Below are 283,495 nucleotides of genomic sequence, written 5' to 3'. Positions count from 1 at the left end.
ATGAGAGAAAAACATTGACCAGCTGCCTCCTGCACACCCCCCACTGGGGTTGTGCCGGCAACCAAGGTACATGCCCCTGCCTGGAATCGAACCAGGAGCCCTTCAGTCCGCAGGCCGACACTCTATCCACTGAGCCAAACCAGTCAGGGCTCCCAGTGTGGTTTTCCTTGGAGATTGGGTTGTTCCTCCAGGAGCCGCAGCCCCTGGAGCAGTGCAGGTCCTCGGAGCAGCCAATCACACCAGGCCCCTGACACCTTGGTCTGCTCCCCGGCCCGGCTGGCAGGGGCTGGACTAGTGCAGGGCTCCCAGGCCCATGTCTTGCCATTGCCTGGCCCTTCTGAGCTATCATGCCTCCCCGGGCATCTGGACTCCCGGACATGCAGGCTTGACTTCCCAGCCTTGTGTCTCCCTCATCTCAGCTGTGTCCTGGTTAGCTTGGCCTTGCTCTTCGCCAAACATATCCTTGGTCATATGGCTTAGGAAAGGCTGGCTGATTGGCTGGCCACACAGACCTGGCCTCAGGGCCCTCGCTGTGGGGCAGCGGTCAGCCACATCCTGTAGCCCCACCCAATGGACCTTGCTGGGGTCTCAGGGAGGATCGGCCTCGGGCCTGTCTCCTCTGAACCTCTCATAAGAGACTGATGTGTGAAACCAATGGGATAATTTATGAGGAGAAATCAAACTGTGAAATAGCGTTAACCGGCCCAACCAGCTTCTCCTCCCGCGATGGGCACACTGGGTGGGAAGCTAAGGGATAAGGCGGCTTATCCGCCAGGAACCGGAATGGAGGGCAGCTATTCAGCCGCTTCTGTGACTGGACTGCTTGTCTGCGTTGGGTTCTGTGTATCCGTCAGCTTTCTACAACGATGCTGCCGTGTAACAACCCGACACCTCATTGGCACTCACGTTCCATTCTCTAGTTTGCAGGGTGGGGTTCGGGTCGGCTTCACATGGGTCTCATTCTCAGACTGGAAGGGTTACTGGGGCAAACTCTTTGTGGCAAATGGCAGAAGAGGCAGGCACACCATGCCAACCTGCTCACACCTCAGCCACTGACCTTCCTCTGACTGAAGCAAACCCAGGCCAAAGACATCGGGGTGGGGGACGGACTCGCCCTGGGGGGAGCCGTGGCAAAGGCAGGGGGGGAGAATTCTGGTTCTCTGACCAGGATGCCAAATCTCCAGGCGATGCTGGGGCAGATGGGGGGCAGGGTCCTCTTCCATGACCTCCTTTCCGCTCCGCACAGTCTTCCTTCGTATAAGTTACGATTAAATCCAATTACATCCTGCTGACGGAGGCGATCTCCGAAGGTGACTTTGCCCACTTGGCTCTGAGACAGGAGGTCGAGTCCATAATTCAGCTCCCCACGGCGAGTCTCCTTTCCTCCCCCCTGTCCCTTTGGAATGCCTCGGACAGGCCCTGTCCCCACCCCCAGGCCCAGCCAAGAGAAGGCCACTCCTCCGGGCAGGCCTGTGTGTTTAGAATTTGCTCTGGTGTGAATGTTTGTATCCTCTGAACCCCCAAAAGTGATAGTCTTTGTTTTGTTTTGTTTTTAAGGCGTCAGGCAATATTTAAGAAAAGATAAGTATCTTTTTTTAAAATGTCTTTATTGATTAAGGTATTACATATGTATTCTTATTCCCCTATTACCCCCCAGCTCCCATTCATGCCCCCACCCCCCTGTTGTCTGTGTCCATTGATTAGGCTTATATGCATGCATACAGGTCCTTTGGTAGATCTCTCCCCTTTACCGCCACTGTCCCCTGCCTTCCCTGAGGTGTGGTGTTCTGAAAAGGTGATAGTCTTTGGAGGGAGGGCCTTTGGGAGGCACAGTGAGAAGGCACCTCTGTAAGCTTCCACGTCCTCCCTAAACCCTGAGTCTGCCGGCCCACGGCCCCAGACCCCCCCAGGCTGCAGAACCGTGAGAAACAAGGTTTGCTGTTGATAAGCCACCCAGTCTGTGGAGTCCGGTTACAACAGCCGCATGGACGGAGACAACGTTTCCCCCAGCTCTCTCAACGTGTCTCAGCCTTGAGGATTGGCGCCCGGGAGCTTCCGGAAAACTGACGTGGCCGAACCCGTGTTCATGGTCTGTGTCCCCACGGAGGTCCGTGACGGGGATGACGTCTCGGTCCCAGGGCATCTGCGGTGCCTAGGACGGAGCTTGTCACAGAGGGAACAGGGACAAATAACGGTGAGTGAGTGAATGAATGAGTGAATGAATGATTTCCTGCTCGGCTCCTCCCACTGCCCTCTGCCAGGGCCCTCCCCACCCTCTGCCTCTCCGCCTGGCAGCCTTGGACTTTCCCAGGACGCCCTCTGTGTCACGGTCCCTGCCGTGACTCTGCCACACGGGCCCGCTCCCGGGGACAGAACAGAGCGTTCCCTCGGCGCCTGTCCCCGTGCCTTCCCCGCGGCCTCCCCCGACGAGGCCCCGACGAGGCCGCGGCAGCTTCAAGGCCGTGAGTCACGCTGGCTGCGTGTGAACAGGGGCTGCTGCACGGACGTCACCCGGATCACACCCACCGACTCCGCTTGCGTGGAGACCAACCCAGAAACAGATCTGCTGACGCCCCACGCTCCTGGCTCCCGCCCTCGGCCTCCCTGGGGCTCCGATCAGCACCCCCAGGCCTGTTCCTCCCTGCAGAGCGAGTTCTGTGAGCAGGCACCGTGCCTGCGGCCTGAGGACCATTCAGAGCGAACACTTGAATCTCCGCTGTTCTGTTCAGCGCGTTCTCATTTTCTGCTCCTCATTCGATAAGTGAGAAAAAGCCGCCTCCCGCTCCCCGGCTCCCAGGCTCCCAGCAGCCGCGCGGGGGAGGGGAGGGCCCGCCTGCCGCAGCGTTCCCTCACCTCCCCCCCCCCCTTGTTCCTGGGGTTCATTGGGGTCCACCAGGCCGGCTGGGACCTTTGGAAACAGCACTTAGGATCCGGGGTCTTGACTGATCATAGGAAATCAGATCGAAATGAGAAACAGCTCCTGCAGCAAGCCGGCCCAGGGGCCACCGCATGCCAGGCCCAGGCTGAGCTGCCATCCAGCAGCTCCTGGTCCATGGCTGGGAGGGGGACGGGACACAGACCATTCACTGCCCCCAGGTGGGAGCACCGGATGGAGCCCACGAGGAAGCAGGGAATCCCTTTGCGTTTAGTCTCCCTAATTAGGATTCTCTCGTTCCAGTCGAGAATGGCTGGCAGAGCACCCTCGGGGCCCTGGTGATTGAGTTGGGGCGGGGGAAACAGGAGGAGAAGGGTGTGTTGGGGGGCAGGGCAGAAGGAATCTCTGCTCCTGTTGGGCCATCGCTGCTCCTTTCTCTTCCTTCTCCAGAGCTGACCTTGTGAAAACAAACAAAGCACACCAGAGCGGCCCAGGACACGGCAGAGTGGGCAGGAACAACACTGCGACGCGAGAGCGCTGGACAGCTTCCGGTCTCCCGTGTGTTACCCATTGATCCGCACTACCCATGATGTGGGAGCCAGCGCCGCGCCCATTTTACAGATGAGAAAACGGAGGCTCACGGAGGTGGAAAGACCTGCCCAAGGCCAACCGGCCAATGAGCAGTGAAGCCATGGCCCCACTTGGTCTTGGGCCAGCCCATCCCAAGCAGTCCTTTCCACTGTCCCTGGGGCAGAAGGAAGAGGGAGGGTGATGCTGTGACCGTGAGACAGTGGCCATCCATCCCGGCCACGCAGGGCGGTTCCTCCAGGCTGTGAGCCGAGGGCCCGCACCACCCGTGCTGCCACGATCTGGGCGGCATCGGCCTTGCCGGCCATGATGGGCGAGGGATGGTTGGGGACAAGGCCTAGCTCGGCAGGGCAGGGAGGGGTCCCGGCTCCATGAAGTCGCGTGAGGGCTGCTTGCCAAGGGCACAGCTGATTATTCCGCTCCGGCAGCTCATTAACCCCGTTCCCTCTGCCGCCTGGGCCCTTCGTCCCCCCCTCCGCCTCAGCTGCCGTCTCTCCCTGGTTCCACATTAATCCATATCCTGCCGTCGCCGCTGTAATTAGGGGCGAGCACTCGGAAACCTTACCCAGCGTGAAGATGGAACATTTTTTTAAAGCGCTTCTCCGGCCAACGGTGCCCGTAATGGAATCAGGAAAATGAGCCTTTCCCCGCGTCTTCTCCGGCGCCGCCCTGGCTCCCGGCCGCCTTTGTCGGGGGCTTGTTGTGTTTCTGTCGAGTGTGTCTTGTCTCACAGGGAGTGGGTTCCGGGGAAGGGAGTTGGACGGGAATAAAGAGACCCAGCTCCTTTTGTTCGGTGCAGACAGACAGGTTTCCAGGCCACAAAAGGAAGTCTGTCTGGTCACAAGACTCGTTAATTTCGTGAGGCCTACAAAGCAAGTTCCTTACCTGACTATTTTTTTCTTCCGATAATTGTTGCAGCATCTGGCCCTCCTAGGAGCCATAGCTTAGCATGGAATAGTTGTGGCCTCCACGTCCTAATGCCACAGGGAAGGAGCCTGCACGGAGAAAAAGGCAGATGGCAATTAGCACAGACTTTTTTTTTTTAAAAATGGGGTGACATTGGTCAATAAAATCACACAGGTTTCATGTGTACAATTCTCCAGTACATCATTGTATTGTATTGTGTGTTTATCACCCCAAGTCTAGTCTCCTTCCATCGCCCTTTATCCCCCTTTTACCTTCTCCTATCTCCCCCACTCCCTCCCCCTTCTCTCTCTCACAATCCAGTGAATCAAATAAACTAGCACAGACTTTTACAAACCAATCAGAAATATCTCAAAGCAAAGGATATTCGCTGTAGGTCAAAGTTTCCCAAACACGCACGTTTTTCTCTCGTTTTGCTTTTTCTGATATTAGTTCACCTAAACACACACACACCTCCCCCCCCCCGACCCCCCACAGTTAAATGGGAGCCCAGACCACACACCCCCACCCATTAGTGGTCTCTCTGGAACTGAGGATCTAAGAACAGTGACATTCTGGAAGCCAGGGAGGCCTCCAGACATCACTAGGCTAGCCGGTGGTATTTAAATGCGACTGGCACGGCCTCGGGTCTTCTCTGGACTGAACTTCCCCTCTCCCTGCCTTGAACAGAACAGGCCTGCCCAGTGGGTTCTTCAGGGAATTTTCTGGTCTTCATTCCCCAACACTCAGAACCATGATGGGAGGAATGCAGTTTGGACCCGCCTCTTCAGGGACCTCTATGGTCTTGGCCAGGACACAGACGTGATTGTAGGGAAATTTTCCTTCCTGGGGGGGAGGTGGGGGATGGTCTGCTCCTTATTTCCACCTGGCCCTGCTGGTTCTCCCAGGAACGAAGGTTAATTGGGCACCCTGGGTTTTCATTCTGATGTGGGGGGCGTGGCTCAGCAAGGGTCCCTGGAAATAGCTCTCCCCAGTTGCCCAACTTCTCAAATGAAGAACACCCTGGTCCGCCCTGCTCTGTCACACACGTCCTTCTCTGTGTGTCCTCTTGGGGTTCTCTCTAGTGTGGTCCCATCTCCAGGGGTGAGGAGCAGCCCAATCTTCCATGTAAGGCAGACTCTAATTCACCCAGGGAACGGGAAGCTTATCTGAGGCACGTTTTCCCCAGACACCGTGCTATGCTTTCTGCTAGAGAAGCTGAACTAAAACACGGGAAAGCACAGCTGCTCACAGGGAAATACATGTTCACAGGACACACATGTTCACACTGTAAGGAACTCTACCTGAGGATTTACAGTCAGGACCAGATGAGACGGGTACATGAAGAGGCTGTCAGTAACAACATGCCAAGGCACCATAGGGAGTCAGAGGAGGATGAGAACAGAACACATGTCTGGCTCTTCATCCACCCAACCATCCACCTATCCATCCATGCATCCATCCATCCACCTATCCATCCATCCATCCATCCATCATTCATCATCCATCTATCCCACCATCCATCCGTCCATCCATCTATCCATACATACATACATACATACATCCACCCATCCATTCATCATCCATCTATCCAACCTTCCACCTATTCATCCATCCATCCGCGCAGGGTGCCTGTTTCATTTAGCTCTCAAAGCAGTCAGCATAGTGCTGAGTCCACCGTGGGAGCTCAGTTACTCTGGTGAACAAAGAAAACTATCAAATGCACTCTGGCCATCCTGCTTGCCAGGGTCCCACAGATTCTCCAACGCATTCCTCTTGTGTTACTGGAATGCTTGAGATTATACAACTAGACCCTCTCCTTAGTGTCCCCTCTACCACAGAAACGGTGGGAAATATAAGTGAGCAAACCAGACGCAATTGAGTTTTTCATTGGAAAGATTCCACTTCCCGCCGCTGATCTGGATTGCCTTCCCGGAACAGCCTTCGGGGTCTGGCTGGGATTGGGGCTACACAGATGCTGATGCTGTGGACACAGGGAGGCCCTCAGGAGGCCCTGGAGCCCAAGTCCATGAGCCTCGTGTCTGTCTCTGCTCCTTATTCCCACCTGGACCAGCGGCCCCCCTGGGCCCCTGTGCACCTCATTGTCTAAAACCAGGACTCAGGCTGAGAAAGAGGAAACAGCGCTTGTCACCTTCCCACCCCCTCTGTGTCTCGGCACCCCAGCCCGCCAGGTGCACCTGGTCCCATAAACCCCTCTGCCTGCAGGCCCGGCTCTCCTGTCCCGCCCCAGGAAGAGGTCTCTGCCAAGGCCTTCCCTCTCCAGCCGCAGTGAACTCTGTGGCCTCATTTGCTACCACCACCCTCCCTCCTGCACTCACAACCAGTCCTCAAACATGCCCGGCCCCTTCAGAGCTCGCACGGCCCACACCCCTCCCAGGACAGCCAGTGCTTCAGACTCCTCCCCTGCACCAAGCAAACAGGTGTCCTGAGACTCCCCCTCCTACTGGTCTGCCCTCCCCACTGGACCCTGAGCTCCCTTCCCCAGTGCTCCCTCCCCCAGTGCGGCTCAGGGCCTGGCACACAGGCGCAGCTCAGAGTGCCTGCTGGCTCAGCAAACAGGGCGGTCAGGAAGAACCCCAGGGCACTCCTGCGTCAGGAGGAACCTGAGGGGTGAATTGAACCAGATCTGGGCAGTAACGGAGAACATGCAGATGCCTGGGGCTTGTTATTAACTAGCAGCCTTCTCTCCACGGGCACCTGATAGGAGTGGTGTCGATGAGCGCGCTGGAGGAGAGGAGGCCAGGCACCAAGGCCAGCCCCTTGGCAAACATGCTGGGGGCCTGAGTCTCCGCGCCCCCACCATGAGCTGAGCCCCGCCACGCCTGCCCAGGCCGGGGCTCTCCTCCCACCTGCCGAGGGCGCTGAATTAGCGAGAAACCACAGGCCCTGCCGCGGCTTCCTTCTGCTAGTGCTTGGTGCTCGGATCGGCGGGGCGCGTGGAAAACCCTCCCCAGGAGCCAGCACGCGCCCAGGCCCCTGAGAGCCTCTGTGTCTGACCTCCCCGCCGAGGGGCCAGGCGCACACCCAGGCGTCCCATCGGGCCCTCCGGCTTCCGTGAGGACCAAGCTGTGTGTTCAGTCCTGTGGACACAGAGACTAGGCTCGCATCCCTGGGGCCCGGCTGGCTGCCCCCCTACAAGGCTCCCCCTCCTCGCACGGCACCAGCTGCCCACCTGTGTGCCCAAGGAGCGCCGACATCCCCCGTGCCATAGTGACTGTCTCACGTGACCAGGGCTCGGCGAGGGCGCCTGAGCAGTGTAAACCTCCTGCTAGGAAGGCTCAGTCGGGGTCCCCTGGCCCTTGGGGTGCAGTGAGTCATGACTCCTCTGAACCTGCGGCAGCTGAGAATTGGGGGCCTCGGGGGACATTTGAAAATGGCCACAGTCACCACCCTGGTGGGAGAACCCAGGGAGATTCCAGCAGCAACCAAGGGGTTCGTCCTGCCCATCTCTGCCCCTCCCCGAGGCCTCCTGACCACACTGCCCTCTGACCCGTCGCGTCAGCATGAACAGCCGGGACTATCCTCACCATCCTTGTCACATAAGGAGAGGTCGTCATTGGCACAAACACAGGGGCAGGTTAACCCAGTGGTCAGCAAACTCATCAGTCCTCAGAGCCAAATATCAACAGGACAGCGATGGACATTTCTTTGGAGAGCCAAAGTTTTTAAACTTAAACTTCTTCTAATGCCACTTGTTCCACATAGACTCGCCCAGGCCGTGGTATTTTGTGGAAGAGCCACACTCAAGGGGCCAAAGAGCCGCATGTGGCTTGTGAGCCGCAGTTTGCTGACCACGGCCCTAGGAGGACAAAACCTCTCATTCTCCCAAGTTCATGAATAAGGAACAGGCTCCATGAGTCGGGCTCACAGGGATCCGGCCCCGGCTTTTGGATGTAATTCTAGCGGGCTTTTCATTAGCATGGCGTTTATTTGCCTGCCTTACCCCCATTTCCTCCCCCTAAAAAGGCAAACCCAAGGAGAGAAGGATGAGTGAGTTTCCAGTCACCTGTGAACTGTCAAATCTGCAAGGCAGGCCCTTTCCTGTCGCTGCTAATCGCCCCCCTCCTGGCACCCGGGCGGCCACTGCCGGGCACTGTGCGTCCTCTGGACGCCCGCCCAGCTCTGCTGAGCAACTGCCAGGTGCCTGGCCATTTGCAGCCGCTGCTGACATCCGTCTCATCAGCGACCACACTTCCAGGAAGCGCCCGAGAGCTCCCGCCGCCTGATGTCTCGCTTGGCTGCGGCCCCAAGACCATCGCAAGGGGCCAGCGTGCGTCTGGGCGCAGAAGCTATTTGTGGTGAGAGGATCCGGATGTGCCAATGGCTGCGTTCCTGGCACTGGATTGCTGTTTCCGCGAGATGACAGGCGGGGGGTGTTTTTGTCAAACCAGCTGCAGCTCCATTCAAGCCGTAACGAAAAGAACATCCGGCCGGGACCGGTGTGGCTCAGTGGATAGAGCGTCGGCCTGCGGACTGAAAGGTCCCAGGTTCGATTCCGGGCAAGGGCATGTACCTTGGTTGCGGGCACGTCCCCAGTAGGGGGTGTGCAAGCGGCAGCTGATCGATGATTCTCTCATTGATGTTTCTAATTCTCTATCCCTCTCTCTTCCTCTCTGTAGAAAATCAATAAAATATATTAAAAAAAGAAAAGAAAAGAACATCCGGGGCGTGTTGTACACTCGGTGAATCCTCACAGAGCAGGCCCCGCTGGCCGGGGCCAGGCCTGGAGGACACGGGGCGGCTGACGCTGCTGCTCAGGAGTGACGGAGCCACATTTTGTGCCTGGCACCTGGGGGCTGGGCTGGAAAGGAACCCCATGAAGAAGGAAGACTTGCAGGCAAGGAGAGGGTCCGGGCGTGCCAGGCGGAGGACACCACGAAGTTCGTGCCCAGGAGGGCAGCCGAGGGCCCGGCCGGGTCAGGGAGAGGGCACTGTCCTGTGTGAACAGGGCGGGTGCTCCTGCAGGCCAGACTGCGTGTGGCACCAGCAGGAAATGTCCTCTCTGGTCCCCTGTCACCCAAGCAGCGGCTCAGGCAGTGGGCTGAGGAGGCAGGTGGAACGGGTAAGGCCAGAGGCAGGAGGCAGTTCATGTTGCCTGGAGGGATCTGGGCCCGGAGGGGGTCTGCCTAGAGCCTGCGGGTGTGTGTGTGTGTGTGTGTGTGTGTGTTCCTGACTTCCTGCAGGAAAAATTTCACAACACGAGTCCAGGTGATTTTGAGAGTATAGTTTATTAAAGCTGGGGACCAATGGTTAGAGCATCGGCCCACAGACCACAGAGTCTCCAGTTCAATTCCCAGTTAAGGGCATGTACCTGGGTTGTAGGTTCTATCTTGGCCGTGATTGGGCTGTTGGGAGGTGTGGGGGAGGCAACCAATTGATGTGTCTCTCTCATATCAATATTTCTCTCTCTCTCTCTCTCTCTCTCTCTCTCTCTCTCTCTTTAAACACACACACACACACTGAGTGGCCAGATGATTATGATCTCTGAACACATAATAATCTGGCCACTCAGTGTATATCCAATATAATAAAAGGCTAATGTGCAAATTGTCCCACCAACCAGGAGTTCGACCAGCAGGCAGGCTGGCCAACTGCCCATGTCCCCTCCCCCTGACTATACATAAAATGAGTGGCCAGATTATTATGCCTTCAGAGATCATAATAATCTGGCCATGCAGAGTGTGTGTGTGTGTGTGTGTGTGTGTTTCTCTCGCTCCTCCCCTGCCTCCCTCCCTGAGAACCAATGGAAAAAATGCCCTCAGGTAAAGATTAAAAAAACAAAAAGCTGAGGACAGTGGAGCACAGGAAGGAGAAGCACAGGAGAGAGCCCGGCTTCCTAAGAAATAAAGTCCGAGGGAAAGAAGTGAGCTCACTGGGAAGTTAGGGGACAGGGGGCCCCGGAGACAGGTTCAGGGTATAAGCCCAGGACAGGCTGCACTGCTCACTGCTCCCCTGGCTGCCAGTCTGCGGGGACCCTTAGAGCTTAGGAGAAAGGGAACAGAGATACCAGGCAGGTGTGGGCTCCAGCTGGAGCCCCTCCGAGGGGCCTTTACTTTGAGGCTTTTGATCGCTCTGTGGCGGGAAGTCCCAGGGCGGGTCTTCACAGTCATCAGCTTTTAGGTGTGTCCCTCAATGTGTGGATTCATCAGAATGAGCCTAAAGAGGGGTCAGGGTTGTTTTCTGGTCAATTTCACTTCTTAAGAACGTCATCCAGGTCTGGAGGTCGACAGAGAAAAGACAGGCCTGATCTCTGCCTACCCAGGGCTCCCGTTCTCCAGTGATCGTGGGAGACAGGTGTGGCAAGGCGTCATAAAGAGAACAAACGAGGAGGCTGCCAGAAGCAGGAGCTGGCCACCTGGACGGCTGGCTTCACTCCAGCCGACCGTGAAAACGGTGAGATCAGGCCGTTCAAAGCGATTCAGACCCATTGCCTAACCCCGTGGTCGGCAAACTGCGGCTCCTGAGCCACATGCAGCTCTTTGGCCCCTTGAGTGTGGCTCTTTCACAAAATTCCACGGCCTGGGCGAGTCTATGTTGAAGAAGTGGCGTTAGAAGAAGTTTAAATTTAAAAAATGTGGCTCTCCAAAGAAATGTCAATCGTTGTGCTGTTGCTATTTGGCTCTGCTGACTGATGAGTGTGCCGACCCCTGACCTAAGCTGTGTGTTTCCCTTTCAGAGTGGGTGCAAACCCTCGGGGTACAGAACGCTCTGAAGGGGAGCGTATGGCCCTTCCCCCCACTGCCACGCTCACAGCGCAGCTGAAAGGAATCAGAATTTCCCTTTCTCTTCCCGCAAGCTGAGTAGCTGCCAGATGAGGCTGGAGCCTTCTCCCGAGCTCTCAGCAGCTGCCAAAGCAAGTCCCCCAGCCACCCCTCCCCCACCCCTTAAATACGGACCCTACCTTGTCCACCAACCAGATCTGAAATATCATGGCTGACATGTATACATAAGGAACTATCTGGCATTGAAATTGGGACTCAAAAGAACTGTTGGCCCAGAAAGGAACTCACTACAGACTGATTCATGTGCCTCTCAGCATAACCATTATGGCTTTTCTCAGTTTAGGTTCTTACAAGGGTATTTCTTGGATCACATGATCCCACACATCTAGAGGAAATAATGAACAACACAAACAGACCCAGAGAAAGAGAAGCAGCGATCAGACTCTCAAACCTCAGAGGGAAAGTAGGGGTGGATGGGGGTAAGGAGGAGAGATCAACCAAAGGACCTGTGTGCATGCATATGGGCCTAGCCAGTGGCCATGGACAACAAGGGGGTGAGGGCATATGTAGGGAGGGGTTTGGGATGGGAATGGGGGGGATGAGGACAATTATGTGATACCATAATCAATAAAATTAAATAAAAAAAATACGGACCCTACCAATCCCTCACTGCCAGGAACTCCACCCAGTGGTGGCACTGTGTTAGGACTTTGGCGCAATCAAAGGTGAGACCTTTACTTTCCTCGCCCGAGTCAGGACAGAGACCCCAGGAAACGTGTGGCCCCTGCCCTTGGCTCTGGACTCTGTTTCTCTGCAGGAACAACAAGCCCGAGTTCTGAACGCATTGCGGCACGGGTTCCCTGTGTGAAGCCAGAGCGCAGAAAGGCCGAGGGGACGCTTCAGAAGGCCGGCAGGCAGGCAGGGAGCAGGGCTGCCAAGGGCATGAGGCCGACATTCAATGGCATGGCCCCGAGAGGCATCCAAAAGGGGAAGAACACACCCTTCTGATGGCTCATGGGCATGACACAGCGTGAGGGTCCCCTCCCCAGCTGCCCCCCACCGTGTGCCTCCCTGGGAGGTCACATTCTCCCCCTTCGGGCTGCAGGCCAAGCATACGCTTGGGTGCTCCCAGCTGAGGCTCCATCTCCATGAGCTCCAGGGACTCCCTGGCGCCTTGACATTCCAAAGCACCCACCTCCTGCCAAAACCGGTTTGGCTCAGTGGATAGAGCGTTGGCCTGTGGACTGAAAGGTCCTGGGTTCGATTCCCGTCAAGGGCATGTGCCTTGGTTGCAGGCACATCCCCAGTAGGGGGTGTGCAAGAGGCAGCTGATCGATGATTCATTGATGTTTCTAATTCTCTATCCCTCTCTCTTCCTCTCTGTAGAAAATCAATAAAATATATATATATTTTTAAAAGTCAATAAAATATACATTTAAAAACAAAGTGCCCACTTCCCGCCCAGGCCAGGAGCCCGGCTGGAGAGTTTCCCCACATCAGACCTTGGAGGAGCGTCGGTCCCCGAGCTGGCGTTTCTCGCTGCGACCTTGAGCCACAGGCTATTAAAGCTTTATGGAATTCTTCCCCGCCTTCCCCCGGGACCTCCCGCCGGCGGGCACGGAATTTACACTCCTTCCCAAACGGAAGATTCCGTGTCTCTCCGGCGGGGCGAGCGGCTCGCCCGGGCCAAAGGAGGACAAATTACCTCGCAAATTAAGTCCGTACCCGACTGGTAGCACCGCGGGGGAGAGGCGCAGTCCACACGTGAAATAAATCTGCACCAAGGACCTTCAAGCTCACCCAGAAATGCTGTGCTCCCAGCTCACCCCGTGTGCGGACGCTCGGTCCGGTGCAGGCACCGCCTTCCTTCAACAGCAAACCATCTGGGGGTGAGGACTCACCCCACAAAGGCTGGGGAGCTGCCCGGACACCGAGGCCGGAGCGGAGAACCGTGCAGGCCGGAGGGAGTTGGAATGAGGGGTGTAAGGGCTCCTCTTTTGGGAATGAGGGGAGGGGGGGGTCTTCCATCCTACTCTCGGTTATTTTGAAAAATAAACGAACTGGTTCAAGCCTCTGGTTATTGATTCTAAACTTCCCTTCCCCCAAAAACAGGCCAAGAAAGAGGCACCTGGCCCGGGTTCAGCAGGTGCTTCTTCCAAAGGAGCCTTTGTGGAGCCCCATGGCTCTGTGGGGGCCTTGACAGTCCCAAAGCCCCCGTCCTCACTTTACCCCCGAGATGTCCGCCAGACAGGCAGCCTCATTGGACAGATGAGGAAAGCGTGACCTAGAACTTTTGAGTTTTATTTCTCCTTTATTTTTAAAATATTTTTATTAATTTCAGAGAGACAGGAGAGAGAGAGAAACATCAATGATGAGAGAGAATCGCTGATCGGCTGCCTCCTGCACACCCCACACTGGGGATGGAGACCACAACCCAGCCTGTGCCCTGACGTGGAATTGAACCATGACCTCTGGTTCATAAGTCAATGCTGAGCCACTGAACTCCACCAAAGGGGCTATTTCTCCTTCATGATAGCTTACGCCGTACACCGTGCGTGTGGCTTAAAGTCCCTCAGAAAATCCCTGGGGGCCACCCCTCAGCACTTCCTGTAAGTCCGTTTGTCCTGACCGGACGTTGTCCAATCCACTTCCTCAAATGAAACGGCGAGAAAACGGGAGGAACCGAATGGAACCCGGGGCGCGTTGAATCTGCTGCATGTACCGTGGAGCACACCTTAGCTGGGCCCATGACCATGACCTAGACCCATGGTCGGCAAACGGGCTCTGGAGCCACATGCGGCTCTTTGGCCCCTTGTGTGTGGCTCTCCCACACAATACCACAATCTGGGGCGAGTCTGTGTTGAAGAAGTGGCGTTAGAAGTTTAAGTTTAAAAAATCTGGCTCTCAAAAGAAATGTCAATTAGCCTGGCAGGCCCATGCACCTGGCATGAGATTTGGAAACGCTGGCAGCCCTCATCCCATAAAACACACACACACACACACACACACACACACACACACACGAAGACCAGAAAGAAAGAACATCCTCATGCAACCGTAGACCCGGTGACGGCTTCTTACCAAAGGGTTGATCTTCCCCGTGAGCTGTCCCCGGAGGGCAGAGGAGGGACTTCCGAGTCCCGTCAGAGAGCACGGGTGACAAACCTCCCACTGGGCGAAGCCAGGAGCCACCTGGGTGGGAGTATGTGCCCCGTGGGAGGCCCCGTGGCCCTCAGATTGGATGGATGAAGTGGCCCCCACACCCTTAGTCTCTCCGTGTGCCTGCCCCTCCTGAGGGGCCCGAGGTATTGGGAGGAACAATGCCCCAGGCTCATTTTTAGTTGCTTTGGGGTCAGAGGGCTGTGGGGGGACACAGGGGAGGGTGAGTCTGGCCTAGACCTCCAGCTGTGCCGAGGGTTCCTCCTCCCAGCCCGCCCTTGGACCTGGCTAGGCTATTGCCTTTTGTGCATGCTGCTGCTCCCTGCTGGCCACGGCCGGTAAACGCTCACCCAGAACAATGCAGGGGCAGGTGGAAACCCTGTTTTTTCAAGCAAGAATTTTCCTAGTGATTCAGGGAAGCGGGGAGGACGTGGTCAGGAACAGTAAGCAGCCTCATTTCAAAAGCCGGGCTTTCCGATCGGACCCGATGACTGTCATCAGCCCAGATGGCCAGTTCCAGCGGCTGGCCCTCCGCCCCTGGCCGCGAGGCCCCTGGGCCCAGAGGGGAGTTATCTGGCAATCACTCCAGGTGGCTGGAGGCCTGGAGTGGGGAGGTTGGGGGGAGGAATGGAGAGACACTCAGAAGCCATCTGGGAAGTGATAGGAAGGGGCTCTCTCCTCTCTTTCTGGAACTCTAAGTACCGTCTTTCCTGTCATCAGCTTTTACAAAGAGAGCGATACTACAGCTTCCTGTATGCTTTCTGGAAAACCCTCAAAGCAAGGAAATGCAAAGACATGAGCTTCCTGCTGAGAGCCCGGATCAGGTTCCTGGGGCCGCTGTTCTGGATCCCACAGGCCCAGGGCTCCCACAGCAGAGCTGGACCGTGTGGGCTGGGCTGGTCCTCCTGAGGCCGGGAGGGAGGGTCTGCTCCAGGCCCCTCCCCATGGCCTGTGGAGCCGGTCTTCTCCCCGTGCGCCTGTCTCCGCATCATCGCCCCGCTGTGTGTCTGTGTCCACATTCCCCTTTGTGTTAGGACCCATCCTATGGGCGGGGGGTCACCCTAATGGCCTCATTTCATCATCTGCAAAGACCCTGTTTCCAGATACAACGCCCTCCGACTCACGATGGACTTTATGAGGCTGCCAAAGTGACATCACTCAGTGGAAACCATTCTTGGAACTTTGAATTTTGATCGTTTCCTGGGCTCTGGATATGCTGGGCAGAGAGCCTCTGCTTCGGTCAGCACCCCCACCCCCCACCCCCTTCCAGGGCCGGGGAAGCACGGTGACTCCGTGTTTTGCATTTTACGTGCCACTGCATCTACAAAACTCCCATCAGTGTCTCCTGCTTCTGGTGAGAAGAGGAGGAAGGCAACTGCTCTTGAAAGGACATGATAATTGCCCATCACGGTAGCAGGTCACAATCATATAAATTACACACAAAGTAAACACTGTATGATAAAATGGGCTTTGTGTGTGATGATTGCACCCAAATGGAGGCTAATGCGGCTGCTCAGAGCTGGGTCTCCAGTCCCAAGGCCATGGTCTCCCCCTCAATCACACCTGCTCTCATGTTTGCCCTCCAGCTTGCCCTCCAGTTACCCCTCTTGCACCCTCTGCTGCTGGGTCCCGAACTCCATTCACTCTAATCCAGGCCCCGCCCACCCTCACCCAGGCCACGCCCACCTCTCTCTGAGCCCTCCCCTTTCAAGGCCAGGCAGATCCTTCTGTGCTTCTGAGGCATCTCTTGTCCAAGCTAGGCTTTTCCCAGCCTGGGTCCAGCTTGGTTGTGGTCCCTCCGGTTTGGGCTCTGGCTACACTTTGACCATTTTTTATTCTATTAAAGTCTTTAAAGATTAAAGCTCTTTGGAAAAACCGAGAGTAAACCAGAGCCAGTGATGCCCCGTTCTGGGGATTTTACCCAAGAATCCAGCTCACGCAGGAGAGGAGCCTCTCCTGGGAGGAGAGTCCCCCAGCCTGCGCTGGGCCCTCCCAGGCCTTCTGGGGCACCAGTCACAGTGGCTGCCGGGTCCCGGCACCGTGTGGCAGTCACAGATTTAGTCCGCAGCGATGGATGGGTGGAAATGCGTGATGTGACCAGGACACCCATGAGTGGGGGTGGGCTGCAGGGGGAGGCTTGGGGGAAGCTCTCCAGTTGCTCATGACAATGGAGCCGGACCTGGCTGGAAACCCAACTCTGACTGACCCCTGGGGTGAGCCCAGGCGCCCCTGCACCCCGCTCTGCATTGGGAAGTGGAACAACGGCCTCGTGGGGTTTCCGTGAGCCTCGCAGACGGAACGTCCTCGCAGAGACTTTGGAATCACATTCAAAACTCTCGCCCAGCTCCCGGGAGCTGGCTGCCCCGAATGGCCCGCCACCTGGAGGCGTCTGCCCGAGGCAGAGACTGCCTGCGGGAGTCGGAGGACCGTGTGGCTTTGGCCCCACAGCCGGTTCACCTCCATCGTTTCACGGATGACTGGATACTCCCCAGACGGCCCCGGGGTGAGCCGTTGGTGAAAAGCCTCGAGGAAGTTCCGCGAGGCCGGGATTGTCTGGAACATCTATAAAGGGAGCTCGGAAGGCCCCGGCTGGCCATCAGAGGGATATGCTGCCCCACCCTCTCTGCAGAGCGTCCGCCTGGGGCAGCACTGACGGCCATGCTCAGGCCCCGCGGGGCGTCACGGGGCCCGATAGAAGGCTGAAGAGACAGCCTGAGTCAAGGATGGACACGGGGAAGGAATGCCCCCTCGAGGCAGGGTTATTGGTGAAGGGGAAGCTCTGTCAGGCGTCTAAAAGGCGAGGGGGAGGGATGGGCCACGTGGAACTATGGAGTGGGGGAGGGAGGCGGGTCCCAGAGGAGTGGGTACAGGGGCCGAGCAGCGTTGACTAGCTCTCTCTCCGGCCCATGGAATGAATGCTCCTCGTAAATGAAGCTGTCCGTATCGACATCACGGTTATTAGACGTAATCGTGGCAATTATTCAGGCAGGACCAGGATCGCCGGCTGGTGACAGACAGTGTTGTCCCTCGACTGTGCAGACCTGCTGGGTGGCAGGCAGTTCCGGGGCCACCTCTCAGGGCCTCGACGCTGTGCCGACCGTGAGAAGCCACTCACCCAGAGGAAGACAGCGCTCCTGGCCCTGCCAGCTCCTGTCCTAACAAAGACGTACGTTGGCCTGTTTCCTCCTGCCCATCCCTCCCATGCTTGCCTTCTAGATGGATGGCGGGCGGGGCAGAACCAACAACGCTTTCACGCTCGGCTCAGGCAAGGTCTGCCCCCGCCCGCCTCTCCCCCAGAGGCCTGGTAGTGCTCCGGAACCCGCCACCTGCCGCCCGGGCCTCCTGCCCTGCCAACCGGCCGGCCAGCACACACTGACTCCGCCAGGCCCTCGTAAGGAGACTCTGGAAGCGATCTGTCAGGTGGGTACAGAGAGCCACCATTAATCTCCGGGAGGAGAGGGACAGGCTGCATTCCGAGCCGACGTGAGTGTCGGGACGGTGCCGTAAATTTCGTTTTTATTATTCCGTGGTGACGGATGCTCTCATTGCCCATCACACTCGTGTTTGATCCAGAGCGAGCGTGGAAGTGCCCGCTCCCCATGGAGGAGCCCTCCTCACGGCCGAGGAGGTCATTATACACTCGAGTTTCCGAGCGGTGTTTGCTTAACGGCCAAGAACACTCTCGTTTAATATTAATGGCAGGGCCGTTCGGCTGGAAGTGCCGGGAAGCCACGCGGTTTCCCACGGTCATGGATGACAGGGCCGCCGCCGCCCTGTCCTCTAAGTGGCCAGCATGCCTGTCCGTGGCCCTGCCCCCCCCCCACAGAAACCCGGCCCCTCCACGGCCTGAAATGCGGGTACATGGGGGACAGTGGACTCCGACTCCGATGAGCGAGGTCTGACAGCAGGGAAGTGTTGAAAGATGAACGACACATTCCCTCTGCTGTTGCTACATGACCGGCCCCTTCACGGAGGGCTATTGGCGAAGGAGAAACTCTGTTGGGCGTCTAGAAGGGGTGAGGGTCACGTGGAACCATGAAATGGGGGGAGGGGGAGTCCCCAGAAGATTGGGTACAGTGGGTACAGGGGGATGTATAAGATATATACCTTTATATATCACGTGATTTATAAGTGGGATGGAGAGATTGCCCGGGACACACGGCTCTCACGCAATGCATCCTCAGAAAACGTGTGGGGCGGTGGGAAAGGACCGAGCTCCACTGAGCCGTGATGGCGGATGGAGGATCCTCTTTGCGAGCTGTTCTGTGGCCTCGTGACAGCATCCAATCAAACCCTCAGCCCAGGCACGTTCCCTGCCATCGTAATAAAAAGGCGGCTGGTCGTGTCCATCTCCCTTTAGCAACCTCTTGTTCAGATATATGACGTTTTAAAAAATATTTTTATTGGTTTCAGAAAGGAAGGAGAGAGAGAGAAAAAAATAACATCAGTGATGAGAGAGAGTCATGGATGGGCTGCCTCCTCCTTCTATGGATGGAGCCCCCAACCCAGGCAGGAGCCTGACTGGGGATTAAACTGTGACTTCCTGGTTCTGAGGTCGACACTCAACCACTGAGCCACACCGGCTGGGCCAGAGGTAAGATATTATTTTAAATGTGTGGGGATCTGTCCTCCGCAATGCCCTGGAAGATCCAAACAGCATTCCCTGTAAATAAGGATGAGCACCCCACACCAGAGCCGGTGGCTTCCCTGCTGCCAGGCAGGCAAGTGTGCCATTAGGACTGCATCCCGGGACAAGCCAGGAAAGCAGTGGGCGCGTAGAGGGGAAGGCGAGGACATGGAGCCGGATGGATTTTTGCTGGCGGGCAGCCTCGCCAGAAACACAGAGCCACAGGGCGATGGGCAGGCTGGCACGCTGGTGCAGCTGCCGGCCTTGGGGGAGAAGCTGGGTGCAGCACTGATTACATGGGGTCCTGGGAGGATGGATTCTGCTCGGCAGCCCCCCCAGGAAGTGACTCTGTGGTTGTGCAGAACTGATGGAGGGGTCCCTGAGTCCTCGAGAACCCTCCGCGTCAGTCTCTCTCCACAAGGACCGCTAACCCACAGCGCCCTCCGACTGATTACCCATTCGCCGGCCTGGGGCGGACACGGTGCTTGGAAATGGATGGCTTTATTTACTCCTAAGCAGGGCGCCTGGCGCAGGGCAGGTGTTGGCGAAGGCCTAACAGATGGTGGAATGAGGGGGTTAACGGGTGCAAGGGCGCCTCGCTTTCTCAGGGTGGTGAGCTGGTCTTGCCAGCCAAGCGCGTGCGTAGTCACAACTGCCAGGGGAACCTGCTCCACGGGTCAGAGAGAAGCAGGACGATTGTCCCGTGGCAGGACTCACGGCCATGTTCCCGGGGCCCGCTGGGAGCCTCGTATCGTCTCTCAGAAGGGCTGGCTTTGCACCCAGCAGCCAGCCCCACGTCCTGGCTGTGCCCAGAGGGACGGAGCAGTGGGCTGGCTAGCGCTCAGGTGCCGGCTGCACAAAGCAATTGGCTCAAATGCCAGAAGCCACTCTGCCCAGCCACCGAAGCAAACACACGTCCCATCGCAAGCTGGGCCCGTGGGCCACGCACTGACAGTATTGTCCTGTGCCTCTCCCCAGCCCTCTTATCTTTATGTCACGCGTGATGGTTATAATCTGCAAGTTTTAACAACTACGCGAGGGGGTTGCCAGGAAGAGCTGGTGGCTTGAAATCCCATTGCTGTCCGAGTCCTTGGTGGAAGCCGAGCCCCCCAAGTTGTCTCCCTCCTGCTGCCCCACAAAAGTCCACTGTCATCGGCAGCCAAGTGGCCCGTGAAAACCCAAGGCAGCTCACACCAGCTCTCCACTCACAATCCTCCCGGGATGCCATCTCACTTAGAGAAGCCAGCACCCCACACCACGCCCCCCTTCCACCCCTCTACCCCCCCCCCCACACACACACACACACAGGCCTCTGCACCGGCTTCCCTTCTTCCCCGGATGGTCTTTCCCCAGATCCCCAAGCGGCCCCCCCTCACCTCCTCCGAGTCTTCGCTCCATGTCACCTCCCTGGGCATCCCCTGACCAGCTGTGACGATCACACGTGGCCCAGGGCCCTCCTTCTGGTCACGGTGGCCTCTGTTCTCACTCAAACAGCGGTCCCCGGCGGGAACTTTTTCTATGCTCATCCCAGGGTTCCCAATGCCTGGGATAGAGGCGGCTCTCGGTGAACGATCGTCAATAAATATTAATAAAGTAGGAAAAATGCCATAAAAACACACGCATTCATTGCCAACTCTATCAGATCCCAAAAGGTGTGCACAACCCTTATATATACCATTTAAAGAACAACGCACACTCAACTACCCGCTACCCGGCTTAAAGAAAACCTGCCACCTGTTCACTGGAGTCCCTCTCCTCCCCGGCCCCAGAATGAGTCACGACCCTTAGTTATCCTGTCGTTCCCTTCTAAAAATGTATTCCCACGTGTGTAGGTGCCCCTACACACACATAACACAGGCATTGTACATACATGTAATACGTACCATAAACACTGCCAGTTCGCCTGTGTTAAAATCCTGTCTGTATCTATAGAAACGCTGGCAGCAGACTACGGGTGGCTTTTCATTTCCTTCTCGTCCTTCTCTGTGTTCCCCAGTCTCTTATGAGGAACATGCGTTACGTTTGCCGTCAGAGAAGGATGAGATGCCTGCCTGCGGACACCCGAGCCGTCTCCCTGGGAAGCAGGAGGCGCACAGCGTGTGAGGCAGAGAGCTGTCCTGTCCGCACGGCCATCCCGCTCTGACGGGCCCTCAGAGACGGGTCAGATGTGTCTGGGGTGGTGGAGAGGCGAACACTGGGTCAGTGACTCTGGAAAGCACCGTGCCGGAGCGGCTGTCTGGGTCAGCTGCAATGAAGCAGGCGCCCCCAAAGCCCTGGGCCCTGAGTGGAGACCCCTCCCGGTGCAGCCCTGGGCTCTGGGGTCCCCGGAGCAGCCCTGGTGTCCGAGAGCCACTGCTCTTCCTGATCTGTAAGGCCAGGCACATGGGGAAGGGGTCCTCCAGCGTTATTGCAGTGACTCCTCTCCTCTGTTATTAAAGACACCAGCCGAAACTGGTTTGGCTCAGTGAATAGAGCGTCGGCCTACGGACTGAAAGGTCCCAGGTTCGATTCCAGTCAAGGGCATGCACCTTGGTTGCGGGCACATCCCCAGTAGGAGGTGTGCAGGAGGCAGCTGATTGATGTTTCTAACTCTCTATCTCTCTCCCTTCCTCTCTGTAAAAAATCAATAAAATGTATTAAAAAAAAAAAAAAAAGACACCACCTACCCTCTATTTTCACTCCCTTGCAGCTGTCAGAGACACTCACCCACCCAGGTGAGGGGCTGTCTGGGCAGTGAGCTGGGGGCTACGCCAACACCAACCCCATCCCCCCTCATCCCATGTGACCTTGGCTGTGCACGTCCTTCTCTGCAGCTCAGACCTCTCCCCCTAACTTACCTTTGCTTCTTCTTCTTCTTCTTCTTTCCTAAACAGCAATGAAGCAGGGAAGGGGGGCACCGAGCCAAACTGCCTGGGACCCCCATGCTGGCTCTGCCTCTCAGAGCCAGTCACCCACAGAGCTCCCTAACCGCCAGGCGCCTCTGCTTCTCCGTCCGGGGAATGCAGAAGCCTGAGGGGGCTCAGGGCAGCCCTGCACAGGTGAGCTGTGGATGAAGGTCGCCTGAATGCCTACGGTTTCGGGAGGTCTGCATTCTGTTGCCGGCATGTCAGTGGTCGGTCTTATGTCTGTAACATGGATACTTAACCTCGCAAACCTGGCATCAATTGGCATCTCCAGACTGGTGAGGGCTCGCCCTGAAGCATCAGGATTTGGGGTGTCAATGCACCTTAGCCATCTGTACCGCCGCCTCTGCCTCTCATGATGTACACGTTTAATTCCATCTTGTTCTTAAAAATAGTTAACATCAGTCTTTGGTTACCACATTAAATATTTATCAGGTTGTGAAGAGACTTGGATCTTCTCTGGGGGCCTCCCCTGAATTAGCACACATGCATCTACACACAGTCACACACTCTGCACACAGAGATGCCTACACAAAGAGAGAGAGAAACATGCCTGCACACATGCACCTGCACACACGCACCTGCACATACTCACACACACAGAGATGCCTACAAATACACAAATACACACAGAGGCACACCTGCACACACGCACCTACACACACACTCATGCACACAGAGATGCCTACAAACATACACACAGAGACATGTCTGCACACACACACCTGCACACACTCACACACAGAGAGATGGTATGTCACTCCCTGGTGCTTAGAGACTCTCCCTGAGAGGAGTGTGGCTGGAGGTCCCAGCCATAGCACACGCCAACATTCAGAGCTTAGCAGAGGATGCTGGCAAGAGGCCATGGTTTGGAGCAAGTTGTTCCGTGTTTTCTTAGATTCAATATCTGTCTATCTAGCTTCCATAAATCATGGGACCAAACTAACCATTTGGTTCTGGCTTCCCTGTGGTCTAGCTTTCAGGGGGACATGAAAACCATATTACAAATATTCTAACAATCCTGAGCCTGTACCCCCACTCACCCGCTTCCTCTCTCACCCACAAGCCAGTATTTCCCCTGCCTAATGCTCCAGGGCCCCGTACCAGACAGCTAGAGACCGCCAGGCAGCCAGAGCCTGCCACCCCATTCACACCAGCCTGTCAAGAGGTGCCCTGCCTCTCCCTCAAAAACAGTCAAGGGGTGGCCTCTGCCCCCCTCATTCCTGCTCTGCCTCCCGACTCCGGGCTGCCCCACGGGACCCTGTGTGGAGGCGGCTCTGTTTCTCTTCACAGCACCGTCCTCTCCATGATGTCACCCAGTCTCCTTTGTTCGCTAAGTCCCAGGGGAAGGTGAGGGGGCAGAAGCCAAGGAAGAAGGAGGCGACTGCCGCCGGCTGGAAGCTGCAAGAGCCCCGCCACTTGGCAGGAAGCGCCCATTGGATCTGGCAGCCCAGAGCTCAGAGCTGACTTTGTGCGAGCAATTACGGGGGGGTGGGGGGCAGCAGGTGGCATGGGTGGATGGCATGGCCTCAGCAAGAGCTGAGAGCTGATGGAGTCTGCGCTCTGACCAGGGCCCGAACAGGGCTGAGATGGGGGATGGGCAGGTGAAGGCGGGTTGCACCCACGGGAGGAGCACGCGCTGGGCGGCGGGCAGGAAGGCCGGGGCGGAGGCGCAGCTGCGGTGCCCCCTCTGGTGCCTTCCCAGGCAGCTGGGCGGATGACCCCTGAAGAGCATGAATAAAGGATAAAAGGCCAGCATCGATCCAGGGCCCGGGGCCCATTAGAAGCCTGCCTCTGGTCTTTTCCAGCGGATGCTCTGAATAGGTGTGCAGAAGGCAGCCCAGGACCTGGTGAAAATAGCTTGTTCCTGCACTGAGAAACTTCAAACGCCTTTCCCCACGCCCTGGTCTAGCTGGCAGCTTTCTCACCCTGGCAGCCGCCAGGCATCCGGGATCACAGGGCCTGCTCCCATGTGCAGGGAAGGGGTTGGAAAGATGCTCACACAGAGACACCTGCACACACTCACACACTCACACACTCTGCACACAGAGATGCCTACAAACACATGCACACAGAGACACACCTGCACACACTCATGGACATAGAGGTGCCTGCAAACACACACACAGACACTCCTGCACACAGGCACCTTCACACATGAAGTGGGACAGTGGCCCGTCCCCACAGCTGCCCTAATCCTGGTGGGCGGGCGGGAAACTGGGGGAAAGAAGGGAGGACAGGCCTGGAGGAGGACGGGGTTGGGGGGAGGGACTGTCTATTTTAGCCAGAAATTTTTTCTCAAGGAAACTTAAACATGTGTTTCACGTTTTTTGTTGTTGTTTTTTCTGAAGATTGTCTCTTTGAGAAGGTTTCTCTTCAAAAGACCGAGACATCCGAGAGGTTCCTTCCCCGGCCACAGCGCCATCCATCTTCCTCGCCAGTCCCCTCTCCCGGCCGTGACTGCCCGCGGTGTCTCCGTCACTGTCCGCCGTTATTACAGACACACACCTGCCTTCTGACTCACTGTCTCCAAGAACTGACTGCTCTCGCGCCTCAGAGGCTGCCCGCTGGAATGTCTCCAGACAAAACCTGGCCCCAGCGGGCATGATCGTGCTGGAACGTTCTTGGAGAGCTTGTAACGGAGCCCGTCAGAAGCAATTAGGGCTGCCATCTATCACGGCCCCCTAGCACTCGGGGAGGACAAATAAGGACAGAAAAGGCCCGGCCATAAAGGAGGTTCCAGGAGCCACCACCACAGCCCGCATAGGGGCTTGTGCCAGTGAGCACCACATGTGTAATCTTATTTCATCTTTAAGTTAAACATTAAAGTGAAATCAAATAGCGACATGTGACTGGCAGTGACCCAATAGAGAGGCCACCTCCCCCAGCCTCATAGTAGGCATCCCTCCCTACCCAGCCACTCCGTGCCTGTGTATGCAAATTAACCTGCCATCTTTGTTGGGTTAATTTGCATACTCACTCCTGCTTGGCTGGTGAGCATTGTGGAGGTATGGCCAATTTGCATATTTCTATTTTATTAATGTAAACTAAAGGCTCAGTGCATGAATTCATGCAGGGGTGGGGGTCCCTCAGAGTGGCCAGTGGGAATCAGGCCCCAGCTCATGCCCCTAGCCTCACAGCCTCACAGCCCCGCCTGGCACCCTGCCTTGGCCTGGTACTGCCCACTCACCTGCTCCACCATCCCACTGCCATCCCACTCTCATTAGGGTCCATTGGGACTGGGAGCACCTCCACTGCTGCCTGCTGCTAGCGCTGCCGACATCAGCCATGTTCCGTGCCACCCCCTGGTGGTCAGCGCACGTCATAGCAATCGGTCAAACTCCAGGTTGGACAATTTGCATATTAGGCTTTTATTATATAGGATTAGTCCTAAGACTGCCATTCCTTAGAAGGATAGTTGAAGGGAGAAAACTGTGAGTCTCACCTCTTCCTTCAAGGCTGAATGTGGATCACACAGTGAATTGGACACTTGGGAGGCCTCACCTACATACACACACACACATACACACACACACACAGTCCCGGTTTGCGCTCGCCACCTGCCCGGCGTGGAATCGCAACGCTGTGAAATATGAAGCAAGGCCACATTCACAGGCGGCATTCATCTTCAGGCTCCTTGGCATACGAGTCCCTTGGAGTTATTTTATTACTTCTAAGAAGCAGTCGCTGAGCGCTGTTACACGCCTTCTGTTGTCATAAGCGCGATCGCACATCAAGCATGCCAGCCCAAAAGGAGAAAGGCATCCGTCATCTCCGTTACGGTTTCCTGGAGACGCGCGCTCTGGGTCTGGTTGGCTGGCGGCGTTGATAGTGTTATTGAACTCGCCTTTTCCAGGAAGGGAAACCTGCAGTCTGGAAGGTTCCTTCCCGGCCAGGTCAGCCAGGGCTCTGGGGTCCCCCAGAGGCTCCTGTGAGCAGAGGGGGGGCCGATGGACCTCACTCAGGCCAGGCAGCGGTTCCGGGGCCTCATCGAGGTGCAGAGCTTGGACGAGGCGGGCCCCGGCAGCTGTGCTGGTCTCAGCCACCCTCCGCTCTGTGTCCCCATCTTCCTGCCGTTCCAGTGCAGGATGCCAACCTTCTGTCCAGCCTCAAGGTCGCCTCCCCTCTTTTTGCTTCGCATATCCTTGTTCCAAAGAGACAGATCTGGCCTGGCCGGTGTGGCTCAGTGGTTAAATGCCAACCTATGAAGCAGGAGGTCACGGTTCAACTCCGGGTCAGGACACGTGTCTAGGTTTCCGGCTTGAGTCCCCAGTGTGAGGCGTGAAGGAGGCAGCAGATCAATGATTCTTTCTCATCATTGATGCTTCTCACTTTCTCTCCTCTCCTCTCTGAAATCAATAAAAATAAAAAATTTTAAAGAGACAGACCTGGTGTCAGCTTGCCTCCCTCACTGGGCCTCAGTTTCTCAGTCTTTAAAATGGGGATAGAAACACACCATGCGGGGTTATTTTTGCTTTTTGTTTTGACTAAGGATCAAACCAGACGGTGGTATTGGACTGGCTTTGTAAATTACCTGGGGGTGAGCTGTTCTTGTCATTGCCATTGTCATTCTCTTTTGGTCAGGGAGCCGCCTCCCCTCCCCACTGGCCCAGCCCAGAGCATCAGATAAGAAGCCTGGAGAAGCTCCTCCTGGGAGCCCACTCAGCCCCATGACCCTGAAGGAATCATTTACCCCCTCAGGGAGCGCCAGCCTTCCCCAGCCATCACCTGCTTCCTAAGGGGACATCCCAAATCCCACAAAAGTTCTGGAAAGTAATTTTAGTCCCATTATTTCTGGAAACACACAAGAGCAGAAGAAGGAAGATGGTGACCTGAATTAGAGAGAGACCGGACTCCAAGTGGAGTGAGGTAGGGGCGGGGCCCACAGACTGGGGCGGGGCTCTGTGTGGAGGGGAGGGGAGGGGAGGAGGGGAGGGGAGGGGAAGGGATGGCAGGCAGGGTGGGTCCACAGCTGGGGAGTGGAGGGAGGATGAGGAAGGTGTGGGGCAGGGCAAGCCAAGGTGACCTGCCATTTCTACGTCTTCCTGGACGACTGAGTTTTGCAGAAAAAGAAACAAGGGGAAGAACATGGGGAGGTAGGGGGGTGGGCAGCGTATCCACGTGATGTGGGCTGAATAGTGAGCCCAGGTTTCACATGTGAATGTCCTAACCCCCCACCTCAGAACTTGAGTCTGCTTGGGAATGGAGTCCTCTCAGGTGTAATCAGCTAAGAGGCCTAATCCAGTAGGCCTGGGTCTTGCTGGGGGAAATGTGGACACAGAGGGCAGGCATGGGGAGAAGGCGGCCATGCAAAACGAGCCTTTTCCTGGAGACTCATCACCGCCTGGGTCCAGCCCGTACCCCCAGCCAACCACCACCACCACCACCATCACCGGCACGCTCAGAAATCTAGTTTTCATTCAGGAGGGTGATGTTTACGCGCTGGCTCGGCACCAGACATTGACTTGTGGGCACAGAGAAGTGGCTCCATCCCTCTTGGGGGTGAACTGGCAGGGACCCAGATAGCTAAAAACCACAATGCCGACTGAGTGATCTGCCCAGTGAGATTCAGCCACTGGGCGGGAGGTCGCCAGGCCGGGACTCTCTGTCCTTCCGGTGGCCACATGACCATTGGCTGCTCACTTTGGATGGACAAACTTTGTGTGTGTTTATTGACTTCAGAGGGAGAAGAAGGGAGAAGAAAGGATAGAAACATCAGTGATGAGAGAGAATCACTGATTGGCTGCCTCCTAACAGGGAATTGAGCTCACAACCCGGGCATGTGCTCTGACAGGAAATCAAACCAATCCGTGACTTCCTGGTTCATGGGTCAATGCTCAACCACTGAGCAACACCAGCCGGGTCTTTTTTTTTTTTTTTTTCCATGTGGACAGACATTCTTGCAGGCCAACTACAAGGCCTCCTAGAAAAGGTAGGCCTCCTAGAAAAGGACTGTGATGTCCTAATTCGCTCAGATCAAAACGAACCAAATGGGCTAAAGTGGGGCAGGGGCTCTGGGCCTGGGGGACCCCACGCTCCCTCTCCCACACCGGTGATCAGCCCTGGCAAGACAACCTCCACGTCTTAGCCAAGACGCCCCCAGCCTGGCCCCAGCTGGATGGCTCTGCCCACAACTGCCACCAGGCCCTGGCTTGCCAGCTCCCTCCTGCCTGTGGGCTCTATCTCTGAGCAGGGTATGATGCAATTGGCCAGATTTCATCCACTCCAACTGCAAGCCCCCACAAGCTGCCTCCGGGCAACTTCCCCGGAATCCCGGAGCACAGGAGTGCTGGGTCTTTCCAAATCCAGCCTCTCCCTCCCGCACAGGCCCTGGGTCCCACCAGAGGCACATCGCGGGCCGGGCGGAGGTGGGACCTCACTGGCAGCCTCTATCCCTGAGACACATTTTTGATAAAGCTAAGGAAGCCCCAACATCAGAACCCTTCCTCTGCTTGGGCTCCTGGGAGATGCCGAGAGCCAGAGAGCATCGGGAGGGGAGAGGAGCCAGGCTGGGCTCGGCTGGGCTCGGCAAACATGTTTGGTGGACTGCCTAAAGGCGGAGGAGGAAAGGGACCTGATTCCCAGGGCTCCATGCTCTGCGGTGATTTCCTCTCTCATCCTAAACACTCTCACTCACTTTCATACCAAAGTTTATATGGTCTTTGTGGATTCCTTTTCCCACAGGGAGTCCCCCAAGTTGTCAGAGCTCACAAACCCCCTTGTTAGATCCCATCCTGCTGGTCTCCCTGGAACCTCACTCCTCCAGGAGGCGGTGGGCATGGGGAGCGCACCTCTAAGACAGGTGGCTCCATGCCTTCCCGGCTCCCAGGCTCTGTGGGGGCAGGAGGTGAGTTGGCAGAAGCCAGAGAAAGAAGCTGGAAAGCCTGGCCGACATGGCTCAGTGGTTAAGAGTCAACCTATGAACCAGGAGGTCACAGTTGGATTCCCTGTCAGGGCACATGCCTGGGTTGTGGGCTTGATGCCCAGTGTGGGGTGTGCAGGAGGCAGCCAAGTAACGATATTTTTCTCATCGTTGATGTTTCTATCTTCCTCACCCTCTCCCTTCCTCTCTGAAATCAAGAAGACGACGACGAAGAACAACAACAACAACAGGCTGGAAGATTCCAGCACATGAACCTTCAGTCAGCGGCCAGTGGCTCTAACCTCTGCCCCACAATGGGGATCACCTCCTATCCCCTCGGCCCCCCACGGGGACCACCACTGTCGGGAAGATCCACTGGGCTGGTGCAGCTGCGTGTTTTCCTTCATTTCATTGAAGGGAGAGGCTTTCCTTGTTAAATAACACATGTCTCCATGTTCCTTTCCAGGGGCATTTTCAAGCTTAAAAGAAAAAGGAGAAACTTTGAACATTGCTTTAAGAGTTGAATCACGAATTTCTGTGCCTCCCCCTCAAAATCGAAATGTATTTTTGCCAACGACAGAAACATCGGGCGCCCTCCCCCCGCCGTCCGGCTGTCTGGCTGGCACGTTTTTTAGGGACCGGCGATGGCGGGGCTTCATTTCCGTCCCCGCATGTGTTAACGAGCTTTGTGCGAGCCTCCGGGTGCGGGAGCTGCCATACTGCCCGCATCTCTCATTAGTCCGGGTGTCTATGGTTCCCCACCTGCAGAGACACCCCCCTTCCCCGCACCCCGAGCTTTGGTTCCTATCTGTCCACTCCCTCCCCAGCCCACCCCCGTGACCCCGGGCTCCAGATGGGACTGTTCTGAGTGCCAGGCCCTGCGATCAGGATAGCCTATCATGTAGGGACCACGTGCACGGAGGAGCGGTAGCAGGGGACCCGTGGCCACGTGACCTGAGGCAAAACTCTGGGCAGGCCAGCTTCCCCCTGGAGCCCACATCCATCTCCCCGCTCCAGGGTCGGCTTCCTCCCGCTCCCCGCCCCCACGCCCTGCTGGAATCCCTGACCCTCTGCCTCCCACGCTCCCACGCCTACCCTCTCTCTCTGAGCGCCTACCCTCTCTCTCTGAGCCAGGGCGGCCACCTCTGCGAGCAGCAGCCACCGGAGTTGATGCATGATTCATCGGAGAGTCTGGGCCCGGAGTGAGCGCCCGGGAGCGGGGTCAGGAGGCCCCGAAGCTCTTTGGATCAGAGAACATCCTTTCACTGAGGCACAGCTGCGCCGCCCGGACGTGCATTAAAGAGGATCAGATGTGCTGCAAATTCCAAAATAGCTTTTGAATGTGCAAAGTGCAGGGGGCAGGGGCGGGGGGAGGGGCCAGGGCTGACAGGCCCTGGGTGGCTCAGCTCCACTCTGGCTCTGTCTTTGAGGCACAAAGAGCCCTGTGCCCGGAAGCCGCCCTCCTGGACTTGGGGAGCAGAGAGGCCAGCCTGGGCCAGGGCGAGGCTGGGGCCAGCACCACCTCCTCTGAGCCTCCACACCCACTGTCACCAGGAGAGCTCTTTCCGCTGGGTGGGGAAAAGGCTACCATCCTGGCCTAATGAGGACACACACGCACACGCACACGCACACGCAAGCGGGCAGCCTTCACCCGAGGCCCAAATTCTGGCAAAGCCTCCAAAGGGCCTAACAACCTGGCCAGTCCCAGCCCCACCACCTAACACGTAGGGTTTCTGGGCAAGTCCTCAAAAGCCCTGGGTGGGAAAAGTACACCCTCCTGGCCCTCACACCCCCAGATGGCGTCCCACCACCTTCTCCTCTGCTTGTCTCTGCACAAACCACCGCTACAGAGGGACCCCCGTCCCGGGGACCAGACCTATGGAGCTGATGGCCAAGGCACATTCGGCCCAGAAGGCATGCGAAGCCTGGGGCTGGGGCCCATGGCACGTGCATTAATTAGGACTCCCAGTGACTGACAAGTGGCTGAAATCCCAACACAACGGGGCCTTTCAACAAGAGGGGACTTCTACCCAGCTGGTGTGGCTCAGTGGTTGAGCGTCAACCTATTAGGTCTAGTAATAATTAATGTCGTTTTCTAATACCTTTTTTAAATCGAATTTATTTAAACAATACAACAACAAAAAATTTTAATTTTATTTTTTTATATATTTTATTGATTTTGTACAGAGAGGAAGGGAGAGAGATACAGAGTTAGAAACATCGATGAGAGAGTGTCATCGATCAGCTGCCTCTTGCACACCCCCTACTGGGGATATGCCCGCAACCAAGGTGCATGCCTTTGACCGGAATTGAGCCCGGGACCCTTCAGTCCCCAAGCCGACGCTCTATCCATTGAGCCAAACCGGTCTCAGCCAATACAACAAAATTTAATCAACAATATAGTTGCCGTTGTTTTCTACTACTTGTGCCCAACGCTCAGGAAGCATTTTAATCCCTCTGTTGTAAAATTCTTGTGATTTTGATGCAAAAAATTCGGTCAATGCATTTTTGAGGCATTCTTCATTATTAAATTTTTTTCCAAGAAGAAAGTTTTGCAAAGAACGAAACAAATGGTAATCAGAAGGGGCAATATCAGGAGAATATGCTGGTTGAGGGAGAACTTCCCATTCCAACTGGCACAGTTTTTCAGCAGTGATTCTTGCAGTATGCGGTCGTGCGTTATCGTGGTGAAGAATTACGCCCTTCCGATTAATCAGCGCGGGTTCTTTTTCTCTTAAAGCTTGGGCTAACCTTTCCAATTGGGCACTATACACTGCACTTGTAATGGTTTGGTTAGATGGTAAAAGTTCATAATGAAGAATTCCTTTAAAATTCCACCAAACACACAACATCACTTTTTTCGCATGCAAGTCAGGTTTTGGCGTGGGCTGCGGAGCCTCATTTTTGTCCAACCATTGAGGCCGCCTTTTTAAATTAACATACAGCACCCATTGTTCATCTCCGGTAACAATTTGCTCTAAAAACGGCAAACGGTTTTGACGAGAGAGGAGCGAACTGCAAATTGTGACTCTTTGATTACGGTTGTTGTCGGTCAACTCATGAGAAACCCATTTTCCAAACTTTTGGACTTTGCCAAGTGCACGCAATTGATTGGAAATTGTTTTTTGTGAACAATTTAAAGTTGTCGCAAGCTCTTGTTGGGTAATTTGAGGATTTTGCACCAAAAGAGCTTGAAGAGCTTCTTGATCAAAATTGGACACACTGCCTCAACCACTCTTGTCATCTAATGAAAAATTTCCCTCGTGAAATTTCTCAAACCAACGCTGGCATTTTCTGGCGCTAACTGCATCTTGACCAAGAGCACTACAGATGTTTTTTGCAGCCTCACTTGCTTTTCTTCCTAATTGGAACTCGTAAAGCATGCAGTGCTGAATATGCTCTTCATCCGCCATCTTCTTAGCCCTAGTTTTGCAACAAAAACCAAACCAAACACAAACTTTTTCAAGCAAAACTTGTTAATTGCACTTCACACGTTCTGTAGATACCACGTGTTTGAAGGTTATGTCAATACAAGTCAACGCCAAGCAAGATTTTAAACGAATGTTAAAAAACGACATTGATTATTACTAGACCCGATATAAACCAGGAAGTCAACGTTCGATTCCCATGCAGGGCACATGTTGGGGGTGCAGGCTCGATCCCCAGTAGGGGGCGTGCAGGAGACAACGGATGGATGATTCTGTCTCATAATTGATATTTCTATCTCTCCCTCTCCCTTCCTCTCTGAAATCAAATAAAAGTGTGTGTGTGTGTGTGTGTGTGTGTGTGTGTGTGTGTGCTAGAGGCCCATGCGCAGAAGTCAGTTGTCGGCTCTCAAAAGACATTTCAATCATTGTACTATTGATATTTGGCTCTGCTGTCTAATGAGTTTGCTGACCACTGCTCTAGTATATAGATAGAAAGAACTTGTTAGCACCATGGGTGAGATGTGGCTTCAGGCATAGCTACATCCAGGCATGGGGACAGTGTTGTCAGCACTCTGCTGCTGTGGCCATGGCTGTGCTTTCCCCTCTGTTGGCTTGTCCTCAGGCATCCCTGGTCCCCATGCTGCCTTCACAGCCCTGCCAACCCAGTGGGAGATGGTCACTCCGGTCCCATGACTCAGCTCAAGTCACCAACAAGGCTCCATCTCTTTCCTGGCTCTGGTGCCCATCACACTGCCTCCCTCCATGGTCACACCCCTACAGGATCCAAAGCCCTTGCCATGACTCCGCCTCCCCCCAAAAGGCTGCAGATCCTGGGCTCCAGGAAAACCACTTCCTCCCGGGTCTGGCCAATCCCAAGGGCTGCCGCTCATCACTGAGCCGCTTCACTTGACTCTGGGGCTTCTCCGCTCTCTAATCACCTGGGTAACCAACCAGTCCACCGTGTGTGGTGTCTCTTTTCCTAACGCACACTGTCTGCTTTTCGCCCTAATGAGTGGCTCTCCCGTGATCCCTGGCTGGCCGTGGCACCGGGGGGGGGGGCCGTGGCACGGGGGGGGGGGGGGCAGGCAGAAGTCTGCACCTTTCGCTGCCTCCAGAGCAATCTGCTCAGCCCTGAACCAAACCACACACGCCTAGAGGCTCGGCTTCCCCGGCAGGTGGGCACACCAGTGGGACACCCCACAGGCGTGAGAGGAGAAATCAAAGAGAATGCACAAGCGCCCTCCCCTCCGGATGGTTCTGTTAAGTAGCCACAGCATTGCATTATTCACACCTGCCTGCAGGAGGCGCTCTCCTCCTCCGGCCTGGGCTCCTCCTCCTTCTGTGCCCTAGGCTTTTCCTCAGATTGGGCCCTGGTTCAATATCTGCCATCCTCAGTGCATCTCCCCACTGCGTCCAGGTTACCCACACCCTCCTGGGGACAGCCCTTCTGCAGAGCCAGGAGAGAGAAAGGAAAACATGTTCCCTTCCCAAGGGGGCCATGGCTCCCCGAATCCTGATGCTTCTTATTGACACTAGCCTGCCTCCTGAACACAGACAGAGCGTGGAGAGGTCCTGCACGCCGGACCAAACTCAGGGACACAGAGAGCCAAGGGGAGCCCCCCCCCCCCCCCGGGACCCCAGCGCCATCCCCCTGAATAAAGAACACTCTGCCCTGACCTGGGCCCCAGTGGCTCTCAACGTTTTCTCCCGTCGCCCAGGAAGTGAGCTGAGCTGCCAAAGACGGGGCCTCCCATTTCAGGGGTGAGAAGAAGAAATGTCCCAAGCGGTGAGGGTTCACTTCAGAGTGTGCACCAGCTGTGAGTGCCAGAGGACACGGGGTTTCTGGGTTTGTCTGTGAGGGCACTGCCAGGTGGGATCAGCATTCGAATCCGTAGACTCGGTAATGCAGACGGCCCTCTCCCATGTGGGCGGGCTTCCTCCAGGCCATTGAGGCGTGGATCAAACAACACGCGGAGGGAGGAGGAATTCTCCCCTTGTTCCTTGCCTCACTGCTTTTGCTGGAATGTCTCCCTCATTTCATCTTCTGTATCCCCAGCCTTGCAGGGCCTCCGCGTGCCGATGGCCCACCATGGGACTTCTCAGCCACCATTATTCCACAAGCTGATTCCTCCCAAAAATCCGTGGGATTTAGTGTGATCTCCGGAGAGCCCTGATGAGGGGACAGGCCTCTTCTGGGCTTATGGAGACGCTCGGTCCTGTCTTCTCAGACACCCTGCCGCCTGTGATGACGGCAGTCGGCGGTCGGTGCTTGCACAGAGGTCTCAAAATCAAGGGGAGAAGAGAGATCAGCACATTTAATGTGGAGAGCGGCTACCGTGTGTGGACAGGTTATGGGCCCGACCTGTGGCCCCACGTGGCTGAGTGATATAAGCTGCGGGAGGTGCAACAAAGAACCAAAGCTCGATCAGGTGCATGTAACTGAGTAGATTCGAAACTCAAGAACGTTGTAAACATCTTGACCACGCCCTTACTTTGACTCCTGGAATCCTATATAATAAAAGGCTAATATGCAAATCGACTGAACAGCAGAACAACCAGTCGTTATGATGACTAGGGGGCAGTGCACTCCCACAGGGGGAGTGCTTCTCAGCCAGAAGCCTTGAGCTGGCCTCATGGCTGGAGAGCTCAGCAGCGGTAGTGGGAGCTCTCCTGCCTCCACTGTAGCTCTAAGGATGTCCTACTGCTGGCTTAGGCCTGCTCCCCGTCAGGTGGCATTCTCTGAGGGCTCCCATACCATGAGAGGGTGCAGGATGGACTGAGGGGACCCCCCACCCCTGCCCCTGAGTACCCAAATTTTGTGCACCAGGCCTCTAAAATAAAGACTCAGCTTGCAGGCCCCGGTGCTGCCTCTCATCAGAGAGGACAGTGTCCCACCTAGCCCCAGCTTTCTTCTCCGGTCTGTCTTTTCTTTATCCTTCACCGCCCTGTCTCAGGCTCACCGAACCTGGCTATGCTGGTGGGGCACAATTTAATGTGAGCTTGACGATGCCCTCGGACAACCCTAAAGTGGGAGCTCTTCCCATCCACTGACTGTCACAGAGGAAAGAATTGCAGATCAATGCAGCCGAGACCTGCCTGAAGCCACACCGCCCAAGGGGACCGGGCCTGCCCGGATCTTCGGGTGCTGAGACCCAGACGTTCCCAGGACTCCACGCTGAGACCGCACATGTCCAGCCCTGACCCAGAAATGCCACGAGGTCCTCCATTATTCAAACAACGCCACGGCCAAATGTATTCCCCTCCATGCACCGCAGCGGGCATTCGAGGGAATGTTTTTCCGTATGAATGTGAAAGCTGGAACCCAAGGGGCCTCTGATGAGCGCTCAGTTAATGAGCACTAGACACCCCCTCCAGTGCCCACCGGCCCCTCTGGGTTTGCAGAGTAATTAGATTGCATTCCTGTTTCCATCCAGCCCCGCTGCTTGCATCTCTAAGCAGGCCAGGCACCCGCTGCTGGGAAGCAAGAGGCAGGCCGACGTGTCTGCCTGGCTTGAGCATAAATGGAGTCCTCAGACGGCCCTCGGTCACCCCCCTCCACAGTTTACCACCCCTCCCCCCCCAACAGCAGACACGGTCCTGGGCACCCTCCCCCTCCAGGCGCCTCTCCGCCCAGGTTTCCTATATACTTTTGACAACACATTTTTTTTGCCTTTGAAAGGGGTCGACACACCGCTTCTGCCCCGGGATCCCTGGCAGACAGGCAGTACAGCAAGTTCAAATCCAATCTCCCAGCTCGGTGGGTAACCTTGGGCCTGTGATTGGACTTGAGGAGCTGTTTCTCTGCCCACAGATTGGGGGCAAAGGGGACTCGCTTCCTCCAGCCCATGGCCTGAGAGGCTTCGAGGACTCTGGAGACCTGAGAGAGCAGCGGGAGGCTTGGAGGATTCTCCCAGGGCAGGGGCCACCGCAGAAAGGAGAGGGGAGGGGAGGGGAGGGGAGGGGAGGGGAGGGGAGGGGAGGGGACAGGAGGGGAGGGGAGGGGAGGGGAGGGGACAGGAGGGGAGGGGAGGAGAGAGGAGTAGCTGTCTCTGCGGGCTTGGTCTGAGCTGGGGATGGGACAAGGGCCACCGACCACATGGCCCGGGAGGGCTGGCTGAGCAGAGGGTGACCCACAGCTTCTAGGGCTGTCAGGGAGGCTGTAAACAGACACCCCAGGGGGTGGGGGGGGCCGAGGTAGGGGGTCTGCCCTGAGGGAGACTTCCTGAGGAAGCGCTTTCTGAGCAGAAACCAGGCCCCTTCAGGAGCCCAGCTGGGATCAGTGGCAGAGCCACAAATGCGACAAACCAATAATAGCCATTCAGCCCTGACCGGTGTGGCTCAGCGGACAGAGCATCAGTCTGCGGACGGAAAGGTCCCAGGTTGGATTCCAGTCAAGGGCATGTACCTTGGTTGCGGGCACATCCCCAGTAAGGGGTGTGTAGAAGGCAGCTGATTGATGATTCTCTCTCATCGATGTTTCTAACTCTCTATCCTTCTCCCTTCCTCTCTGTAAAATCAATAAAAAAATTCAAAAAATAACATAAAAATATCCATTCAACTTCAAGATTTGCATGACTGTGTCCAATTTCCCCCCGAGAAATGCCACACCTTGACGCACATGAGACTTTAAGGGAGAGGAGTTTAATGTTAAGTACCATATCCAACATGGAGAGGGGCGTGAAAATGGGCCTTCCTCCCTGCAGCCAGTGCCCCGCTCCTGCCTCGAGATATGGGAAAGGAAGTCCCCTCCCCCACACAGGAGTCCCTCTCTCATGGCATTGAGCCCCAACATTAGCTCACCAGACAAGGACTTGGTACATCGGATGGTGTCTCTTTATATATATTTATTTTATTTTATTTTATTTTATTTTATTTTATTTTATTTTATTTTATTTTATTTTATTTTATTTTATTTTACAGAGAGGAAGAGAGAGGGATAGAGAGTTAGAAACATCGATGAGAAAGAATCATCGATCAGCTGCCTCCTGCACACCACCCACTGGGGATGTGTCCGCAACCAAGGTACATGCCCTTGCCTGGAATCCAACCTGGGACCTTTCAGTCCACAGGCCAACGCTCTATCTGCTGAGCCAAACCGGTTTCGGCTGGATGGTGTCTCTTAAATGTAGGTCAACGAGAAGGAGGCCTGCAGCTTCCATTTGGGTAGCCTTGCCCGGCGGGCCTGCAGGGGGTGCCCCGTGGATGGTGGATGGTGGGTGACGGAGAGGTGAGTGGGTTCCTGAGCGGTCCCCTCCCCCACCAGCACTCACTGCAACCTTCCCAGGGGGTCCAGGCGCAGAGAGCGGTGGAGGGAGAGGCAGGGAATCTGCACACCCTCCTGTCGACCTCGCACGAATAATTCATGCCCGCCTGCCTCTAATAAAATATGGAAGCGATTCTGCAGGAACATTTTGTGCTTTAGCGATTCATTTAACTGTCTCCTCCGGGGGGCACGGCCTGTATTCCCATCCAGATGTTCGGGAAGCTCCGTGAATAAATCTGCAAATATCAGGACGAGCCGCCTCCCCCGCTCCGGCCTCCGGGAGCCGGCCTCGCCAATAAAGCGTGGAAGCGGGACCCGCACAGTCATCCCGCCTCCCGTCCTCCTGCTGAGTGGCCCTGGAGCTGCCAGAGCAGCCGCGTGCCCGAGTCCCTTTCCTCCAAGGACTTTCCTCCGTCAAGTTCAACCCAGCCCATGGCAGGGCCTGGAGAGAGGAGCGGTCTCCCCAGCCGCCCAGCCCCCACCCGGAGAGCACGAGAAAGGGCACGCAGGAGCCACGGCTGCCGCCGCTGTCCCTCTGACTCCTGGCACAGCCCCTTCCCTGGGCTGGGACCAGCCATGCCAGCCGCACCAGGCGCCCTGCACACTCAGGAGCCGAGGAATACGGGCAGGTCACACTTCCCGGAGCTGCCAGTCATTCCACTCGCATCTCCGTTTTGTGGGTCACCACATTGTTTAATTAAAATTTTGATTTTGAGATCATTGCAGATTCACATGCAGTTATATTTTACAGAGCAGACCCATATACCCTCTGCTCACGTCTCCCCCTCCCTCACTGCTCATGTCTTACAAAACTGTTGTATAGCCCTGTTCTGTTTGGCTCAGTGGATAGGGCGTCGGCCTGCGGACTGAAGGGTCCCAGGTTCATTCCGGTAAAGGGCATATACCTTGGTTGCAGGCACATCCCCAGTAGGAGGTGTGCAGGAGGCAGCTGATGGATGTTTCTCTCTCATCGATGTTTCTCTCTATCCCTCTCCCTTCCTCTCTGTAAAAAAAAAAAAAAAAAATCAACAAAAAATATATATCTTTTAAATTCCCACTCTCTAAATACCTGCACGCCGAAGCCCACCTGCCCTTCAGCCAGAGACCACCAGGAGCACAGCTGACGACGATCAACATGGAGAGAGAGGCCGCTGCAGGCCTGGGCTTCTGCCGCCTGATGTGGGGAGGGCTCCGGGAAGCTCGGCTCCGCTCCGGGTTGGGTGCCATCAGGAATCCGGGGACATGCTATGGATGGTGGGGCACCCTAACGATTCTCCTCTAGAAGATGGAAAGGGCGGGGCTAGAGCTGTGGTTGGATTTTTTTAAAAAGAGGAGTCCTGCTGAAACCGAAACGTTTGGCTCAATGGATAGAGCCTCGGCTTGGGAACTGAAGGGTCCCGGGTTCGATTCCGGTCAAGAACATGTGCCTTGGTTGCGGGCATATCCCCAGTGGTGGGGGTGCAAGAGGCAGCTGATCGATGACTCTCTCTCATCAATGTTTCTGACTCTCGATCCCTCTCCCTTCCTCTCTGTAAAAAATCAATAAAATATATTAAAAAAAAAAAAAAAGAAGAAGAAGAAGAAGAAGAAGAAGAGGAGTCCCGTCAGCCAGGATGGAGGATGTCTGGCTCACGCTGTGGTGTGGAGGATGTCCGGGTTCTGTCTGTGTGCAGACATGCCTCCTGAGGGGTCTCGTGGCCGTCTTGATCCATTGTGGTCGCGGGGCGGCCTTGTCCGAGGCTGGTGAGCCATGAAATTGTGTGTCCAACGGGAGAATGCCTTTCTCTTCCTCACCCGTCATCCCCGCCCCGCTGCCGGCAGCAGCACGCCCACCTCGCCTCCCCCCCGGGGGCTGTTCTCTGTGGGGTCCCCGGTGTGACCCTGCTCCGTGGACTCGGCCTGCAGCTGAGCAAGCCCACCCGGGCCCGGAGCCGCCCTGGGCCCGGCCTCTGCCTCAGCCACAGGTCTGATACCACGCTGGCATTCTGTGGCATCGGTAAACAGCCCCAGAAAGCAGACTCCCAGTGGGCGGAGGGAGAAATACGTTTTTTAAGAAGGAAAGGGAGCGCTCAGAGGGAAGAATGATGCGAAGTGAGAATGTGAGTGACGCCCGGGAGGAAAGGGGAGGCGAGCGAGGCCGGAAATGTGCTAGAAAGGAAACCAGAGAAAAGAAAATGAAGCTCTCACACCGAGCACGCCCAGGCCCGCCAGCCCAGACACTGCCCCCAGGCCGCCCCCACGGCCTCACAGTCCCCCCGCCCGGAGGTCGGCACCGCGATGATTCATCTGCCGAGGGGATGTTTTATTTCCAAGTTAAAAAAAAATAGAATAACTCTTTGGTGCCTCTGGCAACGTCCATCCTCTCAGCCCTCGGTAAACGGAGGTTACGGCCAATCTGGGTTTCTTTTTAAAAAAAAGTCTCACCGAAACCGGTTGGGCGATAGAGTATCAGCCTACCAACTCAAGGTTCCCAGGTTCAATTCCCGCTCAAGGGCATGTACCTTGGTTGCGGGCACATCCCCAGTAGGAGGTGTGCAGGAGGCAGCTGGTCGATGTTTCTCTCTCGTCGATGTGTCTAGCTCTCTATCCCTCTCCCTTCCTCTCTGTAAAAACTCAATAAAACATATTTATTTTTTTTTTAAAGTCTCACCCCTCTACCACCCCCCATATTTATCCTGCCCCCATCAGGTGGCAATTAGAAAAATTCCTTTTTATGGAAAACTGAGTGGCATTTCGGTCTCCAACCAAAACGTTAGTTCTCTGCCCTCTGGTGAGAGCTTCCTGTTGACAAGAATACAGGGGTACACGTGAGAGTGACAAGCTCTAGTGAGCAGAGGGGTGGGACCCAGAGCTGGGGGGAGCGGGGAGAGGCAGTGGGCCTCGGAGAGAAGGCCGGATTCTCCCCTTGGCTGTCAGGATGGAAAGAGAGAGCTCAGGCTGCCGGCTTCTCGTTTCTGGATGGAGGTAGCAATTCGGGCTTCCGAGGAGCAGATGGAGGCCGGGGGCTGGCGGAGAGGGGAGCAGAAAGTGGGAGCACCTGCGGAAAGTGGGGGGCTGGCTTGCAGGCAGCCCGGGGCGCCCACTGCTCTGAGTCCCCGATGTGAATGTACAGCGCAGGGAGCCCGGCTGGCGGTGCCATGTCCCCCGAGTGCGGGGCGGCCGGCATGTGGGAAGAGAGCCAGCCAGCGTGTGTCATTCGTGCTGGGTGTGCTCCGCGGGGGCGCTGGTGGGAGAGGGGCGAGGGAGTTGGCTAAATCAGGGGCCATGAGTAAGGAAGGGGTACAGTGAGGAGCTGATGGGCGCTCTGGGAGGCCAGCGAGCGGGTGGGGGTGACGTGGAGCAGGGTGGGGGTGGGGGTTGCTTGAGTCTCTTTTCTAGAACATGGCGGGACCCGGGTGTGACCATGGGAAGGGTGGCTGGGTGGGAGTGTTGGGAAGATCACTGGAGGTGAGGACGTCAAGGTACCCATAGACCAGTGGGTGGGATGGCCACCCACGTGGGTCATTGAAATGCACCCTCTCGCCCTGGCTGGTTTGGCTCAGTGGGTAGAGTGTCAGCCTGTGAACTGAAGGGTCCTGGGTTTGATTCTGGTCAAGAGCACATACCTGGGCTTGATCCCCGGTGGGGGGCGGGTAGGAGGCAGCCGATCAATGATGCTCTCTCATCATTGATGTTTCCATCTCTCTCTCTCCCTCTCCTTTCCTCTCTGAAATCAATTTAAAAATATTTTTAAAAATAAAATAAAAAGAGCCGAAACTGGTTTGGCTCAGCAGTAGAGCGTCGGTCTGCGGACTGAAGGGTCCCAGGTTCGATTCCGGTCAAGGGCATGTACATTGGTTGCGGGCACATCCCCGGTAGGGGGTGTGCAAGAGGCAGCTGGTCGATGTTTCTCTCTCATCGACGTTTCTAGCTCTCTATCTCTCTCCCTTCCTCTCTGTAAAATATCAATAAAATATATTTTAAAAAATAAATAAAATAAAATAAAATAAAATGTACCCTCTCACAATATGGGACCCCTCGGGGGATGTCTGCAGGATCAGGCCTAAACCAGCCGTCGGACATCCCTCTCGAAATCTGGGATTGCAGGCTCCTAACCACTGGCCTGCCTGCCAGCCTGATTGTCCCTAACCACTCACTTGCCTGTCTGATCACCCCACCCAGAGGGACAACAGGTGAGTGGCTGGCTTTTGAGTGAGAAAGCAAGGGAACTGTCTTAGAAGCAGCATGAAGGATACTGCCCCAACTCAGATTCTGCAGGTTGGTGTGGGGGGAGGAGAGGAAAGGTCCCCACAGGGGAGAAGTGATGAGCCAGGTAAGAGGGAGCAGCACCTGCCCAGAAGAGGCCACGCCTAGAGGGGGCTTTCTGGCCACAGGTCTAGTGGGGCCATCAGTCCAGGCTGAGAAGGTGAGAAGGATGCTGGGGTGGGGAGGTGGGTTGTCAGATTAGAGAGGAAAAGGGTCCATGTCTTGGAGCTTTGATCCTTTGGAGGTGGCCGAATTAAGAAGGCAAGCAAGGCATGATGGGAATATCCCTGTATGGCCCCCAGAGGAAAACATGGTTTCAAGCTGTGGGGGTTGAGCAGTGGGAGTTTCAGGCCAACTGCTGGGGTGACAGCTCCCCCTGGTGGCTGTGCAAGTGGAAGTTCTGCAGTCGCCAGCCCCACACTCCAGGTGTCTGTCACTATGGGCCCGGGCGGCCATAGCAACAAGCGCCATGACAACGAAGCCCAGGAGCCCCAAGCCCAGGTCTTTCCCATTATCGTTACCTGTGGGAAGATTCCAGCCCAATAAACCATCATCAGGAATAAAAACCAGCACTCGCCGGACGCGTCATTTCTCCCCAGCATCTCTGTCCACGAACGGCTTAACACCGGTGACCCTTGAGAAAGAAATGTGTCTCCCTCCATGCGGCAGGATTTCTCATTTTTCAATTTCAGGAAAGACCCCGGTGTAATAAATATGGGCATGCTGCCAGCATCCGAATTTCCCTTCCACATTTCATTATAAAAACTTACCAACCTCAATAAAAATGGGAAAGAATTGGATAGTCCATTCCCATTTACCCACCACCTGGATTCCCCAGTTAACATTTTACTGTACCCACCTGATCACGTGTCTACCCAGCTCTCCCTCCCTCTACCCACCCGACAAGCCGTGTTGTTGTTGTGTGTTTGTGTGTTTGGTGCATTTCAAAATGAGTTGTGGCCAAAGCCGGTTTGGCTCAGTGGATGGAGCGTCGGTCTGCAGACTGAAAGGTCCCAGGTTCGATTCTGGTGAAGGGCATGTACATTGGTTGCAGGCACATCCCTGGTGGGGGGTGTGCAGGAGGCAGCTGGTCAATGTTTCTCTCTCATCAATGTTTCTAGCTCTCTATCCCTCTCCTTTCTTCTTAAAATATCAACAAAACATATTTTTTTTAAATGAGCTGTGACATCAACGCGTCTCACCCCTAACCACTTCAGCACAGAGATTACTAACCAGAGTCCACTGTTGGGTTACAGTCTTCCTTTTCTTTTGACGTCAGTATGCATACAATGAAAGGCACACATCTTTTGACAAACGCACACACCGGTGTACCCCATATTCCCACCAAGACAACAGCACCGTCACCCCAGGACGTTCCTTCCTGCCCCTTCCTGGTCGATCCACCCTCTCCTGTTCCCCAGGCAACCACTCTCCTGATTGTTCCCGTCGGAGACGAGGGTTTGCCCGTTCTAGAACTTCATTTACCTGGAGCTAACAGCGTGGACTCTTGGGTGCAGCAGCATCTGGCTGCAGGAAGCCGCCCGGGTGGTTCCGATGGGCCGGCAGGGCTGGGAGCCGCCTGGGCTCCGGCCTTCCTCCGGTGACAGACGAGGAAACTGAGGCTCGGAGCAAACTGGCCTTACACCATAGCTCACTGGCTACAGAATTGACTCGAAGAACCAAGATGGACAGACTAACAAGGCAGGAGCTTGAGGTGAGTGGCAAAGGGGAGGAAGGCCCGGGAGGCCGGCTGAGGCTGGGACACCGGGTGTCGGTGGGTCCCAGGACAGGCTGTGCCTCCGAGCCACACAGAGCCACGTGGCCGGGGAGAAAAGTCACGTTCTTTCTCCTGCTCCAGACGTCAGAACCACGGTGCGTGTTCACATGTGTACTTTGTGGCTCCTTCTGCACATTGTTCCCAGGATCTTAGGATAGCATAGTTCTTTAAAACGTGTGCATGGACATATCTGCTGCCATGTGAACGCGGGTTTTTTTTTTTATAACATTTGGAGAGTAGCATTCTGTGTCCTTGAGGGACACATTTTCAATAGCTTAATGAAAGTCAGTGGGAAGAGAAGACTGCATACAGAAAATTACTTTAGAGACAAACGTTCAATATCTTTTTTACTTTTAAAAAAACGGATTGTTATTAAAAAGCAACTTTATTCAATTATGCTTATTTCCTTCTTTATTTTATTTTTATTTTTTTAAATATATTTTATTGATTTTTCACAGAGAGAAAGGGAGAGGGATAGAGAGTTAGAAACATCGATGAGAGAGAGACATCGATCAGATGCCTCCTGCACACTCCCCACTGGGGATGTGCCCACAACCAAGGTATGTGCCCTTGACCGGAATCGAACCCAGGACCTTTCAGTCTGCAGACCGATGCTCTATCCACTGAGCCAAACCGGTTTCAGCTCCTTTAGTTTATACTTTCTCATTCCATGTAAGTTTTAAGTGACTCTAGAAAGAACACGTGTGAAGAAGTAAAAATTAGAAACCAAACCCAGGTATTCAAAGTAGGACACCCAGGCGAAGGAAAGCAAACACACAGATATGCGGGCTGACAGACCCAAGTGGTTAATGTATTACAGCTGAGCTTTATGTTTGGCTCCAAGCTCCCTGCAGCTGAAGGGGGAAGAGGCCCAATCTTTTATTTATTTTATTTTTTAAATAAATCTTTATTGCTCAGATTATTACAATTGTTTCTCCCCCCCCCCCCCATAGCTCCCTTCCACCCGGTTCCCGCCCCACCCTCTGCCCTTACCTCCTCCCCTCCATTGTCCTCATCCATAGGTGTACGATTTTAATCCAGTCTCTTCCTGCACCCCCACACCCCTTTCCCCCTGATAATTGAGACCCAATCTTTCAGGGCCATCCACTTTGGGGGGAGGGGAAGCCTGTCGCCTCCTGGGAAAGCAGAGCTGTTTCCCAGGACTTTTCAAGAGATGCGATTTCCTACGACAGAGGGAGCATCGTGTGACGTAAGGGACCGAGGCCTTGGCATTCCCCAGGCAGAGAGGACAGACTCACTTCCCTGAGCCGCGTCGCCTCCCATGCCACCCATCCGGAGTCCGGCGTCAGTGCTGCCTGAGTCTTCTTCACAACCAACCCAAGTGCTTTAAGACATCTAACGGCTGGCACCACCCTCCCGCCAATGACTCCCAAGTTTATGTTCTCCCAACTCCAAACTAATTAATGTGTTCAATGCCTCACACACATCTCCTCTTGGGCTCTAACCCATTTTTTTTTTAATGTCTCTTTTCTTTTTTTCTTTTTAAATCCTCACCTGAAGGTATGTTGTTGTTGTTTCTATTGATTTTTAGAGAGAGAGGAAGGGAGAGGGAGAGGAAAGAAAGGGAGGGGGAGAGAGAGAGAGCAAGCGAGCGAGAGAGAGAAGGGTAGGGAGGGGGAGAATTGGGCTGCCTGCAGGGATCAAATGAACAGGTGCTGTCCAGGCTGGCAAGTAACTCCAAAGCTGGAATCTCCTAGGGGAGGGTGCCACCTGCACCTGTGCGGCCAGTGCGCCATCTAGTGGCCACAGAAGTCAGCCTGGGGGGCCAGCATACCAGGAATTCCAAGTCTGTGCAAACCAGGAAGCAAGATAGGAGTTTCCGTCTTCCCTGCAGGGCAGGGTGGAGCTCCCGGCTGGGAGCGGCCTGGAGGTGGTCTCCTCTGTCCAGCTAACCTCTCTGACCCTCAGACAGCAGCTGGGAACAGGGCTGGACAAGTGAGGTGACCGCAGCAGCTAACTCGGCACAAGACTGAAGGGAGCACCAAATGACTCAGTCATCAAGAGCGCTTAAGCCAAAACCGGTTTGGCTCAGTGGATAGAGCGTGGGTCTGCGGACTGAAGGGTCCCAGGTTCGATTCCGGTCAAGGGCATGTACCTTTGTTTCGGGCACGTCCCCGGTGGGGAGTGTGCAGGAGGTGGCTAGTCAGTGTTTCTCTCTCATCGTCGATGTTTCTAGCTCTCTATCCCTTTCCCTTCTTCTCAGTAAAAAATCAATAAAAATATATTTAAAATTAAAACCGCTGGTTGAGCATTGACCTATGAACCAGTGGGTCATAGGGCTATTCCCCGTCAGGGCACATGCTCAATACTGTGGGCTCAATCCCCAGTAGAAGGTGTGCAGGAGATAGCTGATCAATAATTCTCTCTCATTATTGATGTTTCTATCTCTCTCTCCCTCTCCTATCCTCTCTGAAATAAATTAAAAATTTGTTTTAAAGATACCTTAAGATGCCTGACCAGTGCGGCTCAGTGGTTGAGCATCAACCTATGAACCAGGAGGTCGAAGTTTGATTCCCTGGGTTGCAGGCTCCATCCTCTGTAGGGGGAAATGCAGGAGGCAGATGATCTGAAGGATTCTCTCTCATCATTGATGTTTCTATCTCTCTCCCCTCCCTTCCACTCTGAAATCAATAAAAATATTAACAAAAAAGACTGATGAACAAGAACAGGCCCAGAGATAAGGAGCCATGGGCCAGACTGTTGGACCTCAGAGGGAGGGTGGGGAAAAAAGGGAGAGATCAACCAAAGGACTTATGTGCATACGTAGGAGCCTAAACAGTGGTCGAGGACAATAGTGGGGTGGAGGCATGAGTGGGGGGAGGGGGGGTTGGAATGGGGGGTTGAGGACAAATATGTGATATCTTAACCAATAAAGAAATCTTAAAAAATAAAAAGAAAGAAAGAAAGAAAGAGGCAACCTTTTGGAAAAATCAAGAGTAGCGCAAAAAATACATAATGGTGAACAAAGATTCAGATCTTTCCGTCTGCCTCAGGCCAGGGTAGGGCTCTCGGGGCAGGTGACAGGTCCTATGCCTCACCCCCTGCCCCCCCCGCCCCCCCCCCCCTGCAGAGCCGGGGTCCTGCGCATTCCACACAGAACCCAGAAGCACCCGGCCCTGAAGAAACGCCGCCCGGGGCCTTGCTTCCTGGGGGGTGAGGGGCCTCGTCCTTCCCCTTCCCCCAGGGCCCACCATCTTTTTGCTGAGACACGTATAGACAGGAGCAGCGTTAGGGGCCTCTCTGGCTGGGCTTTGAAAAACACAGGGACCTGCGGGAGACAGCACCCACAGGAACAGCTGCCCCCTGGCGTCCTCTCCCTGCGGCAGCCAAGGACCCGCCACCCGCCTCCTCAGTGACCGGAGCAGAGTCCCTGAGGTTCTCAGGTCACCAGGCGCCCGTCATTGTCCAGAGCTAACACCCACAGGCTCCGTGTCCTCCCTCCTGGCTGAGGCAGAGGGGCGGGAGGGGCGTTTACCTCCCAGGCAAACAGAGGCCTCCCTCCCCATGACTGGTTGTGTTTCCTGGCTCCCTCCCTGGGGCCAGCTGATCTGTGTGACTCAGGCTGCTGGCCAAGGTGAGTCACACCTTGACCCACCCAAATGGGGGAGAACCTGCCTCCGGGGAGGGACCCCGTCGCCGGAGGGCGAAGCTGGGGTGGAACCCCGGGCCTCGGCCTCCTTCGAGGTCCTGGGCGGAAACCTCACGGCCTCTCACTGCCATTTCTCTGGTGAGACTAGGGCAGCACCGTCGGGCCCAGAGCAAGGACTGCGGCCGGCAGAGAGCAGAGAAGGCGGCGCCAGGTTGGAGAAAATCTAGCCCACTCTGAAGTGTGGGCCTAAGTCCCAACGGCACGTCCCCGGCTCCCTGCAAAGCCGGCTTCTCCCATGAGCGGCCCGGAGCCCTGGGTGGCCCAGGAACCGTGGCTTTCGGCCTGTCACCCGGTCCATCTGTGGCCGTCCCCCTCTCCACCATCACAGCTGCCAAAGGTCAGGGACTCAGACCGGGTGGATGACCAGAAAAATAATGAATCAGGTTCCAGAAGGGCGGGGGGTGGAGGAATGAGAAGTAAATAAATACCTTAGGGGGGAAAGAATGGCTGCAGAAATGGCTAGATCCACGTGAGCCAGGAAACACACACACACACACACACACACACACACACACACACACATACAACTAGAGGGGTTAACTCTGCAAAATGTGGTGAAGATGGTGGTGATCATCACTTGAAATGCATCGACACGATAGCGGCACAACCTGTGAGGCCTGTGGAAATCCCACGTGACTTTGCCCACCAGGCTGGAGCCGGAAGGTGGGGTGAAGGAGCAGGCCAGCCAGTCTCGGCGTGAGCTGCGATCTCTGTTACAGTGATCTGGCGATCAAAGGCAGACACGAAAGGGGAGAGGAGGAGCAGGCTGTGGCCTCGGAACGGGGACCCATGGTCTCCCCTCCGCCTCCAGGAAGGCAGCCCAGCCGCCCCGGCCTCCTCCTGCCAGCAGCCCCAGGGGCAGGGTGGCTGGCAGCCTGCGCAGCGGCTCCTCACTCCGTGTATTATGGGGGGGGGGGGGGGGCCTGGCTGGGCAGCGGCATCTCTAGACACGTGCACAAGGGAGAGCGGGGCCCCTTGCTGCCCTCAGGGTCATCTGGAGTCTGGTCCACCCCCACTCCTATTGATCAGGACAGGAGGCCCAGGGGCAGGACATGATTGGCTCCAGGTCACCCAGGGGCAGGACATGACTGGCTCCAGGTCACCCAGGGATCGTCATCGCTGACATAGAAACTAAATTCACATGACCTTTGTGTTTCCCACCATGGCAGGCACCCTGTCCTCATGCCCTCTCTCATGTCAGTGGCAGAGGAGACCCCTGTCAGCAAGTCACAAAGGGGACAGACCCCAGAGAGTGGGGCTACCCTGATATCAATGCCAGGCTTATGATGGCCTAGCTCCAAATACTTTTAAATATATATTAGAGTCCCAGTGCACAAAATTTGTGCATGGGGCAGGGGGAGGGTCGCTCAGCCCAGCCTGCACCCTCTCGAAATCAGAGACCCCTCGTGGGATATCTGTGGGATTGGGCCTAAGCCAGCAGTCAGACGTCCCTCTTACAGTCCCGGACCAGTGGCTCCTAACTACTGGTCTGCCAGCCTGCCCAATCACCCCTAACCATTCTGTCTGACTGCCTGATCGCCCCTAATCACTCTGCCTGCCTGCCTCATCACCCCTACCCACCTCTGCCTGCCTGCCTGATTGCCCCTAACTGCTCTCCTGCCTACCTGATCACCCCTAACCGCCTCTGCTTTGGCTTCTGCTACTGCAGCTTCATCTGGAATGACATCCAGAAGACCATTCAGCTGTCTGGTCTAAATAGCATATTACACTTTTATTTTATAGATATACTAAAGGCCTGGCTCTCTGTCACTCCCCAGGGGTCCTGGATTACAAGAGGGTGCAGGCTAGGCCAGGGGACCCATGGTGCAAGATCAGGGCTAGGGAGGGACTGTAGGAGGGCTCCAGGGCATGTCCAGCCCATCTTGCTCAGTCCCAATTGGCCAGACCCCAGCAGCCAGCTAACCTACCAGTTGGAGCATCTGCCTCCTGGTGGTCAGTGTGCATCACAGCAACTGGTCGAACAGTCGAATAAATGGTCCGACAGCCTATTAGATTTTTATTATATAGGATAATTTTTATTGATTTCAGAGAGGAAGGGAGAGAAAGAAACATCAAAGATAAGAGAGAATCATTGGGAAGAGAGAGAGAGAGAGAGAGAGAGAGAGAGAGAGAGAATATCATTGATTGGCTGCCTCCTGCATCCCCCACACTGGAGATGGAGCCCACAACCCAGGCATGGGCCCTGACTAGGAATCGAACCGTTATTTCCTGGTCCAAACATGTCAGACTTGTGACTGGCAGGCCTTGAGTTTGACATGTTTGTCCTGGCCCATAGTTTAATGCTCAACCATTGAGCCATACTGGCTGGGCCCCAAATATTGCTTTCTCCCAGTTGCTGATTCTACTCAGAGGAAGAATCCATGAGCCTGCACTCAAGCGTCTACTCCATAACCCAGCATCTAGCTCAATCAGACCGAGAGGAAATGCAGGCACACAAATATCTGGTCTGCTTGGTATTAAAGACCCAAACCAGCTGAGGAGCTCTGAGTGACTGCGTGGTAAATTCTCTCTCCTCTCGCGTTTAGAAGAAAGCCACTGCACAGGGAGAAATCCTCCAGGAATTATGAGTTCAATTACAGCCCCGAGATAGATCAGCATTTTGGCTAATAATAATGCAGAACGCTTTTCCCCCCCAGCACCTCTGGGGACACGGCCGTTGTTGCTGATGCTGTTTTGTGGGAACAATAACTGACTCAAAAGCAAAACGGGTGATTAGTCTTTACAAGTTGAAAAAACGATTCAGAAATCTTTTTCTTGGAAAAGTGGGTGTAAAATTATGTTCTTCGGTGAAAGTAAAATAAAAGTACTTTTACAAAGTAGCCCAAGGACATAAACTCACAGATAATAGGGGATTTCCCCCAGAGAGTCCCAGTTTTCATAATATTCCCCCTTTGTCTCTATAATCCTACCCTTATTTGGCAGTCCATGGGTTTCCAAAGTATGGCCACTCCCCAAATAAAGAAATGTAAACGTATTAAAATTTCAAAAAGCCCTTTCTCACTATTCGGATTTTTTACTTGGAGATTCATTACATTTTTGTGTGTGGATTTCAAATTCCTCCCAAATTTAATAACAAAAGAGGTCGCTTGGGAAGGCTTTCAGCTGCAAAGAACACAGAACCCAGCCCTGCCAGCCTGGCTCGGTGGCTGAGCATCGACCTATTGATATGAACCAAGAGGTCACGGTTTGATTCCCTGTCAGGGCACATGCCTGGGTTGTGGGCTCAGTTCCCTGTATGGGGTGTGCAGAAAGCAACTAATCAATGATTCTCATCATTGATGTCTTCTTCTCTGAAATCCTATCTAATAAGGTGGGAATATGCTAATTGACTGCCATGCCTTCAAAGATGGTGGTGCCCACAGCCACAAAATGGTGGCGCCCAGTCCCCTCAGCCCTGCCCAGGCGCCTGCCTCTGGAGTCCCCCAGACTCTTAGCCTCCCAGCCACCCAAGGCCGGCCTGAGGCTCAGGTAACCAGAGCCAGCCAAGGCTTGCACTGCCGGCAGTGGTGGCAGCAGGAGTGTGATGGGAGCATCGCCTTCCCCTGATCGCCAGGTCACCTCCTGCTCCTGAGGGCTCCCAGACTGTGAGAGGGTGCAGGCCAGACTGAGGGACCCTTCCCCCCTCCACCTCCAGTGCATGAATTTTAGTATTTAATAAAAATATATTTTAAAAAAATAACACAAAATTCAGTGCTCTGGGTACTGTCCATTCTCTCCCTCTCCACCTGCTAACCTCAAAGCGTTGATTCCAGCCTCATTCGCTGCTTCGAGCTTGCAAGACGGTGGCTACTTCTTGCACAGGCATCACATCTGCTTTCTAGGAAGTAATCAGGGGGCTGCCTGAACCCCAACTGTTTCACTTTCTACCCTCTCAGCAGATCTTTGTCTACTTGCCCTCTTTGGCCAGAACTGCATCTATTCCGCCATTCCTCTGCAAGGAAACCCAGCAAAACCAAGATGTGTGCCCTCCCGCCCCTCTACAAGGAACGGGCATGGAGTATCTGGGTCCTATTCTGCTGGTCGCCTTCCCAAGACCACCGCAACTATAGACTTTAAATGTCTCTCCATACAACGAAGAACGCACGGATGGTGAGGGCATGCTGTGGGAGACTTTAAGGTGGCGAAGCACTGTCCACCAGGAATTTATCATTCCTACTGCAGGACCGAGAGCACCCCCTGACTTCATAGCTAAATGCTCGCTAAAAGTTTTCCAAATCTGCTGATCGCATCCTAATGGCCATTACACCCAGCTTAAGTGGCGAGGGCTGCCTTCCGTGCTCAGCAGAGTTCCCATTGATCCCTAGGCCATCTCGTGCTTCTTGGTCAATGTCAATATATTGGGGGCATTTTTAAAGAAACAAATTACCGTTCAAGGTTGTTTGCTTAATTATTTATCATTGCATGCATTTGCCTAATGAAAATGTTCGTTTTATGCTGAATTTCAAGATCCCCGGGGCTCATCCTTCCCCTTTTAGCATTCTCTCCTCGTGCGCTGCTCCCATAGGTCCGTGGAAATTCCGAGTCAGTCAGCACGGAGGCCCAGGTATAGACACAGGGGAAGGTTACAGAAGGTCTGAGCTGTTCTGGGGGGGAAAAAAATGTGCTGGAAATGCCAGAGGCCAACGTTGAAGGGCCCACGTGGCAAGGTGGCACCTGGCAGGTGCAGGGACACAAACACGGTGTGTGATAAGGTGGGCGGTGGGGCAGGGTCAGACAAAAACACAGTTCAGAGGCAGGCCTTGCTCTCCCTGGAAGAGAAAGTGTTGAAAGTCAAATCCTTTAATGGAAAAATTAAAAAAAATTCTATTCTATCCCATCCCTGAGCACCCCCTGCTGTTCACTTTGGTGAACTGCTTAACAATCCAGTGTCTGCCTTCACCCGTGACAGCGGCAATAGGGAAGAAAATGAGAATTGTTTCTCTGGCTCCGTAGATTTCTGTAAAAGCACTTCAGGCACCTTTTCCCAAGTCTTCCCGCTCAGAAAAAGCCCAACGGAGGTAAGCGTGTTCCAGAACTTACTGCAGGTAAGTCAAGGAAAAGTACAAAGATTTCCTCCAGGGAAGAGGAAATTTGCAGAGGTGATCGATGTTTGGAATTTGCTAACTCTAGAAAAATAAATAAAATCTGCTTAGGGAAAGAAAGTCTGGAACTTTCTCTGCTGATGTTTTCCCAGGGAGCAATCAAGACAAGGCCAGTGGACATTAGCCAGACCCACTTCCACCCATCTGGCCCGGGAGGCCGTATCTCTGAGAGTTCTCAGGACAGCCTTTGGAAAAGGAAAGAATGTTCAGGTTATCTCTGCCTCCGGCAAACAGCCTCCCTTCCCAGAGGCCATCGGCACCCAGAGATAAGAGAGAGAGAGTTCCGAATCAGTGCGGGGACTAGACGCCAGGAGAAATTATTTTTCAGATGATTTTAGAGCTGAAAGTAACTGGAAGATCAACCACCCTCCCTCAGAGGTGAGAAAACGGAGACTAGGATGTGAAAAGGACCTTGTCCGGTCCCACATTCCGAGCCAGGCCGGCAGGAATGCGATCCTGGCCTCCCAGCCTGGCCCTTATCCCAGGGGCGGTGTCCCAGGCCAGCTACGAAGGCCCTTTCAGGCGTCTGCTGGACGGAAGACCCAGAATTCCTCCAGTTATGAATGGTTAACGTTGTGGGTGAGATGTGACAAGACCATTCTAACGCACAGCTGAGTTGGCAAGAAAAGAGGAAACATCTCCTGTCTCAAAAGGAAACCAAGCCCTGGACCAAGAGGCCTTGGCCTTATGGGCGTGGATGGGAGGAGTGGGGCTGGGCCTGGGCCCCAAGGGTCAGGCATCTCAAAGGTTGCATGTTTCCCCGTGTGAGGATGCGAGGCCGGTGCGGGATGGGGGCAGATGCGAAGGCCCATTGGTGCTGGTGGGGTCCTCAGACGCCTATGAGCCAGTGAGAGGGCGTGAGGGGGCGGACGGACAGAGGAGTCTGATTTAACTGAGACCTTTAGTAGAAGAAGAAAATGATACCCTAAGAGAAATGAGTCCCTCGAGCCCACATCCTGGGGCTCCATCTGAATTTTACACTCCTGCGTGGAATGCCTACCAGGGACAAATGCAAAGCTTCTCCGGAGGAATACTTTACCCCAGGTCCATGGGGTTCTTACAGACAAAATGGACGGCCCCTAAAGAGGACTTCAGCATGAAAAATCAAAATAATGGAAGGATGTGACCCACCATCGTAGAGAATCAGCAGGCACACCGGGGCTGAATGACACCATAAACAACCAAACAAAATGAAACAGAAACCAGCTATCTGGTAGAGACCATAAACAAATAGTATAAATAATTAAAGAGATAAAGGAATAGAAACCATAAGAAAGTAACAGTTTCAAAAAGAAACCTGTAATAAAAGAGTGGATTAGCAATTTTAACACATTCCATAAAGCAAAGTTCAAACTTTTAAAGAAAAATAAAGACCAATTCTTCATAAACTCTTTTCAAAAACAGAGGATGAGGGGACACTTCCCAATCCCTTCCATGGGGCCAGTATCACTCTAGTATTAAAACCAAAGAGAACAATGAATTAATATCCCTAATGAATATAGACACAAGTGTCATCAACAAAATATTAGCAAGCTGAATCCAGAGATATATAAAGGCTTAAACACCATGACTAAGTGGAATTGAATCCAGAAATGCAAGGTTGATTCAACATACAAAAATCAATCATTGTAATACACCAAATCAACAGACTGGAGGACAAAAACCCCAAGATCATCTCAATAGACACAGAAAAAGCATTTGACAAAATCCAACACCCTTTGAATAAACTAAGAATTGAAGGGAATTTCCTCAGTCTCTGATAACTGTTAGAACTAATAAACAAGTTTAGCAAGGTGGCGGGTTGTAAGATCAATATAAACAAGTGAGTTCTATTTCTATACACTCATAATCAACCATCTGAAGATGAAAATAAAAAATAATTCCATTTATAATAGCATGGGAAAAAAACCCACGTAGGAATAAATCGAACAAAAGAAGTGTAAAACCTGTACTCTAAAAACTACAAAACATGGCTTTAAAAATGTAAGGAGACCTAAATAAATGGAAGGACATTTATACTCATGGATCAGAAGACTTCTGATGAGGATTTTTATTGAATCAGGGTGGTTACAGAAGGCCTCACTGAGGCTGCATGAGGCTGAAATCTAAATTAAGGAAAAATGCAAGGGGAGAACGTTCTAGACAAAGGCTAACCGTTAAATGAAAAACTATGCAGCAAAAATGAACTGAGCATGCTTGAAAAGTTAATGCTTCCTGGATTGGGAGAAAGTTACAGGAAAGTAAAGGAGTGTTCAATGCACATTTGCTATGTCAGAAAAAAACGCAAACTATGGACTGATCACTTAGCTATGTGTAGAAACCACACCCAGTTCACACCCTTCCTCTTGGTATTTTATACAGGAATTGGCCTAAAACTGCTGTCATCAGCAGGTACCTCGTTTGTCACAGAACAGTAGCTTTCACATGGACACCCCAGAGCACCCATCCAGGCAGCCAGCCCCTCCCAGGCCCCACAGTTAGTTCAGAAAAAGACATCCATCTCCAAGGCAGAGCCTGTTGGGGCATGGCTTTCAAAACGTCATCGACGTCATCACAGGCAATGGCCTCTTACAACTTTTGTTAACATAAAGAGGATCTTCCATTACTTAAACTCAGACCGGAGCGAAGAGAGGAAAGCAGCCTTGGTGGCCTGCCCCTCATGGGCTATGGTACTATCTCCCAGGAGGCAGGCCACCTCTTCTGCTCTGGGCAGCTGGAGAGTGGCTCATGGCTTCCTCAACGCGCAGAGAACTGTTTTTTGTTGGCATGTCTGTGTCTTTGTTTTTTCCCCTTGTCCGGCCTGGCCTAAAAGGGAACTGTGATGTCACCACATCGATCTAGACTCTAGTGGAGAACCATTAAAGCCAGCGGCGGCTGCTCGGTTTCTCTTGAGTCATTCATTCCTTTCCATTGGTTCACTTCCCTTCACTTGGAGCATCATGGAGTCTTGGGGCAACCAAGACTGTGGATTTTCAAGTTCAGTGCAACTCACAGACATACTCGAAGCACCTACTGCAAACGGCCTTTTGAGACCGTTTGACACCCCACCCTTTCACACCTGCAGCACCTAGGATTGCACCTCTGTTACAGCTTTCATGATCCTGCTCCTCAGATTCTACCACCTGCACCCATGTGAAAGGCCTGGGTCAAGCTCAGGTCACTCTATACTCTGCAGCCCCAGCAGAGCCCCTGGCAGAGCAGATAGATAATCAATACTCACCTGTTCTTTTGTTCAACAAACACCTGCCAGGCACCCATACTGATAGGGGGGACTTATAATCTAATAGATAGAGCACCTGAATTAATCTGAAAAGCAATCATATTATTTTAAATCTTAGAACACATATTCCTATGTGAATAGGGGGTTAAGTTTCTTGTGTGAGAACTAGAGGCCCGACGCATGAAATTCATGCAAGGAGCTCGGTCCTCACAGCCCCTGCTTCATCCGAAAGGTTGTCTAGGCCAGTGGTCAGCAAACTCATCAGTCCACAGAGCCAAATATCAACAGGACAAAGATTGAAATTTCTTTGGAGAGCCAAATTTTTTAAACTTAAACTTCTTCTTTTTTTTTTTTTAAACTTAAACTTCTTCTAACACCACTTCTTTAAAATAGACTCACCCAAGCCATGGTATTTTGTGGAAGAGCTACACACTTAAGGGGCCAAAGAGCTGTATGTGGCTCGCAAGCCGCAATTTGCCGATCACTGATCTAGGCAGTCATTCTGCTGTTCTGTCTAATTAGCATATTAGCTCTTTATTATATAGGATCAGGGAGTTAACTTTTTCTAAAAGTTTCCTTTTCAAGGCTTGTGTGAAGAGATTGAGGAGATGACTCAGCTGTGAATCCAGCAAGCAGAACCAGTTAGCATGGTCAGATGACCCACCAGGAATCAAAACATCATCCCATCAACCTCATCTCATCACCTGATGACTAATTATGATGCAATAGCTGAGGTCTGGAGACCCCCAGGCCTACACATAGCTGTGTTCCTCACCCCAGCCCTTCCCCTTTATAACCCTATACTTTGAGTCTTGCTGGGAGGCAGGATTTCATGCTTGTAAGCGCCCTTGGTTAGCCAGCCTTCTCAATAAATGCCTACTATGATTCAACCTTGCCTTCGTTATTGGACACAGCAACAGGCCCAACAGGGGGTTTCCCAGTGACAATATGCCAAGCTCTGAGCTGGGGGTTAAATGGCACTACTCTTAACGCCAGTACCAACCAAAGAAGTGACCATTCTCCAAGACTCCTCAAAGGAGCAGACCGGTCCTGCCTGGGAAGTTATTTCTGTGACAGGAGAGTTACAATAGCCAAATAATCTGACTGAAGATTTGCATATGATTATGAACCTGGTCCTTCGAGCATATTCCAACTTTGGCGATCCAACCGGGCCATCGGAGCTGCTTGCTGGTTCTACGGTGGGTCACTAGCCTGTCTCTTCCAGCTCTAAATCACACTGCTGAGCTGCAGGGTGCGGAAGGTTAAGCCTCTGCTCTCTTTCCAGCTCCTTGGCTGATTGCCTTGCAGCTGAGGTGAAGTGACCCCACTCGTCCGAGGGCACAGAGGAAAGTGCTAAGAGGTGATCTTCAAAGTCGAGGCAGTGATTTTCAAGTTTAAATAAAAACCAGCAGACATTCTGGAGAAGCCTACTATGTAACAGCGGTGATGATGAGGCCCCGAGTACATGTCAATATAAGGAAAGCCAACTGGCAAATCTTATGAGCCCAATGCAAGGAACTTGTTAAAAAGAGAGGCAGCTGCAACTGATGTGTGATTCCCCTCAACATGTAAGAACACATAACCTTTTGGTTGCCAGGCATGCCATGTTTTATGGCTTGCCAATCCGATAACATTGTCCCAGAGTCCAAGCGTTGGTTTCTGTTCTAAGTCCAGCAGCATCTCATACACCTGGATTTCCCCACTCGGGCCCCAAAGTGCTTTCTTTGTACGCATTTCCCAGTGAACTTTATCACCGGAGCCTCATATCCAACAGCCCATAAAAGATGCAATTGTGCCCAGACAGAAGTTGGTTGGTTGTTGTTTTTTAATTATATTTTTATTGATTTCAGAGAAGGACTGGAAAGGGAGAGAGAGATAGAAACATCATCGAGAGAGAATCGGCTGCTTCCTGCACAACCTCTACTGGGGATTGAGCCCGCAACCCAGGCATGTGCCCCGACGGGGAATCAAACCGTGACCCCCTGGTTCACAGGTCAACACTCATCCACGGAGCCACCACGGCTCAGCCAGTCAGAAGTTTTTAAAAATCAAAATAGAACTTCCCGCTAAGCTTGGGTGAATGTCTCGGCTGCTGAGCGGTGATCCCAGGTAGGAGGAGCCTGTTCTGGGTCCTCAGGGTCTAGGCTGGTGCTGGTGCCAGTTGTGGGGGCAGAACAGGAAGTGCAGGAGCCACTGCACCTGCTCAGACTCTGAGTGCTGGAAGGAAGGGCTGCCTCCACACCTCAGCCCAGCATGGAATTCTATCATGGATCTAGTAACGGTCTTGTGAACAGCATGGTGAAATGCATTGAGTTAAAGGCCATTCTTAATGTAAAGTTTAAACACATACTGCCATTCCTGCCACCAGAGCTTGGCATTTATTAATTTTTCATACATGTGGAGCTTCCCGAAGTGCAAGTGGCAGGCTTCCTTTCTTCATCTATGAGAGCCTGTGGGTGGTAGGGGGCAGGGGGAGGCAGTATTCCTCAGATCTTTGAGGTCAGCGAGCAGGGTGCAAGGGAAGGAGTCTAGCAGGGAAATCAGTTGCAACTGGGGACGTGGGCCCCTCTTCCCGCGGTCCACAAAAGGGAGGGCTGGGTGTGGGGAGACAGTGGGTCTTGGGACCTATGAGACCAGCTCCGTGACGGACAAGAGACAAGAGGGCTCTAGGAGGCCTGACCACGTTCGCTACAGGTCCTGCCCAAGCAGAAGAGAAACCTGAGCCACCGACGCCCTGCGGGGTCTCTGAGTCACCAGGAGTTCCCCGCCGGAAGCTAAGGGGACAGGCTGGCTGTCCCCGCTGGTGCAACACAGGTGGGGACACCCCGCCCACTTGGCCCAACTCACCTCCTCCCCGCCCAGCCCTGCCGCTAAGCCCCGCCCACAGGCCACGCTCCCTCCGGCCGCCCCGCCCATTTACGCAAGTAGACCACGCCCACCAGGTCCCCTGTGCACCGCCCACAAAGCTAGGCCCGCCCAACCCGGACATCAGGCCCCGCCCACATGCCACGCTCCCTCTGGCTGCCCCGCCCACCCAGGCCGCCGCGCCCCGCCCCCAAGGCTGGGTCCGCCCACCCCACCGCCTCAGGTAGGACAGCCTCGCCCCGCCCCGGCCCCGCCCCCGCCGCCTCAGGTGGGGCCGCCCGGCCGGGCCCGCTCGTCCAGCTGGCGTCGGGCCGCGTCTCCTCAACTCCTCACGGTCTTCCCGCGGCGGAGGCGGCGGCGCGGCAAGTTTTGACACTTGGGCGCCCGGAGACGCGCGCGGGCTCCGGCGGGCCCACGGCTGTGGCGGCGGCCGCCTCTCGAGGGCCCCTCCGCCGCGCCCCCGCGCTCCCACCGCCCGGGGTCCGGCGGCCACGAGGCCCGGCCGCGCCCGCCCGGCGGCTGCAGCCATGTCGAAGGGGCCGGAGGAGGTGAACCGGCTCACCGAGAACACCTACCGGGTACGCGGGCCCGGGAGGGGGCCGAGGGGCGGCGAGCCGGGGCCCGGCGCGGGGCGGGGTCCGAGGCTGAGGGGCCGGCAGGCCGGGCGGGCGGAGGTCGGGCGTGGGGTGCGGAGGGGACTCCCCGCGGGGATCGCCTCCCCTCCCCCGCCCCGCGCTCCGGGCGCCGGGCACGCCCGCGGGGCTCCTGGCTGGCACCCGGCGTTTCTGGGGGGCTGGGGAGGGGCAGGTCTGCGCCGCTGCGGGGCCCGTCCCGCTCCCGGCGGCTCCTCGGAGGGAGGCTGCGCGGGCCCGGGGCGGCGCCAGGTGAGCGGGGGCGGGGGACCCGGGGGAGGGGAGGGAACGGGGTGCCGGCCGGACCGCCCCCCTCCCCGGCGGCCCGCACCCCGACCCTCCGCTCCCCAGCCCCGGCTCCGCCGCCCCGGCCGCCGGCTGTTCCGTGGGCCCCTGGCGGCCCGGGCAGCCCGGGTGCCATGAAAGGGACCGGACCTTGAGGTAGTGGTCGGCGAACTCACACAGACCCCTCCGACAGGGGTCGGCAAACTCATTTGTCAGCAGAGCCAAGTATCAGCAGTTCAACGATTGAAATTTCTTCTGAGAGCCAAGTTTTTCAAACTTAAACTTTGTTATTAACTTAATCAGGGCACTCCTAAGCTGGCCTTTGCTAAAAAAGTCTTCAACCTGATGGAAGCATCTGGCTCGCGAGCCTAGGTTTGCCGACCACCGCCTTAAGGCAAGCTTGGAGGGTCATGCTCTTCGCCGGCTTTGATGGTGAGAGAATTTTTCCAGAAACACACGGACTGGGGATTAGTGGCCGGCCGAGTAAGTCGGAGCACTTATAGGTGAATTCCAGTGGAAATAAGATACGTGTTTAATCATCTGTTCTTAATAGGATACAAAACAACTTTTGTTTTAAGCCGCTGAGACTTTTAGTTTTCCAGATCCCATTTGTAGTTCATGTTTAGGGCCCACAGGATGGTCATTTTTATAGACTTATTTTTTTTTTAACCCTAAAAGTTGCCTACTAGATTGGCAAGGTCTGTGTGAATTCCCGAAACAAGAGCTGGTGGACTGTTGTGGGATAAGAATTTTAAAAGAGCGTGACAGTATACTCTTAATCCGTCTTTGGAAGTTCAAAAACACTATTTCCTTCATCTGGATACAAACGTGAATTACATAATCTATAGACAGACACAGCGTTTGGGGGCTCAGTAAGTCACTGGGACCAAAACCTGTTCCTTATTCATGTGTTTCCTTAATAGAGGGCATTTCGAAATTCCAGAAATGAGAATGTTAAAGTTTAACATGTGTGTGGGGGTTACTAAAGATTCCTGAAGACGGTGGGGTCTCTTCGAGTGTGTAAAGGAAACAGTCCTCTTAGACTTGGGGGGAGCAGTAGCTGCTCTAAGTGTCGGGGAAGGGAAAACTGGATGCGATTGAGGAACGCGGACCTTGCAAATTAGAGGCAGAGTCTAGGTTCCCGCAGGGCCGCGGAGGCTCTGAAAAGGGAGCAGCGTACCTCCCCTCCCCCTGCCTGGGAGAGCCAGGCGCAGCGTCGCCCAGTCTGAGTGGAGATAACTGGAGACAGGCACTCAGGTGCCCGGGAAGGAACATCGCTCTGCTCTTTCCTCCCTGCCTCCTGACTTTCACTTTTAGCGATGACTCCGTCGGAGGGGCCGGGTCCTGCAGTGAATTTCAGCGCCTGCCAAGCCAACCGCTTTGGCCTTCCCCCGGGAACTGCAGCAGGAGGGGCGACCTGTGGGTTTCACAGTTTTGATTATACGTATTTGCGGACGTAAGGCAGGTTAGATGATTTTCATATTTTGAAAGATTATAACACTGAAGACCAGAGAGCAGTACCTGCCTCCTTGCTTTTCATTCCCAGGTTGTTTTCACACACACTAAAAGCTCACAGATGTCTGTTGATTTCTTTTAATCACCATCTCGTTCAGGTCGTAGGATCGTGTTTTTTGTTTTGTTTTGTTTTGTTGTTTTTTACGTCAGGATGGTAGAAGACAAATTCACAGCTCTAGACAACAGGCTTATATGTAATCTTTGAAGTGAATGCTGCGAGCTCACGCTGTGGCCGTGATGGAAATGCACAGTAAAATTTTGCATTCGAGGGTCTCATTGAAAGCCTGAAATCTTTTCACCTATTGCTCTTGGGCTCTTGCTCCTGGTGCTGCCTCCCCACTACCAACACTGAAAACAATTTAAGCCTAATATGGTAAAAAAAAAAAAAAAAATCTACTGGCGGTGTTGATGAGTCTAGCTAGTTCTTTTTAAAAGGAAACTTCCTTCTAGGTTACCTAGCAATCTCCAGTGTTTTACTAATAGAACCAGCCATAACTTAAGCAGGTGCGATTACAAAAGCCACCTGCAAGTGAGATTTTATGACTTGCTTGTAAGGGTTTTAGGTGTTTTCTTTAACACTCAGATTTCTCCAACTTTGAAATAGAGGAATAAACCCTTTAGAGAAAACGGGGATTATAAAGTATGCAGTGTCAGATATCTTTAAATATGTACACACTGCAGGAGTTTTCTAAATATACACTTAGACAAATGATTGCTGGAGATCCATGCTAAATCCCAGAAGGTTGTGTGTTTTACCACTTCACAAACAAATGGCATGATAATAAGCCCCAAGATGTCAAGTAATGCTGCTGTTGCTAATTAAGAATTAAACCAAAGGTCCCTCCCCTTCCCCACACTTCAATCTATAGTATGCCCATAATTTGTAGTTTGCTAGTGACTTTGCATGGTTTTCTGATGAGTGTATGCTTGAGTGGTACGTGGAAGAAGTAAAGTTTAAAAAAAGCAACCCTTAATTGAGAGTAACCACAACCTTCTTAGAAGTTAGAACAGTTAAAGTCTGGAAGATGAGGAGAGGTGGGTGTGACATCATTAGGGATTAATCTTGCTAAAGCAGCAGTGAAGAGGGAAATGACATTTTAAAAAAGAGAGGAGAGGGGACACAGAAGTCGGGGTTTTTTTGTTTTTTTTTTGTTTTTTTTTATATCACCTTCTCAGAGAGGCCTGCTCAAACAACTCTTTAAAATTGCAGAAAACAATATCCATCTTGCAACCCTACCTACCTGCCTTTCCCCCATAGCTCTTACTGCCTTAGGGCCTGTTTACTTATTACATTTGTCTGTCTTCCCGTGCCAATGTGAGCTCCCAAAGGAAAAGAGCTTTGTTTTGTTGTACATAGTACAACAGGCCCTGGCACATAGTAGGTGTGCATGTGTGCTGAATAAATTGACGTTCAATAAGCACCTCTCTTATTCTAGGCTCCCACCCTGCCTTGACACTTTTGATAGTGTTTGATTCATTATAAATATATATCAGCCCTCAGGGTGGCTATAGATTTTTTGTTGTTTACCATTTAGAAACTGAGTCCCATGCCCTGGTTGGAGTGTCATTCAGTGCATCAAAAGGTGGTGGGTTCAATTCCCCGTCAGGGCCAGTCAGGTTTCAGGTTTGATCCCCATCAGTGTGCTTGTGGGAGGCAACTGATCACTATTTCTCACGTCCCTGTTTCCCTCCCTCCCTTCCTTCTTTTCTCCCTCCTTCCCTTCCTCTAAAACCAATTAAAACATTTTTTTAATATAAGAACCTGAGTCCCAAAGCCTATGCGTGACCAATGTCCACATGACAGCCTCTACCTCTCCCATTTTTGTATAGTAATTTAGTTTTAGTGACTAACAAACGCACAAAACAAATATCTTTTATAATTTGGTGAGCTAAGATGTCACTAACATTTTCTGTCATTCTGGTAATTCATTGTCATCGGCATGTTTTTTGTATGTATGTTTTTTTTGTGTGTTTTTTTTATGAGAAAAAGAGGTACTTATGTTTCACTGGGTAAAGCAAGCAATCTCGGCATGTATACTAGATTTTGTTTGCTTGTTTGCTGGTTTGATTTTCTCCACTTGGATTTAATGGGGGTGGGGGGTAAGCGAAAGTCCCTGCCTGGGTGGTGTCCAGTGCAGACTGTAGACTGTGCTGTATGGGTGTAGCTTTTGAATCTCTAAATTGCCTTTTATGTTTCTTGCCGTAGCTTTACACAGTGCTTGGTATCTTCATCTGTTCCCCTCGCACTTTCTTCAGGTATGCTGAAGATAAAAATGGGCTTGTCAGAGCCCAGACAACTTGCTCTTGGCTCCATGGGGACTGAAAGAAGGGGTTTAGGAAAGACTCATGTGCCAGATAGTGGCAGAAGGGTTGCCAGGTATCGATATCAAACTGAACAGCCCAGTATTGTAGCTTTTTGTTTGGGGAAAATGGAAATAAAAGCCAAACAATAGATGTCTTTTTTAGTCATAACATTTTTTCTTGATTGGAAGGAGGTTTTAGAGCTAGGATAACACGAGTGCTCTGCAGATAGGGCAGCAGCCTTTATTGTGAAGCTGGGAGACGGACCACTTGGACAGGGGACACCATTCACAAGTCTCAGGTTGCTTCTGAGTGTGTGACATTATGCCAGTATTGGGCATTAATTTTTGCCCTGCATTTCCGCTGTAACGAGCCACAGGCAGACTTGCAAGGGAGTCCTGATGTGCATGGAATTGCAACAAATTAGATTTTGTCCCCCGACCACCACCTTCCACATAGCTGTTTCTTCTGCAGTTCCAAAGTAAAAATGGTTCTAAAAACAGTGCAAACATTAATTTAACCTCGTTGTCATTTGAAAATGTTCTTTATTTATTTCTAAAACCTTTTTATTGAGCTATAATATACACACGGAGCCCTGAGTAGGTGTGGCTCAGTCAGCAGGAGTGCTGGCCCCTGCGGAAAGGACCCAGGTTTGATTCTCGGCCCTGGTTGGGTTGCATGCAGGAGGTAACCAATTGGTGTGTCTCTCTCACATTGATCCCTCCCTCCCTCTTTTCCTCCCTACCTTTCCCATTCTCTAAAAATCAATGAAAATGTCCTCGGATGAGGATTTTAAAATACACATACACACACATATACACAGAATGGTGTGCTTAGGTGTGTATAGTCACTAAATTGTCACAAACGGAACACAGCTGTATAACCAGCACCCAGATCAAGAAGCAGACCATGACCAGCCCCTAGAAGTCCTTCCCATACGCTCTTCCAGTTGCTACACCCCCTCCAAGATAACTCTCTTAACTTCTCACAGCACTAAAATTAGTTCCGCCTGTTTTATCTGCCTTCTTTCACTCTACATGTTTGTCCGATTCACCCATATTACTGGAATAATTGTTGTCAGCTCATTCTCTCTGCTGTATGGTAGCCCACTATGTGAACAGATCACACTGCTGAGAGGCCTTCAGATAGTTTTCACAATACTGCAGGCTACTGTGAATAGTGCTGCTGTGGACATCCTGACGGGCATAGGTGCTCTCTTAGGCATATAAAGAAGATTGGATTGGCTGGGCTATAAGGCATTTGAATATTTAGTTTGGGTAGAAACTGCCAGGCAGTTTTCCAAAGCAATTGCATCCGTTTACATTCCCACCAGCAGTGTATCAGAATTCCTGTTGTTTTACCTCCTCACCAAAGGTCGGTGTTTTCCTTCCTTTTTATTTTGGCCTCTCTGATGGGTGGAAGCAAGTAAACATTTTTAATTAAACGCAAAGCAAACAAAACTGTTTGCCCCACGCTTACTGGTTGGACATCTGCAACCTTGGCAGGAGCCTGATCTCCATGGGATTACCGAATGTCCGGAGACAGAGCCGGGCCTGGGAGCATGGGCCCGAGAGAGGCCTTCTACTGGTGGTTGTATTCAGTGGAATAAATCGTACATTTAACTTCCTTAGATTCTAAAACTATCGTAACTGAACACATCAAAAGGTTGGTGTAAGAGATGTTGGGGGCAAAGATATAAACAAAATGGAATGCTGGGAGCATGTGTAGTTATGATTAATTGAATTTTTAAAAATATTTTTATTGATTTCTTTACAGAGAGGACGGGAGAGGGATAGAGAGTTAGAAACATTGATGAGAGAGAAACATCGACCAGCTGCCTCCGGCACACCCCCTACAGGGGATGTGCCCGCAACCAATGTACATGCTCTTGACCAGAATCGAACCTGGGACCCTTCAATCCTCAGACTGATGCTCTATCCACTGAGCCAAACTAGTTTTGGCTTGAATTTTATTTTTTTTATTTTTTTTTATTTTATTGATTTTTCACAGAGAGGAAGAGAGAGGGATAGAGAGTTAGAAACATCGATGAGAGAGAATCATCGATCAGCTGCCTCTTGCACACCCCCTACTGGGGATGTGCCCGCAACCAAGGTACATGCCCTTGACCGGAATCGAACCTGGGACCTTTCAGTCTGCAGGCCGACGCTCTATCCACTGAGCCAAACAGGTCCCGGCTCGACTTGAATTTTTAAAAATAGATTTTTATTGATTTCAGAGAGGAAGGGAGAGGGAGAAAGATAGAAACATCAATGATGAGAATCATTGATCAGCTGCCTCCTGCACGCCCCCTACTGGGAATTGAGCCCACAACTGGGGCATGTGCCGTTGACCAGAATCAAACCTGGGATCCTTCAGTCCATAGATCTCTATCCACCGAGCCAAACTGGCTAGGTCTGGTTAATTGAATTTTATTGTTAATTGAATATTAATGAAAGTCATATTTTTTAATAGGACTTTTCTTGCAAATGAATGATTTGTTTTTTTAAAAAGAATTTCAGTGAGTTACAGTCGAATCAAGAGGTTTTAAGGCTAGTACTTTCTGAAGGAAATGTTATTTGTGTGTGTGTGTATGTTGATTGTCACCCGAGGATATTTTTTTCCTCATTGATTTTTTTTTTTTTTTTAGAGAGAGATGGGAAGAAGAAGAGAGAGTGAAACATCATTGTGAGAGAGACACATTGATTGGTTACCTCCCACATGCACCCAGATTGAACCTGCAACCTGGGTACATGCCCTTGATGGGAAATTGAACCTGAGACCCTTCAGTTCATGAACTGACACTCTAACCACTGAACTACACCAGCCAGAGCAGAAATGTTACTTTTAATTGGCTCTTCTCCCCACTTAGATTGTACATGCTTGAGAACAAGTCTACCAAATTATACTTCTTAGCATTTCCAACAGTCATTAATATTTTTATGTATGTGTTTCGGTTTTAATCTCAGGTTTTTTTAAACTATATTTTTCTCTGCGGCCAGAAAATTCCTTAAAATTTTTTTTTTAATTTATTGATTTGCAAAAGAGAGAAACATCGATTTGTTGTTCCTCTTATTTATGCATTCATTGGTTGCTTTTTGTGCCCTGATCAGGGATTGAACCTGCAACCTTGGCGCATCAGGACACAAACCAAGCAAACTACTGGCCAGAGCTGCTGCCAGAAAATTTCCAAAATTTCTATGAATATTTATACCGCAAGTGGAAACCCACAACCCAGAGATAACAATATGAACTTGTCCCTCTTCCCAATATTTTCAGTACATCTTTCCATGTCAGTCAGTATTCTGTGCCTTGTTTTGGTGACCACAGAACTCCATTCTTCATCATCATTTATTGATCTCGTCTTCTGTTTGACATAAGATCATTGCCAGTGCTTTCTATTAAGGCACTGCAGTGAGCATCATTGCAGGTAAAGCTTTGCACAGATCAGTGGTATTTTCCTTAAGCTAAATTCGCAGCAGGGGATGTGAGTCAGAGGGTAGGGGCGTTTTAACGCATATTTGCTACACGTTACAAAAATCTCTACATAGAACATGCCCCAAATTATGCTGTAATCTGATTGAGTGCAAATGAACCTTTTCTAAACCAATGGAATTGATCTTTTCAAACCACTTCCTTTCCTGTAACCCATAGAGGACTTATTTTTTTAAACAGTAATAAAACATGCATATTACAATATAAATAGTGACTCGTGAACATTGGCCAGGATAACATCTTCTACCACTATTGGATGTCATTTCCTCCATAAACTTTGTCACTTGTAGATGTGTGCAGAGTAATTACAGCTCTGTGACCTTTCAGGCCTCTATACTTTTATTATTTTCTTCAGCCTTGGTTCTATACTTCTATTTATGTTTTCCCAGACCTTGAGTGTCTTTATAGTTTATCATTTTTTTTAGGGACTGTGTTCTGATTGTAACCGCTGCCTCAAACCTTTGTGCATAAAGCTGGACTGGTATAAAACGAGATAAAGTGTTGCTGGTTTCGCGCTTATTCAAAACTAAATGAAAAATATTCCAGAATGTGTTTCCGAAACAAAATAAATGACACCCCTGGAGACCTAACCAAGAGTTCACTGGTGCCTTCTGTTCTAGAGCTATCTGTGCTGTAGAGAGACCAGCAGGCCGGTGAAAATACCCTCAGGTTTGCCTCTTATATTTATATGGTACTTCGGAGGTTTAAAAGTCCCTAACCAGCAGCAATTCCTTCACTAAAAATATCAAAACATCGTGGTGGTTTACTCTTGGGTAGGGTTGAAGGCAACTTTACTTCTCAGTCTATCTTTTGGAATGTTTACATTTTCTTTTGTGAGTGGATGACTTTGATAATGTTTAAGTTTTTTTAAAAGCAGAATTTGATATAGATATATATAGATATATATATTCCATTTTAGTGGATAAAAGTTTTAAACACTAAACTAAAAGGTGCCTTTTCTTTCTGTTTGGCAAATTAACTTTTCAAAGATAAACCAGGTTTAAAATCTTAACTGTTTTCCTGTAATTCCTACTTGTGGGGAGTACATTTACTCACCTGAGACTGAATGGAGCAGAAAAAGAATTCTAAACTGAGAACACCCAAATTCCACTTCTTACAGTTATCTTTTAAAGTCTTGTTCCTGACGTTACAAGCAGCTGCCTCCTTGAAAGGTACGAAAGTAGTAATAACAGCCTGTCAAAAGTAAGAAGGGTAAAAGTTCAGGTGCTTAGCACACGTGGCCTAGAATAAACATGAGGAAGGTTGGTTTGGGGGTCAGAGCAGATTTCTGATGATGAGTTGACTGCCAGGCACCGAAGGGCTGCTCTTTGGCCTTCCCGTGTTCTGGGTTATGAAAGGGAGGCCCTGCTTGTAGGGGGAGGGGAGGGGAGTACCGGAGACAACCTTGTCTTCTCCGTGTGCCTATCAAGTGCAGATACCCAACACCTAAGCTAACAGACCTGTTCATTTCTGGCCACAAAAATTCAAGTGACAAGAGAAAATTAGGAAAATCACAATGATAATTCCTTATTTATCGATATGTGCTGTGATTTTTTTTAAATAAAACGTTAATGGGGTTAATATGATAGACTCAGTGGCATATTTTATCACAACATGGGCTTCATTGTACCCTTGGAGCAGCTTAGGTGCCAGACACCAGCTACACCTGACAGCACAGAATATTTCAAAGTGTGAAAACCATATTAAATATTGTTCCTGACACCCAGTCCGGTTGTGCCCTTTGATAAGACAGCTTCTTCAGCTAATCAATCCGATCTTTGTGTTAGCCCAGATTTTTTTTTTTTATGAGCTTGGTAATGCCATATCTTCCTCCATGTGACCCTGTGCTTCAGTTTTCTCACCTGTAAGTAAGATGATAACAGTACCCACTTCATGTGGTGGTTGTGAAGATTGAACGTGATAAAACATGAAAGCACTTAGAACGGTGTGCTAGCCTTCAGCGTGTGGCCTGTGTTTGCAACACTGTAACCACCACAAGAGCATTGATTTTCATCTGTTTACTGCTTATCCCTGGTATCTTATCCCCAGGGTGACTGACACAGAGGTGGAGCCGAGTAGATATTAAGGAACAGTGTTGAATAGTTATTGGCACAAATTTTTGTCTCTTGTCAGGGAGTTCTCCACTCCTTGAGGGGTGTGTGTGTGAGATATTGATTTTTTTTTTTTACAGAGAGTAAGGGAGAGGGATAGAAAGTTAAAAGTATCAATGAGAGAGAAACACCAATCAGCTGCCTCCTGCACACCTCCTATTGGGGATGTACCCGCAACCAAGGTACATGGCCCTGACTGGAATCGAACCTGGGACCCTTCAGTCCGCAGGCTGACGCTCTATCCACTGAGCCAAACCGGTTAGGGTGTGTGTGTGTGTGTGTGTGTGTGTGTGTGTGTGTGTGTTTAATCTTCATTGCGCTGTTGCATAGTAAAGAACTCAGAAATACTTGTTTAGTAAATTCTGAAGAGCTATGTGTATCACACAGTTGTGACTAAAATCCTCACCTACTCCATTGCTGGTGAGACTAGGATAACACAATAATAGCTTCCATGTTTGGGCACCTGTTATGTATGTGCCTAGCTTACCACCTATACTCATTCTTTCTGCATCTGTTCTCTTTTGTGTCACAGCTGAGCCAAGTGCTGGAGTCACAGTCTGTCCTTTTCTAGCGTTTGTAGCTTATGACAGGACAACACTGCCAGATTTCAGTGTCTCCTGCCTTTCCCCTCCACTGTGGCCTGCCCAGCATCATCCTTCCCCACCCTCTCTCCCAGAGTTCTTTGGACTTTAGTTCATCTTGTAATGGAAGTATGGAAAGAAAGAAGGGAAGTTATAATATATATGCGTGGGTTAAGTTCATGAGAAGTGTCTTAGGCAATTTGTAAGAAGTCTTTGGAAAGTTGGATGATGAGAGAAGTAGATGAGAGGCAATACCAGAAAAGAATGTTGGAAATTTTGATTCCCCTGACTGGTATTTGAGACATATAAGTAATGAACTTGAACTATTTTAAAATTATTATTGCAGTTTTTAACAGACTGTAAGGGCTGTGATTGTAACATAAAGCAGAATGAGCCATCTCCTGGGGTCTGATTAAGGGAAGTGTTCTAGAATTTCTGGATTACTCCAGATACTATTATTTTGAAAGAACTAGTGAACTAAAAAAGAAGAAAAAAGAATGTCACTTGCTATATGAAATCAGCAATTTACTTTGATCTAGTAAAGTTCCTCTTACCTTATAAGTATTTTAGGGCGTTCTAAACAAACGGTGGAGCACAGGAGACGTTCTGTCCTGTAAATTCATTGCTCTGTTCCGGGCACACCTTTTTAAAGCAGCTGGGCAGGCAGGAACACTTAGCCAGACAGTCTGGTGTGCTCCATAGCCTTCAGCGTGTGCAACCTTCGACAGCTATTTAAAACCCAGGAACTAAACAGTTACTGTGTCCTTAGCATAAGACACCTGTCTGTGATAAAGTTATATGTTTCTAAATTATATTCAAGTAACATTAAAGGTGTTTGCATGTCTTATTTTTGCTATGTCAATCCGGATCGCCTTGGGCTTTTTCATGCCTGTGTCCCTATTAGATTGCATTTTTCAAGGGCTGGAACCCTTTCCTCATTTATCCTTGTGTTCTCTCCATCCCGCATAGGGCTGGGCTCGGGCTCGCTGTAGGTATACAGCAAAGATGGAACAAGTGTATGTTGTTTCAAAGGCCCAAATGTGAGAAGGGTTTTACAGAGTTAGTGGAGTGAAATGTAAGTGCACATAATATCTAGTATTTGCTGTAATCTCATCCATTCATCTCTCCCTTTTCCCCCCTCGCTCCCTCTCTCACACACACAAAACACCCACACCGCACAGGAAAATACCAGAAAAGAGGCACATTTTCAGATTGTGATTGAAAGTTATATAGCAGTTGTCCTGGTCTGTAGCTAGCTATAGGAAGGACTGTGCTTCCACTCTTTCAAATAAGAACATGTACCTCTACACACCAAGCAAAAATGGATACTTGTATGATCATAGTTGGAATTTTAAGAAGTGGTTTTTACTTCGATCTTACTTCTCCCTCTTTCTGAAGTTCAAAGTCCAAAAATTGCTTGAATTCTGAGACGGGGTCCCCAAATCCCCTGGCCAATGAAAGTCAGTGTGGCCTGGACGTTGGTACAGTATCTGATAACCTCCTAATTGCCAAGGCTAGGAGCGCCTGCTTTCAGCCCCAAAAGCTTTCTTGGCACTTGCAAGATAAAACTACATGGCGTTAGAGAACATTCTGGACCCTGGACCCAGTGTGATTGTCTGCATTTAAACTACGAGGAAAAGTGGTTTCAAATGGTCCCACCCTCAGACAACTATAAAACTTTTGTCTAGAATGAAACATTCTAGTGTTAAACTATGTTCAGACCATTATTTTTTCTTCACGTTACTTTATCAGATGGTCATGAATTCAGATTGTCTGTAATTTGGTTCTCCCTCCACATTTTAAAAAAATTGAAAACCTGTATTCTACACTAATTCACTGGGTGGGACAGCTCTGGGACTTAATTTTTCTAGATTCACTTGGTAATTTCATCGAAAAGGTTTGAACCATTATAAGACACACACCCTTACTTTTCCCCCCAGCGTGCTGGTACCTTTTTGTTTTGCTTAATTATTCTTTTGCTTCAGAATAATTCTTGCTCCCTCAATGAATAGGGAATAGGGAAAGCGGAGTTTGTCGCAGAAATCTTTTTCTTTAAACAATGAAATAAAAGGTCATGAGCTGTGCTTTTAGTAAGGTATCTTGACAGGTAGCGACGCATGCCTTTCTGGACAATCACACTGGCTCTCATCACTTGGTTCTTAAGGAACTCAGGATCCAGAAGGTGCTTTCAGAATTCTCTGAGAATATTCTAGGAGAGGAGAAGCCCCAAGAGGTGGCCCTGAGTTTGCTGACCACTAGCCCAATGTCTTCTCAGGCTCGGGTCCCATGCAATGGAAGGAGCCAGGTCACCCCGTGGGCTTCCTCTCCAGCATGCTCTCTGCACTCTAAAGGACCACTTTGGCAGAAATCACTTTTTATAAACCCAAGCCTGGGTTATGGATAAAGGAAAGGAAGAATGACGGCAGAACAGTGTTTAAGGCGCAGTGGAAGTTTCACGGAGCATTATCTCTGGGGCTGAAGATTTCCTATGAAACTGCCTTAGAAGGACACAGTAATTACCCACTTTTTTATTTATTGCCTGGAGACACATTTGCCAAGCTCTTTCCCCAGTGACAGCTGGAAAGCCAACTGCTAATCCAGCAGAGATTTGTCTCAAAATAGCTGGGTTATCTTTTTCTACTAATGGGTCCAATTGATTTTCACAGAAGGAGGGGACGTTGCTGCAGACAGCTACGTGGGCATAAATGCTCTGCAGGCCAGTAGCACTTTTCAGGCAGGTCCTGGGCCAGACTGGGTTCACAGAGGACACTGGGTGACCTGCATCTCAGTGTGTCTGGCTCTTCTGGGGGCAGACTAGTTAGAGGCAACCCGGGAATGAGCAAGCACACAGTATGCTCGGTGGCATTCCATAGCAGTAAGGATGTACAGCAGGGGTGGGGAACCTTTTTTCTGCCAAGGGCCATTTGGATATTTTATAATGTCTTTTGGGGCCATACAAAATTATCAACTTAAAACTTAGTCTTCTATATTTGGACAAACATTTCATTAATTCACCTTTAATGCCTTGGTAGGGCCAAACCAAATGATATCAGGGGCCTTATAGGGCCCGTGGGCTGGACATTCCCCAACCCTGATGTAGAGCCCTAATCCTCAGCAGCCTGAACATTCAACAGAGTCAAGGATCTTTGTTATTGCTGTGTGGTTTTTTCCCTTTTTTACATAAAAGAAATAGCTATATTGAGGTGTAATTTATAAACTAAAATTCATTGATTTTAAATATACAAGTCAGTCATTTTTAGTAAATTTGCAGAATTGCATAACCATCACCACCATCCAGTTTTATAACATTTCCTTCATCCCAAAAAGGTCTTTTGTACCTGTTAGCTGCCATTTCTCATTCTCACCCCCAGGCAATCACTAATACATTTCTGGTCTCTATAGATTTGGCTTTTGTAGACATTTTGTAAAAACGGAGTCATGCATGGTCTTTTGTGACTGGCTTCTTTCACTTAGCATAATGGAGTTCATCTGTGTTGTAGTGTGTAGTACTGTATTCTTTTTCATGGCTGAATAATGTTTTATTTTTAAAAAAATATATTTTATTGATTTTTTACAGAGAGGAAGGGAGAGAGATAGTTAGAAACAACTATGTGAGAGAATCATCAATCAGCTGCCTCCTGCACACCCCCTACTGGAGATGTGCCCGCAACCAAGGTACATGCCCTTGACCGGAATCGAACCTGGGACCCTTCATTCTGCAGGCTGACATTCTATCCACTGAGCCAAATCGGTTTTGGCAATATTTTCTTTATGAATGTACCACATCTGTTCACCTTTTCACCAGTTGATAGACATTTAAATTGTTTCCAACAAAGTATTTTTTAAGGGCCATATTTCTGCCCAATGCCTAAATAATCTAAAAGTCAACTTGGAAAAACATGGAGTCAAGAAGCAAAATTCACAAGGAAAGCCTTAGCATTCTTTTATTTTTTTCAGACCATTATGCCTTCATAGGTAGAAGGCAGAACCTTGCGACTTTTGTGATCCTTGGTTGAAGCTGTTACTTTGAACTAAGGACATTGAAAGCAGTGTCCCCATTACCTCATCCCGATTTTCTAGGCTAATTGGCCCCCTGGGTCACTGTGTCTGCAGCAATGTGTTCAGATGAGAGGAATGAGCATCAGGTGGCCGGTTCATCTGTGAGCATGTATACCGTATTTTTCGGACCATAAGACGCACTTTTTTCCCCCCAGAAGTGGGGGGAAAAAGTCCCTGCGTCTTATGGTCCAAATATAGCCTACACATATACTTTAAAAAAAAAGTTTTTTTACTTGCCCGGCTCTGTGTGGTCTCTGTGTGCTTGCCCGGCTCTAAAATGGTTCTAAATGCTGCTGTTTACTTTACAGGGTTGATTACATGTGTTTATGACTGTGATGTTGGGTTTTAATGCACATAAAATATTTTAGGACACTATTTGTTTCAGAATCTTTTTTTCTTCATTTCCCTTCTCTAAAAACTGGTGCATCTTATGGTTCGGAGCGTCTTATGGTCCGAAAAATACGGTATTTAATTTCTTAGCGTACTGCTGCTGATGGGCACTTTGGGGTCAGGTGGTCCAGGCACTGTTCTTGGTGCCGGAGGTGCCGTGGTCCTTGGCCTTGGTTTACATATGGTTCCTACTAAAGAGACAGAGAGGACAGCAACATCATGTGAGTAGTTTTTTGATAGAAAGAGAAGCAAGGAACCATTGGAGAGGGGGAGTCTGGAGCTGCTACCATCCGAGGGAGGAGGATGGAGGGAGGTCTTTGAGAGCTGAGACTCAAGTGGGTGGGGATCCAGAAGAGCCTTCTGGCAGAAGGAGAGTGAGTAAAAAAATCCCTGTAGGAATGGGTTTGGCCTGACAACAGCCCGGAAGCCATTGTGCCTGGAGCACAGTGATGGGCATGGAGGAGGGGTGGGAACAGCCCAAACCTGCTTGGTTGCAGGTAATATCCAGGCTTTTGGTACCTCTTCCACCCTGTTGTTGCCATGACAAAAGTTTCTGGTAACATTAGTCTGTGATAGACTTGAGAGCTGAGGGTAACTTACACAGCCACGCGCTGCTTAGTGAAGAAACATGGTGAGAAAGGCATTACGAGGCAGTTTAGTCCCTGTGTGAACATCAGCCACACAGGCCCACATGGCACAGCCTACTACACACCTAGGCAGAAAGGAATAGCCCACTGCTCCTAGTACAAACCTGTGCTGCATGTTATCTGTACTGAACACCATAGGCACTTGTAATGGCAAGCATTTGCATAGCTAAACATAGAAAAGATAGAGTAAAACACAGTATGAAAGATAAGATACAATAGATACACCAGTATAGGGCACCTGCCAGGAATGGAGCCTGCAGGACTGGGCATTCTTCTGGGTGAGTGGCCAGTGAGTGAGTGTGAAGGCTAGGACAGCACTGCACATGAGTGTAGGCTTTATAAAACTGTGCACTTAGGCTACACTAACTTTATAAAAATAGGGTTTTCAATAATGAACGTTAGCTTCATGTAACTTTTTTACCTTAAAAACTTTTAAATGTCTTTAATTTTTTTACTCCCGTAACACTTCGCTTAAAACACACATTGTACAGCTGCACAAAAACATTTTTTTCTTTTTATTCTGTAAGCCTTATTTTAATTTAAATTTTGTTTTAACTTTTTTGTTAAAAATCAAGGCACACACACAGTAGCCTAGCTCTACACAGGGTCAGGATCGCCATTGTTACTGTTCCCCACCTCCAAATCTACCAGCTAAGTTTGTACATACTTTGGAGGGGGCACCCTATATGTCCATGGTGGTTTGATTTGTCTCGTTTTTCACCACATTTGCTTATAAGCAGAAAATGTGTAACATGCCATTCCCTTCCTTGGAGAGAGAGAGAGAGAGAGAGAGAGAGAGAGAGAGAGAGAGAGAGAGGGAGAGAGAGAGAGAGAGAGAGAGTCATTGATTGGCTGCCTCCCACGCATCCCCTACCAGGGATCAAGCCCACAACTCAGACATGTGCCCTGACTGGGAATCAAACCGTGACCTCCTGGTTCACAGGTCACTCTCAACCAATGACCCACACTGGCTGGGCCCATGTTTGAAACTTTTTAAGGAGCTTGTTGAGGTCTGCAAAAGCTTCTGATAAACCATTCACTGTGAAATCTCTAGGGGGTTCTTTTTTTTCTTCTGCAGTTTCTGCCATACCATAGAGAAGTTAAATAGGAATAAACTCAGTCAGTGTATACCAAGGTGTACAGGTCTCAGAGGCATAATGTTAAATAAAAAAGTAAGGTGTGAAAGTGAACCGTGTTATATGATACAATTTTTTATTAAATGCACAAAAATTATTAATCATAATTAAATACAGGTGTATATAAAAGTAGAAAACACTTTTTAGTAAGTTAGGAAGTTGACAGTCTTAATTAACAGTTTCCTCCAGGGAGGAAAAAAAATGAGATATGAGACTTTGGATGAGGTGATTAAGCATCCTGTGGTTTTGTAATGTAGTTCTGTAATGTTTTACTTTTAATTCCTTTTCTGCAAAGGAAATCAATATGACAGTGTTAATCATTATTAATTCTTGTGAGATAGTGGTGGAATCTTCTTTCTCCTTTATTTTTAGGAAAGAAAAGGAGGTCAGAAATATTTGTTTGCTGGGCAGAATTGGTCCACCATATTGGGATGCTATTAGATTCATTATATCCATAAAAAAATCAGGAGTAAGATTATAAGAAAACTTCTAAAAACAAAATATTGTAGAGATTCCTATAATTCCTCACACTAAAAGGGTTCTATACCATAAAAGCATTTTCCTCTCACTCTTATTGCACAATTTGCTTCAAGGAACTTGTTTCAAGGCCAGGGGGGTGAGTGCAAAGGTTAGTAGGGAGGTTGTCCAGGCCTGACCCCTTCTTTTTTTTTTTTTTTAATATATTTTTATTGATTTTTTTACACAGAGGAAGAGAGAAGGATAGAGAGTTAGAAACATCGATGAGAGAATCATCTATCAGCTGCCTCTTGCACACCCCCTACTGGGGATGCGCCCGCAACCAAGGTACATGCCCTTGACCGGAATCAAATCCGGGACCTTCCAGTCTGCAGGCCAATGCTCTATCCACTGAGCCAAACCGGTTTCGGCCTGACCCCTTCTTACTGCCTGTGGGACCTTTAGTAAGGTGTTTAAATTTACCATTCCAAAGATGTGTTGTCTCACCTGTAAAATGGGCGTGATAATAATCATGTTGTTTGGATCTAATGAGACAATCCATGTAAAATAGCAGGCATAGAGCCTGATGCAACATAGCAGCACTCCAAAAATGTCAAAAGGTATCTCAGATGGAAAAAGAAATGTTCTCAACTGGATAAAGCAATACGTAATAACACTTTTGATTTCCTTTGTACTGCACACTCTCTCCAGGTTTTTGTATTCATGGTCTCTCTCCTCCTAACACGACACTTTGAGCCGGAGAGCCAGTATCATTTATTTGCATGTTACAGGGTGGAAGTGGGGTACCTGGAGACATCTGTGGCAATAGGAATGTTCCTCCATTTGAAGAGTTGACTGATATTTGAAAGCCTCTGTCTTGCAGTGTTAACTGCCACAACTGATTTGGTGTGCACTAAGTAAAGAGTGCTTGGAAGAGCACAGAGTAAGTGCTCTGTAAGTATTAATTATTACTCATTGACTCTTCATACACCTCACGAAGTGGAAATGATCCTTCTTTCCATTTTATAGAGGAGGAGGCTGAGGCTGCACAGGGTGGTGCTTTGCCCAACGACTCCAGGCCAAGTTGTTTTTTAAATTATGTTTTAGAGAGAGAGGAAAGGATAAGGAGAGAGAGGGATGGGGAAGGGGGGAGAGAAAGAAACATCAGTGTGGAGAGAGAAACATAGATCAGCTGCCTCCTGCATGCCTCCTACTGGGGATTGAGCCTGCAACCCGGGCAAGTGCCCTGATGGGGAATCAAACCAGCGACCTTTTGGTGCATGGGATGATGTTTAACCAACTGAGCCACACTGACCAGGACAGGTTAAAGTTTTTTTCAGGCTCATTGCCATGGGGATAGCATGTTACAAATTATAGCAAATTAATTTATAAGCCTTGTTTCAAATTGGTTTATAGTGCACACTAACAGCTAGTAGCATACATATACAATATAGACCAAAAGGGAACTTTGTTCACATTTAAGTGATGGGAAACATTTTTGTGTGTTTATATATTTGAGTCTGAGTTTTTCTGCCCTAGTTTAATACTACTTCAAACAAAAAGCATCTCAGTGTCTAATTTTCCTTTTCTTGGCTTGTGCCCCTATTCAAGATGGTTATGAAAAACATAACTCTTCTGACCATATGTTAGCCACAAACAGCTGCCTTTTTACCACATTTACTCACTGATATTTTCCCTAAAGGCAGGACATAATCAAGTATTGACAATGTTAATCCAGAACAGCAGCTTCCAAGAACATGAGGAAGGAGGAAGTGAGGTTTTCTACGAATGACGTCTATCTAGAAGTATTCTCAAATATTTAATCCTTATTAACAGATGTTCTTATCACATGACACTAAATTAGTTAAAGCATTGGCAACATTGCTAAGCTAATTTGTATGAGGTTGTATAGAACAAAATAGTCTGGAAAATTTCAAGGGTACATACACTACCTTGAATCAAGTTCTAAAACTACCATTTACTTGGAGATTCTTAAATCACTTTTAGAGCTTAGTCCAGGGTGAATAGTACCCACATTTTTTCAGCTGAGAAAAATAAAGACCTCAAATATCAAGTAATTTGTCTTTAGTCGTGGGGAGAACTGGAAAAATAAACAGAAAGAGAAGCCAATTCTTAAAAATTTTAAAGTCTTCTCAGTTTAACCATCTAGCTAGTCATAATTGTATTAATTTATGCTTCATGGTCTGTAGTTCTAAGTTGGCAAAAGGAATCATTTTTCAAAACTTAAAGATCTAAAATGGTGCGGAAGTTAAAACCATCATAAGATTGTATAGTTCATTTTGAACTCATGATCTGTAACTGCGAGGAGTAGAGGAAATGCATGCAATAAGTGGACCAGCGAGAAAGCCGGTGAAAAGTGCCTGGGGGCTCCAAGTGGCCTGTCCTCGGCATTCTCGTGGCTGGCGTAACTACCCACTGGGCCTCCACTTCCCGGGGGGCTGGTGCAGGAGAACTAGCCCTCTTCACAGGAGGCCCGGCCTGGTGGGCAGTGATAGTGCCAGTCATTTCAGATGGGTACCCATATTCTTACCCGAATGGAAATGAAACTCATTCTGGTTGGAACTAGTTTGGCAAATTATTCTCTTTGCCAGGAAGTAACTGGTGGGATATGTACTAAGCTTTTGTTATTGACTACAACAAAATAGTGGTTCTCAGCTGGTTAATACCTTTTATAATTTATCTTTTTCATACTTGGTATCTTAAGCCTTTTATTCTTAGTTTAAATTAAAATGGTTATGTTTGTTACTACTGGTGATACTTGATAAATTTTAAGCTCTGTACACAATTCTTAACAAGCCTTGACACAGCATGACCTTTGACCCAACTGCTGTCCTCCCCCCAAAATATGGGACGATCCAATTCACAAGGACACCCACTGCCACTGAAAACTTTATAGCCCGTGGGACACAAAGGAAGCACTGCCTTTTTGTTTCTGGGTTTAAAAATACACGTGCTTCAGTTAAAATAGCTAAATTTTAATGGCCAAGAGCCAGTGTAGAAATGGATTTTCCACTGTTCAAAGAGGCCAACATTTACAAGGGGAGATTTCTGTAGCTGAGCCTAAATAAAAAGAATTGGAGTATATGTTGAACTTTCCAGCTTAAAAACTCTCGTGTTTTCTGTGAAGTTGATTATACTCTCAAGTCTTAGTTAAACTTTTTTTTCCCTAGTAGCATCATTTGGATAGTGATTTATGCTTGATGCTAACTTTGGAAGTTCTAATTAATTCATTGTTTTTGACATTTTAAGATTGGAGTTATATGTACACATTTTAAGAATTATATAAAGAAATCAAGTTACATTTCCCCCTTCTTTTGATATGCTGCACTAAGAATAGTCTTGAGAAAGAACGAAGGTCCGGGCCTCTTTTTTGTGACTTCTTGTTTGCCAGAGGACAGGCTTGGCTCTGTTTCAGCTTCCCTATACTCTCACCCTCCACACTCCGCCTCATAAGATTATTATAAGCATTTTAAGAGAGATCTTTGAAAAATTGTTTTATCTTTTCATTAGAAAGTAACCATTTTCTAATGAAGTTATTAGATTTTTAAATTATTGAAATTTCATGCATTGCTGATGGAAATGTAAAGTGGTATGGCCACTCTTATAAAGTTAAACATACATCTACCATAAAACACAGCAATTGGATGCCCAAGTGTTTATCTGAAGAGATACTTGGCATTTACATTTACACAAAACCTGTATGTGATGGTCTGTGTCAGGTTTAGTTGAAATTGCCCCAAACTGGAAACCAACCCATGTGATCAGTGGGTATAAGGCTGAGCGAACTGTGATACTTCCATACTGTGGAATACTACTGGCCAAAAAAAAAAAAAGAGTAAACTACCGATAACGCCCAACAACTTGGATGGTACTTCAGGGCTTTGTGCCAAGTGCGAAAGCCAGTCTCAAAAGGTCACATGATTCCATTTACATAACATTTTCACAATGACAAAACTAGTGATTGAGATCAGGGGTTAGGACTGGGGAAGGGTGCGGCTCTGAAGTGGGTAGCATGAGCTAGATCTTTGTGTTGATGTAACAGATCTATATTACTATTGTGGTGATGATTTATACAAATCTGTACATGTGGTGCAATTTCATAGAATCAGTTCACGCTTTCAAAAAAAAATGAGTGATATAAAAACTGGTCAAGCCAAATAATGTCTACAGTTCAGTTTATCGTGTTGTGCCCATGTCCGTTTCCTGGTTTTGATAATGTGCTAGATAAGGTACTATGGTTATATAAGTTGTTTTGGGGGGAAGCATACTTAAGAATTCCCTGTACAATTTTCACAACTTCTTGTGAATCTTAAGCTTTTTCAAAATAAAAAGCTTAAAAACAAACCAAGGGAATTGAGGAAAGAGAAGTAGCAGTTGTGGCTACAGGTTCCGTGTTCCAGTAGAAGGTTTACCATCTTGCAGACAGACTGGTGAGGGAGTCAGCCCTGGCTGGGGCCCTCTGGCTGCTGATTGTGAAAGAGGCTTAAACAGCCCGCTGGCTTAAATAAAACAGGAGTAGTGGACTTCCAGGGAAGCATGTGTTTTTCTACTCTTTTTTTTTTTTTATGAGGATATATTAAAATGAGAGCAAAAGAACTTTTAAAAAACACCTATAAATCCATAGTATAGCCCAGCTGGTGTGGTTCAGTGGTTGAGCACCGACCTATGAGACAGGAGGTCACGGTTCAATTCCTGGTCAGGGCACATGCCCGGGCTGCGGGCTTGATCCCCAATAAGGGGCGTGCAGGAGGCAGTAGCCAATCATTGATGTTTCTATCTCTCTCTCCCTCTCCCTTCTCTGAAATAAATAAATATATATTATTTTTTTAAAAATCTGTAGTGTAGCCGGAACCGGTTTGGCTCAATGGATAGAGCGTCGGCTTGGGGACTGAAGGGACCGGGGTTCGATTCCGGTCAAGGGCATGTATCTTGATTGCGGGCATATCCCCAGTGGGGGTTGTGCAAGAGGCAGCTGATTGATGACTCTCTCTCATCGATGTTTCTAGCTCTTTATCTCTCTCCCTTCCTCTCTGTACAAAATCAATATAAAATATATATATTTTTAAAAATCTGTAGTGTAGAGACCTGAAAAAGGAAATGTCAGTTGACAAAAAGCCTAAAGAAATTTGTGTTGATAGAAAATGGGCAGAGGAACCGAAACCGGTTTGGCTCAGTGGTGGAGTGTCGGTCTGCGGACTGAGGGGTCCCGGGTTCGATTCCGGTCAGGGGCATGTACATTGGTGCGGGCACATCCCCGGTAGGGGGTGTGCAGGAGGCAGCTGGTCGATGTTTCTCTCTCATCGACGTTTCTAGCTCTCTATCTCTCTCCCTTCCTCTCTGTAAAAAATCAATAAAATAAAAAAAAGAAAGAAAAGAAAATGGGCAGAGGAGTAGTAACTGCCCTACAAGAACCTCAACAACCTGCAGGGGGAGTGTTGATGAGAGCTGAGCCATTCACTGGAGCACCCCAGCGCTGAGGAGCAGACCTCGCAGAAGGGAGGGGACATTCGGGGATGCACAGGCATTCTACAAGCTGGTTAAACTGCAGGTTCCCTTCCCCACCCCAACCACCACTCCAAACAGTGGTGTCCTCTGCCTGCCAGACTGGAGAATAATCTCAAAATATAGTGACTTGGAAATACCCATCAAGGTGCAGGGAGCAAAACTCAGAGCTGAAAACCGGAATTCAGTAAAAATCAGCTCAGCAAACTGGGATTCCCACCCGCCCCCCACCCCCTTCCTGACTGGGAAGGCAGACCTCCTGGTGATGGCCCTTCCCCCACCCAAGGACAGGGAATTAGAAACATGTCTGGAATGACCCTGTGGCCAGTTTGTCTACAGCCGACCTGTCAGTCACCCCACAGGAAGCCTGCTGGTCCACAGCCGCCCTGCATGCATCCCACATTCACAGCTTCCAGCCGGCGCATTAGGGTTTACTCCCCAAGAACTGAGCAGGGGTCACCAGACAGCGGAGGACACCCTCCCACACAAAAGACAGATGGATGCCAAGCAATGAGAAGAAATAAACAGGAAATAACATGGGGAACTGAAGGAAATACCCAAAACTACAGTTTATTGAAATAAGAGACAATATTGCCTCCATAATACAAGAACAGGATGCTTTTAAAAAAGATAATAAAAATAAATAGGAATTATAAAAAAAATAAATACATAAAGAAGAATAATAAAAAAAACTTGACGAGCCCGAATTGAAAATATATTTAAAAAAAATTTTAAATCTAGCAGGAGAGTTGGAAGGGATGTAAAGTTGAGGATATCTGTCAGAACAAAAAGCGGAAAATCAGATTTAAAAAAGGACAAATTCTTAGAGTATAACTCCAGGATGCTTTTCAGTCCTGAAGGATATAATTTCCTATATAGATTAGATAGGGCCTTTTGAGTGCTCAGTTAAATAAATGAAAAAGGTACTGAGAAAAACCATTATGAGTGTCAGGACACAGGGAGGGAGGGATAAGGCTAGGCTTTCAGAAATAAGCGCCCCCTCTCTTTGCCCCTCCCCCGAAAGTTATATACTAGTAGAAATGAAGAAGAAATGATAGCCAACTTCTCTATAGCAAAACTGGATATTAAAGATAGTGGAGCATTATCTTACAAGTTCTAGAGGGAAATCACTTTTGATCTATAATATTCTAGCTAGCAAAATATCTATCAGATGTCAAGATAAAGATAGTTTCAGACACATGGGTCCTCAAATTTACCTTTCACACATCCATTCTTAGGTCATTCTTGGAGAATAATCTTCAGAAAGTAGGAATAAATGAAGAAAGAGGAAGATTGTGATCCTGTTCGTGAGAGGTCTAACACGAAGGACCAGGAAGGACATGCAAGGGCACCAGCATAGCAGGGACACTCTGGCCAGCCTGGGCGAGAGGACGGAGAGTCCTTGGAGGAAGTTCTGGGCTGGGGGTGGGGGAGTGGGTGAAGGGAAGATTAGCTGACAACTTTGCGCATTTGAAAAATACTATTAATAGGCTTCTGCTAGATCCTACGGAGCATGGGGACAAATTTAAGGTAGATACACAGAAAAATTAAGCATGGGAGTGGGGAGGTGAGACAATTGCTAATCCCACAAGAAATAAAAAGTCCATTCCAGGAAAGGACTTTTGAAATGTAATCCTTGGTACATTTTTTGCTTTGTAGTGACCAATATTTACAAAGTAACAAAAAACCCTGACTATTGACTTAACAGGAAATTGCCATTGAACTATGTAGGATGGATTGGGGGAAGGAGAGCCATGTCCTTATCTACTCTAGCAGAGAGCCTATAGTTGTGGCCCAGATTTGAGAAATCAAGACTATTACTCAAAACTACAGCAGTAAATACCAGAATAACAGCTCTTGGGAGTAAGTAAGGCCAGGCAGGGGTGGGGATAGGTGAGGCAGGTGTGGTTTTTCACAAACCTTTATCACTGTTTGATAAAATAAAAGTTGTGTTCTCTTAGCCCTGGCCAGGTAACTCAGTTGGTTAGAGTGTTCCAGTACACCAAGGTTGTGGGTTTGATCTCCAGTCAGGGCACATACAAGAAGCAACCAATGACAGCATAAAAAAGTGAAGCAACAAATCGATGTCTCTCTCTCAAATCAATCAATAAATAAAATGTTTAAATATTTAAAAATATGAGTTATGTTCCAGCCGGTGTGGTTCAGTGGTTGAACATTGACCCATGAACCAAGAGGTTTCCGGTTCAATTCCTGATCACGGCACATGCCCAGGCTGTGGCTCAGTCCTCAGTGGGGGTGTGTGCAAGAGGCAGCCAAGCAATGTCTCTCTTTCATCAATGTTTCTATCCCTCTCCCTTCCTTTTTCTCTCAAAATGAATAAACATTAAAAAATAAATTTAAAAAATTATGTGCTCTCTCTTCTAACCATACTGGAGAACCTTTATATCCGAAATAGCATGTGTAAGTATCAGCGCCCTGTTCATCAGTGCCCTTCACTGTCTTTTCAAGTCAACATTCCCGACTGGTAGACCGTCCTGTCGCTGGACAGTCCGCATATATAGGTGTCCCAGGCTCTGTGTGATAACAGCATCTAAAGATGACAGGGCCTGCTGTTCACTTATTTTACTAATTTATTTGTTCTGTTTGTTTTCCAGAATGTTATGGAACAGTTCAATCCGCGGCTACGAAATTTAATAAACCTAGGAAAAAATTATGAAAAAGCTGTTAATGGTAAGTCTATCTATTTTCTAAATTTATAAATATAGAGCACATATAAAAGCCATTCAGGCCTGGCCAGCATGGCTCAGTGGTTGAGCATAGACCTATGAAACAGGAGGTCACAGTTCGATTCCTGGTCAGGGAACATGCCTGGGAGGTGGGCTTGATCCCCAGAGTGTGGGGTGCAGGAGGCAGCCGATCAATGATTTTCTCTCATCATTGATGTTTCTCTCTCTCCCTCTCACTTCCTCTCTGAAATAAATAAATTTTTTTTAAAAGCCATTCAGTAAATATTTTACTTAATTATTTTTAGATATTAAATTTTGATATTAAATTTTAAAAATATCTTTATTGGTAGAAATTATTTACAAATAATTTAATCAACAAAACTTTGCAATAATAGGATATTAGTATATTTGAAATGAGTACATTGAATAATAATCTACTATGAGTTATGTATTTCTTTTATTTTTTCTTGTTAATCCTCACCAAAGACATTTTTTCCATTGATTTCCTTCCTTCCTTCCTTCCTTCCTTCCTTCCTTCCTTCCTTCCTGAGAGAGAGAGAGAGAGAGAGAGAGAGGGACAGTGGAAGGGAGGGAGAAGGGTAGAGAGAGAGAAACTTCAATGTGAGAAAGACACATGATTGGTTACCTCTTGCACGAGCCGCATCTGGGGCTGGGGATCCAACCTGCAACCCACATTTGACCAGAAATCAAACCCACAACCCTCGGTGCTCTGGCCATGCTCTGACCACTTAGTCACACTGGCCAGAGCTGTTATGTAGTTTAATAATTAAATCATACTTTTTCACATGATTCAGTCTTTGTCAATGCCAAAAACATGTTTTCTACTTTTTAAACCAAATTATTTATGATCTAATAACATTCAAAATGTATACTTAAAATATTGATGTTAGTATCCTGCAGCAAAGGAATTATTCTCCTTTTATTTATATAGAAGAATGTCTTGCCTTTGGGTATATTCCTTTTGATGATTATGTGAGAAGTTAAATGTTTAGCCTAAATAGAAAAACATCTAAATTAAAAATTGAACTTAGATTCTCAGTTTATGATGAGTGCTTTCTTCAAAACAAATGTGAGCACTCTCTCTGAGAACCAGTTTGTTAGTTTGAAGAGATTTCATTTGAGGAAACTGGCATGCATCTACACATAATTTTCCTGCTAAAAGGTGAATGTTGCCAGTGATCGATCACCTTAAAACCTGGAGGTGCTAACAAACACCAAATTCTAACCTGGTCAGAATAGTTTTCCCTTAGGAGCAATCATCACCCCCAAAAGACTCAGACCCCGGTTTCACCCCCTAGCATTAAGACCTCCAAGAAGCATAAATAGAACACTCATTTTCTAATTTCTAGATTTAAAAGACTTCAGATATAGCACTTATTTTTCTCTTTCACCATGCCCCACCTTTGGGTGCTTCCTGCTGGTATTTTGAAAAAAACCTGTGGCCTCACATACTTTCTACATGAACATGCCCCAGGTAATGGGGCGTGCTGACTAGACTTTTGGTGATGGGTGCCCTGTTGCTGTAGTCACTGGAGAAGCAGGCTGCTTATTTACTTCTGCATCTCTGTGCTGTTTGCCAGATGTTCCCAGTGTCAGGAAGTTCTCAGGCCTGGGACTTGTTCCCTCCCCTCCAGCAGTACGGGTGACTCTAGTGACTTCTGCGGGTGCCCCTCCCTCCTTCAAAGAACAGGGCCTTGCACAGCTGGCTCTCCTTTGGTGATTGCAAAGTCACAAGGTTGCAAAGTCATTGCTGGAGGGGCCCTGTGAAGGGGATCACCAGGACCTGCAGTGATTTTCCTTCCAGCATTTGCTGCCTCAGATAGTTTTACAAGGTGACTCAGTGAATAACCTGCAGCTTAGCCTCCTGCTAAAGAGGCTTCTCCCCAAAAGGCTCATCACTTTAACACCTGCTGGAGACTATTCCACACTTCCGAAGGTGCTTCCAGAATTTATTCAGGCCATCTGGGCTTTGCTGAAGTCCTTGAGATATTTAGATAAATTTGTAAAGTCTTCGGTAAGAATTTTTACTGTATTGAAGAGGCCAAATGTGCAGTCAGCAGGTCAGTTATAACTCGGGATAACATGCACAGCTCAGGACAAGCACAGGATGCGCAGGCAGGAGGCCTGTGGGAGCGGAGCTAACAGATAGATGTTAGATTTTAGTAGGCAGATGGCTGCATAGAGCACTTTAGGCAGAAAAGACAGTACCCAAGCCAGACTTGGGGTCCACACTGGCCTGGGTAAGACAATAGTTTATTATTTCTCATGGTCCTATAAAGGCAGGGCAATTCTCTGGGCCCCTCACTCCTGCAGCTACAGTCACCTGGACTAGTCTGTGTGCTCACTCCCTCATGCAAGAGTGCAGGCTCCTGTGGGAGTTACACCAGCTGGTCCCCCATTGGCCAAAGCAAGACACTCCTCAGTGTGTAGAGGACTACACAGGCTGGGAATTCTGGGAGGTGTGATTTTTTTTTAATGTTTTATTGATTTTTACAGAGAGGAATAGAGAGTTAGAAACATCAATGAGAGAGAAACATTGATCAGCTGCCTCCTGCACACCCCCCGCTGGGGATGTGCCCCAAACTAAGGCACATGCCCTTGACCAGAATCGAACCTGGGACCTTTCAGTCCATAGGCCAACGTTCTATCCACTGAGCCAAACCGGTTTTGGTGAGGTGTGGTTTTTTTTTAAGGCCATTACTAAAAAATCTATGATGAAATCTGGACTGTGGGCTTAACTCTTGAGCAGTGGAAGGACCATAAATTAGGTTTTTGAGCAAAACTGTAACCTAATGAAATCATATTTTAAGGAAAAATCATCTGGTAGAAGTATGTAGATTAGATTGATGAAGTAGTTGGCCAACCACTAAAATAGCACTAATATGAGAGTGAAGTCAGTATCATGGCAGAGTAAGAAGACTCCATTATTTATCCCTTTCAATTTACAAGACAGACAACTATAACTCCACAAAGAATCCCCCGTTCAACACACAGAAAGAGCCACATATTGGGACATCTCCAGGTGGGTATTCTGGAGGCATGACAGGAGGAAGGAAGGATAGGGACGGTAGCCTCAGACAGAGTTCGATACCCTCCACTGCTTAGGCTAGTGTGGTAGCGAGGAGAGGAGCTGAGCTGCAGTTTAAGAAGGACAGAAGCAGTTTTCCTCCCTGAAAAGGCATCTCCTTTCCCTGTTCCCTGTTCTTCATCATAGCAGACCCAGGTAAAGGTATCTGGGAAGGGGGCGGGGGGGGGGGGCGGTCAACAGCCCTAACTGGACGGGTGGAGCAGAACTGCTAGATCACAGACTTGCCTCCTCTCCCCCACACACCCTGGTGAAGCCCAGTAATGCAAAAAACACAGCAGAAAAAGGAAATAGCTCTGAGAGTTCACAAAACCATTCCCCTATCACAGTGGAGGTACTTCATAAACAAGATGAGCTGGTCACAGAGAGGACACTCACAATCCCAGAGGTGCAACAGTGCAAGAGAAAACATAAACTTGCAATGTAGCACCACCTACTGGGAAACAAAGAAAGCACCCTACCTATCAACTGGCTGAATTGTTGAGAGAAAACAATATCTAACGAGAGCATTACATCAAAGAAATGGTCCACAAAGAAATGTCTCCAGTCCACTCTCCTTCATGAAGTAGTATGAATCCTTGCATACTGCTTGATGGGCAGAGAAATAGTCCATCAAGCACCACGAACAACCAAGGTAATGGAAGCATAGAAAGAAAATGAAAAGTGAAATCAAATCAAAGTCATAGGAGACAGTGATGTAAATAACAAAGAATTCAAGATTGCAGTTATGGGTCTAGCTGGTTTGGATCCATAGATAGAGCATCAGCTTGTGGACTGAAGAGTCCCAAGTTCGATTATAGTCAAAGGCATGTACCTTGGTTGCATGCTCAATTCCTGCCCCTGATCAGGGTATGTGCAGGAGGCAACCAATCGATGTGTCTCTCTCACATTAATGTTTCTCTCTCTGTTTCTCCCCCTCCCTTCTACTCTCTCTAAAAATCAATGGAAAAATTTCCTTGGGTGAGGATTAACAAAACAAAACAAAACAAAAAAAGATTCTAGGATTGTAGTTATAAAGAAACCCAAGGATATACAAGAAAATTCAGAAAGGTAGTTTACTGAACTCAGGAATAAAGTTAATGAACAAAAGGAGTACTTGACCAAAGAGATTGAAATCATGAAAGAGAACCATACAGAAATTCTGGAGCTGAATAAATGAAATGAAGAATATATTAGAGAGCATTAGAAATAGAGCAGTTTAGATGGAAGAGAGATTTAGCAAACTCAAAGGTAGAAACCTAAAAGTGACCCAGGAGAAAAAAGAGAGAACTAAGAGTTTAAGAAAAGGAAAGAACTCTAGGAGAACTATCTGACTTCACTGGACAGAGCATCCCAAGGATAATAGGTGTATCACAAGGAGGGGAGAGGGAGAAGAGAACAGTCTGCTCAAGTTGCAAGATTAAAATCAGTATCAGAAATCTGTTGTATTTCTATATACTCACAACAGAATATGAGAAAGAGAAATAAAGAAGACAATCTCATTTACAACTGCAATAGAAGGATGAAATACCTAGGAATAAACTTAACAGAAAAGGTGAAGGACCTGTACAATACATTGTTAAAAGAAATTGAAGAAGACACAAAGAAATGGAAAGATGATCCGTGTTCATTGGTTAAAGGATTAACATTGTTAAAGTGGCCACATTACCTAGTCCAACTACAGACTTAATGCAATCCCCAACAAAATCCCAATGGCATTTTTTCAGAAATAGAACAAAAAATACTCAGATTACTCTAACTGGTTTTGGCTCAGTGGATAGTGTTCGGACTGCAGACTGAAGGGTCCCGGTTTCATTCCGGTCAAGGGTAATTGCCCAGCTTTCGGTAGGAACCGTGCAGGGGGCAGCCAATCAATGATTATCTCTTATCATTGATCTTTCTATCTCTCTCCTTCTCCCTTTCTTTCTGAAATCACTAAAAATATATTTAAAACAACTCATGAATAGCCAAAGCAATTCTGAGAAAAAAGAACAAAGCTGGAGGCATCCAACCTCCCTAACTTCAAACTATACTACAAAGCTAAAATGATCAAAACACTCTAGTATTGGGAAAACAAACAAACAAACAAACAAACAAGAAAACACAGACTCACAGACCAATGGAACAGACTTGAGAGCCCAGAAATAAACCCAGGCATATATGAGCAATTAATTTTCAACCAAAGAGCCCAAAACATATCATGGAAAAAAGGAAAGTTTCTTCAACAAATGGAAAAACTGGAAGGCCACATGCAAATGAATGAAATTATGCTGTTATATGACACTATATTAAAAATTTTTAACTAAAAGTAAAGGACCTGAGACCATAAAATACATAGAAGAAAACTTAGGCACTAAATTTATGGAACTTGGTCTCAGAGGGTTTTTTTTTTTCCGTGTGTGTGTGAACATGACTCCAAAGACAAGGGAAGTACAATAAAACTATTAATGAGTGGAATTACATCAAACTAAAAAGCTTCTGCACAGCAAAAGAAACAGGCAACAAAACTAAAAGGCAGCCAGCTGTTTGGGAGATCTTTTCAAACAATATCCAAAATAGATAAAGAACTCCTGCAATTCAACAACAATAAAAAATAATTTAAAAGTGGGCAGAGGATCTGAATAGACACTTTTCCAAGGAAGACAACAGATATAGGAAGAGACACTCAACATTACTAGTTATAAGAGAAATGAAATTAAAATACAATGAGATACCATCTCATATCTTTTAGAATGGTGACTATCGATAAAATAAGAAACAAGTGTTGGGGAGGACATGGAGAAAAGGGAGCCTTGTATACTGCTGGTGGGGATGTAAATTGGTGCAGCTACTATGGAAAATAGAGGTTCCACCATAAATTAAGAATAGAACTACCATATGAACCAGCAACCCCTCTTCTAGGTATCTACTCCCCAAAATTTGAAAACACTTATTTGTCAAGTTGTGTGTACCTCTATATTTATTGTAGCATTATTCATAATAGCTAAGACATGGAATCAACCTAAGTATCTTTTGAAGATGATTGAATAAAGAAGTTGTGGTACATATATACAGAGAAATACTACTCAGCCATAAAAAAGTGAAATATTTCCTCTTGCAAAAACATGGATGGGTCTTGAGAATATTATGCTAAGTAAAATAAGTCAGATGGAAAAGGGGAAGAACCATATGATGTTACTCATATGGAATGTAAACAAAAACAACAAACAAACTCGAAAATACAACAGAATGGTGGTTACCAGAGGGAAGTAGGATAAGGGAGGCCAGTCACTTCAGGTGGTGAGCACAAAGTATTAAAAGTTGTAGACCTGCAATTTATACAATGCTATTAATCAATATTAACCCCTAAAGTTTAAATACATAAAATAGAACTAATAGCCGAAACCGGTTTGGCTCAGCGGTGGAGCGTCGGTCTGCAGACTGAAGGGTCCCGGGTTCGATTCCGGTCAAGGGCATGTACCTTGGTTGTGTGCACACCCCCTACCGGCAGCTGATCGATGACTCTCTCTCATCGACGTTTCTAGCTCTCTATCTCTCTCCCTTCCTCTCTGTACAAAATCAATAAAATATATTTTAAAAAAAATAGAACTAATATTCTTCACCCTTAAAACAATAAGGGTGTAGAAAACCTCTTAATGTGTTCACAGAGGAAACCAAAATTATGAAAATATTTTATTCCTTATTCTGGGTAAACTATATAATTTTTAAAGTTAATTCAACTGTATCATAAAATCAAGGATGTTTTACTACAATAGAATAAGGAGAATAGTTTTAAGCATAAGTGAACAGATGATGAAAATTTTCATTTCCATGTGTGGTTCAGATAAAAATTTTTGTGGTAAGTGTTGTATAATCCTGTATACCATTCTCCTACAAATTTGCGTTTCAGCTTATCAGTAGCTTGCCATTTAAAATCTTTGTGCTAAAATATTGTGTATATTAACTTGACAGTTTGCTGGCTACGAGCTTGTTTTTAGGTGGAGTCATCCCCTTTTCAGTTCTGAGGCCAAAGAATCAAAAACACCTTTAATGCAGAGCTGAGGAAGTGAAGAACCTTAGTTGGCATTGTGTGCACTCCCTCTGCCTTGCCATCGACCTTGGGAAGGAAGCAGAATGTCTCCAGTCCACTCCCCTTCATGAAACAGGGCGATAACATCACCAGCGCATGTGTTAATGTTGTCGGCTAGAACAGCTCAAGCAATAACTTGGAAAGTCTACACAAATGCGACTTATTATTCTTCCTTATGATTCTACTTCAAGGTCATCCTCAGCCTTATGAAATAGCTGCCTGGTATACCATTATGTCTTCTAAACTCGTATACATAAATAGTAAAGCTGCAACTTCTTTTTTTTATTTATCTTTATTGTTGAAAGTATTACAGATGTCTTCTCCCCCCTCCTCCCAGTGATCTCCAGCCCTCCTCCTCGCCCCAAGCCTGTCTGTGTCCGTGGGTTTATGTTCCTAGAACTGGCATCAGGAGAAGGCAGGCCTCCTCTAGACTTCAGTGCCTGCATGGGATGTTCTCTGGGGCTGCTTGTAGTGCCTGCAAGGATGTTCCCATGGTGCTGTCAGTGGTGGGGCCTCTGCCCAGCACAGCTATCGGCACAGCTATCGGCACACACTGCCTTCCCAGAGCCAAAGGGATGCGAGATGCTTGGGAGAAAACCTCTGTGTCGCTTCCTCCTTTTCTGTCAAAATGATGATTTTTGTGTGTCACCTTCCCTGTCTAGCTATGATCCTGGCGGGGAAAGCCTACTTCGATGGAGTGGCCAAGATTGGTGAGATTGCCACGGGGTCCCCTGTGTCGACAGAGCTGGGTGAGCTGATCGTCATTATATGTAAACCTGGCTTGAGCAGCGGTTTCGGGGCCCTTCATCCTGCGAGTGCTGATCAGAACGCATGAATGGTGAAATCCGGGACTAGAAAGGAGAGCTAGCCCAGCACCCAGTGCGGCCTCTTCTGGGATGATCAAGTTCACTGTGGTGTGTCGAAGGTGGAGGCCTAGTTAGAGGGCAGGCCACAGCTGGTGCCCTGCCTCCCTGCTCCTTGGGAATTGGGCTTCTGCCCCTGAGGCTTGGGCTCAGCCCTTCCCCCAAAGCCCAAAGCCCAGGGAGCTTTGACCTGCATTCTCCACTGCAGGAGCTGGGCGGGTTCTGGTCTGGGGTGGGAGGGTTTCCTGTGACTCACCTAGCAGAGAGTCAGCCCTTTGCGTTCTGGTCTTGGCTCTCGCTGCTTCCACAGTTGCTCTCAGTTGTGATTTTTCCGGTCTTGCTGGTATGAATTGGTCTCCTGTGCACACGCGGAGGGCAGCCACACCCTCGGTGGTGCCAGCTGCCAAGGGAATCTATCTGGGTTTCTATTTACAGAGCCAGTTCTTCCTGGGTCATCTCCTAAGGGGGGAAAGGTCCTTTTTTTCTTTTGTCACTAGCCCCACATATAACCACCAGTTTTAAAACTCGTCAAAAATGTTTTATTTTGAAAGGGTAAAATTTTTGGCTTCATGCTCTAATTTGGAAGGTTGAGAAAGCCAGAGGGAACGATTGGTCAAGTGTGTGCCTGATGAAGGAAAAGGGGGGCTGTCTCCCGTTAAAGGTGGGAAGGGAAGCAGAGAGCATACACTTTAAAGTTCACGTAACTCACACCATTTCTACGTCAGGTGTCTCCAGGGTCTGCAGCATTGCAGACCATAAAAGTGGAGGGACAAATCTGCGGTGTGGTGACAGGGTTGCTGGCTGTGAAGTTGCTTTGGTTGCGCATTAACATCCTCTGACTTAAAAATTAGGTTCTGTACTTGTAGCATTTATTATCTTCGAAACTGGAGATGAAGCCTACGCCTGAAGGGATGCTGTGTGAATAAGTCAGCTCTGTATTTAGCAGAATCAATTACACACAGAACATTTTCAAAACCCTCCCTGACGTGGGTTCTGTTGGCTCTGTAGGTTCTGGCGAGGTCTTGAGCAGGGTCAGTGTAATCCACTATACACTGGGACCGGGAGGGATGCCTGCAGTGTTTATAGGATTCCAAAATAGAAGACTAAGGAAAAAGAAACATCCTATATGGGGGAAAACATGCATGACCCTCACATTAAAACTCAGGATGCTCTGACTCACTGTCGCTCAGTTTGCCGATTTTGTTTTATGGTTCTGGCCACTGTTTAAATAAGACTTCTGTTCCACACCTTGTTTTATTCAGCTGTGAGTTCATAATGTTGAATCAGCTATTTCCACAGCAACCGTGTTGTTATGAACACGGAATTACATAAAACTCCATTCCAGTAAGGAAAGTATGTTACATTGGTGGAGTTTCATGTGGATATGTGTTTTATTCAGAGGGGATGGAAGTAACTTTTGTTGTTATTTTTGTTTTAAGTTGTCCTTCTGCTTATATTTATCTCATGTAGTTATTAATTTCCTACTCATTTATATCAACTCCATGGTAAAGTTTTTTCCTAGTAAGAGCTGCTTTTGGAGGCCTAATATTTTTTATTTGCTTAGTTTATTTTGTTGTTAGTTTAGACTAAACTACTACCCTATATCTGTTAGAATTCCCTGTGTGGAAGTGTAGTGGACAATTCATAGGAAAAAGAGAAAGACCTCAGTTAGATTGTATTTTTCTCACTTTTCAAGAAGATTTTGTTGATATCCTTTTCCCCAAAGAAAAAGCAGTTCTTTATCACCTGCTATCTAAGCGCTTGGGTTTAGCAGGCATGAGCATGATGATCCTAGCAACCACAGCCCTGTAAGAAGCTCGAGAGCTTAGCCATCTTGCCTTGTTAGGAGCAATGAGCAAACAACAAAAGCCAGAAACCAGAGGTCTGTAGTCAGGATTTGGCAGGTAAAATATTTTAATCCCCTGTGTTTAATTGATATGTAACAAGTCATGTGACTTGGGTTCTCAGGTTACATGTGCCTGCGGTCACATAAGTCAAAGAACTGGACTCATTTAAAAGAGGAAGTTGAGCCCTAGCCTGTTTGGCTCAGCGGATAGAGTGTTAGCCCTCGGACTGAAGGGTCCCATGTTCGATTCTGGTCAAGGGGCACATACCTCAGTTACAGGCTCGATCCCTGGCCCAGGCAAGGCTCATATAGGAGGCAACCAAATCTATCTCCCCTCCCACCCCCCACCCCCACTCTCTGTAAAAATTAATGGGAAAATATCCTCAGGTGAGGATTAACAAAAAATAAAATAATAATAAGAAAAGGAAACTGAAATGCATGCAAAACTTCCAGTTTTGTCTCTAGATTAAACAATACTTATTTTTAAAAACTTAGAAAATATTGCAAAGGTAGAGAGGAAAAACACATGGTCAGTGGGAAATGTTTTGGCAAAATATTTAAAAGAAACTTTCAACCCGTTTTAGCATCTTTAAAGCATACAAAAACAAAACTTGTTCTCATTTATTTCTCAAGGAATAACAGGCGACTTTCTTTGGGGAGTTGGGGAGTTTGCTTTGAGGTCCTTGGAGCTCACCATTACATAAATTTAGACTGTTATTTTGTTCCTGTTTAGCCAGCTATTACATTATTTTGAATTTGAATCGCTTATTAAATTGTTTAGACCAGTTTCTTAAATTGGGCACAAAACAGAAGATTTTTGTCCCCTCCCCACCAGGGAACATAAAAAAAAAAAAAAAAAAAAAAATCATAGGTTTTCTTTTGTTTTTTTGTTTTGTTTTGTTTTTAAATATATTTTATTGATTTTGTTCAGAGAGGAAGGGAGAGAGATAGAGAGCCAGAAACATCGATGAGAGAGAGTCATCGATCAGCTACCTCTTGCACACCCCCTACTGGGGATATGCCCGCAACCAAGGTACATGCCCTTGACTGGAATCAAACCCGGGTCCTTTCAGTCCCCAAGCTGACACTCTATCCATTGAGCCAAACCGGTTTCGGCTTCTTTTGTTATTATTGATAGAATGTTTATAGGTATTGCAGTTTCAAAATATATATTTATTATAGTTTTGCCTTGTTGATACTCAAAATTCAACTTGATGATCTTAGATCTTAAAAATAAGAGCAGGGAAAAATCTGAAATATTTTATTATTTTTTTTTAATATATTTTAGCCGGGACCGGTTTGGCTCAATGGATAGAGTGTCGGCTTGGGGACTGAAGGGTCCCGGGTTCGATTCCGGTCAAGGGCATGTACCTTGGTTGCGGGCACATCTCCAGTAGGGGGTGTGCAGGAGGCAGCTGATCAATGTTTCTCTCTCATCTATGTTTCTAACTCTCTGTCCCTCTCTCTACCTCCCTGTAAAAAATCAATAAAATATATATATTTTTTATTTTTATTTTATTTTTTAAAATATATTTTATTTTATCCCTGTAAAAAATCAATAAAATATATATATTTTTTATTTTTATTTTATTTTTTAAAATATATTTTATTGATTTTGTACAGAGAGGTAGAGAGAGGGATAGAGAGTTAGAAACATAGATGAGAGAGAAACATTGATCAGCTGCCCCCTGCACACCCCTTACTGGAGATGTGCCACAACCAAGGTACATGCCCTTGACCGGAATCGAACCCGGGACCCTTCAGTCTGCAGGCTGACGCTCTATCCACTGAGCCAAACCGGTTTTGGCTAAATCTGAAATATTTTAAAAGAAGTATTATGAATTCACAAAAAAATATTAATATATTCCTAAGGTTTAGATACAGGAATTTATTTTTTTAATATGTTTTGTTGATTTTCTACAGAGAGGAAGGGAGAAGGATAAAGAGTTAGAAACATTGATGAGAGACACATCATTCAGCTGCCTCCTGCACACCTCCGACCTACTGGGTACATGCCCTTGACCGGAATCGAACCTGGGACCTTTCAGTCCATAGGCCAACACACTATCTATTGAGCCAAACCGGTTAGGGCTAGATATACGAATTTATACCAGAGTTGATGAGAGAGCTAAGCTGAGCCAGAGCAGTTATTATTGACCCAAACCACTTATCTTTTCATTGCAAGTTTGACTCACTTTAAAGAGATTAAAATCCATCCAACAAAAATAGAAAACAGTTAACAGGGAATTTATTTTATTTGTTGAACATAGCACCTGCTAGGTGCCAGGCACTGTTCTGAGCACCTTGCAGACCACATCACACAGCCCTCTGAAGTGCCTGCTGTTGTTTCCATTTTACAGCGAGGAAACGGGGGCTCACAGGGAGTAACTGCTGAAGTCACCAGCTGGTTAATGGCCAGTTAATCAGATGCGGGCAGTGTGCCAGCGGTGTGGCCTAGCGCGTCCACTTAATTGTGTGTATGTCCAAAGATGTGCTGCTTCTGCCGTGCTTTACATAAGGCAGTGAGGCCCCTGACCAGTGTGGCTCAGCAGGTAAAGGCCGTGTTAAAGAGCCATCACCGTAAGGTCTGAAACTGACCTGGTGTGTAAGTCTGCATTTTGTGTTTCCTTAAGACATAGTCAGGAGGGCTAGGAAAAGCATGCCTTCTCCCAACGTTGAAGTAACTGCATGTGGAAATGATGCTCTACGCTTAGTAAAAGGAACTACAGATATAAAAGCTAAGCTGTCCAATGAGGGTGCCTCAGTTTCACATCTAGTGCCTCCTAGTGGAACTTGCTACATCGCTGCACGGGTTTCATTACGCTTGATGGTACCTGCCCATTCTCGTAACGCTTTGAATTTTGAAGTGTGTGCAGAGCAAATTGTCTTATTTAAACCCAATTTTCACAATGATTCAGGTTGGTCGTCTTCTTGAAGGGTATCGTGTGTCCTATCCACTCAGGCTGGGGAGAATGTAGCGGCTTGTCCTCACGCTCTCAGCATAGCCAGGAACAGCCGCTCAGGGGTCCGAGCAGCCACCCAGGCCGCAGGGAGGGTGGTGGCCCAGGGGACCCAGGAGGTGCCGCCTCACCACCGCCACTGCCAGTGTGCACGAGAGCCACTCACTTGCATCCTCTTGCAGTCGGGCGGTTCCTACTCTGGCTCTGTGCTGGGCCTCCAAGTGTGTGTCAGAAACAAAACCACCGAGTTCTGACACAAACCAGGGAAGACCAGGAAGGTGACTCAGGGCTGATGCACAGGAAACCGCAAAGGGAGGCGGCCCCTGTGACAGGCAGAGGAAGGAGGACAAGGGCAAGGGACCCGGAAGACGGGTGTGGGTAGCATCATGACATGAGTGAGGCCTGGCCTGGCCTGGCGCACGTGTCCAAGCCCGTGGTGACAGCCATGGCTGGGTGACATTCTGAAAGTTTGGGGGTGACTGCGCTTTCTCTGGTGCTCTTTCCTGTAAAAGTATTAAAAAGTAAGCCGGTGAAAAGATGCTCAGCATCATCAGCCACTAGGGAAATGCACGTCGTAACCACAATGAGATGCCAGTTCACATCCAACACCGCGGCTGTCATTAAAGAGGCAGATGGGAGCAGTGTGGGCAGAGGTAAGTCAAGTCCTCACGCATTGCTAGCGGGCATGCAAAATGGAATAGCCGCCTCAGAAAAGAGCCAGTTTCTCCATGTAAATTTCCCACAGAACCCAGCAATGCCATTTCTTAGACACTATTCCAGAGCTATGGCGCCCATGCCCACACACAACCTTGATAACACTATTCACAGCGACCAGAGGTGGACACACCCACCCATCCAGCAGCTGGTGGACAAATAGCACACAGCCCAGCCACACATGGGACTGTGTTCAGTAATAAGAAAATGACGCACAGACCTGCATTCCGGCATGCTCAGTGCAAGCAGGCAGGCTGAAAGGCCACACGTATATGATCCCATGTGTGTGAAATGCCCCGTCAGCAGATCCTGAAGAGATGGGCAGGGGACGGCAGCTGCCAAGGCTGGGAGGCAGAGAGGTGGGAATGAGTGGTTTAGCGGCTGCAGGCTTTTCTTCTCAGGCAGGGAGAGGGCTTTGAACTGGATGATGGTGATGGTTGTACAATATTGTGAATGTGCTGAATGTCACTATGGGTAAATTATGTGTATTCTGTCACCAAAAATAAGAGGAGAAACAACCAAAAAGCATAACTGTGCCGCTTCTGAGACGTTTCCAGTGTGGGGTGTCTTAACTAAGTCACATTAAATGTAATAGACGGTCATGACCAAGAGGTGGTGGCACCCACTTTACATTCCTCTGGAACATGCAGGCAGCCTGGCATCCATTCATGGCCTCATTCTCCTCAGCTTTCCACGGAGGAGAAACTAAAACTCTGAAGAAGAACCCAGGTCATCAGAAATCTTTCCGACAGTTCTGTTCGCTCTGTGCTTTGCAGCATGTCCCTGTGTGCTGCCTCGTAGCCACTGCATGACCCACGAGAGCTGTTGTTGGCCGGCCCGGCACAGTGTGAATAACACAGCAGGTGGGTTTTGTTGGCACGCCTGGAAACGCAGAGTCTAGGAGTCCGACTAATTCCCACAGCAGTCCTTGGGGTGAGGGTACGGTCCCTCAGCAGTGTCTGTTGTAGGGACATCCTGGAGGGGAGGTGGCAGTTATAAGGAATGTGCCAGCCCTTACCCGGCTCAGCAAAACTTGGTGAGGCAAGGCTGTGAGAGCTGATATACTCTAGGACAGCCGTCACCACCCTTCGGACCTCATGGACCATCACCAGTTGGCGACCTCTTCTCTAGGATGTGCTTACAATGTTTGTTGATCAACTAAATGAGTGTATCAGACCTGGAGGTTGGGCTCTCCCATTCCAACTCTGTGAACCAGGTTTCTCTGGCTCTCTTAAAACCATGGCTATCGTTTACAGCATGAATAAACTTGGTCCGGCCCTGACCAGGTGTATCAGTTGAATGGACCATTGTCCCGATAGAACAAGGTTGCAGGTTCAATTCCCATTCAGGGCACGTGCCTGGATTGCAGGCTCAATCCCTAATGTGGGGCATACAGGAGGCGGCCAATCAGTAATTCTCTCTCATCACTGATGTTTCTCTCTCTCCCTCTCCCTCTCCCTTCCCCTTCCCCTTCCTCTATGAAATCAATAAAAATATATTAAAAATATTTTAGGAGCATGGGTTCACAGATAAAATAAAAATTACAAGGTGACCACAGAGGCAAATTACGTGGCAAGCTCTTAACAACTAAGAGCTGGACTCTGTCCAGATGAGCCTCTTCCTGTTCTGAAGGCAGTGAAGCTGATATATATGGGAGGTGGTGCTCATGACGCAGGCCTCAGCTGGTGGCGGCAGCTTCCATTGTTGCAATGAAAGAAATGTGTGACTGACTGAGGTCTCCTCTCTGCATGGATACTGAATATTTTAATCTCATCTCACTTGTATTCTCTACCTAATCTTCACCTGAGGATATTTTTTCCATTGATTTTTAGAGTAGGAGGGAGGGGAGAGAGAAAGAAATATCTATGTGAGAGAGAGACATCAATTGGGCTGTGGAAGGCAACCAAGGTGCGTGCCCTTGATCAGGAATTGAACTCAAGACCCTTTGGTGCGCGGGCTAACATTCTAACACTGGGTAACCCCAGCCAGGGCAACGTGTAAATCCAATAAACTAGCATATGAGTCCTTTAAGTTTAGAACTACTCTTTGATTTTATAAGGAGTATAAAAATGTACTTCATTTTTTAAAAATTACCTTACTAAAAATAAAACTAATAAACAGTTTCTGTCTTTATTACTTTAAAATATGTTTTTTACATAATTAAAACCTGTGGCTATATAAAAACTTTTGTGCACTGCTTTTTTAAATTTAGCATCTCACACACATTTCTTTGAATTCACACGTCATTCATTTACTCGTCATGTTTAATCGCTGCCTACATTTTCCTTCTTTACATTTTCCTCTGTTGGTGCTGCGGTGGAGTCCCTGTTCTGTGAAGAGGGTGGCACTATGGTACCAGGACCAACACGGGGTTTGTTTCTGATTTGCTTTTTTGAAAAATTGTTCCTTGGGAGGGTGTGGGGGCAGGAGGCATTCTATGGTATTCTGAAAAGCACATAAAAGCAGGTATTCGTGATCAGGGGATTATTTTAGTTTTTCTTTCCTGGTTTAGAGGACCCTGTGCTCATTCCAATGAGCATCTCTACCTGAGAGGCATTGATCTAGTCCCTGAGGATAAGTCAGTGCTCCCAAGTCCCTGCTCCAAAGGGGGAGTGGCCGGTTAGGTAGAGTGCTCAGGCCGTGCAGTGGGAGGGAGGCCGTTCCACTGGTGCTGGCAGTGCCAAGGCCCTGAGGCAGCCTCAGGTTGGGCCACAGTTGGAAGCCAGTCTGGGTGAGGTGCAGTTAAGAAAGGAGGAGTAGGAGGGGAGGGGTCTGGAGGTGGAGCAGGCTCCCAGGTGGGGCCAGTCAGGTAGGGCCTCGGGGGTCCTGGTAAGGTTGCCTGAGGTGGGGGTGGATGCCTCAGAAGGTTGTGAACTCAGGAGGGTTGTGGTCTGACTGTACTAATATTTTTAAAAGTTCAGATGTGTGAGGTTTGGGATGCTTGTCAGACAAAGTGGAAATGTCGCCGGCGCAGCTGGAACGTGAGCCCAGAGCTCACTGTGTGTGTCCTCCTAGATCCCGGTGAACAAGACGGGCCCTGTTTTGCTTGCCCAGTGGCAGTGGTACTTACCCTCCTGCCCTGTGGCTTCCCTCAGCCCCGAACTAACAATTACCGAGGCTCACAGCTGGCAGATGCTCCACTTCTGAGTTCTCAGCTGGTCCTCACTGCCCCTGGGAGGGGCTGATGGTTACAGGACATCCTACAGATGCATGAGGGGCCGGTGGGGGTGGCACCGCAGGCCTCCCGCCCCAGCCCTTTTCCCTGCACTCCTTTTCCAGCGTGAGTTGCCTGTGCAGCAGCAGTGGGGTTCCCTGCCATTTGTCATGGATGGCCATGTTTTTATGCCTCCTTAGTTCCCTTAAGGGTTCCATATTTCTGGTTCATTCGGCCTTCGGCTACTCTTAGTCTTGGTTGGTTCCTCTCTCTGTGTGTCATGGGGTCGTGCCAAGGTGGGGGGAGAGGGAGGCTTTATGGGTCTGGTGCTGTGGGGAGCCAGTCCCCCCACTTTGGTTCCGCTTCCTGCCTGACCCACACATCTGAGCTGAACCGGCTTGGTGACCGGCCAGCCTCAGCCAGTGCGTTCAGACCTCTGTGAGGCCGCCCGCCCCGCAGGCAGCCTGGCCCGTTTTCAGACAGCACTGACAATTCAGGCGTTCCTTCTCCGGAACTCTCACGGGACGGGCGCTGCTCCCCCCCCCCCCCCCCCGAGGTACGCAGTAAGAACAGCCCACTCCTCTTCGTGTGGCCTCGGAGAAGTCACCTACGAGCCTGTCCGTCGCCGCCTGTGTGATGCGGTGACAGCAGTGCTCCCTTGGGTTGTGAGGACTGAGTGAGGCCATCGCCGCAGGGCTTGCTAGCACAGCGCATGGCACAGGGTTCCCTGAAGCCATGGCTGTCTGGGAGGGTCCGACAATGTGTGCCCTGTCACCTTCCCCTGAGGTAGAGGAGGGGAGGGGACGTTTGAACTGTGATGGCACAGTCATGTTTGTTCTCCTGTGGTTCAATGGTCAGTGTGGAGGAAGAGATAATAAAACGGATACTAGTTTTGTGGAATCTTCCTTAAATCCAATCATAGTAGGACCCCCCAAAACCTCCGGGGGGCGGGGGTGTGGGTGTAGGTCAAAGGAAACATGACTGACTGAAAGTTGGGGTCTGTAGTCTGTTTTATTTTGTTTTTAAGCTTGTTGAGAAATTCTTCACTTAAAATGTGTAAGATGGTTTTACTCAGTAACACTGAACTGAAAACTGTCTCTTAGCACCTTTTTACCTCTGCATTGCCCAATCTTTGTGATTCAGAGCCTGGTTTGCTTTCTGTTGATTTTTAAGATGGGGGGGGGGGGGGGAGTAGGCGAGAGAGAGAAAAAAAATCAATGTAAGAAACACATCATTTGGTTGCCTCCGGCACACACCCCTACTGGGGGCTGGGAATCAAACCTGCAACCCAGGTATGTGCCCTTGACTGGGAATTGAACCCAAGACCCTTTGGTCTGAAGGCCAACACTGTAACCACAGAGCAAAACCAGTCAGGGCCAGGGTCCTGTTTTAACATTAAAAAAATTTTTTTAAAGATTCCGGCATTTTTAAAGCTTGAATGGAAATGCCTACAGTTAATTAGTGATACCATAAGGAGTAACTAGTTGTGAGCGTCATTTATTATTGATAATACTCCTGCTTTCATTTTCACTAGTAATCAAAATGGTTGCATTTTAGCCTTAATCTACTAATCAATGAAAAAGGAAGATGAGCCGGGACCGGTTTGGCTCAATGGATAGAGCGTCGGCTTGGGGACTGAAGGGACCCGGGTTCGATTCCGGTCAAGGGCATGTACCTTGGTTGCGGGCATATCCCCAGTAGGGGGTGTGCAGGAGGCGACTGATCGATGACTCTCTCTCATCGATGTTTCTAACTCTCTATCTCTATCCCTTCCTCTCTGTACAAAATCAATAAAATATATTTAAAAAAAGAAAAAGGAAGATGAATAATTAATGTTACTTACCTCATATAATAGTTTGTAGAAAACATTTAATCTTTTTAATGCTGTATTTTACATTTGGGGTAAATAAAACAACCACTTGTGATCTGTATATGGATGTGAAATTGATCTGATCTCTGTGTGAGATATAATTGAGAACCTTGAATAAACGGCCGTAGCCCTTCAGCTACTAAGTAAGAGCAGCGCATGAAAATCCGGCGTGGGAAGCAGTGGCTTTCAGCCCACTCCTGCCCTTCGTTTAACTGGATGGTCCTAGTGTGCAGCAAGCAGGTTAGCTTAGTTTAATTGTGAATCAAAAAGAATGGTAAGAAACATCCCGTTTGCTCTCCCAGTGGACTTATCAGTCTGCCTGGCAGTGACGGTTAGCTCTTCAGTGACCGTGTTCAGGGAAGACCTCTACTCCACATCACCCGGCGCACTGAGCACTAGGTTGCTGATACCCTCTGCTTGCTTCACCTCTCTGCCTCGCTGAAGACTCGAGTTTAAAATAGCCAGGATAGTTTACTTGTAAAGCATTTCTTACATGCAAATTAGGAATTAATTCACATGTCCGTCATACAGGGCGTATTGGTTTCCATGCATTCTTCCCTCAAACCTGAAGTCCTCCCTTTCTTAAAAAAGAAAAAGGAAGAGTGTTTCGCATTGCCATCTCTAGCTACCTCATGTCACTTTTCTCTTATTGCCAGACTTCCTCAATAAATGGTTCGTAAGGACTGTATCCGCTCTGCACCATCCCTCCCTTCCGGGCCCCTGTCTACCAGGAACCGGGAAGCTGGGAGGAACTAACACTGAGTCTGTGTGTGCCTCGCTCTTGGCGCCTTTCCCGTGTTAGGACACTTAATCCTTTCACCTTGGGCTGCCAAGTGTCCGCACTGAGCCCACATAGTCTGGGATTGTAGCTTCTTGTTAGGCAAAATGAAAATTTTGTAAACAAAAATGTCACTTGTTTAAAAAAAAATCTTGTTTGTGGTTCAGGATCCTCTGAGACCGGACCTCTGTGTCAGTAAACCTTGGTTAACTGAAAGCTGCCAGGAATTTGCTCCTGAAAACTCTGAGTTGGAAACAGCTCCGTGCGGGTGCCAGTCCTGGCTGAGGGGCTCGCTTTGCGGCTGCCTCACCAGTCTCTCTCCATCTGAGAGTAGGTGTTTCAGCGGAGGAGAAAAGGGTGGCAAGGTGATGGCCAGGCATTCAGGTTCAACAAAAATAATTTTCCCATAGGAGTTTCTGCAATCAATATTGTTTTTATTATAGAAATAATAAAAGTGTGATGTTTCTTATGAAATAAAATCCAATACAACAGACGCCACCTTCGGATGGGTCAGGCTTTTGCTGGAGTCTCTTGTCCTGCTCTTTGTCCCTATTCTTTCTTTCTTTTTTTTCTTTTTTTTAAATATATTTTATTGATTTTTTACGGAGAGGAAGGGAGAGGGGTAGAGAGCTAGAAATATCGATGAGAGAGAAACATCAATCAACTGCCTCTTGCACACCCCCTACTGGGGATGTGCCTGCAACCAAGGTACATGCCCTTGTCCAGAATCAAACCTGGGACCTTTCAGTTCACAGGCCAATGCTCTATCCACTGAGCCAAACCGGTTTCAGCTCTGTCCTTGTTCTTTACGTCTCTTTTCACTGCAGTGGCCCTTTCATTCATTTGTTCAATAGACAGGGGCACACGATCACTAAGAATCAGATGGAGTTCTTATTCATTGCAGCTTCCAGAAGCACTCAGACACCCGTGTGCTGTCCCCCACGCAGGTGCAGGTTCCTACTCACTCTAGTTGCAGATGGCTGCTGCAATGTTTCTTTTGTTATTGTTAATTAATAGACTTTATTTTTTTAGGGCAGTCATAGATTTATAGAAAATTGAACAGATCTTAGCCAGAGTCTCCACACACTCTGCTCTCTCCCCACTAGTTTCCTCTGTTTGTAACATCTTGCATTGCTGTGTTACATTTGTTACAAATAAGAACCAATCTTGGTACATCGGCATCTGAAATCATAGTTTGCATTAGGGTTTACTCTTGGTGTTCTGTGAATTGTTAATAGTTGACTGATTTTGAGAGAAACATTGATGTGAGAGCAAAACATGGATCGGCTGCCTCTTGCATGTTCCTCTCCAGGGATCAAGCCTGCAGCTTTTGGTGCATGGGAAGACACTCAACCAGCTGAGCCACCCCAGCCAGGGCTGTGTTCTGTGAATTGTGACAAATGTTTAATGACATATCTGCCATTATAATAGCTAGTCCTCACCTCCCCCACCCTTGGCAACTACTGATCTTTTTACTGTCTCTAGTTTTGCCTTTTCCAGAATAATGTCATTTAGTTGGAATTATATAATATGTAGCCTTTTCAGACTGGCGTTTTCCACTAAGCAATGCGCAAGCACTTCAGCTTCCTCCATGTCTTTTTTTGTGACATAATAGTTTCCTTTTCACTCCTGAATAATATTCAGTTGTACGGATGTACCACCGTTTGGTTATCCATTCATCTTGGTTGCTTTCAGTTTTTGGCAATATGAATAAAGATGCTATAAACATTCATATGCAGGTTTTTCTGTGGACATTAGATTTCAGGTGACTTAGATCATGGTAAGACTACCTTCCTAAGAACCTGCAGGTCTGCTTTGCCAGGTGGCTGCACTGTTTTGCATTCCTGCTAGCAACGAACAGTCAGTTCCATTACTCCACATCATCACCATTTGGTGTTGCCTGTTTTCCGGATTTTAGCCCTTCTGGTAGGTTAGTGGGGCATTTCATTGTTGTTTTCATCCCCAGTTCCCATTGGCATTGGATGCGGAGTATCTTTTCAAATGTTCATTTGCCATCTGTATATCTTGTTTTGGTGAGATATCTGTTCAGATCTTTTGCTCTTTTTTAACTGAGTGGCTTGCTTCCTTATTGCTAAGTTTTAAGGGTTCTTTACATATTTTGGATACAAGTCCTTTATCAGGTGTATACTCTATTTCCCCCAGTCTGTGATTTGCCTGCCATACTATCTTATTCTTCTTCTCTCAGCCTTTCTGGGTCCCTGTATGTAAGGCTTCGTCTAAGCAGGATAGAGTTGAGTGTTGTTTTTTTTAATCCTAACAATCATCGTCTTTTATTTGGACTATATTGTTTATTTACTTACATTTTCTTGCTTTCTATTCTCTGTCCTGTTCATTTCTTCTCATCTTCTTATGGGCAGGAAGAAACTAGCTTAGTAATTAGGCACTTGAGGTTTTTAGCATGTGTCCTTTCTTGTCAAAGTCAGATGTTAGTGACTCTGTACTTTCACCAATGAGGGAACTTTGGGAGACATAACCCTATTGTGTAACTCCTGTGTGTCCCATTTGTCTTCCTACGATGGTACACGGTGATCAGTGGCAGAATGAGTAGAGTCTCTGCAGGGCGGCAGTGAGAACTGTGGTGCTGCATTAGGTCAGTCAGATGCCCCGCTTTTGGAGGAGCGTTCAGTGATGCCCTCTGTTCTTGGCATTATCCCTCCAAGGCACATTGCTCACTGCACCAGGGGCTGGGCTTAAATCGCCCTGGGAGCTATTCTTAGGTGCTGGCAAAGCCTTTCAGGGGAGGCCACAGGTTCCTGACATAATCCGCCTCTCAGCCTGGGTGGGTAACTAATCCTTGTTCTACCTACTTGTGTAGTTTACTTTTACTTTCATTGTGTTTTCTCATCGTCACATTTGAGATTTGGAAATAGTCAGGAAGAGTATATCCTTTCTCCACTAACACTTTTGGTCATTCTGCGTTAATCCATGCGGTGTAACTTTAGGCCAGGCTGGCTGCTACCCTGTCATTTCATTGTCTTATTCCACTTGAAGTCACATGGAGATGTTTGTGTGTGAGTCGGTCATTGCTCTGTGCTTTCTTTCTTTTTTTTTTCTTTAATATATTTTATTGATTTTTCACAGAGAGGAAGGGAGAGAGAGAAAGAGAGCTAGAAACGTCGATGAGAGAGAAACATTGACCAGCTGCCTCTTGCACACCCCCTACCAGGGATGTGCCCACAACCAATGTACATGCCCTTGCCCGAAATCGAACCTGGGACCCTTCAGTCCACAGACCAACGCTCTACCACTGAGCCAAACTGGCTTCGGCTGTGCTTTCTTCAAATAGTAAATGTGCTTTGATTACCCGTGATCAAAAGTACATGGAAAATAACATGTATGGCTATATGTTCACATGTTCTGTGCTACTCGGGTCCATTAGTGTCCCCATTCTGTTCCTCTAAATTTCTACTGTGACTTGATGAAGAATTATCTAGTTGAAGATATATTAATAGTCCAATGACTAATCTGTATTTAGATGACAACTATATTCTATACCAATACTCTTTTATTATTATTATATGAGAGAGAGAGAGAGAGAGACTTTGATTTGTTGTTCGACTTATTTATGCATTCATTGGTTGATTCTTATATGTGCCCTGACTGGGGATTGAACCTGCAACCTTGGTGCATTGGGACGACGCTCTAACCAACTGAGTACCCGGCCAGGGCCTATATCAATACTTGTTTAAATTTTTATGTAACTTTATTTTAAGCTCATACTGCCTATTGTCAAAATATATATTTTTAGACAAGATTGTCCCCAAAATGTTGGACATATTTGTTCATAGTTCCTAAAATTTGCTATCCTATGAATTTTAGGGAAAAATGAGTGGTAGACATTGACTTTTAATTATGTCAAGTTCAGGATTTAAAATAGCTATATAACTTAAACTCCTTTAATAATTGACATTAAGAACACAATATATTCAGACTTAGTCACATGACTGTACTTACTATGAGTTTCTTCCCAAAATGTTGGCTCAAAACCTAAAAGGAAAAAAGTAAATGGTTGATTTGTTACACACTGTGCTGTGATTTCTGGGATCAACACGTTAATTCCTGTTTGGGTATGTGTGTTTAGTTCTGTTCCATTAGAATCTGGGCTGTGCTTTCTCAACTCCACCCTCTTTTTTCAAAAATATATTTTTCTTAAATGTAATTTATGAAAAAGTAGGTTACAGGGCTAAGAGTAAACAAATGTGTGTGATACCACGTTTCTGACATAAAGCAACACGTGGTACCTAAGAGTAAACTTCTGTAGATGAAACATAAAGGCCATTTTCATGTTCTGTTTCAAGATACACTGTTGGCAGCATGCATGGTCACAATAAAGATGTTTTCTGATCCTTTTTATGACCGAGGACTCGGTGGCTGCTGCTATGAGGCTGGCATTGAAATTCCAGGAGCTGCAAGGGACAGGAATAACAAGGGCAGGGGCAGGTGTTCGGTTCCTGCCCGCACAGTGAATGGGCTTTTCACTAAACCTTTGGAGCCTTCGCCACCCCGCTGCCTGCTGGGAGGAACTGTGGGCAGGAGGCCCAGAGTGCTGAGGTGGGTGCGGGGAGCGGGGCCTCCGCCAGAGCGCAGTGCAGCAGTGCCCAGGCTGGCGCAGACTTAGTTTTAGCGCTCGCTTCTCAGAGATCTACATTACATAAATAAGGTTGTAGAAATGAAGCTCCTGGCAGTACAAACAAAACGAATGCCTTGATTCTGGCCTAAATCACTCTGTTTAAGCAAAGTTGTTTTTAGATTTTTTTTTTTAATTTTTTTTTTTAAGTAGATCTGATTTGCCAAGAGTAGAGTGTTTGATTGTTAAGCAATGGAGTGGGCTTTTGCTGTTGTTTGTTTTGTTTGTTTTTTTAATCTCCGGCCAGGAGTTCCTTAAGTGTTTAACATGTGAAAGTTACATGGGTTGTTTCACCATCTGAAATGACCAAATGATATAAAGTGACATGGATGGACTTATATTCCTGGTCATGTGAGGGCTTCCGTTATGAAGAACTTTGTTCCGTGCTGAGCCTCAGGAGACGGTAATTATGGGGTAGATGAGGGGTGTAGAGCGGGCACTTCGATTACTTGGCGGGATGGGCCCATGGGCGCTGGGGGTGAGTCTGCCCTCGCTCTCAGCAGGCTGTTCTGGTGGAGGCTCCTTGGGGACCACAGGTTCTGCACCTGTAACCTCATCAGGTCCTGTCTCACAGGGGACCCTCTGCCCCATGGTTGGACCACGGTCATTGTCAGTGCTGGGCAGGTGGCTTCCTGCTGAGGAGTTGGCTCATCTGGGACGCCATGGGGAGGACCTGTGAGCTTTGCATTTGGAAAGACCCCTGACCCCCGTGAGGAAGAAGATCGAAGAGAGCAGGCTGGGAGGCCAGAGAAATGATAGGAGCTGGGGGCGGGGGGGGGGGGGCGAGGAACCCCAAGAGGGCCACCTGGCAGGTTGGACAGGGGACTCCTCTCCCTCCTCTGGTGGAACATAGAGAGCGAATGTAGACTCCACGTGCTCTTCCCACGTGCCTTCTCTCCTGGGCAGGAAGGGCTGGCACACTTGTTACCCAAAGTAGCAGGACGAGTAAGGGGCATGGTTTCACCCTAGAAGTGGCGCAAATGATGGCACCCCATGCACAAGGGAATGCATCTTTGTCCCTGGGTATCACACAGTGCGACTGGCTGGCTGCCAAGACCCGGGGTTAGAGAACGAGCTGAGTTCACTTTTAGACATGTCGAATGTGAGGTGCCTCATAGGACGGCCAGTGGACATGCTCAGGCGGCGGTTGAATTTCTGGTCTGAAGATGAAGGAAAGGCTGGGCTAGCCCTTTGTTTGGAGGTTCTAGCAGGGGAGCGCAGCTACTCGTATACCCTTGACCGAAGACCGGTCCTCTCCTCTTGGGGGAAAGTCCTCTTCGACCAAGCGCGCAGCTTTGGGAGGGACGCACATGGATCGGTGAGGGAGGAGGGGGACACCCGCCTAGCCAGCCAGATCAGCCGAATCAACCCTGGCGATCAATGGGGTGACAGATGTCGCAGCCAGATCGCCCTCACATCCTGGGCTAGCCCTTTGAAAGTTGCTGTCCTAAACCGTTTTGAGAGCAGGGCCTGGGGGAGTCATTGTGTGGAGTGTGGCCGACGTCCTGGTCCAATCGGTGTCCTTTTCTCTTTCCCTACATACTCCCTCACCCACAGCCTGTCATCTCCCCCAAAGGACCCCTTTATCTGCCCACAGAACTGTGGGTGACCTGCCAGCACAGAAAATCGCTTGGTCTAGTCTGGTGGTTGTTCTGTGTGGTTTTGGTTTTCCAGCTCTTAGCTATCAGACTGTTTGGTTCCTGTAGATAAGTTGGCGGGGAGAGGCTCTTGTTCACCTTCATCAGAGTCAGGAGCAGAGAGTGCGCCGGCCGTGGCCGGCAGGGCTGTGGCCGGCAGGGGATGTGCTGTGCAGGCGGGCTCGTCCAGCCGCTCTTTGGAGGAAGGCCCTTGTCCTGGAGCGTGCTCTCTGTCAGTGCGATGGCCCTTAGAACTGACTGGGCCCAGGAGATCGAGGCAGAGCACCGTCCCAGCCGTGGGTTTCCCCAGCATTAACATCTTCCAGAATGATGCGAGAACTAATGTGAGGAACAAAAAAAGCTTTATCTTTTCTGACAGAAACTCAGACTGCTCTAGGGATAGATAAAAATAAGGCCTTTGTTCCTATAGTTAGTTCCTATAATGACCAAGAGTCTCTTTTGTAAGAGACTGTAACAATTAAACCAGATAAATTTAGCACAGGAGATGAACAAATATAGACCCCAAAACTCCACAAGCTGAGTTTTAAAACAGAGTTGGCGTTCCTTTTTTCTTTTTTTTTAATTTCTTTCTTTTTTTAAAATATATTTTTACTGATTTCAGAAAGGAGAGGGAGAGAGAGATAGAAACAGCAATGATGAGAGAGAATCATTGATCAGCTGCCTCCTGCACACCCCCTACTGGGGATCGAGCCCGCAACCCAGGCATGTGCCCTTGACCAGAATCGAACCTGGGACCCTTTAGTCTACAGGCCAACGCTCTATCCACTGAGCCAAACCAGCTAGGGCAAGTTGGCATTCTTTTGAGGAAGGGTATTGTAGAGTGAGTTTGCGACCGACCAGCTGTGTTCCCTGGCACCCACCCCATTGTGGGGCGTGGTCAGCTAAGTGTCTGGGACTGACGCCCGCGGGTTCTGGGGACATCGATGGACTGTGAGGCACTATTTTACTTCCCTTCCCCTCGTTACAACACCACACAGTGGCTTCCCCCCTAACTTGTCTGGTTTTGTTCTCAGGCCACGTTCTCATAGAGATTTCAAGTACCCACCAGAAACTTGACGAGAGTTTTAGAGAAAATGTATGTGAACTCTTTTTTCTATTTTTACAATATGTATTTCTTTTTAAATTTTATTTTGCTTAACATCTCAAATCTTGTATGAATATTTTTATTTCCTTTTGTTAACAGTTCAAAACATTCCACAAAGAGATTATACATGAGCTGGAGAAGAAGACAGAACTTGACATAAAATACATGACCGTGAGTACTCAGTGTTGCTCTGTCTCCCTGGTGGCGGCAGGCGTGGGCACGGGGCCTGGCTGTCCAGGAGGCTGCACTCACCTGACTCTGAGCCTGGTTCAGCAGCAGACAGGGATGGAGCTGTGGACAGGTCCCTGGGGCTGAATGGGCTCGTTTCTGCTAACTCTCAGCATCCTTACTAAAAAGCATAGAAAAAATGCTGCGAGGAATCCTGCTGCTTCTGAAAGCCTCGCCCCTAAGCCCACACACGTGTTGGCGACAGCTGCATCTGAGTTCCGGCAGCTGTGGTTCTCCCAGCTGGCTCCATGGGATGGGGGGTGAGTGAGAGCACTGACTGGGCGCCAGGCCTGATATCAGACCGCTCCTGCATGGACCTCCTGCCGCCACCTGCTATTGTCAGTTCCAGCAGTTTCTTCCTGCCTGGTCCTGCCCTGCACACAGGGCTTTATTTCCCCCGACTGCCCCCCGGACTCCCTTTTCTTCTCACCAAGACCCGGGCGCAGTAAGCCGGGCTCAGAGGAAGGCACAGGACCGGCTGGGACTGCGGAGGCGGGTGTGATGCCAACGCACTTTGCATCCCTACAGAAACTCCGAAATATGGGAAGGAACTCATGCTATCCTCACTGTACAATTAGAGGGCAGAAGTGGACCTGAGAGAAATTAAGTAATTGCTGAAGTCGCATGGGAAATGAGGGAGGAACCCAAAATTCTAACCCAGGTCTGTCAGGCTCCAAGAAAAAACTGTTGCATGGCTTCCAAATAACTGGAGCTGATTGTTGTTCTTCAGTCTCTTGAAATCATCCTATCTAATAATTATATCTAATAAAGAGGAAATAAGCTAATTGACCCTCACACCATCACAAAAATGGTGGTACCCGCAGCCAATAAGGAGGGAATATGCTGACTGTTACACCCTCAAAGATGGCAGCACCCAAAGCCACAAGATGGTGGTGCCCAGTTCCTCCAGCCCTGCCAGGGCTGCAGGCGCTGCAAGGCTGGGTCCGCCCCCAGGTGGGCCTGGCCGCTCAGCACACCTGCCTCCAGAGTCCCCCAGGCCCCTCAGCCCCCCAGCCTGCCAGGGCTGGCCTGAGGCACAGGCAAGCCTCAGATGGTGGCTGCCCAGCCGCCCAGGGCCGCCCGAGGCTCAGGTAACCAGGGCTGGCTGAGGCTTGTGCTGCCGGCAGTGGCAGCAGTGGAGGTGTGATGGGGCATTGCCTTCCACTGATTGCTGGGTTGCCTCCTGCCCCTGAGGGCTCCTGGGCTGTGAGCGGGGGCAGGCTGGGCTGAGGGACCCCCGCCTCCAGTGCATGAATTTTCATGCGCAGGGCCTCTAGTAAGTCATAAAACAGGAACCTGAGATCTAATATTGTTGACTTATCCTCACCAAATTACTGACCACCCAGTGTCCAAACACCTTGGAGGAAAGAAGATCAAGAGAAAGAAAAGACGTTATCCTCTGAGAGCTGCCCTCTGGTTAAGAGCCTTTCATATAAACAGAACGTTAGGACAAATCAAAGCATTAAACCTTAAAGTTGAAGAGAGGGCAGTAGGAAATGGGGGTGTGCAGGACCACAGCCCGGGGAGGGTGGTGTGAAGTGGGGGTGTGCAGGACCACGGCCCGGGGAGGGTGGTGTGAAGTGGGGGTGTGCAGGACCACGGCCTGGGGGAGGGGTGGTGTGAAGTGGGGTGTGCAAGGACCACGGCCTGGGGAGGGTGGTGTGAAGTGGGGGTGTGCAGGACCACGGCCCGGGGAGGGTGGTGTGAAGTGGGGGTGTGCAGGACCACGGCCTGGGGAGGGTGGTGTGAAGTGGGGGTGTGCAGGACCACGGCCTGGGGAGGGTGGTGTGAAGTGGGGGTGTATAGGACCACAGCCAGGGGAGGGTGGTGTGAAGTGGGGGTGTGCAGGACCACGACCAGGGGAGGGTGGTGTGAAGTGAGAGTCAGGCCAACCATGCCCAGTGAAAATGCTGGCAAAACCTGCCTTCAGGTTTGTATGGTGCTGCTGCTGTGAAATAAATGCAACGTTTAACTTGCAGGCCACTCTCAAAAGATACCAAGCAGAGCACAGGAATAAATTAGATTCTTTGGAGAAATCTCAAGCTGAATTGAAGAAGATCAGAAGGAAAAGTCAAGGAGGACGAAATGCACTCAAATATGAACACAAAGAAATTGAGGTAAACTCTTCAGCATGACTTTGTTTTGTTGGTGATGATTTATAGTTTGTTTACCACGGTTAACCCTTCATCTGCTTACGGCTGAGCTGCTGTTGAAGTTAGAAGTGAGCATCTGACAGCATTGTGAGCTGCTGCAGGCTTTTCCAGGGTGAAGCATGCTTAGTCAGTGGCCTCCTAAAGACATGGGCATTTTCTGCCCACTGGGGGAGGGTAGGCATTGTTATCCCCATTTCACAGATGGGGAGGGAGCTTCAGTCAAATCATGTGGTTGACTCTTGGAACTGTGGTTTGAACTCAGACTTTCTGATTCTAAAGCCCATGGTTTTCCAGTGGAACAGGCGCTTCTCCCTGCAGTACAAAGCCATACTTTGTGCCAACTGCCCCCTGGAATGTAAGGCCTTTGGCAGCTGCTCTCGCAGAGGAGTCAGGGATCTTGATAAGAACGATGCTATCTGCTTGGGCCAGGTTACAACTCTGTTATTTTGTGTAATGTTTATCTGTGTTTAGCAGTTAACTCCATTATCCAAATAAACCGAGTGTAAAGATGGCGGGAGATAAATGCTGGGCTGAGCAGCTGCTTGGTTCCTCCTGCCACGCTGCGTAACTGTTCTTGCTTTCCTAGTACATAGAAACGGTCACCTCTCGCCAGAGCGAGATCCAGAGGTTCATTGCGGAGGGCTGCAGAGAGGCGCTCCTGGAGGAGAAGAGGCGCTTCTGCTTCCTGGTGGACAAGCACTGCAGCTTCGCCAGCCTCACGCAGCACTACCACCAGCAGGTGCGGCGGCCGGTACCGGTTTCGCGTCGTCTTTAAATGCCCTGAGATGCTTTCCAATGCAGTTCCACACACGCCCCGGCACACAGCGGCGGACCTATTTGCCAATGGGAAGATTTCAAAGAAATAGTTTTTGGCCAACTTGAATATTTAACTTTTAGACATCTATAATATTTTTCATTAGTGTAGTAATTCGTCCGTATTTAAAACCATGGATAAAGTAATGTTTACTAATTGAGAAATAGCACATTTTTCCTTTTCTCGCCTTGTGAGTCAGCTCTTGTCCAACTCCCAGGGCTGCATATTTGGCCTCAGTCCTTCATCAGAGCCACAGAGGGAGGCCCTGCCCAGCAGGTCCACTCTACATGAGGTCTGAGATGCTCAGCTCAAGGGCCCATGTCCCTGGAAGCTGTACCCAGGCCTGCAGGGACCTCCAGCTGCAAGAAGCAAAGCCAGGCTGTGGGAGCCTCTGGGGCTGTGGGACTTCTCTCTGTCCATCTGCGACTCTGCTCCACAGTCCAGCCCCATGGTCTGCCAGCCTGAGGCCAGAGCGCCCCTCAGCGCTGGCGCCGACGCAGGGCCCACCGCACACTGCTATGGCCCCTCAGTCCGAGCACAGATCTGACTCCTCTGGCTGTAAATCCGGTTTCCCTAAGCTGAGCCCGCTGGATCCCCTGCCTGTCTTAGAGGTGTTTTCCATAGGAGTGGGAGAACAAAGCGGTGGTTGGCATTTCCTGGTGATTAATACGGATTGCTCAACCCTTCCCTTTTCGTTTTTGAACTTGTTCTTAATCTTTTACAACCCTATATTAGTCTTAATTATTCACATGGAGGGAGAAGATAAATTCTTTTTAAAAAATATATATATTTTATTGATTTTTTTACAGAGAGGAAGAGAGAGAGACAGAGAGCTAGAAACACTGATGAGAGAGAGACATTGACCAGCCGCCTCCCGCACACCCCCCACCAGGGATGCGCCCCCAACCAAGGCACATGCCCTTGACCGGAATCGAACCTGGGACCTTTCAGTCCGCAGGCCGACGCTCCATCCACTGAGCCAAACCAGTTTTGGCAGAAGATAAATTCTTTTAGAACAGAAGCCTACATCCTTCTCAGCAAATAAGACAGCAAATACTCACAGAAGCTCAAACTACTCCCTGAATTTCACTCTGAGCCCCCGTACTTCTGGTGACAAGCCGGCAATGTGTTGTCAGTGATAATCGTTTGATGTAATTTTCGTCAGCTCTTCCGACAATACATATTTATCTGCGGTTTGTTTCCTTTGGGTTTACAGTCGGCAGAATTACTGAATTCCAAACTGCTGAGGTGGCAGAAAACCTGCGGTGATGCCACCAAAGTGCCAGACGAAATCATCAACATGATAGAAGAAATAAAGACCCCTGCCTCCACACCCCCGACCTGGACACCTCAGCCTTCGCCAATGGTCGAGAGAAGCAGCATGGTAGGAACTGGTTTCCTCTGAGATCTCAATTGTGTATTTGCTTTTTTTAAAAATAATGTTTTTATTGATTTTAGAGAGGAATAGGGAGGGAGCGATAGAAACATCAATGATGAAAGAGAATCGTTGATCACCTGCCTTCTGCACTCCCCCTTTTGGGGACTGAGGCCAAAACCCAGGCATGTGCCCTGACCAGGAATCGAACCAGAGACCTCTCAGTGCAAGGGATGACGCCAGCCAACTGAGCCACACCAAACAACCCACCTTTCTGTGCAGGAAGTGATAACTGTTGAAGCTAGGTGCTGGGTACATGGAGATGTATGGTGCTATTCTCTTACGTTTGAAATCTTTCTAAAATATATTTTTTTTCCATTTCTCTCTCTGCCCTCAAAACACAATAACAACTGATGGGCTCATTAGAAGGATGGAACTGCTTGGAAAATTAAACCGAAACACTTCCAAAACACAGTGCAAACACAGAAAGAGGACTTTTTAATGGGAAACATGTTAGGCCAGCTGAGACATGGGAGGTACACTCCTCTGCCTGCCCAGCCTCACCACTGAATGTCTAATGGGGATCTCAAATTCAACTTGTCTAGAACCAGAGACTGACTTTTTTTAAAAATGTATTTTATTGATTTTTTTTTTTTTTTTTTTTTACAGAGAGGGAGAGGGATAGAGAGTTAGAAACATTGATTAGAGAGAAACCGACCAGCTGCCTCCTGCACATCTCCCACTGGGGATGTGCCCGCAACCAACGTACATGCCCTTGACCAGAATCAAACCTTGGGACCCTTCAGTCCGCAGGCCGACGCTCTATCCACGGAGCCAAACCGGTTTCGGCAGACATCCTTATTCCAAAGCTGCCTCTCCACAGCCTTCCCCACCCCGTGAACGGCAGTGTTGTCCTCCCAGTGGCTCAGACCGAGTGCGGCGACGCCTTTCTCTTGTTCCTCATGCCACTGTCAGTCCCTTGGCCAATCCTAACGTTTCCATCCTCAGAGCCTGCCCCAGTCCAGCCCCTCAGCCCTGCGCTGCTCTGACCGCAGCCCCTTGGAGCCGACCGCAGCAGCCTCCCACCTGGTCTCACGTGGCAGCCAGGCCCATCCTGGACGCAGGAATGACCAAAACCTCGATAAAACTGCAGAATGTTAGGGATAAAGAGAAAACCTCTCAGGAGGGAAAACACATTATTTACCAAGTAAAGAGAAACCTCTTTACAGACCAGATTTCCCGATCAGGGCACATGGGTTTTGGGCTCAATTCCCAGTAGGGGGTGTGCAGGAGACAGCTAGTCCATGATGTTTCTCTCTCAGTGTTTCTCTCTTCCTTCCTCTCTCTCAAAAATCAATAAAAACATTAAAAAAAAAAAAAAAGAAAGAAAAAGAAAGAAAGAAAGAGAGAGAGAAAGAAAGAAAAGAAATTAAGCAAAGCACTTAAAGTTCTAAGGGAAATGGTTTCAGATGTAGACTCCGCTGACCAAGCAGCACTAAGGGAGCCTGAATCCACAGAAGGAAAGTAGAGGGGTGGTCACTAGGGGGCGAGAGTATGGCAAGTGCCTGCTCTGTTTCTGTTTTGTTTTTAAAGATAATGGTTTTATTTTTTTTAAGACAAAAAATGAAAAAATATTTAAATAGCCAAAGCCGGTTTGGCTCAGTGGTAGAGCGTCGGTCTGCGGACTAAAAGGTCCCAGGTTCGATTCCGGTGAATGGCGTGTACCTTGATTGCGGGCACATCCCCAGTAGGGGGTGTGCAAGAGGCAGCTAGCTGGTCGATGTTTCTCTCTCATCGACATTTCTAGCTCTCTTATCTCTCTCCCTTTCTCTCTGTTAAAAATCAATAAAAATATTGTGTGTGTTTTTTTAATAAAATCTTTTAAAAAAATAAATAAATATTTAAATAATTCAAAATGGGGTATTGCCCTACAACTAAGGGAACTTTGGGGAAATTTGGAATGTAGAGCATATAATATGAAACAGCCCTGGAAAACTGGAATTCCACTGCTCTGTTAAACTATTATTAATCTAATGAAGACTTTTCCACAGGCTGGGAAAGACTATGACACCCTTTCTAAGTACCCATCCAAGGTGCCCCCGGCTCCTTCCGGCAGAGTGATCGCCAGCCCTTTGATTGATATGTTCAATAACCCAGCGACAGCTGCACAGAATTCAGGTAAGGTATTTCTTTAAAATACCTGTCTAAACTTTTAAAATAAATATTTTGGATAAATGCATCTTGAGGTAGCGGTGAATAAGCATGCATATGGCACATGCCCAACATTGAGGAACTTACACCTCAGAGCACACACAGGTCTGGGTTTATGGAAAAACCAGGAGACATGTTATACGTGACACCTTTTCTGACACATACTAATTCTGTGTACCAACTGATGTTTGCAGGAGTAAATATGCTATTGAAAAGTTATTTTTAAAATAAGATAGGATGTACAGAGAGCCTCCACTGTGTCCCATATTCAGTGGCAATTTGTAATAAAATTTCTTTTTTTCAATAAAACTATAAAGGTTCACGTAACAAAATTATGGTTGTTGATCTTACCCGGAGGCTCAGTTTGAATTGTAATCAGTTATTTTCATCATCAAACCTCGCCCAGGCCTCTGGAGAGGTAGTTCTGCTGAGAGTACTGAGCTCTGTGGACTGCACTGCAGTAAATTGGGACAAGTTGTTTGCGGACATTTCGGGAGGCTTTGGTTAGACTCAGCTCTGCCTACAGCAGTCTGGCGCCCAGCACCCCGGAGACTGTCCCAGCGGCTAGCCCGTCTCTGGGTGACTCCTGGGCCCCTGGGTGTGAAAGTCGTGGCAGTCGAGTGTGTGCTAGAGACCCAGGTTAGCTCACATGAGGCTGATGGGGAAGAGATGAGATTTTCCAAATGGCATCTGGGGACATAGTGGTCTGCAACCATTTACCTTTGAAGGAAGGACTACAATTATATGCCATGTAAAGTTAAAATAGGTAATGCTGTGTGCATCCCAGTCATTCACATGACTCTCTGATTCTTTTTGGTAAAAGGAAATAACATTGCTAGTGGATTCAGCACCACTGAGGTCCTTAGAGAGCGCGTGGTGAGAAGCTAGTAGAGTTTACAGAGTAATTAGTAAGACTAAGGAGTAAAGCAGAGAGAGATCTTACATTGTTTTATAAATAGTGGGCTAGCAAAATTTGACTGGAAAAAAATACCTAAAAAGAAAAAAATCTCCATTCCAATTTTTGTTTTGAGTGTAAATATGAGGCAGTATTTGAATTGAGACACAAACTGCACAGCGTGCTGCTCCACAGAGTGCTGTTTGGGCTGTGGAGCCAGGCCGCCCGCAGCTGGTTCCTGGCTCTGCCTGGACCAACCCCAGAGGCTGTGCGGACTCAGTGAAGGCGCTCCTCTGGCAGCATTTCCCGGCTCTCCTTGTCTTTGGCCCAGGCCGGGGCACTGAGGCCTCCCACGGCCTGTGGTTCCTGTGGTTCATCTGGAGAAAAGGGAAGCATCGGCACATGTGGTGGGCGGCCTGCCTCTGAGAGCCGCCCTGACTCGGGAGGTGTGGGGACTCGGCAGGCCCTGTTTGACCCTCTCTGTCGGGCCTCCTTGCCCTGTAGTCCGCCCCTCCGGCAAAGGGAAGGGTGTGGGCCGATTGTCGTTCTTGGAAAAGCCATCACCACTGTGTCCTCTTCAGCGTCTTCGGAGGATCCCAGTTTACAGCGATCGGTGTCTGTTGCAACGGGACTGAACATGATGAAAAGGCAGAAAGTGAAAACCATCTTCCCCCACACCGCCGGCACCAACCAGCTCGGCTTCGCGCAGGGAGACGTCATCACGCTGCTTGTCGCCGAGGAGAAGGACGGCTGGCTTTACGGAGAGCACGACACCTCCAAAGCGTAAGTCTCCGTGGGAGCGTCCGCCCCGGAGCCAGGCCCAGCGCCGCAGAGAGCCGCCGTCTCTCCTGTGAGCGCACGGTCCTGTGGACACACATTTGAGCCAATGTTACGGTCCTAGCTCAGCTGTAGCTGTGGTTTAGTTCAGCAGTCGCCAGCCTTCCGGACCTCACAGCCAGTGGTCCGCGGGTCGCCAGTTGGCGACTGCTGGTTTAGTTAGTTAACCGGAGCTGTTCTGTCCCAGGCTGTTTTCTGCATGTGTGCATGGCTAGATCAGTTTGACATAAGAATAATCTTTAGGTCATAGGTGTCGCCTCTGAAAATAGGTTTAAGTATTCTCTTGTTTTTTCGATTTCTCAAGGATAATCTGCGTATCAGCACACAAATGGTTTTCTGTGTAGGTTACTCATCTATTAAACAAAACCAGGAAGGAGCAGGGGGATTGAAAGGGGATCCACACAAAGGAACACTGTGTGTGAAGCACACATTGTGTGATGGGTGAGAGGTCCTCAGTGTTTCTTGTTCAGCGTCCGCTCCCACCCACCGCGTCTCTCTCTCCTCCGCCCGTGCAGGAGGGGCTGGTTCCCGTCGTCGTACACGAGGCTGCTGGAAGAGAACGCGCAGGAGGCAGTGAGTGTGCCCTCACCGAGGTAGGACTGGCCATGCTCACGTGGCCTAGTGACAGGGCACTCAACCTGCTGCTTTCGGGTGGTCAGAATTCTGTCTGCATTTGTGGGAAACCAGGTGGTGGGGACTGAGCGGGAGACGGCTGCTCACCCTCTTCCCTAGTGACTTCTGTGTCCGCGGGCTTCACTGACTGACTGCATGAAGTCTCCCCGCCAGGCCCACCCCCTCAGCCCTCTAGGACCACTCCCAGCACCTCTCCCACACTGGCTGCATTCCTCTTTTCCCTCCTTGTTTTTGTTAATCCTTATCCAAGGGTATTTTTCCATTGATTTGTAGAGGTGAAAGGGAGGGGGAGAGACAGAGAAACATTGATTAGTTGCCTCCCACACAAGCCTTGACTAGGAATGAGGGCCTGCAACTGAGGTATGCGCCCTTGGCTGGAATCGAACCTGGGACCCTTCAGTCTGAAGGTGGATACTTTACCCATTGAGCCAAACCCACTACGGCCACCTTTCCCTCTTGACCTTCCTGAGCAGCCTGCAACACTTGGGACACCTTTTCTGTAACGCTCCCTGCCCAGGTCTCCGGACCTGGCCCTCTATTGTCCTTGCACCTCACCACAGCCTTCTCCCTCTCCGCACTGGCCACCCCCATCACCGTGTAAACATAGGGGTTCCTCAGGGGCCGTCCTCAGTCCTTTTTCTCCTCTCCTTCCTGGGCCGTGTCTACTGCCATGGTTTCTATTACACCGATGGGCTTCCCTTGGCACCTCTATCCCAGTAACCCCTAAGTCTGCACTTCGATCCAGATAATAACTGTGATACTGTGTGTGTGTGTGTGACCTCCTCCTGCCGAGGCCTGTCTGATCACGGCGATTCTGAGTGTTGGGATCTGGTGAGAGGACCTTATCTAACTGGTTCTCTAACTCGGGCCGTTAGCCCCGCGCCCGTGAGGAGCATGAGCACCATGGACTTGTCGGAGAAGAGCTGTGCTGCCGTCCCCATCCCCCCTCCGGATTACCTGGAGTGCCTGTCCACGCGAGCGGCCGCAGACAAGGGAGCCGATGTTCCCAAGCCCACCTCTACCTTTAAAGCCCTGGCGTCCGGACCAGAAACCACTTCTCTCGTGAGTAGGGCTGTGTATAACGTCTCGTGTGCCCACGTCCTAAGTGACAGTCTCTGGGCGGTGGGGGCAGGACCTCTCCTCGCTCCTCTGGGTCCCTTCTCTGTCACACAGCCTTTCCGCCTGCTAGCTCCAGTCTCTTCATTTTTATGTACCCGTAAGTGACCTGCAAGTCCCTAGTTTGCCAGACTGTCTCAGGTTTAGTCTCTCCTTCCTTTTGGTCGTGGCTGCAGACCCTGCATCTCTTAATCGCTGTCTTCTGCGTTTTCCTCCATTTCCACATTGTTTCCTGAAGGAAGGCTAAGGTTAAAGTGACAACCCACTCCCTACGTCCTCCGGAGGTGCCGTGCAGAAACGGTGTGTGCGTTATCTGTAATGCTGAGAAAGTCAGCAGACAGCTGTCACTCCTTTGGCAGTGGTGTCTTCTGAGTGACAGGCCGGAGGTCATGAGCAGAGGACCATGTGCCAGCAGCACCCTGCAGCCCGGAGTCTGTCCCTCAGCCCTGAAGGGGGTATCTAAGTGGCATGTGAATAGCAACAGCAGAGGACTTCTGAGGGTGACATCTAAGCCACATGAATAGCAGGAGCCCACCCTACAGGGATCAAGAGGAGGAGCTTCCCGGGCAGGAGTAGAAAGTTTACAACCCCGAGGAGGGCACCTCCTCAGCATCTTTGAGGAGCAGAGAAGGAGGCAATAAGTCCAGGGGGCTGGAGAATCGAGGGGTTTCTTGTTCCCCTCTTTTCAGTGTATATTACACAGCAGAGGAGGAGGAGGGATGGAGAAGGTGCAGCTGGATGGGCAGGCTGGGAGCATCTGGGTGACGGTGTCCGTGCGCTCAGTGGCGAAGCAGGTGGGGTGGGAAGTTTGGAAAAAGAATCTCTGTTTTGAAGAGTAAGCGCGGGAACATGCTTTAGAAGAGCAGTAGGCATGCAGGGCCAATGCTAGGCTCAGTGACAATTTGGGGCCAAGATTTAACTTGGAAGCAGTCAGTGTGGCTATTTCTCCAGCAATAGGCAGCTGCTCTGCTAAAGCCCAGGGAAGCGGAGGAGCCGGGGAGGGCGTGTGGCGCTCAGTGGGCTGAGCTTGTGCCCAAGGTTGCAGGTGGCCTGGCACCCAGCCTTCCTCCCAGAAACACCCCCAGGGCGCTGCCGGTGACCCACACAGTGGGTGCCTTTTAGTTCTGCGTGTGGTCCTTCCTGGGGTGCGTGTGAAGCCATCTCCCTGCTTCTCATGGCCGGGGGCGGGGCGGGGGTCTCCTCTCTGTCCCCATCACAACCCTAATGGTGGTGGTCTTGTTCACCTGTGAATGTGCATAGGTGGGCTCTCTGAACTGGGATCCCTCCTAAAAATGGCCATGTTTTGTGTGAGCCTTCAGGTGTCTGGAACATGCCTGCCTCTTCCCAGGCTGCAGTGACCTGTTCTGGTCCAGGAAATGCAAGGCTTTGAAAGCTCATTCATCTACAACATCTTTGTCTAGCTTCTCTTCTTTGATAAGCTCACTGCATGTATATTGTTTGCAGCTTTTTCCTTCTAAATTACCCCAAATAGCTAACTCCAAAAGCTATTCAAAAGAAGGACATGTGGCTGTTGAAAAGGAGCTATTCCATTCTGTCGGCATGGAGGGCGCTATTGCTTGAAAGGGCAGAGATATCAAATGCTATTTATTAAAGGCTCTAGTACGTTTTAAAACAATATTCAAACTATATGGAAATGACCTTAAGGCATTCCTAAACATAAAAATTCCTTTTGCTTAAAGAGAAAAAACTTCTATAGCTGCACGTCCCAAAACTCAGGGTCCCGGTTGGTCCGGTGTGACCGGTGGGTCTCTAGCACCTTCCGGTTGTGTTTGGTTTCCAACTTTTCCTTAAAGGAAAATTCAAGCACACGTGAAAGTGAAAAGAATAACCCAATGACCTAACGACCTAATCCAATAGCCAATCCATCTACCTAGCTTGTATTCATCTCTCCCCCTCTCGCTCCCAGATCAATCTGAAGCTAATGCCAAACTCCCTATCATTTTACCTATCTTAAAGGTCCTTTTTTTTAAAAAATGACCACAGCACCAATGGTCATATTTTTAAAAACTGACAATAATTTCCGAGTATCATCAACCAGTCACTTCAAGTTTCTGATTGTCTCATGAAAAATTTGACAATATATTTGTTTGAATCTGGATCCAGGTCAGCTCCATATGTTACAGTTGGTCACTGAGTCTCATGACAAGTGTTTGTCTGTTCTTCCTGGAACTCACGGGTAGAGGCAGGTTGTAGTCTTGCAGGTGTCTGTCCTAATCTAGGTTTTCCCGTTGTCGCCACGTGGTGTCCTTGCCCACGTTCCCCTTCCTCCTGTATTTCCAGCCTTGGTCAGAGCCTGCTGTTGTCTTGTTAGCCTGTTTTGCTTTGCTAGAGCATTTCATTGGCCGTGGCTAGCCCATTCAGAGGCACATGTGCCCGTGCCCGATTGTGCCTCTTCTTGTGCTATTAGCAGCCACTGATAATGACCACCTGCTGTTACTTTATTAAGGTATGATGCCTTTTAAGGTAAAAAGAATCTTGCCCCCAAATTGTAGTGCTGGAATTGCAAATAAAAACACTGGCATTTTTGCCAACTCAGACAGCTGCCAATTTTAGAAAATGGTAGCATGTTTTACTTCTCAGCATTTTCACCATGTGGATAAAGGTGGATGAAGAAAACATTGATATAGTTCTTACTACCAATACACTGAATTGGATAAATTGAAAGATCACATTTTTAAATACCAATAGAGTCGATAATGACAGTCATTATTTAGCATTTCAACTTCAGATGAGGTCTAACTTATTTTTAAACCTCTTCATTGGCTCATCCGCACTGACTGTCCATCCGCACTGAATGTTGCTTTGGAAGGGCCGAGACTGCCCAGTAAGCTGAGGGCTGTGAGCAGTGCCCACCCTGTGGTGCCTGCCCCTCCTGAGCGGCCAAGCTGGAGGCTCACAGCTTCCTCCTGAGGGCCGGGCGGGGCTGCTCCGAGAGGCGACCTGGTGCTCTGCGGTCACTCGCCTCCTCTGGGTCATTCTCGTGGAAGCCTCTGCCCTTCCCACCGGGACCCATGCAGGGTCCTCAGTTCACCCTTCCTGCTGCTCCCAGCCCGGCTTCCTTCAAACCCACCAGAAACCTGAGGTCTCACCAAAGCCCTCACCGGGGCGTGGCCGAGGTCTGGCCCGCATTTGAGGAGCAGGCAGCGGTCCTCTGCACTCTCCCAGGAATTGGAGAGGAAGCGCTGCCCCTCCTGGTGCTGAGGCCAGCCCTCCCTGAGCCCTCGGGCAGGTGACTCTGTCTTGCAGGCTAGAGGCTTTTTCAGTCTTTCATTTCGCAGCCTGTAGTTTGGTTTCATTTAAAAAGAACATTTTAAAGCCCCCGCTATCTCAAGAGAAAGCCCTGCTTGTGAGGGTTCCAGTGGTGACCTCAGTTGTCACTGACTTTACAGCTGTTAGGACACTGAATGCTGTTGGGCTCTTAATGATGACGGAACCTTCCACAAAAAGGCGAGCTTATCACGCAAGCCGGTATAGTCGATACCTACAGCGAGGTCATATTTACAACTTGGGCAACAAAAATTACTACAGCAGCTGACTACTATGCCCAGACAGACTTCTTTCTAAACATCAGACCATTGGAGAAGGAAGGCGCCCTGTAGGGAGGGCTCTGGGTCACGTGCAGGGACCTCTGCCCGAGAGCTCATCCACTGGTGCCACTGGTGGCTTACGGTGGTCCAGGCCCTGGGCTGGGCCCTGGGGAGACAACGGGAGTGAGACCAGCCCAGCAGTTGAGTCCAGTGAACAGGTGTTTATTGTGGGTGAAGGTGGAGAGGTGACAGGTGGTGGTAGGGCTCCGGCTCCTGGGAAGCATCAGAGGCAGCATCTTGGGAGCAGGCGTTTGAGCCACATTTAAAGGATGAAGTCAGACCAAACACGAGGCCTTCAGGCGTGCATTCCGGGACTTAGGTGCCTGGGCGCTGTCTGGGGCGTTGGACCAGAGGCGGTAAGATAGGCCAGGAAGGGAGCCCCGAGCCAGGAGCACCGAGAGTGCAGGGGGCCGGAGGCAGGCGGTCATGGAGAGGAGGCTCTGTGCAGAAGAGGGTGGGGGGGTGAGAGGTAGTGACAGGTGATAACTGGCAGGCCTGGTGACTAACTCGTGTAGCCTACACAGAGAAACCAGTTTTGTCAGAACTCTGGGAGCAGGTCTGGCTTACTCACATTTACATATTTTGGAGGCTTTAAAAAAAAAAAATTTTTATGTAATTTAGAGCTCCAGATCTTTAACATGCTAACGTTGTAAAGGAAAAACATTCTTATCTGAAATTAAGGTACTCATTTAACTAGAAAAAACTGTTTTGGACCAAGGTTCCGAATAATTAAAAATAATCAGGGCCCTGCAAGCATGACTGTATCCAGGAAAAACAAAGCTTTCTCTGGTTTTTCAAGTGCCTGCAATTTGAGAGACCCTCTTCCCACATTTGCTAAGCAAATGTTCTCTTTCATGGGTATTTATATCGTTTATGATGCCAAACTGTTCAACATAGAAATGGCTTTACGGTGCAGTTTGTGTGAAGTCTACAGATAAACGGAGGGTGATGCCACTCCTGAGACAGATAAGGGTGAACTCCTGAGTTAACCTTTGTCCATCCCCTGCTGCTCTCAGTCAGCAAACCGTGCTGAACATTTTTACACCTGCCTGGCAGTCACAGCTGCCGGTTGTGGCTGAAGAGCCAAGTCCAAGTCTGTAAAAATTAAAATGTCTAATCACTATTCCGTATTTAAAATACTTTTTAAAGTAACACTTTTTCTGCTTATAAAAATAACCATAGAATTTCTGTTTGGGTAGAAAGTTTGGGAAACATACACTAAGTATTGAAAATTTTAGTTATAACTAGATAACTACTGTTAACTTTTCACTTTATTTGCTGTGAGATGGACATAGGTATATTTAGAGATGGAGATTTTTCTCCCTCCCCAGCACCCACACACGGTGAGATCCCAGCACTGCCCGGGCTCCAGCGAGCTGCTGGCCTGGGACCACATGGTGCCCTGGTGGCAGCCTGTGGATAGCGCCTCCACCCCCTCCGCCCTCAATGCCTCCTGGGCGTGGGCCACCTTTCTAGCATCCCAGGAGGTACTGTGGGGCCTTATTACGGCCCAGAAAAGTGACAGCAGCTTTCTGAGGCCCCAGAGCAGATTGGGAAACGCAGTTCTAACCAGTGTCTCCCATCAGAACACTGTCGGTGAGACAAGTTGTGTGTGCTGTTTATGAGGTGCTGACAAGCTGCTATATTATTTTTCTGATCTGGGGGTTATCGGAAACTCCATTTCACAGTGGTCACAAGAAAAGAGGAGTCGGCTTTAGAGAACGTCAGCCAAGGCCGTGGGGCTTGAGGCACTGCTGGCAGTGACTCCAGGACGGTCACTGTTCCCGATGTCAGACCCAGTGCCTCTGACCTCGGAATGGAGAGCAAGCAGAGGGCGTGTCACAGGTGCACAGTGAAGTTCAAGGACTGGCTCATGTTTCTGTCATAGCATCGCTGAAGAGATACTTCATGATCCTTGCAAACTGCAAAAGAATAAAAACAAAACTCTGCACACCCTCCATGGCCTCTGCTGACACCCTTCAGCCAGTCAGACAGCCTCCACAGGCGGTGGCAGTTCCAGGAACTCAGCTGGGGGCGGCCGAAACCGGTTCTGCTCCCACATGGCCGGCCTCAGGAGAGGTGGGAGCACCTGGCCTTCACAGCCTCTCAGCAACAGCAGGAGGCACAGGCCCCAATCTTCCGTGTGTCCGAGCAGAAAAGACCAACGAACATTCCAGAACTGCACTGCCCAGAATAGTGGCCATGGGGCCCGGGGCAGCCAAGCACCCGGAAAGTGGGTGGTGTAGCTAAGGAATGGGGTTTTCCATTTTAAATTTGTTTACTTTTCATCTGGTCACATGTGACTAGTGACCACCATGCTGAGCAGTCAGGCACGGATCGCACAGAACAGACAGTGTTCCGGTTAAAATCCTAAGAGCACGGTGCTCAAAAAGCACATGCCACAGCTGACCCCTGCCCAGACTCTTGAGGGCAGGGGACATGGTCCTGGATTTTGTATCAAAACTTCTTACCCAGCTGGACTAGTGGTTTCTTTCCTGACCCAGAAGGCTTACCAGCCGATGATGATGCGGGGAGTATGTTCTGTCAGCCAAGGCTGGGGTCCATAGGAGCGGGGAAACATGGTTCTTCGCAGTTTCTATAAGGCAGCCGCCAGCTGCTGTCAGTCACTGTGGTTGTGACACCAGGACATTTAGGCCAAGTCCCCTGCGCACCAGTACCGAGGGCGGGACGTTCCTGCACCGTAACCTGGACAGCTGCCAGGGGGCAGGGGTGGGGCTGTAGTGGCAGCCGTTTTAAATAATCAGATAACTAGGCTTTAAAAGGCTGGGGAACACCTTGACGTGCCTTTGTTTTAAAGCGCACGTTTGCTGGCCCAGCATTTGCCCTCCGCTCCAGGAAGCGGGCCCTTGGCTTCAGAAAGAGCCTGTGACCCCAGGCAGCTGTCTTTCCCCCTGGCCAGCCTTCCGTGTCCCCAGTTGAAGACTAGAGGGGTTGAACTAGATTGGAGGTTGTGAACTGGCATCCGCTGTGACATTTAACACCAGGGTCAGGCGTGCTTGTGTGCAGGTGACAGCTCACCTCCCGTGGCCTCAGATGAAGGAGGCCGTGTCCAGGGAGCAGCAGGACAGAGGGCGGGCACCATGCTGCCCTCAGGGCTGTCTCTCACCACCAGCCCTGCCCTCCGCGGTGAGGGGCTGCCTCGCCCTGCCCGGGGGCCACTCGGATCCCTTGCCCGAGTGTCTGCCTCCCATCTGGGAAACGGCTGTGCTGGTGGCCCGAGGTGACCAGGATCACCTGTAAGCTGGGGCCAGCTGGTCCCCTCCAAGGCAGTGGGCCTGTGAGGGACATTCCAGCAGAAATCTGGGAGGACTGGATGCCATGTGAGTCACCAAGAGCCCGCTCAAGGTGGGCTTGGGTTTGGGTGTTTTGTGGGGAAATCACAATGTGCCCCACTTTGCAGATTCCTGCATGGCTGTGGTCAGCTGGTATGGATTGTCTTGCTGTGCAGTCACAAGATCTTCCCTGTCCTTGTGTCCCCTGGACAGCCCCTCCCCTCCCCTCAGGACGTGTCTGACCTGTCGGCATCTGGTTTCGTGCCTCAGTAATCTGTCAAGTGCACTCTGGACCGGCATCATCCTGGCTGCCAAGAGGGGGCACAGACACCCAACAGGCTGCGCCTACAAGGCCAGGGGGACTGGTCGGAGCTCAGGCCTTGCTTTGGAAGTCCGAGAGAAAGCATGATCGGACGCACACCACTGCCTCAGAGGACATGCCCTGCACAGGAGCGGCTCTGCTGCCCGTTGATGCAGGAGCTTGAATGGTTTAGGTCCACAGACCTGGTCTGAGCTCACGCCACGTGTCCGCACTCTGCGTGTGCTGAGGGGACAGGCTTGCAGGAGCCATGCAGGACCGGTCAGATCTAGGGGCACAGGGCACCAGGAGAGACCTTGGTGTTCCTGCAGGGCAAGGCAGCGTTTGCCGGGTGACTGGGGGAGGGAAGCGGGCAAAGGCCAGGAGACCCCAAACCCCACTGCTCGGCCTCAGGGAGCCAGTGGAGGGACACGCTTGGATGGGAGCCGGGCGCTCCAGCATCAGCCAGTAAGAGGGATGGGGCTGTGCTCAGGTGTGAGGTGGGGAGGAGGCTCTGCAGACACTCGGGACCTAGCGTGAGCTCTCCTCATGGAGGAATGAGGGCAGCGCCACGGCCGGCCTGGCTGTGCCTTCCCACTGCAGGGGGAAGGGAGGAGGGGCACGTTTGGGGACAGGGTAGACTTGGTAGATGTTAAAGGGGAAACCTTTGGAACTGTCCTTTTTATGGCAGACACTGAGGAATGCCATAGGAAGAAAAGTGCACAGTGGCTTCTCACAAAGCAGCAGGTGTAGGCAGCACCAGATCCAGAACCAGACATGACCCGGCACTGGATGGTTTCAGGCTGCCGTCTCAGAGCAGTGGTCGGCAAACTAATTAGTCAACAGAGCCAAATATCAACAGTACAACGAATGAAATTTCCTTGGAGAGCCAAATTTTTTAAACTTCAACTATATAGGTAGGTACATTGTTATGAACTTAATTAGGGTCCTCCTAAGCTGGCCTTTGCTAAAAGCTCAAGGGGCCACAGAGCCGTGTGTGGCTCGCAAACCGCAGTTTGCCGACCACTGCCTTAGGTCATTGTGCCCTCAGCACTGTTGTCACTTTTCTTCCCAGGATGGACTGTGCCATTTCTCTCCACTGTTGTGGCTGAGCCCCCCAGGTGACAAAGTGGCTGAACTCGTTCTGAAGCTCCCTGGGGGTGAGGCCCTCTGGGAACAAGCCCGGAGGGTGTGCCTTGGGGACAGTTGGGCTGCTCCCCAGGGTGTTTCCGGTTCCGAGCAGCACCGTCCTGACACCGTCCCACCTTGAGGAAAGGCGGGAGGATGTGGTTTCCAGTGTGTCGCGTGGAGGCTGAGCCTGGGGACTCTGGTTTGGCAGGAAGTGTACTTCCCAGGCCAGGAGGACTCGGCTGCCCTTCCTCCTGACCCCAGGGACCTTTTCCCGGGGGACCCTATCCCTCCGTTCTAGGCTTGCTTTCTGTTTGGCAGTATGTTTGAGCACTCGCGTGACCTGCGTCCTGGTGTAGTTTTATCCCTAAATCACAGAATGTGAGCACCGCACCAGGAGGGCCGCTCTGGGCCTGCGTGCCCTGTGGGCAGAGTCCATTTAAAGCCCTGCTGGGCTGTGCTTCAGTGAGAAGAGAGCCAGGACTCTGCCTCCTGGTGCTGGGGCCGCCATCAGGATGCGCTGGCTGGTCCCGAGGTTCAAGGTCAAGATGTGGGTCCTCGGAGGCCCAGAGACAGCAGGCACTGGTCTGAACCCATGTCCCTAACCCTCTGCCTTGAGTGTCAGTAGGACCAAAACCCAGGAGAGGCCTCCCGAGGAGCCCTGGTGTGGGCTTCAGCGAGGCATGGCCTTCAAACCCCAGCTGACTGGCAGCGGGAAGTGCGAGGAGCTGTAGGCAGTGTTCAGAGGGCGGTGCCCTGACCACGGGGAGTCCTGGGAGCTTCCGGTCAGGTCTGGTCTGGCAGCCCCTTGGTCACACAGTGGCATACTGCCCTCTCCTGGGCGGCACTGAGGAACCTCACAGCAGTGCTTTCCTAGACCAGCCAGAGCAGGTTCAAAGCAGATTCTTGGCCTGTAAGCTTTATGGAATGAAGGAAAGGAGGCCCCAGGCCACACTGGGAGACCCCAAGGCACCTGCAGGCTCTGGTGGTTCCTGAAGACCGAGACAGTGTTTACACGTCCTTCTCTTCCCTTTGTGCAACTTCCTGCAAGATCTCTGGGGAGCACTGGGCACCAGTCTGGGCACCAAAACCCACCGACATTTCATTTTCACAGTTTTTTCATGGCTTCATTCAGGACTGAGCTCCCAAAAAGCCACCAGTACTCACAAGTTTTACACCGGAAACAGGCTGTGGGCAAGGAGCCGCAGGCCTGTTCTCTCCGAGTGTGAGATGGCCAACACGGTGCAGGTCCCTCACCGTCTTTTAAAATGTCTGTTCTTCCTGTTAACCTTTTAAGAGAATTTACATAGCTAGTCAGTCTCTAATGAACGGAGACTTCACCTTTAAGTATTCATAGCTTTCAACAGTCCCTTGTGTTTTAGATGCCTTTACCTTCAGGTCTGGTTTAAAAGTCTTAATTTCATGAGCCTTCCATAAACTTCTTCATCTTTCCACAGAGTAATACAAACGGGACTGCAAAGCATCCTTTCCTCAGGTACGTGAACTCTCCCCTAAGCCCTCTGAGCTGCACTGCCTCGTTGACGAGTGGCCTGCAGTGTCCCTGGGAGGTCCTTGCCCCGAGCACAGCCCAGGAGGCCCGATCCTGAAAGCAGCCTCAGACCTGGGGGGTCAAGAGAATGCAGCCACCTTGCTCTCCTCACAGTCCAGGAGGCATTTGCCCGACCCAGGAGGGGGCTCCTGGTCACAGGCTGTGCTTGGCAACACAGTGATCCAGGCCCAGTCTCAGATGGCTGTCCACCTGCCCCTGCCACAGAGGACTGCAGAGGTTGCCGAGTGCTTACAGCATCGGTCGATGCACCGAAGGGTCTCGGGTTCTATTTCTGGTTAAGGGCACATACCTGGGTTGCAGGCTCAATCCTGGCAGAGGCAACTAATCAATGTGTCTCTCTCACTTGGACATTTCTCTCTCCATTCCACATCAAGGGGGGGGGGGGGGAGATCATCAGGTTAGCATTAATCAAAAAAATAAAATTCCCATCTTAAGGTATTTCTGCAGACTTTGTTTTTCCTTCCCCCACAGTGGAGAAAACCCTTTTGCTACTGTGAAACTCCGACCAACAGTGACAAACGATCGGTCAGCACCAATCATTCGATGAAAAGATGGCCAAAGACTTCTCCTGGATCTTCTTATGTTCTCACATGTGAAGTCATAGGTGTGGTGCAGCTGTAACTGTCATGACGCTTCACCGGAGGGTGCCTGATTTTAAACGTATTCTACTTTAGCAAATCAATGCATTTTCTTAATTTCACATAGTTGGTTTTGCACATTTCTGTCTTTAAGAAGATAAATTGAGTGACCAACTCAATCATTTAAAGTATTTTCTTCCTATTTTGTTCGAAGAGCAGTAAATTTGGTTCTAATCCTTACTGAATCATTTTTTAAATATTCTGATTATTTTCGAAATAGCCAGAATAAGGGATAGTCTGTGCTTTCAGGACTGGCTTTCTGTACCTGCATGTAGCCGAGACCACATTTGTATTTTATAAAGTACCTGCTCTTAAGTAGCATGTAATGTTTATCCAAAGGAAAATCTTAAGCAATATAAATTATGAAAATATTATGTAAATTTCAACTTTTAACTTAAAATTTTAGTCAAATGCAGAGCTACCCAAGATGGAGAAACCCCAGCCTTCCCGTGATTAGGCCCAGCTGTAAAATGCTGGGGCGTCCTGCCTGTCCCCCTCACAGCCATGGTACTTCGTACTTGAATGCCCCAGAACTTCTGGGTTTGGTAGCTCTTAGGCACCAATGAAAACCCACCAGGCCAGGCTGCATGTGGGCCTGGTCAGGGGGCACCGCATGCGCCAACCAGGGGACTTGCTAATAAGCTAGCTGACCAAAGCCCATCTGCCCCTCATTTCCTCTGACGCAGACAGTGCTCACGGAGCCAGGACCTCGGGGAGTGGTGGCTGTAGGAGCTGCGCTCTAGCCGAGACCCACTGTCATGCGCTAGGCACCTGGGCGGCTCCGGGAGGGATTCACCGCTGACTGTCGGGGATTAGGCCCTGTGTTGGCGGAGTGGAGCGTCGTGGTTAAATGTCACACCCAGGCCATTCACTGTGTGGGCAGGGAAGGGGTGCTTTTTGTTCATACAGCTCCTTAGGTTTTACCATTATTACCGTTTTTCTGTAAGCTTGAAATTGGCCAAAGTCAACTGCAGGTAAAAGCAGTGTGAGTGCATGACACTCCAGGTTCATGGTCCTAGCCTCCTTCTCCTGTGTCAGCCAGTGGGGAGCTAATGACACGGGAACGTGAGGGCTCCCCAGGACTGAGTCAGACAGAGTGCAGGTGTCAAGCAGCACCTGTCCTGCAAGAAGACGCACCTGCCAAGAAACCAGTCGGCGAAGTGGCCACTCTCCCACCACTTAAGAGTGGGGTTCACGGAAGCCCCTTATTTTTCAACCGTGGTTTTAGAGTTGTGAGGAGGAGTGAGGGTCCTCTGGCTTTGTTTTAGCGATAAGTGGGCCTGGGGTTAGCAGGTGTAATTCGCAGGCCACTGGGCTCACCCAGCCGTCTCCACCTTCATAGAGGGGACGACATGTCACTTACCTGCCTCACACAGGAAGGGAGGGCTTGCCTTGTCCTTGGCACTGAGGGGCATGCTCTGAAAATGTCAAGGTATTATGTTTTATTATAAAATAAAAGAACGTGAAAACAAGAACGTTTTCTTGAGCTGTAAATGCCTATCAAGAAAAATAACAGAATTGAACAGTGTTGAAGCTGGGTGGTGGGTACGTAATTATAGTTTCTTTTTCACGTTTGAGATTTTCCAAACAGAAGTTAATTTCTGCAAGTGGCAGTGTGCAAACACTGAATAAGCAGATCCAGGTAAACAATGGTATGAATCTCATTTATTTAAAACAATTTCTCACCTTTCTCAAATTGAAGACTGCAAAAAATAAAAGTGCTTTTCTGAGTTGTCATTAACCCTGGGAGCAGTGTTGTCACGTGTCCACACTCCGTGACCTGTACCCTGAACCCAGCTCACACATGCCCAATCTATCCCACCTCCCTTACAAAACAGCCCCGAAGCTTAATCAAATAAAGCTACTGTACACGTTCCCCTTAGAAAAAGACAGCTGGAGGAAGGGAAGCCAGCGTGCGGTTCCCTTAGGAAAAGTTTGCTCCACAGTTGGGACATCTCCGCTTCCTCAAGGCAAAACAGCAGAGGAAGCCGATGGGGAAGAAGACGATGGCCATTAAGATGCCCAGGAAGGTGAAGGAGTCCTCCAGAACCCCGACTCTGTGGAGAGAGAGAGGGGGGCTTAGGTTAGGGCCCTCGGCCTGATGTCCCACCAGACCTTTGGCGCGTCAGTGCGACCAGCCATACCACCTGGAGATCCGCCAACAGTCTGCCGTGTTTGGAGGGAAGGCAAACTGCTGCTGTCACCAGACCCAGACCATGACGAAAGGGGAACTGCTCGAAAGCTATCCTCGCTTACTTATAAAGGCACGTTCAGTGGCCATGTCGTCTACCATAGTTCCTTTTACAGAAGAACAAGGAACAAATGCTAGTTTATGAAATTTTTACGTCTCTGAAAATACAAGGCCAAGAAAACAATCATTTGAGTATTTTTTCCCCAGAATTGAAAAGTTTTTTTATCCCTAGAGGGCAATATTACAAACAGGAATAGAGTTCAGAATTTTGTTTGGTTTTTCTATTTTCGGGGGGAGGACGGGCAGCAGATTTCTAATGAAAGACAAATCGGCCGTGTTCACACAGTGTCTAAAAGGCCACTTCAGAAATTTCATCTCAAACTTCAGGGGAGAAAAGACACTTTTACCTTTTAGTGCACAATCTATACTACCTAAGACCTGGGGACGTCACCGAGCAGGTGGCAGTGAGTATAGGTCAGAGGCCTGGACTCACCACCCAGACTGAAGGCCCCCAAAGTGAGGAGCAAGAGCTCCACCTTTAGTCCTTAGGCTACTTCTGGAAAGTTCTGGACACAGCTGAAATTAAAATGAGAACACAAGAGCCGGCTCAGCCCAAATGAGATGTTCCACTCCCACCAGACAGACTGGGAGCCAAGGAAAGCCAACAGGGACCAGCTGCTCCCTGGGGACCGGGGCACCTGCAGCCCTGACCACCTCGCTGTGAGCTGAGGGTACCTGCGGGTGGGGAGGGCCTGGCATTCCTTCCCACTGCTTTAATTCCTTTGCACCCATTCTCCCACGCCCCTGCATGTCCGCCCAGCTTCCTTGGTCTTTCTGAAGCCACTGCCTCTCCACTTCTCAGCCCCCTCGTCAGCAAACACTGCTAAGGATCCGAATGCCCACAACGTTTCGCTCCTTATTTTACCCCCTTTCGCATGGAGGAGAAGGGAGGTTCCGCTTAATGAAAGAATAAACAAGAGGGCTTCCTCCTCAAAATGCCAGAGCTGCTACTGCTGCAGCCCCTTCTCAGGAAGTCACGAGCCCATGTGACGGCTGCTAACCATCAGCTGCAGGAGGGCCGGTGCAGCACACCCCCAGCCCAGCCCAGCTGAGCCGAGCCGGCTCCCTCTCCACTGGGAGTCATGAAAAATACACCAGGATAAGAGGAAGTCTGGTTTTCAACAGCTTTAAGAAAGTCACCATGTCCACCCGCCGCCACCCACTCAGGAGGGAAGTGCCTAAAACATCTACAAGGGACAGCACATTCTGAAGTATTTCCCAAACGTGCTCATCCTGAAACACGTTTCCCCATGAGCTCTGCAGAAAAGGCAGGGAGGGGGTGTTTGGTCAAACTGCATTGGAGTCACCACGTGCGTTAGTTTAGAAAAGGACCTGAGCTCCTGTAGGAAAGATGCCCATTCCCTTTGTCTCACCCCATTTCCCAGGCTCATGGGTGCCGCCCTTCGTGTGTGTGTGACCAGCTGGACTAGAGCACAGGCAAGGCCAGGTCTGAGGGACAGCGATCGGCAGGCCTGAGTGTGTGTGGCAGGTACCACTTCCTGTGTTCTGAGTACTACAAAGGTCAGGTCCTCGGCCCTCGGGGCCCTCAGACCACATGTCCAGACAGGCGGCGTCAGGTCCAGCTGAAAGGCACCCGAGGCCCTGCTGCCAAAGGAGGGGATGGGGGCTCAGGAAGGCCCTGGGCCACCAGCTGCTTCCCTGCACGGAGGTGGATGTGATAGGCTGGGAGCACACCTGCTCTGCCCACAGTCATGGCCAACAGCTGCTACAACTACTGATGCTGATCCAGCCACTTCCAGAGCAGAGAGGTGGCCTTCGGGCCTCGGACACTCGGAGCTCTGGCACCAAACCAGCTCCACCCATCCGGGGCCTCCCCATGCCTGTGCCCGGCAGTTAGTGCCCAGCTCTGGCAGCCCTTACTCCTCATCCCCACTCACTCACTGCACCGCACAGAGTGGCCCAAGAGAGCAATTCCAGCCCAGCCCTCACAGGACAGCCTCAGGGAGGACTTCCTCCAGGTCATCCAAGGCCTGGAGCCTGGGGGGTGGGGGGTTAGGGGGTAGATGCCCAAAGCACCCAGCCAGCTCCCTTCTGAGACCAGGTCCCGGCTCTACCCTCAGCAGCGGGAGGCACACCTGCCTCTCTGGGGCAGAAACCGGCCACTCCAGGGCAGTTGGGAACAAGCCTGAGGACCAGGCCTCTGAGCAAAGCATAGGCCAGAGCAGGGGCCTGGGAGTCTTCCACTATCCCCAACCCCCAGCCCAGGATGTCCAGGCAGTCAGCTCCCCAAGGTTGTGTCACAGGCCCCGGCCTCTCTGAGCTGTCCACTTCTTGTCACCCAGAGCCGTGTCACGCTTCAGCCCTGCCTCTCCCTCCCAGCACTCTCCCAGGGTCACCAGCAGTGCCCATGCTGACCACCCATGCCGCACCCTGGACTGACACTTTTCCTTCAGCCTCTGTCTTGGCTTCCATGACCCCACTTGCTCCTGGATTTCCTCCTAAAAGCTAAACACCCAACGATACCTATCCAGTGTCGGTGGGGGCTCAGTGCCAGGCAGGCCCTGCGCCTACTGCTTGTGCCTACTACTTGCACATTCCAGGTTTGACCCCTGCTGTTCAGGGCCTTCTCACCACAGCCGAGGTGAACTCAGCCAGGCCCAGATCCCAGACCACAGTGCTACCGCCTCGTCCTGCATCCAGGGGCAGGGAGGACTGGTTCAGAGGCCACGGCGGGGCTGAGATGAAGAGTATGTGCTGGAGTCAAAAGAAATATTCATACAGTTGGCTAAAAGTCAGGCTGCTTAAGGGAAGGCCGGACAATGACAATGACAAGTGACAGACCTCTTACACCAGACCTCACTCAGGGAATCGCAGCCGTGTGACCAGCGAATTCCTGCCAAGCCTCCCGGGAGGGCAGGGACGGCGTTTGGCGGGCGGGATGGAAAGGGAGGCAGCAGTGCAGTCACTGAGAAGTGGCCTGTCTCCCAACCCCAAGACTCCAGACACACAGCGGCTGCCCCGGACTGCGCCCAGGGGAAACCTCTCCTCCCCGGAGAGGCCCTAACCAGGGCCCCTACCACCCCCACCCCCAAACCACAGTGGCGCTCCCCGGGAAAGTGCCCGGGCCTCTCCCTCCTTAGTGCTGCCCAGCTCTTGGCCAGCCTCAGCCCACTGGCCAGCCACGCCCACACCACGCACCACTGCAGAGGCGGAGGGCTAAGGGCCCTCCCCGCCCCCCCCCCCCCCCAGGAAGGGCAGGGACACTCCCATGTGAGAAACCCAAGTTACTGCTGGCGTCTGTTCTTCTCACACCACAGACGAGAGGGCCCACAGGAGGACATGCCTCGGGGGGAGTCAAGAGTGTCTGGTCCCAACTCGATCCCCCAAACCTGTTCTCAGAGCACCCACTCCTCACTGCCTGCCACCCGCCACCCACCACCCAGAGGCGGAAGAGAGTGATTCCAAGGAAGAAGCCTGGTTCCAAATGCAGGCACCCTTACTCTCAGCCCCACGGAAAACTCCGAGAGCAGAGAACACAGCCCGACCTTAGTCCGGATTCCGAATGACCGGGGGCCATGGGGCAGAGGCCACTGGCCTCCGGAATGACACAGCTCCCGATGGAGGGAAAAGGGGTGTCGGGAAATGCTCCCCCACCTGGCAGCAGCCCAGCCAGTGGCCGGAAGCTTCACAGCCCTGGAGACATCTCAGCCTTGGCTCCCCGCCTCCACCAGCCACAGGGGGCTTGGTGCTGGGGTCCACTCCTCTGAACTCAGGGACTGGGCCTACAAGAGCCTCACAGACTCTCCATCCCATAGATATCCCACCCAGAGGGGAACATAGGCCCAGCTGGTGGCTGCCAGGGCCAGGGTCTGAACCCAGCTCCTATGGCAGGCTGGGCACTCCTATGAAGTGGCAGGTATGGCAGGGAGACACTGAAATCCCAGCCAGATTCCTCTGCTTCAGGTGCCTTCCTGATCTTCCTTGAATTTGCCAGCCTAACACCCCTCCTTCAAATGGGAGATGATCTGAAGACCCCGCTTCGAAAACTAGGCCCTGGGAGCCCTCCAGCCAGGCCGAGTGGGACCGAAGGGCTATGCACACACCGAGCTGAGCACCCAGAGCCAGCCTCAGCTAACACAGTGCTTTCCCGGCATTCCCTCTTCCTGTAACTTCCCAGGAGGCCGGGTGGCTCCCTCCACATGGGACCAAGCCGTGAGCCTTGCCCTGTCCGGAAGCATGGGACCAGCCCCCAAGTCCATGCCGCAGCTAATCCCAATCCACCATGTACAGACCTTCAAACCCACAGCTCTGACGCCCCCTAGTGCCGCATGTCTGCCCTCCTCTCCCTCCCCCTTCACATTCTCCAAAGGCCTTTCACCAGCTGTCAGAAGAGACACCCTTCCTGGATTTGCAAATGGGGTGCGCTGGCACACAGCTCCGGGACTCTCCCTGCCCCCAGCCCTTTGTTGAGCGCATGGTTGGCTCTGGCAGGCCAGTCTTTTGGGCGCCCCCCCCCCCCAATGCCCTCCCTCTTCCTGAGCCCTAGCTCCCCCTGTGACTCTGAAATCATTAACTTCCCTTTGACTCCACTGGGGGCCTTCTAGACGCACTTTTGAAATTAAATCTAAGTGTAAACCAGGGTTTCTCAATCCCATCTCAGAAATGTGAACTTCCTCCTCCAGGCAGGAAAAAGGTCCGTGCCAAGTCCGTGCTCCCTAAGCCGTCCAAGCACTGAATCCACCGAGGGCAGGGACCAGTCTTCCTCTGGTTTGGATCCTCAGGACACACAGAACAAGCGGCTCAGGCCCTTCTGATCAACAGGCATCAGAAGACTGGAGGCTCCAGTCCAAGGATAGAAAAACCGCTCCCGCTGGGAGAGGAACCATGGGTTTCCACTAACAGCGCTCACAGCTGTAGCTCTCCTGGCTCCTAGGACCTCCTCCTTCTAGAACACACGGGCCACCTGAGTCAGGGCTCCCCTGCCCGCACACTTCACATAGCCCGTGCCCTGAAAAGGAAGCCACCACCGCCTCAGGAACCAGGATGTGACACTGTCAGTCCAACTGCATCCCAGTCACTTGGGGCTCAATGGCCCACACCACTCAACTGTCCAAGAAACAGAACCCACCCCAGCTGCTCTAGGAAACATGTTCAACCCAGGATCACCGAACCCATGCTTGCCCACTGCAGCTTGTCCCAAATCCAGACTGACCCAACTCAAGGACCCTGCCTTTGTGAGATTCTGGGTGTGTGTGTTCCCAGAGGCTTCTGGGGGCCAGCCAGCCCCAGACCTGTGACATACCTGCAGACTGGGCAGCCACCAACGACAACGATGGAATTGGCAGGGTACCGGGTGACATTTCGACTGTGGATGTTGTAGACCCTGGGGTGGCTGGTAGGTATCCCTGTGGACAGGAAGGCACATCAGAAAGGGGCGGGGGAACTGCTGCCCCTGCCCTTCCTCCTCGCCACCAAACTCTCCTTTTCAAAATCAAGACAACAGCTGCCCTCACCAAGTGCCTCCAAGGGCTCTATGAGGTGCTAAAGGGCAGGCAGAGCCTCGTTAATAAAGTTAATTTGAAACTGGGTTGTGAGGCTTCCTGAGAAAGGCGGGCACCTCACCCCCACCCCCCAGGTGTGCTGAGGGCGCTCGGGCAGCGCCCAGACGCCAGGGCCCGCCAGCAGCTTCCTGGTGCGGGAGGTTCCCCGGCCCCTCCTCGGGGGCTGCGGACACTAGGGCCCCGCGTTCCCGAAAGGCGCGCTGGTGCCCGGCTGCGCCGGGGGAAAGTTGGTTTGGGGTTAAAGGTCGCCGGAGGACTCGGTCTCAAGTTTGCTCCCGGGGCGCCGCCCGCTTGGCCCGCCCCCAGCCCCGCCCCCGAAGCCCGTTCCCCAGCTCCCTCCCCCGCCCCGGGACCCCACGCCGCCCCCGCCCGCGGGCCCACCTGTGACGAGGTAGGGGTAGGGCGGCGGCGGGGGCGCGGTGGGGATGGCGCCGTAGCCATGCGGGCCGCACGCGAAGTCGCCCTGGCCGGCCTCCAGGTTGTAGGTGGGCGGCCGGTCCTGCAGCAGGGGCTTGTGGTCCATGGCGGGCGGCGCCCACCGCGCCCGGCTCAGCTCCCGCTCCGGCTCCGGCCCCGGCCCCGGCGCTGACTCGTGGGGACACCCGGGCGGCGTAGAGGCGAGTCCCGCTCCCGGCGGGCGGCGGGCGGGCTTCCCCTCCGCCCCCCTCCCGCCAGTCACAAGACTCGGGTCACGTGGCGCGGCTCCCGGCGGGGGTGGGGGCGGCGCGGGGCGGGGCGGCGCGGCGTCTTAAAGGAGCCACCGCCAGCCACCTGTTGGCGGTGACCTAGGCGCCTTTCTGCCCGGTCTCCCCGCCTGGCACCCGCTGCTCCCAGATCTCCCATCTCGAGGAGAACGCGCGCGCACACGTACACCCCGACCCGCACCCCCACCCGCAGACGCTGCACCAGAGTCGTGGCCCTTGGACCCCCGACCCAGCGTTAGGGCTGGCCACCCATCTCCAAGGACGCGGAGACTCTGCCGGCGGGGAATCCTAAGGCCCAAGACCACCCACCACGGGGCTCGGAGGGCCGGGAGGAGGGCCACCCCTGGACGTCGCCGCCCCTGGGCAGAAGGACGGGGCTCCGCATTCTGAGCGGCTCTGGCTCCCCATCAGCACGTAACCAGGGTCCGTGGAAGAGTCAACTCCCACGGGAAAAAGCAGGGAGCGTGTCTGAGCCCGTGTCTGAGCCCGGCCTGCTGCGCTCAGCTGGGGTTTTCTTGACAAATCAGATGAGGGGATTTATAGTACTGGCTACCAATAACTCCCCCAGAGGGACAAAAACCCTGGGCACCTCCTGGGTGACAGGCACTGTCCAATCACTGTTCCTCGGCGTGGCTAACTGTCACAGTAACTCAGGAGGTATTGATTCCTAATTTACAGACCAGACACTGAGGCTCGGTAGTGAGGACGTGACCTACACCTGACCGAGATCCCTCTGTCAGGCTCCATCACGGAAGCATTTTTGTTGTCCAACCTAATGCTTAATGGGTTTGTAACAACACTTCCAAAAGAACGACCGGCAGCCCTGACCGGTGTGGCTCAGTGGTTAGATTGTCCCTCGCACAAAGGGAATGGGTCTCAGTCCCATCCCCAGCCCTGGTCTGTGCAGGAGGCAACCAACCATTGTGTCTCTCTCACATCTCCCCCCTCCCTTCTTTCCCTCCCTCCCTCACTTCCACTCTCTTTAAAAATCAATGTGTGTGTGTGTGGGGGAGGGGGAGCGGGTATCCTGTGTGAGGCTTAACACAAAAAGAGAAAAGAAAGCTCTGCAAGCCTGAGGCCCCTCACGTCTGCAGCTCCTCGGAACCTCCCATCCTTTGTCATGTGGCCTGAATTTTGACGTAGGTCAGGGGCAACTGCAGCTCCCTGCCCGATCTTCAATTGCTCCTAAAACACCAATGTCAACTGAAGGTCGCTTGCTGTAGCAATTCAACTCAACAGTAAGCAACCCTAATGGGATGTTACAGCTCTACTGGTGCGGTAATTCCAGCCACCAAGAATGTCTTTGGTGTAAACTGGAAGTGAGCGCCTCAAAGCAGACTTATATAGAAAGAAGTGCCCACCCCTGATCCCTGATTGGCCCACTTTCATGCAAATAGTCTAAACACCACTGTCCTGATTGGTTGGAATGGAGTTCCTCTAATGGTTCAGTAAAAATGCTAATGATATAGTTGTGCAGCCGATTGGATGGGGAAAGCCTCAGTCCCATTGGTTCAATTTTGATCCTTGGCGCTCCCACAAGAGTCAGCTCAGCTGGGCTAGAAGACAGGCAGAAAGCCTGGAAGTTTCCCTGGAAATGTGGTGTACATGAGGGACCTGTGTAAGCAATGGCCCCTAGGCTCTGGTTATTAACTTGAGCCTAATTAACCATGAAGAGTCCTTTTTGGCAGGTATATTCTTCTCAGGATCAACATCGTCTTATTTCTCACAGGGATAGCTCCAGAGCTCATTCCCATCACCCTGCCTATCCTGCAGGGAGGACTGAGGGGCAGGCCAGGGAAGGGCCTGGGCTAGCATTAGGGGAGAGCCAGGTCAAGAACGGAGCCTGGCTGAGGGGGTCAGGTAAGGTCCTGGCCTGGAGTGGCAAGGCCCTGGGCTCCTCGGAGCAGCTGAGAAGTGAGCCATAGGATTGGGACAGCTGAAAGTGAAAGCCCCTGCTGGCAAAAACTGGTGCAACCCCATGCCAAACCCCATCAGCCAGTGAGGAGAAGTGGGCTCCAGTCAGACCTCCTAACACCTAGACAGCTGCGGGCACCCACGGGGTCCCTGTCCATCCCTGCCGTGCAAACTGCCAGCGCGCAGCGTCGGCCATCTCAGCAATGTCCTTCCCTGTTGGACTAGATGTGAGTTGGCAGCTGTCCCTTCAGTTCCATGGTTAATTTTCCCTTCTTCCAGGCCTATGTTTGCTCATCAAACTCCACAAAACATGTAGCCTCTGGCTCCTTCTCTTCCAAAGCTGACTTCCTCCCCGAAGTGCCCCAGCTTGGCAATCCTGGGAGCCGCATTAGTGAATGACATGGTGTGGCTGGGAATTTCCCAGCATCATGGTGCCGAAGGCTGCCCTCTGACCCACAGCAGGTCCCTCTCCTCCATTCATCCAACAACCTGAGTGTGGCACACTATCCCAGGTTCCACCATGCAACCTGGACTGACCGGGAACACACAAAAGGAACAGCCTGCCGAAACCGGTTTGGCTCTGTGGATAGAGCATCAGCCTGTGGACTAAGAGGTCCCAGGTTCGATTCCGGTCAAGGACATGTGCCTTGGTTGTGGCACATCTCCGGTAGGGGGTGTGCAAGAGGCAGCTGATCAATGATTCTCTCTCATTGATGTTTCTAGCTCTCTATCCCTCTCTCTTCCTCTCTGTAAAAAATCAATAAAATATATTAGGGGGGGGGGGAGAGGAACAGCTGGTTAGGGAGCCAGACAACATTCACAGCAGCAGCGCGGTGAGAGGGTTACGGGTGCTGGGGAGCCCTGCGTGCCTCTCAGGCAGGAGGAAGCCCCACCTGGAAGGCCAGCGGTGACTTGGCCTGCAGGACAGGACCAGGGGACGAGCATTCAGGCAGAGTGAACTCCAGTCCCAAAGAGCGAGCCACACGACCTGCCAAGACTGAATCGCTTGGTGTGGCTGGAGTCCAGGGAGGATCTCCAGGAGGCAAGGGTGGGGCTGGAGGGAGGAAGGGGACGGGCCCAGATATTGGAGGTGGGATGGCAGCCTGTAAGAGCTCATAGCGGAACTGCACAGAGTTTAAACTGGGAGAAGGCCATCAGATCTGCATATTAGAACAATGACTTCGGCAGCCCTGTAAATCGTAAAGGCACAGGGATCCAGGAGGAAGGGCAGCTGTGGAGACAGAGAAGAAAGGTGTGAAAGAGATTAAGAGCCTATTAAGACTTGATGACCTGGGTGGATGTGGAAGACAGGATGGTCAGGTTTCCAGCTCAGGTGACAGTGGTGCTAGAGTTTGGATGTGGATCAGAAGCAGCAGCTCAGGGAGTGGGGAAGAGGCCAGCTCACACTGGCACCTGCTTACTTGGTGCATGCAAATCCCAAAGTGATCCCTAATCAGAGGGCAGATGCAGGAAGGTGTCTGTGAAGCATTATCCTATGATAAAAGGTCTGAGACCATCTCAGTGGCTAACAGCTGTCCACCCACTGGGCAAATATTTTGGAGCACATACTTTGCCCAGGATGCAGTAAAACAGGTGGTAGTCTACCTTGTGGAGTCCACTCTAATGGGGTAGGGGCAGTGTTGGAAAGTGGTAAGCGCTGTGGTGGAGAGGGGGGTGTAAAGTGAGCAGAGTCATGGGCAAATGAAGTGAGGTGGACAGGAGGTGCAGTGGCCTGTGATTTTACATGGGGGTCAGAGTGGGTGAGTCGAGGTGGGCAGAGCCATGAAGAGACCAGGAGGACCAGCTTCGGTGTGATTGCTCGTTTGTTTTAATGGGAGGGAAAGTCACAGTGTGTTGATAAGCCAGGGGAACAGTCTGATCTGGAAGAGGGAAGGAGGTGGCACAGAGGATGGAGTCTAGTGCTCCGGGGGGCAGTCACCACAGGCCTGGGGAGAAGGTGCAGCACATGGGCACTGGTGCAGGTGGGCAGCTGGAAGGAGGAGTTGCTTTCATCTGATGGCTTATTTTCTATATAAACAGGAAGCAGTTCAGCAGCTGAAACCTGGGACAGAGAGGGAGTGCCGGGGTCGGAGGAGAGAGGAGGATGGGTGCTTGACCAGGCTAAAGAGCCATGATCTGCAGGGGAAGAGCTGACTGAAGTCAGTGACACTGCAGAGACCACGTGCCACCTTCCCTGCAACATACTTTCTATCTCAGTTTACCACTGGCCAAGGTAGGCATCAACAGCCCCCACGGCTTGGTGAGGAGCCCGAGGCCCAGAGAGGCTTCCTAACCTTTTGGAGGACTCTGAGCCAGGAAAGATGGCTCTTCAGATCCCAGAACCAGCCCACGGGACCCTAAGGGTCACAGCGCACTGCCTCCACACAAGGTGCACAAGAAAAGCCAGCCACTGTTTGCCGATGTTAACAGGAATCCGTTCCTATTGCAGATTTGGAACATACCTTCCTCTGTGCATGTTTTTAGTCAGCTGAAATTCTGCTAGGGATCTACTTTTATACCATGCCTCCATTAAAACAGATTGTAGTATTGCCATTTCCATAAAAGTGAGTACGTATGATTTTAACTGCTGTGTGTAGGTTTTTGCTGGGAGCACTCAGCAAGGGAACTGGTGGGCAGTGGAGCCAGAGGAAACCAAAACGGTAAGTGAGACCTTCCCGCATGCCTCGGGAAGTGCTGATAACCCATCACATGAGCCTCTTGCACATTTAAGCTAGGACCTCACATGGTTGGGATTGTGGCAAGAAACGAACAAAAAAAAGGGAAGCAAATTCATTTCAAAATCCAACGCTGTAACCAATTACAAGTGCCCAGCTCACAGAAGGCCCTCGCCAAATATTTGATGAATGTTTGCTAAATGTTTATCTTAGATAAACACTGAGTTTTAAGTTTTATGGTAAGCCTTACTACAATTCTATCAGGCAAGTATTTCTAAATATTTTCTAAATTAAGTGCAAAAATTTTAAATGACATACAACTTCATGCTAAGTCACGTGATAAACCTTATCACAAGTAATATACATATTAAGGTATTAAAAGCCATACTACTCCCTCCATTCTCTAAGACGTGGGTGCAGAACCTTTTTTCTGCCAAGGGCCATTTGGATATTTATAACATCATTCTCAGGTCATACAAAATTATCAACTTAAAATTAGGCTGCTATATTTCGTCAAACATTTAATTAACTCACTCCTAATGCAGGGCTGGACCAAATGATTTCACGGGCCTCTTCGACCCACAGGCCAGACGGTCCCCACCCCTGCTCTAAGAGGTATTCCTCACTATAATTCTGCCCCATGGACCACACTTACTTGTACAGTGAAACTTAGAAAGCATCTCTGTAAGTCAGCATTTTCTAGCAATTCTCACAAGAACAGAGTAAATTCAGAATGGGCCAGTTTCTAGCTGAATAAGTTTCTAAGCAGCTGCACTGAAAAGCCTTGCAGAATTCACAGATGTACTAACATGCAGACTAGTAAGAGGCTCAGACACGGTCATCAACACATTTGTGGCAACCACACACAAATTTAGGTTAGCACCTTTTATCTGTCATATTCAGAGTAACTGTACAAGGGTTCTTCTGAGATTGGGGGCAGGGGGAATGCAAGCAGACTTCAGCCAAATTTGGATGTTGAGGGAGGCACGAGGAGGAAGTGGGCTGTGGTTAGAACCACCTGGTTCCCATCTGGGTTGTTCCACAAATTCCCTGTGTGACTTGAGCTTCACCTCTGAGCCTGCTTTCTTACACCAGGATTTCCATACCCTTTCAGAATTGTAACGATGTCTCCTCTGTGGAGGCATTTTTATTTCATTGCCTTTCAGGAATGATAGAATCCCACTAAATGGGATTTCAAGGAAGAAGCTAGTAAGTAAGGATTCCAACCTAGGTCTCCCACCTCCAGAATTGAGCTCTGGCCCTTAGACCGTGAAGTACATCCCCTACTCAGGCTAGCAATAGGTCTGGATCATTCCATAAGGCCATTCCTGGTTTTGAGAAATCTCGAGTGCCCAGCTCATAGGGAAGATGCCCATGGAGATGACTGATAGTCTGTGGAATTTCCTGAGTGGCTTCCTGAGATTAGAGTGTCACTCAGGGGAAACGATATAACTGAAACTTTTCTGCCCTCTGTCAAGAGGAGTTACTCAGATTTACAGAGGTATTTCCCTATGATCTGTCACCAGTGCTTATGACGACAGAGAGAAACCAAGGTAAACGTGAACTTGTTACCAGTCACGGAGTACTGAATGTGGTGACATCTGGGCACCTTCTTTGGTTGGAGCAAGCAAATGACCACTGCCACGTTGAGACGGAGAGGTCACTTCCTAGGGTAAGGGACTTGTGAACCACTCGAAAGCCTTTGCACGGCCAAATGGCTTCACGGGCCTCTATGATCCCCACCCCTGCTCTAAGAGGTATTCCTCACTGTCATTCTGCCCCATGGACCACACTTACTCATGCAATGAAACCTAGAAAGCCTCTCTGTAGGTCAGCATTTCCTAGTAATGGTGATTTTTACAGGGCTCTTGCAGGCCCGTGGGGTCGTGGTCTCCTTCCCTCGGCCATTATTCTATTTTGCATCAACACCCAGAACTCAGCTCTCCTGCAGGTGCAGAGGAAGCAGGAAACCAAGGCTGTGAGGAGGTGCTTCATGAAGCCCGGGGCAAGGGTCCTCAGGAAGGTGAGAAGCCACCTCTGCTACAAGGACCCCTCTTCTCTTCCCCCGTCCCTTCTCCTCCTCTCAGGTCCCTCCATCCTCTCCTTGCCAGGCCCACCCTGCCCTCCCTCCTTGGCCGTGTGTTGGCTCCTACCTTCTGCCTGCACTGTGGTCATGGCTAACGTCAGTGAGCTGCCCCTGGGTGGGGAGAGGGAGCCGGAGGACTGAGCTGGGAAAAGACCCCTTATGCTCCAGCAGAAGGCAAGCTGTGGCCAACCACATGAATGAGCGGTGGAGGAGAAAGCCACGGGGGAAGAGCCATCTCAGGTGGGGTGACCGGGGAGGAACTGGGCAGGGCCAGTTCAGAATGCAGCCTCACAATCCTGCCCTACCACGAAGATTCTCAGGTTCTGAGCCTGGAGTCCTGCTATTAGGAAGAGGCTCAGTGCCACTTACCACATTTCACTCTGGGAGCTGGAGAGGTTCAGGAAATTGCCTGTTTAATTCCACTGCCAAGGCAATTCCTGATAAAAATCATAACCATGAGAGGGACTGTAGGGGCAAGGAGGCAAGAATAAAATATGACAGGCACCAAAGACAAAGTCCCATAGGAAGGTATTTCCTATGCCCATGACTAGGCAAGAATGGCCCCCTTGATTCCAGGAACCAAGCCCCCCTCAAATGAGACCATCATTCATTAGTTCACTTTTGTGGGTCACTTTCCTTCCTTTCCTAGGACAAGTTCCTTCCGCTGTTCCAAAGTAGACCTAACAGAAAGGGAAATGCAGTTCTATACCTCTGCCAGGAGGAAGGGGTACCAGGTGCTGTGCCTACAGGTATGCAGGTCCAGAAAAGCACGGGCTTTCGGGAGGAGCCCAGCAAGACCCACTCTGTCCAGGCCATTCCCTATGTTCACGGACTAGTAGTACTTTCTTCCTTTTTAAAAAAATATATTTTATTGATTTTTTACAGAGAGGAAGAGAGAGGGATAGAGAGTTAGAAACATCGATGAGAGAGAAACATCGATCAGCTGCCTCTTGCACACCTCCTATTGGGGATATGCCTGCAATCGAGGTACATGCCCTTGACCGGAATCGAACCCGGAACCTTTCAGTCCGCAGGCTGACGCTCTATCCACTGAGCCAAACCAGTTTCGGCTCATTGATGTTTCTATCATTCTCCCTTTCTCTCTGTAAAAAAAAAAAAAAAAAGTCTTGCTTGGTAGTATTACATAACCCACCTTTGGGATTTTATGATTGGCTAGCCTAGTCTTGTCACTGCAAAATAGTAATTTAATTAGCATTATTAAAAATGTATGTTTGCATTCTTAGTACTGTATTAAAATGAGCAAGACCATTTATGAATATGTCACCAAGAAATGAAGGATTGATTGCATCTTCGTGGTATGTCTTCTCTTGAGGACATCTGGGTAGTGCATTGCCTGGTAACTCACTCTGACCTGCTCATTTGTGTGTGAGCACTGGACTAGGCACCTGTGGTTCTCAGGAGTAACCACCAGTGCTAACAGTTCCTGCTCATTCTGGGGCCACCACTGACTTTGTTTATTGGTCTCATGCATTCACCCGTTTATACTTACACAGACAGAAACACTTTATAATCTGGGAAAACAACATACCCAAATATTAGCAATCTCCTGCTGTATTAGTTTTCTAAGCTATACCACAAATTACCAACAGATTTAGCAACTTAAAACAATGCTCATTTATTATCTCAGTTTCCATGGGTCAGGAGTCAGCACAGCTTACTTAGCTAGTCCTCCCCATAGGGTCTCACAAAGGAGTCGGCCAGGCTGCGTTCTCACCTGAAAGTAGGAGTGGGGAGGAATCTGCTGTCAGCCCCGTTCAATCCTGTTGGCAGGATTCAGTTTCTTACAGCTGAGGATTGAGGGCCCCAGCTTCTTTTTTTTAAAAAAATATATTTTATTGATTTTTTACAGAGAGGAAGGGAGAGAGATAGAGAGCTAAAAACGTCGATGAGAGAGAAACATTGACCAGCTGCCTCTTGCACACCCGCAACCAAGGTACGTGCCCTTGACCGGAATCGAACCTGGGACCTTTCAGTCCACAGACCGCCGCTCTACCACTGAGGCAAACCTGTTTCGGCGGGCCCCGGCTTCTTGTGCGCTGTTGGCTGCCCTCTGAACCTAAAGGTCTGTGGTCCCCTGCCCTGTGGCCCTCCCAAGAGGCTGCTCACAACACAGCTATTTGCTTCTGCAAGGCCAGCAGGAGTTTCTAGCCTCAAAAAGAGCTGCATCCCTCTTTAAAAGGGCTCTCACCTAATTAAACCAAGTTCATCCAGGATAACCTCCCTTTCAATTACCTCAATGTGCAATTTTGTGAATACAGTGTGGTGTGGTCGCAGTAACAGACCACTGTTTTGTTCAGATCCCTTTGTGTGAAAGAAACTTAATTCAAAGTCACTGATATGAATACCAGTAATATGTGAGAGCTTGCTGGGTGCCGGGCACTGATGTAAGGGCCGTGCACACACCTTCTCACTTCATCTCTCAGACATCCCAGAGAGGTAGGCAGGTGATGGTGTTCCTAAAGTTAGGATGGTGACTGATGGAAGGCCGGGCACAGTGCTCCTAGAGGCTGGAACTGTCACTTTTCCTCCTCCTTCCCCCCTGGATCTTGCTCCTTGCCAAGGATGCAGACAGACTTTTCCCTGATTGTGATAACTGGGGAGGCCTCACGTGGGTCAGCACTAGTAGGAGAAAAGGCAGAAGCCTCTGATTCATCCTGATGGCTTTGTGCAGTCCTACATCTAACCTGGAACCTAACTTGTGAGGGAATGGCATTCATGGACCGGCTTAGTCTGGAGATGTGGGTTGTTATGAGTTATAGATTTACATCCCCCCTCTCAAATTCCTAAATTGAAATCCTAATCCCAATGGATGCTATTTGGAGACGGGGCCTTTGGGAGGTAATTAAGTCATGATGAGAGTACTGCCCTTATAAGAGGTATGTGACAGCTGCAGCCCCCTCCCCTGTGAGGATCTAGCACACATGTGTCAAACACAAGGCCCGCGGGCCAAATCCGTCCCGCCAGGCCTTGCAATGTGGCCCGCACCGCGCTGTCATCACTGCACTCCGCTGCGTTTCCATCACAATGACAGTTTATGACTGTTCAGTAAACCATTCGGCCCGCGATTTAGGCTGGATTTTAGATTTTGGCCCCTTCTCTGATTGAGTTCGACACCCCTAATCTAGCAAGTCAGGAAGTAGGCTGTCACCAGACAGCAGAGCTACTGCAGCCTTCATCTTGGGCTTCCCAGTCTCCAGAACAGTGAGAAATGCTTGTTGGGTAAGCCACCCAGCCTATGACGTTCTTGTTTCAGCAGCCAGAGCAGACCAAGACCCATGGTATGAGTGAGGGCTCAGCGAGGCAAAGGGTGATTCCTAGAGGAAAATCAGGGTATTAGAAGGAGGATGAGTGGCTGCCAAACTGCAGAAACGTTAGTCTGCAGGTAGGAAGACCTGGATTCTGTTCTGGCTGTGACACTTCGTAGACATTTTTCCTCTCTGGCCTCAATTTCCACATTAGAGGCATTGAATTAGCTCTCCAAGGTCCCTGCAGTGCTCATGTGGTGTGACAAAGTTCAATACCAATTTTCCTGATTTCAGGGTCTGGCACAGCAGACCTGGGGATCCTTCCCCCACCCCCACTGCTTCACTCCCCACCCCTAGTCCTTTCAGACTTTGCAGAGTTGACTTTCTGCAATTGTCAGAAGTTCTATGTTTTTCTGCCTTTACAACTGATAATCCTCATTCTCATTTCAGCCTTTTTGTTCTTAATCCTCATCTGAGGATACTTTTCCATTGGTTTTTTTAGAGAGAGTGGAAGGAAGTGAGAGAGACAAAGAGAGAGAAATCGACAGGTGAGACACATTGATTGGTTGCCTCCCACATGTGCCCTGACCAGGGCCAGGGATCAAGCCTGCATCCGAGGTACACACCCTTGACCAGAATTGAACCTGGGACCCTTCAATCTGTGACCCTTCCATCTGTGGGCCAACGCTCTATCCACTGAGCAAAACTAGCTAGGGCCAATTTCTGCTTTTTTAAACTTTCATTTCTTGTTTTCATTTTCTCCATCCTAACCCTGCCACTTCTCTTTCAGGCCAGGTACAGGGGATTCAAATCCCAGCTCCAACACTTACTATGTCACTCAGCCTCTGAGCCTGTGTCCTCATCTGTAAAATGGGACTAACACCTCACCTGCCTCTTTGGGTCAAAGGGAGGGTGAAGTGAGAAAGTACATGTCCAGCATTGCCAATGGTGCCTGGCATCCAGTGGGCAGTCACATATTACTAATATTATGACCTCTGTTTCTCTGGGATTGGGATACTTGGCCATGTATATCACTGCTTAATCAGAGTTCCAGAAACGCTGGCTTCAGCACCACTCCAAATGAATAGCTGTTTTCAGGGTAACGGACATTACTGTATATATCTCCAGTGTTTGGGACAGAGTGATGGCTAGACTGATGCCAGGCTGGGTGGGCTGGAGTCCAGGGTCAGCCACAGGAAAGAGCTCTGGCTTTTCCTCACCAGGCTCTGCCTCCCGGGTAGCCTTGTTTCTGCCACAGCGCCCATGAACCTTCAGCCTCCGCCTTGGCAGAACTCACTGCTGCAGGCCCTCCTCTACTTCATCAGACTCCTAGGCTTCCCCTCCAGGCCCCACTGTCCCACATGTCCTAGCGACCTTCCTTCTTCCGCTGTCCATTCTCATTCAGCCGTACATCAAAGGTAACTCTTCCCGAACCCCAGGGGAATGGCCCAGGCCCTGCCCTCATCCTCTAGGTTCTCCACTCCAACCCTCCACACATGCTGCACTGTCACTGTTTTCTCAGTTGTCTTCCTGACCACACTGTGAGCTCGTTGAAGGAGTCACTTTCTTACTCACATTGGAATTTCCAGGGTTTAATAACTGCTTAACACATAAAAGGTACTCAGTCTCTATTAGCAGAATGAACAAGTCTCCCTCAATTCCCCAAATAACAGCAAAGTCACGCACTGAAAGCATTTGGAAGAGCTTGAGCCAAGAGGGCAGAGATTCGCAGAGCTGGCCTGCACCCGTGTCTGCCTGTCTCCACCTCCTCCCCCACTGCCACAAGTTAAACAGAGGCAGTTAGGTCGTTCCTCAGCTCTTTCTGATGGTGTAATCTTTGTTAACCACTGTCCATTTTTAACTTTTTCTGTAGAAACTATCATTTGCTGGGAGTAAACTCTTCATCACAAGTGATTCATGGTATCTTCACTTTGATTCTGCTTACAGTCATCCTTCCCTTTGCGAAGCCAATGAGCCAACCTCCAGTGCTCTGAGTCTGGTGCTCCTTGCCCCTTGCCCTTGGCTGCCTCCTCTCACCACTCAGCCAGGTATGTCCCGCTCCCAGGGTCACATTGTGTCCGTAGCTCCTTCCTTACACTCTGCTCATTAATTTCAACACTTGTTTCTCCTTGTGATACTAAGGTGGTAGGTAGATGAAGCAGCTAAAAATGTGATCATTCCCTCTCTCCCTTCGATCTTTGGCAAAGGAAAACTTGCAGAAACTGTAGAAAAGTACAACTAGAAGTTCATGTGCACGTCCTAATTCACATATCTAAATACAGGCGGCAATACTACCTTGAAGAGAACTAGTGTTTTTGTTTCTAAGAAAAAAAAAAAATCCCTAACACCTAAATCACAAACAAGGGGCTAAGCCTGGAAGTCAATGATAATCACTAAGAAACTCGGCTGTCTGCCCTCCCGCTGGTTATACAAAGTCATGCAAACATGGCCAAGGTAAGAGTTCATTCCACACATGTTTACAGAGTGCTTGCCATGTGCTGGGTTCTACGCTAGCACTGTTGGGAGTTCTCATTGGCCAAGAGACCTTCTCACCTGGAGCGGAAAAGGTTCAATGGGGGAGATGGAGAGTTAGAGGGAAGGGGAGACTGAAACCCATTGGGGTTTATGTGTGATTATTAGGGGTGAAGGAGGATAAACTGATGTCAACAGCAAAGTACAAGGGTCAGAGTAGATAAGAGAGCCCAGGTTAATTTGTTGAACATAAACTATGCCCCAGGAGAAAAGTAATGCTTGCACTCAGATCTTCCGTTAAGCCCTGACATGTCTGTACCAGGAGGCACATGGGTCTCTGTATGGACCCGGTGGACCAGAACCCTCTCACACGGGACCTGCCTTCCACTGCTTGGTGCATTACTCTGCACTCATCACGTACCGGCCACTGGCTGACAACAGTGTGAGGCATTTCTACTGGCTGCAAACTCTATATTTTGACTCCAGAAATGTAACTTGTCAAACAAACCAATTGTACCTAACATATCTTCCCTTGTGTTTTACAGTCATTTACACACATGAAGCTTATTATTACCCTGCTTCCAAGGGATGTTTTCTATCCGAAAGCCCACAGCTGTCTTCCCAGCCCAGAAGCAGAGCCCCGCCGACTGCCACCACAGCGGGATCTGCCCTGGGTAGGAACCAATGAAGCAGGCCCCAGCTCAGCTGCGATGGGCTCCCCACAGCTCTACCGGAGCACAGGGCACTGAGGATGGATGCCACTGGCCGGCCGTAGGTGTGAAAGCTGGGCCCAGACCTGGCTCCTCTGTATGTGTCTCCACACCACACCAGAAGCCAGCAGTCTGCTAGTACAAGGGCCAGAATCGGAACTAGCAAAGAAGTGCTAACTCTTCCCCTAGAAGAAAAGCATAAGAGAACTAACTGTACAGGCACTTCAGATGCTAGAGGAGACGTAAACCTAGGTACTAAGGCCACTTTAATTACAGGACTAAGTGTGAAGCAAAACAAACCTTCTAGAACATACACCGTTCCTAACACCTTGAGAAGGATTTCCACCAAAAAAAAAAAAAGTTAAAAGCACCAACCTTAAAGGAAAGATACAATTCAACTACTTTAAAATAACAAACTTCTCTTTATCAGGACACCATTTCATTAAGAGGGTAAAGAGGCAGGAGGAGATCATGTGCAACACCCATCCCAACATGGAGCGGGGAACCAGGAGACAGAGACACCAAAGGGGGGGTGGGGCGGGGACGTGAAGAGACACTTAAAAAAAAAGGAGGAAATACAAATGGCCCACAAACTCATGAAAGAGCGACCTCGGCAGTAAGCAGGAAACGCAGATTAAACCCACAAGGAGACAGCCTCCAGGGCGGCGAGGTGGAAGCGGTGAGGCCGGGGATACCGCGGGGCGTTTCCTAGAGGAGGTGAGGGGACAACGCCGCCTGCAGCCACGCCAGCGGCCATGCCACCCCGGGAGCCCCTCTCCCAGCGGAGCGCCAGGGCGCCCTCCAGGGGCCGTCCGCAGCCCACCCGCCCGCACCTGACTCACGCCGGCTCTCCTCCCTCCTCGGCCCGCACCAGCCTCCCTCCCTGGCCTGCTCCTGGGCCGGGTCCAGCGGTCTGGCCGGGTGCGGGGTGAGGGACCTGAGGGGAGCGGGCGGGAAGGAGGGACCTGAGGGGAGCGGGCCGGGTGGTGAATGAGGGACCTGAGGGGAGCGGGCGGGAAGGAGAAGGAGGGATTTGAGGGGAGCGGCCAGGAAGGAGGGACCTGACGGGAGCGGGGGGGGGGGGGGGGGGGAGGAGGGACCTGAGGGGAGCGGGCCGGGAAGGAGGGACCTGAGGGGAGCGGGCCGGGAAGGAGGGACCTGAGGGGAGCGGGCCGGGAAGGAGGAGGGACCTGAGGGGAGCGGGCCGGGAAGGAGGACGGACCTGAGGGGAGCGGGCCGGGTGGTGAATGAGGGACCTGAGGGGAGCGGGCCGGGAAGGAGGACGGACCTGAGGGGAGCGGGCCGGGTGGTGAATGAGGGACCTGAGGGGAGCGGGCCGGGAAGGAGGACGGACCTGAGGGGAGCGGGCCGAGAAGGAGGACGGACCTGAGGGGAGCGGGCCGGGAAGGAGGACGGACCTGAGGGGAAAAGGGTCGCGACCTGGTGGAGGCGGGCCGCGTCCGGCGGCGGGGCGGGCTGCGCGGCTGCTTCGCTCCAGGGAGCGCGGGAACTGGCTCCGCAGACCCTGCGGCTCGGACCTCAACGCGACCCCGCCGCGACCCCGAGGCCGGCCCGTGACGCAATGCGCCCCGGCCAATGGCGCGCGCCCGCCGCTGCGTCACGGCGAGGCCGGCCAATGGGCGCGGGCCTGGCCCCGCTTCCTACGCGCCGCTGTCCGAGCGGCTGAGAAGCGATCGCGGCGACCCTGCCCGCCCGGCGCGGCCCAGGTGAGTGCAGCGGCGGCCCGGGCTCCGCGGCCGCTCCGGGCCGGTGGGGGCGGCGGCGCCTCCTCCCCCGGCGGCTGCGATGCGGACGGGGGGAGGGAGGGCGGGGCTGCGCCCGTGCTCTTCTCAGCCCGGGATTCGGGCGCCGCCCCCGCGCCCCGGGACGCGCGGTCAGGGGAGCCCGCAGCCCAGCCCTCGCCCCGGAGAGACGCGGGAGCAGGGGGCTGGAACCGGCCGGTTTGGAGGATCGCGCCGGAGGAGCCCGGCTGTCCCTCTGCGCAGCGGCGGGAGCAGATCTGCTGGTGGGATTAGCGGGCAGATGGTCCGGCCCGGCGCTCCGGGGGCCCACCTGTCGCCCGAGTGGTGGGATGGAAGCGCACCGAGGCCGACCTGCCCGCGGTGATGGGGACTTGGGGCCCCTCTTGCCCGGGCGCCGGGCAGACCTTGCTCCAAGGAAGGGCCCTACGCCCATGCACGCCCCGCTGTGTCCTCCTGCCTCTTTGGACCCTCCTGTCGCCTTGCAGCAGCCCCCGCAATTGGCAGGCAGTCGTCCACCTTGTTTGCCAGGACTGTTTGCCAAGGGGGTGGGATCGACGGGGTGTAATAGGGAAACAGACCAATAGGCAACCCCGGGAAGTAAATGCTTCAGGCGCTTCCTTTGGCATAATGATCCCGTGCCCCACCCCACCTCCCCTGGGCACTTTGGCCTGAAGGGATCTGTTGATAAACCGGTGCTGATCCGGCAGAGGGCTCTGAGAAGGACCTAAGGCCCCGCTGGAATTCACGGTGCCCAAGTTCTTGATGAACCAGAAGTGGCGTTCTTGAAAGATGTTCCTTCCATCCCTTCACCCCTACAAAACAAAGAAATGCCAGGACCCCAGAATCACGGGATTAAAGCGCCAACTCTCCATTCAAGAGTCCTCTGACCCAGTGTCCCAGACAGGTTACCTGATCACCTCACACCGGGAAGTGGCCCGCAGGGAGCCGGGGCAGCACCCTGGCAGAGCTGGGAAGGAGGTGCAGCTGCCCTAGGTAGGACATTCACGCCCTGTCATCCTTAGCTGGGAAGGGACTGGAGCCCAGGCCCCAGTTTGCAAACACCACCCCACTCCCATCCTTTCTCTGCATTAGGTGCCCCGAAGGTTCAATTACCAGAATGTCTGTGTGGAAATTACTGCTTAGTCATTTCTCCCGGGGAAAGTGTATCAAATACAAGTCAAAGTCCCCATTCATTGAGTTCAACCTGCAGACTGAGCCTGACTTAATTGGTCACATATAGAGTGGACTGTCAGCTAAGAGATGTCTTTGAAAACTAGAGTTATATTAAAAACTAGAGGCCTGGCGCACACAATTTGTGCACTGGAGGGGCGTGTCCCTCAGACCAGCCTGCACCCTCTTAAATCTGGGACCCCTCGGACATCCCTTTAACGATCCAGGACTGCTGGCTCCCAACTGCTTGCTTGCCTGCCTATCTAATTGCTCCCTAGCCACTCCCCTCCCAGGCTGAATAATGCCTAACTGCTCCCCTGCTGTCCCGATTGCCCCCAACTGCCCCCAACTGCCCTCACCTGCCGGCCATCTTGTGGCAACCATCTTATGACCACATGGGAGCAGCCATCTTGTGTGAGGGTGTGATGGTCAATTTGCATATTACCTCTTAATTATATAGGATAACACCATCAGAACCAACATTTCCCCTCCAAAAAAAACCTTACTTTTCTCCCCCAACAATTGATGAAGATTTTCAAGTATACAACCAAGCTGAAAGACTTAAACAGTAAGCACTAACATGCCCACCACCTAGATTCTACTGTGAATGTTTTGCTGTATTTGCTTTATCACACACCTATCCACCTATTTTGACCTGGCTGCTGACCTGAAGTAATTAGTGATTTTTGGCTTTCCTGGCGCCATATTTCTGTCTTAGCTCAGGGAGTTGGCAGTGTGGTGGTTGGAGGTGGTGGTAATTATCTCTAACTTGGGTTGAAGACGCACTGTGTGCAGAGCATTGCTAGGTGCTTGGAAATGAAGAGGCTGAATTCTCAGGCTGACCAGAAAGGGGCGTGATTTTTGGTTTTGTTTTTAAGAGATAGAAGATAAGTGGCAATTTGTGGTAGCAAATGCCAAGTAATAAGATGACAGCAGTAACATTCATTGCGTTCTTGATGGGTGCTGAGCACTACTTATTAAAAGCTCTGCAATGAATAAATAAATAAATACAAGAAAAGCTCTGACCCTGTATTATATCATTTAATTCTCAGAACCACATAAGTAGGCCATGATTCCTTTTTGCCTTTTACAGATCACGAAACAGACACAGAGGTTAGTTGACTTTTGGTGGTGCTGGAAAGAAGAGTAACCAGGACCCGAATTCCAACAGTCCGGGTCCGAGGTGGCTCTGGGCACTTAGTCACAGTGTAGACGCCACAGGCAGGGGGGACCCTCAGGCCTGACCAGGAGGAGCAAAGGGGTCACTGGGGGTTGCCACAGTTCTTCCTGGGTCCCAACTCAGGCACCTGGACTCAGGTGGCTCCAGAATGCTGGTATTCTGACTTCCCCTATGTTTGACCTGGCGCCAGTGCCCTGGGAGACAGATGGGGGTTCAGAGAGAGCCTCCTGGGGTACGTGTGCTCCATGCTGCTGATCAGGCTCTCTCCTGTCACCTTCCTCCACTTCCTGTCCCAGTATCTCCCAAGCTTGGCTCCTGTCCCTTCTGCTTCCTTTCTTTCTGTTCCTGATTCTCCTCTCACTTCCTTTCTGACTTGTCACTTCTGGTGTTTGTAAGGCCATCTGTCCCCAGAAAGGCCGTTTGCCAATGGCAGATGCTCCTGTGTTCAGACGCGGTCCATCTCGTGTTGGCATTGCAGTCGCCAGCCTTCCAAAGTGCCCTCACTCCCCTGGCACTCACAGAGGCAGCCTGGCCCAGCTCAGGGTGCCCAGACTGCCTCCCGTGGCTCCAGTTTCCAAACCAGACTGGCTGTGTCCTCAGCTCCCGGCTCTTCCCTTCGTCCCAGCCCTTGGGCAGGCTTCAGTCTTGGATGTGGGAGAGGTCCTCACCGCCATTCCCCCTGCCGCCCTCATCCAGCTGCTGTTTGGCCGCCATGGATCTGGCCACATGGCCCTGCTGTGGAGGGAGGCTGTAGGAGTCATGCCCCGGTGTCAGCAGCACAGACATTCCCAGGGTGAGGGGGGCGTGGCCAGTGGCCGAGTGCAGTGGCTGTCTCGCCCATCCTCTGCCAAGAAGAAAGAAAAAGGAACAGGAGTGGAGAAAGGCTGGAGACCATGGGGAAGAGAGAAGTGGTCATGCGAGGAGAGTGTCAGTAGGACTCACAGCCCTGCCACGCAGCCGCCGGGCTCCTGCAGGGCCATGCAAGGCTCTGGCTAGGGTGCCAGGCCCACGTGGTGACCCCGTCAAACCCATAAAGGAAGGTCCAGGCGGGACCAGCACAAGGGAGGGGACTCCCACCTTGGGGAGAGGCTTCCTGGGCTGGCAGCAGGACATGGTTTGGAATTCAACTAAATCTGTAACTTTTCATTGATTCTTTTTTTTTTTTAAATACGTTTTGCCGAAACGGGTTTGGCTTAGTGGATAGAGCACCAGCCTGTGGACTGAAGGGTCCCAGGTTCGATTCCAGCCCAGGTCCACGTGTACGTGTGCCTGTACCTTGGTTGCGGGCACATTCCCGGTGTGGGAGGGGGCATGCAGGAGGCAGCTGATCGATGTTTCTCTCTCATCGATGTTTCTAGCTCTCTATCCCTCTCCCTTCCTCTCTGTAAAAACACAATAAAATATATTTTTAAAAAATAAGTTTTTATTGACTTCAGAGAGAGGGAGGGAGAGGAAGAGATAGAAACATCAATGATGAGAATCATGGATCGGCTGCCTCCTGCACACCCCCTACTGGGGATCAAGCCCCAAATCCAGGCATGTACCCTGACTGGGAATCACCATGGCTTCCTGGTTCATAGGTCGGTGCTCAGCCACGGAGCCACACTGGCTGGACTCATTGATTCTTTTGGCATGAAAGATCTGAAGGCAACATGACAGAATAACATTCACTTAATCTGGGGAGGGAGAGGTGTGGCGGTCACATTTTTTTCTTTGATTCTTTTGTTTTGTTTGTTTGTTTTTCCCCCTCTGTGTTCTTTCGGATGCTTGAAAGAAGTCCCCACAATGAGAGGGACAGAAAGGCAAAGAATGAAAAAGGGCCCTAGACTGGAAGCCGGGCCCTGCTTCTCATTTGTGGGGCGACCATTCAGGACCATCGGTGGCATGAGCCTAGAGCTGGCTGCGGACATGACACTGGCACCGACCCTTGCCCGTCACCTCCGGTTTTCTCCCCGCAGCCCTCGCCGCCATGCCCAGCTCGGCGCTGTGGGCGGTGGACCTCTTTGGGAGGGTGTACACGCTCTCCACGGCCGGGCAGTGCTGGGAGCTGTGCAGGGACACGCAGCTGGAGTTCAAGCGGGTCAGCGCGGCCACACGGGGCTGCTGGGGCATCGCCTGCGACAACCAGGTCCACGTGTACGTGTGCGCCAGCGACGTCCCCATCCGCTGCCAGGAGGAGGCCTACGAGAACCAGGTGGGGCAGGTGTCTGGGTTGCTGAGTGGGTTGGCTGGCTGGCTGGCTGGCTGGGAAATAAAGTCCCCACTCACCAGGCTTCCAGGCGGTTCCCATGTTCGGCTAAAGATCCAAGTTGCGTGGTGTCATGGGCCTTTGGGACCAGAACCCCTGTTGTGTCCTCACCGAGGCAGGCTGGTCAGGTTCACGCCCAGGGGTTTCCAGAACAGGCCATGCCCTCCCCTGCTGGCCCCTGGGGGCACCGTGTCCTTTGGGACCATGATAATGTGCTGGCTGATCCCCAAGTTTCGGGCGGGCCCTCTGCTCACACCCACCATGGAGACAGCAGAGTGCCCTGCTGGCGGGGGCCTGGCCTCCCCAGGCAGCTCAGGCCTAGAGCCCGTGCCCGCCTCCCCCCTCAGCGCTGGAACCCCGTGGGGGGCTTCTGCGAGAAGCTCCTGCCGAGCGACCGCTGGCCGTGGAGCGACGTGAGCGGGCTCCAGCACCGGCCGCTGGACGGGGTGGCGCTGCCCTCGCCACACTGGGAATGGGAGTCCGACTGGTACGTGGACGAGAACTTCGGCGGGGAGCCCACCGAGAAAGGGGTAGGTGAACATGGTCCCCGTGTGGCTCCCCGTGGGGAGGGAGTGCTTTGGGCTCACCCGTCCCCTCAGTGCTGATCCGTGTCCTGTGGCAGCCGACCCCGGCCTTCGCCCTGCATGCCCCCCGTTTCTGCACAGGATCAGTGGGGAGCAGTGCTGTTCCTCCTTCTGCCTGCTCCCCCTTCCCCAGCCCTATCACTTCCTTCCCGCAGAGCCTTACAGAGCGCCCCCACCTTGTCTTTCAGGGGTGGACATATGCCATGGACTTCCCTGCCACATACACGAGGGACAAGAAGTGGAATTCTTACGTGAGGCGGCGGAGGTGGATCCGGTACAGGAGATACAAGTCCCGCGACACCTGGGCCAAGGTCGGAGCCCGCCTGCGGCCGGGGGCTGGGGCAGGGCCCACAGCGGCCCCACTGCTGGGAGGATCACATGGACCCTCATTTCTGCCTTCCTGCCTGTGCCCAGAGGGTGCCACCCCCACATTGGGACCGGGCCTTTGGTTGTCTCCTGGGAACACTGCGGCACTACGTGTCCCTTCCTCTGGGAGAAGGCCCAGTGGGAGGCAGGCCAGATTGGCCCAGGACAGCACAGAACCTGTCCTGACCCTGGTCTCCAGCAGCCCTGTCCGAGAATGAGGCTCAGGGGGTGCACATCTACCTCCTTTATTCCTGAATGAGAGGCCCAGTGCACAGGATTCATGCATGGGTAGGTCCCTAAGCCTGGCCAGCGATCAGGGCTGACTGGGGCCTTCTCCATGCCGGCCAAGGCCTCCCTTCCCCAGCTGCCAGTAGCCCATCAGGGCCTTCCTTCATTCCCCACTGCCCCCTGGTGGTCAGTGCACGTCATAACAAGCGATTGGACCCCAGCTCGAACTCCCGTGGGGACACTTTGCATATTATCCTTTTATATATATGAGCCACAAACCTCCCAACTTAGGGACATGAGGCCTGGACTGGGTCCTATGTGGCCCTCGAATGAGGGGAGGCCTGGAGCCCTCAGAAGACCTCTCAAGAGGGCCCCCGCTTTGAGGTGGGTCTGCCAGCCCAGCCAGCCTGCCCGTTGGGCTGAGAGCTGCCCAGAGAACAAGGGCTTACACCGCAGGGCCACCTTCTGCGACCGGCCCCCTCTTGGTGGGGGATGGAGTCACAGCGTGCAGGTCACTGCAAAGCACAGAGCCAAGGCCCTGAGTGCAGCTGCCGTCCTTGCTGGAGCAGCAGTGACCGCTCGGGGGTGGCAGCTGGAGCCTGGTGGCTGGCAGAGAGGGGACAGGGCAGAGAGTGCCCAGGGGCGGAAGCCGGTGTTCTGATGTGCCTGCTCTGTGAAGCCAGGAGCTGTGCGCTGAGGTGGAGAAAGAAGGCGGCGTGCGAAGGGCCTGTGGCAGGGCTGGTGCGGGGCAGCTGTCTACCGGGAGGGGAACAGTGCCATCTGCTGGCCCAAGAGTCCACAAGGACTGACTGCCTCTGCCTCCACGTTTCAGATCCCTTCAAAGGATGACCCCAAGCAACTGCCCGACCCCTTCAACGACCTCTCTGTGGGGGGCTGGGAGATCACAGAGGAGCCCGTGGGCCACCTGTCCGTGTGGGCTGTGTCTCTGCAGGGAAAGGTGAGGCTGGCCCCTGTGCCTTGAGCAGGGGGTGGCTGAGGGGGTGGCCACAGTCAGGAAGGGACAGGAGATACATAGGCCTCTGTTGTTGTCCCAGAGGTGGAGGAAGAAGGAGGGCTGCCCCTGAGACCTCCTCGCCTCCTGTCCCCACAGCAGGTGGCATTTATCAGGGTCCCCATATTGCCCGTTCTGTGAATCCTGCTGTCCTGTTGACCCCCTGGATTCTACTCCTCCCAGAAGCCTCTGACCTCCCACCTACTCCTGGCCCTGGCCTGTCCCTCCTGTGACCCCCCAAAGCACTGACCAGTGCCCACCCTGGGCTCAGATGCCATCAGTGTAGTCTCCTCAGACAGACTTAGAGTTCCCTGCCAACTCCCTGTGGCACCTCCACATCAGTCTCTGGAAGTATTGCTGGCGGGTGGGTAAAAGGGGATGGGTAGGTGGGGATGCGTGTGTAGATGGATGGGAGGATAGGTGGGTGGGTGGGTGAGTGGGTAGATGGATAGGTGGATGGATGGGTGGGTGGATGGATGGGTGGGTGGGTATGTGGATGGATGGATGGGTATGTGGGTGGGTGGTGGATGTTTGGAGAGGAGAGGAGACCATTTTCTCAAGGAGGTTGTAAGTTAAAGTAATAAAACCAACTGACTACAGCAGTAACATAGATGGCCCTGCGTGGGGTGACCTATCACTTACTCGTGACGCTTCAATCTTCCATTCCACAAATTGACCAAAATCCTCTGGTTGGCTTGGGGACAGTCACAGCAGGCTGTTATCAGGCTTACCTCTGGGGTCCTATTTGGCCCTGTCTTCAGTTAACCAGTGTTCCTGAGCCATGCTGCAGGACCTGGCTTGGGACAGAGCCCCCACCGAGGGGCCACGCCCACCTGGAAGCAAAGAGAAGGGAGAATCACAGTGTTTGTGCTGCCGGCTGTGAGCCAGCGCTGCCCTGCACCAGTCCTGAGGGCCGTACCCTGGGCCCCAGGAGAAGCTGGGAGGCAGAGGGTCCTAAACCAGAGGTAGCAGAGGGAGGCTGTCCAGGCCTGGTTCTGCAGTGCGGGCTGCAGGCGACAGGGTTGGGAGGCCATGGTGCCCAATATGGAGACAGGTCCCAGGAGGAGGCCCCCGCCCTCCTAGCCCACACAGCAATGTGCAGCCCCTCCAGATGAGACGCCAGGCAGTGCGCACAATATGATCAGGTGGCATATTTGGCTATGCTCACTGTCTCCAGGTTAAAGAGAAAAAGAAGGGTGTTTGTTTTATTTATGTTTTTATTTCAGAGAGAAAGGGAGAGGGAGAGATAGAAACATCAATGAGGAGAGAGAGTCATTGATCAGCTGCCTCCTGCACCCCCCCCCCCCCCCACCACCAGGGACCAAGCCCGAAACCCAGGCACATACCCTGACCAGAATGGAACCATGACCTCCCAGTCCGTGGGCCGACACTCAGCCGCTGTCCCACACTGGCCAGGCATCTTAGACAGCTCAGACATTCCTACGAAGGGGAGTGGTCAGCTTCCCTTAGAGACAGGTGTTTTGAGAGCGTGTCACCACTAGAGTGTGCACGACACCCAAGCTGGGGCTGAGTTCTCACGGGGCACATGGGTGAGTGAGGAGGGGGCTGTCCCCTAGGACAGCAGAAGTCCAGGTGTGGCATTTGTAGCCGCCTTTGGCCCTCTGGGCCCTGGTCTCCAGGACCCCCCATGCTCGGCCTGTGCGTGTGCTAAAGCAGATGCAGCCCAGCTGGGGCAGCTGGTTCTTCACGGAGTCCTGGCCTGACCCCGCTGACCCTTCCTGTGGTTTCTCTCACCCTCAGGTGTGGTACAGAGAGGACGTCAGCCACCCCAACCCAGAAGGCTCGTCGTGGTCCCACGTGGACACCCCGGGGGAGGTGGTCCAGATCAGCTGCGGGCCCCACGACCTCCTGTGGGTCACGCTCTGGGAGGGGCAGGCCTTGGTTCGGGAAGGAATCAACAGGAACAACCCCAAAGGTGGGAGACACACACCCGTACCGGGAGGGGGTGCCCAGCTTCTCCCGGGCGCGCTTGCTGACAGGGACCCTGCGCTTTCTCCCGGGGTCGAGCAGGAAGTTCCTGGTGCCTCGTGGAGCCTCCCACCTCTGAAAACGGCATCATGCACGTCTCCGTGGGAGTGGGCGTGGTCTGGGCCGTCACCAAGGACCGGAAAGTAAGGCTGGGTCGAAGCGGGGCTGGGTCCCGGGACTCTGTGTCACGTTGAGGGCGGTGTGTGTTTTGTTCTGTCCTGAACCCTTGAGAACCAATTAGCGAGCACCGGGCACTGTCTGTGTCGCCTCCGAGATGTCCAGCCCCTGTAGAATCCCGCTGCTCGGACCCTGAACCAACTGAGGGCCAGCAGCAGTGCTCACTCCATAGGCCGGAACATCTCAAGGAATCAGAAGCTGGTTTTCTAAAACCCTCCCCTAACTGGTTGCCTCCCCCTGCTCCTGTTGGTCATTTTTATTTATTCTTTTTTCCCCATTGATTTTTAGAGAGTGGAAGAGAGGGAGGAGAGAGAGAAATATCCATAAGAGCAAAACATCGATGTGAGAGAGACACACTGATTGGTTGCCTCCCCGAAGTGCCCCGACCAAGGCCAGGGACAAACCTGCAACTGAGGTACATGCCCTTGATCAGGAATCGAACCCGAGACCCTTCAGTCCCTGGGCCGAAGCTGTAACCACTTAGCAAAACCAGCCAAGGCTGATCATATTTATTTTATCTGAGGCAAGGCCACTAAAATGGGCTGATTTCAGGTTGCTTACACGTTTTCTAACCCCACCCCCATCAAGGGCATCCCTAACATCCAGGGGGATGGGTCCCCCATGCATCCAGCCCCTCTCCAGTGAAGCTCCAGGGCCTCAGGCCACACGGCCCCTGGGAAAGTACAGATGGGCTCTCCTCCCCGGCCTCCCAAGCACCCTACTCTCAGATCTACAGATAAATGAGCAGCAGGTTAGATTAATAGGAGCAGTTTGCTCCATCTTAAGCACATGTGTCAAACACAAGGCCCGCGGGCCAAATCCGTCCCGCCAGGCCTTGCAATGTGGCCCGCACCGCGCTGTCATCACTGCACTCTGCTGCGTTTCCATCACAATGACAGTTTATGACTGTTCAGTAAACCATTCGGCCCGCGATTTAGGCTGGATTTTAGATTTTGGCCCCTTCTCTGATTGAGTTCGACACCCCTAATCTTAAGACAAACATTTGATTATATGTGAGCTAAGGTGGGGGTTGCCCGGAGGTCCACGGGATGGGGTGTCACTGGTCAGGCTCACAGGTCACAGTCTGGATTTGAGATGGAGTATGTGCCCTCCCCTCTCCCAGCCCCTCCCAGCTCTCACTGCACCAGTCAGCCAACACCTGCTGCTACCTGCTGCCAACAGGTGCCGCTAGTGTCTGAACTGGTGGGGAGAAGGTTCTGGATTGATTGAGGCAGTCTTGTCTCCTGGAGGGACAATGCCCTGAGCCAGAGAATGGACAGGAAGCCACCAGGACAAGTGAGACTGGAGACAGGTGGCCCTCAGCCGAGGGATGTGGGGTGAATGGTTCCTTCCTAAAGGGTGTGCTGTGCTCATTTGCGGCGTGAACCAGAGGGTCAGATAATTCATTTGTTCTTCTTTTGGTTTAATTAGCTGAAACCGGTTTGGCTCGGTGGATAGAGCATCGGCCTGCGGACTGAAGAGTCCCAGGTTCGATTCCGGTCAAGGGCATGTACCTTGGTTGCAGGCACATTCCCAGTAGGGGGTGTGCAGGAGGCAGCTGGTTGATGTTTCTCTCATCCATGTTTCTAACTCTTTATCCCTCTCTCTTCCTCTCTGTAAAAAATCAGTAAAATATATATTTTTTAAAAAGAAAACGCCCCCCCTGTGTCGGTGGCACTCCAGGAGGCGTTTATGTCTGACTCTCCCAGGTGTGGTTCCGCAGAGGCGTCAACTCACACAACCCCTGCGGCACCAGCTGGATCGAGATGGTGGGAGAAATGACGATGGTGGATGTGGGGCTCAACGACCAGGTGAGCCGTGTTCCGAGCCTCCTTCCCGGGGGCGGGTCTCCAGTGGGGGCTCCTGTGCTTCCTCCCCATCTCTTCCTCGTGCCCCATGGATGGTTGGGGAGGGGGTCCCAGCACTTCCACACTCTCCCAGCCTTTGTCCCAGAGCCCGCCTGCCTTGGGTTACCACCTCCCCCCAACAGGACCCCCAGAGCAGGGCAGTGGGCACAGATCTAGGGAGAGACATGCATCCCGGAGAAGAGTTCGGTGGAGCAATATTTGGGGGAAATCAGACACGAGGGAAGGACAAAGCTGATCTTCCCCGCTTCCTAGATGCAGTCACTCTTAAATGTCACCGCGTAGTTCGTACTATGTAGCCTCCTCGTAAACAAGGAGGTCTGGCGATTTTTAAGACTTTTTGTGTGAAGGTGTCAGGTCCCCCCTGTTGTACAGGGATGGAAGCTCCCAGTGAGCCGTGTGCACAGCGGTCAGGGGCCAGGCAGGCGCCAGCTGGTGCACACAGGATGGAGCATGAGGCCAGCGTCCTGGCAGAGGCACGGAGCCCTCCCAGCAAGGCCTCCCGGGACCAAGGCCGGGACCTGTCAGGCACCCTAAGTCTAGGCTCGAAATGGTTGCCCCCTTGGCCCGTCAGCTGCCCAGCACCACTTCCTCGGCGCCCAGAGGCAGAGGGAAGAGCCACCTTTCCATGGGAAATGAGGTCAGGGTCAAGGAGGTCCTTTTACTGAAAGCCCAGGAGCACCTCTGTTCCCTGGAGCAGCTTCCTCCCACAGAGACAGATGAGGACATGGGGCTTCGTGTCCCAGCCGAGGCCCACCAGCACCACCACCTCCTCTGGCCCGGGTCTGCCTGAAGGCCGAAGAGCCGCACAGGCCCCTGCTTCTCCTAAACTTGACCTCAGCACTCACTCCACGCCATCCACCTTCCACCCCAACACACGTGTACACACCCCACTGTGTGCACAGACACGCCCTCTGGTCTTGGGGCACTCTCCTCCTCCCATCCTCCTCCCACACCCCCAAAGGGAGGAGAGCCCCCAGGTCTGCCCGGCTTCCCCCCAGCAGCACCTCTGTTCCAGGTCTGGGGCATCGGCTATGAGGACCGGACTGTGTACTTCCGGCACGGCGTCACCCCCAGCGAGCTCAGCGGCAAGATGTGGAAGGCCATTGTCGCCAGCCGAGTGTGTGACCGGTCACACTCCGGCAGCTCCTCCAGTCTCCTCAGGTGATCCCAGGGGGCAGGGCATGGAGGAATGGGGGGGAGGGAGCGTCCGTGGCCTCGGGGGCGGACAGTGTCTGGAGGATGCTGCTGCCCAGCCTCTCAACAGGGTGCTGAGCCTCCTCTCTGGCAGCCTGTGGCTCCCCCTGCCCATGCCTGGTGTCCGGGCTGGTCCCGAGGGTGGGAGGTGAGCGAGGCTGGGATGCCTGTTCCTGGGGGAGCCACGGATTGTCCCTGAGCAGGACCGGCCTGTTGGTCTGGCACCTCAAGGTCAGGGGGAGAAAAGGCCTCTTTGCAGGTGGATGCTCAGGGATGAGGATGGGCGGTCTCTCTCCTCTTTGGCTGGGCCTTCAGCCTGGGGCGTGCCCCAGACCCTTCGGAGACTCGTTCCCTCGGTGTTTTCCAGGCCCCGCCCCCAGAGCACCTGTTTCTGTAGATACGGGCACCGGCCCAGGTGTGCTGCTGCCTCAGTTCTGGGGCCACACTGAGGTCCTTGGTTCTAGAGGGTGTGGGTGAGTCCCAGCTCAGTCCACGGGCCCTCAGATGGCAGGCAGGTGATTTAGCATCGGCTCCGCTCCACAGGGGAGTGCCCACAGCGCTGACCTGTCCTGCGGGACATGGGACCTCACACAGTGCTCCCCACCGCCAGGTTCCTGTCCAAAGCCTGGGTCCTCCCACAGCCTGGTGGCCATTGCACTGTTGCACCACCAGCTGAGAGGGCGGGAGGGTTTCCTCCATTTCCCGGAAGTGTCTGTCTCAGCTGGTGGTTCTCGCGCTGAGCAGCACATTGGTATCAGCTGAGAAGCTTCTGAAACCACTGATGCCAAAAATCTGCCTGACCTTGCAGTCTGCAGTGGCTTCTTAAATACAACAAAAGCACAAGAAACAAAAGGAAAGATAGATGGGACTTCATCGAAATGAAAAGTTTTATGCACCAAAGCACACTATCAGGAGAATGAAAAGATAACAAATGGGAGGAAGTATTTGCAAAGCATATATTTGACAAGGGCCTAATATCTAGAACACACATCAAGAACTCTTTACAGCGTGACAAGTACAAACAGCCCAGTTTTAAAAGGGCAAATGATTGAATGCATTTCTGCAAAGTAGATGGGTGACTGGCCATCGAGCGCAGGGAAAGATGCCAGGGGTCGTCAGTCACTGGGGAAATCCAGCCGAGCCCCAGTGAGACACCACTGCACACCCACCGAACAGCCTCGGCCCCCAAGCAGGCAGGGAAAGTGCTGAGATGGGGAGGAACCGGAGCAGGAGTGAGCGGTGGGAAGCGGCCTGGCAGCGCCTCGGGAAGTTAGTCACCTTGTGACTGAGCAGTTTCGCTGTTGGGCAGGCAGGTACCTGAAAGAAATGAGAACAGGTGCTCGCTCAAAGCAAGTGCGAATGTTTGTAGAAGCAGGACTCAACTGCCAGAAGGTGGAAACAACCCGATGTCCGTCATGGATGAATGGAGAAGTACTAGTACAGGGGTCTAGCCTAAGGTGACCAGACGTCCCGCTTTTGGCGGGACAGTCCCGATTTTTAGCAATTTGTCCCACGACCCCACGGCATTTTAAAAAAGTCCCGATTTTTGGAAAGATTCTTCTTTTCGGGCTTCTCTCCATAGTGACTAGCCTCCTTACAATGTTTTGTTTGTTTGTTTTTTTTAATATATTTTATTGATTTTTTTTTTTTTTTACGGAGAGGAAGGGAGAGGGATAGAGAGCAAAAAACATTGATGAGAGAGAAACATTGATCAGTTGCCTCCTACATAACCCCTACTGGGGATGTGCCCGCAACCAAGGCATATGCCCTTGACTGGAATCAAACCCAGACCCTTCAGTCTGTAGGCCGACGCTCTGTGGGGGTGGGGGGGGACAGTGTCTGGAGGATGCTGCTTCCCAGCCTCTCAACAGGGTGCTGAGCCTCCTCTCTGGCAGCCTGTGGGTCCCCCTGCCCATGCCTGGTGTCCGGGCTGGTCCCGAGGGTGGGAGGTGAGCGAGGCTGGGATGCCTGTTCCTGGGGGAGCCACGGATTGTCCCTGATCAGGACCGGCCTGTTGGTCTGGCACCTCAAGGTCAGGGGGAGAAAAGGCCTCTTTGCAGGTGGATCTCGGGGCCAAACCGGTAGGAGCTCCTTGCAGTTTCTTCAGCCCAGGAGCATGACTTGCTTTATACCCAGGTGTAAACATTTCACAGTTCAACGTGCCTCATCTCATTTGATCCCCACAGAAGTCCTGGAGTAGGTAGATAGAAGACTCAGTGGAATCCTATTTTCATTAGCCAGAAAACGGAGATTTAGAAAGCATAGAAACTTGACCTTACTGAAACGCAGTAAGAAATGGTGGACCTTGACAATGACTTCATGTTTTCTCACTGCGCAGATATAGTCAAACACTGTTCTCCCTGCATAATCTACAACAATCTGCTTCAGGTTGACATTTCCTGCTGTGTTGCTGACAATTCCCTGATAGAGAAATCGGGGTGCTTCACTGGGCTGGAAAAAGGTTAGCTTTTTCCAGAAAGCAGGTCTAATTAAGCAAGTTTATTCTCTATAAAAAGCTAAGTTGACTGGCGCGTGCGAAATACATATAGAATTCTCACTGGCGCCAATCGCACAGTGTGTTTCGACCTGGCATTGTCAATCGTGAATTTGGTTAACACTTCTATTATAGAGAAAGGGCGAATAGCGATATTAAAATACTTCTAATTAATTTCCTTTCAGTGTGCACGAATTTGTGCACCAGGCCAGTATTAAAATTAAAAATAAAAAGGAACAAAGTACTGCCACCACATGGGTGAACTTTGACATCATTATACTAAGTCACAGAAGCCAGTCCCAAAAGGTTGAGTTTTGTATGATGTCGTTTACAATGAAGTATCCAGAATAGGCAAATCCATAGAGACAGAAAGCACATGAGTGGTTGCCAGGAAGTGGGGCAAGAGGAGGCTGGAGAGTGACTCAGTGGTACAGTGTTTCCATTTGGGGTGATGAAAAGGTTCTGGAACTTGTTTATGGTGATTGTGGCACAATATTATGAATATATTTAATGCCACTGCATTGCATGATTTAAAATGGTGAGCTTTATGGCACATATTTTGCCACAATAAAAAAAAGATATTAGGGCCCTAGCTGGTTTGGCTCAGTGGGTAGAGCGTAGGCCTGCGGACTCAAGGATCCCAGGTTTGATTCTGATCAGGGGCAGGTACCTTGGTTGCGAGCACATCCCCCGAGGGAGGTGTGCGGGAAGGCAGCTGATCGATGTTTCTAACTCTCTATCCCTCTCCCTTCCTCTCTGTAATCTGTAAAAAATCAATAAAATATATATATATATATATTAAAAAAAGAGAGAGAGATATTAGATCTCCACATCAGGAAAACTGATTTGATGGGTGTGGATACGGCCTGAGTGTTGCACAGAGAAGCTGGGACTTGTGCGGGGGTCACACAGGTTCTCGGTGGTGGAGCAGGTGAGCAGCCCGTGTTCCTCCCTCCAGGGAGTCACAGCTCTGCCCCCTTCGTCCCCAGCGCTGGCTGTTTCTTTGGTGACGAGGTGAGGGTCAGTGGCGATTCCTGTGTGCCGAGCGACACGGACGCCTCCTCGGAGGCTGAGAGGCCAGGGCCTGAGCAGCCTGTCCCTGCAGAGTCTCCGGAAAGTCCCGGCCACTCCAAGGGCAGCTCGGCCTCAGGCCCAGGCACCGCCAAGGCCGCAGAGCATGGGACCCCGGGGCCTGAGCCTTACCCTGGCCAGGCCTCCCCCCCGGCCGAGCTGCCCTGGACCAGTATCGACCTGAAGGAGTCCAAGAAAGCGCCCAGCCACTCCGCTGAGCCCCCCGGCCTCTCCTCACTGGAGCTGCTCCCGCTGGGCCTGGAGGAGCCCTACTGCACTGACGACCACCCGCTGTGGGTGTGGGTGTCCGGAGGAGGCTGTGCCGTGGAGGCCCACACCGTGCTCAAGTGGTTCACCGCGCAGGCGGGTGAGAGGGTGCCCGGGGCGGGAGCAGGCTGCTGGCCTGGGGGCATCGGGCAGAAGGATGTGGGAGGGCTCGTGGGCATTTTAGGGAGATCATAGCTTTCCAGCAAGAAAGGGCTGACGTAAAAACAAAGACAAAACCCCGGCCTGCTGCCCAGCTGCGGGCAGGCCAGACACCCCGCCCTGAGGCTCTGGCCGGCCGCAGGCCTGTCTTCCTCCATGCAGACCCTGTCCCTGTCTATCACGCCGGCCCAGACCGCCGCCTGGCGGAAGCAGATCTTCCAGCAGCTGACGGAACGGACCAAGCGGGAGCTGGAGAACTTCCGACACTACGAGCAGGCCGTGGAGCAGGTGGGCGGGCGCCGGGCACAGTTTCTCTGCCCCATTTACTGTGTGCCTACTGTTTACCAGCCCCAGGGTGAGGTGGGAGAAACAGACAGACGGATGCCTGCATCCCTCTGTCCATCCCTCTCGGATGGGAAGCCTGCCTTTCTCGTAGATTCCAGAATGAAAAAGCAAGTCCGTTCCTTTATTCATCCACTCAGAGGCCTCTGTCAGGCCCCCCTGTGATGCAGGCACAGCGGAGACCGTGGGACCAGACACCACTGCAGCCTCCGCGGGTGGCGGGGTGGATCTCACCCCGTCCTCTCCCTGCAGAAGGGTCCCCGTGTCCACGAGGGGCAGTGTTTTATGGAGAACCGGGGACAGGACTGAGGGGGTTGAGGGGTCCCTAGAGGTGGGAACTACATGAAGGACTCGGCTGGGTTCATGCAGAGGACACACTGTGTCTCTAATGGCGGCACATGCATCTCCCCATGGCCAAGGGGCCAGCCGGCAGGCGGCAGGGTGTGCACCCGCTTTGCCCTGGCTCACTCCGTGACACTGGGCCAGGCATAGGATCCCCCCCGCCTCCAGCCTCGTTTCCCTACCCAGAACAAGGGGTGGCTGTGACCCCCAGGCTGGATGTGCAGCTGACACTGGCTTGGGGTCTGATAGTGTCCCTGTCGTGGGGGTGAAGTGGGGGAGCTGGGAGCTGGGCACCAGGGCCCAGGTTGGGGGCAGGGCCTCCTGTGACGGTCTCGCTCGGGCCTGTGTGCAGTCCGTGTGGGTGAAGACGGGCGCCCTGCAGTGGTGGTGCGACTGGAAGCCCCACAAGTGGGTGGACGTCCGCGTGGCGCTGGAGCAGTTCACGGGGCACGACGGGGCCCGCGACAGCATCCTCTTCATCTACTACGTGGTCCACGAGGAGAAGAAGGTGCAGGGGAGGGCGGGCGGGAGGGTGCGGGTGCCCGGGGGCGGCCAGTGCAGGAACAGGAGCAGGCCTGGGACGCCGGCCCCGAGGTGCCCAGCCCAGGACAGCGTCTGGCACCCCCAGAGCCCCAGCCCCTGTGACAGGCCCTCGGTGGCGGGCAGGTGCTGGCGGCCCGCAGAGCCATCTCCCGGGTCCGAGGCCGGCAGGCTCCGTGTCTCGTGAGAAGTTGGGCTCACAGAATGAAGCCGCCCCCTGCACCCCCGGGGCTGGGCTGACCCGGGCAGTCCCAGAGCCCTCGCCTTGAAAGGTGAACCCGCACCTGCTCGCGAGCTGGGCTTCGTGCTGGGACGCCCAGAGCCACCAGGGGCCAGGGCCCGAGGACCAGCTCTGTGGAAGGGGGCACCCAGGCCGACCCTGTTCACCGGTGACAGCCTCGCCGTCGCCCTCTGTGTGCACGCAGTACCTGCACGTGTTCCTCAACGAGGTGACGACCCTGGTCCCCGTGCTCAACGAGGACAAGCACTCCTTCGCCCTCTACACCCCCGAGAGGACCCGGCAGAGGTGGCCCGTGCGTCTGGCCACCGCCACCGAGCAGGACATGAATGACTGGGTGAGTGGCGGTGGCCCCACAGGCCGGGGGTTCAGGGGCAGCAGCCCTGGGCAGCCCAGCCTTGGCCTACTGCCCGCCCCTTCCCAGCGGTGACCGCCATCTGCCCACGCCAGCTGGCCCTGCTCAACCTGTCCTGCTGTGAGAGCCGCCGGGTCCTCGGCCGCCCCTCCCCGCAGGCAGTCTGGTCCATCACCTGCAAGGGCGACATCTTCGTCAGTGAGCCCAGCCCGGACCTGGAGGCCCCCGAGCACCCGCTGCCCTGCGACCAGATGTGAGTCCACCCCGCTGGCCACTGCCACTCCGGACTCACGGCCTCGCTTCGGCCGCCAGCCACACGGCCGGCCGGTTCCCAGGCCTGAGTCTGCCTGGGCCTGCGCGGAGACCCTGCCCACGGGGCATCAGGGCAGGGCACCCTGGCTCTTCAGGTGGCACTTAAAACCAGGAGGTGGAGTGAGGCCACCCACTGGGGGCAGCGCGATAGAATCTGGGGCACCCACCCTTTGGTGGGGACATGGTGCTCCCAATTCTGTCCCCAGAAGGTCACCCAGAGCCAGGGAGGACCAGGGAGGCACGAGACTAGAAGGCCTGCCCAAGAGGGGACAGTGGCTGTCTGTCTGCCCTTTGGTGATCCACTCGTTTAAAAAGTCAGGGCCCCTCTGGGGCCAGAGGCAGGACCTTGGCCACAGGAGGCTGACCAGGTGGCAGCCGCACTCTGCACTCTGCCCCCAGAGGGCCTCACCGTCAGGGCAGCAGAGTAGGCGTTGTTGGCTGGCGTGGCTCATACAGCCGATGAGATGACCCTGCTCCCTGCCTACTCGCTGCCCCAGGCCCCGGGCTCCGGGGGAGGCGGCAGCCTGTTGGGGTCGCTTACCCGCCCTCTCTCCCCTCCTCAGGTTCTGGCGGCAGATGGGCGGCCACCTGCGGGTGGTGGAGGCCAGCAGCCGGGGCGTGGTGTGGGGCATTGGCTACGACGGCACCGCCTGGGTGTACACAGGTGGCTACGGAGGAGGCTGCTTCCAAGGTGAGGGTGGCCCGTGGCCCACAGTCCGCACCCCGAGTTGGCAAGCCCGGCTCCCCGCCCTGCCCGGCCTTCCTAGCAGTTCCCTCTCGTCCCTCTGGCTCCCCGGCCCCACGCCAGAGCCGCCGTCCCAGTGTTGACACTCAGTTGGCAGCCAGGTGACAGGTGACCTTCAGCCCTGCCAGCCTCTGCAGGAGACGTTTCTGGGGCAGCGGGAGGCATGGCAGCCGGAGAACAGGCCTCGCCTCCCACGTGCCTGCCCGGCCTCGAAGGCTGAGACAGGCGGCCACCGAGGCCTCCCCTGCCCAAGCCCTCCTTTCATGGACGGGCCTCAGGCACAGGGGCTCCGGCACCCGGGTCCCCTGAGTCCCAGGCCCAGGTTCCAGCTCCTCGTTAGCTCTGGGAGGGGGTCCCTTTCTCCTCCCGGGAGATGGAGCAGAACCAGCGCTGGGACGGACACTCCATGCCTCGCCCTGCGCTGGGCTGGCTGACGCTGTAGAACTGTGTCCACTGAGACCACGGGGCCGCACCTCCCACAGAGCTAACGGCATCCATGGTGGCGAGGCAGGGAGTGCCTCGTCCCCACTTCACAAACGAGATTGGGGCTCCTGGAGGTTAGTGGGTGTTAATAGGGTGAGCTCGCCTGCCCGGTCCAGGTAAGTGGGATGGTGAGGGGAAGAGGTGCAGCAGAACAGAGTGTGAGGCCGAGGAGCTGGCGAGTGTGGGAGGTGCATAGCAGGTTCTCCCCACCAAGGCTCTGCAGACCCACAACATCAGAGACCCCGGCCAGCAGGCCCCTGCGAGGCGAGCACAACAGGCCTGTGAGCCCTTCTCGGCTGACCTTTAGCCTGACCCCCCACACACACCCAGTCTCTGGGGCCTTGGGGGCCCAACAGGCTGGTGCGGCCCGTGGCCTGGCAGCGTCTTCTCCCCCAGGCCTGGCCAGCAGCACCGGTAACCTCTACCCGCAGTCAGATGTGAAGTGTGTCTACATCTACGAGAACCAGCGCTGGAACCCCGTCACGGGCTACACCAGCAGGTGAGCACGCAGTAGGTGAGCACGCAGCGGGGGAGAGCACACAGCGTGGGGGAGCACACCAGCAGGTGAGCACGCAGTAGGTGAGCACACAGCAGGGGGCGGGGAGCACACGGCGTGGGGGAGCACACCAGCAGGTGAGCACGCAGTAGGTGAGCACACAGCGGGGGGAGCACACAGCGGGGGGAGCACACGGCGTGGGGGAGCACACCAGCAGGTGAGCACGCAGTAGGTGAGCACGCAGCGGGGGGAGCACGCAGCGGGAGGAGCACACCAGCAGGTGAGCACGCAGTAGGTGAGCACACAGTGGGGGGGGGGGTGAGCACACGGCGTGGGGGAGCACACCAGCAGGTGAGCACGCAGTAGGTGAGCACGCAGCGGGGGGAGCACACAGCGGGGGGAGCACACCAGCAGGTGAGCACGCAGTAGGTGAGCACGCAGCGGGGGGAGCACACAGCGTGGGGGAGCACACCAGCAGGTGAGCACGCAGTAGGTGAGCACGCAGCGTGGGGGAGCACACCAGTAGGTGAGCACGCAGTAGGTGAGCACACAGCGGGGGGAGCACACAGCAGGGGGAGCACACCAGCAGGTGAGCACGCAGCGGGGGGAGCACACAGCGGGGGGAGCACACAGCAGGGGGAGCACACCAGCAGGTGAGCACACAGCAGGGGGAGCACACAGCGTGGGGGAGCACACAGCAGGGGGAGCACACCAGCAGGTGAGCACGCAGCGGGGGGAGCACACAGCGGGGGGAGCACACCAGCAGGTGAGCACGCAGTAGGTGAGCACACAGCGGGGGGAGCACACAGCAGGGGGAGCACACCAGCAGGTGAGCACGCAGCAGGGGGAGCACACAGCGTGGGGGAGCACACCAGCAGGTGAGCATGCAGCGTGGGTGCTGTGTCAGCTGCCGGGGGACTTCCAGGTGCGACCGGCCCCGGCCACAGTCTTGACAAAACGGGGCAGCCACGACCACGAGGGTGCTGCAGCGTGAGAGCTGGTGTCCGGCCCCGCTGTGCCCTCAGCGACTTTTCTTCTTGAGTCTTTAACTTAAGGAATAATTAACAACTCACTGGAGAGGTACAACATACATGAAATGCACAAAACGTGAGTGTACGTACAGTGAGCTACAGACCGGTCTGTGCATGGAGACAGGTTCATCCACAGTTAGGGGTAGATAGAGGTGGGCTTTCTGCCCTCACCGTGGCTATAGCCCTCCGGGGGTGGCAGGCCAGGCCCCCTCATGATGTGGGGTCACCCACGTGTGGTCCCGGACCTTCGGCGGTGCATGTCCCAGTGTGTCTGTCACTGGCCAGTGCCTGGGTGGGACGCACAGACACACACACACCCGCCTTGTCCTGCGCAGGGGCCTTCCCACTGACCGGTACATGTGGAGCGACGCCACGGGGCTGCAGGAGTGCACCAAGGCGGGCACAAAGCCCCCCTCCCTGCAGTGGAGCTGGGTGAGTTTCGGCGGCGGGGGGGCGGGCAGGGGTTGGAGTAGAAGGTCGGCCTGCACTGACCCGCCCCTTCCCCAGGTTTCTGACTGGTCCGTGGACTTCAGCGTTCCTGGGGGCACTGACCAAGAGGGGTGGCAGTATGCCAGTGACTTCCCTTCGTAAGCATCTCTCCCTCCCTCCCTCCCTCCCTCTCTCCCTCTGCATGGGAGGGCCCCCATGGGGCTGCCCTGAGTAGCAGGACTGGGAGTGTGGCCCAGCCAGACCCTCCTCCCAGCAGTGGCCTCACCACCTGCCAGGCAGAGCCCTGCCCTCTGCCCCCCACCCCCAAGCACCGGACCCTGCGTGCCCGCCTAGCTGCCAGCAGGGTTTGGAACCGGCTGGAGAGGTGCAGAGGGGCCCAGTGGGCCCACAGAGGATGCCATGGCTCCTTCGACACCTGGTGGTGTCTGCCCGGCGGGTGGGAGGGCCAGCTGGGGCCTGGCTCACCAGCTGAGGGGTCTGGGAGCTTCGGGCCGGGCAGGAGGCCGAGTGTCAGGGCGGCAGAGCGAGGAGAAGCGGGGTCCCTGGCAGGGCCAGGCGGCCCCCAGGCCCTCAGGGAGCTCCAGTCATAGGTTCCAGTGGAAGACGGAGCTGGAGAGCCCAGCCAGGCCTGAGCCAGGAGCCGACCAAGGAGTGACAGGTGCCGAAGGCCTCGGGTCCTCGGCTTGGCCGTTGCCAGGAGGGCCCTGGTTGGGCCCGGGGTGGCGAGGGCGCAGAGCTCCCTTAGCCAGAACCCCCGGTCGGCAGCTGCCATGTCCTGGTCCTGGGAGAGCCGGCCAGGCAGGCGGTGCCTAAAGGAGGAGCATCGTGTCCTGTGATACCTGCTCCCTCAGCCCACTCCACAGCTCACAGCTCCAATGGAGAGAGGGTGTGTGCACGCATGTGTGTGCGGTGTCCCTTTCCCCGAAGGGGTCTCAATTTCAGCTTCTTCCTCTTGCAGCTCCTATCACGGGTACAAAACCATGAGGGACTTTGTCAGGAGGAGATGCTGGGCCAGGTAAGGACTGAGCACAGGTAGCTGGGGTGTGGCCTGGCCCCCCGTCCTGTCCCTCCCAGGCCAGACCCCCCTCCTCCGACCTCAGTCCCCTGGAAGGAACACAGAATCAAAGTAAATGTCAGCCCAGGAAGTGCCCGCGGCTCCCAGCGCTTCTGATTTCTGGAGAGTTTGCTTTCAAGAACAAATAAGAGAAATGTCATTGGCAGCCTCTGCTTGTGGGCAGGACGGGAGGCCTGGCGAGGGAGGGAGCGGCCGGGGCAGGAGGGTGGGGCCACCCATCCAGGAAGGGGTGCCCACCCAGGTGCGGGGGTGGGTGGGGTGTCCTGCCCTCCCCAGGGTCCCACGGAGGCTGCTTCCTCCTGAGCCTCCGAGTGCCCAAGGCAGGCGGCCCGCGGCGGGCAGTAGCCTCTGGGTGCCCAGGTGCCCAGGCTCTGCTCTCCCCACTGCACAGGAAGTGCAAGCTGGTGACCAGCGGGCCCTGGCTGGAAGTGCCCCCCATCGCCCTCAGGGATGTGTCCATCGTCCCCGAGAGCCCGGGCGCCGCCGAGCGCGGGCCCGGCATCGCACTCTGGGCCGTCAGCGACAAGGGGGACGTGCTGTGCCGCCTGGGAGTGTCCGAGCTCAACCCCGCGGTGAGCACCGGCCCTGCCCCTGGGGGCCGCCGGCCTGCCCACCTGTGGTCACGCTCGGGGTTCCGACAGATTGTTCCAGCAATAGGACTCCGGCTGCGGAGTCAGGCGAGGCATGGGCCTGCCCAGGGGTCACCAGCTCTGTGGGCAGTTGGCACCGAGGATGAGGTTGGCGAGAGGAACTGCCAGCTCCCGGACCCGGGGCTGGGGTGGCAGCGGCTGGGCCAGGCAGCCCTCAGCGCCTCCTCGCTCGGTCTCCAGGGCGCCTCCTGGCTGCACGTGGGCACCGACCAGCCCTTCGCCTCCGTCTCCATCGGGGGCTGCTGCCAGGTGTGGGCCGTGGCGAGGGACGGCTCTGCCTTCTACCGGGGCTCCGTGTCCCCCGCCAAGCCGGCTGGTGAGTGCCGCCGCCCGGGAGGGAGGGTATGGGCGAGGCTGCAGGCTTCCGTGCGCGGAGGCTGCTGCGGCCCTGGCTTCCCGTCCGCTCAGCACACACGTGGCCAAAGCAGCCTGCGGCCCGCTGCTGGCACAGCCAGATCCCGAGGACACAGCCCTGCCCGCAGCTGCACTTCACCCTCCTGGCCTCCTGCCAGGGCAGCTGGTGGTGGCACTGCTGGGTGCCTTGCAGGTCCTGCCCGCCAGGGTCCCGCCGGTTGGGCCCCTCCTGGCATGGCTCCGCTCGGCCCACTCCCAAGTGGCCACTCCCCGGAGGACAGCTAGGCCGGCGTGTCCTTGACCGGATGTCTGGACAGTGTCCGGCCGGGGAGGGCAGCAGCGGGCGGACGGATGAAGAGGTGGTGGCAGGTGCGTCGTGCTGTCCACACGGGGCCTTGGGCCTGCACAGCAGCTGCAGGGCCGGCTCTTGCCCACACGCCAGGCTGGGCACCGGTGTGCCTGTGAGACCGGCCCTTCCAGCCCCGTCTGGAACCTGCCCCGGCCTCTTTGGGGCCTGCAGAGGCCAGGGTGCTGGAGGTCAGCGGGGCACGGCCAGTGCCCCCCACCCACCTGGGAGCCGCGGAGGCGGCCATGGGCCCAAGCGCCTGGGGTCGCAGGCTCGGTGCTTCCCGGGCACACCCACGCCCGCCCTCCCCCTGCAGGTGACTGCTGGTACCACATCCCGCCCCCTGCCAAGCAGAGGCTGAAGCAGGTGTCTGTGGGCCAGACGTCCGTGTACGCCGTGGATGAGAATGGCAAGTGGCCTGGTCCCCCGTGGTCACCAGGGGTGTTGGGGTTCCCTGAGCCCCCCGATGTGATGACACCCTCACCAGCTCCAGGTCCCTGACACAAGGCCTTCGTAAGCCACCAGGAGAGGCCGAGGCCAGCCTCCAAACAGATCCCCCCCACGCTCCCCAGGGTGGGGGCCCGGCCCTGTCCCACTGGTCAGCCCTGCCTGGCGAGGGCACAGGCTACGGCCTGGGTGACGCTGTGAACGGGGCCTGTGACCTGCGAGCCCCACGACAGGCACGGGGGAGCAGAGGCCACATGGCCCCTGTGACCCTCCCAGTCCTGCCGTGCAGCCGAGGGAAGGAAGGGCGGGGACTGGCCGGGGACCCAGTTCCAGGCCGTCCTGTCTGTAAAGAATTCCTTGTCCTCAGTTTCTCATGCGTAGAAAGCAGGGTAGGATGCCAGCCCAGCCCGGCGGCACCGGGTGTGGGGAGGGCAGAGCTGTCCTCTGGGCTCCTCTCCCGCTGTGGGGACGCGGGGGGAGCAGGGGTCGGACCACTGGCTTCGCAGGCCCTGCGGTGGGTCCCGACGCCCTGGGCCTCACCGTGGTCACCCCTTGTCTCCCCAGGGAACCTGTGGTACCGCCAGGGGGTCACGCCCAGCTACCCGCAGGGCTCCAGCTGGGAGCACGTGTCCAACAACGTGCGCCGTGTGTCCGTGGGGCCCCTGGACCAGGTCTGATGCTCGCTGTGGGGTGGGGACCTCGGGGGCTCCGGGTCCTGCTCTGGTCTCCCCACTGCTGCCCCCACGGTGCCACCGCGGCCGGGCTGGGCCTCAACAGGTGTGTGTTCTAGGTGTGGGTCATCGCCAACAAAGTGCAGGGCAGCCACAGCCTGAGCCAGGGCACCGTGTGTCACCGCACCGGCGTGCAGCCCCTGGAGCCCAAGGGGCAGGGCTGGGACTACGGCATCGGGGTAAGCGAGCGGGGATGGCCGCTGGGTGTGCGTGCTCCCCGTTGGCCTGGGGTTGGTGGGAGACCGGGCAGTCCCTCAGGGGTCCTTGGGCCTCTGCCCTCCACCCCCTGCGGCCCCGGTGACGCAGCTCTCGCCCTCAGGGGGGCTGGGACCACATCTCCGTCCGGGCCAACGCCACCAGGGCTCCCAGGAGCACCGCCCAGGAGACGGCTGGAGGGCAGGGCCTCCCCCGCGGGCCCTCCAGTGCGGCCGGCACCCTGCAGGAAGCCGTGGGCCCCGTCTGCTGCTGAGGCCCCTCCCCACCTGGTGGTGCCATCTGAGGAGTCGGCGCGGACCGGTGAGCCTTCCCTCGGAGTGAGCCTCTGTGCTGAGATGCCGGTCCTGGCTGGCGTGCGGGGACCTGGCCTGCGGTCACAGCTCAGGCACCAGAACAGCCCGGAAATGTGAAGCCTGTGTACGCTCCCCACACTGCCCCTGTGGAGGGGCGCCCTCACCGGCCTCTCCCATTGTCCATTCCCCTCGGCCTCCCGGCCTCCCCGGGCGGGAACCGGGAGCCTGGAGCCTCCAGGAAGGCTGGCCCCTGGGGGAGCCGAGCCCACCAAGAGCCCCCGGGCCCAGGGGTCCAAACCAGAGGCGGCCGAGGGCTCGGGGCCATGGCTCACGCTGTGGCCGTTCTCAGCACGGGACTTGCAGATACAGTCTCATTCCGAAGGTCAGGGGCGGAGTTGGCAGGTCCAAGACAAATGCTGGGGAGGTGTCCCTTCCCCAGGTGGGCATGGGCCCCGCGGGGGCCAGGACCGGGGGCCTGGGAGGAGTGGTTGGAATGCTCAGCTGGCCCTCTCAGGATGGGCCGGGGGCTGGGGCATCGTTTACTTCTGATCATGTTGCGGGAGGGGCAGGGATGGAGACCGAGGCCCAGCCAGGCGGTGGAGGGCGCCTCCCAAGCACCCCCTCCTGTCCCGCAGCTTCTGGCTGCTTTTTACCCGACGACGCCCCAGTTGGTGAAGTCCCCCGTTCGCTTCCTACACCCAGTCCAGATCTGGAGCTGCTCTCAGCCTCAGTCCCGTGGTGGGTTGTCCTGAGAAGCCGCACCTGAGAGCAGCCGGGCACGTGGGCCCCCCCTGCCCCGGGCGGAAGCCGGCTGGGCGATGGAGCGGGACCACTTAGCCCTTCCCAGGGGCTTCCCCGCGCTGGCAGGAGGCTCCGCACCTCCCTCGGGGGCCTCCCCGGGGACATGGCGGGTGCCAGCAGCCTCTGCGTTTGCAGGTGGGACCAGGAGGCGTGCGTCTGGGCCCAGGGCCCGGTCTCGGTCTGTTTACATTCCTTGTCAGGGTCTGCCTGGGCATTACGGTTCAATCTACAGCAGCTGCTGCCCCCTCGCTGTGACTCCCGCTGGCTGGTCTCACCCTGTCCTTCCTCACTGCTGAGCACCGACTGTTTACCTGCTCAGCATCACTGAACCATCTTGGGTCCCAGACGCTTTATTCAATTAAAACGTACACCAGCGTGTGAGTGGCGAGACTTTTTTTTTTTGCTACAGTTCTGTGTACAACACGGTTCCCCATGTGTAATGCAAAGTGCTGTGAACTCTTATTTTCATTCTGTGGCACAACATCAGTCTCCTGAGTACTTTGAAGGGGCCATTAGGGAAAATGAAAGCCAAATGTGGGTCATTTAAGAAACATTTTCACCGCAATTACAGCCTGGGCCGTGCAGGCGGAGAAGCGGAAGTTCTGGTTGGTCTGCTCCACGGCGTTCGCCTCGGGAGCCGTCTGGTCTGCAGGCAGGTCCGCGGCCCCGGTCGTGGCCAGGCGCCGGGCTCCTCGGAGGACAGCTGGGTCCCGCTGGGCTCTGGGCCCACAGTGAGGGTCGAGGGAGCAGACGCAGCAGCAGGCCTCTCCCCAGGCCTGTTCCCTCGCGCCCCCATATTTAACCCCCAAAGCGGAACTGAGGTCTTTAAAAATCCGTAACTGGCCACAGGGCATGCGAGTGCCCTCCGGCCTCTGGTGAAGGACTGGACGTGGGCGGGGCGGGAGCAGGAGGTGCAGATGCGCGTCTGGACCCAGAGCAAGAGCCCCCACGGGTGTCCTGTGAGGCAGTGGCGCAGGCCCTCTGCGCCCGGCACGCTCTCCCAGACAGAGGGCTCCGCTGGGCACCCCCCTGTGCTCCCAGCTCAGTTTGTGGGTTCCCTCAGCAAGTTCAGGGGCGGACTGAGCCCTGCTCTGGCCTCGGCTCAGCCAGGACAAGAGTCACCAGGTTTGCGGGCCTCACCTGTTTGGTCAGCCAGCGGGCCATCCTCAGCAGGGGTCGCCTGGACCCCTCCTGTCCCAAGCTCGGAGCTGCTCTCAACCTCAGGTCCCGTTGGTGGGCTGTCCTGACCACGCACCTTCCCAAGCAGCCGCGCCTGAGGGCAGTCAGGCGTGCGTGGGCCGCACCTGGCAGATGCCGGAGGCTGGCGGGGACGGCGGGCCGGGGCCCATCGGGCCTCCTGGGGCCACCTTCCAGAGGGGCCTGCACTGGGGCCGAGCGAGGGCCGGCCAGTGTCTGACCAGGTAAGTGACCCCGGCTGGGAAGGGTGCCGCCCGCTCCCCGATGCCAGGGCTGCAGTAAGTGGCTGGGCCCTGCCCTCCGGGGCTGGGACTGAGGGTGCACAGCAGGAACGAGCCCTGGGCTGCACAGCGCCACTCAGCCCAGCCTTCCCCCGTCTACAGCCCAGGGGGCCGGCAGAGATCTGGGACAGGGACTGGGCCCCGCATGCCAGGCCAACTCTACCCTCACCCCAGCCCCTGTCACTGTGGTTCCGCCCGAGGCTGCCAAGGGCCCTGCCCCCTCCCCACGCTGGCTGTGGGCAGGAGGACAAAGTCGCCAAGCCTGCTGCAGCCGCGGGGCAGGAACGCAGGAGGAAGCTTGGCCCTTGGCTGCGGAGACCTGCCAACATGCCAGCCCGTCTTTGCAGAGCAGCCTCGGGTGGGGGAGGGCGCTCCTGCCACCCAGGCTCTCCCAAGAGGGCCCCGAACCCCAAGCGGGACCCAGCATCCTAAAGTCCTATTAGACCACACAGTCAGCCCGACTGTGACAACGAGCAGCAAACCTGGGGGGACCCGAGGGAGGCCAGGGGCACTCCCTCCCCGAAGGGCCAGGGCTGAGAGGCCCAGCCCCCAGCGGAGTGGAGCCTCGTGGCCCCTCCCATCCTGCCCCAGCCCCTCAGCACCAGCACAGCCCCTCCGGCCCCCCAGCCCCTCCCGTCAGGAGCCCCGGCTCAGGGGAGGCAGGAAAAGATCGGCCTCCGGGACCTCGGAAGGTCCCTTTCCAGTTCACATGAGGTCGTACGATGAGGGATCCTGTCTAACATGCTGAACTCGCTTCAGCCATTGTGGCTCGGCCACACTCCCCAAGTGGCCCTGAGCTTTACTTGCTTTGTGCCTCAGTTTACCCGAATGAGGAGGCTCTGGTGCAGGTTGCAGGCGGTCCCTTCCTGGGCCTGGGCTTCAGGAGGACTGGGGACACGTACCCAGGTCCCCTCTCCCTGGGCCTCCCCGGCTTCAGGAGGGAGCCTGCAGGGAAGGGAATCTACCTACGAAGGCCTGTCAGCTCCCGCCTGGTCAATGGAAAAAACGGTCCGGGGCCACCGCTCCGCCCAGGAGGCAGCGGAGTGTTGAGGGACGGTGAGGCTGCTGGGGCCACAGCCACAGCCCCACGGGGGACGGGGGCTCGGCGGGCTGGGCGGGGGCTAGGAGCCCTCGCGGAAGCTGTGGATCTGGGTGGAGTACTTGTGCAGGTGGCCCTCGGGCTGGGCCTCCGGGGCGGCCCCCGCCGCCTGCTGCTGCTGGTAGTGCTGGTAGAGCTTGGGGCCGGGCCCCTCCAGGCCGGGCAGGCGGCCGCTGGACATGGTGAGGATGGTGGCCGTCAGCGACTTGATGTAGTTCTTGGCCAGCGTGAGGGTCTCGATCTTGGAGAGCTTCTTGTCGGCGCGCACGTGCGGGATGACCTCGCGCAGCGCCTGGAAGGCGTTGTTGAGCGTGTGCATGCGCTGCCGCTCGCGCTCGTTGCTCTCCAGCCGCCGCTGGACGCTGCTCTCCCGCCGGCCCGCCTGGCCCGCCGGCCCCGGCCGCCGGCGCCCGCCCTCGGCCCGCGCCCCCTGCGCCCGCGCCGTCCTGCTCCGCAGGCCCCTGGCCGGCTGGGGCCGCTCGGGGGCCTGCTCCCCCGGGGGGGCCTCTGTGTTCTGCGGGGGCGCCCGGCGCCGGGGGGGCCGGCTCTTGGTCTTCATGGCTCCAGACCGGTTGTCCCGGGGGTGGTGGCTCTGAGGGGCCCTTGGAGCTGAAATCCAGAACACAGGCCCCCCCTGGTCACTCGGTGGCCGGTGGACACTCGGAACAGCCAGCGGGCACTCAGGGCCGCTGCCCGCAGCAGCCTCCTCGCTGGCCGCTGCCCGCTGGCCGCTTGGTGCTCAGTGACCCCAGGCTGCTTCCCATGGACACACGGAGCCTCGAGCTGATCCCACACACCCCCTTGTTCCCGTTTGATCTCATGGGGACCCCTCTCCCCCTGAGGGAGGCGTCCTGAGCCCCGGACTTCTCTCTGGCCGCTGCTTCTCGCTGCCCCAGGTGCCTCCTGGTCTAGGGGTCAGGCCACCCAGGGCTGTCACCCCCTCCCAGCTCAGGGCGCTCTTCTGCCTGAGACTGCCCTGCCTCCCGCGTGCCGGACCCACAGCACCGATTCCGGCCACCGCACTGCCTGCACGGCCCGGCCATGTCACCTGCGGGGACAGCTCTGGGCCGGCCGCTGGGACCGGGGTCAGGGTCAGGGTCAGCAGAGGTCAGCAGTGGCCGGCGCCTGCAGCAGCCCCCCCCGCCCCTCCCGAGCTAAGCTGCAGGGGTCCCAGTCAGGGCTCTGCACCCAGACCTCCCCCCCAGGTTCCTCCCTGGACCCCACCTGGCCCTGCCCCCGGGCCTCTCCCCGCGGCTCCCCCACCGCCGACCCCAGCCCCGTTACCTGGGGACCAGCGGTCGCACGCGCCGGGCTGTCCACGGGGGACAAGGACACGTCGCTTTAGCCGCCCCAGGCGGGGCCCGGCCGCATGTAAATGAGCGCGGGGCGGGCGGGGCGGGGCCGCGGGGCGGGGCGGCGCGCACCTGGGGAGCCCGGCCGCGGCGGGACACAGGCCCCCGAGCCCGCGGCGGAGAGGAAGCGGGGCGGCCCCGGGGCCGCACCTGACCTTGGGGTTCAGGCTCAGCGCGTCTGGGGAATTCGCGGAGGAGCCGCGGATAAGGCCCATGTCCCACACGGGAAGCGGCCAGGTCCTCCAGGGGAAGCAGCCCCAGTTCCGGGGGACCCCCACCCCCACCCCCGCCCGCCGGCGGCCCGGGCGCCAGGGGAGGGCCCTGCCCCGGAGCTCCTGGGCGCGCCTTCGTGCATGTCGCCGGGAAATAACCGGTCCCGGTTTTAGGTCTCCGGGGGAGCAGCAGGCAGCTGGGGTCCAGCCCCCCACGTGCTTGACTGGCCCGCACCGGCCTCCCCCGCAGCACAGGCGCCGGAGCGCAGTGAGGCCCGGGGGCCGGTGCCCCACCCCCGCAGGATCAGGCATCTCTGAAGGGGGCCCCAGGTCTCCATCCGCTCCCTGAGCTCACATGGGAGTCGTTAGAAACGGAGGTGGGGCCCGGTGTGGGCAGTCTGGCCAAGAGCCTGTTGGGTGCTCTGGGCAGCTGGGACCAGGAGAGCGAGGACCGGCGATGGGGATAAGGCCACTCAGGGCTCAGAAAGGCTGGTCTGGAGCTGACTGGCCTCTTGGTTTGGGGCTCACTGGATGCTGGACCTCAGGCACCAAAATGCTCCTGAAACGCATCCAGGCCGAGGATTGCACACACACGAAGGCCGCACAAAGGCAGGTGAAGGCGAAAAGGGCATCTGGAGGAGACCAGGGCCGTGCCAGCTGCCTGCCCAGGGTCTTTCGTGTTCGAATTACAGAATAAACACAGCAACAGAGTTTATAAATATATAACTATTTATTTTGAATATTAAATAGTTTTTAAATTACAAGCAATTTATTGAATCACACTATGCATCAATATACAGTAAAAATCTTACAATTTAAAAATGTACACAATTTAAACTGAAAGTCCCTCCACTGTTACACTGCCGCGAAGGTAACGCTTGCGACTGTAAGGGAAGCGCACAGGTGTGACTGCCCCTCGGTCCTCCTCTGCGGACTGGACAGTGGATGCCCACTGAGGCCTACTAGACACGTCCAGCTGTTCAAACTACGGCTGGTGGTGGTTCAATACTGTCAACACACCTTTAAGGATTTACTTACACGTTAATGAGAACTTTCTTTTTAACAGTCAACACTTGAGCCAACCCCGTCACAACCTAGGAAGATGGTTTGAGATTCGGATCTGAAGAACAGCAGCATTCTTCCTCTAAGGCTATTGCTCAGATGGCTCAGGTCTTACAGCCCCTGACCGGCCCACTTCGGGAATTTTCAGAGACCAGCTGAGTCAAGGTAAGCCGGGAGCTGCATCCCACACCTGGGCCCTCAGGGCAAGTGAAGTCATTAACCCTGCAAACACCCTGTGGGCATGAAACTAAGAGGCTTTTAACGGTGTCTCACGGCAGCAAGACGTACAAAGACTGGTCTTAGGTAAACCCATTTCTATAGAAACCACACGTAAAAATAGAGTTTTCAGTTCAGCGTTGCTGAGTGCTTCATCCTTACGATGAATGGCTTCTTCCCAGACCACAGTCCGTGTCTCAGAGGATCCGGGAGCGCTTTTCCTACATTCTCTCTGACTGACAACCGTCACTGATACACAGTGAGCAGCGAGCTAGGAAGGAAATGAAGGTCAGGTTATCTGCGGGATTAAACTCCACCAAAGTAGGACTAATCGAACTGAGACCTGATCGATCCCAAGGGAGTCAGGGAGCCCGCATTCCCTGGAGAAGCACTGACTTGTTCACAGCATAGCTTACCAGACAAGTACTGCTTGAAAACCCACTGTGGGTAGACAACCCAGTAAAAACAAAAAATGAAACAGAGCACACACTGACATTTCAAAAATGGGCTGAGAAGTTTAAAGTTTAGTGTACATGATTTATTTCCTGCATATTGCTTGAGATTTCAAAAGAACATGTTCACACATGTGTTCATTATAAATATAAAATATTCCCCACCATGCAACCCCACAGTAAGATCTATTCCAACTCCCCCGCCCCCCCAACTCAATGTATAAAATGCCTTTTTGGCAATTAATTATGAGAGCGACACAGACTTAAAATAAATTAAAATGTTAAAATCTCCTTAATCATAGTGAAAAATGGTCAACCCAAAATATCAGATTTAGCCTGGGCTGACTGTATAAGAAGACTATATGTTCTATGGATTGGCTTGGTTTTAGTCATTAAGTCTGAACCCTTTAAACCTATACTTTGAAAAAAACTAGTATAATGGTCTTATTTCTCGCTAAACCAAGCTGGTAGTTAGATGTAAAAATTCAGAAAGCTCAGGAAGTCTCCATAAGAAACTCAGAGTTTGGCAACTTTGGAAAAATCACCTTCTAATGCCCTGTCAACTTTTCAAAGTGCCCTCCACAGGGTCCGGTTCCCATCAGCGCCCCTGGCTACACCAACCCCCCCTCCCCCTGCGGTGACCTGTGCTCACAGCAAGAGGGGGGCAAAGTCTCTCGCTCTGGACCGTCACTGCTAGTATAAAAGTTAGTGGAGTGAACCAGAATTGGTAATAAGGACCAACATTTACTACGGAAACTAGCCAGCGTCCACATCTGCCTCTCGCCCTCGGACGGTTCCTGTGACTCAGATCCCGGGCCCCGGGCTGGAGCCGGGAAAGCACATCAGCAGCGAGAGCAGCGAGGAGGGCAGCCTGTGGGGCCACAGCCCTGGCTCAGGACGGACCGCCGAGCCCCCTCAGCGCTGCTCGGGCCCGGGAACTCCCCGCTGAGAGGCCAGCAGCATGGTTCACACTGCACACTGGCTCTTCTCCAGGAAGGGGGACTTGGGCTGAGTGCGATGGGAGGGTCAGTGCAGGGCGCCCCGAGGCAGCCTCTGGGTGAATGACCAGGCAGGGCTGCCCAGCTTCCGGCCAGGAGGATGAGCTGGCTGTGGGGGCCTCGCCCTGTCCCTGTCCCTCCTTCCTCAGCTGCGGTGGCGTATGGGCATCTCCCGGACGGGACACGCCTGGAGGGTTGTGAGGGGAATCAGCTCCGGGGCTGTGAGAGCTCACGGCCACAGGCCGGTGTTCACAGACAGAGCCCGGGAGCAGCTCCTCCCTCCGGTCCGCTCTCCGCGGAAGGAGTTCAAGGACCCGGCCACCACAGCAGGTGTCCGTGACGGCGCGGGCTCGGAGGGGGTGCCTCTGGGGGAGGGCCGGGGCCGCCCAGCTAGCCAGCACTCAGTTCTGGGGTGTGCCACCTGTTGGTGTTTACCAAAAGGGTTTAAAAGTCAGGGGTAGAGGGGGATCAGAGAGGCTGCAGGGCCCTCGGCTCCTCAGAGAGGCCGCCCCGCCCAGGAAACCACCGTGTCGAGGAGACAGCAGGTTCCGGCCGATCGCCCAGGAGCAGCCACTCGGGACTCAAGCGTTTCCTATGAGGACACGAAGCTCTAACGTTCAGATCAGTGGTCGTTCACGGAAGGGAGCCAGCTTTACAGCTCCAGCCACTCTGAGGACTGCACTCACTCAAATGCTTAAGCTGTACAAGTACCATGCAGGCAAATTAACTATAACACAACCAGGAAATCAAGCCAGTGGCAGCACCAGCTTGACCTGCCGTATTTTCCTTGAATAACTTAAGGTTCTGTACAGAATCAGGGACTCTAGAATGGTCACCCACAGTGCAATGAAGCAGCAGTTAGTGATCGCTTACACGGAACACACAGGCTCCGGTGCCCCGGAGCCCCTGTGCGCAGACGGGTGCCGGGTGTGGGCACAGAGAGCCCCGCGCGGGGATCAGTGACAGCCGGGAGCCACACGCACCAGGAGCGCCAGCCCTCCCCACGGCAGACCGGAGCCCGGTGTCTTTATGGTGAGAGGGGCTGCGGGCGCCCAGCTGCCAGGGCAGCGAACCACACGGGACGGGACCCGGCTGCCCAGACAGGCTTCCTGCCTGGGTACCAGCCCGGGCCCGGGGCTGGCTCCGCTCCGCCTCCCGGGTCTCCTGTCCCGCTCAGCAGACATCCGTGGATGGCGTTCTCGGTGGCAGCACAGGCCCGCGGGCGGGGAAGCAGCCTGGAACCTGAGATGCATCAGCGTCCACCTAATCCTTCTCTCCGTCTTCGCTGCTTCCTGTTGGGGGAGAGCAAGCAGGGCGGTTACAGTGGCGTCCCCGACAGAAACAGCCGGGCACAGCGGATCCGCCTGCAGGACCCGGGATGAGGTGCCCGGGTGGCAAGGCACCTGCCGCGCCCCCGTGCCTTCCCAGGCAGCACAGCTGCTCGGCTCCCACGCCGGCCAATGCCAGGCCGAGGCCGAGGGCGAGGAGAGCCGTGGCGGCACACATCTGCCTCCGCCAGGCGTGAGGGCCTGTGCGCTATCTAATCGGCACAATTAAGCGCAGCACAAACACAAACAGAAGCTCTTTATGTTTCCCAGTTATTGTTTGATCTGCAAACTTCAAATAAAGAATGTACCTCTTAACCTTTATCTTGCGATCTAGTTATGGGGAAAAAAGGGTCCATATGTTCAGATAATACAACTTCAAATGTGCCCTGCCCGTGACTTCCCACCCAGCCCCTGGTACCGCACGAGGACCAAGACTTAATGGCAAAATCAACATTCCTGGGGGAAACCAGGGTGAATTTGGGCTCAATCCCAAAATTGGGCCGAGTGTTCCTAAGAGCACAGCCTTCTGAAGAGGAGGAACAGGAGACGGGGCCAGCCGGTGGGGGCAGCGAGGGGATGCCTGCAGAGTACCGAGCCCCGGATACCGGGTCGGGAGGGGGGGATGTGGCCCCGCCAGCTGCGTGGAGAGCTGTCCCTAACCCTCCCGCCAGGAAAGCCGCAGGTTAGCGCGCACTCAGGAACGGGGACGGTCTCCCGGGACCCACCGCCACCGCTCACCTCCGGGCTCGATGTCCGAGTCGGTGAGGTGTGTGAGGGAGAAGCTGGCGATGCTGGCGGGCGAGATGGAGAAGCGGGAGAAGGGCGCCGGCTGGGGCCAGCTCTGCTCCGCGCCCCGGGGCGGCGGCGGCGAGAAGTACTTGGAAGCCTGCAGAGCCGGCTTGGAGCTGAGCAGGTTGCTCGTTGTCTTGGACATGAACGGGTCTGCGGAGAAGTCGTCATCCCATTCGAAGCCTCCACCTACGGGAGAGCGAGAGGCATCGCCTCCTGGGATCGCTGGCGATAGAACAGCAAACACAGCAGCGCCAGCAGGCGGTGTGTCTCGGTCCTTTACCCCCGCAGTGCAGCCATCGCCACAAGCTCACACTCACGCACTCGCTCGCTTTGTTTAACCCGCCGGGAGGGGAAATACCTTCGTCGTCGGTGGAGCTTTCGGAGTTGATGCACCTGCTCAGGTAGGGGGCGTCCGAGGACGGCACCGGGCCGCCCCGCTCAGGGGCCCGCGCCTCCGCCCCGCAGTGCCCCAGCTCTTTGGTCGGCGTCTCCTGCAAAGACAGCAGAGCCGTCAGGGAGGGCCTCCGGCCGGCTGTGACAGGCTCCTCCACAGGAGCGGCTTCTGGGCCCGGGCCGGGGGCAGGAACACACAGCCCGGGCCCAGTGCACGGAGCAGCTACGCGGGGCCTCTGAGAAGCAGCAGCAGCAGGCTGGCTGGGATGAAGCCGGAATTCAGATACCAAACAGCAGTGAACTCACCCCTTCCCCTACCCCGCACCGCAGCCCTGGCTGGCCTCCCGAGCCTGTCCTGTGCGTGTGCCGCCCTGGCCAGACGGGACCGGGAGCAGCGGTCCCCGACAGCTCCATCCAGGGCTCAGCGCGCTGTTCAGGCAGCTCTGCCAGGCGCACTTGGAGGCAGCGAGAGCTCAGAAAGCACTCGATGGCGGCCTCTGAGGGCCTCGGGGTCTCCGGTCCTCTCGGGTGTCTTGGGCCTTCCTAGTGTGGCTTTCTGGCCAGAAAGCGGGGGCTCTGGTGTCCCCCCCGACGCTACATCCTTCGCAGGGGAGCAGTGAGAACGGAGAGCCAGGCTCCTCACTCTCCGGGCACACAGGCCCTCTGGGGGGAGGACATTCGGCCCCTCATGGCCACGGAGCCGGGCACCCCTATCGCTGCCACCCTGGGACTGCCGGGCTGGACGAGAGAAAGCGAATAAACAGGAACTTCTCCCCCTTCTGGCAGAACACCCCTCCTGCCCCCTCCAGAAGCAGAACAAGAGCTCTGAGCTCTGTTCATCCCAGGGCCCTTTGCAATGCAGGGTGCTGAGTTCCAACAGCACAGCAAACGAGAGAACGCCCAACCCACGAAGGCTTAAAAACTAACGCGTGTATAAATAATCTGAGGGTCACGGGAAGCCTTGAGGAAAACTAGAAAATATTGTGAACGGAATGAAAATACAACATTAAAATTTGTGGGGTGCAGCTAACGTAGTACATAGAGGGACATTCATAGCATGAAATGCTATTAGAAAGAAAAGGTTTTACATCCTAAGTGTCTTCCTTAAGAGTCTAGAAAAGGAAAAGCAAAATAAATCTAAAGCAACTGAAGAAAATAATGACACAGCAAAAATCAATAAAATTGAAAAGAAAATAATGAATAAAAAACACTCCATGAAATCAAAAGCAGTTCTTAAAAAAGATCAATGAGTCTACACAATCTCTTTAAAGAGAAATGCTGCCCGGCTTCTCTACGAGGCCAGCGGCGTCCCTCGGGTGCGGACTGAAAGCAAGCAGAACGCCCTGCCAGGCTCTGAAGGACCAGCGGGAAGACAGCGGAGTCCCCTCAGTGCAGACGGCACTTCTCCCCCAGCTGCGCCTTAGGCCCCATGCGATTCCCATCAGAATCCAAGCTGGATTTCTGTTTGCAGCTACAGACAAGCTGGTTCTAAAATCTCTCCGGCAAATTACAGGAACTGTAGAAGCCAAAGTAATTTTAAAAAGGAAGAAAAGTGATAAAGGAATCGTCCCCCTGATTTTAAGATTTAGTCACAGGAGTGAGGTCCTGGCAAAGAGGCAAATACACAAGTCAGCGCAACAGAACAACAAGTTCAGTTACAGACCTAGAGAGATCTGGTCATTTAATTTCTGACAAAAGTGCAAAGGCTGTTCAATGGACAGGGATCAGTCTTCTCAACACACATCCAAACATACAACAATGAACCCAAACTCAACCTTACACAGAAATCAACTCAAATGTAAAACAGATGTAAACATAAAACTTATGAGAAAATATTCAGGATCTAGGGGTTGGTGAAGGGTACTTAGACATAACGAAAGTATGAGCCTGGCCAGTGTGGCTCAGTGGTTGAGCATTGACCTAGGAACCAGGAGGTCACAGTTCGACTCCTAGTCAGGACACTTGCCCAGTTTGCAGACTTAATCCCCAGGAGGGGGCGTGCAGGAGGCAGCTGATGGATGAATTCTCTCTTCATTGATGTTTCTATCTCTTTCTCCCTCTCCCTTCCTCTCTCTGAAATCAGCAAAAACATCTTTTAAAAAATTACGATCTATAAAAAAAGTGATAAATGGAAGTCTCCCAAAATTTAAAACTTTTGCTCTGTGAAAGACAACCTACAGACTGGGAGAAATATTTCTAAACCATGGATCTGACAAACGTCTCATATCTAGAATTTATTAAAAATCCAAACAAAACTCAAGACACAGAGAATCCAGGTAAGAAAATGGGCAAAAGAGGGGACCCGTCACTGAAAGGACGCAGACGGCAAACGAGAGCCGTGCAGCCGCCCTGGCCAGCCGCCGGGAAACGGAGTCAGATCACGGCTGAGGCTGCTAGCTAACGGGAAAGACAGTGCCACCACCAAACACTGCAGAGACAGAGAGAGCCTGAACCTCCCCACTCTGCCTCTGTGGAAAAGGTTCTTTTCTTTAAACAACTGAACATACGCTTACATACAACCTAGCACCCAAACCCCCACCCCCCCATCCGTGTCCACTAAAACCTGCACACAATTAGGCAGAGTGGGAAAGCCCAGCTGTCCCCCGGCAGGTGGATGCTGATGTCTCGGCACACCCGCCCCCCGGAGCACACGGTCAGTCCTGCGCTGGGGTGGGTCTGAGGAACTGCGCGCCAGAGAAAAGGCAGCCTCAGAGGCACCGAGCTGAGAGAGAGGCCGCAGGCTCAGCCCAAGGACTCCCACCAGGCGGGCTGTGCTTTAAGGAGACAAGGGCCACGGACCCCCACGCCTTCTGGGACATAAAGGGTCCCATTCAGATGTGCCTGTGGCTGAGCTTCCCTCACAGTCTAGCTGATTCAAGAAGCAAATGCAGACTAGTCGACAGAGAATATTTTTTTTAAAAGTCTGAATTATAGGCTGGTTCATTTTTAAAGAAGGAAAAGTCTGAGCCCACCTGTGTGGTGCACAGCGGGCACCTGCTCCACAGTGGGATGGAGGGCAGGAGAAGGGAGGAGGGCAGGAGAGTGGGAAGAGCAGAGGGGGGTGGGAGCAGAGCAGGGAGGAGGGCAGAAGGGAAGTAGAGGGCAGGAGGGGGGATGGAGGGCAGAGGGGGGAGAAGGGGAGGGCAGGAAAGGGGTGGAGGGTGGGAGCGAGGAGGAGGAAAGCAGAGCCACAGACCCTGCTGCTGCCCCACAGGCACTGCCACGGGGCTGCGTCTCCAGAGCTAAGCTGAGCCCGCCTGCCCCACTGCCCTGCGTGCGGGCCTCACTGCCATGTCAGACATAGCGATGCCGCGAAGGGTAACCACTTCAGCAGACCTCGCCGGGAGCCCGGGAAGAGCAGTGTCCTCCGTAGCAAACGGAGCTCCCTGTGCACACTGCACTTCTGCTGATCCTTGGGACGGTAACAGCGATCAACCGCAGCCTCAGGATGAAAATGAGGGAAACGGCACACTCAATGTCCTCCCCACTGTGGAACCTCCAGTGCACCGGCGGGAGGAACAGATACCTGGTCAAACAGATAGACGGTGACGTCGTCGAAGAAGGTCACCGCCTTCTTCTCCCTCCGGCCGCCCTGGGGCAGCGGGGCGGCCGCCGGGGCCTTCAGCAGGCTCCGCAGGTGCCGCCCATCGTCGCTGCTGAGGACCACAGGCACCGGGTGCTCCACCTCGTCCTCCGACTCGGAGCTGAGGCTGTGCAGGGTGAAGGCCCGCAGGTCCTCGTCCGAGTCGTCGCTGTTCTCGTCCTCCTCGTCCGCGTCCATCCCGTCCTCGGAGAGGTCCAGCAGGCCCGCCGCGCCCAGCTTCCCCAGGTACTTGCCCTCCACGTCCGGCTCCTTCAGCTTGGGGCCCTCGTGGCCGGGCAGGGGCTGGTCCGCCGGGCTGCCGGGGTGCAGGGCACTGGCGAATGCCAGGAGCTCGTGGGTGTTGGTCCCGGTGGAGGCGATGGTGCAGGGGGGCTCTTCCTGGGCCTCGGAGTCATCGCCGCTGCTCAGCTCCGAGTTTAACGCGCTCGAGGGGCTGCCCGCTTCGTCTGGGGGCGCAGGCAGCTCCTCGGAAACGCCCGTCAGTGCCGGCTGCGCTGTTTCTCCCGATGCCGGGAGCCGGGAGTTCTGGAAAGCAGAGGGACAGCTTTGGTCTGGCGGGCTGCTTTTGGTCTCCAGGCCTCTGTCCGTGGTGCCAGGACTCGGCTCTGGAATGACTGGCTCAGGCGGAGGCCGATCCGTTACCAAGGCCACAGCTGACACCGAGGTTCCCTGGACCCCCTCCGACTTCTTGTCAGGCTCGGAGTCATTGTCTGAGAAGTAGGCAGAGTCTCGGTAGGAGCTCTGAGAGCCAGCGGCAGAGGCGTGTGCGGCCAGGTCGGCACTCTGGTGGCCATCGGCGGCATCTGAGATGACGATGACAGGGGTGGGAGGCAGCTCGCCACGACCGCCGTCACCTGCTGCGGCCGCGTCTGAGGCCGAGGCACCGTCGGGAGCAGGGTGCAGCGTCCATTCGGGCGACTCCAAGTTCTCTGTCTCGTACCCGCTGTCCGCAGGCTTGTCAGGGGGCAGGAGTGTCTCCTGCCCTGCTCCTAACGACCCCAGCAGAGCCTCATGGACGTCCACGGAGTCCAGGGAATCGGGGGTCTCCGCCGACTGCTCTGAAGTGGGGATGGGTGTGGACAAGCTGTCTTCCAGAAGGCTGTCCTGGCTGGTCGAGTCGGAGGACAGGGCCAGGCCGCCCTCGTTGGCGGCATCTTTACAGCTGAGCTGGTGCAGAGCGCCCCCGGCTGCCGGGCTGCCCTCCAGCGGCCCGTTCCTGGGAGGGTCTTCTGAAGGCGGCTCGTTTTGCTGTCTCAGTTCCGGAAGGCTGCTCTCTATGCTCACTTTCCTGGCAACAATGTCACCCACAAGAGCAGGGTCACTCTGGGTCCGTCCGGAGGCCTCTTCCCTCGGCGGAGTCAGCGTGAGGGACCCAGGGCCCATGCTGTCTGTGCCAGCATCGGTGGAGGGAATGCCAACCGGGACAGTCACCGAATCTACCTCTGCTTCTTGGCCAAGACAGTCGTCATGGACACCGACATCTAAACGCCTGGGCGTGGTTTCCTCCTGCTTCGGGAACGTCCCTGTCAGTGCGTGGGGAGGTGTTCCTTCCGGTCCGAGGGAGGTAGGAGGTACCTGCACTTCCGGGGAAGACGGCTCGGAGGTGCTCAGAGCAAGGGCCTGGAGCACAGCCCGCGTCTCCGGACCCTTGACGCTGACGTTTTCCTGCAGCGAAGAGAAGCCTGGTTTGTTTTCAGCAAACGTAAACTCAGCATCTAAAGTGTTCCTGCGTGGAGTTTCTAACATGGTTTCCGTAAAGCCAGCGTTTTTAAGTTCTGTTTGAAGGTCATTTATATGTTCTTTGCTACACAATGAGTCTCTTAGTAAGTTTTTCTCTTGAAGAAATAGAAAGTTTTCTGACAATTCTTGCACATTCAGTGGATCAAAATGATCTTGGCGCGCAAGGTCATAAAGCTTGTGGGGCTCCTCTTTCTCCAGGCGGCCTGTTATCACTGAGTCTTTGGGCTCATCCACACTTGAACTTAGCGTGGCCGGCTTAAAGTCAGCCTGAACTCCATTCAGTTCCATCAGGTCGAATAGTTTTTGGTGACTGGGCAGGTCCGCCGACTTGTCCAGATCATTAAATATACTGTTAAAAGGGCTCTCGGGGCCCCTGGCGGCACGCGCGTCCTCAGGGGGGCTGGGGTCTGTGGGGTCTGCGCTGCTCTGGAAGAAATCCTCATCGGTACTGGACTCCTCACACTCCAGGCCCCTGAGCGTCAGAAACTGGGGCGCCTCGTCACGCGTCCTCTCGGGGTTCTCCAGCTCCGTGGTGAGCAGTGCAGGCGGGTAATCGAGCTCCAAGTTGCTACCACTCTTTTCTTCTAATTGGATGTAATAGTCGCTTCCCACAGACAGGTTGTGGGCATCGAACACGGGAACCACGCCCGGGGCTCGCACAGGGACCTCCTGGCCACTGCTGTCTTGCTTCCCGGGCCCGGGGTCGGAGAGGGAACTCTCAAACACCTCCACGGGGAAGAAGATGCTCGTGTAAGACAAGGCCTCGTCCGGGGGGCCCCGGCTGCGCTCATCGAAGTGGTCTTGCTTGGCCGCCTCCCAGACGTACTCGAAGCTCAGGCCCTGGCTGGTTTCCGTCACAGTGAGGACCTCCTCCATCTCCCGGCCAAGCCGGTCCCGGGAGAAGTGGTCGAGGATGGGGAAGGCGGCGCTGTTGGTCGTGTCCCTGGTGTGTGTGTTCGGTTTAAGAGCGTTCCACTGCTGTTCGAAGTCCACCTCCGAGTCCCGCTGGCTTTGCATGCGCAGGTAGGTGAGCAGCCTGTGCACGTCCTCGGCGGCCGGTCGCTTGTCTGGTGGCAACCAACAGAACTGCAAAACTTCATACCTGAGGGACACACGGTAGGGTGTTAACGGACTGATAACCAATGGCCTCACTCCTTTATGGATAATAAAGAACATTATAACTGATGAACAAAAAGATAGATACAGAGGCAGAGAAGCATGGAACAGACTGTCAAATTACAGCAGGAAGGCTGGGGGCGGGGGGAGAGGTAAGAGATCAACTGAAGGACTTGTATGCATGCATATAAGCAAGACACCGTGGAGGTGGAGTGAGGGCATGTGCTGGGAGGATAGGGGAGACCGGGGGAAGATCAGGGGGGGGGGGGGGGGGGAGAGACATATGTACTACTATTTGTAATACTTTAAACAAAAAAACAATAATAATAAAATTTAAAAAATACAAAATGAAAAAAAGAGTTGACTCCCCCCCCCCCCAAAAAAAAAGCATAATACGCAAATTGACTGAAGAGCAGAACCACCAGTCAGCGGGGGCAGGGCTGGCGAGCAGGTGGCACCAAGGTATGTGCCAGCAGGCAGAGGAAAGGACCAGCGATGGAGGGGGGGGGGCGCGGGCAGCGCAGCAGCACCATTCCCTGATCAGCCCACCTGGTCGCCTCCCACAGAGGGAGGCTGGGTGGCAGTGGCAGGGTGATGGGGCGGTGCTGATCCTGATCAGCCAGCCCGGTTGCCTCCTGCAGAGGGAGGCCAGGCCAGACTGCGGCTCAGGCCCGCTCCCCACGAGGCCCATGGGGAGAGGGCCTAAGCCTTCAGTAGGACATCCCCTGAGGACTCCTGGACTGTGAGAGGTGCAGGCCAGGCTGAGGGACCTCCCCACCCCAGTGCAAGAATTTTTGTGCACCAGGCCTCTAGTTTCCAGAATAAGAAGACTACAGGAGCCCCTAAGCCAAATCAACATCCAGAAGTCTCTATGCTTGAATCACTGCTGGCCACCTGAAGGCGTTCAGATCCTGTGAGACCATGGTGAGAGGAAATGCAGAAATAACATGTTTGACCACTAATTTCTGTGTTCTCAGGACATTCCACAGGATCACTGCAATTCTGTTGCCTTGTCATTTGTTCCTCTGGTGTTTAACCAAGGACTTGTTACTGAATTCAGAAAGAATAGTTTTAACATGCTGTCCTCAAAAACAATTGCCATGGGTATTCTGAGTGGAAAGAATGCACTTGCCTTGAGTTTGTAGATTTACTCACTTTACTTTGCAAAAACTCACACAGACAAATGCTGCTGTAACTAATCTCACTACTCACTGACGAACAGTAACACTATAATCTTCTGCAGCACGTGGTTTCCTTTAGACCATAAACGGAGCTGAAAGTGGAGGGAAAAGAGAGAAGAAGCCCAAGAAGGCAGCACCAGGAGCTGGACTTCCAGGGCTGGCTCAATACCGCTGACGGTAACCATGAGCAGAGACAGCGTCACATATTAAACTTACAGCCTATGTGCCCAGTTATTCTGGGGCAATGGCTCTAGCAACCTGGGCAGCTGAGCACTGCCTACAGGCAGGCCCCAAGCTTCGGGGCAATGCAGGGGCTTAGACAGAGGCCTGAAGAGAAGTGAACAGATCCTAATTGGAAATGGAGTGAGAACTGGTTCAAAGACTCGTAAGAAATGTTTGTTTTGCAAATGTGAACATATGTTATGTTATGCAAATTAATTTCAACTGCCAATTTAAATATTTTTATGCTATCTTTTTTCTCACATATTAGATATCACTTATATAGCCAGCCTCATTTGAAAACAATTCTGCAATCGATTCCAGTCAGGTGAAAACAATTCTGCAATAGCAAACTCTCCGACTGTTGACTTTTAAAATAAATCTAACTTCACATTTTTTATTGCGAATAATACAAAAATCCCTGCTTGTTCCATACATTTTTCAAAAACAATGTTAAGTTATAAAAATATACAATTATTTTTAAAAGTCATAAAAAAAATGTAACATTTATTGTATAAAAACAGAAACAGAAGTCACCAACCATCTGTCAGAATAAGGCTGCTCCAGCTGGGGCTTGGGGAGTTTTGTGTCTCTCTCTCGAATGACCCGGTTAAGAACATCTAAGTTGGACAGGTTGCAATACGGCTGAGCAGCATTATCAAAAAGTTCCCAAAGTGTCACACCCAGGGACCTGAGGGAAAAATAAAGTGATTATTTCTTTCTCCCTGTAGACGCTGAAGTTTTAGCATCCACATTGTTTGTGCAGTCACTAGGAACTCTAAAGACAAGGTGTGTACTGAAACGTAGTAAAGACAGCTCTCTAACATGATCTGAAAGAGACATTCTCATTAAACCCAGGACCACGGCAAGTAGGCCTCCTCTTAGATACTGGTGGACACGACTCTGGCAGTTCTGGCCAATGCAAAACAATGTGAAACAGACAATAGGCACAATTATAGGGAGGAGCTAATCTGACTCTCAACTTCAAAAGTCAAGAAATTATTTGAAAGAGAAACCAAGATGGCGGCATAGGTAAACACCTGAACATGCTGCCTCGCACAACCACTTCAAAACTACAACATCCAAAAGAAGGCCCGAGGCCCCACAGCAGCTTGCATTACTTCACAGCTGGCCTCATCTGGGCACCTCCAAAACCCAAAGAAGAGGAATCTGCAGATCTCTCTGTAGCTCCTGCTGGGTGGCCTCAGGCAGAGGCTATATTAGCACCTCCTTGGAGACCCAAGATGGCTAACATGTACCCAGAGCATGTGTGTTATCTGGGCAGCTTTCAGAAACACCTTGATATTTAAGATCCCTGAGCTCCTGTGTGCCCCACCCCCCTTCCCCGCTTCCCCCCGAATCTTTGCTGGCAGATGCCAGTGTGGCCTAGGAAATGGTTTTTCTGAAAAGTTCCCAACTGATTCTGATATCCAGCGAGGTTTGGATAATGATGGTTTACATGACTGTGATCAATACCCACCAGAAGGCTTATCTGAATAAGCTGTATGGAATAAATGTATTATCTGACATTGTATAGTACAATATAACATGAATTAAATTCTCTGATGCTAATTTCACAAATCAGTGAAAACAATGATTATGTTCAGTATCTAAGCTGAGAGACCATTTCTATCAGAGGAAATAAAAGGACCCACATTTCTCGATCCAGTTCAAGAAGTAAGAGTACTTAGCCTTTCTGTGTTTTTATTCACTTCAATAAATATTTATTACATTTGTATTATATGCCAGGCCCTGTGGTAGGCACAGAAAATGGACTCGCATCCCGCTTTTATGGAGCTTATTATTGTCGAATGGTAAAAGAGGCAGTATTCAAAAAGCTAATTATGTCACTGCAGTGTGACTGCTGCCGTATCAATGCACACATTGTCTTTCCCACCACCAGGCGCTCTGGAGTAACATCTCGTTCAGTTACTTCCTTTAAGAAAGTGCTCCAGGACCGTGCTACACAAAAGCCGCGTAGAAGGGTAGAGCAATACATACCAGATGTTACTGTACTTGGTTTGGTCTGCAGTTAGCAGTCTGTCTTGAAAGCTGGTTACTAACTCTGGAGCAGTCCATCGCAGAGGGAAAACTTTTTTATCATCTGCTTCAATATAATCCTCCTGTTTTGTTAGAAAGCACACAGAATTTTGAATTCTCTCATACTTTTTTAAATATAGTTTATTGATTTTTTACAGAGAGGAAGAGAGGGATAGAGAGTTAGAAATGCCGATGAGAGAGAAACATCGACCAGCTGCCTCTTGCACACCCCCCACCGGGGGGATGTACCCGCAACCAATGTACATGCCCCTGACCGGAATCGAACCTGGGACCTTTCAGTCCGCAGACCGACGCTCAACCACTGAGCCAAACCGGCGTTGGCGAATTCTCTCATACTTTTAATGAGCTCAGTAATTTCATTCCAGATCATTCTCAGGAAACAATACTTAACCCAAAAGCAAGTGGGCAGAGAGAGACTTTCTGGGCGGAGGCAGGGGAGGGCTTCATGAGCTGGTCTCAGCACAAAAGGAAGGGACGTGTCTGTGATGCCCAGAGCCAGAGCTGGGCGCTCTGCCCGAACAGGGGAGTGTGCCAGTTAGTAGGGCGCAGGCTTCAGAGGGTCAGGCTGGGCTTCAAGTCCACGTTCACCCTTCACCAGCTCGGTGACTGCAGGCAGGAAACACGTGCCAGCCTCTTCCCTCCCCAGGAAGGGGGGTGAGGCCCGCCCTCCCTCTCCTCATGGTGAGGATTAAATGGATGGTGCAGGCAGCACCTCAGAGTGCCCGCTACTTACAGTAAGTGCTCAAGACACTAGAGCTACCACAGCACCAAATGGCCAACTTATATTTGCAAAATATTTTTGTTTAAAAAGTCCCGAGAGCTACACGAAGCCCATAACACAGCACAGGTGTATCTGCGTGCTGCTGCTTAGAAAGGGAGGCCGGTGGCTGGGCCAAGGTCTCCCGGCGGCGCAGGGCGGACAGCTGCCTTCTCTGCCCAACACAGAGCCGCCTCCTTCCTCCGGCGCACGCACACAGATAAAACCTCATCCACCTCTGCCCCTCTTTGGGGATACATTTATGACAGCTTCAAAACCTAAACCCCAAGCTTACTGAATTCGATCCAAAATGTTACTGAACACAGAAGGGAGAAATAGTTATGTGACATGTGTATTTTATTACACCCATGGCAATAACTATATTGCCCAAGTGCATACTAACATTATACAGCAGCAAACTGTATCAATTGCACCCAGGGCACGGCTTTTTAAACAAAACAGCAGGGACGCTGAGAGCCAACCTCCGGTACAGTCACTGGGTTAGAAAAGCCACCGTCAGACGCCAACACTCCCACTTAAATGGCTGAGCCACCCTCTCTCCAGAGGGCAACCTGAACAAGATCCTTACCCCCTCTCAGAAAAAGAGCGGCATGAAACATTAAACCAGATTAACAACGAAGGCGAGACCCTGCGAACTCTGGCTTACCTTGTACCTGCTGAATCCTATGCCGTAGTCTCCCACTTTCACATTGAGGTCCGAGGTGAGAAAACAATTCCGAAGGGCCAAGTCGCTGAAAACAGAGAGAGAAAGTGAACTCAAGAACAAGGAAAAGCCGTGACCAGAAAGCGTGACAGGACATGGCTATGGAAAAAGGCTTTCTATGGGAATCAGAGGGTATTTTGAGCTCCCTACTTAATAATTTATATTTAAAATTTTTTTTATAGAAAATGGATTACATATCTTATTAGTGACTTAAATAGTGGAGATGATCAGATATTTTTGCAACTAGCTGTGACGGCTAAGGTCAAATACTGAACACAGCGGTACCTTGTGCTGCATTAACACCAGGTGTGTGGGTCCTTTCCTAGTCAAAGTGGTCAAGAAAGAACTCTAAAATACCACTGTCTAAATTGTCCGAATATTTTTTACAATAACCTGTATTACTTCAGTAATAGGCTAGTAAAGATTAATAAAGTTATAGCTTCAAGCCTCCCACCCCCGCTTACATGATTAAAACTGTTGGTTTTAACCTCCTTTCCAATGATGTGCAGGCATTACAAGGAAGCCCTTTTCAAATTACTCTCATCTCCTCCAAACTCCTCCTCTCCACCAGGGAGCTAAAGAGTGCATTTGCAAGAGTTACTTAAAACAATTTATATCATTTACTTAAGAACAAACTGATTTTCAAAAGCACATAATTTAAAAAAAAAAATTCTTTTCTTAAAGGAACTTCCTATATAGACAACAGATTAAATTTCTTTTTAAAAGTATATTTCTTTATTGATTTCAGAGAGAAAGGGAGAAGGAGAGAGAGAGAGAAGCATCAATGATGAGAGAGAATCATCAGTCAGATGCCTCCTGCATACCTCCCACTGGGGATCAGGTCACAATACAGGCATGTGCCCTTGGCCGGAATCAAACCCGGGACCCCTCAGTCCGCAGGCCGACGCTCTATCCACCTAGCCAAGCCGGCCAGGGCTTAAATTTATTTTATTTTGGCTTTAGTCCTTGGAATTTTTTTTTAAATCATCAACTGGCATACACATAAAAAAATTTTAAAAAGCCACTAAATTAAAAATGAATTTATAGTTTTAAATCATGAATAAAAGTTATCAAAAACTGAAATTCTACAACCCAAAATTTTAAATGTTTGTCTTTATATGATAGAAGACCAAACACATAAGCTAACTCTTAAATTCTTACTTTCAAAGGTTTTAATTTCCAAAGCTCACATCTGAAATATAATAATGAGAATGACAACAGCAATAACTAACACTGCTATAATTCAATGGCAACTTGCTTTATAAAAGATGCAATTCATGCTAATGGCTAATGTTTACAAAGCACTTACTTCACACCACTCGGTTCTCTAAGCACGTTACAGGTGCCGTTAGCTCATTTGATCTTCATATCAAGCCTCTGAGGTGGACACTGTGTTTTCCTCACTGACAGAGCACAGAGGAGTGAGAGCCTTTGCTGGGGCCCAGAGCTGACAGGACAGCGCATCTCACCTTCTCAGCGTCAGCCACTCCCACGGCACTGCGCTAACAGCCAGAGCACTGCGCGGTGCGGATGGCTGGTTCTTAGCAAACATGTGATGATCTGAATTTCCAACTCATCTCCCAAATAACTAAGTTACACGAAATTCCTCTCTACACACGCTCTGTTCACACACGGTAAATGATTTTCGGCATTCCATCCAGAAGCCTTCAGACCTGTGGATGTACCTGTCTGGGAGAAACCTGGGCCCCCCGCCACCACCCCCAACTCCATTGCTACAAACAAGAGAAACGTCCGATCTGAGAACAGAATCGGCCCGTTTGGGCAGAGGGGAAGGGACGGAGGGGCAGGAGTCTGCCCTGTGAGGGCAGGAACAGGAGTGCTTTACGGGCAGCTCCGCCCACTGCGCTGGCAGCTGCCACTGGACAGCGCGCAGGTCTGCCAACAGAGTCCTGCTGCTGAGACCTCCGGTGAGCGTCTCCGGGTTTCCATAAACAGACCCTTCTCAGCCTCCCATGCCGCCCTCCGAGACAAGAGGTAAAAGCTGGGCGCCAGACAGGGGCGTGTGTGCCCTCTCAGCCTGGGCCTGCCTGCAGCCCCTTTGGAGCTCCGGACACTTTCTGCTCAGGCCATTCAAGCCATTCCTGCACGGCCCGCTTCCTCCCTCCTCTCCTTACACGTGGTCTCTGCAGGCCTTCAGATTTCCAGTGTGAAGGTCAGCTGAAAGATGGGACATGATGTGCAAAAGGCATGTGCACACTGTAAATGGCACTGCAACCTCTAATCCAGTTCAACTGGCAGTCTCAGGGGGAGAGGGACGCCTCCCCGAACAGAGCCAGGGCTCAGGGGGAGAAGACAGTGATCTGACGGGGAATTTCTGCTAAACTGCTCTCTCCCTCCGCTCCCAGCACCCAGTGCCCGCTGCCAGACCTGGGCACTGGTCTCTGCTCCACGCTGGGAACTGGGAACTCTGGGCAAGTCGCTCACACATCAGAGCCTCAGCGCCTCCCAAACAACAGGCTGACCTGCTGGGCTGGTCATCCTAAGGCTAAAACCACACACACAGGAACTGGGAAGTGCTACCAGACTCCAGGTGACAATGAGATAATCGGGTTCAGAAACTGGTAAAAAGTAAACACTCTCTGAAGCCCAGAGCCCAAGGTGAGAGAAACCCAAGGTGCAGCTTCTCTACAGCGGCGTGGACTCCTGACGTCAATGCCGCTCTGGCAGGAAGCACAAACAGCCGGGTATTCTTCCTCCGAGCTGAACAACGGGTCCCGTGGGGAGGCCGCCAGCCAGCCGGCTCCGAACGGCTCCCGCGGGCTCTGGCTCGCTCCCCTTGGCAGCGCCTGTGTCGCCTCGTGTCAGTGACTGCACACGCCTCACCGCCCGAGAGGGGGCTGACAGCCAGAACTGGGAGCTCCCGGTGCAAGGAGTCCCCACCCTACTGGTCCTCAACTCCCACGGGATCTGGAGTTACCCGCCTGCAAGGGGCGGCTCTCATGAACAGCTCGGTGCCCCTGCAGCCGTTTTCCAGAACCAACCACACCCCACTTACTCCGTGCTTTCCTGAGTAAGCTGAATTCCTGGTAGCAAATGGCAAGCAAAATGACCGCAAGTTCCTGAAAGTCACGAATAACCTGTGCTCGACTGCAAACACGCACTCTGCTGACGCCAGGCCTGGCTCTCTCCTTAAAGGACGGCAAGAGGAACGTTTACTGGGTGCTTCTCACTGCAGCCCACAGCTCCCAGCTGGACATGCAGATCATTCTATTCTCAGCCAGCACAGAAAACCTGGCCCTGAGTCAGCCAGTAAATATTCTGAATTCCACCTTTAAAAATGTTCTTCCACCCTGGCCGGTTTGATTCTCATTCAGGGCACATGCCAGAGGGTGGGCATGATCCCCAGTAGAGGGCGTGCAGGGGGCAGCTGATCCATGTTTCTCTATCTCCCTCTCCCTTCCTCCTCCTCTGTCAAATCAATACAATCTTTAAAAAATTGTCATTCTATAAACACCTAACCTTCCTTTTGAAAAAAAATGTTTTATTGTTTTTTAGAGAGAAGAAGGGAGAGGGAGAGATAGAAACATCAATGAGAGAGAAGAACATCATCGAATGGCCGCCTCCTGCATGCCCCCTCCTGGGGATTGAGCCCAAAACCCAGGCATGTGTCCTGACAGGGAATCGAACCTGTGACCTCTTGGTTCCTGGGTTGACACTCAACCACTAAGCCACACCAGCCGAGCCAACCTGCCTTTTAAAAAACATAATGTTTCATGACAATCCTCCACATCAATACACAGGTGTCCTTTTTTAGGTCTTTAGATTATTAGGAGTTGAATGTTTTAATTCAATTCAACTAGAGACGCTGCCTGGTTCCCAGGAGACCCAGGAAATGATTTTAAACATCGGAGCACGAAGGCTAGATCATGAGCAGAGCTCTCCCTCTGGGTTCACAGAGCCACCAGATCAGGTGGGACTCAAACCCTTGGTTGTTTTAATGACAAATTTAGATCAATGATCTGAACAAAGTGCGTTCCCAGGAGCTGCAGTGGTGGGAGTAGAACCGGGAAGTTTTGACAGAAAGGTTTTACCCACCGCTGGCTGCTCACACAACCCCTGACTCCCACCCCCACCGCAGGCCTCTCAGAGCCTGGCCAGAAAGCAGTGCTCAGACGTGTCGTGAAAAGAGGATGGGAGCCCAGTGGGCCTCCCAGCCTCCCCAGGGAAGTGACGTGGGACGCACCGTGAGACCGAGCAGGTGGAACCAGACCTAAGGGGACATGACAAGGGCACGGGGGACGCCGGGGGCAGACGCAGAGAATGGATAACTCCGTACAGTCTGTGACATTTGGGGATAACTTCTAGAGCGCAGGCTCACGACGACACTGTGTCCTCGGGTACTGATCTAAACGAAGCCAACTTATTGGAACTCTGGGAAGCACGGGACAGCCTGTACGATTTAAGCCAGAGTGGACTCTGCAGCTGTCCCGGGACCACCTGCACGGCCGCCCCCGGCAGACCCACCTGTGCAGTAGGTGCAGCTTGTGCATGGCCGCCAGCCCCGCGGCGATCTCGCACGCCATCCGCTGCAGCAGCATGGTCTGCGCGTCGCCCCGAACGTGCTCCTGCTCGCTGCGCAGGTACGCCTTCAGGTCGCCCTGCAAAGACCATGCAGTTTGCTTTCACAAGCAGACAACAAACAGGCAGCTAAACATGTGCTTAATGGACATTAGTTACTAAGGTTATTTATTAGAAATTACTTAGAGTTAGCTTAATAAAGCATCACAGACTGAACCAGTTTCAAATGACAAAATACTTCAACTAAGTATTTATTTCAAAGGAATAGAAAACACCCGTCACCTTTGGGGCATTCCAATTAAAGGCCAGCTTACCTTTGTTCTAGAAACCCCGGAGACAGGACAGTGAGAGAGGGAACTGTGCAGGGTGCACGACTTACAGAAACTGCCAGGGAACAGATGAGGAGAGAGTAAGAGACAGTGCCGCTAGCACTGCCTGTGGGAGGCTTGGAGACACAGGGTCAGACAGCACCCCATCGTGAAGGCTCCTGCCCGGGCACCCAGGAACAAGGCGGAAGGACAGAACAACGGGAACGGGGGGAAAGGGCAGTATGTGCAGTACTGGGACCCACTGCCTCAGGTGTCTGCCAGCTTCCCCAAGGCCCCGTGTTGTGCAAAGACCACTGTGAGGGAGAACGTCAGGAAGCTGAGCAGCCTATGTGAAGGACAGCAGCACGGGCAGGAAGCTGCACACTCACACGCGGCACGCACTACACGTTCAGGTGAACGCGGAGCCCGGGACGCCGCTGGCTCCCATGTCACTCCCGGCTTCATTTCATGACTAATTCACTTCAATGCCAGGCTGCGTGCTTTCGGGAATTCACTTAGGAGGAAATAAGTATTCTGCGTTCTCTTTACCATACAATTAAATATTTATTGATGAGGTTTAATTCCAAATTAAAGCTTTATTTAATTATGCTACGCTCTCCTCAGCATGGAGTGGTTGGAATAAAGGCAGATTTGGATGACAATAAGTTAACCCAGAAAAATTCCAGCAAAAAAGTCCAGGCCTACAGGCTATGGGATTTTTATAAGGTAGACCACATGGAAACTAAGTATGAAAACAAACAATTTATTTATATTACCAATGAAATGGCAACTTAAACTCATTTGTCTAACCTCTTTCCAAAAGTGCCATCTGCGGTGAAAATTACCCAAACCAGGTAGCATTACACGCTGTGTCTGGCTAATTCTCAAAACAAACAGAAGTTACCGGCAAACCAGGACCACTTCGCAAAAGACTCTCTCTGGCCACGAAGGCAGAGAAAGGGCAGAGTGGGCGCAGTGAAATACAGTCCCACTCACTGTTCCTAAACACCTTCTCTCCACAGCCGATGCCACGCTCCAGATTTCACTAAAGACAAATAGAACCAACAGGAGCTTCTGCCTCTAACGCCAACACTCCTAGTGCTTCTAGCGGGGCAAAAGCCGAGAGCCTCTCCCCACGGTCTCTACCGGGGCGAGGAGCTCACACCAGCGATTACAAGGAGCCTGAGCAGTCTCTGTGGGTGAGATCTGTGATGACTGACAGGACCCAGGGGTAGATCTATGGTCTAGAAGGATCCTTAAGAGCTCCCCATTTAAAATAAAAATTGGAATAAAACCTTTAATTATATAATTAAAATGTTCCTATTATGTAAGTACTAAAAACTGACCCATTCTATCCAAAGCAAAGCTGTTTTTCGATATCCAGTTTGTTTTATTTATGTTTTAACGATGTTTAGTGAGTAGTCAGATTACTGCTTTGGTTTGCTATTAAAAATTCCCAACACTGCCCAAGCCAGTTTGGCTCAATGCACTCAGTTTGGCTCAGTTCAGCTTGGGGACAGAAGTGTCCCGTGTTCGATTCCATACAAGGACCATGCTCAGGTTGCAGACTCGATCCCCAGTGGGGGGGGTGCAGGAGGCAGCCGATCAATAATTCTCTCTCATCACTGATATTTCTCTATCTTCTCCCATCCTCTCTGAAATAAATTTTATATAAAATATATATATATATATATATATATATATATGTTTTTTTTAAATGCCCAATAATTAAAAACAGCAATGTATTCCAAAAAATAGTTTCCTTTATCCAAGGTTTTTTTTTTTTTAGATATATTTTATTGATTTTGTACAGAAAGGAAGGGAGAGAGAGAGTTAGAAACATCGATGAGAGTCATTGATCAGCTGCCTCTTGCACACCCCCCACTGGGGATATGCCCGCAACCAAGGTACATGCCCTTGACCGGAATCGAACCCAGGACCCCTCAGTCCCCAAGCCGATGCTCTATCCATTGAGCCAAATTGGTTTCAGCCCTTTGTCCAAGTTTTTAAAATGTCTCTGCTCCTCCCCAAAATCCCCCAAAAAAATCAAAAAGAAAAATTTATGACACTAGATGGCAGCAGAGTGCTATATGAACAAAGAACTCAGAAAACAGAACAAATGGGAATGACTTCTTGAGTCATTCAGTGAATAATCAACCTTTAAATGGATTAAATTCCAACACAGCCGAAACCGGTTTGGCTCAATGGATAGAGCATCGGCTTGGGGACTGAAGGGTCCTGGGTTCGATTCCGGTTAAGGGCATGTACCTTGGTTGTGGGCATATCCCCAGTAGGGGGTGTGCAAAAGGCAGCTGATCGATGACTCTCTCTCATTGATGTTTCTAACTTTCTATCTCTCTCCCTTCCTCTCTGTACAAAATCAATAAAATATATATTTTTTTAAAAATTCCAACACAAACTGCCAAGAGGGTTTTATCCAGTTTTTGACGGGATACTGAGAACAATTAATTTCTATACAATGCAAACACCAAACAATTAAATGGGTTTATAACTGAAAATTTAGTTATTTATGTTTCATAGAATGATTTGGTGGTGGTGGAGGGAGAGGGAGTTATAATTTTTAAACAAAACTGTGTGAAAGGATGAATGAACAGCCTACATAGCCACATACTGAGCATTGCTGACTCTCATCACAGCTGTAGCCCCAGGGACCCTGTCCCTGTCTGCACAACTCTTTTCCTCACTGCCTCTTGAAACCCCCCCACCCCCGCTATTCTCCTCCCCCCACCCCAGGCTCCAACCACCCTTATGCGCCTCCACACCTGCATCAGTTATTATGCACTAGAGGCCCGGTGCACGGATTCGTGCACTGTGAGATCTCTTGGCCTGGCCTGCAGGGATTGGGCTGAAACCAGCAGTCTGACATCCCCTGAGGGGCCCCAGAGTGCAAGAGTGCAAGAGGGCACTCGGCAAAGTTGCTGTCACCTGGCAGCTCCTGCATTGAGCACCTGCCCCCTAGTGGTCAGTGAACACCATAACTGGCTGGTCGGCCGGCTGCTTAGGCTTTTAAATATAGAGATTAGTCACCTGGTTGCCTTCCCAAGCTCAACCTCTTGGTGAGCCCGTCCCTTCTGCCACTCTAATGTTCAAATGCCTCTCAGGTGAATCCAACGAAGAACCAAACACGTCTTCTTGGCCCCCAGTCCTCTCCCGCTGCCATCCCAGTTCCCTCCTCTCTTCCCAGATAACCCTCACAAGCCTGGTCTGTCTGGCTATTCTTCCTCCTGGCCTCCCACTCTCTCTTAATCCTTCACTCCCCAACTCTACTGCCCCTCATCCGCCCCCCCCCCCGCACGCTCAGCTATATGTGGCTGACCGCCTCTGCCACATGCTGCTCGCTGGCCCAAGTCGCACCAGCATAACCAAGGGATGGCCCATTCCCTTTCCCCACAGCCTCCCGGCTTTCTCCCTATCCCTCTGGCCTCTCCTTTCTCGCCCTTTCCTGGATCCTCCCCTCTCACTGCTCTGTAAGTGCTGCCACACCCAGGCTCAGTCCTTGGTCCTCATCACTGTGACACGCATTCCTGGTGATTCTACCCACCCCGGGGCTTGTAAATAAATCTCTCAAATACGTTTCCTGGCCCCAAACCTCTCCATCTCCTGAGCCCTAAGCCCATTTGTCCAAGTGCTGACTTGATACCCTTTCCTGGGACCTAAGAGACACCTCAAACCTCAATGTCCTGTGTGAAATTCCACCAATCTGTTCTTTTTCAGAAGTGGCACCACTTTCCCCGCGGATCAGACCAAAACCTCCTGCCTCCACCCTGAGCACCCAGTCCTAACCGGCACTTTGTCTGCTTGTCTGTCCTTCCCACCGGAAATAAGGCACCCAGGGCTGGGCTCTGTCTGACTCTGTGTCCCCAGAATCTACAACAGTGTGAGTTTGGCAAATACAGCCCTTCCTCTGTAGCCACAGGTTCCCCACCTGTAGATTCAATCAGACACAGATCAAAAATACTATACTTGAAAGTTACATTGTTGCTGATATGTACTAATAGGTGGACCCACAATGATTGCATCTGAGCGAAATACGTAGGTTTTTTGGTTACCACACAGTATATACTATTTATATAGTATTTGTTACCACACAGTATACACTATTCACATAGCACTGACATTGGAGTAGGTAGTCTAAGTAATCTAGAGAAGACAAAGTACACAGAGGGCCCAGCCAGATGGCGGGGGCAGCGTCACCCCTGATACTAAAACAGCCGTGGGTCCAATTCCCCGTCACGGCACATACCTAGGTTGCAGGTTCAATCCCTGGCATGGGCACATACAGGAGGCAACCTATCGGTGTTTCTCTCTCTCCCTCCCTCCCTCCCTCTCTGAAGTTAATAAACATATCAGCAGGGGAGGATTAAAAATAAAAAAGTATACATGGGGATGTGCACGGATTACAGGCAAATACGACACCGTTATACACAAGGGTCTTGAGCACCTGTGGATTTTGGTATCGGGGCAGATTCTGGTACCAACTCCGTGGACATCGAGGGACGTCACTGTTTAATGTGGATATCACTGCTTAATGAGTGAGGGGAAAGAAAAACGTCCTGAGAAGTTCTAAAAGATGTTCTCCCAAATTAAAATTGAAACAATAATTTTCCACAAAGCAATCCATCATATTTCAATTTAACAATATAATAATGAATTTAGGAGAAAATCTCTAGTCTCAGCATTTTATTGGGCTTAATATTTATTACTTCATTACTCTGCACATTCACGCTAGCCAAAGAGAGGCAATATGGAAAGTATTTACTTTAAGTGAAATCTAACTGATTCTGTTTGAAAGTTTTATCTTTGTTAAGTGGGAAATGCAACAGATTTTACTTCAAGGAGTGTAGACTGCTCTGAAACTCAGAGTACACCTGAACCTCAGACTGTACTTGTCCAAAAACAAGATGGAGCAGAGCTGCGCAACTGAAACATGTGCCAGCCACGCGTGTGATTTACATGTTCTAGTGGCATCCAATTTCTAAAGAGACAGCTTCCCCATGTGTTCACCTGACACATTAATAACTCCAGGTGTGCACCGCAGTGCCCCCACAGTGAGCCATGTGACATGAGGGTAGACACAGAGCCGGCTACAGAGTCAGCAGCCTCAGCACACCGGGCGGAGTGAAGCAGGCGTCAGGAGAGCAGAGCGGCCTGGACACAAGCAGTCAAGACAGCGGCCAGCAAAGAGCCAGCTCCACGGGCCCACGGCAGTAGCCAGGCCTGGGGAAGGGAGAGAGATGAAGACACGAGCCAAGTGTAACCACGCCCTTCTGTCACCTCAACTTGCACTCTGGTCTCCCCAGTGGTGTCACTGCTTTTCATCCAACTGATCTTCCCAGCACATGCCCGCCTGCTCTCCTCGCCCGCAGCCCAGACTCTGCACCCACGGGAGCATCTCTGCTCCCCCGCACTGCTGGGCAGGCTCCTGTGCTCCTGATGTCCTTTTGGGCCAAGGAAGTCAATCCACTCGCTCTTCCACACTCCGATCAACCGCACTTCCTTGGCCACGCCCTCCCCAATGACTCTAGTTTGATTTCTTCTACACACACTACTCAGATCTTTACTCAATGATTATGGTAAGTGGAGTTAAGTAACTAAAAATGAAAAACACACACAACCCTACCTTTTCCTGAGCACATGCTATAAGCCCAGCAATTGCCGTTCATATCTTAGTAATGGTGGAGAAGCCTGTGAGGCAGGCAGCATTATCCCCGCTTCACAGATGTCCACACTAAGGCTTAGGAGTTCAGTAACTTTTCAAGGAGACACAGGTGTCAGAATGAGCAGCTGAAGCGGGCCTGCCTGGCTCTATACGCAGAAAAGGCAGGGATGTGGGGATGTGGAGATGGGGGGGGGGGAGTTGGGGAGGGAAGGGGAGGTGACTCATCTCTGTGTCCCCAGGGCACTGCCCAACTCTTGATACATTTTTGTTGAATGAGTGATCCTTACCCAAAAAGCAATCTCCTTGCCTCCTGCTCACGTGGTGGCATTGTGTACTTCCCATGGCAACAAGTCACAGCCAACGCCCCGCAGTGCGGGCTCCTTCACAAACACCGCACCGCCAGCATCACACATCAGAGGCTGCGGTCCAGCTGCCAAACTCACTCACAAGTGTTTTCATTTTCTTTCATAAAACTCTAAGATAAAGTTTTTTTGAAAAACAGGCTGGTAATTTTATCTTACAAGGAACTAAGTAAGGGCAAAACTATTCTCTCCTTTCTGCTTAAGAGATGTTATCACTGAGCATGACCAGTGCTCGGTGACGACCAGCAGGCTCCTCCAGGAGCTCCTGACCTACTAAGGCCACGGCAGATAGTGGCTCCTTTCACTGCCGCGGCCGGCTCCTGGGCCCCTCCGCCCAGGCAGCCTCTCCACTCCCCGGGCTGACCCCACCTGACCGCCCTGACTCGGAGCCTCTGCACCGAGCCCAGAGCCTGGTCCCTGCTGCAGGAGAGCTTGTGGAGGTGACTAGGGCCACGCGGTGCTGAGTACAGAACGGCCCGGGAGACAAATGTGACCTCTCACTAGGGGGCACACTGGCCGGATCCTGGATTAAAGGCCTTTCTTTGACCAGCCATTCCAAGCTCTGACAGATTTCCCAAGGCAATCTGGGAATTTCTTGCCTCCTCCTAGAATAGGTAACACAGAGTATAGCACTTAAATAATAGTAGGCAATTATCCATGTTTTAAGAATGGTGGTAAGATGCATGAGTGCAGAGTTCAGGGTATCACATACATTTACACCGTGTGCAACTGCCATCACACTATCCAACCAACACGACGTTTTTCACCTTCCCCAGCTGAGACGCCACACCCATTACGTACCACCTCCCATGCCCTCCGCCCAGCCCGTGGCAGACACCCTTCCACTGTCTGTCTCTGAGTCTGACTGCTGTAGACACCTCATCTGGGTGGAATCATACAGTATTTGTCTTTTTGTGACTTGGCTTATTTCACTTAGCACCGTGGTCGGCAAACCGTGGCCCAAGAGCCACATGCGGTTCTTTGGCCCCTTGAGTGTGGCTCTTCCACAAAATACCACGGCCTGGCCAAGTCTATTTTGAAGAAGTGGCATTAGAAGTTTAAGTTTAAAAAATTTGACTCTCAAAAGAAAGTTCATCATTGTCCTGTTGATGTTTGGCCCTGTGACTAATGAGTTTGCCGACCACTGACATAGCACATTAGAATAATATCCCACTGTACAGATATAACCAATTATGTTCATTATTCAACCTCCGATGGACGCCTGGGTTGCTTCTACCTCTCGGCTATTGTGAATAATGCTGCTGTGAAATGGGTGCACGGAAATCTCTTTAAGATCCTGCTTTCGATTCTATGTTCCTAGAAGTAAAATTGCTGGATCACATGGTGATTCCATTTTAATTTTTTGAGAAGTAAATACTGTTTTAGAAATTTACTAGAGGCTCAGTGCACAAAATCAGTGCACAGATAGGGTCCTTAGCGGCTGTCAGCCAGGGGCACCTCCCTTTTCCAAGTCACCTGCTGCTGCCACCGGCCCCGCCCCCTGGCCTAATTCCTGGTAGAGGGGACAATTTGCAAATTAGGCTTTTATTATATAGGATTGTAGATCAATGTATCACAGATGGTGGACTTAACTGAAATAGCCATTAGCTCTGCCCTGCCTATGCCAGCTTGGGAGGGAGGGAAAGATGGGAGCTCTTTCCAGATGTTCAGCCTTCAAGAGTAACATTCTCCCAATATGGCTGAGGAGAGTCACATAAAATACGTGTTTCAACCATAAAAATCCTAGAAAACACAAGCAGAAAAATCTCAAGACATTTCTTGTAGCAGTATTTTTTCTAATACTGTATATCTCCTCGGACAAGGAGAACAAAATAAATAAATAGGACGATATTAAACTAAAAACTTTTTTCACAGCAAAGGAAATCATCAACAAAATGTAAGCCAACCCACTGAATGGGAGAACATATTTGCCAATGATATATCTGATAAGGGGTTAACATCCAACATCCATAAAGAACTTATATAACTCAATATCAAAAAAAGAAATAATACAATTAAAAAATGGACAAAGGACCTGAATGGACACTTCTCCACCAGATATGAAAAGATGCTCAACTTCACTACTCATCACAGAAATGCAAATTAAAACCTGCCAGAATTGCTATCACCAATAAGCAACAAATGATTGCTGGCAATGATGTGGAGAAAAAGGAACCCTCGGGCACTGTTGGTGGGAATGCAGACTGGTGCAGTCACTGTGGAAAACAGCATGAAGTTTCCTCAAAAAATTAGAAATGGGGCTTCAGGGAATATGAGAAGTGGCTGCCTAAGAGACACCAAAGAAACCTAAGACAGTAATTCAAAGGAACGTATGCATCTCTATTTCACTGCACTGTTATTTACAATAGCCAAGATTTGGTAGCAGCCCAAGTGCATATCAATAGATGAGTGGCCATTAGAAAAAATATCCTTGGGTGAGGATTAAAAAAGAGAGAGAGAAATATGATTAGATAAGAAATGCTTAAGAATAGCTTAGCATAGGGATGAAATACAAAATAACACTAATACTATTATCAAAGGTAACGAATGAATACTTCAGTAAGTTGTTAGTATGGAGGGCAGAGTGAAAGCTGCCCCTCATCCAGGGTTTCTATCTCTCAAACCTTTTGCATGCTTGGCCTTGAATTTCTGCTAAAAACTTACCAGGTCACAGAACTCAAACACCAGAAGGTAGGGAATTGCTTCTACACACTGCCCCACACACTGAAGAACATTCGGATGCTGAAGAACGCTGGGGAAAAATAGTCACAGTACTGTTCATCAGAGAGCACGTGGGTAAAACTGTTCAAACAGTAATCCACATTTTAACATTCATCATGATTTAAATAGGATAACCAGAAAAGAGCTCATTAACACATTGATTGTTATATAATAATTAAATCATTCAAAGGTAATTGGGTGAACATTTTCAAAATCTCTAATTTAGTAATTCTAATTTATAGATGATCATTTTGAGGTAGCACTTTCAAAAAGGCAGGGAAAATATATAAAGTTCATAAGCATTTTAATCCATATACTAAATAACCCAGCTACTCCTAGATTATCTACCTTATAACTATTTCCATAAATTTCCACAGCATATACAAACTCTTTTTTGGAAAATATTTTGTCCAAAAGAAACTTTATAAAAAAAAAGATATGTCAAAATAGCTTTTAAAAAGCTTTTCATTTTGAAGCAATTATGACTTAACAATAAGTTGCAAAAGTAGAATACAGAGCTTCCACCTTTCCTTCCCCCAGTTTCCCCTGGTTACATCTGACAACCGCAGTGCAGTACCGAAACCAGGGCACTGACACAGTGCCCATGTGTGTACATCCGTGTGCTGTCACCACACACGTAGATTCCCACAGCCACCAAACCACCCCCTCAACAGAATGCAGAAGTGCACGTCACCACACTGACTTTCCCCAAGTTACCCTGGGTCAACTTAAGCCATCCCACTGCCTCCCCACTTCCCCTCCTCCTAAGCCCTGGCAACAGCTAATCTGTTTTCCATTTCTATAATGTTCTCATTTTGAGAATATTATATATATATATGGAATCATACAGTATGTGGACTTTTAAGATGGACCTTTTTCATTTACCTTAATGCCCTCAAGATTATCCAAGTTGTTGCCTGTATCAATAAGCATTTCAATCTACATACTAAATAGCCCAGCTAGTCCTAGGCTATCTACCTCATATACTACTAGAGGCCCAGCAAACGAATTTGTGCATGGGTGGGGTCCCTTGGCCTAGCGAGCGATGGGGAGTGGCGGGGGGGGGGGGTGGGAGGGCTGGCCCTACCCCTGATTGGAGTGGGAGGGGCGAGTGGGAGCAGGGCCAGCCAGGGGGAGCACCCTCAGGCAGTTGGCCAGCAGCCCTGCCCTCTGGTCTAACTCTCAGTCGAGGGGACAATTTGCATATTAGCCTTTTATTATATAGGATTCCTTTTTATTGCTGAGTAGTCCCTGGTATGGAGTATCAGTTTGTATAACCACTCACCTACTGTGACACATTTTCATTTTGAGTCTTACATTATGAGACTCTGGATCTGATTTAAATTGTGTATTTTGCAAACAGAAATTTCAAAGTTTAGTTTTTGGGGGCCTTAAAAATATTTTGGTTTTACTCAAAAGCAAGCTTACTTGGTAGATAAAATATTCTTAAGTCTAACAATTTTAAGTGATATATTTAAAATATTATTCTCTGAATGAAGTTTTGCACTCTGTCCATACAGAGATAAGGAGAGAAGTTTCCTCAATGAGTTCATTTTTGTTATCCATGACAGGTGCACAAAATGATGTGCAGTGGAATGAGCAGGGCAAGCAGATGTGCCTGTGACATCGTCGGTTTCCTTTGAGGCCCCTGAGTCTGGCTGACAAATCTCAATCTTTCCTTCTCCCTTAGGGTCACAAAACCAATGTGTTGCCAAGAACCTTGACAATCATGCTCTACCTCTCGCTTTTGGAATGACAATGCTATCCTTTTCCTGACTAGGAACTCTCATGGTCTATAGCACATGTGTCAAACACAAGGCCCACGGGCCAAATCCGTCCCACCAGGCCTTGCAATGTGGCCCGCACTGCGCTGTCATCACTGCACTCCTCTGCGTTTCCATCACAATGACAGTTTATGACTGTTCAGTAAACCATTCGGCCCGCGATTTAGGCTGGATTTTAGATTTTGGCCCCTTCTCTAATTGAGTTCGACACCCATAGTCTATAGCTCCCTTTAGAGTTGTTTTTTTTAATTTAAGTATAGTTGGTATACCGCATTAGTTTCAGGTGTACAATATAATGATTCAACATTTATATAGTTTACAATGTAATGACAAAGTACTTTTAAACATGTGACTTTCAAAAGACCACAGACTGTATTTACAGGACATATATTAAGGAGTACTTACTAGTATGGTTCTCCATTTTTCAAAAAAGTGTCTTGTTCCTTTGGGCTTGCACTTGCTTTTAACTCCTTCACTATGACTCTTGCTACACTAGTGCCTGTGTAAATCTCTCCGAGAAGGACCTAAAACCAAAGAACAGTTTTTCATTTCACTTCCAACAAAATGGTAGAGAAGCATGTCTCATTTATTAGAAAATGGAATACAGGAAAACGAATACAGCAACAAGTAGACAGCCTTCTACTGTATTATTTTAAATACTACTTCACAAAAAGCTTGGAAAAGTAAAATAAAACCTTCATTTTTAAGCCATTCATTAGATATTTACAGTATTCATAAATTTATGTGTATCTCTTTTTTATTTACTTAAAAATGTATTATACTTTCATGGAAATTTCTAATAGTATTATAGAATAGTAATCTATTCAAACATAATTTAAGTATTTCTCAAAAACACTTCAAATGAGTGTTTTTATTTTGTCTCCTTCACATAGAGAAAGTAAACTGACAAAGAGTCAATGTAGAAACAAATTATCACTGCATTATAATGCTAAAAATCCTCGGCATTCCAACTATTCCAGGCCCTTATCTTGTACCAAATCCTTAATCAAAATCCAGGGGGGCGGGGAAATACAGCACTGAAATTAGTAGAAAACAAAATTAAGAATGAAAATAAGAACAAGCTACATATGAAATATTAAATGTAATATAGGACAATACTAAGGCATTCCAATATATAATACTATCTAATAAAAGTAATATGCAAATTAACCACTATCCAGCTACACCCACAGGCCACATCCACCAGCCAATCAGGAGTGTGCAAATTAATCCAACCAAGATGGCTGCGGCTTGGGTTTCCTGGGGAAATAGAGGAAGCCAAGCTTTCCGCACACCCTGGCTGGTCCAGGCCTCTATTCAAGGCTACAAAGTTTCAATTATAGAAGATAAATAAATCCCAACAAAAATGGCTGCAGCTACAGAGCAAGCAGGAGGCTTGGCTCCACTCAAGGCTACAAAGTTACAATTATAGGAGGAGAATCCAAGATGGCTGCACAGGTAAACACCTAGCCGCAGCCGCACACAACAATTTCAATAAAATACAACTAAAATATAAAATGGACATTACCCAGAACTACAGGAAAGTCGACTGACTGGAAATTCTACAACGAGAAGCAAGGAGAAAATCAGAAGGAAGAGCGGAGGAGCTGGAAAAGCCTAAGGTACGGAGACACGCAGTGCGTGCGGAGAGGACGGAGCCCGAGAGGAAGGGCGGGGCGGCTGAGTGCTTGGCTGGCGTTCCCTAGCGGGAAGGAGATAAAACTCCGACTGTGCTGGGCCCCAGTTCCGAATGCTCTGAACCCCAGTTCTAGGCCAGACCCTGGGGACCCAGGCTCAAACAGAGGGAGCTGGGCTGTAAGGCGGAACCCCAGGGGAGAGGCGAAAGGAGGTCCTGGAGGCGCGCACATTGCGCGCAGAGAAGGGACGGTTGGCTGTGCCGCGGGATTGCCCTGGCGGGAAGGAGACAAAAGCTCTGGACTGCTCTGAACGCCACCTCCAACTCCACTTCCAACTGAACTGAACCCCAATACCGGGCTCATTGGGGGAGAGCATAGACTGTTTGGTAGGAGGCGAAAATCGAGGGCACCTTTCTCTCAGAGGTGCTTGCAGCGAGTACTGAAGGACCCTGAGACTCAGGAGCCGCATAGGGCGGGGCTGACAGAAGCCAAGGCTGTAGGCTCCACCCTGAAACCCCGCCCCATCAGGGAAGCTGCAAAAATGCCCAGACATCAAAATAGATCACAAAGGAAAGAAATGGAGGACAAAAAGCGACTGGATATAGAGTTCAAATCTACACTTATAAGGTTTTTCAAGAATTTCCTAGAGGCAGTCGCGCGCCAGGGTCCCAAGATGTCGCACCCCAAGTACAAGCCATCGCGCCTGGCCACTTTGCCCCCTACGCTTGACCCAGCTGAATATGACGTATCTCCGGAAACCCGGAAGGCGCAAGCCGAGCGGTTGGCCATAAGATCTCGGCTTAAGAGGGAGCACCTGCTTCAGTACAACCCCAAACGCCACGGGCTCACCGAAGATCCTGCCTTGGCTCGTTGGACTTATGCAAGAACAGCAAATGTCTATCCCAATTTCAGACCCACTCCCAAGAACTCCCTCCTCGGAGCTGTGGTGGGGGTTGGGCCCCTCTTCTTCTGGTATTATGTTTTCAAAACTGACAGAGATAGGAAAGAAAAACTTATCCAGGAAGGAAAATTGGACCGAAAATATAACATCTCCTATTAAAGCTTACAATGATGACTATATATATTATTGTTTAATAAATCTATGAATCATGAAAAAAAAAAAAAAAAAAGAATTTCCTAGAAAAGGTCAATAAGACCTATGAGGATATGAAAAGGGATCAACTAGAATTAATAAGGAATCAACAAGAAATGATAAGGGATCAACAAGAAATAAAGAATACATTGTCTGAAATAAAAAATATTATACAGAGTCCTAAAAACAGAATGGAAAATCACAAGAATCAAGTAAAAAATTTGGAACATAAAGAGCCAGAAGACACTCCACAGAAGCTAGAAGGCAAGAGAATCAAGAAAATTGAAGATACTGTAAGAAACCTATGGGACAACTTCAAGCGAACCAACATCAGAATTATGGGGGTCCCAGAAGATGAGAGAGAGCAAGATATCGAAAACATACTGAAAGAAATAGTGACAGAAAACTTCCCCCACCTGGTGAAAGAATTAGACTTACAAGTCCAGGAAGCGCACAGAACTCCAAACAAAAGGAATCCAAAGAGGACCACACCAAGACAAATCATAATTAAAATTCCAAGAGCAAAAGACAGAGAGAATATTAAAAGCAGCAAGAGCAAAGCAGTTAGTTACCTATAAAGGAGTACCTATATGATTGTCAGCTGATTTCTCAATAGAAACCATGCAGGCCAGATGGGAATGGCAAGAAATATTCAAGGTGATAAATAGTAAGAACCTACAGCCAAAGATAACCTACCCAGCAAAGCTATCACTCAGAATCGAAGGTCAGATAAAGAGCTTCACTAATAAAAAAAAAGCTAAAGGAGTTCATCACCACCAAACCAGAATTATATGAATTGCTGAAGGGGGTTCTTTCAGAAGAGAAAGTAAATAAAGATAAAAATTATGAACAACAAATATGTAACTATCAACAAGTGAATCTAAAAACCAAGGAAATTAAAAAAAAAAAATCTGATGAACAATATTAACTGTTGATTATAATAGAATCAGAGGTATGGAAGGGGAGTGAACTGACGATTCTTGGGGAAAAGGGGAGAGGGGGATGTGGGAAGAGACTGAACATAAACTGTGCACCTATGGATGAGGACAATGGGGGGTGGGGAAAGGGCAGAGGGTGGGGTGGGAACCTGGTGGAGGAGAGCAATGGGGGGTGGGGGTGAAAGGAACATTTGTAATAATATGAACAATAAAAATTTATTTAAAAAAAAGTTACAATTATAGAAGATAAATAAATCCCAGATACCAGGGCCTCTGCTTGGGTCGCCAGGGGGCGTGGCTGGCCTACAAACCACCACAGGCCCCTCACTCAGGCCACCCCATGTCCCAAGGGAACCCCCACTCTGATCCAGGACACCTCTCAGGGCAAACCACCTGGTCCCTACCCATGCACCAATCCTCTATCCCAGGGGTCCTCAAACTTTTTAAAGTGGGGGCCAGATCACGGTCCCTCCGAGAGCTGGAGGGCTGGACTATATGAACTACTAATTCCTACTGTAACACCTCGACTGCGCTCACTGCCCAAAAAACCTGGCGGGCCGGATCAGACTCCTCTGCGGGCCACATGTGGCCCGCGGGCCGTAGTTTGAAGACGCCTGCTCTATCCTATCTAATAAGTAATATGCAAATTGACCATCACTCCAACACACAAGATGGCTGTCCCCACGAAGTCAAAGATAGCCGCCACAAGATGGCCAGCAGGGGAGGGCAGTTGGGAGGGACTAGGTCTGCAAGGAGGGCAGATGTGGGTGATTAAGGACAGAGGGAGGGCAGTTGGGAGCGATCAAGCCTGCAGGAGAGGGCAGTTAGGGGTGACCAGACCAGCATAGGAGGAAAGTTGGGGGCGACTGGGCCTGCAGGGAAGGGCAGATGGGAAGGACCCAGGCCTGCAGGGGAGAGCAGCTGGGGGGGACCAGGCCTACAGAGGAGGGCAGTTAGGAGCAAACAGGCTGGCAGGGGATGGTTAGGGGTGATAAGGCTGGCAGGCAGAAGAAGTTAGGGGCAATCAGGAAAACAGGCAGGCAAGCAGTTGGGAACCAGCAGTCCTGGATTGCGAGAGGGATGTCCGACTGTCCGTTTAGGCCCGATTCAGGTAGGATCGGGCCTAAACAAACAGTTGGACATCCCTCGAGGGGGTCCCAGATTGGAGAGGGTGCAGGCTGGGCTGAGGGACACCCCCCAACCCCTGCACAAATTTTGTGCACCGGGCCTCTAGTATCCTATATAATAAAAGCCCAGCGACTGAACGGGAACAACCAGAACCACCAGTTGACTAGTCGCTATAATGTGCACGACCACCAAGGGGCAGCGGCTCAATGCAGGAGCTTCCCCCTGGTGGTCAGTGGGTTGCCACAGTGGGAGTGCTGAAAGGCTGACTGCTATGAGCATCTGCTCCTGCTGTGACCCCCGGGCCAACTGACAGGAAGCCGGGCTGCAATCATTGCCCCAGGCTCCTCCTCCTCACTTCCTGCTGCCTCCTCCAAATGCCCGCAGGCTGTGCAATGCCGCCACCAGGCTTGCAAAGCTGACCCTGGAGGCTGGGAGGCGGGTTAGTGGCTGCCGTGGGACTGAGGCCTACTCTGCTGCCTCTCAGTGCTATTGTCCCTGGGCCCAGCCCCGACAGGAACTCCTGGAGAGGGGAGTGCTCCAGCTCCAGGGAGGATGCTGGATCAGGGAGCAGCCACTCAGAGGGAGGGTCTATAACCGTTCAGCTGCCCCGGATGAGTGATCTCCCACAGTGGGCTGATCCCCGCAGGCCATGCCCCCCCATCAGAGCAAGAATCCCATGCTCCACGCCTCTAGTCTAAAATAAAAATGATGAAGTAAAAATTTTTATTTAATTCAAGAATGATCAAAACTAAAGGCTGTCTTTTAGAAGTTATTTTATCTTTTTATAAAATAGCTTCATTTTAATGCCCTGGAAAGAGAGAGCACATACTAAAACAGAATTTAATGTCTTTATTAGGAATATAAGGGCAGAAATATGAACAGAACAAGAAATTCTGATAATTAACAAAGTTACTTTATTTTTGTTTCAAAGAGCCAACTTGTGCCAATAAGACTAATAACGATAAGATATCAATTTCAAAAAGAATAACAGTATGCTATTGCACTAACCTGGCTCGCTGTTTCTCTCCCGCCCCCACTGCTAACCATTCTTAATGTTCAATAGATGCAAGGACAAGTTCTTCAAAACCACAACCTCTCAGTTCTGTGATCTCACTTCCAATAATCATTTTCCTATGATCCCATCTCAGCAAAGAATCCCATGAATCTATACCTAGCTAATTAATAAATATAGTATGTCCTACACCTTGAATTTTAACTTCTTCTCTGCCAGTCCTTTGATTTCCAGCTCACTGACTTCAACAGTCTAATCCAACTGGTGTACAACTTGTCCTCTGAGTCCAGCAATGACACCACTTGTCTACCATCTTGGCTGGTTCCAAAAGTCTCCTACTCCATTTCTCTGCTTGCTTTTAGAGTCAACCTCCTCTACAGACTTGTCTAAAGACTGTCTCCACTTTCTCCCTTGAACTTCCTCAGGAGTGCAGACGGCAACCGATCAATGATTCTCTCTCATTATTGAAGTTTCTCTCTTTCCCTCTCCCTTCCTCTCTGAAATCAATAAAAATATATTTTTAAAAAATAAAAATAAAGGACTTTTTGGAAGAACGTACCACACAGGAATGCTGAAGCTCACATTCCCATGCAGTTTCACCGGGTAATGGGAAACTCAATCAGGACTGAAAGGCTGGAGAGAATGTGGAATGTCATGCAATACAATTCTTAATTAGCCTTAAATTCTAAAGTAGGAGGAAAAAAAATAGAAGTGAACCACACTTTACCTTTCCAAACCAGCCATTTCCAATTTCCTGTATATAATTTAGACTGTGGCGGGCAACTTGAGACTTCAAACCTTCTGTAGGAAAAAGTAAAGAACATTAAAAACTAAAAATAGGGCCCTAACCAATTTGGCTCAGTGGACAGAGTTGGCCTGAAGACTGAAAGGTCCCGGGTTCAATTGCAGTTAAGTGAAAGGTCTTGGGTTCAACTGAAAGGTCCCAGTTCGACTGAAAGGTCCCAGGTTCGATTTTAGTCAAGGGCATGTAACTTGGTTGCAGGCACATCCCTAGTAAGAGGTGTACAGGAAGCAGCTGATCAATGTTTCTCTCTCATCAATGTTTCTAACTCCCTATCCCTCTCCTTTCCTCTCTGTAAAAAATCAATGAAATATATATTTTTAAAAAAACTAAAAGTAGGTATTAAAATGAAATAAGTTAAATATTAAATATACAGCCTATAGCTTAGCTGGTATAGTTCAGTGGTGGAGCGTCAACCCATGAACCAAGAGGTCAGTGGTTCAATTCCCAGTCAAGGACACATGACTGGGTTGCAAGGTTGATCCCCAGTGGGGGCCATGCAGGAGGCAGCTGATCAGTAATTCTTTCTTATCATTGACATTTCTATCTGTCTCTCCCTTCCCTTCCTCTCTCTCTAATATCAATAAAAACATATTTAAAAAATACAACTTATAAAGTTCAAACACCAACATAAATTCAATGCTTGTGCTAAAGAGAGAAATAGATATGTAAAACATCTCTTTCAAACTAACAATGCCAAAACATTTTAAAACTGGCAACACTTGTAACTGAGTATCCCCCTCTAACTCTTCAATACCTTGTACTGTTTTTATCTGACCCAGCTACACTACTGTCACCTCTAGTCACCGTCCCGCTGGCCGTTAGTCAGTCCTGTTTCACGGTGCAGCAGGCAACCCCAGGGACTGGCCCTCCCTATCTTAGGGTGCAAAATCCATCTGATTAACAAATCCAAATACACCCCTCCTCCCAAACACAGGGCACCCCGAAGACGCAGAGTCCATTCAGCACAAGCAGGCAGAGAGCTAGGAGAGAAGCGTGCCTACTGAAAAGGAGGGAAGAGCCCTGGGTCAGTGGATAGAAGCCCGGCCCTCGGCTCGGTTCTGGTCAAGGACACTTACCTCGCTTGCAGGCTTGATCTGCGTGCGGGAGGCAAACAATGGATGTGTCTCTCTCACATTGATGTCTGTCTGTCTGTCTGTCTGTCTGTCTGTCTGTCTCTCTCTCTCTCTCTCTCCTCCCCACCCCCCTTTGTCTCTCCCCCTCTCTTCCACTCTCAAAAACCAATGGGAAAACATCCTATGATGAGGATTAACAAAAAAAAAGGGGGGGGGAAGAGCAAGGCAGAGGCTCTGTACGAGAGTTCCATTCTAATGAAGTGAGGAGGCCTGTTTATTCCTAAAAAACAGACCCAGGGTCCAAAGGAAAAGACTCAGCTGTTGGGAGAATGCAATGGGCTTGACCATTCGACCTCAGCAGGGAGCAGAAGGAAGAGAAATAAGCCCGCAGAGGACAGTCGGTACAATTATGTTACGATTCCCAGCAAGGTTCCCGGTCTCACCTCTTAGAAATAACTCAGGGAAGCACGAAGGTCTTACCTCCAGAAGACTGGAACTGGGATGGAGCTGGCAGTGAAACATTTGGTACTGAAAGTGTGAACACTTCTGCTGGGGACTGAACAGAGGGAGTATCTTCTGCTGGTGGTGTGAAATCTATCTCATCATCAAAATTATCTTCAAATTCCTAATATAAAAGAAGAGCAATGTTATAGTGAATATAGGTCAATTTGAGAGCAAATCCTTAAAACCATTGGCTAACATTTAAGATATGAACATTTATTCACTCATTTGGAACATGTGGCCAAACCCCCCCCCCCCCCAATTCACAGTTATTTCAAGTAAAAAGCATATGTAATTGTGTTCTCCAACTCCGAATAGCAGAATCAATAGAACATGAACTCTATAGCCATTCCACCCTGAACACGCCCGATCTCGTCTGATCTCAGAACATGGTCACTATGACGTGCAATGACCACCTGAAGGCAGATGCTCAACACAGGAGCATTCCTGTGGTCAGTGCATTCCCAGGGGGAGCACCACTCAGTCATGGCTGGCGAGCTCAGCGGTGGACGTGAGAGCCTCTCCTGCCTTCGTTGCAGTGCTAAGGATGTCTGACTGCCAGCTTAGGCCCACTCTCAGTGGACAGTGGCCCTAAGCCGTCAGTCAGACATCCCTCAAGGGGTCCCAGACTGCAAGAGGGCGCAGGCCAGGCTGAAGGACCTAACCGAGAGCACAAATTTCGTGCATCGGTCCTCTAGTTTTCTATAATGACCACAGAACTTAAATTGGAAATACTCTTCTAAGTCCAAAATTTTACTTCTAAGTTATTATAGTCTAAGCTACTCTTTTTTCTTATTATTCACTTTCACAGATCTCTTTGCATATTGAATCAAAACAATTTATTTTAAAATTGTATATGCACTTCTGGTTACAATGTAATTTCAATCAAAACAAGGAAGTTAAAAGACTCAAAAAAGCTATGTTTAGGCAAGTCCTATTTATCTGAAAAGAGCAGAATAAAAAATTAATTGAGGTAGAAAATAATCTGAGATCTGAACACCAAGATTACGGTATAAAACAGCAGCACACTGGTTCAGTTGGCATTCTAAGAACATCTGGTTTTCTAGAGATAGCAACTTGGAAACCGAGGCTGCCCCAGCTGAGCTGCAGAAACCTTTGAAGTGACTTTGTTCAGCAGAAAGCTATCTTACCTGTTCCCATCAGCCAGCTGGGTCTGCCTCGGTGTCCATGTTAACACAGATACAGCTGATTATCAAGGTCATTCGTTCCCTCAGGAATGAAAGAGCATTACACCACCAGGACTAACAGAGTGCTTTCCACTCCTCACAGAACAACCTTCTTTTCATTTTCTACCACCTCCCACGGCCCTCCACATAAGGAAGAAAAAGCTGAAAGAAAAAGCTAAAAGCTGAAAGGGCAGGTCTCTCTGATGTAGCATTTATGTTCTCACGTGAGGGGGCATTCTTCCACTTATGTCATCTATGCTGTCATATTCATTAGGGCATCATTGCTAATGGGAAGCGGGAAGCAGGGTAAGTGAGGTGCACCTTCAAACAGAGGAGCTGTGTCAACTTTCCTTCCAGACATTCCTAAAGGTTCTCCCATAGAAAGTAACTTTATCCATCGCTTCCACCTTAGAAATAATGCTACTCAAGACTCTACCACAGCATGGTACACCATTAGGCAGCAGATGATTCTAAGGTTCAGAGAGGATGGCCAGCTGATGTGTCTCAGTGCCTGAGCGTCAACCTAACAACGAAGAGATCATGGTTCCATTCCAGGTCAGGGTACATGCCCGGGTTGTGGGCCGATCCCCAGTAGAGGGCATGAGGAGGCAGCCAATCAATGATGTTTCTCTCTCTCTCTCTCTCTCTCTCTCTCTCTCTCTCTCTCTCTCTCTCGCTCGTTCATGTTTCTCTCTCTCCTTGTCCCTTCCCCTCTCTCTAAAAATCAACAGAAACATTCTACTCATCTGCGGTTACACGAGCCAGTATTTACAATTGGCAGTGTTTACAGCTACTGTGTGGAATGAGGTTATTGATACGCCCTCTTTTTTCTCCCCACATAGGCAGTTGTAGGGTTCAAGGTAAACTGAAAGATGCTCTCCTCATACACAAGACACACTCACTAGGGGATCCCTTGGCCTCAACAATCACAGACTCACCAGCACAGAAAAGTTTGGGGGGAAAATCAAAACCAGCCTGTTCTTCCTTGTAGGCCTTACAGCAAGTGAATACAATCATCACACTTTATTCCTCCCTTTCAAAACCTATAATTGTCAATAATGCTCTAAGGCAGGGCGAGCAAACTACAGCTAACAAGCCAAACCCAAACTACCATTTTTATGAAGTTTTATTGGTACCTGTTTCTGTGCTGTCTATGCAGCACTTCGCTGGCAGAGCTGAGAGGTGATTGTGACAAGACCCTACGTGGCCTGTGGAATTTACTGTTTACAATGGCCCAGTTTATTTCCTGTAGGTTCTTACAGAAGAGTCTGCCCATCCCTGCTCCCAGGGAGTGTGACACTTAGCCCTTCTATTGATAAATGTACCAGAGGAGGATTCTGAATGCTCCCACCAGCTGTGCTCACCTTAAAGTCAATTTCTGGGTCTTTACAGCAGGATACGCAATTTGCAATTAGCACGATTAATATAATGAAACTGCACACAGATAGGATCACAAAGGATGAGGAAACTTCGGCAGCAGGTGACTCCACTGGAAAGAGAAGTAAGTAATATTAACATCGTGGACATTCCAAAATCAACTTTAATAAACAAATCAATATATTTTCAACCAAATATAAATGGGCTAAGGGTTAATAAAATGCTTAAGTGTTCAAGATAAAGATGATAACCAATCCAAGATAAGCAGCTAGGGTTTTGCCCTAATCAGTTTGGCTCAGTGGATAGAGCGCAGGCCTGTGGACTGAAGGGCCCCAGGTTTGATTCTGGTCAAGGGCATGTCCCTTGGTTTTGGGCACATCCCCAGTAGGGGGTGTGCAGGAAGCAGTTGATCGATGTTTCTCTCTCAACAATGTTTCTAATTCCTCTCTATAAAAAAAAAAAAATCAATAAAATATATTAAAGAACAAGCTGGGTTTTAAAAAATCTTGTGAAATAACCTTAGGTTTGCAGAAAAGTTCCAGAGACAATCCAGAGTCCCCACTCTGCTTCCCCAGCTTCCACTAACATTAACATCCTATGTCTCCACGGTACACGCATCAAAGCTAAGACAGTAACATCGGTACAACACTAGTAACCGAACTTCAGGCTTTATTTGGATTTTACCAGTTTTCCCATCAATATCCTCTTACTTTTCCGGAGTCAATCCAGGTTACCAACACTGCATTTAGTCCTCATGCCCCTTAGTCTTCTCCAGCCCCTGATGCTGCTCAGTCTTTGTGTTTCCTAACTTTGACACTTTGGGAGAGTACTGGTCAGTGACTGTGTAGAATGCCCCTCAATGTGGTTGCCTCATGACTGGACTGAGGTTACAGATCTGCCAGAAGAATCTAGGCTGGCACAGGGTGAACGGCCCTTCACATCACATCAGAGCAAGGGCACAAGATGTTGGCACCACTTGTTCCTGGGCATGTGGACTTGACCACCTGACGCAGGTGCTTTCTGCCGGGTTTCACCACCAGGAAGTTACCCACCCCTTCCTCCTTTACTACTCGACTCCTTAAAAGGAGGTCGAAACCAGGTGCACCTCACAGGGGGTAGGCTGCACTTCCCGGAGGGAGGGACATCACAGAATCGTGGACACACGTTACAGCTTCCACGGTAATTAGAATTTGGGGGAGACACCTTGAGGTTAGGCAAATATCCTGTGTCCCCTTAAAGTTCTGCACACTAATCTTCTCATCGTCATTGCGTCTTGCCTGCAGCCATTAATACTATGATGTTCTAATGATGATGATTTTCTATTTCCCTCGCTCTTTCTACACTTATTATTTGTTATTCTTCCTACTCCCTCCTCACTTCTACAGTATGACCTCACAGTTATTTCTTTTAGATGCCGGGTTATAATCCAGGATTATCATTATTTTGTTGCTCAGGTTTATCATTATCATTATTTTATCATTATTTTGTTGCCCCTGCTGTTTCCCGCATCTCCTTCACGGGCTGGCAGTACAGGGAGCTCCAACTCCTCTTGTATCTTATCCACCCCACTTTATTTATTTTTTAATATTTTATTGATTTTTCACAGAGAGGAAGGAAGAGGGAAAAGGATTTAGAAAGATCGATGAGAGAGAATCATCGATTAGCTGCCTCCTGCACACCCCCTACCGGGGATGTGCCCGCAACCAAGGTACATGCCCTTGCCCGGAATCAAACCTGGGACCCTTGAGTCCGCAGCCTGACGCTCTATCCACTGAGCCAAACCGGTTAGGGCCCACCCCCACTTTAGAAGCAGCCACTTCTCCGAGGAGCCTGTCCACTGAGCAGAGCTGCCCGTGGCCTCTCCGCACAGCACTGGTAGGGGCAGGAGCAGGTAGAGTGGTTTTTACATCTTAAATGTTTTCAAAATAAAACAAAACGAGGTGCCACAGACACTGCACGGGAGCCATAGGCTGACATATTGGACTGCTGACCCTTTATGGAAACTGCAAGCCCCGTCTAGAGCATAAAGATCTTTACGTCTCTCTGGCAACAAAAAGTTATTGGAGCCGAAACTGGTTTGGCTCAGTGGATAGAGCGTCAGCCTGTGGAGTGAAAGGTCCCGGGTTCGATTCCGGTCAAGGTCACGTACCATGGTTGTGGGCACATCCCCAGTAGGGAGTGTGCAAGAGGCAGCTGATGGATGATTCTCTCTCATCAATGTTTCTAACTCTCTACCCCTCTTTCTTCCTCTCTGTAAAAAATCAATAAAAATATATATATATTTTTTTTTTTTAAAAGTTATTGAAAAATATCTCATCCAACGGGCTATTTCTTTAGTAGAGCAAACTGCTGCCTCACCTGCCAGTGTTTTACTAAGAAATAAACATTTCCCCCAGTTTTATTGAGCTTATAACTGAGATATCACATGATATCAGTTGAAGGTGACCGATGTGATTTGATATACCTATGTATTGCAAAATGATTACCACAATAAGGTCAGAAATGTTTTTCCTTATCATCCTCATCTGCAGCTCATTATGTGTTCAAATACACCGAGGGGAAGGCATGGAGACAAGCCATGAACGGTGCCACGGCTTTTCTGCAGAAACACTGACACCTGAAGGAAGGAAAATGAATCCCAGCGCCTGCGTGAGCGAGACACATTCCCGAGCATGAACTTCGGTGGAGAGAGAGGTCTGCAGCCAGCTGCAAACAGCACCAAGCTTCTTCTCAGCACAAAGGTCTGTTTGTGAAAGCAACGCCGAAACCACGCTGTTACAGTGGGGCTCCCTCTGCGCTTACAGCTAACAGAGTAAACGGAAACCAACATCATCTAAAACAGGAAAACCTGTGCATTCATCGAACCGCCAGTGCTGGCTTGCTGACTTTCAAAAGCCAACCTGGAGGAAGTCACCCTCCAGAGAGAGAATTCCTCAACTACAGACCCTGCACAATCCTCAGCTAAGGGAGGTGCGGGAGCAGCTTTCCAATGAAGAAGGCCCACAAAGGTCATCCTGCTCCTCCTCCAGCTCGGCCTGCGTGTCCCACTGGCACTCACTCTCCGAACCCTTTCCTCCCGGCTCACACAACAGCAGCAAATGTGACTTCTGAGGCTCCTGACAGCAAAGCACTTTCAAGCCTCTGTGTTTTATTTCAAAATGCACTTTGTCCGCTGCATTTTAACATCCTGAGTTTTCAGGTGTATCTTATACTTGAAAAGTTGGTTTTCACTGGCAGAGATTCTTCTTTCTTAAAGGCACAGAAGTAAGGGTGTGCTGTAATCAATTGTATCTGCGGTACAAACCGCATACAGCATGGTCTCACTGGATCGTTACCGCACGCTGAGGGAGTTGGTCCAGCTCCGTCCCCATCACAGTCACACTGACAGGCCCACGGACACAGTGGGCATGTGGCGCTGAGTACAACCCCATGCTCCCCAGGACCCCACAGGGTCTGCCTCGCCGAGGTAACTTTTAACACAAACAGCCTAACCTAAATGCTTTGAACCAAGTCCATCGCCGTTAATTAAGACAGTACACGCTTCTGGGGCTCTCCTCCAAGCTCCACGTAACAGCTATTAAATCATTCTTTCCTCTCTTTTCAGCCTGTTTTTTCTCAGCACACACTGTCTATTTGTTGTGAAGTGTGATCAGAACCGCCTGCAGGCGCTCCATTATCTGATTCAGAAGGTCTTCTGAGTCCGGAGGTTGCAGAAGTGGTCCGCGTGTTTAACCAGCCAGAGGTGTAAGTCTGCGCCCCCTGCATTTGCTCGCTCTCTCTGCCTACAGGCTCATCTGGCGAGGACCCCGGGCATCTGTTCCCCGCAGTCCAATCTCCTCCATGTGTCTACCAGTCCCACCGAGAGGACTCTACAAACTGCTGCCTGAAAAGGAACCTTCTAGTAGCCTCAAGTAGAAGTTTTTACAGTTTCAACACTTTTAAAACTATTTCATTTACTGTGCTTTTCTCCTGGTTAGTCCAAAGTACTGGGCTTTAAAAAACTCCATGTACCAGTTAGAGAAACACTCCGTACACGAAGAACTAGGACCCACCCGGCTCCGCCACAGAGGGAGGCAATGCCAGCCGGGAACTACAGCTGGCGCCCCCTCCCCTGCGGTCACAGTGCCAACGGCAGCAGGAGGTTCCTCATTACAACTGTTAGGAAACCATGAAGCATTCTCGGCCACGCCACTCAGAACGCATCAGTCAACCAACCGTCGAGTAAAGAAAAACATCAGTAACAGCAGGAGTGTCTCCGGACACAGAGGCAGCTTTGCCCTCTGCAAACTGGGAATGAGGGTAACAGAGGTCTGGGTGCTTAGCATCTTCCCTCAGACACCCATTACAACAGCCCTGCCATCTCTAAAGCACATTCTGTGAGCGATATTGCTCAGTTCAAACCATTTTAATAGTTATATAAGCAGAAAAGTTGAGAAACTCTAAGAGGTAGGTACCCATTATCTGTTTTATAGACAGGTAATTAGCGTGCAATTTCTCAGTAATGACTCAAGAGTACGTCAGGAGTACCACCTGATTATTAATTCAGCCGTGATAAATCCCTGCCTAGAGCTTCCATCGGAATTTGAACTTATATGTAATTAACTAAAGAGTTACCTGTAAAACAATTTTGGGAATAAAAAATGTAAACATCCACAGATAAAAAGAAATGATAATCAGTGCTCGATCCATTACCGATTGCAAAATACTGATACTAACTTTGTCATTCCTTCTTCAGTTATGAGCCGATACACTTTTGTAAAGAGAATTTCCTCATATTTGCCATCTGGTTACCCAGTGGTTCAGGCACAAAGGGTGGGGCTGGAAGCACAAACCCTCTCATCATGTGCTCGGCTCCTGGCTACCAGCCCCAGCAAGAAGCTAAATGGGCCACCCAGAGCCACTCCATGAGCATAAATCCATGCATGACTGCCGGGGCTTGTTCATAACAAGAGCTGCTCCTATTGCCCTGTCACCAGGAAATCTGTGTTTGGGGGCTCTGGTCCTGGGAGGGGGACAAAGACCAGGTGTGTACTCCCTGTTCCGTCACAGGCATTTACATTCTTCCTTTCAGGAAACGCCACACCCTCCCACCATTCATCTTCGCCATTCAGATCTCAACTTGGAACCCGGTCCGGCAAGTCCCAGGCCCTGCCTTTGGACGCCCAATGCCCCCTGTATTTCCCCATCGCAGAGGTCATCACCTGGCATTCTCCATGTCCACGTCCTCCCCGGAGACTGAAGCTAAGCAGGGTGGGGACCAGACTCTCAGGGCCCAGCACAGAGCCTGGCATTCGGTCAGAAGTGAGGGGAGGGGAGAAAGAGACACCAACTAAGGAGCACCCGCAAGGAGGGAAGATAAGCAAGGACGGGGAGGAGGAGAGAGAAATGACTAATCTCCTGGTTAACAGAATGAACTTCGGTTTTAAGAGTCAGACATTGCCACAGCAGCAGTCCTTTGATAATTTGCTCTTATTTGGCAAATTATCAAAGGACCATCCCCTAATGCGTACTGTACCACGGGGGTAGTCCTGTCCCTCCCCACCACTAATATTGGGTCGGCAACTAAGTAATTGCTGGTTTCACACATATATGGCTTCAGTTGAATTTTTAGGTTTGCAGACGTAGTACAAATGTAAAACACATTTTGTTATTTGATAGTTGGCTATTCAGCTGTTAATCAGTAAAAAAAGTTTTTTGATCTGTTTTGTAGTTTTCGTTTGGCGTTCGTTGAAAAATGGAAAATCAAAAGGAACATTTTCGTCATATTTTGCTTTTTTATTTCTGCAAAGGGAAAAACGCATCGCAAGCTCATAAAAAGTTATGTGCTGTTTATGGTGACGAAGCCTTAAAAGAAAGGCAGTGTCAAAATTGGTTTGCCAAATTTCGTTCTGGTGATTTTTCACTCAAAGATGAAAAACGCTCTGGTCGTCCAGTTGAAGTTGATGACGCCCTAATCAAAGCAATAATCAATTCGGATTGTCACAGTACAACATGTGAGATTGCAGAGAAGCTTCATGTATCACATACATGCATTGAAAATCACTTAAAACAACTTGGCTATGTTCAAAAACTCGATACATGGGTTCCTCACGAACTGAAAGAATCACAGTTAACGCAACGCATTAGCAGCTGCGATTTGCTAAAGAAACGTAATGAAAATGATCCATTTTTAAAACGACTGATAACTGGCGATGAAAAATGGGTTGTTTACAACAATATCAAGTGGAAAAGATCGTGGAGCAGGCCAGGTGAACCAACTCAAACAACATCAAAAGCTGATATTCATCAAAAGAAGGTTTTGTTATCAGTTTGGTGGGATTACAAAGGAATTGTCTACTTTGAACTCTTACCACCCAACCAAACGATCAATTCTGATGTCTACATTGAACGACTAACGAAATTAAACAATGCAGTTGAAGAAAAGCAGCCCGAATTGACAAATCGAAAAGGTGTTGTATTCCATCATGACAATGCAAGGCCACACACATCTTTGGTCACTCGGCAAAAATTAATGGAGCTTGGTTGGGATGTTTTGCCACATCCACCATATAGTCCTGACCTTGCACCATCTGATTACTTTTTGTTTCGATCTTTACAAAACTCCTTGAATGGTAAAAATTTCAATAATGATGATGATGTCAAATCGTACCTGATTCAGTTTTTTGCTAATAAAAACCAGAAGTTTTTTGAACGTGGGATTATGATGCTGCCTGAAAGATGTCAAAAGGTCATTGATCAAAATGGGCAATACATTACAGAATAAAGTTATTTAGTTCCATGAAAAAATTGTCTTTGATTTTCTTTAAAAAATCCGCAATTACTTAGTTGCCGACCCAATAGTTAATCACTCATTCCCCAGGTCTCAGAGAACTTCCAAAAACATTCTTCATTTACCCATTTTTGCAATTCACATTAAGCAGTATAACTATTACGTTGTTTAAACAATAAGTTTTCTTAAAGAGTGGGTTTCTCCCAATGTGTGTTCTCCTCTGATAACGATATTCGTTCACACACACCACGTTCTCCGGAAGCTGAGGAGACTCACTGGCGCTGGCAAAGCAGAAATCCAAAGGTGCCCGCTCCTCCGGGGCGGCCCGGGCGTTGGGCTGTGGGGACGGGGCACCCTCCCCGGGCCGCCACTCTTTCTATTTAGGTCAGAAAAGGAATCTTAACAGATGCTGTCCAAGACGTGACTCTAACGTCGTCGTTTCACTCCGCCTTATCAGAGGTTCATCACATCCCACTAACGTGGGTGGAAGCGACCAGAGAGGAGCGCTCCCTGAGGGCCGGGCTCCTTGCCCGCACGCTGGGAAAAGGATGGCAGGAGTGTTCACGAGTAAGCGAATGGCTCGGCGGAGCGGTGGGTGATGCGCCCGGCTCGGTCTGTGGCAGCTCTGAACCAGGGCTTCCTGCAGGCCCGGAGGCCAGGGCAGAGTGGCGGGAGCTGCCCAGAGGCAGGCCGCAGGGCCCGTCTCCCAGATCCTCTCCCAACTCCGGCCGCTCCTGTGGCCATCACTGTCTGGGGGAAAGGACACTCTGTCCCTCCACTCAACTTCCCATGGAAATGTGTACAAACGCGCAGGCAAATCAGTGGAAAGTCGGAGTCACAACGCAAACCTCAGCCAATACCATTTCCGCACCACAGGGCCAGAGGCCAGGCGATGACCTAACCGCACGCACCTTCCTCCCAGATATGGCAGACCCTAAATCCTAGAAAAACACGCCTTTTTTTTAAATTTCCTGCCACACCTTGCTTGAGCCTCTGTCTCAGCAGCTTTGTAGCTTCCTAGGGCCTACAATCAATTCTGTTAATGTCACTGACACAGTCACAGGCAGTGCTCTTTAGAAGTTCTCCCCTCAGAGAGCACTGACGGCGGTATGGATGCAGCGGGGCGGCCAGAGGCGGGGCTGGCACTGGGAGACGGTAGAGAATTCATGTGACTCTTCTGTCTACTGTGTAGATGTTCAAAAGCCTCCGTAGCAAAGCTTTCTTCTCGAAGCACTATCTCCATAACTCAGCAGAAGCTGCTCACCACACCGGCCTGCCCGGCCTGCCCGGCTCCCAGCTCACAGTGAGGTTTGCGAGGGTGTCCTGACAATGCCTCACGGATGTGCCTTCACATCACACAGAACAGACCGCGGAGTGTTTAACCCGACAGAACTAGGTGCCTCCGCACAGGGTGTCCAGCCCGAGACAGAACTCCCGGTAATAAAGAGCCACGGGGACGGGGTGCGGTGGGGAGTGGGGGTGGGAGTCTCTTATTGAAGTGGCTGCTTCATCGCCCAGATGTGAAGCCCGCCAGCCAACAAGTCCCACCCAAAACATCCTTCGTCAAATGTCTCCTAAGCAGGCCCTGCCACGGGCCCTGGGCGCCCGGAGTGGGAACAGCGCACCTGCTGTGCAGGGAAGCCGACAGTGAGGAATGTGTGGTACCTCGTTGGGAGAGAAGCCACGTGGAAAATAAAGTAGCAGATGGGGGGAGGGGTATTTTATATGGAGTGATCAGAAAACACATTTCTGATATGACAAAAATTCATGCAAGAAATGCTGGTGGTGTGGCCCAGGTGGTTGAATGCCAACTCAGGAACCAAGAAGTTACCAGTTCGATTCCTGGTAAGGGCATATGCCCAGGCTGTGGGCTCAATCCTCAGTAGGGGCCATGCAGGAGGCAGCGATTGATGATGTTTCTCTCTACCCCTCTCCCTTCCTCTCAATCTAAAAACCAATTTATAAGAACAAATTAAAATGCCCACTAACCTTTAAAAAACCAAGGTAGTTAATACTTGAACGGTGCTTCTATGTGCCACACACGAGCCTAAACTCACCCAACCCCACAACAGCCTTTGAGCGGACTCTGTTATTAGCCCATTTAAAGACGAAGAAACTGAGCAATGGAGAGGGGAGGGCGCTTTCCCAAGGTCACATGGCTCTACGCGATGCTCAGGGCGCATGCTCCCACACTCCCTGCGCCCAGGACGTGGTGGCAGGTGTGGCATGGTGTGGGGTGAAAGGACAACTCCCCTCGGTGTCCCTCTCTCTAATCTGAACAGACTGCCAAGGGCCACCTGACACTTGGAAATGACCCTCCTTAAAAAAGTTAAGATAGCGGCCAACCCAGACAGATAAAAAGCTACTTGAAGGAAGCAGACAGTGCAGGTGTTTTAAAAAAACCAAGAACTAAAACTAACAACTATACTTATGTCCTCAGCAACAAGAGGAGATATCATATGCATGAAAAGATCCTATTTTAAGTGTGTGGGCATGTGGGAGGGGGATCTTGGAAATAAAATGGAATAGAAGGAAGAGAACAAAAGGAGAGAAGAAGCTCATTCCAAGAAATCCAACTCAGCAGATGTTCTTCCAAGAAATAACATGTTTAAAAAATTAGAAATATTTTAACATCTTTAATTAAACAGTATAACTCATCTCACAGGTGGAAACAAAATTATTCATACAAATTTTAAAAACAAAAAATGAACCTGGTCTTTTTGAGCCTAATTATGGAAGCTACCACTTTAGTTTCTTAATTTTTACTAAGTAATTATCTTCCATACGTCAAGAATCGACTATATGACAACTGTGTTTACATTTCATCTCAGTACTTTCAGACAGGAAATAGAAATAAACATCCAGAGGAGAAATGACTGGAATTAGTCTGTGTGCGCGCATCACACTAATAAGAGAATTCTGCGAGGCAATGAACTTGGTGAACAGGACGGCAGGACCCTCGTTCTACAATTAGCTGCCACTGACGGGCGGCCAGGGGCTGGATCTGCTCCTTACCTTCTCTGAGCCTTGGTTCCTCACCTGTAAACGTGCAGGTCAGCTCTAAAGTTCTATCTATAAGGATAAACAATCCCAAAATGTATGATTCTACCAAGTGCCTTCGTGGTTAATACTGGTTGTAATGATCTTTTGTTAAACGTTCGTTTTTTCCTAAAGAAGTCAGATTACAGATTGCTGAGCGGCACGGCCTCTGGGAGTGTTCCCAGGACTATTTTGGTAAGTTTGTTATTTCTCAGCGTCTCACCAGCAATCAGCATGCGGGTGCTGCGTTTTAATAACAGTCTGAAGTCAGAGGCAAGCGGGGTCTGCCTGTAACTGCAGGCTGGGACCTTGGAAAGTAACAATTGCTACTGATATAAAGAACCACACTAGAGGCAGCCTGTCAGGGAGAACGGGAGAGAAATTGTTTTCCTTCTGAAAGGAACACAAGTTGAATTTATGGAGGTTCCGAGGAAGAATCTGTAATGTGAAAAACATATGAAACTTGAATTTAGAGGCTTATGTGAGTGGTAACCAACACTTCTGTTTTGCAATAAAAAGCTGAAATTATAAAATTTCACAATTACTATTTAGTTAAAATAGATATTTTAAATGTGTAAAATGACTACGTACTCCATCTATCTTCTAAATCCAAGGTATCTCAGAGATTTATTTCCTATAATTAAAAGTTGCAATTAGTGGAAACCGGTTTGGCTCAGTGGATAGAGCGTTGGCCTGCGGACTGAAAGGACCCAGGTTCGATTCCAGTCAAGGGCATGTACCTTGGTTGCGGGTACATCCCCAGTAGGGAGTGTGCAAGAGGCAGCTGGTTGATGATTCTCTCATAGATGTTTCTAACTCTCTATCCCTCTCCTTTCCTCTCTGTAAAAAATCAATAATATATATATATATATATATATATATATATATATATATATATATATTAATATATATATTTTAAAAGTTGCACTTATATCATATGAAACTCAGTCGCCTGTTCACTATAGCAAAAAGGGATGTAAGAGGTGTTTGGGATGGACTGTGAACATGGAGAACACGGGAGAAAAAAGGGTGCTTTTAAAAATTAAATTATAGTGGCTTTACTTTGGGATAAGAGCAACTTCTCTAGGTTCACTCTCATTGATGCTTGAACTAATTTCTTTTCTCCTATTCAAGGCATATGTGTTGCAAAAAAAGAGAGTCCAGAATGGTCTGTACTGGTCTATGAACCTATGATGTTCTTAATCAAATCCACTATAATACAGCAGTTTCTGGAGTAGTTTACTTTCTTTAGCTAATCCTAAGAATATTTTGTACATCAATGCAAAATGTACAGTTTGGGGAAATAATACAATAATTAATCAATAATAATACAAGAATAAATGCTATATTTCTCATACTCACAACTGTTTTTGCTCCATTCTGTGTATCAGTATATATGGACTAACTTTAAAAAAAAAAAAAGTACCTGTTGGAAAATATGAAATACACTATGAACCCTAAGCTATTCCAAGATCAACTAGTTTGAAAAAATAAATTTTCAAAAACCAAGATGTTAACATGAAATTGTGCTGAAAAAAATAACGCCAGCAGCTACCACACAGGGCACGACCGGGGCCCGCTGGGGCAGTGTGCTCATCGCTGGCGTGGACGGAATGTCGCCAGCGGGCAGAGCCTGGCACCAGCGGGCATGTCTACACCACAGGCTCCCAGCCCCCAGGTACCCGTTCACGGTTTTTACTGATTATTCACACAGGATGTTCATAAAACGTGAAGAGGTTATTAGTTATCCCAAAGAAGGGGCCGAAGTAAAACAAAAAAACACAAAGGTATGCAGAGCTGGAGGGACGGTCTGCCCCGGAGTGCTGACATTCTTCTGAGGTTACGAACAGACACTTCTCCCAGGAAGAGTCCTCAGAACTGTATTGACATTTGAATTTTTTGAATTTAAAATTGTTCTTCCTTTCTTGAGTCTCACTGGTTATACAAGCCAACAGGTTTCTACTAAATAACTGATACTACGTTGTCCCTAGCAGAAGATAAAACATTTTGTTGTGGGGCAGAGAAATCCCAGAAAAGTGTTATAAGTGCAGATTTCCAGGCCAGCCTCCAGAATTCCGACTCAGCTGGTCTGACTGGGGCTCAAACACTGCACTCCTACAAAGCTCCAGGTGATCCTTTTCCTTTTTCTTCTGGTTTTTGGGTTGTTTTTTAAGAGAGGGAGGAAGAGGAAGGAAAGATAGAAACATCAATGGTGAGAATCATTGACTGGCTGCTTCGGGCACGCCCCGCACTGGGGATCAGCCCGCAACCAGGGCTTGTGCCCTGACTCGGAATTGAGCCGTGACCTCCTCCTGCTTCGTAGGTCAACTCTCAACCACTGAGCCATGCCGCGGGGCTCGCCAGGTGATGCTGACGAAGCGATCCTGTTTTATAAAAACATCTTTACTTTGTCCTGAAACATTTCCAGCGGAACTGACCCCGTAGCTGGGATTTACATCAAAACAACGGGGCGGAGCCAGCGGGAAGGGCACATATGAACGAGACTGACCATAAATTAAAACTGTTGGTGCTGGGTGGTGGGTACGTGAGAGTCATTATATTACTTCCTCTACTTTTGTTTATGTTTGAAATTTTCCAAAATAAAAAAAGAGAAAAGCTCCGTAAAGACCAAAACAAGTCTACCACCATGCTCTCTGCAAGAGACCTGCCGCCAGACATTTGATCTTCACTTTCACCGACTACAGGAGGTGCACACAATCCCTTTCACCAATTACCCAAGTTGACAGGCCCCTAAGGTCACTCCAAGCTTATTAATCTCTCCCATCCTGAGAGACTGGGATCTACAGCAGGCGGCGTGAGCGCGGGCCGTGCACACACGCGGCGTGGAGCGGAGGAGGCGGCTCTGCGGGGAGAAAGCTGCCAGCAGCACCGCAGCCAGGTGATCAGGGGAAGGAAGTCAACCTGTTAAGCTTAAGGGTTTCGTTAGAGCACATGTGTCAAACACAAGGCCCGCGGGCCAAATCCGTCCCGCCAGGCCTTGCAATGTGGCCCGTACCGCACTGTCATCACTGCACTCCGCTGCGTTTCCATCACAATGACAGTTTATGACTGTTCAGTAAACCATTTGGCCCGCGATTTAGGCTGGATTTTAGATTTTGGCCCCTTCTCTGATTGAGTTCGACACCCCTACGTTAGAGAGTGATTGGAAGGCGTCTGAAAGTTCAGTTGGTAAAGTTCAGATAAGAATGTCCGATGCGGTCACATTGAAATCAGGTAGCCATTAAATGGTGTGATGAGAATGGTATTTATCGCTGTGATGCTCCTCCCCAGAACACACAGCCCCATCTAATCATGAGGAAGACATCCAACCCATGGCGGCAGAGGGGTATTCTACAAACACCTGACCAGTGCTTCCCAAGACTGTCAAGATCCGCAAAGCACAGAACAGCCCCTGGTCGGTGGCGCTCAACGTGGGCCTGCGCATCAAAGGTCAAAGGTTCAATTCCTGGTCTAGGGCACGTACCTCGGTTGCAAGTTCCACCTCTGGCCCAGTCAGGGCACATGTGGGAGGCTTCCAATCAATGTTTCTGTTTTTCCCTTTTCCCCTCCCCTTCTACTCTCTCTAAAAATTAAAAGGGGGGGGGGGAATATCCTTGGGTAAGGACTAAAAAACTAAACAAACTGAAACAAAGAACAGATTGCTGGAGCCTAAAGGGACACAGCTAAATGTAAAGTGGCGTCCTAGCACAGAAACAGGATGCAGGGAAACACTAAAGAAATGGGAATAAAGGATGGACTCTAGTTAATAATAATTAGTAGTAATAGCTCCTCTTGAGACAAATGCACTATGCTAATGTAATATGTTAACAATAGGGAAATCTGGGTAAAGGATGTACAGGAACTCTGGGTACTACCTTTGCAACTTTTCTGTAAATCTAAAATTGTTCTAAAAGAAAAAGTTTATTATTAAAAAATAAAACTACCGGTACTATAAACGGCCTCATTCCAGACGATGAACTGTGGCTGGATAAAAAGCAAGGTTCACAGAATTAGAGGCTTGTACTCTCTCCTTTAACACACACACACACACACACACACACACACACACACACTGTCCCAGTGTGATGAACCCAGTTCTCCTGTATCATCTTGGTCATCCTCACCCACAAACTTTTACTGATCAAAGCGTGAGACACCATGCCAACACTAGAAATACTAAGGATGTCAGACCAAGTCCTGGCAATCTGGGGAGGAGGCAGACCTTAAAGAAACAAGGGGAATTTGCAAATAACTGGTACACTGAATCCAAGCCTTTCTGATCACACAGCCCACCCATCAGTAAATTTTCTTTACATTTCTTCCATTTCATGTAAGATTATTTATTTACAACCCATAGAAATATATTAGTGTATCAATATATTCTATGCCTTAAAAAAATCACATAAACCAAAATACTAAAAAGGTGAAGATAAATGAAGAGTTAAGCTCCAATGTTTTCATCCTGCACCCCATGAACATCCTGTCCCACAAATAAGCACTCAGGAGTTCCCCAGGGTCAGGGGTCACTAAGGACCGGGAAAAGAAGAAGAATAAAGGTCTTAGGAAGGAAACTGAGGCTGCAAAGAGCTCTCAGGCCCCTGAGGCACTTTGTGTCAATAGTTCTCGTTTTCTCCACGTGAGTCACAACGAAGTCAAATGAAATGCGGGGTTTCTGCTCTGTGCTAACCTTTGTTAAAAAAACAAAACCCTTTTCTGAAGTAGCGAGGTTATTTTTCTGATACGCCTGTTCTTTGTGGCAAATAACTGTAATGCCAAGGCATGGTTCCAAATTAGTCACTTGCTACAATTTAAAAATACCTCACTCCAACAGTTTGCTCTGACACACCGGCTTTAGCCTATTTCTTCAGCTTTCTCTGACAACAGGGTCTTCGTACGAAGATTCGCAGAAAGGTTGAGATTAGAATATAAAAACAGCCCTAGGTGCAGCAGTCTATTTTATACCAGGAATATCCAGCTTCTTTCTGAAATATTCTTTTCCTCATGTCAGAGTAATAAGTTCACATTTTTAAAAGAGTAACGCACAGTTAGGAGGCTGCAAAAATGCATGATTTTAAAAGAGAAGGAAAGACAGTCAGAGTCATCGCTCCAAATGCCATTTTCCAAGGGCAGCGTCAGCCTGTGGGTCCAGGTTGCCTGGCTGCCTGCAGGGATGCTTCATGCGAGCAGACAATTTTGTTTGGGGCCAACTAACCGAGATTGCTCTCGGCTCCTTTAAATGAAAACCAGCAGCTGTTCACAAGCAAGAGCTTTAGGTATCCTGATGTTTACGACTAAGTTTATTCCATAAAAGTGGAGTGATCCAGGTCATCTTTTACATTTCTGGCATAATTCCCCAGCATTATCAATTTCAAGAAGCACCACCACCAGCCTATATCTCATACTTAGGCTATACTTAAAGGATCTTTCTCTACTCATCACAGAACGAATTGTTTTGAGTAACCACGTTTTTTAAATCGAGCAAGTTCTAGGCGTTCCACTTTGAGTCCCTCTCTGAAGCCACCCCACTCCCCATGAGTCAATTCTCTGATCCCCCCTCAATTTACAAGTCAGAGGCAAAAAAGACTGCTGGTGAGTGCTCCACATGCACAGCTATGCCATGGCCGGCCTCCACCTCACCTGCCCAGCACCCTTCAGGTAAATATTACCGTCATCTCGTTTTCATGATTGAGATCTAAGAAGCCTGGGAGAGGTCAGGGAACTGGCCAAGGTCTTAAAGCCAGCGGAGTGGCACAGGGAGGCCAACTCCGAAGTCCAAGCTTCACCTACCGCACCTGCTCTTCCTTTCACTCTCACGAGAGGCTGGAAAACTTGTTACCTGTCCAGAAAGGACTCTTTTGAGCGCTTGTTTAAGTGTCTCAGGACCCTGGCCATCCCTTCCTCACACCTCAGTCCTTTTCATTGTACATACAGCCGTTATCTAAGCGACCCAGCCCACAGGGGACACAGCGGGCCCGAGGACTGCGCATTTCATAAACAGTCAGCACATCGGTATCAGCAAAACTGTAGGAATTTGATAACTGCAATGCTAATCAGCTACAAGTTGTTGGACAGACTTCCTATTGCTGGGCAGAGGAGCACATTTAGTTAACCCACAAGTATCACCCACCGAAAGCAAGAAGAGCATCCCCAACCTGGATCTCAAGCCCTGTGGCCACAGATCCTGAAGTAATTTGCATGGGAAGCTTATTGAAAATACTTTTTCTCGGACGCTGTTATAATCAACACAGAAGTTCAAACTGTAGAAAGCACTTCCTTCAGGCAGGAATCTTGTTCCAGATACAAGTCTGTCTGCTTCACCTAAAGCGAGAGCCTCGGTTCCCCGACCTGCTGTCTCATGGGCGCTCAGGCCCACGGCCCCCGGCTTCCCGGAGGTCCTGTATCTGGAGCTGCTCAGCGCTTTCCCTGCTCCGTGACCTAATATGCCACAGCCTAACCACTACCCAATGTTAATACACCGTGGCCCGAGCAATGCTTCACCCAGACAAGATCTTCCTTTCTTATGTGAATCCGGAATAATCCTATGGACGGCACATAAAGGGACGCTATGATCTGCAGAAAAGAATTTCTTAGCTGTAATCTTAGTTCGGCAATTTAGCTGTGGGAAAACAGCGGACTTTCTCCCTCTGTGAAAGCTTCCCAGTGAGGGCCAGCAAGATGCCAGTCTACCAACAAGGATATTTCTGTATCTGCAGAAATACCGATTCTCAGGAAAAGCAGCTTCCGGAGAGGATGTGTGGGACTCCCAGAGAGACAGAGGGGCCCAAAATAACATGCAACCAAGAAATGCCTTTTGCCTTGACATATTTACAAAGTTTTATTATGATGAAGTGGATACATATTTGTTAACTTCTGAATCTAAAAATTATTTTGGATGACAAAAAAAACCTTGGATAATGAATTTCAATTTAAACGCTGAGTTTTAATAAGTTGCCTCATTTCTTTCCCCATGCAAATGGGCTGGAAAAGGATAAAATTCAGGTATTTTTTCCAACCTGGTTTTGTTTAGTCATGCTTTCTCCAAGACATTATTAACCAATTTGAACTTTAAGTAGAAAGAATGTGGCTAATGAGGCAAAAGACCCCATGCAATGATCTACCCTTAATTTGACAATGGCCAGCCCTGCAGGTAATTAAAAGCTTGTTATTATGTTTTCAATGTTTAACTGCTCTTTATCTGCCATATATGTTCCAAGGGGGTATATCTTTCATAACCAGTGGGCTCTCTTATGAGGATTAGTTCCAAGGTTTCTTTACTCTCCTTGGTCTAGAATCCAGCTCCGCTACCAGGATTAATAATCTCTTCTAGATGGAAATACAAACCCCACACCTAGGTGTGACTGTGCATCTTTTCCACAGAATTTAACTTTATTTTTTTAAGTATATTTTTATTGATTTTTCACAGAGAGGAAGAGAGAGGGATAGAGAGCTAGAAATGTCAATGAGAGAGAAACATCAACCAGCTGCCTCCTGCACACCCCCTACTGGGGATGTGCCCGCAACCAATGTACATGCCCTTGACTGGAATCAAACCTGGGACCTTTTAGTTCACAGACTGACGCTCTATCCACTGAGCCAAACCAGTTTTGGCTAGAATTTAACTTTATTTACATGTCAGTCATAACATCATGTTTAACCATCTACCTTCCAAGCAACAAAATATGAAGGAAAATTGTAAAAAGCTGCTATAAATCACCAAGTACTTTTTAATCATTTATGTCAAGATTTGATACTTCTATTTACTAATTAATTTTCCTAATTTTCCAGCACTCAAAAATTTTAGATTTTATTATTTATACCACCATTAAAAAAACACATTAAGCGATTAATAGAAAGGCAAATTTCTACAGGTTCCTACATAGGATCCGTTTTTCAAAATACAAAAATATTCGATTAAGTGCAAGTCATCTGGAAACTTCTTGAATCCCTTCCACTCTTTATCCATTATCCTACTCTGGGCCTAATTTTCAATTTAACCATCAATATCTTAAAATACCAGTATCAAAATCTTTCCATATAGTTTTTAAACACCCCACACACACACACACTGAGTGGCCAGATTATTATGCGTTCAGAGATCATAATAATCTGCCACTCAGGGTGTGTGTGTGTGTGTGTGTTTCAGAGAGGAAGGGAGGGAGGGAGAGAGAAATATCAATGAGAAAGAATCATCTATCAGCTATCTCCTGCGCGTCCACGACCAGAGATGGAACCTCAACCCCTGTACATGCCCTTGACCAGCATCGAACCCAAGACCTTTCAGTCACCAGGCGGACTCTCTATCCACTGAGCCAAACCAGCTAGGGCCATACAGTCTTTTATAACTTGCCAGATACTTTCTGTGACTCCTACCTGGCCTACCTTTACACTTCTAATAATAGCCACTCTTCTTATCTATTACATCAGAAAACAGAATTCACCTTACAAATATTTGATCTAAGGCAGTGGCAGAAATTCAGCAATACATTATGTGATACAATGATAATAGTTAATACGCAACTAAAGGATACTCAATGACATAGCCTGAGATAGCTCTGAAAATAATTGCATATAGCCTTCACTGCAGGCGTGTTTGAAAATACATCTTTGCTGGGGATGGTAAGGTCCACGTTGGTCCCCAATTACCAGCATTTTAAAATAACCCTCAACTTCCAAAGTACTCCTAAGCAGTCACAAGCCTTGAATCACACAAGCAGGGATCTAAGACCTGGGTTTTAGTTATGATTCTACCTACAATACAGCCGTCACCTTGTGTAGGTCATCTGACACCCCCATGGCCTCCATATCTTCAACTAAAAAATGAAGAAATTGTATTAAATTTTCCTTATGGTCTATTCCAACTCGAAAATTCTATGATGGTGACAGGAGGAGACTTGACTTTGGGTGGTGGGCATACAGTGCCGTATACAGACCTGGTACACATAGAAACCGCACTTGAACCCTATGTGCTCATGTTGACCAATGCCACCCCAACAAATTTAACAAACAGAGAACAATAAAATACACAAAATTCTATGGAATTTCCGTCTCTTCATTTCAAAGATGGTAAAGACAAATTAGTCTAGATTTTTTTTTTTTCCTTAAAAAAAGGACACCCAGCTTGGGGTGCTTTCTGGGGCTGGTGTTTTATCTCGGAAAATAAACCGCAAATGAAAACGGCATCGCTAAAATAGAAAATCACAGACCTGGCCAAAATAGAAATTTCAATCACCCTCAGGCCATTTTGTCAATAGTTATTCAAAGGCGCTACTCTAATCACTGGCTTCCTAACATAGGGATATTTATAGAGTTGTGTCCTTCTCATCCCCCGAGATTCAACCCGAATAGAAGCACGGCGTCTGCCGTGGATGTGTAACTTCAGAGCAAGTTGCGGGGCCGGGAGGCTCCGCAGAGCCCCCGGGCGATAGCGCTGGGGTGGGCGCTGAGAGCGGAGGAGCGGTCCTCGTTGTAAGAAAAGGAGGCGCTCAGGGGGCAGGTGCGTCTGGGGAGGGAGGCACCTCTGCCAGGCAGGGATGGGCTGAGGACCTCCAGGCAACAGGTCTGGGGCCGGCCCCGCAGTCCGCCCGCCCGGGAGGGGTCGGCGCTGCCCGCTTCGCCGCCCGCCCAGCCCGACCGCCTCGCCCCCGCGCCTGCGGCACCAGCCTCCCTCCCGCGCCCCACAGCCCCGCAGCCCGGGCCCCGCGGCCCCGCAGCCCCCGCAGCCCGGCCCCCGCAGCCCGGGCCCCGCAGCCCCGCAGCCCGGCCCCCACAGCCCCGCAGCCCGGGCCCCCCAGTCCCTGCGGGCCCCGCCGCCCCGCAGCCCGGCCCCCGCGGCCCCGCAGCCCCCGCGGCCCCGCAGCCCCGCCGTCCCGCAGCCCGGGCCCCGCGGCCCCGCAGCCCCGCCGTCCCGCAGCCCGGGCCCAGAGGCCCCGCAGCTCGGGTCCCCCAACCCCCGCCGCCCCGCAGCCCGGCCCCCGCGGCCCCGCAGCCCCCGCAGCCCGGGCCCCGCCGCGGCCCGCGGCCCCCCGCCGCTCACCTGCACCTGTTTGCGGCAGCGGCACGGCCCGGGCGCTGCGGGCGGCCAGGAGCAGCAGCAGCAGCAGCAGCGACGCCGGCCGCCCCGGCATCTCGCCCGCCGCACGGCCCGGGCCGGCGCTCGGGTCGCCTTCCGTCAGCGCGTCCGGCCGCCGCTCCTTCCTCTCACGCCGCCTCAGCCGCACCGCGCCGGCGGCTCCGGAGCGCACGTCGCTTCGGCCAAGCCCGGCCCCCGGTCCGCACCCGCCGCTCCGGCCGCAGAACCACCATCCTTCCCGCCCGCCCGCCCGCCTCGCCGCCTCGCCGCCGCCGCCGCCGCCGCCGCCGCCTCTCAGCAGCAACGGCAGCAGCCCTGCGGAACCCCGGGCCCCGGCAGCCGCGCTCCCGCCGCCATGATGGGCTGCGTCATGTGACGTAGAGCGGGGGCGGGGGGCCGTGACGGACAGCCCCGCTGGCCAATGGTCAGCTCCGCAGGGCACAGCAGGCCCCGCCCACTAACCTGCCGGGGAGCGTGTGTGTCTGAGGCTGCGCCCCCTGCAGCCCGAGCGGTGCGTGGGCAGCAGGTAATACCCGCAACTATTTTAAATTTAAAACCACAGGAGAGCAGAGAGACAATAGGAAGCATCCAGAATCCATGCTGAATTTCTCCCTCCCTATTTTCAAACATGTTTTGCCTTCGGCCTCTTTTACTTGGCGGAGCCGTTTCAGGCTCTTCCCCTTAAGGAGATTGGCCTGCACATCCTATCCGCCGCCAGGGAGCTTTGGGCTTTTTATTTCAGCTCAACACCCCCTGACTCAGATCCTGAGTTCAAGCCATTCCCTCTGCCAAGAGTGCCCTTCCTGTCCCGTCCTGGCCACCTGGCAGCTCCCTTTCATCTGTCATCACAGAAGGCCACTCCCCAGCCCAGGAGAAATGACTAATGTGTCCTGATGCCCCGCCCGGCCCCCGACAGACTGCTCTCCCAGGTGCCAGGCTTTATCGTCCCCGTGACTGTAAGCTCCCTGAGGACAAGAACTGTGCCCTAGTCAGCCGGGGTCCCTCGGGGCTGGCTCAGAGTAGGGGTTCTCTAAAGGAAGGGTGCCTGTCCTATTCCTCTCCCCGCCCCAGCCAACAGGGGGAAAGGGTAGAGAAAGCGTTTTCCAGACGGAAGGAGCACCATCATGGGAGGCCTAGAGGCTGGGCAAACATAGGGCTTTTCTGGGAAACACACTGTAGTCCAGTTGGTTTGAATCCCATCAGACAGGCTCTACCAGCGGGAGCAGGGGAGCCTCCCCAATCCTCCGAACTCCTCCAACCCCCTCCCACACACCCCTCTCTGTGTGCTGACCGCGCTGGACAAACAACACAGGCCCAGAGAGTACTTGTCAGATGACCAAGGTGAGCCAGTAAACACCGAAGAAAACAAACACTGGCTGGCATGGAGATGCTGAGTGGCACGTCCGTGGTTATCAGCCGATCTGCACGTGGCGACGGGGAAGAAGGCGAAGGTCTGGGAAAGGGACGCAATCGCCCTGCGGTGCTCCGACATCCACCAGGAAGCTGGGACGTGGAGTCCCGGGAAGCCAGGCAACGCCCTCGCTGAGGCCGGAGGAGCTGCTGGGCGGCCCGTCAGCCGGGGACCGCAGAGCAGGCTTCCCATCACCTGAGCAAGCCCAGACGTTCTTTGAGAAACCCCCCCCCACCACCACCACCACTTCACAGACAGGGGTTGAGGTGCACATTCCTCAGAGGCTGTCTAATGGCAACCTTTACCCCCCACCACCACCCAGCCGGCCACTGACTTCCACCTTTGCCCCTGCTTCTCTTGAAGACTCCAGGCACATAGAAAACAAACGAAAACCTGCCGGCTCTGTCTCATTTCTCCTAGGAGTCAGGAAGTAGCCTTTGGTACAAATGCGGGATTAAATCCCAAATTTTTCTACTTAAAATACTTAGAAAACAACGTAAATATTTTTTCTAATTAAAATCATTTTACTGTTGCTGTTCCCTGTGCTTTGAGGTTACACACATCTGTTGCAGCTGTATAACAGAAATAGTGTGTTACACTGGCTACTGCACACCTCCTCCCAACCCCGGCTTCCGTGATAGCACGTCTGAGGCCCGAAGGAAGCCATGGTGGGAGTCTTTACACCATGGGAATTGGCCAGCAGTTCCCATCATCCTCCCAGGGAGCCGTCTGGCCCGCACACTGGGGGTCTTGCCGAGGGGACCCTCCACAAGGCCTGATGCCTGCCGCTCGCTGCCCCGAATCTTCCTTGTGGTCGTTGCTTGACTTTACTTGTAACGGCCTTTGGCAAATAAGGAGACCACACGGCCTGAGAGCCAGACTTCCCCTGGCTCTCTGCCAATCGAACAAAGGTCACATACCTCATCCCGTCTCACCTTCTGAATGCCTTTGCATTAAGCCTCACCTTTTGTTGTTATCCGGATCCTCTGTCTAAAACTGTCTGAGTCAAGGACAGCGCCCCAGGTGCATTTCAGAGCCCTGAGGCCTCTCCCATTTTGGGGGGGGGGGGCACACCTATATGGCAAAAATATGAATGAATGAATGAATGAATGAGTGAATGAATAAGTGAGTGAATGAATAGAAATAAGAAATGCTGAAGCAAGGCTCAAATACATGCTGAAGTGTAACAAATGAACACTTAATACACTACGTAATTTATATTGCACTATAACGATGTTATCCACAACATAATTACTTATGAAAAGTACACAACAGACAGTGAGATTCAGCAATGAGACTGCACTTCAAAATTGTATTAGGAATATATTTTTTCCAAGCTTATTGGTGTGTACACCTTCATTTGGAGGTGAGTTTTATTTGACAATGACTTAAAACCACTTTCTACCTGTCAGGCTCTTTGTAAGTCATAGCTCTTTAAGCTTCACCTAATTCTAAAATAGTTTCATCATTCCTAAAAGAAACTCGGTATCAGTGGTCGGCAAACTGTAGCTCATGAGCCACATTCCCCTCTCCCCCTAGTCCCTGTCAACCACTCATCTGCCTTTTGTCTCTATGTACTTACCTAACACGGACATTTCCTATAAATGGAATTAGTATACAATATGTGGCTCTTTATGACTGGCTGAAGCCAGGTTCCCATTTTACAAAGGAGGAAATTGAGAAAGAGAGCTAAGTACTTTGGCAAGGTCATGTGGCACAGGTAGGACCCAAACGCAGGCAGGCTGGGTCCGGAGTCCTTGCTTGGTCTCAACATCAAAACTGAGTGAGGCCCTAGCCGGTTTGGCTCAGTGGATAGAGCGATCCCCAGTGGGGGACTTGCAGGAGTCAGCTGATCCATGATTCTCTCTTCATGGATGTTTCTGTCTCTCTCTCCCTCTTCCTTCCTCTCTGAAAAAAAAAAAAAACACAAAAAAACCTGAATGAGGTCAAAATGTACAGGTCAAAATGAGTGCCCCTCAGGGGAGAGGCCCGATTAGGAGTTGCCATGTGCTGGGGACAGAGGTGGGGACGGGGACAGGAGCGGAGGTGGGGACACACTGCTGCCCTGCAGGCGGTAGTTGCTCAATAAGTACATTTTCCTCGTTGTGAAAGAGGAATCTCCTCCTGGAATGAACACTTGCATATCTTCCCTTTGGCCCGCCGGCACCTGAGTCCCTTCGCTACTGAGAAAGCCCGCGATAGGAATCTCAAAGTGGAAGGTGGCCTCCACTCCGGAGACCGGAGGTCAGACATGCCCTCTGGGGCCCCGCCCGGTGCAGAGGCATCCTTTCAAGTCAGATGTCGCAGCTCAGTTCCCCGGGGCGGGGGACCCGGTGACCTCCTCACTGCCCTGCCTCCCCCACCCCCAGGGGCTATGTAGGCCCTGAGCCCCCGTGCCCACTCTTCGGGGCCTGTCCAGAGCTCTCCAGCGACGGCTCAGCCCTGCTCAGCCTCTCCAGGATCAGAAGATGCTCACAGCCAACTCGGCTCCTTCCGGCTTCTGCAAAGACCCGTGGCCACTCCTAACGGGCGCCCAGCTCCCTGGGAGCTGCCCCCGGACCAGGCCCTCGGGCATCCATCAAGCATCAGTTTTATATCGCTGTGCTGGGCCCTGGCGATGCCGTGATGGACAGGACAGATGGAGTCCTCCCTCCTGGCGCTTGTGCTCGTTGGGCACAGAAATCACGCAACCTCTGACGCAATGAGTTGTGAATGTGCTGCTGTGATAGTGGGAGGTTGGGAAGGGTGTGTGCCCAACCCAGCCTGACCCAGACCTGTTTAGGGACTCCAGGAAGGCTTCTCGGAGGAGGTGACACCCAAGTGGCAATCCCAGGGATGAACAGGAGGTAGGGTAATAAAGGGATAAAGGAAGGAGCATGGGTTTTAATGTTTTCTCTCGGATGTTTCGAAGTGGAGGCCCTCACTGACTGATAGCAGGACCCTGGACAGGTCAGTTTTAATGGGGAAAGGGAAGCGTCTGGTGTAGACCATGGGCTGGGGATGCCCCATGAGCATGGCAGGGTCAGGCCCCGCGTGTGGTGAAGACACAGGGCTTGGGGATGACATGGAGGATGCTGACATGGAGGATGGCTGGGTTGGGTCCTGATTCCTCCCTTTTCTCCCCTGCAGTGGGGCGGGGGGGGAGGGGGGGAGCATCATTTCCATTTTTGGCTACAAGGCAGACACACACAGTCACACAGCGACACCTTCCCGAAAACTGTCACTTCCTCCCTCTGGGCACCTGCCTTTCCCTGGAGCAGGGCTCCTGGCTGCTCCTCACCCTCTCCCGGCGGCTCCTCCTCAGGCTCCTGCACGCTGCTCCCTGGGCCAGGATTGCACCCCCATCTCTGCCCGTCGCTTCCTTAGGCTCAGATATCCCCGGGGGCCTCCCTGGCACCCACCCTGACCGGCCCTCCTCGACGCCCCCGTCCCCCCAGCGTTTCCCTCTGCCTGGCCCAGCGTCAGAACGCAAGGCCCAGGAGGGGAGCCCTGCCCGCGGAGTTCCCACCACACCCCCTGCCTGGAGAAGCTGGCACCGCGGGCTCCCTGGCGGCCACAGCGAGCGGCCGTGGGTTCAGGCCTGCGGGACCCCGGTGGGCGAGGCCGGCGTGTCTGACTGAGGTCCCCGCACCGTCTGCAGCGTATGCCTGGGGCGGGATGCCTGTTCCCGCCACCTCTGCTCCTCGCCCGTCGTCCGTGACTTCCACGACCTAGGAGGTGGCTGTGGCGTGCTGGCCGGAGTGAGCCAGAGGCGGGGCTGCTCTCGGGAGTGGCACTCCGGGCCACGGAGCCAAGGCTGCCAGGCAGAGTCCTGCCCGGCCCCACGTGCCTGCCGGTCACGGGCTGCTCGCCCCGGGCCCGCAGAACCCGGGCTGGCTCCCAGCTCAGCCTCCTCTGCCAGCCCCGCCGGGCAGCCGGGAGCCGGTGGCGGTGCCAGGCGGCCTGCCCGTGCAGGCGGGAGCGTCACCGGGGTGGGGCTGGCACGTGGGCCCGGCACGGCTGGAAAGGGCTCCCCCCCACCCACTGGGCCCCGCCTTGGCACTGGGCCGGGGTGGGGGTGGGGGTCAGAGGGAGCCCCAGGGAGGCCCTCCAGCAATGCCACCCTGGCCCACCCGAGGTGGCCGTGGTGGCCCCGTGGGAACGGCTGAAAAGAGGCACTTTCCTTTTCTTTTCCGTCTGCCCCCAAATGCCAGGGAAACAAACGCTTCCTGTGACCCCAAAGCCCAGGAGCGAGGAAGCAACACCTCCAGACCCCACTGCTCAGAACTGGGGGTCAGAGCCACCCCCATAAGCCAGGGGTCACTGTTGGGTTGGTGCCTGGTCCAATCGGGGGCTCAGTGCCCAGCAGGAAGCTGAGCCTTCCAGGAGCACCCCTCACCCTCGCCCCAGCTGCGGGGCCGAGCCAGGGAGGCCCGGGACTTCCTGCACTGCCCGTGCCCCACCTGGTGTGCCCGGAGCTGTTTGGGGCGGTTCCCCATCTGCCGACAGGCTGGGCCAGAACAGCGTGCGGCTCCTCAATGGGCTTATTATTTTATGGCAGAGGGAGGTGCGGCTGCTTTGGATCACCAGCGCTCATTAGAAATGGGCGTTTTCACTGCTCCTCGAACCCCGGGCCCCTCCAGGGGACGAAGGTGCGTGTCCCTCGCTCAGGTTGTCGGGAACAAACACACACAGTCCCAGGCTGAGCTCAGGATGCGGGCCGGGCCGGCCGGTGACACGCAGGCCCAGCCAGTGTGCTGGCTGCCTCGTTACTCCCAGAGCACCCCCAGGTGGGCACTGCGCCCACCCACAGAAGCATCATTGTCTCTCTTCCTCCCACCCTCACCAGGATGCCCGGGGGCGGGCAGTATTTGATTGGCAGCAGGAAGGTCAGAGGAGGCTGACCTTCCAACTCGGACCTTCCAACCCTGGCCCAAGTGGTTTCCCCCTCCACGCCCGTTTCCTCTCGGGGAGCCCGGGTCTGTCCCCCCTGCTCACCTCTCCGTCACAAGGGCCCAGCTGCCACTGGGGAGCGGGTGAGGCTCACAGGCAGGTGGCGCGGCAGAGAGGGGGCAGAGGGTCCTGGGCATCCAGGGCTGGCCCAGGGCTGGCCTTGGTCCTGAGAAGACAAAAGACCTCACCGAGCCCCTCAGAGCAGAAGGGGGGCGCTCCTGGCCCTTCGGTGAGCCGGGCTCAGAGTGTGGGACCTCTGGGCACCGGAAACAGCCCCGCCTCCTCCGCTGGGGCCGTGTTCCCCCGGGGTTGGCCTCCTTTGAACAACTGCCTGTGACTTTCTCCGGCAGAGCGGGAACCGTGATTGTCACGGAAAACCGTGCAAATTCCTTCCCATGGCAAACGAGTCACTTCCAGGCAGGTCCGGGCCCCAAGAGCCGTTTTCTGGGGGCCGGTGAGCGGCAGCTGCCTGCAGAGGCTTCTGCCCCGCTGGCCACAGTCTGGCCGGGGAATTGGGGTCCGGTGGGGCGGGCTGCTGGTCCCCAGAAGGGCGCGAAGGCCCTGCAGGCTGCACACAGGAACTCCGGAGGAGAGGGAAACAGTGGAAATGCCCGCAGGGCAGGCTGGAGAGTGAGGGAAGGGCCTGGGGGAGAGATTCGCCGGAGGCCTCCACAGGCAGGGCAGGGAGGCCTGCAGGGAACCCGCCCGGAGGACCGGGTCCAGGGGACATGCCACGTCACAGGCTGAGCTGGGACCATGTTCCTGTTCTCACACATTCACCCGGAATAGGACACCACCAAGAGTCAGGACACCACCCGGCGCTCTCCGAGCGGCAGGCGATGGATGTGTCTTCCTTTGTTTTGTTTCCCCTTTCTTTTTTGGCGCATTGTGTGTGTTTTTTGTTGTTGTTGTTGTTGTTGTTTTAATGTTGTTATTGTTTTTTGTATTTTCTCACTTTTTCATAATGAACCTGAGTTAGTTTACAGGCGAAAGGGCAGCCTTCTCTTCGCCGCATGCTCATGTTTCCTGTGCGTGAGCTGCTGGATTCCACGGATTCCACTCAGAACAGCACTGTGCGCCCTGACCAGTTTGGCTCAGTGGATAGAGCCTTGGCCTGCAGACTGAAGAGTCCCAGGTTCGATGCCAGTCAAGGGCATGTACTTTGGTTGCGGGCATATCCCCAGTAGGGGGCGTGCAGGAGGCAGCTGATCAATGTTTCTCTCTCATCTATGTTCCTAATTCTCTATCCCTCTCCCTTCCTCTCTGTAAAAAATCAATAAAACATTTTTTAAAAATTTAAAAAAGAACACCATTGTGTCGAGCACAGAGACGCTGTCCGCGTGGCTTTGCAATGAGAGGATCATGAAGGCTTCTTCCAATATGCTTTCCAGGGTGGGGAACGCTCCCGACGGGACCAGAAGGATGACACCCATTTCTAAACGTTGCCAAGCACGGCGCCAGGGCCGGCTGCTCGTGGCCGTGCCAGTCCGTATTTTCGTTTCCACCCGGGCCCTGGCTGCTTGCTTATGCACTGCCATCCTCACCAGCTGAGTCTGCTGCCTGCATTGAGGTGTTAAAAAAAAGCGCTTTTTTAAGAGATAATTGAATCTGCTTAGGAGAGTGGGGTGCTTTATTTTGGGGGTGGGGGGATGGTTGGCTGTCATCCATGTATTCTCTTCAAATTTTACTTCAAAGATTGTTGTTATTCAGTGATGGCTGATAGCTGTTGGACCTTGTCCTTGGGCGCTGTTTGGGAGCAAGGTACAGACGCGTGGAGAGGCAGTTCCATTTGTCGTGTCTTCGTTAAAATCTAGGGGAGGCCCTAGCTGGTTTGGCTCAGTGGATTGAGCATCAGCCTGCGGACTGAAGGGTCCTGTGTTCAATTCCAGTCAAGGGCACATGCCCGGGTTGCCGGTTCAATCCCCAGTGGAGGGCGTGCAGGAAGCAGCCGATCAATGATTTTTTCATCATTGATGTTTCTATCTCTCTATCCCTCTACCTTCTTCTCTGAAATCAATAAAAATATATATTTTTAAAAATCTGGGGAGGAGGTGCCTATGTTCAGAAGGAAGCTGGAGCCATCAGCTGGCTTGTTTGGGGACAAGACATGTTGTGTGACTTTATGGTATTTGAGCAGAGTCCGCACTGTGATGCTCAGAGGATCTAGTCTCCCGGCCCGTTTATGTAAGAACTAGAGACCTGATGCAGGAAGATTCATGCAAGAATGGGCCTTCCTTCCCTTGGCTGCTAGCACCACCTTCACTCTGGCCAGAGCAGCCTTTCCGCCTTCCCACGCTGCCCAGCGGCCCAGAGCAGCTGGAGTGATGCAGAACATCTGCATCATTCCCATGGTGATGACACAAGTGTCCTGCCCCTGGCTGCTCGGCACCTGTGTATGCAAATTAACCTGCCATCTTTGTTGAGTTGATTTGCATACTCACTCCTGATTGGGTGATGGGTGTCACAAAGGTATGGTCAATTTGCATCTTTTATTATTAGTGCAGATAAGGGAGAGGGTTGGCTGGGTGCTTTCCTCTGTCCTGATTACAGTTATCAATGAGCAAGTGAGCTGATGGGATGTTCTGACATGTTGCTTGGCTTTAGTTCTGCCAAAAGCCTTTGAAGACACTGGGCTCTGGGCAAGCAGACATTTTCAAGTTATTATTATGGTAAAATATACATAACAGAAAATGCACCACTTTATCCACTGTTCATTGCACAGTTCAGTGGCCTTCAGACATTCACGCTGTGGTGCAACCACCACTACCCTCGTCTCAGGAATTCTCATCTTCCCAAGCTGAGACTCTGTCCTCATTAAACACTCCCTCCCCACCGACCCCAGCCCCTGGCACCCACCCTTCTCCTTCTGTCTCTATGAATTTGACTTTTCCGGGTGCCTCATACAAGTGGAAACATAATGACTGGCTTCTCTCACTGAGCGCAATGTCCTCAAAGTCGGTCCATACCGTGGCACACACGTCAAAATCCCCTTCCTTTTGATGGCTGAATAATATTCCACCGCACGACAGACTGCATCTTGTTTACCCATTCATCCAGATATGGCCACTTGGGTTGTTTCCACCATTTGGTTATTGTGAATAGCGCTGCTAGGACTGTGGTGTGCCAACACATGCTGATGACCCTGCATTCAGTTCTCTTGGGTGTATATGCAGACGTGGAATTGCCGAGTAAGCAGACATTTCAATAGAAATGGAAATGAGGTCAACTGCAAAGTCTTCTGGCTCTTAGCGATCCTTGGTGTCAACACCTGCATCCTGGAGGGACCCCGGGAAGATTACAAAGTGCAGCAGCAGCAAACCTGAAATGTCGGTGTGAGCTACAAGGGTCTTTGGAGGTGTGGAGCGCAGTGCTCTCTCTTTTGTGGATGGAGAGCCTACATGGAGTCCAAGTCTTGCAGGAGATCGTTCCTCTGTCCTGGTCTCAAAGCCTGGGAACTTCTCTTTTCGGGGATAAAGAAACCAAAAGCGGGCCCTAGCTGGTGTGGCTCAGTGGATAGAGCATCGGCCTCTGGACTGAAGGGTCCCGGGTTTGATTTCGGTCAAAGGCACATGTGCAGGCTGCAGGCTTGATTCCCAGTAGGGAGAATGCAGGAGGCAGCTGATCAATGATTCTCTCTCGTCATTGATGTTTCTCTCTCTCTCTCCCCCTCCCCCTTCCTCTTTGAAATCAATAAAAATATATATTAAAAAAAGAAAAAGAAAAGGAAGCCGGAAGTGGCAACTCTGGAGCAGGTGCCGCAGGGGGGTTCTGCTGGGTCAGGAATCCCCAGGCTGCACGTGCGTATGCTCCTCCTCAGGGGGGGCAGGGGCTGCAGGAGGCACCACGCGGACACGTTATGACCAAAGTGCAGGCAAAGGTGCAGCTGGGTCGGTCCTGAGTAATCCGCTGTCCATCTCCTCCCCGTGAACACGAGCCAGAGGCTCCGTCCAGCAGCAGCGGAGACTCTGCTTTGGAAACAGCAGAGGGAAATGCCAGAGGGGGTACAGGGGCCGTCATCCCTCCGGCTGGCCAGCCCGGGCCGTGGGAGGCTGACAATTACTCCCCCTGAAGCTGGGGTCCTGCCGTGGACACACGGGTGCCCAGGCAGGAGCGGGAGAGAAAGGCGTGTTCCATCATGGTTTTCACATTTTTAATCAGCTTAACAATAACCCACAACCGTTGGACCAGCTGGTTTTCACATTTTTAATGGTTGGGAAAAAACTCAAAAGAAGAATAACATGTCATGAAACACGAAAGAAAAGAAAACTAAAATTTCAGGATCCAAAAGAGAGTCTGTATTGGAACAGCCACCACTACTTGCAGGGGTCCTCAAACTTTTTAAAGTGGGGGCCAGATCACCGTCCCTCAGAGAGCTGGAGGGCCGGACTATATGAACTACTAATTCCTACTGTAACACCTCGGCTGCGCTCACTGCCCAAAAAACCTGGCGGGCCGGATCAGAGTCCTCTGCGGGCCGCATGTGGCCCGCGGGCCGTAGTTTGAAGACCCCTGTATGGCCACTCTGCGCTGCCAATTCCCGGGGTGTAAATACTCTCACCGGGCCCACTTACTGGACTCACAGCCGGAGCGGCTGCCCACGTCTCTGGTTCAGTTAATGGCACAAGATATGCACTTTTAGCTTATGTTAGCTTGTTTTCTACTCTCTGTTACCAGGAGAGTCCTGATGCCGGTGCCAATAAAAAACGTAACACCAACACAGGTGGCACTGCCACTGGGACCAGCAGGACAAAGAGAGGAGCATGAGAAAGCTGGCCCGGCAGCACTCAGAGAGGCCTGATGGGGGAGGGGATGCTGACATACCCAACGCGTGAGAAGGCCTGTGAGACAGGCGCCGAGCCCGGGGGGACCCCATGAGTGGGGAGGGGGAGGGAAGACAGATATCGGGGGCCTTTATCAAGAAGAACATTGAACTACATCCATCTGAAAAGCTTCTGCCCAGCAAAGGAAACCAACAACAGAATGAGAAGGCAACCCAGGGAGTGGGAGAAAGTATTTGCAAGGCATATATCCGATAAGGGATTAATATTCAAAATACACAAAGAACTCATATAACTCAACAGCAAAAAAAAAAAAAAAAAAAAAAAAAAAAAAAAAAAATCCCAATAGAAAAGTGGGCAGAGGAACTGAATAGACTCTTTTTCCAAAGAAGACATGCAAATGGCCGACAGGGACATGAAAAGGTGCCCACACTCAGGTCGCCAGGGACATGCAAATCAAAGCCACGGAGGGATCACCTTGCACTTGTCAGGCACCTGTTATCAAAACGACACGAGATACGGGGTGGCGAACGAGGGTGTGGAGAAAAGGGAGCCCTGTGCCTGCAGGTGGGAGTGTGAACTGGTGCAGCCGCAACGGGAAGCAGTATGAAGGGTCCTCAGAAAAATGAAAAATGGAATTACCACCCAGCCCAGCAGCCCCGCTTCTGGGTGTGTATCTGAAGGCAGTGAAATCGCTATGGTGATAAGCTACGCAGACAGAGGAAAGAGCGGACCAGCCAGGAGGGCGAGCTGGTGGGGATGATGGACGCAGGAGGTGCAGGCAGAGGTGAGGGGATGGGAGGACAGCAGACAGACGCCCCAGGGGTAACAGGCCATGGCCGTCTCTCAGATCCCCGGGCGGAGCAGGGGAAGCACGCAGGGCGGCCTCGGAGCTCCTGGCTGGTGCGGAGCCGCCTCAGCCACGGTCCAGCCCCTCCTGTGTGCAGCCCACCTGCCAACTCATTCTGTCCTCACATCAGCCCAGTGAGGCAGGAGCCATTACCGGGGTTTACAGGTGAGAAGATGAAGACACAGAGAGATAAAGGAACTTTCCCAGAATCACACAATCACCCCAGGCAGCCTGCTCCCACAGTCTTTAAGCTCATTCACCAAGCTCCACAGATTCTCCACAGTAAAAAACACAGGGTGAGAAAGAGGGAGGGGGGAATAAAAACATCTGTGCCTACTGACTACAACCGTAATCATCCCCACGCCCTCAAGAAAGGTCCAAAGGTCACTCACTGGAAGCGACTGGGAAGCTCAGTCACAGAGGTTTGGGTCAGGGGCTGTAAAGTGGCCCAGCAGGCAGCATTCGGGGTTTTCTCCTCATCATGCGAGTTTGACGTGGCGTCTGCGGGCTTCATTGCTTCAAGACTTAGCAGCCACTTTGGAGTTCCAGGCAACAAGTGACCCTGTCCAGGGACTCAATGTATTTATTGATTCAGGAGGAAGGGAGAGGGAGAGAGATAGAAACATCAATGAGAGAGAAACATTCCGCTTGCCCATCCCTCAATGGGGATGAAGGGGAATCACACTGGTAACCTCTTGGTTCCTGGGTTGGCGCTCCACCGCTGAGCCACACTGACCGGGCTTTGCGTATTTTTTAACCACCTGGGCCAAACCACCAGCATTTCTTGCATGAATTTCTGTCACATCAGAAATGCGTTTTATGATCACTCCATATAAAATAACACCCCCTTGCCTTAGCCAGTTTGGCTCAATAGATAGAGCCTTGGCCTGTGGACTAATGGGTCCCAGGTTTGATTTTTACCAAGGGCACATGCCCGGATTTCGTGCTCAATCCCCAGGAGGGGGCATGCAGGAGGCAGCTGATTAATGGTTCCTTCTCATCATTGATGTTTCTATCTTTCTCTCCCTCTCCCTTCCTCTCTGAAATCAATAAAGAAATATATTTTAAAAATAAAATAACAACTTCCCCATCTCCTGCTTTCCTTTTCCAAGTGGCTTATCTCCAATGGAGGAGGCACCGCACATTCACTTCCTCATTGTCTGCCTCCTGGCCCGAGCACGGGAGCTGTTTTCCACTTCCAGGTCTGCCACCTCCTGCGGTTGCTGGACTTCTCTGTGCCTCTGTTTCCTCCTCTGGAACAGGGACTACGGGGTCCTATCTCTGGATTTCTGGGAGGACTCAATGCAATCATGTATCTATCGGGTGTTAAGAAATAGCAACAGTCTCAATGGCAGGAGCTCCCGGGAACCTGTGCTTAAACACCCAGACGGCGGTCAGAGCCTCCCTCTGAGCCTCAATCCCAGGCCTGAGCCCCAGGCACCTGAGCTGAGGGAGCGGACGCCTCCCTCACAGGAGGAGCTGGCCATTCAGCCCTGCCTTCTGGTGTCAGGACAGCAATTACTGACATGATCGCGACACAATTCTCACCTAATGACAGCCAACATGAACTCCCATCCCTTGGAGACAAAACCCTCAACTGACCCGTGAGGGGTGCCAGCACTCAGGCCTGTGCTCACCAGGCCCTGGAAAGCTGAGGCCTGGGGTGCGAGTCCCCCTCTCCTCCAAACGCCTTCCTTTCATTCTCAACCACCAACAACACCGGGAAGGTCCCCTAACCAAAATGCCCCGAATGCTCGATGGCCAAGCTCCGGAAAAGGCGAGGAGAGGACCACCACGGAGCCCCCCCCCCCCCCCCCAGGTGTCTCCGTGGACTCCATTTGGGCTTCTCAGACCTGCCTCCCCTGTCTGTCCCTTCTTGGCTGCTGGTGATCTCAGAACCTCCAAGACAGCGGCTAGCACTGACCTCCCCCAGAGAGGCCCAGCCTCTGCCCTCAGCTCCTGGGAGGGGACCTCTGTCTGTGCCCTCCGGTGTCCTGCCTCACGGAGCTGGACCCTTGGGCCACACTGGACAGCCTGACGTGATTTGTGGTGAGGACACTGAGCCGCACAGTATCAGCCTAGCCTCTAGGGAGGCTGGAAGTGGGGGTCAGCTCTGTAGGAGTCCCAATAAAGACTCTGGACAGCGAAGCAAGGGGGACTCCCCTGGTTGGCAATATCTCGGGTGTACTGTCACACACTGCTGGGAGAGGTCAGCACTGTCCACACCGCCACGGGGAGGGGCATCAGGGAGTTGGGCACAGGGAACCCTCTGGGCCCTTCCAGCGAGTGTCTGCTGCGGTAATAAAGCCACCGCGGGAGCTGGAGCGCTGAGCGCTGAGTGCTCTTGTTACAGAAAACCGAAGAAGAACCAAGCAATACGTAGAGAGATGGAGTTACATTTATTAAGCAAGGGTCCAGAGGAAAATGTCTCTCAAATTCTGGGCCCAAACATGCAGGAATTCTCCCTATTTATATGTCTTTACCTTCTTTGTCTCCCAATATGGAGTGTTTCCAGCCCCTTTTGCAAGTTCTTAAAGAGCCCATATGTGCTGGGCCTTGAGACCTCAACCAGAGGCCTGGCCTGGCGCCAGCACTGATAACCTTGTCTGGGGAAGGTGTAATGGCCTCTCTGAAGCAGGAGTAGTCTTAGTAAGCAAGAATTTACAGAAGCCAAAGAGCAGGGTTAAAATTTCGAACAGCAGTTTTTATATCTGGCTAGTTATCAAACTGGAGGGTGGTCTTGGGGATCTCTGAACCTTGCGGCTGATGACAGAAGTGGGGATGGTGTGGGGGACCCCAGATTCTGCATCCTGCATTCCCTGGGACTCGCCTTTCAAGGGCAGGCAGCAGACCCAGGGAGGAAGCTGGTGAGGCTGTCACCTGTGATACATGGCCCCAGAGGAGGAGAACCCGGTGAGAGGTGTGAACGTAAAAGCATTCGAACCCGTAAAGAATTTCTGTGAGATCATTTGATTTGAGCCAAACTGTCGACAATTGCCGGGAAGCAGAATCTCAACAAATTGGCTTAGTGCTCCGGAGAATGGCGGGTTTTCATTGCAACCAAAGGAGGGCAGGTGGGTTACAGGAAATCCACTGGTGATAGATTAGAGGGGCAGCGGAAAGCAAAGCAGGAAACCTCTGGGAGTGGATAAAAAGTAAAATGATAGACACATACTTAGGTGGGCACAGATAGTTCACATTCGACAATTGATATGGTTAAAGGAATTTGCTGTCTCTGTGCTGGTGCCCAGGCGCCTTAGGTTGTGCCCCAAGGGCTCCGGAAAAAGGGAAGTTACAAGTTACTCAGACATTTCCAGGGTATGTCTTTTTATATGTGTGTGTGTGTGTGTATTATTATTATTATTATTATTATTATTATTATTGATTTTCCACAGAGAGGAAGGAAGAGGGTTAGAGAGCTAGAAACGTCGATGAGAGAGAAACATCGACCAGCCGCCTCCTGCACACTCCCGACTGGAGTGTGCAACCAATGTACATGCCCTTGACCGGAATCGAATCTGGGACCTTTCAGTCCGCAGACCGACACTCTATCCACTGAGCCAAACCGGTTTTGGCTCAAGGGTATGTTCTTATAGATGCAAAAAGAGAGAGAGGTTCAGTTAAGGTAAAGGTTGACCTTGTCAGTGAAGATACCGGTCTAGGAGGTGACTCCCCACCACAACTGCTTTTAAAGTTTAATTTCAGACCATCCTTTGCGGTGACTTTAAGTCTGTGTTTGCAATCCTGCCACGCAGGCCTCCCCTGAGCTGCCAGGTCTGCATGTGGCCCCTTTCTCAGCGGGAGCCTGTGTCAGGAAGGCTGGAGTGTGGCGCCCTCTTTTAACCAAGGATCTGAAACCAGCCTGCCCAGGTATGACGGTTACTCCCCACCTTCCCCCTCCTTCCTGGCAGGTCCCACTCTTGCTTCAGCTGGTCTTCGGATTCCACAGAGCCATGGAGGGGAAAGGAAGGGGAGACAGCCCCAACCCCAGCCCAAACTCCACAGAGTGCATCCTGATTGGTCTCTGTCAGTCATATAACTCCAGTGTTCCTGCCAGGGATTGGCTCACACATGACCACGTGGTATAATCCTGTTCGGAGGTCTTGTTCCTAAGGGACATTCGGAATGAAGGGTAGGCGATCCGTGAGAGGGCACTGGCCATCTCGAAAGCCACTCAGGGAGCCTTCCTGGGGTCCAGCCCACCGCTGGCCCCGCTGGCCCTGGCGACAGCCGCCCTCCAGACACCTTGCGACGAGATAAACATCCTCACGGTGCAGCCCAACTTGGGTTCAGCCGTCCTCTTCCTCCCAGGAGAATACGTCCTGGTCCAGGCCCGCACAAGGCCTCTGGGGACCAGCCGTGAGGGGACATGACGGCGCTGCTTTGTTGTGGGAGGAATGCAAGTAACACCCAAGCAGCTCGGACAGAGCGGGGCTCGGTGGGAATACAGGAACCCCCCGAGTCACCACCCACAAACACAGGCATTCCAGGGTGTCACGGGGAATGCCCCTCCCTCCTCCTGGCCCTGCTCACCGCCCCTAACCCGACCCTGACCTCTCATGCATTTCCACTGGCGCCCCCACCCCTGCCAGTCCAGCAATCACTCCAATAAGCACACGGAGGGCCCTGGGGTGGGAGCCAGGCTTCCGGCTGATGGGGCTTCTTCCGGGAGGTCACACCTGCTCCCGGAGGACTGAGGCTTTGGGGGTGGGGGAGGGGCCCACCAGGAACACCTGGGCTGATTTGCCAGCAATGCCCAATATGCCCCAACAGGACAGGGGACACAGGGCCCTTGGCTTCGTTTCCGTGGAGAACAAAAACCCTCCATTGACCGAAACCTGAAAAACCAGCCCGGCCCCAGAGGGCAGCGGCCTGCAGGGGAGTGCCAGGCACATTCTTCTGCTTTGCCCTTGGCCCGGAGATAAAGGCTCCTGGTCCCTGTTCTGGAGCCTGAGGAGGAGGGCGAGAGCCAGGGACCAGGACGGGAGGGTGGAAGGGTTACTTCCCAGCTCAGGAGGCCCCGGAGAGCTGAAGGAGGGAGCGGAGCCCCAGGCCCCGGAGTGGGAGAAGGGTGGTGGCCCTGTGAGGGCTGACCCCTGCCCGCGGGCACTGCCGGTTGGAATGGGGCGGTGTCTGTGGTGTGGACAGCCTGGCCTGCCCACGGCTCTCCATCTCCTTGGTGTCCCCTGGCCAGGCCCCACCAACTCTGGCCTGAAGACAGCAGCAGGCCCCTCTGCTTCCTCCATGGTGAATCCACACCCACCCGTAACCTCACCATGTGACCTTGTTTGGAAATGGGGTCTTTGCAGGTGTCCTTAGTTAAGGGTCTTGCATGGAAGTCATCCTGGATTTAGGATGGACTCCAAGTCCGATGGCTGTGTCCTTCTAAGAGGAGGAGGGCACAGAGAAACACAGGAGGGAGGCCATGTGGCCCTGGAGGGGGGCTGGAGGAATGAAGGGCCACAGGCCCAGGAGCCGTGCCTGGGGCCACCAGAAGCTGGACGAGGCCAGCGAGGCCCCTCCTCTGGAGGATGGAATGTGGCCAGACCCACACCTGGGATTGGGACTTGTGGCCTCCAGAATAAGAAGATACAGTATTTCTGTCGTTTTGAGCCACCCAGTTTGTGGGAATTTGTGACAGCCGCCCCAGGAAACTCACCCCCAATCTGTGCCCCACCCCCCAGCATCTGGAGGGATCTTCCAGGCCCGGTCCCATGCCACCCCTTCCCTCCAGTGTCTTCACTGGACAGAATGTTCCTGGAAGGGGACCTGGCCGGAGTGTGTCTGCCGAGGGCCGGCAGCGTGTTACAAACTCTTGACTTCGCTCAGGAAGATTTCACAACACAAGTCCAGGCGATTTCCTTTTTAAGTTAATGTTTGCATTGATTTTTTGAGAGAGGAAGGGAGAGGAGAGATAGAAACATCAATGATGAAAGAAAAATTATTGATCAGCTGCCTCCTGCACGCCCCCTATTGGGGACCAAGCCTTCAACCTGGGCTTGTGCCCTGACCAGGAATCGAACCAGTGACCTCTAGGTGCATGGGATGACACGCGACCACGGAGCCACACCGGGCAGGGCTGCCCACCTGGTTTTGCTGCTTTGCTGGGCCTGGGGCTGAAATACAATGGGAGCCTGGGTATGATCTCTGTAGGAGAGTGGGAATTTTTGAGCCTGCTTCCAGAGAGGACTATGCTCCAGATAGAGCTGTCAGTGCTGACACCAGGCCAGGCCTTGAGATACGGCCTCATGGCCCCTTCCCAGCACTAGGCCTTCTCTCACAGAACACTGCCAGCTTTCTGAGGAACAGGATGACCCTGTGAACAACATGGTCGTCAAAGGCATGACTCTGGCATTGCTTGGGAAAACTGTTTTGTCTTGGGCTGCTTGTTCTGTAAAAACAGGGTGTGGTTAATGTGCTTAAAAGTGATCCTACAGGATGGGTCGCTGCTGCTCTCTGGTCTCCCTGCGTGGAGAATGGCAGAGCAGTCGCCTGGCCATTCGCTCGCCTGGCTGGCTAATAAAGGCTCCCTAAATTTTAATTCGGTCTGGGCTCCAGTGGTCATTCACTCGCCTTTGCTCCACAACCATCTCTAGGGAGGGGACCTTCTGTGTCTGGCTGTGAAGTGCTTGGCCAATGGGTTCAGCGCTCGGTCTGGGTTTCCCCATTCCACTTGGCAAGGAATGTTCCCCGCTCCTTGCTGTGCTGCCTCAGAAAAAACCCAGCATGGTCCTGCCACAGCCGGGCCGGCCTGCCCACCTCTCCATTCGCCGCCTCCCTCCCGACTCCACCCACGAACTGTGTTTCCTTGAACATTTCCATTTCTGAGAAGGTCTGCTCCCGCCCATCCTCCCAGCACCGTCATACTTCCTGTTCCTCTCTTGTCCCTGCCCCCACCGCCATCCCAGGATCAGAGGATCTGACTGCCTCTCGGGGGACACTCGGCCATGTCCGATGACATTTCCCGCTGTCACATCCGGGGGGGGGGGGGGAAGACGGAGGGCATGACAGGCATCTAGTGGGGAGAGGCTACAGAGCTGCTCTTCACCCCACAAGGCACAGGATGGTCCCCACAGCAACAAATTCTCCTGCCCCAATTGTCCCTCATGCTGAGGTTTGCAAACCCTGCTCTGGGTCCTCCCATGACTCCATCCTCCTCAGCGTTCAGACCCCAACTCGGATGCCACCTCCTCAAGGAAGCCTTCCCTGACCACCCTTTGTACGGGACGCCTCCTGTCACCCCCCAATCTCATCATATGGCTTCCCTTTCTCATTATCGGCTGGCTTGTTTTACTGTCTGTCTGTCTGTCTCCCGTGCTGGGAGGCCAGGAGGGCGCCACAGCCTCTGCAGATGGAAATGTCACTGTCTCCCCATCTCCCCACAGCCCCCCTCCGGCCCTGGGAGGCATGAGCTGAAGGCCTGTTCCGTTCCATTCCGCCAGCACCTATGTTTTCCCTCCGGGTCACTGTGTGGAGGTGGGCGCAGCCGGCCTGGACCTGTCTCAACCGGCACCCTGTGGGCGGCCTCCTCTGGGGGGAGTGGGGGGAGCGGGCTGGGCTCCCTGAATGCCCCTCACCGACTGGCGTTTCCTCCTGGTCCCGACACGCAGGTCCCAGCACAGACCTCCTCCTCCTCCACTTATTTCAGAACAAGAATCCAAACTACCAGGAAGGGGCTGCCCTTTGCTATGTGTGTACCCTCACATGGACATGTTCAAGTCCCAAAGCCCAGGACTCAGAACGGCTCCGTTTCTGGAGGCGATTAGGGTAAACGAAGCCAGGCCCCGACCCGTTACAGCTGGGGTCCTTGTGAGTAGAGGACACGGCATGCATGGAGGGGGACCCTGTGAGGACACTGGGTGGCGAGGAGGGAGAAGGGGGGTGGATGGGGGGGAGATGCCAGTATTTTTATAGAGGTAAAATATACGTAAGAGATTTTATTATAAATTTAGGTGTAAGCACATTCAAGTCGTTGTGCAACCATGTCCACTGTGTATTTACAAAACTTTCCCATTATCCCAAACAATTACTTAATGTACCCAGTAAACAATGATTCCCCATCCTCTTTGCTTCTTTTAATATTTTATTTCTACTGGGAGAGAAAGAGATCAGTTGTTCCACTCATTTGTACATTAGTTGGTTGTTTCTCTTATGTGCCCTGACTTCGGACTGAATCTGATACCTGGGCATATCAGGATGACCCACTGAGCTACCAGGCCAGGACCTTTGTGCTTTGTGATGTCCGGGTCCTCAGCTGGAATCTATAATAGAGACTCAGGGGCTGGGGCTGGACTCCTCTTATCCACCCACAGGCCTGCCAGTTGGTTCTGGCCTGAGCTGCTATTTCTCAGGACAGAGCACCAGCCCTCACATCGATTAAGGGCATGCACCTGGGTTGCAAGTTCAATCCTCTGCTCCAATCAATGTGTCTCTCTCACATGGATGTTTCTGTCTCTCTTTCTCCTCACTCCTTCCATTCTCTCTAAAAACCAATGGGAAAAAATACCCTCAAGTGAGTATAAAAAAAGAAAAGAAAAAGAAAGGGGGGGGGGGGGCGGGAAGAGAGATTGAGAGAGAATGCCAAGGAGAAGCTGTATCCTTTTTATGGCCTCGTCCCGGAAGTCACATAGTGTCGCTCTGGCTGTGCTCTGTGAGACGGGGCAGCCACAGGGCCCTGACTGCGGGGGGAGCATAGAGACCCCAGTTCTCAGGGAGGCAAGCCCGTCGATTTCTGCAGGATGAGCAGGTGGGAGGGTAGCGATGCTGGCGAGGCCCAGTCTGCCGCACAGGAGGAGCTGAACAGGAAGTGGGGGGAGAGTTCCAAGTGTGGGCGGGGGAGGTAGGCTTGGGGCTTACAGGGATTCCTCATGGCGGGAAAGGACATCAGAGACCCACAGCCCAGGCTGGGGCGAGCCCACAGCGTGCCTGCTCCTGTTTGACACAGGTGGCGGGTGGCGGGTGGCGGGTGATGGGTGGCCAGTGCGAAAGGTTGAGCTTCCCTGGGACCAAAGGGACGCCCTGTGGCCACAGGAGCCATAAAGAACCCAGAGCGTGGATGTGGGAGCCAGAACGGAGCCGAGTGCAGAATCTACTGAGGGGGATGTAGCAAGTCACCCAGGAGAGCGTGGTGCTTCCGTGAGGATGCTGGGCACCTGGCTGAGCAACAGCGAGATCAGAGTGAGATTAGTGCAGGAAGCCAATCATTGTTTTAACAATAGAGAGCTGTGGACTGGGAATCCGGAGGGCTGGTCAACCTTAATTGCTCAAAGGGTCAGAGCTAATTACTAGATATTGGTAGTTGAAGCAGCCCCCACCTGTTAGTCCTACATTCACTGGTTGGCTTTTATTAGAGTTTCCTGCCTAGGGCATATGGGTGTATCCTATCATTTTAATCTTAATAAAAGGGATGGAAAAGCCAGGGGGAGGGGTAATTCTCCCACTGGACTACCACCTGGCCCCCATTTCCCAAATTAAATCTTTTCAAAGTCTTTTTCATCGGTGTGCGGCCTTCTCCAGAACCAGAACCCTGAACCGGAACCCTGAACCACGCGGAACGTGAAAGGGGCTCGCCGTGAGGTATCAAAATACAGCCCGAATGAATAAAAGGCTTCCATTTAAAAACATGGAGCCGCCAGGAACTACACACAGTCAGGAGAATGGTGTGAGATGATGGAACTATTTACTGTTCACCTGGTCCTCGGGAGGGGCGGGCCTTCTGAAGTAGAAGTGAGTGAAGCGGCCCTGCAGGGCACTCACAGGCACGCTCTGCGGCGCTGTCTGTGAGAGGAGCCCAGAGGTGGAGGAGTCACTGGATGGCTGTGTGTGGAAATATGCGATCATGAAGAATCATGTTCTCCGATAATAGCTAAGGGTACGGAGTGTGAGATCACGGAAAACGTTCACTGGTCTCCGCTCAGGGTTCCTGGCACAGCTCCTCATCCTTTGTGGTTTCCTGAGTGATGAGAGCACTATGAGCACCTTTTGTGAGGTGGCTGGGGGGCAGCCGGGGGGCTCCTGGATGGGGCTGGTCTCCAGAAAGACCAAGCCATCCTTGGAAGCTCGGAATTTTCAACCCACCCCATCCTCCAGAGAGGGGAGAGGGGCAGGGAGTGGAGGTGATGACTGACCGTGCCTACATGACGAGACCGTGAAATCCCGAGAGTAGGGCGCGCAGAGAACTTCTAGGTGGGCGAACACATCCACTCCTGGGGGGTGACGCACCCCAACGCCACAGGGTCAGAGCCCTGTGTTTGGGACCCCCCCCCTAGACCTCATCCTGGGTATCCATTCGCCTGCTGTTCACCCGTATCCATGGCCATATCCTTTATTAGGTAATCAACTATTAAGCCAGGTAGGTGTCCCCTGGGTTCTGTGAGGCACTCTAGGATTGACAGAACCCACGGAGGGGTCCCTGTAACCTCGGATCGGTGGCTGGTTGGTCAGGGCACGTGGGACTGGGCTTGTGACTGGCCTCTGAAGTGTGTGTGTTGCGGGTTGGGGGACAGTCCTGTGGGGCTGAGCCGTAACCTGCAGGATCGGACACTGTGTACCTGGAGATGGTGTCAGAGTGAGTTAAAACGTAGGACACCCAGCTGCAGTCGCAGAGAATTGCTTGCTGCTGGGAAAACCTCCACACGCTTGGTGACCAGAGTTATAAAGTGAAATCACTTTAGGGGGAAAGAAAGAAGGTAAACTTTTCCTTTAATAGGAAAAATGCTCTTGTTGAACAAGTGAAAAACAGTGGGCTGAGAACGCCATCATCATACCATGCTAAGCTTTGCTATAATGAGAGTGAGGGCTGAGCTTCTATTGCTCACTATGCTTTCAGCTGCGTTTTATATGCATCAGATGGTTGAAAATTTCCCAGTGATTCTACAAGGCAGGTGCAGTCAATATTGCCATTGTGCAGGTTAGACGGACTGTAGAAAAATTCACTCATTTGCCCGAGATGGCAATGAAGCAAAAGAGCTGGGCGTGAAACCCAGGTCCCCGTGGAAAATCACTCTGAGGCTGTGGATTTCCAATTTTGTACGAAACCAACCCCTCAAAAATGAGTGGAGCAGGGGGACATTGGGAGGATAAAGACACAATGCTATTTCTGTTCCTGTGTGGGTAGTGAGATGATTTTACACGTTATGTTACTTTTAGTGGTGAAACATTTATGAAACATATAAAAGAATGGGCATATGCTGTATAAAAGCCCACACTAGCACGTTATAAATTCCTCTTCTCTCTGTGGGTCTCCAAGTGATTTGTAACCACGAGCTCTGGGGTCCCCATGAAGATACACCCCTAAATTCCCATTGTGCTGTGGGGACCAGAACTTGGGTAGGGGGAGGGCGGACAAACCCTTGAGGGTCAATAGCTGCAGCCGAAGTTTAATGGAAGCACTTTCTGAAATAAGCTGCCATTGCTCTAAGCGAAGCAAGCGGGCTACAAGGAACTCCCGGGACGCGACCGGACAACACTGTTCTTTATACCCAAGGAGCTCCCCAAGGCAGCCCCTGGGACTCACACCTGGGGACCTCTCGCAGAGCGCGCCACCAAAAGGGCCACCAGGTGGCGCCCGTGAGCCTTGCTAGTCAACTGGTCCAGCCACCAAGGGACCCTGGTTGCCATGGATACCACAGGGCAACTATTGCATAACTCCACTTAAGGGAGGTCCTTAGAGCAGTCTGATTCTTAGAGACAGAAAGTAGAAGGATGGGTTCCAGGGCCTTGGGAAAGAGAGGTGGGGAGTTAGTGCTTAAGGGGCACAGTGTGGGGAAAGTGAGAGAGTTCTGCAAATGGGTGATGGTTGCACAACAAGGCAAATGTACTTCATCCCACCGACCTGTACTTGACACAGATGGCTGAAGGGGAGGTTTTATGTGCAGTACATTGTACCATAAACAACCACCACAAAACCCACTTGTCTGTAAAGCAGGGGGGCCATGCTTCACGCTGGGGGAAACACAGGTGCGGATGGCATACCCCCCTGGCGGAGCCCCGCCCCCCAGACACCTAGGAGCCCCCACAACAGCCCCTGCAGAGGGGTCTTCCCCGCCTCTGGCCTTGTGAGACTCAGCACTCCCCCTTTCTCAATCTCTGTCACTCGCATCACTTACAACAAAGGACAAAACAAAAACTGACATCCACACCGACTCCACTCTCTCCCACGTCCTGCCCACTCTCTGCTCGGCGGCGGGCGCCTTTTTCCATAGTCCTGGTCAGCACGGGCTCCGGTTGGATCCTGCTTGTTTTACTTTCAGCGCCGTGGACATTTGTTAGGTGCGGCTGCAGTCCTCGTGGGTGTTATTTTTAAGAGCCGGGTAACATCCCATCTGGCACATGCGCCATGCTCCTCTTTTGGGACGTGCGACCTGTTTTCCGTCTTCCACGACTTCAAGGAGTGGCCTGGCCAGCCCAGCACTTGGATGCACCAAATCTCAAACCAGCACGGGAGGGTGCACTCTGGCCGCCTCCCCGGCCGTCTCCGAGAACCCAGGAGCCAGAGCAGGAGCTTGCATGACGATGCTGGGGTAGGACTGGAACTGTGAGTGGCCCCAAAAGGCGGGCAGAGGGAGCAGACGCTGTTACACAGATGTCTACACAGGCCGCCGAAGGTGCTGCCAAACTGCTGCCAAAAATTCTAGATCACGAGTTCCCAAGACCAGCCTCAAATTCAACCTCGTTCCAGGAGGACTCGGGGGGTCTCGCAGGTTCCTGAGGAAGCAAAGGCCCCGCGCAGGTGGCCTTCCATAACTGGAAGACAGCAGAGCGATCCATGCGGTGTGAGGAGGGAGAGGAGGGGGGAGGCCAGAGCAGTCCTGGGAGTGTCAGGTGACTGAGGGCCTGGTCAGGTTAAAAGCTTCACCCAGGAGGGTGTTGATCTCAGGCAAGGTTTCCATTATTATTATTATTGTTATTTTTTTAAAAAAAAAACCTTGATTGATATATAATTTATGTACCATATAATTGACCCATTTAAAGTGTTTAATTCAAGGTGTTTTGGTACATTATTAATTTTTTTAAAAGTGGTAAAATATATATAACATAAAATTTGCCACCTTGGCCATATTTGCTGACGCTCTATCCACTGAGCCAAACTGGTTTTGGCTGTTTGGTTGTTTTTTTTTGTGTGTGTGTGTGTTTTTGTTTGTTTGTTTATAATAGCAGTTAGGCTTTAATTTGTGTGTGTGTGTTTTGTTTTTTTACATTTTTTAAATTAAATGATTATCTGCGTATATATTTTAACATTGCCCCCCCCATACATACCCTCCCTCCCCAGAGTTTTGTGTCTATTGGTTGTACTTATACGCATGTATACAAGTCCTTTGGTTGATCTCTTATCTCCCCCAGATCTCCCTACCTTCCCTGCTGTAATTTGACAGTCTGTTTTTTTGTGTTTTTTAAAAAATATATTTTATTGATTTTTTACAGAGAGAAAGAGAGCGGGATAGAGAGTTAGAAACATCAATGAGAGAGAAACATTGACCAGCTGCCTCCTGCAAACCCCCTACTGGGGATATGCCTGCAACCAAGGTACATGCCCTTGACCAGAATTGAACCTGGGACCCCTGAGTCCACCAGGCCGATGCTCTATCCACCTTGGCCACGTTTAAGTGTACATTTCAGCGTCATTCATCATATCCACAGTATCGTACAACCATCTCCACTATCTACTGCCAAAACTTTTTCATCACCCCCCTCAGAGCCCTGTACCCATTAAACTAGGGGTGTCGAACTCAATCAGAGAAGGGGCCAAAATCTAAAATCTAGCCTAAATCGCGGGCCGAATGGTTTACTGAACAGTCATAAACTGTCATTGTGATGGAAACGCAGCGGAGTGCAGTGATGACAGTGCGGTGCGGGCCACATTGCAAGGCCTGGCGGGACGGACTTGGCCCGCGGGCCTTGTGTTTGACACATGTGCATTAAACAATAACACCCTACTCCTGTCTTCACCCCAGCACCTGGAAACCTCTATCTACTTTCTGCGGGTGAATTCCTCCAGTCTAGATATTTTATTTTATTTTATTTTTATTTTTATTTTTTAAAAATATATTTTATTAATTTTTTACAGAGCGGAAGAGAGAAGGATAGAGAGCTAGAAACATCGACCAGCTGCCTCCTGCACACTCCCTACCGGGGATGTGCCTGCAACCAATGTACATGCCCTTAACTGGAATCGAACCTGGGGCCTTTCAGTCCGCAGACTGACGCTCCATCCACTGAGCCAAACCGGTTTTGGCCAGTCTAGATATTTTATATAAACGGGATCACACACGATTTGTCCTCTTTTGCTCAGCATAATGCTTTCTCGCTGTCTCCATGGTGCTGCATGAATCAGAACTTCATGCCAAGGCTTCCATTTTTACAGGGACATCTGGCTGCCACGTGAGCTGCCATGTGACAGACCTGGGAGGTGAAGCAGGAAGGGGAGGGAGACTGGAGACCAGTTAGGAAGTTAGTGCTGTCCTCCAGGCAGGACGAGGAGAAAATGGCTTTTAAAAAACTAAGTAAAACCACTTGCCTCAAAGTAAAAGATGGATACATTGGAATACCGCAAAATTAGAAACTTGTGCATCACAGGACCCTACTCACCAAGTGCAAAGGCAACCTGGAGAGGGGGAATACTTGCAGACCATCTCTGATTGGGGTTAATATCCAGAATGTATAAAGAACTCCTACAGCCCAGTAACCATAAAGCACATCATCTGGTTTAAAATGGGCACCGGACTTGAATAGACATTTTCCGGAGAAGACATACACATGGCCAGTAAGCATGTGAAAAGAAGCTCAACATCCCTGATCACTAGGAAAATGCAAGTCAAAACCACATGACATATCGCCTCTCACCCATTAGGATGGTGACTGCGTTTAAAAGAAAAACAAACAGCCGAAACCGTTTTGGCTCAATGGATAGAGTGTCGGCTTGGGGACTGAAGGGTCTTGGGTTGGATTCCGGTCAAGGGCATGTACCTTGGTTGCGGGCACATCCCCAGTAGGGGGTGTGTAAGAGGCAGCTGATTGATGATTCTCTCTCATCAATGTTTCTAGCTCTCTATCTCTCTCCCTTCCTCTCTGTACAAAATCAATAAAATATATTTTTTTTAAAAAAGAAAAACAAACAAACAAACCTCCCCCCCTAGAAAACCACAAGTGTTGGCCAGGATGTGGAGAAACTGGACAAAGAAAGGGGTTGGGAATGTAATATGGTTCGGCCACTATGGGAAAAGTATGTTCCTCAAAAACTTAAAAATTAAATTATCATATAATCTAGCCATTTCTCTTGTGGGTACATGCTGAAAAGAATTAAAAGCATGTTCTCAAAGGCATCCTTGTACACACACACACACACACACACACACACACATGTTCATAGCAGCATTATTCACAGTCGCTAAGATGTGGGGCGACCACATACCCGTTGGTGAGTGAGCAAATAAGCAAAATGGGCTCTTGACGTGCAGTGGGCATCACTCCGCCTTCCGGAGGAAGAACATTCTGACAGCTACGGCATGGATGAGCCTTGTCGACGTTATGCTAAGTGAGTAAGCCAGGCACCAAAAGACAAACGCTGTGTGATTCCAATTATGCCAAGTACTTGGAATAGTCAAGTTCACAGAGACGGAAAGTAGAATGGTGGTGGCCAGGGGCTAGAGAGAGGGGAGAAATGGGAGTTGTTGCTCAGTAAACATAACATTTCATATTTACAAGAGCTACGAGGAGGGACGTACCAATGTAGTTAATACCACTCATCCATACACTTCAAAATGGTCAAGATGGTAAATTTTATGGTATGTGCATTTTAACACAATTAAAAAGAAAAAAAAATTAAATTAAAAAGAACCAACTGAGCCCGGCCAGTGTGGCTCAGTGGTTGAGCGTCAACCTATGAACCAGGAGGTCATGGTTGATTCCTGGTCAGGGACATGCCCAGGTTGTGGGCTCCATCCCCATGGTGGGGATGCAGGAGGCGACCAATCATTGATCCTCTCTCATCATTGATGTTTCTATCTCTCTCTCCCTCTCCCTTCCTCTTTGAAATCAATAAAAGTATTTTTTTTTTTCTAAAAAAGAACGCACTGAACTAAAAAAAACTAAGCACACGATCCCTTTCTGACATTAAATGGAAAACTGGAAGTCTGCCAACCCAAGGGTCAGTGAGCAGCTGCAGGCCCCCATTGGCAGGGACCCCTCCGTGGACAACGTGGGAACAAACCAGAGGGTCCCACCCTTTACAATCTTTCCTTAGGCTTCCACTTTCATAAATCAGAGACCACACTGCCGTCCCTTTTACCCCAAAGGAAACGTGAGCCTCATGGTGCAGGCCTGCCTCCTCCGCAGACGCGGTCTGCGCTCAGCTGATGGTTAGCACCTTTCCCGGCCACTCCGCTCCCACCACTGCCACTGTCTCTGCCCTTGGCGCTGGGCTGCAGAAGTTTAAACTTTCTGCTTAAATCGTAAGAAATTCTATCTGCTATGCACTTTCTCCAGATTTAGCCACTTATCCTGTTTCATTTGCAAAGGTTATGTGCATTCTCTCAGGTAAAAATAGCAAGAATCGAGGATCGGTGGGCCCCGCTGACACGGCCCCGTTTGGACGCCAGGCCCATGCGACTCAGCTTACCCTGTGTGAGAGTGGGAATCCCACAGGAAGGGCCTGGCTGGGATGCCTTCTGGGACACCTGTGGGCCGCACCCAAGAACACGCAAAGGTAAGCTTGGGGATCCCCCTGTTTCTCTAGGAGGAGCCTGAAGGCCAAGAATGTGGCCAGAACATGAAAGAAAATGTTTTTGTTTAACATTTAACAAAATGTTATTGATTTCAAAGCAGAAGGGAGAAAGAGATTGAAATACCTATGATGAGAGAGTGATTGGCTGCCTCCCGTACGCCCCACACTGGGGATGGAGCCCACAACACAGTCCGGGCACATGAATCAAACTGTGACCCACTGGTTCATAGGTTAACGTTCAATGGGGTGAATGGGGTGATTATTTAAAAATATATTTTTATTAATTTCAGAGAGGCATGGAGAGGAAGAGAGAGAAACATCAACGAGAGAGAGAATCATAGATTGGCTGCCTCCTGCACACCCCACACTGGGGATCCAGGAGGAGCCCTTGACTGGAATCGAGCCCAAGACCCTTCAGTCCGCAGGCAGACCCTCTGTTCACTGAGCCACACCTGCGAGGGCGGGAGAGATGGTTTTTGATGTCAAGTCCCTGGGAGATGGGGACTAATCAGAGGACTAAGGCCAGGGGGCCTGAGCCCCTCCAAGGGGCCCTTGCTTGGCGAGCTCAGAACCCTCTCTCAGCCAGACCCTTGGGGTGACTGGCAGGAACGGCGCCTGCGGACACAGCATACATGGACGCCACTGCCTCCTCCGTCCCCCATCCAGTGCCCAGAGGTGGGGGTGGGAGTTCAACAAGCTCGCCTTCAGCGATCACTGAGCCCCGAGACCCGTCTTTAGGACCAGCGACTTGGTCCCAGCAACAGTGTGGTGGGTGGTGAGGAGCCATGCTCTAGACTAGGGGTGTCGAACTCAATCAGAGAAGGGGCCAAAATCTAAAATCCAGCCTAAATCGCGGGCCGAATGGTTTACTGAACAGTCATAAACTGTCATTGTGATGGAAACGCAGCGGAGTGCAGTGATGACAGCGCGGTGCGGGCCACATTGCAAGGCCTGGCAGGACGGATTTGGCCTGCGGGCCTTGTGTTTGACACATGTGCTCTAGAGCCTGCGACTGAGTTGAACTGGCATGGGGGCCTTGAGCAAGTCATTTTCTCTCTCTGGGCCTCAGCACCCTTATCGCTAAGATGGGGCGATTTAAAGAAACAGTCCTGCCCTGGCCAGTGTGGCTCAGTGGATAGGACATCAGCCCTTGCACTGAAGGGTCGTGGGTTTGATTCCCGGTTAAGCACATGTACTTGGGTTGTAGGTTTGATACCTGGCCCCTGGGCCAACCAATTGATATGCCTCTCTAACATCGATGTTTCCCTCTCTCCCTTCCTCTCTCTCTCCCTCCCTCTCCATGCTCTCTTTAAAAATCAATGGAAAAAAATTCTCAGGTAAAGGAATATTCCCTCCTGGGGTGATGTTTAAATGGCCTAATTTACATACAAAGTACTTAGAAGGATGCCTGGCACAGAGCAAGTTCCATATGATGTTACTGTTCCATTCTATTGAGTGCAGACCGAGCCCCCACCAAAGTAAACCAACACATAAGATAATTTCCAAGGTCAAGGTCAATGAAGAAAACAAACCAGAGACACAGAGAGCCCCTTTGAGGGTGCAAGAACCTGCTGCTCGGGACGTTTCTAAGGACTGCAGGAGGAAACCATGGTTTTCAACCGAGTGGTCTCCTAAAAATTAAGGTTTAATTACCCAAGGTCTACATGTATTACCCATAATCCCTCCTTCATATAAAAATCGGAAACACGCCCCACAAGGCTTATCTGACACAGACCCAGAGAGGGACGCTGCACCCAGGACCCTCCCGGCCACCCACCGATTCCTCTGGGAAGCTGTGGCTCACTGAGGGCGTGCCCGGCCGCCATGAAGGGTTTGTAAGCACTCTAACTGCTCTTTTTTTTTTAATAAATATATTTTATTGATTTTTCACAGAGAGGAAGAGAGAGAGATAAAGAGCTAGAAACGCTGATGAGAGAGAAACATCGACCAGCTGCCTCTTGCACACCTGGGGATGTGCCCGCAACCAAGGTACATGCCCTTGCCCGGAATCGAACCCGGGACCTTTCAGTCCGCAGACCGACGCTCTATCCACTGAGCCAAATCGGTCCCGGCTCTAACTGTTCATTAGATAAGGCCTTCCGAGTTCCACAAAAAGGCCACATGAGGCCTGCTTGGGCTCGGGGGGGGGGCCTGGCCATTTCCAGGCAGAGCCCCCTTCCCGGCAGGGCTATTTCTGGCTTCCTGCGAAGAGTCACCGTGACAAGGCAGAAAAGCTTTCCCTCTCCGCCCCCGAGGCTGCGAGCCTGACACCGATTTCCAAAGCCTTAGCTCAGCGCGGGCAGCAGGGCCAGGGACGCACTCTTCCTGATTAAACAGAGACAGAGCGCGTCGGCCGGAGCTGCGGGGGCCAGGCTCGGACTGGGCGGGATTCCGAGTCTGCGGGCCCGCCCGGCAGGGGCAGTGCAGTCAGCCGCTGGGATGGTGACCGGAGTGCTTTTCCGGTGCCCAGCCCACGGGTGTGCACGGGCCAGCACTGGACCGCGCACAATCCGAGACTTCGCTCCCCTGCGCCCGGCCCGTTTCCCCGGAGGCCTCTCTTGTCTCCAGACCCGACCCGCAGGCCTGGCTGTGGCTGCAAGTAGCAGAGCGGGGTGGGCAGTCCAGGCGAAGACGCTCTCTTACTTGTCACTTCTTAGCCCAGCCACGGTGATGACAACACTGTCTCCTAAGAGGACACGGAGCCTGCTCTGTCCAGCTGCGAAAGTGAGGGGGTCCACTCTCTCCCCCAATGGGGGGGGCTGGGGTGTCAGAGCGGATGTGACTGAGCCACTCAGTCCAATCCTCTCACTTTCAGATGAGGAAACTGAGGCTCAGAGGGCGGGTCTGCCCAGGGCCATCGCTGGGCTCCCAGACCCCAGGTTTGGCTCCTGAGGAGACCAGCTGGGATATAAGGCGGGAGGGGGGGACGGGGGGGGGGCGCGAGTACCTCGAGAGGCAGCCAGGGCCGAGGTTAAGGGCACAGGCCCTGGGCTCAGACTGCCCAGGCAGCCTCTGCTCTGCCACCTACCAAACCCCGGGACCCAGAACAGCCACTGAGCCCCCATTAAACAGCATTTAGCTTCAAGGAGTTCGGTTGCAAAATGAAGATAAAAAACAGAAGCCGTTTCCTGGGAAAGACGCCCAGCGTCTGCGTGTGGTGAGTCCCACCGCGGGGTAGCAGACAGGAGTCACGGTCCTAAAGGCAGCATGGGGAGGAGGGTATTTGATATGGTCCTCTTAATGAAAATGTGCCGAGTCCCTCCTATCAAACCCCGAGTCCCTTCCTGCCCACCAGGAGGGCTGTCAGTCTGAAAACGGAAACACCGGTGCTGGGAGGGCGTGAATCTCACTTCAGGCGTCTTCATGCATCGCCGGTGCTGGTGGGAACGCGAGGCGGCCAGCCGCTGTGGGGAACGGCGTGGCAGCTCCTCCACAAGTTAAACATGGAATTACCCTGTGACCCGGCAGGTCCACGTCTGGGTAGAGACCCCACAGGATGGAACACCGTTCTCAAAGGGACACTTGTGCACAGAAGTTCAGAGCAGCGTTAGTCACAATAAGTAGCTCAAAGGTGGAGACAGCGCGAATGCCCACCGCGGGATGAATGGAAAACCGAAGCGTGGTCCACACCCGCTATAAACTATCGTCCGGCCGCAGTGGGGGGGCCGGAAATGTCTCTCTCTTCTCCACATCCAGGCTAGAGAGGGTTCCGGTTCCTGCACAGGGGCGACGGGGGACTGAGAAAATGAAAGAGACAGACACAAACACAGTAGGAAAAGCTGGGACTGGGAGGGACCACTGTTCTCCGATGGAGAGGCAGAGCCCCAGAGCCAATACAGTGTGCTTATTTTATACAGCAAAAACCAGGAAGTTTTACTAATTGGGTGGGCCCAAGTCATATTCATTCCTGGTGCTCGGCTGGATTTAGATAACAAAACCCACCCCCTGGCATCTGGGCTGAAGGTCAGGCTGACAACACAGGATTCAGCTGACAATAAGAAATGCCGTGTGCCTTCCCCGGCCTCTCCACAGTGGACTGGTGAAGGAAGCCCACACAAAGGGCAGACCTATGTGTGTGAAATACTCAGAATAAGCAAACCCATGTAGAGAAAGCAGACTGGTGGCTGTCAGGGGAAGGAAAGGGGGGGAAGGGGGGAGAGGGTTAATAGGAACAGCAGCTTACTGGAATAGGGTTTCCTTTTGGGGCGATGAAAATGTTTAAGAACTAGATAGAGGTGGCAGTTGCACAATTGTGAATGTACACTTTAAAATGATTAATGCTATGTTATGTGAATTTTACCCCAATAAACACATACACACACATTCCTACAAGGACTTCCTTGGAAATGGCAGAGGTCAGGCTCCAGGTTTTAGGCTGGGCCATATCTCGTTAAGGACAAAATAAAAAATTAATCCTAAGGGTCTCTGTATCTTTCAGAACCTGGCAGCTTCGACCACAAAGCCTTCTTCCCCAGGCGGGCTGACCAGCAAGAATGCTGCCGGGTCAGGGAAGCATTTGCGGCCTCAACCAGGACGAGAGCAGCCTCGGTGAAGAACTGGTGTTCTCCCCGCTGCTCTTGGGGAAAAGAGACCGGAGCTAAGCCCTGAGGCTGTGCCTCCTGCAGGGACGGACACGCTCCCTGGGCCAGACTCCCAATCAGGAGACTTGCTCTCCGGTCCGGTCTCCGTCCTGACCACCCTGGCCTGGCCCCTCACTGTGCCCTCTTCCTATCGGCTGTCCCTAGAGACCTCCTCAGGCTCTATCCAGGTCCTGACCGAGGGAGCCGAGGCCTCTCCTGCGGAGAGAGGCTCAGAGGGACGTGGAGAGACAGGATGGACTGTGAGAGGCGGGACCCCTTCCTCCTGGAGGCACGTACCCCTCCGCCCTGCCTGCCCAGACCTCTCGGGCTCCCCGCAGTGCACACCACCATCCCTGCCTAACCAGCCTCTCCTTCAGTATTACATAGTCCCTACCCACCACGGCTTCCGTGACCCACCGTCAACTATGATCCAAATTATGAAAATTGCAGAAATAAACAACCCATTTGTTTTAAATTGCATGCGATTATGAGTAGCGTGATGCAATCTCGCGCCGTCCTGCTCCCTCCCACCTGGGACATGAATCATCTGTCTTGGTCAGCAACCAACCGTCACGGTGTAACAGTGCCCATGTCCAAGTCACCCCTATTTTACTTATTAAGGGCCCCGAAGTGCAAGCGTAGGGATCCTAGTAGTTCCAACACGCCGAAGAGAAGTGGTAAAGTGCTTGCTTTAAGTGGAAAGGTGTGACGGGAACAAACACTACATCCAGGGGCCGGTCTTGAAATGTATCCCCAGCAGATCAGGGGGCGACAGTGTTCCATTTATCATGATAAAAGTCCCACTCTGATTTCTTTTGAATCATTCATTTCTGCAGATCCAAGCAGGGCTGTATTGTCAGCCAGGGGCGATGTTGCCACAAGTGGGGGGAGGGGGTGCTTTAGTGGGCAGAGGCCAGGGATGCTATTAAACATCCTACAAAGCACAGGATGGCCCCCAACAAAGAATGATGCTGCCCAAACGCCGACATGCTGAGGCTGAGCGCCCCTGCGAGGGAGGGAGGGCAGTGTGTGTGTGGGGGAAGGGGTTGCAGGGGGGGTAGCGGCTGTGTGTGTCGGAGTTTCTGCTCCCCTCCAAAACCGATGCCCAATGCCCCCTCTGCACAAAGAGCAGTCAGCGACAAACGGGGTCTGCTTCTCCCTTCTCGGAGACAGGCGGCTCCTCACAGGTAGCCGGAACCGCGGGCGGGAAGTGGGCGGGGCGCTGGTGGTTAGCTTCTCCTTCTGGGACTCGCAAGGGGAACAGCTTTCTCTCGACTGGATGTCAGAGTTCAGAATCACAAAGAATGTTGCTGTGCTTAACCTCCTTTGTTTTGAACAGTTCTGTTTCTAAAATTCAACTGCAGTGACTTGTGGTGTGTGTGTGTGTGTGTGTGTGAGAGTGTGTGAGTGTGAGTGTGTGTGTGTGTGTGTGTGTGTGTGTGTGTTTCTGTTACAGGCCCTCACGTGTGTTTTCCGCTCTTTGGGGAGCTACAGAAAGAGAACCAGCATTATTTTGCCCTTGGCTGTGTGATCCTGGTCATAGTTGGACTTAGTTCGTTTCTGGAAGTTATTAAGTCTGGGGGAGGAAAAAAAGGGGGGGGTGTAAATGTGCCAGGGAGAGCTGTCCTCAGCACCTCACACGCCCAGATTAGGGACGGGGTCGCCTCCTCGGGACCCCTGGGTCCAGCTGCCTGTGTGGGCTCAGAAGCAAAGACAACCGGCGACCCCCCTAAGAAGCCCTCCCTGGCACACACGGTGGGGAGGAGGGGCCTGGCTCCTGGCTGCATTCGGAGGCCAGCCTGGCGCGTGACATACGACTTGGCACTCGCACAGGCCCCCCCTCCCAGGCACATCTATTTTGGGGCCTGTGGCTGTGATCACACTCACTGGGTGGTGTGAAAAGCTGAGCACCAGGGCTTTCTGACCCAACGCGCAGGGACACTCCCCTCCCACCCAGGCTCAGCCTCTGGCTCCGGTTGCTGGGGCCGTGAGGACACGTCCTCCTTCCTGAGTTAACGCAGGGCCCCAGGAAGACACCGGGGCTGGACAGTGAAAAGGGACTGGGTGAGAGGAGAGAGCTGGAGGCTTTTTCCTCCCAATACCAAGGGGCAAAGTCATGGGAGTTGAGGGAGGCATGGAGGCAGGAGGCTGGCACTGCCCAGCCACGATTCAGCACCGCGGACAGCGGCGACCCCTGGTGGAGGGTGGAAGCATGCATCTGTTTTCTCTG

At 51.6% G+C, this 283,495-nt stretch overlaps 6 protein-coding genes across 19 annotated transcripts; 3 read left to right on the top strand and 3 right to left on the bottom strand.

The window, feature by feature from the left end:
• The first annotated feature begins 58,509 nt into the window (after window positions 1-58,509).
• BAIAP2L1 (BAR/IMD domain containing adaptor protein 2 like 1) lies at window positions 58,510-131,751 on the top strand. 4 transcript variants are annotated; one of them, XM_036424317.2, is made up of 14 exons: window positions 58,512-58,808; window positions 83,974-84,049; window positions 91,862-91,948; window positions 110,704-110,765; window positions 110,874-110,945; window positions 112,982-113,119; window positions 113,742-113,894; window positions 115,186-115,353; window positions 117,396-117,522; window positions 119,032-119,233; window positions 119,803-119,880; window positions 120,796-120,982; window positions 130,821-130,858; window positions 131,405-131,751. In XM_036424317.2, exons 1-14 carry the CDS (start codon window positions 58,758-58,760, stop codon window positions 131,478-131,480), a joined length of 1,515 nt encoding a protein of 504 aa, XP_036280210.1. In that variant the 5' UTR covers window positions 58,512-58,757; the 3' UTR covers window positions 131,481-131,751. The 4 variants fall into 4 exon arrangements, with proteins under 4 accessions (XP_045432768.1, XP_045432767.1, XP_036280212.1 ...); XM_045576812.1 differs by lacking the exon at window positions 115,186-115,353 and having other exon boundaries at window positions 58,510-58,808; XM_045576811.1 differs by lacking the exon at window positions 119,803-119,880 and having other exon boundaries at window positions 58,510-58,808.
• A 1,465-nt stretch (window positions 131,752-133,216) lies between these two features.
• Window positions 133,217-140,171, bottom strand: BRI3 (brain protein I3). The gene is made up of 3 exons (XM_036424322.2): window positions 139,726-140,171; window positions 139,086-139,188; window positions 133,217-133,628 (listed from the first exon to the last, which is right to left on the bottom strand). Exons 1-3 carry the CDS (start codon window positions 139,865-139,867, stop codon window positions 133,496-133,498), a joined length of 378 nt encoding a protein of 125 aa, XP_036280215.1. The 5' UTR covers window positions 139,868-140,171; the 3' UTR covers window positions 133,217-133,495.
• Window positions 140,172-154,605: 14,434 nt separating this feature from the next.
• On the top strand, window positions 154,606-181,730 carry TECPR1 (tectonin beta-propeller repeat containing 1). 2 transcript variants are annotated; one of them, XM_036424315.2, is made up of 25 exons: window positions 154,606-154,898; window positions 159,243-159,478; window positions 159,880-160,062; window positions 160,305-160,427; window positions 161,543-161,668; window positions 163,484-163,658; window positions 163,754-163,854; window positions 165,598-165,699; window positions 166,772-166,917; window positions 170,434-170,882; window positions 171,084-171,229; window positions 171,978-172,133; window positions 172,591-172,740; window positions 172,854-173,011; window positions 173,634-173,761; window positions 174,695-174,797; window positions 176,161-176,257; window positions 176,333-176,412; window positions 177,234-177,290; window positions 177,742-177,922; window positions 178,181-178,316; window positions 179,017-179,109; window positions 179,712-179,818; window positions 179,938-180,057; window positions 180,198-181,730. In XM_036424315.2, the coding sequence occupies exons 2-25, from the start codon at window positions 159,254-159,256 to the stop codon at window positions 180,345-180,347; spliced, it is 3,492 nt and encodes a 1,163-aa protein (XP_036280208.1). In that variant the 5' UTR covers window positions 154,606-154,898; window positions 159,243-159,253; the 3' UTR covers window positions 180,348-181,730. The 2 variants fall into 2 exon arrangements, with proteins under 2 accessions (XP_036280208.1, XP_045432766.1); XM_045576810.1 differs by having other exon boundaries at window positions 159,059-159,478.
• Window positions 176,435-248,366, bottom strand: LMTK2 (lemur tyrosine kinase 2). Of its 10 annotated transcripts, XR_006740722.1 has the most exons (16): window positions 247,959-248,364; window positions 228,105-228,229; window positions 225,533-225,677; window positions 223,902-223,975; window positions 217,772-217,890; window positions 215,526-215,613; window positions 206,458-206,591; window positions 201,916-202,000; window positions 200,432-200,553; window positions 198,972-199,121; window positions 194,097-197,016; window positions 190,536-190,668; window positions 190,124-190,363; window positions 189,221-189,349; window positions 187,728-187,737; window positions 176,435-176,455 (listed from the first exon to the last, which is right to left on the bottom strand). XR_006740722.1 is itself a non-coding variant. In XM_036424308.2 (14 exons), exons 1-14 carry the CDS (start codon window positions 248,047-248,049, stop codon window positions 189,321-189,323), a joined length of 4,452 nt encoding a protein of 1,483 aa, XP_036280201.1. In that variant the 5' UTR covers window positions 248,050-248,366; the 3' UTR covers window positions 187,753-189,320. The 10 variants fall into 10 exon arrangements, 9 of the variants coding, with proteins under 9 accessions (XP_036280201.1, XP_036280202.1, XP_036280200.1 ...); XM_036424308.2 differs by lacking the exons at window positions 176,435-176,455; window positions 187,728-187,737 and having other exon boundaries at window positions 187,753-189,349; window positions 223,902-223,972; window positions 247,959-248,366; XM_036424309.2 differs by lacking the exons at window positions 176,435-176,455; window positions 187,728-187,737 and having other exon boundaries at window positions 187,753-189,349; window positions 247,965-248,365.
• Window positions 182,769-185,197, bottom strand: BHLHA15 (basic helix-loop-helix family member a15). The gene is made up of 2 exons (XM_036424320.2): window positions 185,050-185,197; window positions 182,769-184,374 (listed from the first exon to the last, which is right to left on the bottom strand). Exon 2 carries the CDS (start codon window positions 184,322-184,324, stop codon window positions 183,788-183,790), a length of 537 nt encoding a protein of 178 aa, XP_036280213.1. The 5' UTR covers window positions 184,325-184,374; window positions 185,050-185,197; the 3' UTR covers window positions 182,769-183,787.
• LOC118711291 (NADH dehydrogenase [ubiquinone] 1 beta subcomplex subunit 4-like) lies at window positions 219,654-220,095 on the top strand. Its single transcript, XM_036424321.2, has one exon. The coding sequence runs from the start codon at window positions 219,677-219,679 to the stop codon at window positions 220,061-220,063; it is 387 nt and encodes a 128-aa protein (XP_036280214.1). The 5' UTR covers window positions 219,654-219,676; the 3' UTR covers window positions 220,064-220,095.
• Window positions 248,367-283,495: the final 35,129 nt, after the last annotated feature.

Source organism: Pipistrellus kuhlii, unplaced genomic scaffold (assembly GCF_014108245.1).
Source record: "Pipistrellus kuhlii isolate mPipKuh1 unplaced genomic scaffold, mPipKuh1.p scaffold_m20_p_8, whole genome shotgun sequence".
Lineage (NCBI taxonomy): Eukaryota > Metazoa > Chordata > Mammalia > Chiroptera > Vespertilionidae > Pipistrellus > Pipistrellus kuhlii.
The sequence above is the reverse complement of the archived record's forward strand: the minus strand, read 5'-3'. Positions and strand labels throughout refer to the sequence as shown.

Excerpts from the sequence above, each read along its gene's own strand:
- BAIAP2L1 (XM_036424317.2), top strand. The coding sequence starts at position 58,758 with ATGTCGAAGGGGCCGGAGGAGGTGAACCGGCTCACCGAGAACACCTAC. Across the intron at positions 113,895-115,185 it reads CGCAGCACTACCACCAGCAG|TCGGCAGAATTACTGAATTC; the intron begins GTGCGGCGGCCG and ends TTGGGTTTACAG. Across the intron at positions 117,523-119,031 it reads GACAGCTGCACAGAATTCAG|CGTCTTCGGAGGATCCCAGT; the intron begins GTAAGGTATTTC and ends TGTCCTCTTCAG.
- BRI3 (XM_036424322.2), bottom strand. The coding sequence starts at position 139,867 with ATGGACCACAAGCCCCTGCTGCAGGACCGGCCGCCCACCTACAACCTG. Across the intron at positions 139,189-139,725 it reads CTACCCCTACCTCGTCACAG|GGATACCTACCAGCCACCCC; the intron begins GTGGGCCCGCGG and ends TCCTGTCCACAG. Across the intron at positions 133,629-139,085 it reads GGTGGCTGCCCAGTCTGCAG|AGTCGGGGTTCTGGAGGACT; the intron begins GTATGTCACAGG and ends CTCTCTCCACAG.
- TECPR1 (XM_036424315.2), top strand. The coding sequence starts at position 159,254 with ATGCCCAGCTCGGCGCTGTGGGCGGTGGACCTCTTTGGGAGGGTGTAC. Across the intron at positions 166,918-170,433 it reads AGCTCCTCCAGTCTCCTCAG|CGCTGGCTGTTTCTTTGGTG; the intron begins GTGATCCCAGGG and ends CTTCGTCCCCAG. Across the intron at positions 172,741-172,853 it reads AGCAGGACATGAATGACTGG|CTGGCCCTGCTCAACCTGTC; the intron begins GTGAGTGGCGGT and ends TGCCCACGCCAG.
- BHLHA15 (XM_036424320.2), bottom strand. The coding sequence starts at position 184,324 with ATGAAGACCAAGAGCCGGCCCCCCCGGCGCCGGGCGCCCCCGCAGAAC.
- LOC118711291 (XM_036424321.2), top strand. The coding sequence starts at position 219,677 with ATGTCGCACCCCAAGTACAAGCCATCGCGCCTGGCCACTTTGCCCCCT.
- LMTK2 (XM_036424307.2), bottom strand. The coding sequence starts at position 248,049 with ATGCCGGGGCGGCCGGCGTCGCTGCTGCTGCTGCTGCTGCTCCTGGCC. Across the intron at positions 202,001-206,457 it reads AAGCTGCACCTACTGCACAG|CGACTTGGCCCTTCGGAATT; the intron begins GTGGGTCTGCCG and ends CTCTGTTTTCAG. Across the intron at positions 197,017-198,971 it reads CAGCCTTATTCTGACAGATG|GTATGAAGTTTTGCAGTTCT; the intron begins GTTGGTGACTTC and ends TGTGTCCCTCAG.